The 215031-nt window shown below is 49.0% G+C and overlaps 18 protein-coding genes across 40 annotated transcripts in view; 6 read left to right on the top strand and 12 right to left on the bottom strand.

Moving 5' to 3' along the window:
* Positions 1–1940, bottom strand: part of LOC133403931 (son of sevenless homolog 1-like) — a 37572-nt gene extending 35632 nt beyond the window's left edge. For all 3 annotated transcript variants that reach the window (XR_009768758.1, XM_061679381.1, XM_061679380.1), the window contains exons 1-3: positions 1380–1940; positions 1067–1192; positions 837–968 (exon numbers count right to left, since the gene is read on the bottom strand). Coding sequence is in view for 2 of the 3 variants with exons in the window: in XM_061679381.1 (XP_061535365.1) it covers positions 837–968; positions 1067–1192; positions 1380–1466 (345 nt within the window). In the remaining variant the exon portion in view is untranslated. The remainder of the gene's footprint in view (positions 1–836; positions 969–1066; positions 1193–1379) is intronic.
* Positions 1941–5944: 4004 nt separating this feature from the next.
* On the bottom strand, positions 5945–10818 carry tmem178a (transmembrane protein 178a). 2 transcript variants are annotated; one of them, XM_061680532.1, is made up of 4 exons: positions 9662–10818; positions 7204–7317; positions 6850–6987; positions 5945–6442 (listed from the first exon to the last, which is right to left on the bottom strand). In XM_061680532.1, the coding sequence occupies exons 1-4, from the start codon at positions 10548–10550 to the stop codon at positions 6195–6197; spliced, it is 1389 nt and encodes a 462-aa protein (XP_061536516.1). In that variant the 5' UTR covers positions 10551–10818; the 3' UTR covers positions 5945–6194. The 2 variants fall into 2 exon arrangements, with proteins under 2 accessions (XP_061536516.1, XP_061536517.1); XM_061680533.1 differs by lacking the exon at positions 6850–6987.
* A 10773-nt stretch (positions 10819–21591) lies between these two features.
* soul4 (heme-binding protein soul4) lies at positions 21592–24508 on the top strand. The gene is made up of 6 exons (XM_061679692.1): positions 21592–21676; positions 22007–22191; positions 22348–22433; positions 22522–22663; positions 22952–23135; positions 23639–24508. The coding sequence occupies exons 2-6, from the start codon at positions 22029–22031 to the stop codon at positions 23811–23813; spliced, it is 750 nt and encodes a 249-aa protein (XP_061535676.1). The 5' UTR covers positions 21592–21676; positions 22007–22028; the 3' UTR covers positions 23814–24508.
* A 5360-nt stretch (positions 24509–29868) lies between these two features.
* Positions 29869–38379, bottom strand: eif4a3 (eukaryotic translation initiation factor 4A3). The gene is made up of 12 exons (XM_061679352.1): positions 38100–38379; positions 36632–36704; positions 36473–36539; positions 35494–35556; positions 35284–35416; positions 34085–34165; positions 33875–34016; positions 32943–33081; positions 32755–32870; positions 31979–32086; positions 31760–31887; positions 29869–30075 (listed from the first exon to the last, which is right to left on the bottom strand). Exons 1-12 carry the CDS (start codon positions 38251–38253, stop codon positions 30059–30061), a joined length of 1221 nt encoding a protein of 406 aa, XP_061535336.1. The 5' UTR covers positions 38254–38379; the 3' UTR covers positions 29869–30058.
* Positions 38380–40911: 2532 nt separating this feature from the next.
* On the bottom strand, positions 40912–45737 carry LOC133403926 (serum response factor-like). 2 transcript variants are annotated; one of them, XM_061679354.1, is made up of 8 exons: positions 45167–45737; positions 44771–45004; positions 43166–43310; positions 42201–42275; positions 42014–42085; positions 41804–41908; positions 41655–41734; positions 40912–41224 (listed from the first exon to the last, which is right to left on the bottom strand). In XM_061679354.1, exons 1-8 carry the CDS (start codon positions 45476–45478, stop codon positions 41132–41134), a joined length of 1116 nt encoding a protein of 371 aa, XP_061535338.1. In that variant the 5' UTR covers positions 45479–45737; the 3' UTR covers positions 40912–41131. The 2 variants fall into 2 exon arrangements, with proteins under 2 accessions (XP_061535338.1, XP_061535337.1); XM_061679353.1 differs by having other exon boundaries at positions 44732–45004; positions 45167–45736.
* Positions 45738–47201: 1464 nt separating this feature from the next.
* LOC133403919 (equilibrative nucleoside transporter 1-like) lies at positions 47202–62175 on the bottom strand. Of its 4 annotated transcripts, none has more exons than XM_061679341.1 (15): positions 60935–62175; positions 56657–56903; positions 52778–52848; positions 51823–51861; positions 51664–51745; positions 51429–51583; positions 51149–51288; positions 50914–51048; positions 50551–50648; positions 50379–50484; positions 49896–49957; positions 49704–49812; positions 49178–49263; positions 48882–49081; positions 47202–48775 (listed from the first exon to the last, which is right to left on the bottom strand). In XM_061679341.1, exons 1-15 carry the CDS (start codon positions 61024–61026, stop codon positions 48664–48666), a joined length of 1734 nt encoding a protein of 577 aa, XP_061535325.1. In that variant the 5' UTR covers positions 61027–62175; the 3' UTR covers positions 47202–48663. The 4 variants fall into 4 exon arrangements, with proteins under 4 accessions (XP_061535325.1, XP_061535327.1, XP_061535326.1 ...); XM_061679343.1 differs by having other exon boundaries at positions 56657–56909; positions 62054–62175; XM_061679342.1 differs by having other exon boundaries at positions 62054–62175.
* A 1072-nt stretch (positions 62176–63247) lies between these two features.
* On the bottom strand, positions 63248–80450 carry pex6 (peroxisomal biogenesis factor 6). Of its 4 annotated transcripts, none has more exons than XM_061679339.1 (18): positions 79919–80450; positions 78018–78595; positions 75994–76155; positions 75842–75916; positions 75645–75753; positions 75452–75573; positions 75073–75178; positions 74786–74988; positions 74538–74724; positions 73506–73582; positions 73318–73435; positions 70607–70812; positions 68180–68241; positions 67386–67494; positions 67209–67325; positions 66833–66910; positions 66603–66763; positions 63248–63452 (listed from the first exon to the last, which is right to left on the bottom strand). In XM_061679339.1, the coding sequence occupies exons 1-18, from the start codon at positions 80420–80422 to the stop codon at positions 63325–63327; spliced, it is 3102 nt and encodes a 1033-aa protein (XP_061535323.1). In that variant the 5' UTR covers positions 80423–80450; the 3' UTR covers positions 63248–63324. The 4 variants fall into 4 exon arrangements, with proteins under 4 accessions (XP_061535323.1, XP_061535321.1, XP_061535324.1 ...); XM_061679337.1 differs by having other exon boundaries at positions 63248–63495; positions 66624–66763; XM_061679340.1 differs by having other exon boundaries at positions 66624–66763.
* A 6721-nt stretch (positions 80451–87171) lies between these two features.
* ttbk1a (tau tubulin kinase 1a) lies at positions 87172–113541 on the top strand. The gene is made up of 16 exons (XM_061679315.1): positions 87172–87176; positions 89201–89359; positions 89974–90121; positions 90981–91054; positions 91134–91274; positions 91639–91743; positions 94444–94509; positions 94587–94679; positions 95215–95340; positions 96965–97119; positions 97190–97409; positions 97473–97636; positions 97794–98140; positions 98244–98419; positions 110611–111950; positions 112106–113541. The coding sequence occupies exons 1-16, from the start codon at positions 87174–87176 to the stop codon at positions 112494–112496; spliced, it is 3708 nt and encodes a 1235-aa protein (XP_061535299.1). The 5' UTR covers positions 87172–87173; the 3' UTR covers positions 112497–113541.
* Positions 113542–117402: 3861 nt separating this feature from the next.
* tpcn3 (two pore segment channel 3) lies at positions 117403–127351 on the bottom strand. 2 transcript variants are annotated; one of them, XM_061679316.1, is made up of 19 exons: positions 127035–127351; positions 125200–125282; positions 125010–125124; positions 123611–123739; positions 122085–122201; positions 121882–122000; positions 121633–121734; positions 121432–121558; positions 120340–120559; positions 120005–120149; positions 119623–119808; positions 119333–119397; positions 119055–119142; positions 118652–118721; positions 118367–118583; positions 118076–118166; positions 117890–118003; positions 117643–117755; positions 117403–117562 (listed from the first exon to the last, which is right to left on the bottom strand). In XM_061679316.1, the coding sequence occupies exons 1-19, from the start codon at positions 127095–127097 to the stop codon at positions 117435–117437; spliced, it is 2292 nt and encodes a 763-aa protein (XP_061535300.1). In that variant the 5' UTR covers positions 127098–127351; the 3' UTR covers positions 117403–117434. The 2 variants fall into 2 exon arrangements, with proteins under 2 accessions (XP_061535300.1, XP_061535301.1); XM_061679317.1 differs by lacking the exons at positions 125010–125124; positions 125200–125282; positions 127035–127351 and adding an exon at positions 124837–125003 and having other exon boundaries at positions 121882–122201.
* On the top strand, positions 126982–133314 carry pgap4 (post-GPI attachment to proteins GalNAc transferase 4). 8 transcript variants are annotated; one of them, XM_061679320.1, is made up of 5 exons: positions 126982–127133; positions 129162–129248; positions 129357–129742; positions 130333–130781; positions 131630–133314. In XM_061679320.1, exons 4-5 carry the CDS (start codon positions 130386–130388, stop codon positions 132452–132454), a joined length of 1221 nt encoding a protein of 406 aa, XP_061535304.1. In that variant the 5' UTR covers positions 126982–127133; positions 129162–129248; positions 129357–129742; positions 130333–130385; the 3' UTR covers positions 132455–133314. The 8 variants fall into 8 exon arrangements, with proteins under 8 accessions (XP_061535304.1, XP_061535302.1, XP_061535307.1 ...); XM_061679318.1 differs by having other exon boundaries at positions 126982–127550; XM_061679319.1 differs by lacking the exon at positions 126982–127133 and adding an exon at positions 128055–129039.
* A 62-nt stretch (positions 133315–133376) lies between these two features.
* rbm34 (RNA binding motif protein 34) lies at positions 133377–138981 on the bottom strand. 2 transcript variants are annotated; one of them, XM_061679328.1, is made up of 11 exons: positions 138779–138981; positions 138349–138499; positions 137880–137998; positions 136563–136764; positions 136239–136298; positions 136058–136101; positions 135830–135913; positions 135686–135755; positions 135425–135467; positions 135228–135346; positions 133377–135138 (listed from the first exon to the last, which is right to left on the bottom strand). In XM_061679328.1, exons 1-11 carry the CDS (start codon positions 138799–138801, stop codon positions 134887–134889), a joined length of 1167 nt encoding a protein of 388 aa, XP_061535312.1. In that variant the 5' UTR covers positions 138802–138981; the 3' UTR covers positions 133377–134886. The 2 variants fall into 2 exon arrangements, with proteins under 2 accessions (XP_061535312.1, XP_061535311.1); XM_061679327.1 differs by having other exon boundaries at positions 133378–135138; positions 138349–138502.
* A 197-nt stretch (positions 138982–139178) lies between these two features.
* Positions 139179–152567, top strand: tbce (tubulin folding cofactor E). The gene is made up of 17 exons (XM_061679310.1): positions 139179–139271; positions 139364–139493; positions 139715–139799; positions 139869–140033; positions 140099–140184; positions 141244–141343; positions 141418–141520; positions 141583–141659; positions 141878–141970; positions 142918–142982; positions 143054–143118; positions 143203–143355; positions 143432–143570; positions 145638–145706; positions 149052–149111; positions 149198–149289; positions 149388–152567. The coding sequence occupies exons 2-17, from the start codon at positions 139373–139375 to the stop codon at positions 149481–149483; spliced, it is 1569 nt and encodes a 522-aa protein (XP_061535294.1). The 5' UTR covers positions 139179–139271; positions 139364–139372; the 3' UTR covers positions 149484–152567.
* Positions 152566–164519, bottom strand: ero1b (endoplasmic reticulum oxidoreductase 1 beta). Its single transcript, XM_061679314.1, has 16 exons — positions 163595–164519; positions 161800–161919; positions 159378–159461; positions 159242–159283; positions 158888–158970; positions 158194–158267; positions 157952–158072; positions 157745–157791; positions 157421–157429; positions 157321–157347; positions 156840–156932; positions 156510–156756; positions 156369–156438; positions 154108–154194; positions 153887–154020; positions 152566–153168 (listed from the first exon to the last, which is right to left on the bottom strand). Exons 1-16 carry the CDS (start codon positions 163733–163735, stop codon positions 153108–153110), a joined length of 1440 nt encoding a protein of 479 aa, XP_061535298.1. The 5' UTR covers positions 163736–164519; the 3' UTR covers positions 152566–153107.
* Positions 164520–166565: 2046 nt separating this feature from the next.
* gtpbp2b (GTP binding protein 2b) lies at positions 166566–177517 on the top strand. The gene is made up of 12 exons (XM_061679309.1): positions 166566–167065; positions 168860–168886; positions 168960–169144; positions 171148–171259; positions 171328–171525; positions 171598–171772; positions 173245–173464; positions 173853–173988; positions 175138–175196; positions 175785–175956; positions 176205–176369; positions 176439–177517. The coding sequence occupies exons 1-12, from the start codon at positions 166853–166855 to the stop codon at positions 176598–176600; spliced, it is 1824 nt and encodes a 607-aa protein (XP_061535293.1). The 5' UTR covers positions 166566–166852; the 3' UTR covers positions 176601–177517.
* Positions 177400–197159, bottom strand: LOC133403906 (apoptosis-stimulating of p53 protein 2-like). Of its 3 annotated transcripts, none has more exons than XM_061679306.1 (18): positions 192158–197159; positions 188658–188805; positions 188460–188561; positions 187194–187255; positions 187024–187125; positions 186761–186926; positions 186505–186686; positions 186256–186420; positions 185646–185859; positions 185469–185564; positions 185314–185402; positions 184905–185238; positions 182909–183597; positions 181189–181326; positions 180981–181114; positions 179804–179970; positions 177895–178094; positions 177400–177675 (listed from the first exon to the last, which is right to left on the bottom strand). In XM_061679306.1, the coding sequence occupies exons 1-18, from the start codon at positions 192164–192166 to the stop codon at positions 177634–177636; spliced, it is 3039 nt and encodes a 1012-aa protein (XP_061535290.1). In that variant the 5' UTR covers positions 192167–197159; the 3' UTR covers positions 177400–177633. The 3 variants fall into 3 exon arrangements, with proteins under 3 accessions (XP_061535290.1, XP_061535291.1, XP_061535292.1); XM_061679307.1 differs by having other exon boundaries at positions 182921–183597; XM_061679308.1 differs by lacking the exons at positions 188460–188561; positions 188658–188805.
* Positions 193228–199229, top strand: rrp36 (ribosomal RNA processing 36). The gene is made up of 8 exons (XM_061679311.1): positions 193228–193634; positions 193770–194100; positions 194814–194949; positions 195013–195079; positions 195159–195263; positions 195375–195449; positions 197988–198105; positions 198424–199229. The coding sequence occupies exons 1-8, from the start codon at positions 193602–193604 to the stop codon at positions 198579–198581; spliced, it is 1023 nt and encodes a 340-aa protein (XP_061535295.1). The 5' UTR covers positions 193228–193601; the 3' UTR covers positions 198582–199229.
* A 3663-nt stretch (positions 199230–202892) lies between these two features.
* On the bottom strand, positions 202893–206318 carry LOC133403910 (myelin and lymphocyte protein-like). The gene is made up of 5 exons (XM_061679313.1): positions 206182–206318; positions 205788–205955; positions 204206–204331; positions 203859–203954; positions 202893–203415 (listed from the first exon to the last, which is right to left on the bottom strand). Exons 1-4 carry the CDS (start codon positions 206293–206295, stop codon positions 203880–203882), a joined length of 483 nt encoding a protein of 160 aa, XP_061535297.1. The 5' UTR covers positions 206296–206318; the 3' UTR covers positions 202893–203415; positions 203859–203879.
* A 4040-nt stretch (positions 206319–210358) lies between these two features.
* snrpb2 (small nuclear ribonucleoprotein polypeptide B2) lies at positions 210359–213252 on the bottom strand. 2 transcript variants are annotated; one of them, XM_061679679.1, is made up of 7 exons: positions 213161–213252; positions 212020–212100; positions 211665–211837; positions 211451–211585; positions 210945–210980; positions 210762–210850; positions 210359–210687 (listed from the first exon to the last, which is right to left on the bottom strand). In XM_061679679.1, the coding sequence occupies exons 2-7, from the start codon at positions 212081–212083 to the stop codon at positions 210528–210530; spliced, it is 657 nt and encodes a 218-aa protein (XP_061535663.1). In that variant the 5' UTR covers positions 212084–212100; positions 213161–213252; the 3' UTR covers positions 210359–210527. The 2 variants fall into 2 exon arrangements, with proteins under 2 accessions (XP_061535663.1, XP_061535662.1); XM_061679678.1 differs by lacking the exon at positions 213161–213252 and having other exon boundaries at positions 211665–211802; positions 212020–212104.
* Positions 213253–215031: the final 1779 nt, after the last annotated feature.

Raw genomic sequence — 215031 nt, 5'->3', positions numbered from 1 at the left:
CAATATCTTATTTGAAGAATCTTAAGTCAATTCATGGCGGCACGGTGGACGACTGGTTAGAGCGCCTGCCTCACAGTTCTGAGAACCCGGGTTCAATCCCCGGCCCCGCCTGTGTGGAGTTTGCATGTTCCCCCCGTGCCTGTGTGGCTTTCCTCCGGGCGCTCCGCTTTCCTCCCACATCCCAAAGACATGTGTGGTAGGTTAATTGACGATTCTAAATTGCCCCTAGGTGTGAATGTGAGTGCGAATGGTTGTTTGTTTATATGTGCCCTGCGATTGGCTGGCGACCAGTTCAGGGCGTAGCCCGCCTCCTGCCCGATGATAGCTGGGATAGGCTCCGGCAAGCCCGCGACCCGCGTGAGGAGAAGCGGCTCAGAAAATGGATGGATGTCAATTCATACTAAGATGGTTTGTCCCTAAAATATGTGACAATATTGCTCCACATTTACCTCGTTTAATTTACAACCTGATTGTTAATGTTGCCGAACAAAATTTAATGCATTGGCATTCATTTCATCCTTATTACTCTAAAATGACTTTTTGTATTATTATTTTTCTCCGCTCTGTGTTGTGATTGAAGTTAATAGTTGTCTTTATCAAGGGTTAGGGTTGGATGGATGGATGGATTTTGCTTTGATTGTATTTCCTTTTGAATGTGGTATTTTGGGAGCCTTGCAGCCCAAATGTCGCATCTCAAGGTTTTAGCGCGCGCAAAGGAAGAATTTTCAAGAGCAGCGAGATCAATTCACGAGGTGCGCGCGTGTCGTTCGCCGGCGTTCGCTTTTCTTTTGGGCACCCGACGGCCGAGCCGGATACCGAAAGTCCGAAGGGCGAACCTTGAGCAGCGGGTGGATCTTGTCGACGGGCAGCGCCAACGGGTTCCTCCTCTTCCTCTTCTCGATGGCGGCCTGGGCGTCGGCGATGGCCCACTTGTCGATGGGGTGAGGGAAGCTCTTCTGGACCCGCTCCTGATGGGACCGAACGCACGCACGGGAGCAGCGTGGGTCATGTGATGTGCTGTCCGTGTGTGTGCGTGTGCGTGTGTGTGTGGGTGTGTGCGCGTCACCTCCACGTCCTGCACGCTGCGAGGCTGCGCCTGGCACAACATGTTGAGCAGCAGCAGGATCAGCTCCTCGATGTACTGCAGCGCCTCCTGCTGGGACGCCAGGTTAGGGTGCACCTGCTTCAGCACCTGAGCCACGCACACACACCATCAGCGGCCGGCGATCGGTTGGCGTGCGATACGAGCGTGGTACACACGATGACACGCTCCATTTTCCTGTCATACCGTGACGTCACTCGCCACACAAGGCGGCGAAACAGGAGCACAGAAGCGGAAGTACCCGACGAGTGTGTGTTTTTTTGTGTGCGCGCGCTACCTTGTCCAGGGAGGGCACCAGCAGGCCTCTCCATTTGGCGGCGTTGTCGTCGCTGAAGAAGTCGTACTGCTGCTGGGCCGCCTGCATGATGAGGGCGTGCGGGCGGCCTTTACGTGGACGGATGCCGGTGGCTTCCGGCGGAGACGGGAGCCACGGCACATCCAGCCGAAAGCATCCTCCGAGCCAGGGGTGACGCCGCTAGTTCGCCGCTAGCCGCCGTCCAGCTAGGCGGCTAAGTGGACGCTCTGCCTGCTTGTGTGCGTGTGTGTGTTCACCGGGAGGAGGTTAGCATGTTTTCCGCTCCATGCTAACGGCTCGTCAGTAGACCTCTATCCTGCTCGGTTCGTTTGGGCTTCCCGGACTTTACCCGGTCACGGCGGAGACGAGGTGAGGGTTCGGGACGAGAGACTTCCCGGTGAGGAGGTGTAGGCCGGCACATGAGCGTCCGGCCGTGGCCCGCGGATTCCGTCCGAGCGGCCGGCGGTGATGTGGAAGCTCGCTCGCTCGGTTCCGTCTGCAGTCTGTTGACTCCCGGGTGAGCCCGTCAGTCGCGCATGCGCAGTGACGCCGTGACCCGTTCCCGGCGATGTCTTTAATTTTATTTTATTTTTCTCTCGTCACCACTGGCGTTTCTCTACTTTGTTTCTGTTTTTTTGTCCTTGTTAGCTGATGTTTATATAATGTTTCGCCATTTTGTTTCTTGTACATTGCACTACTTTTACGTTTCTTGTTCAATAAAGATCGGGAAAAAAAAAAAAAAGCCCGGCAAGATGCTGCCAGGGGGACAGCCCGGGATGCTGCCCCCGGTGGCCAACTTGATTACGGCAACTGGAAACAGCATCGAATCGACGACGCTGGACCGTCAACCCCCGCATGTTCGCGGTTCGGCACGATCGCGTTTCACGAGGGAGCGATCAGCCCTAATTTGCTGAAAAACTAACCTCCCCCAAAAAATGTTTTTGTCTGTTTGAGACTGGTCGAATGTCTGGCAACCAGTTTACATTTTCAGCGCAACATTTTTATTGGCGCAAACAACTGAAAAAGAAAAGCGGCCGAAATGAGTTTCCTCCGCAGGGTGTCCGTCTCTCCCTTAGAGAACGGGCGAGAAGCTCGGTCATCGGAGTCGAGCCGCTGGTCCTCCGCATCGAGAGGAGCCGGATGAGGTGGCCGGGGCATCTGATTCGGACGCCTCCCGGGTGAGGTGTTCCGGGCACGTACCGCCGGGAGGAGACCCCGGGGACGACCCGGGACAACGCCGGAGAGACGACGTCTTTCGGCTGGCCCGGGAACGCCTCGGGATCCCCCCGGAAGAGCTGGAGGAAGTGGCCGGGGAGGCGTCCCTGCTAAAACTACCGCCCCCGCGACCCGACCTCGGATAAGCGGTAGAAAATGGATGGCTGAAAAAGAAAATTGCAGAAAAACGATAAAGTGGCACAAACTCGACATACGCGTGCCCTGACTTCTGTTTTTTTCCCAGATACAAGCAGTCGCCGCACAGACCATTTATTTTTTTTTATTTTTTTTGCTGACTCACGAGCGCAAACTCGAGATAAGAGCAGGGGGGCGGCTAGCGTCTGGAAGAGCTCCTAAATCGGGTGACGCGCACGTCAAGTTTGTGCTGCTGAATTTCAACTGCGCCTCTTGTTCAAAGGTCAAAGACAAGCCAAATATCACGTTCCATTTATTGAAGACCAGTCCTCCAAACGGCTCCCACGTTCCAGTTGAACGAGGAGGAGAAGAGCGACCGACCCACAACTACGACCACATTCGGATTCAAATCCGGCACACCTGACCCGCTGTGTGTGTGAGTTTTGGTGTGTGTGTGTTTCTGTTCATGTTTTGTGTGTCCTCGTGTTGTTTTGATTTGTGTGTTTGTGTTCATGTGTGTTGTGTTCTTTTGTGTTTGTATGTTTTTGGGTTTGTTCATGTTTTGTCTTGATTTGTGTGCGTGTTGTTTTGTGTGTGTGTTCATTTGGCCGTGAGCGCAAGGCTCAAATTAGGCGGTCTCGCATCGCAGTTTGCGGGTTTAAATGAACGTTTTTGAAAAAACACAAAAAAGCACAACTGCGAATTAGAGTTTTGCCACGGCGAGCCGACGGAGAGCGGCACGGCCGCATCCTGAGCCATCGTTAGCGGGTTCGCGGAATATCGCCGGACAGGTGTCGGCTCTGTCCGCCGCTCCGCAGCCTGGCGCGTAGCACACAATAGACACACTTAAGGGAAAGTGAACTGTTTGTTTGCTAGCAAGCAAGCTAACATGCTAACAACTAAATAGCTAGCTCCACCGCGGCAACGTCGTCTGAAACTTCAGCACTTTGCTCTGAGTTGTTGTGCGTGTAGGCCCCAATTAACACACACACACACGGAAGATAATGTTTATTAAGCATAACCTCAGCCAGTAGTCGACGACAGCGAAGTTAGCGAACGCGTGTTTGATTGAAAGCTGAAGGGCTCGTTCGTCTTCAGCGGACCCGCTGCAGTCTTGCAGCTTGAGGGCTTTGACTTACTTTACTTTTCAGGATTTCAGAGGCAAAAAAAACCAACAACATAGTATCGTTTATCAAGATATTTTTTTAGGAAAATATATCGTCTTAAAATGTGTTATTGTGACAGGCAGGCCTAGTGAAAAACATGGCAAATGTGGCAAGAGAGGAATAAGAGTCAAATTGATCGTGTCCCCAAACAGAGGAGGGGTTTTATAAAGTCAGATGAAGGAAATACTTGTTTTCTCTCGAGGTTTCTTCATTTTAGTTTGAACAAATTCAACACTTTCAAAATTTGCCAGGAGCCTAATGTATTCATGTCGCAAAATGCTAGCTGCTTAAGCCAAGATGCACGAGGGCTGTTCATGCGTTTTTTAAATTGATACCCAATCTTTTAAGCACAATGTGAAATTAAGAAATAAAAACTGTTGATTATATAAAAAAGAAACCAATTAGGCATATGTTATTAAGTGAAAGTACATATTTTCTCTTTTGGTATTCAAAATTCCTCTTGAACCAAGTAAAAATGTAATTTATCCAAATACTCAATTGTTAGATACATTTTCAGTAGGATGCTCGACTACTAAAATATTCATTCGCTGCAGTCGTACATTCAACTCCCTCGTTATATTGTCGAATTTGAAATGTTTCATAAAATCCTTGCTTCTGTTCCCTATGCGATTAAGATGCAAAAAATTGCTCCTCAAATGAAGAAATAATTCGCTCCTCAAAGAATTCTTTTGTATTTCGAGCCTTGGCGTGTGTGTTAACTTGTGCGTGCGTGTGTGTGTGTGTGTCAGTGGCCCCCAAATATATTTGTCGAGGGCGGGCGAGCGACGCACAGCCGGCGTCGATGCCCCCTCAAGACGATCGTCTACGGGACCTTTATGCCGCTGAAGCGATGGTCGGGGGGGGGGGGTCTGCGGGCGGATGGCCGGGGCCGCCGCTATGTGTTGATGAGTGTTAATTTGTGTGTGTGCGCATGCAGGCGCCGTGGCGCAGCGGCTAAGCATGCGCCCTGCGACCGGAGGCTCGCCGGTTCGTATTCCCGTCCGAGCGCGTCATTGCCTACGAGCGAATGCGGTTGGATGTTTGGTGGTGGCCGTAGGAGCAGAATGGCAGCCGCGCTTCTGCCCCCTGCAGTGAATCTGTGCAATTGTAAAGCGTCTTGGAGTGTCTACAAACGCACCGCATAAGTATAAAGCATTATTATTATTATGAATATGATTATTGTTGGGGTGTTAATATGGGCATGTTTTTGTGTTAATTTGTGAGTGTGTTAATTTGTGTGTCTCTGCCAATTGACCGTCTGTTGTCGCACTCGAGCGGCTCCAACTACCGGAGACAAATTCCTTGTGTGTTTTTGACATACTGGGCAAATAAAGATGATTCTGATTCTGATGTAGTGTGCGAATGTGTGTGAGTGTTTGCATGCATGTTAATGCGTGTGCGTCCTATCAGCCGCCCGGCTTGCGTGTCCGCATCCCGCATTCCCATCAAGCGCGTACCGTCCCCTTAAAAGCCCTGCCGTGAGTGTGTCAAATAAAGGGTTGCCATGGTAACAGCAGGTAAACAAATGGAATCGTCAGGACTTGAACAAGCGTCCCCACCCACTTCCTCTTGTGGCCACGCCAAGGAAGATGATGTCATCAAAGACGTGTGCTCCCCACTCAATATCAACAGTTTTTTCCAAGGCAACATTTTTGTTTTTGTTTTATTTTTTTGTTAGTATGCAGGCAAGTTGGAATTTGGAGTTGTGCGTCTTCAGTGTTGTACCACAACACGCCAGGTGGCAGCACTGAGCTCCACTGGAAGAGATGCAAGACGACGTACATTCTGTTTGCATGTAGCTGTTGTTTTGAGGTTTAGAACTACCCTTCATTTGGCTCATTTTCAATAGCCCATCTATGGCGTTTCACATTATAGGTTAGCATTAAGCTAGCAGACTTTGGTTAGACTACCCAAATATGTGGCGTGTGGTAATGTGCGTCTATATAATTGTGTGCGAGTGCGCGTGTTTTTCATTAGCCGTCTATGCCATTTCGCGTCATACGTTAGCATGAAGCTAGTCGACCAACGGTGTGGTTTGGTTGAGCATTTGTTTCTCTTTTGTTTTATTTGTCAATTTTATAGTCAAACTTCAAAGTTGTTTTTTCTTCCACATTGCGGAATTTGGAAGGCATCGGCCGCAATACACGGGGCTTCGCTGCAATATTACGACGATTATTAGAATTCAGCACGTGTCACATGACTCCCGCTGACATTATTTACAGTTGAAGAAAGAACAGTTACCACGGCAACCGTACAGGTCAAACCAGCATCGCTTTCACCCTCAGACAGCCGAGGGGCGGGGGCCCGCCTCGCGGCGCGGGGGTCCCGCGCTTCGGCCGAGCAGCGGGAAGGCGGCGCCCAGGCACCCGGACGCCACGCTGAGCGCCAGACCGGCACCCGCCAGACCCGCGGACCAGCCGAAGCCGTGGTCCACGTCGGCGGGGAGGCCGTAGATGAAGGGCGGCTTCCTGGAAAGGTCGTAGGTCACGCTGGCCGCGTACGTGCACAGCGAAATGCCGCAGAAGGTTCCTGAACGACAGACAAGCAAACGGGCGGCGTCAGCGCGGTCAGACCGCCGTCGGCGGGGGGCGCAGTCTCACGCACAGACAAAGACACACACATGAGCACGTTCGCCCACGACGCATACCGCTCACACATACACTTCACGTGACACACATGTTCAGACACACTTCACATGACACATTCACACACGTACACACACACTCAGACACAGCGAAAGAGCGACTTCAGATCCTTCTTCGGTCTTCTGATCCCATCGTCGCCGCTCCGAATGCTACGCGAGCGCAATTTTTAAAGAACATTTTGCTACTTGGTGAAAATTTGGCAACGGGGGGCCGCGCGCACGCCAATTTACGCCACTGCACGTAACGTTCACGCTACATAACTCACTCAAACGTTAACACGCACTCACGCACCCGCCATGAGGAAGAGCAGTCCGGCCACGTGTCGCGTGAGGCTTCCCTCCCAGAAGAATCCGACGCCGGTGACGACGCTCCCGCACAGCAGGACGGCGGCGGCCATGCCCAGGAAGCCGGCCGTGATGCGGCGCAGGTCTGCGGGTGGGAAGACGCCGCACGGTTACCATGGAGACGCCACCGGCGAGCGAGTGCCTCCCACGCGTGCGAGTGCCGGGGTGCGTTTCCGTGGCGACAACACAAGCTTATCTCAACCACACTTGTGTCAATGTGCATGTGTTAAAGTGTGTGTTTTGTTCATGTGTATGTATGAATGTGAGTGTGTGCGCGCGCGCGCGCGTGCATGAGACTCACGCAGCAGATGCCACTCGTCCTGCTGGATGCTCCTGGTCAGGTTCAGAGGGATGTTCCTTAACCTGATTGGCTGTGAGAAATGATACTTGACTGCTGTGCAGCGCTCTGCAATACCTGCGCACACACACACACACACGTCATGTGACCACACTGGTAAATTCAGCCCAGAATGAGACCGATATGAAACTCATCCAGAAAGTTTCCTGGCTGGGGTACCTGGAGAAAAGCCACAGAAACCCGGGTCCCCAAGCTTGCGTGGCTTTTCTTTGCGTTGTCCGGCCTCCTACCGCATTCCGGTCGTCAGTAAATAATCGGCAATTCGGCTTTAGAAAACCTCACTCCACCGAGACAGCGGTCTGCTATCCTTTAGAAAAGCTCGACGCAGGGGGTGTCATCGAAACCGTATTTCCGGAATCGAGAAAGGCTCACGAACAAACTACTGAGAACCAAGTTGACACGTTTGAACTTTTCAGACTCCTCCCCGTCGTGGACCGAATCACACGTTAATTTTAGGACTCTGACTGTGTCAGAGTGCAAAAATACAAAAATACAAAATCCTCGGGCTCCCGTTGTTTCACCTTTACGTTCTCGACCTGGCAAGTCGCTGCCCGTCAATTCATTGTCTTTCTCGAATTTCTCTTGTATAATGCACAATTTCCCCCCCGAAAAATCTTATACATAAGTAGAGTAAAAGTTCGCAAATTCCTTCACAGTAAACTGAGGTATACGAGTAGATATGTGTTTCAGAAAAGCTATCAATTAGTTTTAAATCTTGTGATTTATAAATGTACATCAATTTTAGGTTCACTTTTAAATGTTATAATTCATCTACTGCTACATTATGTGTAAGTATCGAGAATGTGATGCACTCTAGTGTTCAGCTTTAACACTCTGGCTTTACGTAGGTATTTTCCACCGCCCGCGTCCATTGGCACGTCAGCCGGCTTGCGCAACGTACCGAAAGCTAAAGAGGTCATGTGCCCGGATAACACGTTGACAACTGGTGCAAGATAATAAAAGAAATACTGTAGTTAAGACTCAACAAAAGCCGCAGAGGGCGGATAAACGTGCACGAACTCTATTAACGTTCACATTATGACAACTATTTATTGGATTAGGGGACTGACTGACTTAAAACAGCATTTTAACAACTATACAATGGCGTGAGGCACGCTGGAAAATCTTCTGATAGTGAGCCGCCATGTTTTATTGATGTCATTGTTGAAGTCACCGTGGCAGCTTGCTGTCAGAGGATGTCCCAGCAGGGATCACCACTAACATTTCTTGTATAGAAATATATCAATGGAGAGAAAGTCATGGGGGGACATTATACATAGGAAGAAGGGTTTTCCTGATTTTTGGAGTCAATTCCTGGGGGTGGGCATTATACTCGAGAGCATATCATACACAAGAAATTACGGTAATTAATTCAGCTTTGGAAAACGCGGCACCGGTCGCCGGCGTCAGCGGCCTCTCGCCAGCCGGATCTCGAGCCCGGTAGGCCGGCGACAGCTCCGACAAAACCAACCTTACTCGAATGCGCCGCAATCACGGCGACGCACTTGTCGCGACGTCACGTCCGCTCTGCGGCTGACGGCGATTTTAATTAACATGGCGCGGAACGATCCTGTTTAATTCTTATTCCGCGAACGCTAGATTCGTCGGAGGGGCGTGGTTTGGCACATACAACGTAATCTGGGAAAAAACTGAAAATAAATCAATGTTCCTCTTTAAGCTCACTGTTAACAATAATAAAGGATAAATCACTGTTTTTGTCAAGGCCTTGGTGTCTCCAAAGCGTTCCCCGTCCATCGACCGTCTCCGGTCACAAATTCCTTGTGTGCTTTTTGGACATACTGATAGTTATTACAATTATCAATGAAGCTGTTGATTTATTATTTTAGGAATCACGGAGTTGGATCCCAAAAAATAAAAACTGAAAAAGCGGCCATTACTCCAAATGCAGAAAATACACAAAAATAAATCGATTGCGATTCCGCTGAAAATCGGCCAAATGTTTGGTTTGAAAAGCAGATGTTTACAAACGTCTTAGTTGGAAAAAGAAACAACCAAAACACAACGCTCATCGGTCCGCTTTCCTGGAGGACGACTGAAATTCCAATTTCCAATAGACCAGATGTCTTTTTTTGTTTGTTTTTGTTTTTGTTTTTTGGGACGTGTCGGAAGCGCTCTTTGATTGGAAAGGATTGCAATGGCGTTACCCGGTTCACGGGACGCGCGTGTGGCCGGCGTTGGAAACGGTGCACGGATTATCTGCGGATTCGGGCGGTTCGGGACTCAAACGGGCCTACCGTGTTAGGCAATTTGAACGCCGCTCGCGGTGGTTTTTCGGTGTAAAAAGTTGGAGACGGACCTGCGGGGTCCTCGAGAGAACGCAAAGGCGGAAAGCCAAGCGGCGGCGGCGGCGGCGGCGCAGGCGCAGGCGGCGAAGGCGCACCTCTGTCGACGAGCTTGTCGATGTCCGGGTCCAGTCCGCCGAAGTAGCACTTCCTCCAGAGTCCGGCGTGCGTGGAGAAGAGCGGCCGGCCGCACTCGGTCTCCAGGATGCCCATGCCCAGGATGGCGCGCCAGTTCTCCAGGAGCTCGTCCTCGCGGCTGCCCACGTGCACGGGCTTCAGGAGCGCGACGTCGCGCGCGCGCCCGCCGCCGCCGCCGCCCGTGTCGAGCAGCGGCAGGTGGTAGATGGGCATGTCCCGGTTCTGCTGCGCGTTGGAGTCGGCGCCCTGCCGCTCGCAGTTGTCCCGGTGGCGGCGCGTGTCCGTCTCGTACCAGTGGTCGGTACCGATGGCCGTCACCAGCAGCAGCAGCGAGAGCGCGCTCAGGGCCAGGCTCGCGGCCGCCGACGCCCGAGTCATGCCGCGGCTCCCGGCGGCGTCGCCGTCCGCGCGGCTCGCTTTGTGCTCAGCGGCCATGGCGTCCTGCTGCCATCTCGGGCCGCGCCGCCGCAGTTTGCCCTCGGGAGCGCGCGCGCTAACGCCGACGTGCGGACCGGGCTCGTGTCCGCTACCCACGGGAAGTTCCGCCACGCCGCCTTCAAAGTAAGACATCGGGACCCAAAAAGGCTGCTTCGGCCGCCGACGCGTTGGAGGAACCGCTTTGGTCCGCGCGCAGAGGGAGACTTCGCCGAATTCGACTGACACGCCAGCGGCAACCAAAAGAAGACGAGCAACCGACAAGTAGCGAGAGGGAAAAGAAAATACGGAATCAGCAAATCGCAGTCGCCGTCCGACGAGTTCCAAAGGAACGAATGACGGACATCGGTACGACCGCTTTGCATGGAAACTTTCCACGTGCGACGATGGAGCACATCGGACCCTCTTCGACATCTCGCAGGGTTTTTCCACTCACTCGCTGGCAACACTTGATTACAGGAACACTTTTCAAATCGGGCCGCTGCGGTAATCTTAGCTTCAACCGGGCGGGACGTCGCTCTATTGCACGCGACTCACAGTCAGGGTTTGATGACAAAAAGGAACACGGCGAGTTCTACTAAGGCACGCATTCGACGAACTACGGGTACCGTAAAGCTAATATCGTCAATGGCGACAGTTCCACAGTTGATGGCGCGACGCGCGCGGGGGAGCAAACGGCTTCACAATTGTGCCGCGTGCAAAATACTGTCGCTCCCCGTGTGACGTCGCCCAAAATCCCACGATACAGTGGAAGGTGGAGTTGACCCTACGTGCTAAATAACTGTCAAATTGACAGAAATGTCTAACAGTGTACATGTGAAAAATGTCTTAAGTATTTTCCTTCCAGCCAGTGGCAAAGACGTTGTGGTAAACAGAAACACAATACGATGATTTGCAAATCATGTTCGACCTCTATTTCATTGAACACGCGACAAAGACTACAAAGATATTTCATGTTCAAACTGCTCCACTTGATTGTTTTGAGCAAATAATCATGAACTTGGAATTTGATGGCTGCAACGCGTTCCCAAAAAGCTGGGCCAGGCGGGTGGCAAAAAAGACGGAGAAAGGTGAGGAACGCTCATCCGACACGTGTTCGGAACATCCCGCAGGTGAACCGGCTCGTCGGGAACGGGCGGGGGCCGCCATCGGCTAGAAAAGGAGCTTCCCTCAATTGCTCAAAGACGGGGCGAGCCTCACCTCTTTGGGAACAAGTGCGGGAGAAAATAGTCCAACAGTTGAAGGACAATATGTTCCTCAACGTACAATTGCGAGGAATTGAGGGATTTCGTCGTCTACGGTCCACAATATCATCCGAAGGTTCAGAGAATCTGGAGAAATCACCGCATGGAAGCGGCGAGGCCCAAAACAGACATCGAATGCCCGTGACCTTCGATCCCTCGGGCGGGGCTGCATCAAAAACCGACATCGACGTGTAAAGGACATCGCCGCGCGGGCTCGGGAACACTTCAGAAAACCAACGTCAGTCAATACACTTCGACGCCACGTCCGGAAGTGCAACCTTGAAACTTCGACTGCGCAAAGCAAAAGCCGTTTCATCAACAACAACAACCAGAAACGCCGCCGGCTTCTCCGGGCCCGAGCTCGTCTCGGACGGACCGACGCGAAGCGGAAAGTACGACACCGGAGACCCCGGACTGTTGAACGGCTGAAGCTGAACATCGAGCGAGAACGGGAAAGAATTCCACCGACAAAGCTTCAACAATGAGCGTCGTCGGTTGCCAAACGTTTACTGAATGTTGTTCGAAGAAAAGGTGATGGAACACAACACGGCGGTAAACATGAGCCCGCGCCAGCTTTTTTGGAACGCGTTGCAGCCGTCAAATTCCAAGTTCACGATTAGTTGCTCAAAACAACCAAGTGGATCAGTTTGAACATGAAATATCTTTGCGGTGTATTCGACGAAATGGAGGTCGAACCCGATTTGCAAATCATTGTATTTGTGTTTACCACAACGTCCCAACTTCATTGCAATTGGGCTTGTATATGAAAGTGTTGTTTCCAGCAGCAACGCTGAATGAGTCCATTCGTGAACGGAAGATCTCGCGGTGGAGACGATGCGAGCGATTGTCAGAGAGGGAGAGGAGTTTGCTCAGCGATGTCCGGTCCCTCGCCGAGTCAGACGTGTCCGTCGTCGGCCTTCTCCGGGAGACGATCCATCCTTGTCGCATCTCCCCCGGCGGGCCGTCGTCAAGCGGGTGCCACTCGCTATCGCGGACCGGTAGATCTCGCCGCACACGAAGGATCCGAGCTTCCGTCCGATGTGGCCTCCTTGGAAACGCCATCCGATCCAGTGCGTCGTTCAAGCGTACTCCCGACGGCGATGGGCCGACCGGCGGTCTCGGACCTCTTAAAGTCCACAACTTGTTCCTTAGCAGCGCTGGTGTTGAGGAGCAGATGCTTCTGGTCCACAAAGCGGCCCAGCACCTCTGTGTAATACACCCACCACCGCAAAGTCACCCTAGAACGTCCGCAGACGGCAAGAGCCAGAGTTGCATTGGAAGTCTGAGGTGTGCAAGCTGAACGGAACAGTCCCTCCCTCGCGGCGCTCCGACGCCACTGGCCGCCGCGTCCGACACGGTGCTCCCGAACGGGCAAGCCGGGGCCCGTTCGACCGCGGCGGTCGGTCGTCCCGGAGACGCCGGAGGACGAGACGCCCGCCGCGAGCGACTCCCCCTTGGACGATATTGACGGCGCCGCAGAAATCCAACAACACGATTCAGTACTCCAGCACAGAGATGTTCGAGTTGTGTTCAAGAACAACCGCAGCTATGACCATCAAGTCAGTTTTGATCCCCACACTTACGTTCTTTCTATTTATACGTGAGGTCTGTACTCTCTACTGGTCCTCGCCGACTGGACGGCGGCATCGAATCGTCGCGGGGTATCTTGCAAATGGCGAAGCGTTCACTTCGTATGGTCCGTTTTTGTGTCCGTGTTTTAATCGCCTCTTTTGTTGCTTTTATCCTTCACGTCTGTGAATTGATTTCAAACTTACGGACGCTTCTGTCATTTTCTCCCTCAGTTCCTTTTGGCATCACCCCAGTCCTCAAAGGTGCCGCAATCACCCAATAAAGTCAATTATTTCATCACTCCTTATGGTTTTAAAGTCGCTCATTACTTTTCACACACAAACATGCCGATATAGAGACAAAACACGGGTCGATCTGTACTTGTTATTATATATTCTTCTTCTTCTTCTTATATAATATAGAGGTGTTGTAACAGTCTTGGAAACAGGAATATTTCTCCGTACAATAGCTTCCATTTTCCAAACTTTTCCGGACCTGGAAATGTATGACATCAAATTCTAGATTTTTCCATACTTGCGTAGGAACCCTGACATCAAACATTGACAGAACAGGACAGAAAATGCATAACAATATATGTTTCTTTGGTCATATTTGCCGTCGGAAATCCAAAAGTCATTAAATGTGATCAGGTTCCGTGACTTTCATATCGCGGTACTTGGACGCCATTAGCGACTCCACTTATCAACGGGTAACTATGTCGGAATACCCTTCGGAAAGCGACCCCGGCGACCCCGCCTGGCACGCGAGTGACACCCGCGCACGCGACGCAATCGCTGAATTTCCCAGCTCGTATTTGTGCGAGTGACAGGAAGCGGCTGCTCGGCGCCGCTGCGGCTGACTTGCTGATGGGGGGGGGGGGGGGGGGGCACGCGCACGGGCGCGCGCGCGCGCACGCAACCTCATCGGTAGATTTTTATACATCTATTTGCACTCCACGCGTGTGCTTGTGTTACATTCATATGGACATGTTTGTGAATGTGTGAATGTCTTTGTTAATCTGGGTGTTAATGTATTAATGTGTGCGTTAATATGTCTCAGTGTGTTCGTGTGTCTGCGTGTACACCTGTGAGTGTGTGTGTGTGTGTGTGTGTGTTAATGCACCAGCAAAAGTGCGACGATGGCCATCGCGCTTACGTTTTTCGTCTCGTGGGACATCGCAGGTGAAAAAAAATAAAAACTGAAGAAAAAAGTTGTCCATTAAGTTGATCAATAATTCATAAAAGTCCCTGCGGCTGCTTCCTGTAACGAGACCCCTCCCCCACCCCGCCAGAACAGGGCATCATCGTAATAAGGACTCGGAATAAAAAGAATAAGGACGTCAGTTACCAGAATAATCGTTGTAATAATAATCACGAAAATGTTTGTTGTCGATCGCTCGTTCCGTTCTTGCCTCACTCGTGAACGAGACCCCAAGATACTTGAACTCCTCCACTCGGGGCAGGATCTCATCCCCACCCTTTTCCGACCGAGGACCACGGTCTCAGATTTGGAGGTGGCGATTCTCATCCCGGCCGCTTCGCACTCGGCTGGAGGTCTTGGCTCGACGAAGCCAAGATCTCTCCATATTCCCGAAGCACCCCCCACGGGACTCCCCGAGGGACACGGTCGAACGCCTTCTCCAAGTCCACAAAACACATGTAGACCGGTTGGGCGAACTCCCACGCACCCTCGAGGACCCCGCCGAGGCTGTAGAGCTGGTCCGCTGTTCCGCGGCCAGGACGAAAACCAAACTGCTCCTCCTGAATCCGAGATTCGACTTCCCGACGGACCCTCCTCTCCGGCGCCCCTGAATAGACCTTACCGGGGAGGCTGAGGAGTGTGATCCCCCTCTAGTTGGAACACACCCTCCGGTCTCCCTTCTTAAAAAGGGGGACCACCGCCCCAGTCTGCCAAGCCCCGATGTCCACGCGATGTTGCAGAGGCGTGTCAACCGGGACAGCCCCACAACATCCAGAGCCTTGAGGAACTCCTGGCGAATCTCAAGGCCTTGCCTTGGGAAAGCGTGTCGGTGGAATTGAGGAGGTCTTCGAAGTATTCCTCCCACCGACTCACGACGTCCCGAGTCGAGGTCAGCGGCGCCCCGTCCCCACTATACAAAGTGTTGGTGGTGCACTGCTTCCCCCTCCTGAGACGCCGGACGGCGGACCGGAATTTCCTCGAAGCCGCCCGGAAGTCGTTCTCCGTGGCCTCACCGAACTCCTCCCACGTCCGGGTTTTTGCCTCAGCGACCACCAAAGCCGCATTCCGCTCGGCCAGCCGGTACCCATCTGCTGCCTCGGGAGTCCCGCAGTCCAAAAAGGCCCGATAGGACTCCTTCTTCAGCTTGACGCCATCTCTCACCGTTGGTGTCCACCAACGGGTTCGGGGATTACAGGCACCGACCGCCTTACGGCCACAGCGCCGGTCGGCCGCCTCAGCAACGGAGGCGCGGAACACGGTACACTCGCCCTCGATGTCCCCCGCCCCCCCCGAGACGTGGGTGAAATTCTGCCAGAGGTGGGAGTTGAAACTCCTTCTGACAGGGGATTCCGCCAGATGTTCCCAGCAGACCCTCACAATACGTTTGCGCCCGCCACGTCGGACCGGCATCTTCCCCCAACATCGGAGCCAACACATCACCAGGTGGTGAGCAGTTGACAGCTCCGCCCTTCTCTTCGCCCGAGTGTCCGAGACGTGCGGCCGCAAGTCGGATGACACGACGACAAAGTTGACCTCGGGTGTCCTGGTGCCAAGTGCACGTGTGGACACCATTATGCTCGAACACGGTGTTCGTTATGGACAAGCCGTGAGGACCGCAGAAGTCTAATAACAGAACACCGCTCGGGGTTCTGATCGGAGGGGGGCCGTTCCTCCCGATCACGCCCTTGCAGGTCTCGCTGTCGTTGCCCACGTTAGCATTCAAGTCCCCCAGCAGAATGATGGATTCCCCAGCGGGAGCGTTCTCCAGCACCTCCTCCAAGGATTCCAAAAAGGGTGGGTCCTCTGAACAGCTGTTTGGTGCATAGGCACAAACAACAGTCAGGACCCGTCCCCCCACCCGAAGGCGGAGGGAGGCTACCCTCTCTTCCCCGCAACGTAGAGGCGCCGAGCCGGGGGCAATAAGTATACCCACACCTGCTCGGCGCCTCTCACCGTGGGCGACTCCAGATTGGAAGCGAGTCCAACCCCTCTCGAGAGGACCGGTCCCAGAGCCCAAACAGTGCGTAGAGGCCAGCCCGACTATATCTCGTCGGAACTTCTCGACCTCACACACCGGCTCGGGCTCCTTCCATGCCAGAGAGATGAGCTTCCACGTCCCTAGAGCCGGCTTCTGTAGCCGAAGTCCCCGCCTTCGGCCGCCGCCCGGCTCGCACCGCGCCCGACCCCTATGGGCCCGGGCCTGCACCCTGCCACCAAGCGCTCGCCTTCGAGCCCCACCTCCACGCCAGAGATCTACGTTCCTCCCCTCACCTTTGTTCACGATCTGCGGGTCGCGACCCGAAGAACGAGATCCCGGATACGAGCGGCCGAGATGAGTTTCCTCCGCAGGGTCTCCGGGCTCTCCCTTAGAGACGGGGCGAGAAGCTCGGTAGAGTAGAGCCGCTGCTGCTCCGCATTAAGAGGAGCCAGATGAGGTGGCTGGGGCATCTGATTCGGATGCCGCCTGGTGAGGCGTTCCGGGCACGTCCCACAGGAAGGAGACCCCGGGGACGACCCGGGACACGTTGGAGAGACTACATCTCTCGGCCGGCCCGGGAACGCCTCGGGATCCCCTCGGAAGTGGCCGGGGAGAGGGAAGTGCGGGCGTCCCTGCTGAGGCTGCTGACCTCGGATAAGACGACGGACGGACGGATGCTTGTTGTCGATGATGTGGGCAAGGTCAAGCTGTTGTACAAATATTCTTGAACATGAATCGTAAACAGGACATGTAAGCAACTATTATATGACCAACTGCGCATTTCATCATTCATCTGCTTTCACCGTGTGTGAGTGCGTCTGCATTTCAAGGTTATTCCACTTCCAGTCACTCAGCACTTTGTTTGCTTGCTGAACTGTGTTAAGTTTGTTCTTTAAATTCATACTTTAATGATGACAATCATTAGATGAATAAAATACACTCTTTCCACACAACTTCAATAAACATACTCACTGACATCTCGCAAACGCACGCACGCGATCAATACGGAGGAGTGTTTCCCACGATCCTGAACTCGTGCGAGTATGCATATGAGCGTGAGAGTCAGGCCCCTCCCATCAGAAGATTATCGATCGTCCCGCTGAAGCTTCATCAGCAGGAATCGACTCGCGGGTCGGAGGCTTTGTGCGTTTGTGCGTGCGAGCGAGCTAATAAACAAACATCAACGACATTGTGTTCAAGTGCTGCGGTAGCGGGAGGTCAAAGGTCAGGACAAGACAACGCTGATCCACGTCCTCAGTCCGATGCCCCCTCCTCTGTCTCACACGTACGGTTGTGGTTGCAGCCCAATCCCACGTGCTGCGCCACTTGGCCGTTGTATCATCGCACAACAGACCGCGTGACTTTTCACACTGGGGGGGTTCACCTGAGTTCATTCTACCACATATCCCCCCTTTTTGGGTGAATGGCTCCCAAGCAAATTTAGCTTCATGTTACCCTCTGTCCCAATGTGAGAAAGTGGTAGCATGTCGTGGGGTGGAGCTTTTCGAGGAGGAGGCTTCTGCCGTTGAGTTGGTGACTTGGCACGTCGCGTGTACCTCCTCGCCGGTGGGCCCCTGGACGGGCATCGTGCCATTCCATACGCGTTAACCGCACATGGATCATCTACTTTCATCTCTGCTTCTGCGACAAACGCGTCCTACCCGAATACGGTGTGCGGGTTCAACTTGGCCCATTGGAGCAAAACAAGTGCCATGAATCCTGAGCCGATCGCAAATATCGTAAGAGGCGACAGCCATTCTTGGCACGGGGCAACGCGTTTCGAACAAAGGCGGAACGTCGGCCGAAAACCGTCGGTTCGCGCGAGGCGAGTTGCGTGACCTGCCAAATCGAAGACCTCGCAGGCCCGCAGACGTTCACGTAGGTGACCGAAATTGTGAAGGGCAAACAGGACAGGGGCACGACGGTGAGACACGAGGTTCATTATCCCGACGCCGGCTGACAAAATCGGGTCCGTCCCGGTTAAAGCGAGCCAACTACGACATCTGTTGACGGACTCCGTCTAGCTGGCGAGATCCTGCCACACGAGGTGAGAAACCAGAGTTCGGTGGGCGGTACTCTCATTTCGTAAGCGCGCGCCAGGCCGACGGAATGAACACGTCCGACGATGACGACCCTACGTTCATGTTAAATGGGGGCGCCGGCGTGGAGGGGGAAAGCGTTGTGCCAAAGAGCCCCTGCGGTCCCCTCGACACATCTAAACCAGACTGTGTGCGCGTGTGTAGCCCACGCAGCCTTCATCCCAGTACTCGTTAGGCCCCCGTCTTTTCAACATGGCTCATTACTCTCCACACACCCGTACACAAAGGCAGTCCCATGAACTCATTAGTACTCTTTGGGTGTTTATATACCATTAAATTATACCATACGTGCTTCATCAAACAATGAGCAACCATCGTCATGCGTATCAAGCCGATCCGTCCTACAAATCGATGTCTTCATTTCTTCCATTCCAATTTTCTATCCGACCTACTTCAAAAGGCTATTTTGCTGCACATGAATGTGACTGAAGAAGAAAACAGTTGGAAATGCCGGGCCAAGTGCGGCCGCCCTGCCGGAGGGAAGCCTCCGGGACCGGATGGACATCCGCACGAAGCTCGACACCACGCCGAACCCGCCCGGGGAGCAAATGTTCTCCTTCAAACTCGCCATCATCTTCATCCTCCTCCTCCTCCTCCTCACCTTCATCACCATCATCTTGCTGTCTATACGCTAGTCAACGTCAGCGCTGCTCTTCTCTTTCTCAATGCGTCTTGTTTCCACGGCAACCGTAAACAGCCGACAGCCGCCTCCGTTGCGACGAAGGCCGGAAGAAGAGGGAGCGGCGGCAGTCGGGGCGTTGCCGTGGTAACTGAGGAGTTTGCTTACAGGTGTACCTAATCGAGTGTCCGGCCGAAGCAGGTTCGGCTGGAGGAGGCGGAGCCGAACGACCTCCGCTCGGTCTGAATAATTTATTGATCGGCACTGCGGCAGGGGTGGCGGGTGGGGCACCAGGGGGGGAGGGTACGAGAGGCCTACTGAAAATTTAAAGACGCACTTTGCTTTGTTTGCTAAAGGGTTACCTTTGACCTCCTGTCTGAAAGCAGGTAAATACCCTCGACCGACACTTACGCACGCACGCGCTCATACACAGACACGCTCACTGCAACGCACGCATGCGCGTCCCACATGCTTGTAGACACACACGGACACCTGTACATTGTAACGCATACGTGCGCACACAAACACGCGCGTATGCACACACACTGTGTCGTCTTCCACAGGCCTCGCACGTGTGCATTCATTATTAAGAATACATTATATGAGGTATCAAAATATTTGATGTGATGAGAAAATCAATCAATCAATCAAAGAAGGACCCAGCAGAGAAAGAGGAAGAAGACCCTGCTCTGCTGCCCCCTGCCTGCCGGAAATCATGATGACGAGCCGGGTCCATGACGTCATCAAGAGGTGTTCCGGGTCCAGAGTCTCTTGCCGCGTTATGAGGAATGTCACTCGGGACACGCGTTTATTTGTTTTCAACTGAACCAAGAAAGCTTTGGAGCCCATTTCCGCCAATTAAATAAATACATCAATAAAAGTAGGAAGCCCGTTTCCGTGAGTTTGACATTTATTTTTTTCTCCATATGGGGGAGAACATTTTCGCCAGCAGAATACTCTTTCTTGTTGTTGCCATTTATTTTACTAGGGGAAATGGGCTTCTATAGAAACGGCTTTGCCATATGGAGTAAAAAAAAAAATATATATATTTAATTTCAATTAATGGCAGAAAATAAAAAATATATAGACTTTTTATGCGGCACGGTAGCCGACTGGTTGGAGCGTCAGCCTCGCAGTTCTGAAGACCCGGGTTCAATCCCCGCGGGGCCCCGCCTGTGAGGAGTTTGCATGTTCTCCCCGTGCCTGCGTGGCTTTTCTCCGGGCGCTCCGCTTTCCTCCCACATCCCAAAAACATGCACGAATTGGAGACTCTAAATTGCCCGTAGGTGAAAGTGTGAGTGCGAATGGTTGTTTGTTTACGTGTGCCCTGCGATTGGCTGGCAACCGGTTGAGGGCGCACCCCGCCCCCTGCCCGATGACAGCTGGGAGAGGCTCCGGCACGCCCGCGACCCGCGTGAGGAGAAGCGCGACAGAAAACGGATGGATGGATCATAATGCACACCGGAAGTGAGCGCAAGACTCCCTCCAACTGTCAAACTATTCCGGACTCATACTGCCGACGGACCAAGCGACTACGGTGTGAGGTTTCACAAGTTTTAAGAAACTAAATATATATATATATATATATATATAATATGGAATATTAATGACTTATGACAATCCCAAAGTGCTTACTTTTCAAAATAGCTTACATTCACTTACTTTTCCAACTTCGTTTGTTAAAACTTGGGCAACTTCTGGCCTCAGTCACTTTTCCCCCTCAAATTTATTAGTCAAAGTCATTACAAGGGTATCTTTCGTTGAAGGTTTTTCAATGTATTTCTTGAGCTTTTGTTGATATGGGTAGAGTGAGGTATTTAGTTCTAATCCCAACGTAAATTTTATGAGGATAATATTTGAATGGATTTTCTTGATTCAAGATAAAAGGAAACTCGTTAGTCCACGGGCAATAGGAGTCTGCGGTGACCGATGCGGATCCACAAGACAGCGCCCATTTTCATCCAACCTCAATGTCGTCGTGTTGTGTTTTTAACGTGCGGTGCTATCGGCCACCGCAGAAAAGGGCTTCCATCCATGCATCCATCCATTTTCCGTCCCGCTTCTCTCCCAGCTGACTTTGGGCGAGAGGCGGGGTACCGCGACCGGTGGGCAGCCCAGCGCAGGCCACATACAAACAAACAAACAACCATTCGCACTCACATTCACAGCTAGGGGCAATTTCTTCCATATGTTTTGAAATGGTAGAAACCAGTTTCCGTCAGTACTTTTTTTTTTTCAAGTGCACATGGTGGAGCCGGTTTCCGCCAGTAAAAAAAAACAACAAAACTGGCAGAAGCCTGTTATTAGCAGAAAAAAAATAAAAAATAAAAAAATAAAAACTTTTTACTGGTAGAAGCCTGTTTCCGCAAGTAAAAAAAATACAACATAAATTAAAATAAAAAACAGTTTAAATTATGATTATTATTATGATTTGCTGGCAACAGAGCCTATTTTCACCAGCAGATTCCCGTTTCGGCCAGGATTTTTTTCTTTAAAAATTAACATAATTTTCTTTTTTTTTTTTTAATTTAAAAGTTGTCCTTTTCCACCAGTATCTTTTTTTTTTTATTGTATTTTTTTTTTACTCCATATGAAAAAGTCCGTTTCCGCCAGTATTTTGTTCATGTCGTTTACTAGCAAAAATGTGGGCTTCATAGAAAGTTGAGGAAAAACAATATAAACTTCTAAATAAAACACAGGGCTTCCGTTTTAGCGCTCTTACTTTGAAGTGCGCCAGGGCCTAATACCGGAAGTGGCGTGTTTGCTGTGGATGGACGGCGTCTCCGCTCGTGAGCACACTCCTGACGAGCACGCGCGTGTCGAGCGAGCAGGTAAACACGCGCTCGCGCGTCACATCTCGCTAACGTGCAAACTAGTTGAGGGGTTGAGTTGAACCAGGTAATCTAAAGTAAACTGCGCTTAGCTAAAGTGCGCGAGCGCCGTGTGTTGTGACGCCGTGCAGCCACATGCTAACAGCTAGCGTCAATATCTTGCTTCGCTGCCGAGGACCTCCGTCAATGACTTCATCTTACCGTTACATGTAAACAATAATCGTCGTCATCATGATTGTGGAGAGACATAATTGGCGTCGTTTGAAAGGTTTTTCTTGTAACACTTCCGGTTGGGGATGACAATGACGTCATCTCCTCTTTTCGGTTCAGTGACAGGTGATTGGCGTTCGTCATGGCTTTGATCTCCTTGGAAGACCTCGAGGGATTGGACGAAGACGAGCAGCTGGACGATGACGCCGCAGACAACTCCGAGCCAATGGGGGACGAGCGCTCGGACAGGCTGCTCGCTCATTGGAGGGAGGTGGCCAGTACGCATCAGGTCGCCGTGCCGACAGGTGATAACGTTATGACGTCATCCACCAGGACCAATCACAAATAGGATGGCTTCAAGAAACGCGTTTTTTTTAGGGGGGGGGGGGGGATTTAAAAAAAATTCGGACCCCAAAAAATCCACGTGGATAAATGATTGGCCCAATTGTTTGTTTTTGTAGAAATGATGGGGCCCATCCACGAAATGACAGGCAACAACCAGCAGAGGGAGCCCGTGCCCTTCGTGCTCATTTCCCGCCAGGAGAAGGTCTGTGTCTGTCCGTGACGTCGCCCGCTAGATGGCCACGATGACGTCACATGCGACGGCGCGCGTGTGTGTGTGCGCGTGTGCGCAGATGGGCGAGGTGCTGTGGGAGGAGCGCGCGTACCCGGCGGGCAAGTGGGCGTGCGTGCGCCAGGCCGAAGAACTTTACGAGCAGAGCATCTCCAAGAGCTTCATGAAACTCATGCGCTTCATTTGCAAGGAGAACTCGGCAGGTGCGAGCAAAACCTGCACGCGCGCGCAAACACACTTGCCACTTTTGACACGTACATCCGCAAACACAACAACACACACTCGTATGACACGAACAAACACAAACGAATACATGCTCACAAACACGCGCGCACGCTTTTAGAACCGGCGATTGCAAAGCAGACTCGGCTTTAGTGAGTTTTTCAATATGTGAGTGTCGTCGGGTCCGTTTGTTTCGTTTCATCGCTTCTTGTCGCGGCACGCGGCCCCGTTCAACATGGCGGCGCCATATACGTACAACCTATTCGCAGGTCGCCATCTCGGCCTGACGGTTCCGGTGGTGAGCACGGTGCTGCTGACGGCCGACGGCAAGACGCTGGACAAGAACGTGGTGACGGGCTTCTACCTGCCCGGCGCCTTCCAGGACGCGCCGCCGCGGCCGCACGACCCCGACGTCGACGTCGCGCAACGCGACGCCGTCACCGTCGTCGCCAGGTCTGTCAACTCACCCGTGCGAAATCCGTAAAGAGAAACACAGGCAGGAGCCTGCAAAGAAGTGACACATTTAGACGTGTCCAAAAAATAAGGTTCAGAAATACTTAAAAGACAAAAGTTTTAAAATATTTAGTGTAATTAAAAAGATATTGTTGATTAGGAGGTAAATCATAAAATGCATAAAAAATGAAAAGGTAAAAAAGACAAGAGTAGTTGTGAATGAAAAGTTTTTTGTACATGAAGAGGAAATGAAAATAAGAGGTTAATAAAAGGATTGCTTTTCAAACAGCTGAGAAAAATACAAGACATAAAGCTGGAAATGAAGAATTTTTTGAAAATTGCGATATTAAATTAAAGAGGATATTTAATAAGTGGAGGTCACGCACAAAGTAAAAAGCAGAACATTTTACAAAGTCAATGAATGTGCAAATGTTTGTCAAGACGAAAGCTTGTAATTGTTCGGTAGTGCGTTTAAGAGAAGCCGTTTTGTTGGCGTCCGCCAGGCCGTTCTTCGGGACCACCAACGAGGAGACGGTGACGGGTCACGCGGGCATCCTGCGTGAGCTGCTGGGCGCCGCCGCGTCCGCCCAGCTGCGCTCCGACGTCTTCATGGTGGCCGTCTACGAGAACCCGGGCGTCCCGCGCCGCCGCAACGAGATCTGGTTCCTGCGGCGGTAGGACAGAGACGCCGCGCCCGCTTCCGTCCTTTGGATTCTGTGTTGTTCATCGTTAGCATGCTTAGCTGTTAGCGCCGTTAGCTGAAGGTGAATATTTTTGTATGTAAAAAAAACCCAAAACAAAAATGATTCCAATGAAAGGCTTTTAATTTAAAAGGTTCCCAGGAAGAGCTGTTTACTGAACTTTTATTGTGAAGTACATGTCAAATAACGTATTACATGGACTCTGTCTTGTCAGCTGTTGCTCTCGTAACACAATAGAAAAAAAAAAGTTTTAATTCACAAAAAACATTTGCAACATGAATTTGACAAAAGTAAAGAACTAAAAAGGAGGGACGCCATTCTGGGCGATCGTTTGAAAGATGATTGCATCATGTTCATGTGTGTGTGAATTTTTGTAACTTGACAAAAAAAAAATGATTCCAATCAAAAGCTTTTAATTTGAAAGGTTTCCAGATTTCTTGTTTTTTTTTTTAATTTGCAGAAATGTCAGTGTTTTTTTCCTGTTTTCACAGACGTGTAGAAAAAATGCAATACATTTTGGAATAAACTTGCAAAATTAAATAAGGATAAAATGAAGCATGAACACTGTTTATGCACATGGAATTTCTTATCTTTAATAAAGTTCAAAAGAAACCATATTTCTTAAATGTTTTCATAATAGGTGTAGAATTTTGAAAGAATAAAATTATTTGAATCCGTTTTGAGTCTGGACTGGACTAATTGACTCGTCCATCCTTCCGTCCGTTTTCTTGCGCTTATCCGACTGATGTCGGGCGGCGGGGACAGCAGCTGAAGCGGGGAAGACCGGACTTCCCTCTCCCCAGCCGCTTCCTCCAGCACTTCTGAGGGGATCCCGAGGCCCATCAGCTGGCCCGCAGCTGAGAGAAGTCTGCTCGTTCCAGATGCCCCAGCAGCCTCGTCTGGACCCTCTCAATGCGGAGGAGCGGCGGCTCGACTCTGAGCCCGTCCGGGGTGACCGAGCTTCTCGCCTGTTCTCCAAGGGAGAGCCCGGACACCCCGCGGAGGAAACTCATTTCGGCCGCTCGTGTCCACCGTCTTGTTCTTTCGTAGGAACGACCGCTAAATCGAGAGTTTTATTTTTCGGCTCAGCTCCTCCTTCACCAAGACCGACCGATACGGAGTCCGCATCGCTGCAGGCGCTGCGTCGATCTGCTTGCATCATACAATGAAATTTGTATGAAACTAGGCATGACTGCAATGTTTATTTAACACTATTATGTTTTACAAAGGATATGGCACAAATCCGTTCAATTCCTACTATGCTAGCTTTCTGTTTGCAGATATTGATAGTACTGCGCTATTGGGAGCGGCACACACCTCTCAATTGTGACTGCACAAAAAGTTGCCACGGAGCTGTAGATGAGTCCAACCGTAATCAGCTGGCAACTCTTATTACAGCTAATCAGTGGAATTTTGCTCATCTGGAGGGTAAACTGGACCAAAAAATTGACTGCAATTTTGGAATAAGCGTGCCAGTTTCAGTTTTAATTAGCATAAAAACCTAACAGAATTGTTTTTCCAAATTGTTCCCCAGTGTAGTTGTAGTCGGTGCAAGATGGCGCCTACCAGTGTGGCCGCCTCGGTAACGCGCTCTCTAGTATTGTCTTTGTTTTTGTGTTTTTCGTCCGTCTTTGGAGACCTTACATGACTCACTTACACAAGGGGAGACCTGCTAACCATCAAGGAGGCTACTCCGGACTTTCTGTCACCAACTTTCGAAAATCCGCTCAGTTTTTTCCCCGAGTTACTCACCGGAGCGGCGTCCGCGGTTTTCGGCGCATGGATGCGGAAGCGGCGCCACAGAGGAAAACGAGCCGGAATTCAGGTGAAACTCCGCAAGAGAGGACACAGATTGGCGTTCCCGTCGATCCACCTCGCGAATGTACGCTCCCTACCCAACAAAATGGACGAGCTTCATCTTCTGTTAAAGACCAGTAAAGACTTCGGACGTTCCGCGGCCATGTGCTTCACGGAGACCTGGCTTTGCGACGCCGTACCCGATGGCGCCGTCACGCTTCCCGGCTTCAACATTCATCGAGCGGACCGCGACATGGAATCATCGGGAAAAACGAAGGGCGGCGGGATATGCCTCCATATAAACGAAAAATGGTGTACGGACGTCACGGTGCTCAGCACACACTGCAGCCCGCATTTGGAGTCGCTGTTTCTGAACTGTAAACCATTTTACGCGCCACGTGAGTTTGCATCGTTTATACTGGCTGGAGTCTATATCACACCGCAAGCTAACACGAGCGCCGCATTGCTAACGCTCGCCGAACAAGTCAACGAAATTGAAAAAAAAACACCCGGACTCACCCCTCATTATTCTCGGGGACTTTAACAAAGCTAAACTCAACCACGAACTCCCTAAATACAAGCAGCACATCGACTGTCCTACCAGGGAAAATAATACTTTAGACCACTGCTACACTACGGTAAAAAACGCATACCGTGCTATACCTCGTGCAGCCCTGGGCTCGTCTGATCACTGCTTAATTCACTTAATACCGACGTACAACCAAGTACTTAAATGTGCGAAGCCTACAGTGAAAACAGTCAAAAAGTGGACCAATGAAGCAAAGATGGAACTTCAAAGCTGTTTAGACTGCACAGACTGGAGTGTCTTTGAAAATTCAGCTGGCAGCCTGGATGAATATACGGACACTGTTACATCCTATATCAGTTTCTGTGAAGAGGTTTGTGTACCAACAAAATCATTTCGGACATTCAACAACAACAAGCCGTGGTTCACTGCTAAACTTAAGCAGCTTCGCCAAGCTAAGGAAGATGCATATCAGAGCGGGGACAGGGCCCTGTATAATCGAGCTAGAAACCAGCTTACTAAAGAAATTAACATTGCAAAGAGGATCTATGCAGCAAAGTTGGAAAAACAGTTTAGCGCGAACGACTCGAAATCAGTCTGGCGTGCATTCCAATCGCTGACTAATTACAAGCGACGATCCCCCCAAGCTGAGAACAATAGCACACTAGCCGACGACTTGAATACCTTCTATTGCAGATTTGAAAAGGACAGTTTCACTCCACACACCCACCCGGCCGCTCCCGCGACCACAACCACACCTCTGACTTCTGCGTTAACCATCCATGAACAGGATGTGAGACGCATCTTCAAACAACAGAAGATTAACAAAGCGGCAGGACCGGACCATGTGTCCCCATCCTGCCTCAAAGTCTGCGCGGACCAGCTCGCTCCAGTCTTCACTCAGATCTTTAACAGATCTTTGGAAATGTGCGAAGTTCCATCCTGCTTCAAACGCTCCACCATCATTCCAGTCCCCAAGAAACCTGCAATCTCTAGTCTGAATGACTACAGGCCTGTCGCTTTGACATCTGTGGTCATGAAGTCCTTTGAACGTCTCGTGCTGGACCACCTCAAGAGTGTCACAGGTCCCCTGCTGGACCCCCTGCAGTTTGCCTACCAAGCGAACAGGTCTGCGGATGATGCGGTCAACATGGGACTGCACTTCATCCTAGAACACCTCGACAGTGCAGGGACCTACGCGAGGATCCTGTTTGTGGACTTCAGCTCAGCGTTCAACACCATCATCCCTGAACTCCTTTCAACCAAGCTTCTCCAGCTCAGCGTCTCACCTGCCATCTGCCAGTGGATTTACAGCTTTCTGACGGGCAGGACACAGTAGGTCAGGCCGGGGGAGGCCACCTCATCCACACGCAGCATCAGCACTGGGGCGCCCCAAGGTTGTGTCCTCTCTCCGCTGCTCTTCTCTCTCTACACGAACGACCGCACCTCAGCGAACCCGACTGTCAAGCTCCTGAAGTTTGCAGATGACACCGCTGTCATCGGCCTCATCAAGGACGGTGACGAGTCTGCATATCGACAGGAAGCGGAGCGGCCGGAGCTGCGGTGCGGGCGACACAACCTGGAGCTGAACACGCTCAAGACGGTAGAGATGATCGTGGACTTCAGGAGGCATCCTTCGCCACAGCTGCCCCTCACGTTGTCCAGCTGCCTTGTGTCAACCGTCGAGACCTTCGAGTTCCTGGGAATTACAATCTCTCAGGACCTGAAGTGGGCGAACAACATCAACTCCGTCCTCAAAAAGGCCCAGCAGAGGATGTACTTCCTGCGGCTTCTGAGAAAGCGCGGCCTGCCACCGGAGCTGCTGAGACAGTTCTACACAGCGGTCATCGAATCGGTCCTGTGTTCTTCCATCACAGTCTGGTTCGGTGCTGCTACAAAAAAGGACAAGCTCCGACTGCAACGGACAATCAAAACTGCTAAAAGGATTGTCGGTACCCCCCTACCCACCATTGAGGACTTGCACGCTGCCAGAACTAAGACAAGGGCCTGCAAAATCCTCTCGGACCGTCTGCACCCCGGTCACCGGCTCTTCCGGCTCCTTCCCTCAGGTAGGCGCTACCGATCAACGCAAACTAGAACTAGTAGACATTCCAACAGCTTCTTCCCTCTTGCGATCAACTTCTTAAACACCTAACCTATAATTCCATTACAACAAGCTGGCAATTTTTTGACTTGAGTTGGTTGTCACATTTCTGTGGGGCCAATTATTTATTACTCGTGCACTCACTGTAGTTGTCTCGCCACGCTGCACTATTTGCATATACCGGCCACTCATGCCAGAGTAGCATCTGCTCCATTTGCACACTGATTGAGGAGTATCTGTAACATTTGCACAACCGACATTGTCCCAGATGATCGCGCTACTCGTCACTTTAAACCGCATACGCTCCTTGAAGTCTCAGCGCCCTTTGCACAATGGTCATTGCGCCGGACTATTGCAATATGAGTCGTTCGAACTGCTCTAAGTGCTCGAGGACTCTGCATCTTTTTGCACAATTGTTTTTTGTCAATGTCTTTATGTCCCCAAAGTGTTCTGTAAATTGACTGTTTGTTGTACTAGAGCGGCTCCGACTACCGGAGACAAATTCCTTGTGTGTTTTGGACATACTTGGCAAATAAAGATGATTCTGATTCTGTACGTAGAGTATAATCCTGCATCGGAGCTACGCTATATGTATCTTTTTGAAAACCACCTGTGAAGAAGTGTGCCGATCAATGTGTTAAAACATCTGGTTTGTCCAATGTTCTTGTGATGTCCACATCGAATGAATTCAATGGAAATAAGACTAACCTTACGTGGATAAACTGAAGCGCAGGGAATACTTTCAGAATGTACAGTTTGTGTCAAAATTTCTTAAGTTAAAAAAAATTGGAAAACATTACCAATTTCATGTTTTCACAATGGGCTGCGTTCAGAATTTTGTTGGCAAACAAAAATTCAAATTGTTTTTCTCTTTTCTTTCTTCCACGTCAGACTACAGCTGGCAGGAGTGCATAGAGGTCAAACACCTGCATATAATCTGAGTGGCTAGCATGCTAATGACAGCTAATTAGCATGAAAAGAAAGCGAGGTTGCCGTAGTAACAATTCGAGTGAAACTTTCTTGTAATAATTCAGGCGAAACTTCACGTGAAGACCTGTGGAGTGCGTTTATTTGCCCGTCATCATGTTAGCTGCTAGGCTAGTAGGTGGCGCTACATGGACAAACATTAGAATGCTAACAGGCTAAATGAGATGCTACTACTGCTACACATCATCGTCGTCGTCTTCATCGTGAGTCCAGCTCAGGTCAGCAGAAGAGACGAGCTGTCAATCAACAACCGAACACCAGACGACAACTAAAAGCGCTACATTAGCGACGGCTACGAAAATGTTCAACCTTATTTGCATAATTGGGAATGTTCAGGAAGCGGCGAAATTCCCAGGAAGAGCTGTTTATTGAACTTTAGTGAAGTACGTCAAATAACCTATTAGATGGACTCGGTCTTGTCAGCTGTTGCTATAGTAACACAGGGTAGAAAAAGGTTTAATTCACAAAAAGCAACTTTTGCAACAGGAATTTGACAAAAGTAAAACGGAGGGATGCCATTCTGGGCGATCGTTTGAAAGATGATTGCATCATGTTAACGTGTGAATTTTTGTAACGTGACAAAACAATTACTCCAATCAAAAGGTTTCCAGGAAGGAGTTGTTTGTTGAATTTTTATTGTGAAATAAACAAACAATTACATGGACACCGTCTTGTCAGCTGTTGCTATAGTAACACGGGCGGAGCTTTATTTACAAAAACAAGACACTAATGGTCCTCCCACTCAACAGGAAGTTGAGGCAGAAGCTAAAAGAGGGACACCGTAACAGTCCTGGTCCGGCCGAGCGCATCAGATCAGATCGGCCACTGCGGACGACAACAACAATTTCAGTCGTGCCTTCATATTTCTTTCTGAATTTTGCATTTTTTAGAAAGTGCTCTAGCTAGAGGGGATCTGATGTCGTACTTTCAGTGCACTTCCTACACAGGACAAACTCACGACACATTCCGGCAGTACTACAAAATGGTTGCCTCCCTACCAAGTGATAGTAGTGTGTGTATTAGTGTGTAATGTTTGTTGTAATGGCCATTACTGTGTGTATGTAGTTATTGTAGGTGTGTGCAGAGATACAAAGATCTAAAATCTCCTCTCAGCAATCGTGCGTGTGTGTGTTGTATTTGTGTGGTTACTGTTCACAGGTCTGGTGTCAATCTGTGTACACTGTGTTTCAAATTACACCAAAGATATTTTTCTCTGATTTTCTGAAATAGTCGACACAAAAGACGGTCGGCCTAATTTTCAAGTCATCATCCGCCCCAACAAAAAAATATGGACGTTTTTCTACAAACCTCCCAATGATGAGTATTTATTTATTTTTTTAAATCTAAAACTTGAAATGCACTCTTCCAAATGATGACGCACAACAGAGTCTCCAGACGGCTTTTAAAGAAGTGAAACTGTTCATTTGTTAAGAGGTGATATTTGCTGAAATCACCAACATCTGACACGAACACCGGCTGCACAATTCTCGCATCCAACCAACTTGGGACTTTTTGGAACGGTTCTGTTATTTTCAATTTATTTGAGATGTTGCATCATCGAGCTTGAAGATGCTTTTGTTCATGAAAGCGTGTTGTTCTTTTGGTAGCAGCCCGCCACAAAATCCACATCCTCTTCTGAGGTCCCGTCCAAACGACAAGTTCTCTCCCCGGCCAGATAGGATATGTACAATGTGACTTTTGGGAGAGTTTGTTTGAATTTCTTTGCAGGATGTCTGAATAGCATCTCAGGGGTGCCGTTTGGATGTCCCACCCTCATAAATCTTAAAGATTCTCAATAGGGTTGAGGTCAGGGCAGGAAGAGGATGGGGGCCACAACACAGCTGACCCCTTTCATGCCCCAAGGGATAACTCCCAGCATGAGATGGGACGGTCGGCCACGGTGTCCCGACAAGACCGACGCCACGTTTTGCCCGCAAACCTTTTGGGGGGGGGGGGCTCCTACGGGGTCCCTGAAGGTGTGAAAGGAGCTCAGAAAAGTAGGCAGCGTTACCGACGGACCACTTCGCTCCACGGTTCAAAAAGAACCACCTTGCCTTCGGCAACAAAATCCTTGTCGAGCGCGACAATGCCCCAGATGACGTTGCAAGGAATCATTCGTTGCTGCGAAGCTTGAGGGCAAAAGATTTACGAGGGCGGAAAGCAGCAATTCTGACATCCTACAAACATTCAAACAGACGTTGCGCAGTTGATGTTCATGGGAGATGTTGGTGATTTCCGCAATGATCCCCTCCGAACAAATGACTCTCTTCACTTCTGTAAAAGCTGTTGCACGTAATCATTTGGAAGAGGGAATTTCTATTTCCCCCCCAAAAAAACACTCATCATTGGGAGGCTTGTTGAAAAACATTTAAACTATATTCGGACGGTCGATGACTTGAAAATTAGGCCGACTGTCTTTTGCGTCTACCATTTTGGAAAATCTGATAAAAACATCTTTGGCGTAGTTTGGTTGTCTTTCCTGCGAGGTGGGTTGCGTTTCCGTGGTTACCATTCATGGGCATCTCGTCGATCTGCGTGGAGTAGTACTGCTCGATGTCGCGCAAGATCCTGATGTCGTCGTTCTTCACAAAGTTGATGGCCACGCCTTTGCGGCCGTAGCGACCAGAGCGGCCGATCCTGGTCGGGGGGGGGGGGGGGGGGGGGGGGGGTGTCAAAGGTCATCGGGCGAGTGTGGCAAGGGCAGTGAGAGGGGGGTGGCGTGTCCTACCTGTGGATGTACAGCTCTCGATTGTTGGGCAGGTCGTAGTTGATGATCAGAGAAACTTGAGGAACGTCCAGACCGCGCGCCCACACGTCCGTCGAGATCAACACGCGACTAACACGCACAAGCACACACGCGCATGCAACGTCAAAAACACAGTCGCAGATATACAAATGCGCGTGCACACGTGTGTGGGTTAGGGCCGGCCAACAAAACGAAATGTAATCCTGATTTCGGTTTTGGCTTCCCACGATCATAAAAACGTTCGAATCCAAGAAAAACGCTTTTGTATTTAACTTATCAGAATCATCTTTATTTAGGGTTTTGTATAACTAACAACAATAATAATAAAAAAAAGGCACTACTTATTGCAGGGGTGGTCCGGAACCTAACCCCACAATAAACGAGGGATGACAGAATTGTTATCTTGCCCGTTTGTATGTCTTTATACAACATTTGTGTACCAATATTCCTTCTTTTGAGAGAAATTTGTGCTGAGAGTTTGATGCTAATTTTCGGGAGCTGGTCAATGGTGTTTTCATTGTGTGTTAGCTGGGAGCTGGCAATTTTTGGGGAACAAGAACAAAATCAATTGTGTGATGTGTTTGGGTATAAAATAAGTGTAATTCCTTTGTTGTGTGTGTTTAGTTTGAAGCAAGTAACGCCTTGCTACTTTGTTAGTTTGCTCTGTAGTGGTTGCTGTTGCTGGGATATCAGACAGTTATGTAGTCGTGTTATTGCGCAGAGTCGTGGGTGTCGGCGGCGGCGCCGCCGGGTGTTACCTGGCCCCCGAGCGGAACTCCTTCATGATGGACTCGCGTTCCTTCTGCGGCATGTCCCCGTGCATGGACGACACGGTGAAGTTGGCCTCTCGCATCTTCTCCGTCAGCCAGTCCACCTGAAAACAACGCGATGGCGTCACAAGGTGGCCGAGACGCCCGGGCTCGTGCCTGCCGTGGGCGCCGCCGACCTTCCTCTTGGTGTTGCAGAAGATGACGGCCTGCGTGATGGTGAGCGTATCGTACAGGTCGCACAAGGTGTCGAACTTCCACTCCTCGCGCTCCACGGCCACGAAGAACTGTTTGATGCCCTCCAACGTCAACTCGTCACTGCGGCACACAAAAAGCGTCCCCTCGTCACGTCGACTGCATTTGCCGCTTTGATTTTCAACAGTTGGGGAATTTGGGAACGTGGAATGCTTTGAATCAGTTACGAAATGTGTTAGTCACGCTAAAACTTTCCCCACATTTTCCAAATCAAAGCCCCACATGCAATGAGATGAGCAATTTCAAGTTGGAATCCTTTGAATTGGTTATGAAATTTGGGCCGTTTATTTTTGAAAATTTTAAGAACGAGCTGAATAGCTTGACGTTGGAACGGCTTGAACTGGTCCAAAAATGTGGAAATTGGAGGAAAATTCTTCGTTTCAGGCGTTTATATTGAACATTAAATTGAGCTGAATAGTTCGGAGTTGTTCTGCTTTGAAATTCAGAAATTTGTGGGTTGAATTTTGTAAATTTGGGGAACGGGAATAGTTGACGTCATGGCTTTAACGGGGTGAAATGGTTGAGAAACGTCCAATATGGGCGACTACGGCAATCTGAATTTTGTCGGAATTGTATTTGCGGCGCCAACCCGAACGACGGAGGCAGACGGCCGCTCCGCACCGATTCTGGGAACCGGCGGGGGCTTCGTTCCCTTGCTGGCGTGGGCTTGCGTTAGCCTTTCATGCAGAGACGCCTGCGCTTTGTGACCGAGACAACTTCTGCTGCTTCTGATTTGCCGCAATCGAGATCAAAAATGGAATCGAATAATAAATATTGTCAAAGAGGAGGATAACATTTTGTGGGCCCAAATGCCGAAGACGGCCGTCCATTGGCGCGGGGGCGGGCGCTCACGCACCGCTTGACCAGGATGCGAATGGGGTCCGTCATGAACTTGTTGGTCATCTCCAGGATCTCGTGGGGCAGCGTGGCGCTGATGAGGACCACCTGCGTGGCGGGGGGCAGGTAGCGGTACACGTCGTAGATCTGCTCCTTGAAACCTGCGTGCCAATCAGAGGTCAGAGTTGACGCCGCTCCCCGTGGCCGCCGCCGCCGCCAATGTCACGACCTTTGTTGAGCATCTCGTCGGCCTCGTCCAGAACCAACATTTTGATGGCGCGCGTGCGGAGACTCCTGCGCCGGATCATGTCTGAAACCAAAAGAAGAAGGCGGCGTGCGCATTTTGCTGCATCGGTCGCTCACAACGCTGTACAAACAAAACAGTGAACCGGGAGCAACTTTTCATGCCAAAAGCATTGGCTCCGCTGCCTTGACTCACGCATGATTTGAAGTGATATCGCATTCTAAATCCATTTGGCTTAATATGATGTTGCAGCTGAAACAGCTTCAACTCTTGCGGGAAGGCTTCCCACAAGGTTTAGGGGTGAGCTTAAGGGACTTTTCGCCCATTCTTCTCCAAGTCACACACTGATGTTGGACCAGAAGGCTCTAATTGCTCTAATTCATCAGAACGTCCGGACTGTCGAACTCTGGTTCTGCTGTGGTCCGCACCCCTATTCCCCTTGTCCGTCCGGTCCCCTAATACCCTTTTCTTTCCGGCTGCATTTTCAATAAAAATCACAACATTCATCAAAAAGCAGTTGTAGTATTTCGAAGTCTTCTGTCGCACGGCAAAACTGTTCCAGCACAAAAGGCGTCCAGTACAGATCCAGCATTCTGCATGGCCATGCAGCTGAACAGGACAGGTTCATCCATAAATACATCAATAAACAAAGCCACACATTAGACAGAGACGTTTGTAAGGTAGACTCATGTTAATTTCACCTTGGTCGCTCGGGCCCCGCGGAGGAGACAAAGGTCCGTCTTCCAACCGACGGGCGCTCGCTCTGAAACCCTTCCGCACCTTTGCCATTTCTGTCTTTTTTCTCTCTCGTCACTGCAGCGTGGTGTCGCACGTTCCCGCTCCCTCAAGCGAATAACTTCACTTTTGCACACGGGTGCCTTAAGCATATTGTGTCGAATACGCGCTTGCGTGTCCATCTGCGACAACGCGGTAAAGCTATCATTCGCAGTTTTGCTTTCCAATGTGTTTTTAAGTCGCAAAATGCAAATTTAAACTTGCAAACTGCGACGTGAAACCGCTACATTTGAGCCTTTCGAAACACTCGTAGCACAGCTACTTGTCTTCGCGCATTGAAAGTCCTCCATGTAGAACGAGATGCATCGCAGCAGCTTCTGCAGCTGCAGTAGGTTTGTGTCTAATTATACTGCCCACGGCGGGCGAGACGGGGACACCCGATGACTCACCGAAGACTCGCCCCGGCGTTCCCGACACCACGTGCTGGCCGAAGTCCAACTTGCGGATGTCCTCGCCCACGTTGGTCCCTCCGATACACGCGTGGCACTGAACGTTCATGTAGTCTCCCAGTGCCAGCAGCACCTGAACGCACCCCACACACATGCGTGCGCATGCGCCTTCAGCCTGCAGTCGGGCGCGGCGGCGAGGCCAGTACTTACCTTCTGAATCTGTCCGGCCAGTTCTCTGGTGGGTGCCAGGATCAACGCCTGCGTCTCCCTCACCTGGGAAACAAATGCACAATGTGGCGCCACGTGACGACTAAGCACTACTTTTGTCCAGATGCAACTCCTCGACTCCACATTCATTAAAAAGAATTCCAAAGAAGCGAACAGTCTTTGTCACGCCATCGAACGGCCACCGGTGTGTGTTCGCCTTGGCCACATGGGAGCAGCATTAAGACAGACAGCATTAAGACAGACAGACAGATCTACTCTTCATTGAGGAGTCTTAACTCCTCTCCGGCTCATCAGTACGGCACTATTGGTCGTTCTACACAGAGGATAAAGAAAACAGTGGTGCCTTGAGGTAGGGGTTAGCCTCTCACTTGTCACTCTAACACTTATCTCAAATCATCTTCTTCCATCAAAGTAATCTGAAACATAACCCAGCAATAAACGAGGGTTTGCTGTAATCCCTACTAAGAGAGACAAAAAAAAAAAAAAACTAAACCATTTTATGTATTTTTTTTTTTATTTAAGGAAACGGAACTCTATAACCTTGTACTGAATAAAAACACGGGGAAAGAACATCATTAAATGAAATTTAAAGCATTAAACAGTTTGGGCATCATGAGTTCATGCTGCAATCCAATGTGCTGTGCCCACCTTGGCCATCAGGAGGCAGTATAGTATAATAGAAGTATCGACTTATTTTTCAACTGTATGGCAACTCAGTAAGTTTGTGTGGTTGTTTGAAATGTAAATGCAGTAAATCTAGTTTTATGTTCCATTTCAGAGTAAACTTCAGTTGGGAGGGACAATAAACAACTTGAAGGCTCTTTATTGAAAAATCATTCACTCTTTGGCAAACGGCCCGTTTATTGTCAAATGAGTTAAATTCGCATCCCCAGTGTGCGCTCGCTGAATGACAATTTGAGCCTGGAAAAACCCTGACAAGCGCAAGAATCAAGACGCTGACCTGGATGTCCAGACACTGCAGCACCGACACGCAGAAGGTGGCAGTCTTCCCCGTTCCAGACTGAGACCTGAACGTCACGATGAGGTTTAAAAAGAAATACAATCAAATGGATCATTCTGAAACTGAAGCTCTCGCCGTGTGATTGTGAGAGCTTCTTACTGGGCGATGACGTCTCTGCCTTTGATGATCTGCTTGATGGCTCGCTGCTGAATGGCCGACGGCTTCTCAAACCCTGAAACAAGCAAAAAGTAAAAAGTGGGACAGACTTCATTAATTTAATTATTAATTATTGTTTGAAAACCTCAGAATGAATATTTAAAGCTATGTCCAATTGGGTTGAGGAGTTTTGTTTGTGCAAAAAAACAAGTGTTTGGCCACCATCTCAGTCGTATTGAGGAGTTTCACTAGGACAAAACAAGTGCTTTGCCGCCACGATGTGGCATCAAGGAACCATTTCGAAATGAGTTAAGGAGTTTCCCTTATTTAGAATCGAAAATAAATTATGCCACGTTATCAATCTTTATTAGAAAACATTTGCATCCACAAGTGTAAATTTCAAAAATCATCTCCACCCATTTGAAGGCCCCATTTTTTGGCTATTTTGACCTCCATAAAGTGACTTCATTTCACACAAACCCTTGGTTTTGTCATCGGAGTGTCCAGAAAAGGCCCCTCTGACATCCACTTCTGTCGGGATCAGTTTTGGATCCGCTTGGTCCAGATTTGGCTAAAATCGCCCCCTTTCCTCGGATTGGTTGACTCCGTTTTGTGAGAGCTTACGTGTGTTATGTCAACAGCTCTGGCTCGGAGCGGAGAGGTAGGCGGAGACTTTCGCTAGTGACGTCAATAACCTGAAGAAATTCCAACGATCTGATTTCAGGCCTCTCGGCAGAAAATCATCTGGGGCTCAGGAATGCGTGGACCATTTGAATTCCTATTTCACGTTTACGGAGTTACCATACAGACAATATTACATCCCAAATACTAGAAAAAGTTAGGTTCGGACCTTTGTTTTTAATTGAAGTAGATTCTTATTTTAAAGGCATTAAATGATCACAAACGGTAAGCTTTGATGAACTTTCATTTTCAAGTTTCTGAGGAGGAAATTACGTGATAATCGTCTTGTCTTCAATGTTAATTCTCTACACTGTTTTGTTTTTAAATGTAATTCTCTGACTTTGTGACACAAAATTAAATGGGAAGAAGCCATGATTTACGCGAGTTAAAAATCCATAAAGTAGCACACATGCGCACACGTGTGTGTGTGTATATATATATATATATATATATATGCATCTTGTTAGCATTATACAGACTTCGTCTTAAGTGTTTATTGGTGTATTTTGGGGGTCTAGGGATCAATAGCGCTCATAGATTAGATTGATGTTCTGTGTGTGTCACTGCGCTGTTAGCACAAGAGGCTAAAGCTAATAGGAACCACACCTGGTAACTTTGCCACTTAAACACGACAAATTCCTTTCCGTTGGCTAATGTGAGCCCAATGTTCACGTAGCGGCACTACGTCTCGATGAGGAAACCAAAAAACGTGAATTTCAATCAGTTTTTGTGGCCTCCGCGTAGTTAGCATTTTAGCACCAATGAAGCTAACTCGGCGGAGCCGGCCTACCGTAAGCGTAGATGCCGCGCAGCAGGTCTTCCCGCAGGCCCATGGTGTCGAAAGTCGGGGTGACGTCCACCTCCTCGCTGGTTTCAAACTCTACCTTGGTCATGTCCTCGTCCTTCAGGAGCCTCTTCCGACTCTGCACGCCGGCGGCGGCCATTTCTTGACTCGAATTAAAGTGGGGGGGAAAGAAAGTGGCGGAGATAAGAATAGGCACCGCACCGCTAGCTGCTAACACCGGAAAAAGCGCGTGTCGCTAAAGTGACGAATTCGTAAAGCGACGCTTCTGATGACGTCATATCCAGTCGCCGTCCCCGAGGCGTCATTAAACTCTTAAACGTTATTATAGCCTTTCACAGGTAAAAATAATTTTAGGGTGGATTTTTTTGTTCTGCATTGATAGTAGGCATACTCTTTTGCATTGACATGAAAGTAAACCTCGTAAAAAGTGGTTGAGAAATGATCAAGTTACTAGTTAATTTCATCCATCCATCAGGTAGGAGGCTGAGTACACCCTGAACTGGTTGCCAGCCAATCGCAGGGCACATACAAACAAACAACAAGTCGCACTCACAGTCACAATTTAGAGTCTCCAATTAATGCATGTTTTTGGGATGTGGGAGGAAACCGGAGTGCCCTGAGAAAACACACGCAGGCACGGGGAGAACATGCAAACTCCACACAGGAGGGGCCGGGGATTGAACCCCGGTCCTCAGAACTGTGAGGCTGACGCTCTAACCAGTCGGCCACCGTGCCGTCCAGTTAAGTTCAATGTCCATGTATTCCCTTCGATGTTAACGTTGCCTCTGCCAACATGGCCGCCACCCTGGCGCGTCCGGTAGCCGGGCTGCTATAGCACGCTGGGTCATCTCGGCTTCATATCTATTGCAGTAACCCTTAAACAACATAACAAATAATGAGAATTTTCAAAATATTAAAATATATATTTTTTTAACTTTAAACATATAACTGTATAAAAATTAAAGGATGAAAGAAACGTAAAAATAAAAGATACACAAAACCTTGAAAATAATGAATAAATCCAGTAAAAATAAAAATAAAGAATAAAAAATTTAAAAATTAAGAACAATGCAATAACACTGTAGAAATAAAGAGTTTAGTAATTAGTAAATAATTTTTGGGACAAATAAGGTGAAATTGTATCGTTTATTGCAGGTCCCCTGATGATCTGTCTTTTTCTTGTCAACAAAAAATTGTTAACGCTGTTGTTCTCTTTTGGGAGATGTTCCCATTTAATAGTCAAAGTTACAAAAGAAATACTACTACAAAAAAAGAATGTTTAAGGGAGCGAGTGAGTTAGCGCGTCTGTGACTGACCTCCACCTCATCCAGAATAATTAAAAAAAAAAAAAAAAAAAGCAGACCTGCCATACAGCGAACCCCCGCATCAGAGCATCGTTTTGTTTTGTTTTTTTAAATCCACACCTGCTTGCACAGCGATCGTTTTTGTTGTCGTTTTAAAGCGTTTTAATGTCTAAGGTCTCTTTCTATCCCCGTTTTAGTATTTAAGATTGAGACTCTTTGATTTGGTTGGCATGATCATTTTGAACGGAAATGCTCAAGTTGTACTTTTCCCGAGCTATTCAAACATTGGGCTTTCTCCTTACTATGTGACATGTAAATGAGCTTTGCTGTGATTGGATCGCTCATTTAAATATGCAAACCAGCTTGGCTCTGCCCAGCCCGTATGACGTCATCGTCACCCTTCGACGCCGGGTTCCGACTCGAATCCCTCGCAAGAGTTATCGTCTATGCTCAGAAGGCACCTTTGCAACTTGCGGCCACCGCTATTGACACAAACGGGAACAAAAGACGCCCCCTCTCCACACACGTCCAAGGCGTGAACTGTGCCACACGATGACCTACACGCCGGCGCGGGCGAGGGGAGCGCGCCCTCGTCACTCAATCACCGCGACGCGAGCGAGGCACCCGAGCGAATGGCGCCAATGAACGCAAGCCACGGCACAGCCACATCACAAATACAGCCAAGTATTGTTGGAAAACACGACATACGGATAGTTTAGAGCGAGTGCTCTGTGGCGGTGCAGCGGAAACGCCCTGAGCGGGCGAGTAACGGCCACAGCCACGAAGGGGTCAGCTAGACTAGGAAGAGATGACCACGATTAGCGCAACTACATCACACCGGCAGAGAGTTCAAATCCTATCGTTCGCAAGCGGTTTCGACAAACAAATGTCGATTCAAACGCGGTACAATAATCCATTATGTCAAATAAACTCTCAAGCAGTCTCGCTGGACTTTCATTTTCTTGGTGCCCACAAACCCGTTCTCAAAGCAGCTCACCAATGATGGCACATTGTGATTTCCTAGGAATGGTGTAAAAATGATCATTTGAAAATGTAAACACTTGCAGAGATTTATAAAATTTCTAATACAGGTGCAACAATTCATTGATTCATCGACAACCAGTTGATGAATTTGCTAATCGATTGTTTAGAGACTTCAGAATTTCACCCTCTCAACGGTAAAGTTTTCCATTTCTGTCTCCCTCCGTGTTTGCAGACCGATTAGGTTTGTGTTGAACCCAAGTAAGACTTTTGCAAACGCCTGCTTTTATTTTCAACATTTTGCAGATTTTCTGACGGATGTGACGGACCAAACCACAAACTGAATCAATCATTTTCTGAACTCTCTATTTGAAATCATGTCCTGTTTTTGAATAAAGGGATTGAAATGAGTGGGTTTTTTTTTTTATCCTATTCATTGATTAATCAAAAAAGAGATTTGTCTCATTAAAATAATAATTGTGCAGGCCTAGCCGAAATACATTTCCAATGTGTTCAAAGAAGTATTTTTAATGTAAATGTGTTTAAAACTCATGTGAGGTATAAATATTTGTTCTCTATTGCAGATTGTTGATCTGGAACAATTAGCGAATTAGCGGGGGTTGACTGTAAATGACAGACAGACAAATCACATGTTTTGTTTTGTGGACCAAGACCAGCGGAATTGTGCGGCTCAAACTAAACGCCGCTTCTTGTTGCGGTCGAGAGCGCGCGTCAGTCGTCTTTGGCGTGCTGCGCGTCCAGACTGACGACCTGAAGCGCCGCCAGGCTGGCCCCGCCTTCTCCATGCTGCTGACTCAGCACCACCTGTACGCAAACACACACCAGTGTCGTCTCATTTGCTTTTTGTCGGATGCGTCGCTGCTCTGTGTGCGTGTTAAAGGAGTTGTTTCAAGTGTTCCAATTACTGTCACATCTGTGATCATTTCCTTGAGCCGATTTATGGCATTTTGTTAGCATTAACCGAGTGGACATCTGGTTCAACGTTTCAAAAAACACACGCACACACACACACACACAAAATGTATACACACGTGCATTAACACACAAAACACAAAGGCACGCATACCCCTTTCTATACATTTTATTTTGAGACCAAGTGATTTAGATCAATTCGAAGTTGAGTGATTGTCAAACAGGAAGTCAACATGAGTCGTGACAGCAAAACAGGAAGTGGCCATGAGTCACGTGTCCGCCACTTTGCCACATCCAATATGGCGACAAGGCTTTCTCTTACCTGGTGCAGCTGCACGGCGGAGGCCGGGATCTGCGCGGCGACGGGGGTGAGCGACGTCAGGAACACCTGCGGGACGGACGCTGACAGACAAACGCTGTTAGACGACCGCCGCGATGGCGTCACGTACCCGCGATGGCGTCATCGCGTACCGGGCTCGTGCGACTGGCCGTTGAGGACGGTTAGGCCGGCGTCGCCCGGGGAGGGTGTGGCCGGTGCGTACGTGAGAGCGCGGCCTCTGGGACACGTCACGTGGCCTGACGATGAGGTGGCGGGGGGGGGGGGGGGGCAGACACGTCACATGACCGCCTTGGCCAATCAGAGAGTGGACTCATGGTGGGCGGGGCTTGCTTGGTGCTTACCTGGGGACGAGGCTGGGCTAAGGAGGTCACATCTGCTCTGATTAGTAGATAGCACCTGTGAGACTCCGCCCCCTGGCAACACAAAAGCAATGTGAGCAACGCACGCGTACACGCAGAAAGAGAAAAACATGCATGTGCGCACACACACACACACACACGAGGCAGGTGCGCATGGCACGGCGCTCACCTGCGAGCGCCACGGTGGCAGGCAGGCGCAAGAGCGTGGTTTGCGGCATGTGCGTCACGGCGGGCAGCGACGTACCTGAACATATGACAAACATGTTACGCCGCGCCAAGCGCGTGAGGACGCAGCTAGGGTTGGGCATCGAGAATTGATCGGAACCGGAATGTTACGGGATTAACGTTGCGGTTCTCCCGGAATCGTTCAAATTTAAAAACATTCGGTTCCCAGTTTCGATGCCTACAGTCCGCCCACCCCGAAGAAGAACGCGCGCAAAGACATGTTTAAATATAGGTTGAACATGATTTGCAAATCATTGTATTCTGTTTTTCTTTATGTTTAAAACAACGTCCCGACTTCATTGGAATTGGGCTCGTACAAGTCCGACACGCTCCCTCCCGCTCTGAGCCTCAGCCGACACCCCACGGAACTTCGGTCAAGACAAATTGGGTGAGCGTGAAACAATAAAATACAGCTATGCCAACATTGAGGCAGCTAACAAGTTAAACGCTGAGTCGCACTCTTGCACTGATGGTTTTTAGCGTTCATTATGTTGAGTTCAAAATGAAAGGGTACATGCTGAAAACAGCAAGTCAACTTTTGAAACCATTTGACGTGATAAAACAGTTCCAAATAAATATTTTAACAATGCTGTGTTGAACTTTTAGCTGAAAGAATAATTCATGAATATTAAGTTAGCAGACAACACTTTTGATATTGTTACTGGTTATAAAGATACCCGAGTCAAATGTTCATTTTAGTTTATGCTGCGGGCTGCTAAAAAAAAAAATGGACGTTCATAATTTGGACACCCTTTATGTAAACCATGCAAACTTTTTTTTTGACCCAGCCCCCCGAGGAAAAAAAAAAGAATAAAAAAATCGGAATTAAGAATCGTTTGGAACCGGAATCAGGACCAGAATCACTCAAATTCAAACGATGCCCAACCCTAAGCGCGGCGCTCGGCCTACCTGACATCAGGGCGAACCCGGCGGGAAAGACCACTCCCGCCGGCGTCTTGAGCAGCGTCCCGTCGGCGGCGCCGGAACGCGCCCACGTGGACGGCGCGCTGGTGGCGGCCGTGTTGGACACGCTGAAGACCACTTTGTTGAGGTCCTGACGAGACACGGGAAGTACTCTTTTTGTTGATGACACAAAACGCTATTCTGATTAATCGTTTCAACTTGGGCTGCATGATAGTGGGGAAAAAAAACAAAAAAAATGTTTTAAAAAATTTTTTTTTTTTTAAACCTGCCTGCAAAAAATGACAAGATAACATACTCGTGACGTGTGAAAACCAGCACACATTTCTCGATTTTCCCTCCCTCAGTTGTTTGGGCCGTTTAAAGTAGTTTCTGTCGAAAAGAAATTATTCAGAGTCATTCGTGTGAAGTCTACCGGTATTGAAATGCACTGCAGTATGGAGTAGGTAACAGTCCAGACAAAGTTGAAACCATTTCTTTTCATGCCCACTTATACTGTATTGTCATTAGCACATTTATGTCATCAATCTGTTATTTTAAACACACGTTTGAACATAATATGCATTTGTATTTCTATATTGGAGTGCACTCATTTCAAGGAGACACATTGTTGTGTAGACCTGAAGTTTCTCTCTTCAGAGCAGCCATAGCTCGCCACCCTCCCCGCCCCAAACCGAATGCGTTCCTTTCATTCCAAAGAGCGATACAGGAAATGCAGCCGGCGTACGTTCCCGTGTCCTCGTCACACACGTGTTGTTTGAAGCATCGCATCATTAGGCTTGACACGATCGGGATTTTCCGGGCCGATCGCAAGATGGAGGAGCAATGTGTCTATTTCAATGACCTGTTAAATTACTGGATATACTTAATTGCTCCCAAAAATATTTACACAATAAACAATGTATCTTTGTTCCTCTATTTATGCCAGTGAGGCATAGTGACTGACAGAACAAATGATAAATGGTCTTCTATTAGATGGCAGGAAGTACATACAGTCATTCAAGTATCCACGTTTTGTGACATTTTTGTTTGTTGGTGTGCCGTGAGATTTTTCAATTGTAAAATAGGAATATGTCATATAATATAATAATACAAGCATTCTAGGTACCCAGAATTCAATGGGAGAATGTTTTCAACGACAGTACTGTAGTTGGAGAAAATTCAAGCTATATATTGCTCTTTACTTGCATTTGTTCCTGTTGATAATGTTATGAATGTTTGCATGAACTAAGGTCGGTATTTGTGAATTGATTTCATCAAACATCGTGTTTCAAACGGCTGCGGTAATCAGTCAGGGTTCTTTTTCCTCAATTGACCCGCGAGTCACGGCTGCCTCTTTTCAATCAATTACCAAAGGAAGCTGACTGAGATGTGCCGGCGAGTAACAGCACCCCACTGACCTTGAAAAAAGACAACGTGTGATGCACTTCGTCTGCAATAAATGAACCCTAACATAGCAAAGGATTACCCTACAGTATTCGCACTTTCATATAGTCGAGCGGGGCGGCAGAAACGATCGACGGTCTGGCAGTTTATCAGTAGGTGGGGCGTTACCTTGGCGATGTCGGGGCACCCGTCGGCGGCCTCGCTCACTTGGTAGCCGAGTTCGGTTTCCTCGAAGCCGGTGGCGCTCATCCTCTGGTCGCCCGCCGGGTCGGAGCGCGGCGGCGAGTCGGGCGAGTTGAGGCACGTCTGGATGAGGGCCTTGCCCGTCTCCGACGTGATCATGGGCTGCAGCTTGCGCGTAGCGAACGTGTACACGTGACCCGTCTCGCTGGCCACCAGCAGCAGGACCTGCGTGCCCGTCAGCGTAGACAGCTCGTACGCCTGCCGGTACGGGGGGCACCGGTGCTTAAGAGCATGTGGATTGCATGCATGCATGTGTGTTGTAATGTGTTGTGTGCACTATTCCGTGTAGTAGCGTGTGCTGGAACGTGTGACGTGATCATGACGTCTAAACAGCCGCGGCTGCTATGTGCGGTCACTCGCCTTCTTCATGATGCCCGTCTTCCTCTTGCTGAAGGTCGTGTATCGCCGCAGTTTGTTGTCGATGAACGCCATCTTGATCTTGACCCTCCCCCGAGTCTTTTTGCCGGGCTTGGCCGCCGGCATTCCGCCGCCGCCGGGGTGCGGGGCGGCGGGCGCCCGCTCGTCCCTCTCCCGCTTGACGCCCCTCCTGCCAGCGGACGCCCGGGCCGGGTGGTCGTCTTCGGCGGAGTCGTCGTCCTCGGAGCCGCTGTCGAGCACCTCGGTGGCGTTAAAGCGGCCCGCGTCCGGCTCGCTTCCGCTTCTGCTGCCCATTGGCCGGCGGTGGCCGACGAGGCCAACTTCCGGTGGGCTAGCGTGTGCTCTCGGGAGCGCTAAGCTACATGAGCTAACAGGCTAGGTAGCTAGCCGCTCCGCTCGCTAACGTCGGGAAAAGTTTGCAGTCAACTAAAGCGGCGACGTTCAACGGTCGTCGTTCAAGTCAAAAGTTGTCAAGTTGAAAGTTGAACATTTCCATATATCCCACACACATGCAAGCTCCCCCCCCCCCCGGAAACACTGCCCTACGCTGCTTCCGGACACGTGACGGCCTCCTCCGCGGCCACACGCGGTACTTCTGTGTTCCGGTCGTGAAATATTCCACACATTGAGTCCGAAAATATTCGTACTGAACAAGAGGTTTCGAGGACAATGTGCGCAAAAATGGCGACGACCGCTTTGAAACGCTGCTTTTCGGGATACCGCTCCTTATTTGGGCAACGAGTTAAATTTATAGGAAGACGGGCGACTAGCGCCACGCTAACATACCTGCCGACGTGGCGGCCACGTTGGGGAAAGGCGACGTTCCTGTCAAAGACAATGCATTAACTCCAATTTTCACCAGTTTGACTTTTTTTGTCAACGGAAAGTGTGCTTTAGCAATGGAGAACATCCGCCCATCCATTGTATGAACTGCTTTTCCTCACCCGGGTCGCGGGCGTGCTGCAACCTGTCCCAGCAGATTCTGGGCGAGAGACGGGGCACACCCTGAACTGATTGCCAGCTAATCGCAGGACGCAAACAAACAACCGTTCGCACTCACATTCACACTTGCAGGCAATTTAGAGTTCTCAATTAACCGACCATGCATGTTTCTGGGAGGTGGGAGGAAACCGGAGCGCCCGGAGAAAAGCCACGCAGTCACGGGGAGAACATGCAAACTCCACACAGGCTAGGCCGGATTTGAACCCCCGACCTCAGAACTGTGAGGCAGATGTGCTAACCAGTCATCCCCAATACAGAACATGGAAAAGAAAAGTCCAAAAATATTTTGACCTGCAAAAAGATACTCCCAGTTCCCTTGTGACGGTACAGCATTTTGTGCAACCTGATGTTGCACAATGGTTTTCGTGCCGACGACTTTGACCTCCCTTACTTAGCGTCACCGTAGGCACGCAGTTCAAAATCTACGTCGCTATATCTGTGGAGGATGAGTCAGCCAACGTCAGAATAGAACTTAGTTGTCACAGGAACAGTGAATATGAAAAATAAAGTATCGGGACACACTTGCTACTGCATCATTGCGACCTCTGACCCCATGCCCGATGCCAAGGCCCCGCCGGAGGTAGCAGGATCAGCTCGCTATATTTATCTCAGATTAGCCACACTGCGCTACAAGCGCGCAAACACGCAGCACATTAACAACAAAATGTCATCATCATCTTCAGTCTTCATCTTCACAGTTTGACCCTTGACCCCTGCGCGGGCCAAGACGCCCCCCTGTCCGACCGGGGCGAGACCGTCATCGGGGTCTACCTGCTGCTGCTGGGTGACTAAAACGCACTCGAGTACTAGTGTATTGTAGTGTAGCCTGTACTGTTTATTTCTTCACGTTCACTTTTATTACATTTTTATATAATATTGTGCTGTTTTCTACGGAAGTGTATTGTTGCTCCACCGGGGAAAAAAAGTTCCGTAACATGTTATAATGTGATAAATTATATAATTATAATATAATAAAAATAAAACATTTCACATCATGAGTTCATTATGACATTATAACATGAGAAAGTTTCACATTTAAAGGTAATAAGTTTCACGTTTTAACGAGATAAATTATCAGGTTATCACGTGATTAGCTTCACTTTCAAACTCTGCAAAACAAAATGAAGTCAATCCTTCCGGTCAAGGTCACTGGCGTTGTCCTTGGGACGTGTCTTCTAGAATCAAAGTTACTAGCTACGTTACGATGCTGCTCTGCTATAATATTGCAAAAATAATAATAGTATAATAAGACCAAGTGTGAACTTATCATGCGACAACGTAATGCTGAACTTTTTTTCTGGCGTGGCAGCGAAATGCTTATGAACTACATCGTTTAGTTCATTCAAAATGAAACCAAAAATGGAAAATGACAAAATGTCCTGTAATGTGTATGCCAGGCCAATAGATGGCGACAACACTTTGTCACACAGATGTTTACGGGACGTATACGGTACAGTCATACCTGTACTCCAAATACTACGCAAAAACACCATCAAAGACATTGTCATGACCATAGCGTGTCATTGTCACGTTATGAACTTAGCATGTTCTTGTCATGTGTTGCTGTTTTTTTGTTGTTGTCATGTTGGCGTTTTAAAATGTGTATATGTTGCTGTCATGTGGTTGTCTTTTTGATTTTGTTTATGTATGTTGTTTTGCTGTTTTATGTTGTTGTATGAGTTCTTTTTATAATATTTAGTGGTTTCCGTGCGCTGTTGCTGTCGTGTTCTAATGTTGTTTTGCCACGTACGTTGCTTTTTTTGCAGTTTCACGATGTTGGCGATTTGTATCATTTTTGGTATGTTGTTGTCGCCGTGCGACGTCCGAGCTGGCCGTCGTGGTTCAGGAACAGCGTGGTGTTGTTCGTCTTGTACCGCCAGAGGGCATCGCTGCAGCCCACCGACGACCTGACCTTTAACCTCGCCGTGTTCGGCTACTCGCGAGGAATCATCCAGATCTTCGACGTCTTCCGGGACAGCGGCTACATTATCGCCGTCGTGTGGACCTGTGACGTAAGAACACGCGTTCCGCTTTGTTTGTGTTCGACTTCAAGTGCGTTTTTTGGGGTCGTGTGTGTTTGCGTGCTTGTGTGTGCATGTGGTTTTGTGCATTTGTGTGTGTGTTAGCATGCGCGTTGACGTGTATTTGCGCGCACGTGTGAATTAGCGTATGTGTCTCGCAGATGGCCGGCTTCGTTACGCTTTCTTTTCGGTCTGGTTAGCATCTTCACGCTAACGTCAATTAGCATCTCGGGCAACTCAGGGCATCTCTATGGCAACAGATGATGTCAATTGTTGTTGTTTTTTTGGTAGGAATGAATAAAGTCTCTCAAATCAAATGTTTTGAGATATCATTTTTTAAAAGGTGAAAATGGGGGGAAGAAAAAAGAAAAAAAATAGATCAACATGCAGTCAAATACGACACGGCGCCCTCTGCTGTTAGGGAGGACATCACATCCGTCCGACGTCGCCGCCGCCTCAAACGAGAGCCCGCAAGGCGAAGGACAGCGCCGCGCCCGAGGCCAGACCCAGCGACAGGAAGAAGGCCATGACGGAGCCGGCCGTCTCCGCCTCGTGAGGCTGGACCTTCCTGAATACACGACCGCCGCAGAAAGTGAGTGGAAGAAACGTGAAGAAGTCAAAGAACTGATAGTAGAAAAGGAAGAAGAAGAGGAATTGCGGAAGGCGTGTCTAACTTGGGTCCGAAGCACATGGCGAGGCTGGCCAGGTAGCCGTTGGTGAAGGCGAAGACCAGCATGAAGGCGGCGAAGAAGGCGTCGTGCCGGAAGACGACGGGCAGGTGGCGGCGCGGCTGCACGTTGCACAACATCAGGGCGGGAACCAGCGCCGCGCGACATGCCACCAGCACGGGGAGGAGGGCGCTGTCCTTTCCCGGCTGCGCGCACACACACACGCGCGCGCGGTCACGTGCGCACGCGGCAACACGACGGGTCACGCCCCCTCACCGAGGGGACCGATGAGGACGACTCACCCACGTGCAAAAGGCGGTCAGGCTCCGCCCCGCCCAGTCGCTCGCGTTGAAGAGCAGGAAGCACGACACCGGCACCAAGTACACGTCTGGCGATGACATCGTCGGTCGGGCGCCACGCCGACGGAAGCGAGGGAGGAAGGAGAGCAGGAAGACAAAGGAGGAGTGATGGAGGGAGGAAAAGAAGGCAGGAAGGAAGGAAAGAAGGAGCAGGAAAGGACAAAAGAAGCAAGTGAGGAAGGAAGCAGGGAGAGAAGGAAGCAAAGAACGACAGAAGTGAGGGAAGGAAGGAGGGAGAAGGATGGAGATCAATAAAGAAGGTTGGAAGGAGACAAAGATGGAAGAGAGGAGACAAGCAAGAAAGCGATGAAGGAAGGAGGCAAAAGAAAGAAGAAGAGAAGGAAGGATGTTAGGAGGCAAGGAAAGAAGCAAGTTCGGATGGAGACAAAAGGTAGAGAAAGGTCGGAAAGAAAGAAGCAAGGAAGGAAGTGAGAAAATGAGGTGAAAGCGGAATGGGCGTGGCACTCACCCCAGGCGCCTCCTCGCGCCAACGTCGACTTGGTGTCGGCCGCGATGGCGGGGAAGGTCCCGATGGTGACGGTGAAGGTCCCGCACACGCACGCCGCCGGCACCCAGATCTCCACGACGACCAAAACCACAGCCACAACGAGGCTGAAACGTCAGCACGTCACGCGCGACTCGGAGGCCGTCACCCACTGACCTTCTTGAAGACGGTCGTCACGGAGACGCCCGCTCGCCTCGCCGAGCCGCCCTCCGCGCTGCCTGCGGAAAACCGCCGCCGGGAAGACAAAAAAGGAGCAGGTCAAAGAATATGCCTCCTCCTCTTCCATTTTGTCGACTTCATCTTCCTTCTCTAGCTCCTTCTTCTCTTCCTGCCATCCTTTCCTTCTCTACATTCCTTAACCCCCTCCCTCCCTTTCTTTCTTGTTTCCTTTTCTACCTCCTGACTTAATTCTGTCCTTCTGTTATTTTTCCTTCTCTACTTTTCTTTCCATCTGTCACTCCTTAATTGTTTCCCTTCGCTACCTCCTTATGTACCGTTGTCCTGTTATTTTCCTTCCCTTCTTATTTCCTTCTCTACCTCCTTCATGTCCTTCTATCATTTCCTTTTCCCTTTTCCTTCTGTAGCTCCTGGTTTCATTCCTTCACTCCTCCCTCCCTTCCTTCCAGACGAGAGAGTCACCAAGAAGAGGAAGAGTACGGAGGCATAGTCCACTCGGCTGATTCGGGTTGACGTTGACGTCGTGGTCGTGTCCGTCCTTCCTCTGGTGATAAAACTGGAAAAACTCCTGCACGCACACGGGTCAAGCACACGTGTCACGTCACGTCACAAACACGCGCGTGTGGGCACGTACCAGTTTAGGCAGCATGGCGTACGACATGATGGAGACCAAAATGACAACGCAAGCGCTGATGAAATAACCAAAGGACGATTCTTCAAGACTGGAACCACCTGCAGGTCAGAGAAGGGAGGCAGGAAGGAGGGAAAAGGGCAGGACAGAAATAAGGAAGTTGAGAAGGAAGGTTGGAATGAGAGAAGGGAGCAAGCAAGAATGAAAGAAAGGAAAAGAAGGGAGGACAGAAGCAGAGAAGGAAGGATAAGAGAGGGTAAGAAGGAATGAGAGAAGAGAAGGCAGGAAGGGAAGAAAGGAAGGAGGAACGGTGGTACAGAAGGAGCTAGCCGCCTTCAAATGTTGCGCCGACGGGGGTTGTCGTACTTGCGATGGCGCAGATCATGGCCAAGGCAGCGAAGGTCCCGGCGAGTCCTTGCCCGCTCATGACGGGCGCCGTGTAGCCGGCCGGGAGGGCGCCCGCCATCCCGAAGAGACTTCCCTGCAGCACGGCGCCGAACGCTGGCGGCGACAAGCGTGAAGGCGTCAGTCGGCTTCCCGCGGTGGCAGGGAGCGGACGGCGGCAGGAAGAGGACGGCGTCGGGAAGGGGACCGCGCTCACAGTTGATGGCGACCACGCTGAGCACGGTGACGCAGTAGAACGCCGTCGGCTCCAGGCGGACCTTCACCAGGACCGCTGTCAACAGGAAGATGGCCAGGATGAGCGCCAGGCTGCCCGCCACGCGAACGCCCTCACCGATCCTGCCCGGCGACACGCACGCCATAAGGATCGTCGGCGCACGCAGAACGCAACGAGACGCCGTCGGTCGAAATGTACCCTGACGCGACCTTCGTCGGTCTACGTGCGGCCCGGCGAGCGATCTTGTTGTTTGCGGTCTTACCGCGAGTGCAGGACGGAGTTGAGGCAGGTGAAGATGAGGAGCGGCAACATGGCGCACAACGTCATCACGTTGTTGAATTTGGCCCCCAGGACGCCGCGCTGGGGCTCCTCCCCCTCCGTCCCGTTGGTCGACTCCCTCAGGCGGCCGGTGAAGTACTGACCGCGAAAAATCCGTTTTGAAGACTCTTCATTTGGATTCTTCCGCCAACTTTCAGAGACAGGAAGCGATGTCGTACCGCGGTGGCCGTCATGAAGAAGTTCCACGGCAACAACGTTCCCAAACCCAGAATGAAGAAGACCAGCCACACCGCGCGGAACCTGGCGCGACGACACGTCAACATGTCAGTCGACCCGCCCGTCCGTCGTTCCGTGGGCCGATCGATCAACACACTCACTTGTCTCTTGGCGCACCGGAAACCATTTTCAAGAAAGATCTGATCAGCAAAAAACAAAACAAGACTTGGAAGTGCGAAACTGGAAGTGGAATTAATGTGATAGCGAAACAGGAAGCGGAAATAAGTCAAGCCATTGCAACACAGGAAGTGGAATTTTGTCACAGGATAGCACTTTATTATTTCTTTCAGAACCGGGAGGATCCATATGACACAGTTTAAAAAAAATAAAAATAAAAGAGAAACCGGAAGTGGACATACCTAATAACAAAACCGGAAGTGGAAGTGAGTCACACAATAGCAAAACAGGAAGTGGAATGAAGTCATGTGATGTCAAAACAGGAAGTGGAATGAAGTCATGCGACAGCAAAAGAGGAAGTGGACATAACTAATAGCAAAACAGGAAGTGGAAGTGAGTCACACAATAGCAAAACAGGAAGTGGAATGTAGTCATGTGATGTCAAAACAGGAAGTGGAATTAAGTCATGCGACAGCAAAACAGGAAGTGGGCATAACTAATAGCAAAACAGGAAGTGGAAGTGAGTCACACAATAGCAAAACAGGAAGTGGAAGTAAGTCATGCGATAGCGAAGGGAATGGACATAAGTTAGGTGATTGTGAAGCAGGAAGTCAACACGAGTCATGTGATAGAAAAACAGGAAGTGGATTTGAGTCAAGTAATTGTGAACCACGTAAGTCATGTGACAGCAAAACAGGAAGTGGACAAACGTGTCGGTGTGTCCTTGACATTTGCTCACTTAGCATAAACACATTTGAACATGAAACAAAACTCTATCAAAAATAAATCAACAAAGATGAAAGTGGCTGGGGAGAGGGAAGTCTGAGCCTCCCTGCTAAAGCTACCGCCCCCGCGACCCGACCTCGGATAAGCGGTAGAAAATGGATGGATGGATGGAAATCAACAAAGATGATATGAAGAATCATAATGAAATGTTACTTAGCTGTGACGTCTCCCCTGCGCAAGTGTGCGTCTGTGTGTGCGCGTTGGCGTCCTCTCTCCTTGTGAGCCTGAAGACAATGTGACCTCTGACCTTGTATACTGCTGATAGCAGGACACTTCAGACTTTGAGCTTTTCATGATAAGACCACCAACACGCACAGGCACGCACGCACCCACACATACTTGTTCCACACCATGTGACCACTTATTACTCATTCATTACACCCCGATTGGTCACATTTCCACCATAACATTCTGTAATCTGTTGTTTATTAGTGCTTTTACTTCATTATGAATAGTCAATAATACAAAATAAAAATTTGACCAAAATCCAACAAAACAAAACAAAAAAAACCCACCCTGCACTGCAAAAAGACAAAACTCTGGCAAAATGCAGAAAAGGAGTGCCCCACTAAATATCCAGAAGAGCCCCCCAAATGTCCCCCAAGCCTCAGGTTGAGTCCCCCTACCTCGGGCCTATATACCGCCCGGTGGCCGGTTGCCGTGACGACAAGCGTCCAGGTCAGCGATTGGCCGAGCGTTTGATGTTTTGCGGCGAGAAGTGCTGAGTGGGCCGGGCCGGGCCCCCGTCCCCCCCCGTCCCCCTCCCCTCCTATTATGATTGGCAGTCGGTTTTTGTGCACTGAAGCTTCTAGCGTCCAGCTCGCCAGCTCGCCATCTCGCCAGCTCGCCATTCTTGTGCAGCGCAGCGCCACGCCGGCCCACAACATAACCCATGTGCGGGGTCAACTGGTAAGAACGCTCGCGCGGCTTCGGGTGGCTTTACGACCGACATTCGGACATTTATTGTTACTATTTTCCCCGAGGTGCATTCTGTTTATTTGGTCGCTTCCTGCTTCAACGACGCGGCCGTTAGATTTTATTATTTTTTTTGTCCAATCACATTTCAGCTGCTATGTGTTGCCGTGGCGATCTAATCTGCCCAGGGCCTCCATGACAACCAGTAGCGCCGGCACATGGAAGTAAAAGTATATTCGAAATTGGAACTGCTTCTTTGACCGATCACATTTGATATCTGTTGGCCCGGATGGCATCGTCAACCTTTTCCTGTCGTCTGATTGGATGTTGAGAACAAATTTAGACGAACAACGCGATCTGCACTTGTGGTCGAATGGCCGAAATCCGCAAATAATTGATTTCCATTATAACATGTCAGTTATTCTTTATAAGTTATTCTTTTAACCCCAAACACTCTTGAAAAAGTGAGGATATACTGTCAATTAGCGCCCGCCCCCCCAAAAAAAAAGAAAAGAAAAAGAAATTCAAATTCCCGAAGAGCCATGACATCAAGTGATATATTGGTAGAAGGATGATGAGGATGGAGCTGCTAGGCAAGAGAGCGAGAGGGAGAGCAAAGAGAAGTTTGGTAGATGTCGTGAGGGCAGTTGGTGTTGGAGAGGAGGATTCTGGGAAAAGGAGACAAGCCCAAAGGAAAGCAACAAGTAAGCCATGATATCGGTTAGCCAGAAGTTGAGAAATTGAATTGAAATTGCCTCTCTCGTGTCGTAACGTGAAATATGGAAAAAGCGCAGCGTACACATTTGCAGTAGCCTAAACCTGGAAAATGTCCTATTTGATATTGTCTCAGTGGTTTGAGTGTGTTTTGTAGCTTTGAAAAGTGACCGTCAGCAGTCGGTTTGATTGGAATACACGAGAAGCAACTCCAGTCGCGCTGGAGAGCAGGCGCGAAAGGCGGCGGCGTTTTTACGGCCACGCGCGCGGTCGGCCGAACGCCGCCGAGCTCGGCGTACGGGAAGTTCCTGTGCCAGTGACTCGGGCCGCTGCCTCGTGCAGGTTTCCAAAAGGAACGCTGCTGAGGAGCTGGCTGACCAAGTCCAGGCCCCGCCTCCTGCTGCTGATCGCCGGCCTCAAGCGACCTCAGGTGACCCTGATGAGGAGGAAGAGGATGAAGAGAACCAAAGTAGCCAAGGCCACGTAAGCGGTAAATATGGCGGCTGGCGGGAAAGGAGCCCGCGGGCGACTGAGGGCTCGAAGCGGCGACCCCACTTAGCGAAGGGTGCTTTTCATAGCATTTCAGCAATTACGGTAAAGAGAATTCCTATTTCTACTTGAGCAATTTTTTAATGCCACCTCCATTTTCTCTGGGTAAATGTTTCCCATGCTGCAACTGCCACACTTAAAGTCCTATTTTCAAAAAGTTGTGGAGGACTTCCAATTTTAGGCATTCATAGTAAAGGCAGTCCTTACTGGCAGAGCAAATGGTCCCGGCCCACTTCAACACACTTCGTGCATAACGGTAAAGACACAGCTCCATAAAAATGCTTTCAGTTGCACAACCGACGCGTTGCCCTTCAAACTCTGCGGATACTAGTGCATAAATGATCCCGACTTCGAGCCACTACACTCTTGGCTTTGTACAATCGTGATAACAGTCAATACATGCAATAGTTGCGACACTTGCAAATTCCTCCATATTCAGAGCTCATTTCTTTTGCTGTCTGCTTTCGTGCGAATGCCTCATAACAGATGCCGCTGGTGTACTGCAACAAGTAGACTTTACATCCATCCGATCATTAGCATTTTATGATGATCGGCTTTAATGTCAGAATTCGCCGGTCAATGACCCCGCAAAGACATTTACTGCGCCTCGCCATCGTGTGCAGTATATTTGAATCCAAAAACTAGTTTATTTGGAGCCTTGTTGCGTGTCTTTTGACGTAGTACTGTCAATATCTGACGGCCAATAAAGACAACAAGTAATTCCTGGACAGATTTGCACTATGTCACACTACTGCAATAAAATCTTGTGTTCCGATACCACCGCATCCCGTCTTTTCCGAACACCGGGGTTTATCTTGTCAGCTCAAACGCGACCGGATACACTCGTTACCATGGCGACGAAAACAACAATGGATCGCGTATTATAAGAACAAAATGGGGAAAAAGTCACCGGTGCTCGCGAGAGGACTTTCATTCATTGAGGTACGTTCACGTACTTTCAATACGATACGGCTCGCGAGCAGGCAACAAAACCTTACGTAGCCTAGCAAGCTAGTTGTACGTAAACTTGCCTGCGTTCTGTCGAATCATACACTATAGTTTCGTTGTGTGTGAAGTCATTTTATTACAGTAAGTTAGCGCCGATTACTTCTGTCATGTTGTAATGTTGGTTTGACCTGACTGATTAGAATACATGACTTTTGAAGCTACTCAGTATACAGTACACATGTATACACAGTAAATGAACAAGTGGTTTAAATAGACACATTGTTATTTCAACTCGCTGATGGGCCCCAAAATTCCTGATCGTATGAAGCCTCGCAACAACATCATGAGGCTCTCTGCGGCGGCATTAACAGTAAAGCCAGCTCGAGTGACATTTGGAAAAGAAGCGGACACTAAGATGTATTTGGGGTTGTTTTCATGGAAAAGAACAGAAACATTCCTTACATCCCCAAATGTCACTCGCACCTTCGCAAAACATGTTGCAAAGCATGACATTTCATTTGGGACACATAACACTCATTAAAAGTTTCCCAAAAAACAATGATGATCTTTGATTAAAAAACGAGTGCCAATAATTCAAATACTGTTATCAGTCAAATGACTTGATTTTCAGAAGGAAATTTAGTGGGCCACGTCTTTACTATTATATCAAATGAACCTCATACGAGCAGTCATTCGGACATTTTTTTTTTTTTTTTTTGGTTCAACTTGCGAGCGCAAACTCGAGATACGAGTGCCGTACTGTCAAAGTAAAGCGAAAAAAACAACACCACATTTTTTGCGGTTGCGTGAACGTTTGCCCGACTTGCTGCCGCTTTTGGCAGCTCTTATTCGGGCGTCGGAATGGCGACCTTCTGATTTTTCTCTCCGTTTGTGTTGTCGTCGTACGTTGTGGCGATGGTTGCGTGATGGCAGCCTCTCCCGTCTGCTCCAGCCGTCAAGCGTGTCAACGACACGGACGCTTCTCTGGTCGACTTTTCCACCATCCCGCGGCGGGTTTACGTCAGTATACCGCCGCCGAACTTCTCCGGCTGCGCTGTCATCAGACTCGGCCTCCACCTGCCGCATCGCATCCGCGGTGGACCTCGCAGGAACTTTCGCCATGACAACTCCTGAAGCATCAACTCCCTCTGGTCTACATCTCGCAGACACAAAGCAAAGGACATCTCATTTCCAGGATCTCCTTTCTTTGTGTAACTGAAACTCGGCACCGGCCAAATGACTTCTCTTTACGCAATGAATCAACTCCTCCCGGTTTTGTTCGCATCTGCAATCCTCGCGCTTGCGGTCTCGCGGCGAAAGTCCTCCCAGTCACGTGACCCGCCTCCAGCTCGTTTGAGTGTCTCGTACGCAAACTCCCTGGACCTACTTCCACGATCATTGCTTCAGTCTACCGTCCTCCTAAGCCTCACGGTGACTTCTGAAAGACCGCCATTTTACTCACCCGCCTATCCGCCCATTCTCCAAATGGCTGAGTTCGCTATCCAGATGGACAAGTGTAATGTCCCCCAAAGCAGAGGTTTGTCATCACGTCTGGACAGTTTTGGAGTTCATCGATTTATTGACTTTCCGCTGACCCTTAAGTGCTGCTCTGGTCTCACTCCCTACCAGCTCTCAGCTGATGAGCTCCTTGAAACAGTCCACCACTCTTCCTGTCATTCAATGTCCCTCACGGCCGTGCCAATCAGACGCGATGCCAATCAAGACACGGCGCCCGATTTCATTTCGGAACATCAAGGACATCGATCTAGGAACGCTTTGCTCCACCACTGACAAACAGCTCTCTGATCCAACTCTCATCCCAACCCAAATGATCTAGTAGCACACTATATTATTATGGTCCATCCCACATCCTCAATTGTCTTACTCGTTTCTACCTCAGCACCTTGGTACACCCCAGAGCGACTTGATACAAACAAAACTGGTCTCCCCACCCATAAAGACATGTACATGGCTCACATCTGGCAGTATAAGGACTTAATTGCCACTAATAAAACACAATATTACTCTGGACTCATATCCTCAAACAGGAAACATAAAAACACTATTATTATCAGCCTCCTGACTCCGTAGCAACCCACTTCTACTCAGTTGACACGTGCAACTCTCTAATGACAAAGTTCACAACATCCATCAGCAATTATGTTCAATTTCGCGGCCTCCTCTCTCCCCAGGAGCTTTTCTACGTTGGCAGCGCTTTTCCTGCTTTCAACTGCCTGACCCTGCGACAATTTCGGACATCTGTAAATCCATACCATCTAAATATTGGCTTGATCCGAGACCCGCAAGCCTTGTCCAATCATGTCAGCCCTCTCTGCTTCCCGGAACTGCTGTCATCCCTTCCTGACTCAAAATTACAGCCACCACTCACACACTATCCTGGAAAACAAAACTGGCTCAGGTCCCACCAATTTGAATAACTTTCACCCCATTTCAAACCTGCCTTCCATCTCAAAAGATTCTGAAAAAAAAATAGCTGCCTCTCAACTTCACTCCCACCTTCTCCTTAACGGTCTCTACGATCGCTTTCAGTTCGGCTTCCGTCCCCGCCCCAGCACAGACTGCTCTTCTTCAAATAACAAACAAGCTCCTCATTGCCTCCGACGGTGTTCTTTTTTCCCATCCTCATCCTACTTGACTTGACGGCAGCATTTGATATCATCTCACACGCTATCCTCCTCGGTAGACTCTCCGCCATTGGTATCGCAAACACACCTCTCCGCCCCTCTCTCTGGTTTCACTCCCGTCTCTCAAAGCGCTCCAAGTTTATTCAGCTCAAATCTTTGAAATCCGACCCCTCACAAGTGACTTCAGGTGTAGCCCAAGCGCTCCGTTCTCGGGGCCCTTCTATTCATTATTTACCTCCTCCCCATTGGCAATATTTTCTGCAAATACTAGCAAGGATAAGGGGTTCAGAAAATGGATGGATGGATAAGATTTTTTCCCCAATGCTTCACGGATGCTTTACATTTCCGGTCAACTTCCGGCCAGCTTTACATTTCCGGTCAACCAAGTTCAACACTTCCTGTTTTTCAGAAATCAAGTCCTGGCTCACCTCCAATTTATTAAACCCTAATAGCAATAAAGTTGCATTTCTCCTCAGCAAAACCGCCCAATTACCCTCACAAATGAGAATTCCTCAGTCTCCCCTTCCCTTCAGGTTAAGAGTCTGCTTGTCATTCTCAACAGCGCTCTCTCGAATTACTCTCATAAGTAACATTAGCTGGTCATCATACTTTCATCGATGCAAAGTCAACTGGCTCCGCCCCTCCCTCACTACCGCTGTTCTTGTCCACAGACTCGTAACTTTCCACGTCGACTACTGTAATTGTCTTCTTTTGTTGGTCTTCCTCAAAAACCTCTGCGTAAACTCCAGCTCGTTCAAAATGATGCAGCTCACCCGAAGACCCCGGTATCAGAATCAGAATCACTCCAGTGGCTAGCAGTTGTATACCAAATTCTTTTCCACACATTTCTGGCAATTCATAATCTCGGTCCTCTGTATCTGTCTGACTTCTGTGTCGTCGTCTCTTCACCTTACTGCCCTTCCTGTTCGCCTCAGCACCATGGGACGCAGAGCTAGCTCCCAGCCACCTAGCATTTGGAACATGGACTCTTTACCCCTCTTCAAATCCAGACTCAAAACTCAGCTATTCAAGACCACCTACTCCCTTTCCTGAAGCGGCAATTCCACTGCCATGTATATTGTATTATGACTTACTTTTTGTGTGTGTATGTATGTATCTTCATGCCATTTTTCATTATTGATTTTATTGTTCCATGTCCTTTGGTTTCTTGAAAGACGCTTGAACTAAAAGCCTTTGCTAGCTTAACGCTAACACAGAATGGAAAACGCTATTGACATGCTAACAATTTGCAAAGATAGTCCAGTTTTTAGACTCCTTTAAGCAGCAGATATTTGAAGACTAACAATGCAGCAATAGTGCGAATGGTTGTTTGTATGTGTGTGTGTCCTGCTATTGACTGGCAACCACTTTAGGGTGTGCCCCGCTTCTCGTCCAAAGATAGCTGGGATTGGCACAAGAACGCCTGCGCCCCCAGTGAGGATAAGCGGTTCAGAAAATGGATGGATGGACACTCACAGGCATACCTTCTTTGTCTTTTGCCAAGAACACATTTTGAGAAGCTGAAACTGTCTCCATGTACAGTACATCCGTATGCCAGTCTTATACTGCTGCCACCAGGTGGCCACATAAGAATGAGCAAAGCAATAGAATAAGAAAGCGTGACAAAAACTGTTCCGTTATTTTTCATTCTATTTCATGATGTCATTACTGTATATTTTCATAAATAATATTAGTGCCATTTTTCTCCTTAAAAACAAACAAAAAATATTTAACATATAAGAAATCTAGCAATTAACATTTCATTTTATAAAACCCCAGCCATCAAATAATTAAAAGAATTCAAAATTTTTTTGCTAAAGTTCAATGGACATTGTGCTTCTCCTGTCATGCCCATCTTGGCCACCGGGGGCAGTATACGATACAGATTAATACTCTTCATAGATGTCTCAGCTGCTCTGAGCTCATCAGTGCGGCACTAATATAGTCGTTCTACGCAGAGGATAAAGAACATAGGCCGTGATTATTGCTAAAACAGTAACTGCTACACCGATATTATATGTTAGCCTGTCTGTGACGTTATGCATTGTTTGTTAGCGTGACGCTAAACATTACTGGGTTGTTTGAAATACACATTTTTGAGGTGAGTTGAGTTCACTGCCACCATACAGCGCTCGTGTCACACTTTTTTTGCCCACAATTCAAAGCCTAAAAAAATCAACACCCGATATCTAATTTTGTTAGGTCACTCGCCCCGAAAATTATTATCAGAAGGTCATGCTCCTAAGACTGTAAACTAACAATAATCTGTACCAAAAGTGCAGCTCTGCTTGCCGTTAGACTTGGACATACTAGTAATTTGGCCGCCGCTGCCCGTGCCTCAGTCGCGGTGCTCTGACCGACAAAGTTTCAATAAACGATCATTCTGAAAATTGGACGTTCCGGTTTGAACTAGCGTCTTTTCCGTGTTCATCTCGCCATCTCCAAATTTTGTTTGTTTGTTTTTCCGTCAATTCTGCTTCCTGTTTTGCCAAATATTCCGTTTGTGTTGTAGAACGTGCAGCAGAATGCCACACTTCACCTGAGGCCGACACGATGACCACCGCGACGACCATTACGACGACGTGGCGAACGACGAACAAGATGGTCCCCCGACGAGTTCTTCCGTGTCATCAAACTGCACTTGTCAATACGTGTGCCTGTTCGTGTTGTTGACGCCAGAAAAAGTCCAAATGTTGACGATGAAAGGGACACGTTAGTCAGCTAGCTAGCTAGCCTGCTAACGCCTTGTAGTAGCACAGTCGCTGTGTTCGGAATCATTCACTCATTCCCAATCCCTAAACACTATCGAGGGATTTTTATACAGTGGCCAATGTAGGCGACACCATCGCCTGAAACGATTCATCGAATACTCCCTATTGACTATATAACCATTTTACATAGTTGACTATATATTTGACTCAAAGGCTAAAATGCTTACATTATGATTCACTATATATCCATCCATCAATTTTCGGAACCGCTTATCTTTCATGCGGGTTGCGGCTTGCTGGCGCTCATCCCAGCTGACTCTGGGCGAGACCCTGAAATGCTCCCCAGCCAATCGCAGGGTACATATAGACAAACAACCATTTGCACTCACATTCACACCTACGGGCAATTTAGAGTCTTCAATCAACCTGGCACGCATGTTTTTGGGATGTGGGAGGAAACCGGAGTACCCCGGAGAAAAGCCACGCAGACACGGGGAGAACATGCAAACTCCACACAGGCCAGGCCCCATTTGAACCCGCAACCTCACCACTGTGAGGCAGATTCACTATATAGGGATTTTAACCATATAGTTTCCGCTCAGTCTAAAACAATGAATCAAATACTGCTTATTCACTATATAGCCATTTTATATAGGTGACTGTATAGTTCACTAAGGCTAGAACAATTAATCGAATACTCCGTAAACACTTTACAGGCATTTCTAAATAGTGAACTATGAAACTGACAATTACTCATATACTTACTAGGCTCTTTATAATGATTTTTTATACACTATATAGTGGACTCTTGGGCTGAAACGATTAATCAAATACTCCCTAATCCTAATATAATATTTCGTATACAGCAGGCTATAGAGTTGACTCTCGAGCTGAGTCGCTTCATCAACTACTCCCTACTTAGTAAATAGGAGATAAACTCCACTCACCAAACATTCCCACAACACTACAAAACGGCTGACGCACTATAAACACAAAGTGATTTCAAACACAGCGTTCGCTAGCACAAGGAAGTTGCTAACAAGTCTATGCTAAGCTAACGAGTGACGGACCAATCACCACGTGCTGTGGCAGCAGCAGCAGGTCACGTGATAAAAATGTGTCTTGCAAGCTGATGCTAAGGAAGTTAGCCTTTTTTTGCTGAAGCGATGCCGCCCCCTGCTGGCTTGAAGTGTAAAGTGTGACAATCCCAACGTTTGTGGTGTTGGTAAATGATGGCGGCGTCGTGGCACTGACCCCATGCTGTTTGCTTGAAGAGGTCACATGACACGTTTGCCGCATCCAATCAATAAACTCCTAACTTGTATGTCGACAACGGCTGGTTGTGTTCATGTCACGCGTGGATTTCAAATCAAGTGAAAAAGGAGCAACACTCATTTCAAATCCCAAACTCAACTCCAAATCCGAGCTTGAAACCCAACTTTGAAACCCAAAGGTTTAGGGTTTTGCTTCAAAGCCTCATTTGAAAGCTTCGCCCCCGATTTGGAACCCTAACCCTGGTTTTTTTTTTTTGTCTTGAAACCCAAATCTAAAAACCTTATCTTAATAGGGAACCAACCCAAACCTTAATTTGAAACATTAACATAGATGCCTTTTTTGAAACCCTAAACCTCGCTTTAAATTCTGATTTCAAACCATAACCATGTCTTAAAAATCTAATTTAGAATTCACTCAGAATTGAAACCCTAACCATAATTCAGAAGCATGGGTCAGAGTAATTAAGTAATTTTGGTATGAAACACGGCCCAAAATACAAGACTCAACAAAATTATTATATTTTGAGGGACAACAATTAATCGATTATCAAATTAATCGACAACTATCTAGATAATCATTTAACTGAGACCGTTTAACTTGAACATTTTTTCAGGGTATTTTCCAATCTCCACATTTTGCAGTGTCATTTTAGAGGACTAACGGATATCTGATACTAATGACTTCATGAAATTATGCTGTCAAAGAAGCAAAAACCAAACAAACAAAAACCTGCCAAGAACAAGACAGGGGAATTAAAAAGGCCTGAGGTTTATAAGTGAGACGAACTGACCAATCACGTGGCACCCGCCACCCCCCCCCCCGTCAAATATGACATCACTCAACAAAATACCAGCGGTGCGCTTCAATTCAAGTAAGCTTCGTGTTTATTGGTCACATACACGATCGAAGGTTTTGTCGTGACAGCGGCCGACTTCCCGTCGCGTCAGGCGCTGCGTTGAAGGCGTTGGTATCGCATGGCTTCCTCTTGCGACAGCGACGGCAGGAAGTCGCGGAGCGCTGCGCCGAAGTCGTCCACGGTGAGGCGCAGCGGCGAGTCCTCCGAGTCCAAACCTGACGGACGCCACGCACAACGGCCACCGTTCAACGTCGACCTCTCCGCGCCGGGATGGATTGATACACCAGAAATTGACAACATTTAAGGTTGCCTCTTAATTGCAAGCCTCTACACCGTAACGTTTGCACTAGTAGCACTGGTGCCACCAACGTTGTCAGTCGGTCGCACCGGTTTTTGAGGAGGTCCAGTATGACCACGGTATACCATAGTTTCCATTGACAGTGACTCGAGATACGATATTTGCAAAATATGTCACTGTGAACAAGACGTTTGTCCGCAACAAGCAGTAGCGGACAAAACGGGTCCATTCATTACAATAAATCAATAAAACTCCTTTGATTTGATCCTTTGTTCGACTCAGAGGGGCCGGGGTCTTCTGACCCTCTTCCAATTTCATTTTGAGCATTAGCACGACCGCAATTGACATACATTTCAAAATGATCGCATAAGTGTAACACCACCATATCAAAGTATCCTTTACGATGAGAAACACTATTTTACAAATTATTTCAAACCGATTTACCCGTTTAAAATCGTGGTCCCAAACAGAATATGGTTAAATCATTACGACTGCAATTGTAGCACTTTATTTTTGTCGTTGGTTTCCCTAGACGTCCATTTTCCGTAGCACTTATTCTCACGGGGGTCACGGGCGTGCTGGAGCCTATCCCAGCTATCTTCGGCCAAAAGGCGCGGTGCACCCTGAACTGGTCGCCAGCCAACGGCGGGGCACAAATAAACAAACAACCACCGGAACTCGCGTTCACCCCAGTTAGCGGCCTGGAGACGATCGCAGACGTCGCTCGGGGAACCGACTTTTGGTTTTATTCCCGTGACAAACGTAGCGGCACTGATACTGATGTTGCGTGTAAAAAGAAAAGTTGTAGGTGACTTGTGGCGCGAGGAGTTTAGCGGCTTAGCGAACTTTACAAGCTAGCTAGCTTGCTCACTCGTAGTCCAGATGAGTTGACGGCTCACACTTGCCATTTCAAATGATTCAGCAGCATATTGGGAGAGATTTGCTTCAAATTATTTACACAAATACAGTGGGTACGCAAAGTATTCAGACCCCCTTCATTTTTTCACTTTGTTATATTGCAGCCATTTGCTAAAAGCATTTACGTTCATATGGCCAGACAGAAACGGAATTGTTTGCAGATTTATGAAAGAAGAAAAACTGAAATATCACACAGCTGTCCATTTCTTCATCATCATCATCCTTGAGATGGTTCTACACCTTCATTGGACTTGATGAGGAAAGCCACACCCCTGGCAGCTCACAGTGCAAGTCAGAGCAAAGGAGAATCATGAGGTCAAAGGAACTGCCTGAAGAGCTCAGAGACAGAATTGTGGCAAGGCACAGATCTGGCCAAGGTTACAAAAACAATTTGCTGCACTTAAGGTTCCCAAGAGCACAGCGGCCTCCATAATCCTGAAACGGAAGAGACCGGAAGCCTTCCCGGAACTGGCCGTCCGGGCAAACTGAGCCATCGGGGGAGAAGAGCCTTGGTGAGTGAGGTCAAGGAGAACCCAAAGATCACCGTGGCTGAGCTCCAGAGGTGCAGTCGGGAGGTGGGAGAAAGTTCTAGAAAGTCAACCAGTCGGGGCTTTATGGCGGAGTGGCCCGACGGAGGGAAGCCTCTCCTCAGTGCGAGACGCGCGAAAGCCCGCATGGAGTTTGCAAAAAAAAAAAAAAACACACCTGAAGCACTCCAAGACAAGATTCTCTGGTCTGAGGAAACCAAGATAGAAATTGTTGGCCTTAATTCTAAGCGGTATTCCCATTCCCAAAAAGACTCGGGGCTGTATTAGCTCAAAAGGTGCTTCTGCTAAATACTCGGCAAAGGCTCTGAATTCTTACGGCTGTGTGATATTTCAGTTCTTCTTTTTAATAAATCTGCCACAATTTCAACAATTGCATCTTTTTCTGTCAATATGGGTTGCTGTGTGTACATTAATTAGGAAGAAAAAAAAATCAACTTCAATGATTTTAGCAAATGGCTGCAAAATAACAAATAGTAAACAATTTCAGGGGGTCTGAATACTTTCCTTAGCCAGCGTATTTCGGCGATCAACGATTTGGCCCTGCGACGCCAAAATGAAAAGCCCAGCATGTTTTCTTTTTTGGATCTCTTCCACGTCGCGTGACATACCGTATCAACGACAACTCTCCGGCAGCGCGCCTCGACCAATAGGATTGCGTATTGTGAACGGCGCTTCGCCTCCCACGCTCGCCGTTGTCAACATTTCTTCACGCACGCGAACCAATGTTTACCGAAGCTTTGGCGCATGATTCGAAAGAACGCTGGCTTGTTTACATACAAACGTTAGCGATAGCACTAGGCTATGCTAGGCTGCATAACATTATGTCGCCTGCTCGCGAGCTGTATTATATTAAAAGTACGTGAAAATATATCGAGCTCTTCCGGATCGGACAGCCCACGCCCGAGCACCGGTGACGACGCCACGCTATTCCTCTTTTTGTTCTTTTTCCCCCCGCCGCAATGCAATACGCCGACACGATCCGTTGTGTATCCGGTGACACGTTTTCCGTTTCCGCCGCTCTCTCTCTTATGCAAAAGGAGAAGATTGCAGTGGAAAAAAAGGTGACTTTCAACCATCAAAACATGCACTCGCGCAAATGCGACAAGATGACATTTTGAATCCCACAATCTGGACCAAAAGGAGTTGAGCACAATCCTCGCCACAACGGGCAGATGTCATCCCAGGACGCTTCAATATCTGAAGCAGTCATTCCAAAGGACACACACACGCACACGCACACGCACAAACACAACAGTACATGCAGTCACACGCACAGCAAAGTCATGCGTCGTGATTGTGAAAGTGTGGTACGCAACCTTCTCTCATATGAAAAAGTTCCACTATTTCTCATGACTTGACTTTTTTTCCAATAATATTTTCCCCCTAAAAAATATTTTTCTTTCTTGAAAAAACACAATTTTATCATTATTTCTTGAAAGATTTTCCCCCAAAATTAAGCCCCCCCCCCCCAACCCCCTTAAAAATGATATGATTTCCTTGAGTTAAATAAAATAAAATAATAAAATAAAAATGGGTCAATTTTTCTCCTGAGGTTCCATTTTTCTTAAATTCAAATCCGACTTTTATCTGGTAAGATTGACCTTTGCCCCCCTCCGTCCTACCGCGCTCCACGGCGCAGATCTTCCTTTTGATAGCGGCCGTCATGGCGTCCGAACACAGCGCGTACAGGTCGGCGCCGCTCATGTGGGCGGGGCAAAACGCCACAACCTGCGGCAGGTCCACACCGTCGTCCAGGTGAAAGCTGAGAGCCGCCAATCAGAAACCGGTAAAACAGTGACATCACGTTGACGTGTTTGGGCGCCGCTCTTACTTTCTGAGGACGGCTCGGAGGACTTGCAGCTGCGAGCCGGGGTCTCGGTTGATCCCGACGTAGACCAGCTTGTCAAACCTGCACGGACGCAACTAATTAATCGTTCTTCGCAGAGAATCAAGAATATATGCCTGTGAGTATTGTCACATTGTCTGTCTATATGCGTTGCTGGACCGTTTGTGTTCAAATATGGTAACACAGTGACACTGACGCTATTCGCTAGCCTGTCTATGGTGTTTTTCATGATGTGTTAGCATTACGCTAACCGGGTGAACGCAAAGTTCTTTGGTTGTTTTAAACACACAAAGTGTAATTCTCTTCGTGTTCTGATAATATTGCGTCTGTCAATGACTGGCGTACAAGCGTGAACTCTGACCTTCCGGGCCTGAGCAGGGATTGGTCGAGCAAGTCGGGTCGGTTGGTGGCGCCGATGACGAAAACTCTGGCCGAAGCGTTCAGAGCGTCCAGCTCGGCCAGCAGCTGAGCGACCACCCTGATGGATTAAAGGCTAACTTTAGGCACTGCGCTAGCATTAGCATTAGCGTGCGCTCACCTGTCCATCACCCCGCCAGAGTCCCCGCTGCGCCCCCTGCTGGGCGCCAGAGAGTCCAGTTCGTCGAAGAAGACCACGCACGGCGCTGCCGATTGCGCTCTCTCGAACACTGAGCGCAAATGTGAAGTCACTCGATTATTCTTTTTTTGCGTCTGCGTGACTGTTTTATACTGCCCCCCGGTGGAAAGAAGGAGCAGCACAATAAACTACAGCATTAAATCACGATGGACGCAATTTTTCATTTTTTTTTTTTTTTTTACACTACTTAATTTGTTTTTTACTGGGGACGCGACCCATGTGGATTTATTGAGGCCGATGCGGATTCCGACATTTGGCAGAGTAAAATTCCGCCAAAAGATGAATCGGCCAATTCATTTAAAAAATATACAACGAATAAAATAACTTTTGTATTTTTTTTTTTAACTAAGATATGAATTAGAGGCAGAACATTTGACTGTTTTACAAGACTTTGTCAGTTTAGAATTTCTTTATTTCACAACAGAACGAAAAATCGGTTAAATTCAGCCAATTTTTTGAATGTCAAAATCATATTCAAAAATGGACAAAAAACTGCCAATTTTTGCCAATTTGACATCGGCAGATTAATTGGTCGGGCCCTAGTTGTTATTATAAAGGTGCAGTTTTATTATAGAGTGCTCTTCACCTTGGTTTAAAAAACAAAATGTCATTATTTTTTTCCTGGGGGGAGAGAGGGGGGGCCGGTACAGATGAACGGCACGGCCGTCATTTCAATGGGCAAATGTGATTAGAGGATAACAAAAGGTTCCGCTCACCTTCTCGAATGTTCTCCTCGCTCTGCCCGACGTACATGTTGAGCAGCTCCGGACCTTTGACGCTGAACACACAGCGCACGTCGTCATTACGAGCGATGTTTTCCAATAGTTTGCCATCTCTTGACAGCGCGCGTGTGAGAACAGGTGTTAAGGAACGCTTTTTATTAATTAGTTGAAATGCGTCGACAACGTGCGGGAGGGGAATAACTATTAAGAAACTGTACAGTGGCGCCTTGAGCTGAATTGAGCGTTTGTATGGCAAATCATCTTTCCCCACGTAAATGAACTGAAATAATCCGTTCCAGCCTCCCCCCCCCCCCCAGCCACAACGAAAATTGCGGACGCAGCGGCCAATCACATTGCAGCTGGGCGTGTCCAGCCTAGAGCTCAAGTGGGATTCATAACACCTCAATTTCTCTCAGCTCATCGGTTGGGTGTTCATGAGTCGTTCTACGCAGAGGATAAAGAATACACGAATGGGAGTAGGGCTCCACGATATTTTGTTTGAGCGTCGCCGTCGTGGTGCATGTGCGCAGTAGCCACGTCGCACGGTCTGCCGCCGTGTAGGTGTATTGTAATTCGGGCTGCAACGAGTACTCCGATGTTTCGAGGACAAAAAGTGCCCGATCCGCCGAGTTAACTCATTCACCGCCTGCCCTCCCAGTTGGATACTATTGATATATATCGGGTAGCTGCCTGTTCATGGCGGGAAAGAGTTCAAAGGCGAAGCAGACGGACTCGTGCAATGGGGTTATTTCATCGACGTGAGCAAAGGTAGCGGAAACGGAGCGTACGCGTTTGATTCAAGCGGCGCGAAATAAATGGTGACGACGCGGTAGTTTGCAAGCCGCCGTCAAACACAACACGGGGAGGAGGAGAAGACGGCGACGACGTCGCAGAAGACAAATGCAAGCAAAGAAGAGAAAATGAGGAAAGTGCGGGATGATCGACCGTCTGTCGTCGTACTCGAGCGGCTCCGACTGCCGGAGACAAATTCCTCGTGTGTTTCTTGAACATAGTTGGAAAATCAAGATGATTCGGATTCTGATTCCACACTGAACAGAGAGGTGAACGCCGGTAACGCGACGACTCTCAAAAAGAACCTTGCGCAAATCAGCGAGTTTAACGTGAATGGCAATGGACTAACATAACGACCGCCCCGCGGAGGGCTAAGGTTTCTTTCAATTACGATTACCGTCGAATTTGTGGCCAATTTATGCGATGGTGACAAGTCGAGTATGTGTGGACTATAACGTGACTTCATTCAAGATGTTTGCTAGTCAGGGGACACAAATTAAGTGTGTGTGTGTGTGTGTGTGTGTGAGACACGTGGCCAGCGTGCGAGCATCGGATCTGCAAGTGGACGACATTTGGAGTCAATTGCTGAAGGTGGAAGGAAACAAGGATTGCAAGTGGCAAAGTTGGTCAAAAAATGTTTGCGGTTTCCCATCGACGTGTCTTCATTTTCACTTGAGTTTCATTAGTCTGGTCGATGGGGGAAGATGCCGGTCCGACGTGGCAGTCCCAAACGTATCGTGAGGGTCTGCTGGGAACGTCTGGCGGAATCCCGTCAGGAGGAGTTTCGACAAGCACCTCCGACAGAACTTTGCTCACGTTCCGGGGGAGGCGGGGGACATCGAGTCCGAGCGGACCGGACCGGACCGAAAAAATAAATATTGTGGGAATGCAAAACGGCTGCCTCATCAAAGATCCCTCCGGAGTCTCTCTCCAGTTGCATTCACGGCAAACGCAGCTTGAGTGACATTTGGGGGAAAAAAAAAAAAAAAAGGACACTAAGATGCATTTGTGTTCCGTTTTCACGGAAGGGAAATACCCGAGACATCCCAAAATGTCATGAAGCATCTTCGCAAAACTTCATTTGGGACACCTAAGAGCAAAGACACTTTGGCATTCAAGGTTGGATAAGTACGACTTTAGAATAATTGCTTTACTTTGAACCAATTATAATCCAAATGCTCGTATCAGTCAAAGGAATTCATTCATTCATCTTCCGTTCAGCTTCTCCTCACGCGGGCCGCGGGCGTGCCGGAGCCTACCCCAGCTACCTTCGGCCAGGAGGCGGGCTCCACCCTGAACTGGTCGCCAGCCAATCGTACGGCGCATAGACATAAACAACCGTTCGCCCTCACATTCACACCTACGAGCAATTTAGAGTCGTCAATTAAACTAGCACGCGTGTTTTGGGATGCGGGAGGAAAGCGGAGCGCCCGGACAAAAGCCACGCAGCCACGGGGAGAGCCCGCAAACTCCGCACAGGCGGGGCCGGGATTTGAACCCGCAACCTCACAACTTTTGCAAATTCAATTCATCCAAATGAATTGATTTGCAAAAGGAAATTCAGCGGGCTGTTTCTTGACCATGTCAATGAGCCATGCGGTCTATCGCGCGGGTGAACGTATACCATACCTGAGGAAGGTCATGGAACATTCCGTGGCCACGGCCTTGGCCAGCAGAGTCTTGCCCGTGCCCGGAGGCCCGTAGAGCAGAATTCCGGTCCGGTTCAGGTTGAGAGACAAGAGCTGCGGACGCTGCAGAGGAAGTTGGACGGTGTCCAGAATGTCCTTCTTGGCCTGCTCCAGGCCGCCCACGTCCTCCCAGCGCACGGCTGGAATCTGACCACACGAGGAACGGCTTCAGACGCCGGCCTACGCTATAGATTTGCTCGACGACGACGTCGCTAGCGGCGGGAGCCGTCGGCCGTACGCGCGTCTACGTCGAACAGTCGCACACCCTACCCGCTTTCCCGGCTGCTCGGGAATTGCCGGGGAAATGCTAGGCGCTAAGCTAACTGAACTGGCGCCGCACCAGCTACGGGCTTCGCGGTCCTTCAACGGCGCAGAGCCGCTCCTCAAAGTCACGAACCCTCGCCTCATCCAAGAACCAGAAATGAATCGCTACGTTGCCACGTGCAACAGCTGGGAGGAGGCTACAAGGTCCAAAGTAGATTCATATAGTAACTTCAAAATGTACACCAATTTAAAAAGAATAGCGACAAAAAATGCTCGCTATAGCACACTTAACCCTTCCAAACCACGGGGATCGCCGCTGACACCGCGGTGCATGTGTATTTCAAATGACTGTAACTACGCTACGTCGTGCAATTGTCATCATTCGAACTGCCGCTGAAAACTGTGAAACTAATAAATATATCTATTATTACGGTGCTAAAATGGTTAAGAAGTCTCGCACTGGTGAACTATTTTTAGAACAGGCTCGCGGGCGACTCGTAGGGTGCCCCCAGGCACCGCGTTGGTGACCCCTGCACTAGTGAACTACAGCTCGCCCAACTATATGGCAAGCCTTCTTAACATTTAACAGCTAGAGTCAAAGTGTTTTGCAGATATCTAGAATTCTTTTTCGCTTGTGGTCAAAAAGAACATTAGCGATATCCGTAACTAGACTTTACACCGATTTGATCGGGCTGATCGGTATCGGCCGACATTTAGCATTTTATGCCGATCGGCTTTAATGTCATAATTCGCCGATCCGATCAATGTCCGCAAAAGACGTTAACTCCGCGTCGCCGCGTGCACAGTATATTTGAATCCAAAAGCTAGTTTATTTTTAGCCTTGTCTTTTGACGTAGTACTGTCAATATCTGATGGCAAAAGAAGTTATTTAAAAAAATTAAAAATAAACGTTGGCGGTGTGAGACAGACAACACGTAATGCCGGATCAGACAAATTTGCTCTTTAAACATTGCACAATGTCAAACGAATGCAATAATACCACCGCATCCCGTTGTTTACGATCATCGGGCTTTGTCTCGTCAACTCAAATGTGACCGGATACGCTCGTTAGCGTGGCGACGACAACAGGAGCGGAGCGCGCCGACTTTGTATTTTATGGACAAAATGGGGGAAAACGTGCGTTGGTGGTCACCGGTGCTCAGGACAGGAGAGCACGTTCGTTTAAGGCTCGCCTGAGTACGTTCACGTACTTTGAATACGGTACGGCTCGCAAGCAGGCGACAAAACGTTATGTAGCCTAGCAAGCTAGCGGTAGCACGAACAGTTGGATGTAAAAACCGTTCTGTCAAATCATGCTGTAAAGTTCCGCTGCGGGTGAAGTCATTTAATGACAGCACCCAAGTTAGCACCCATTATTTCTGTCATGTTGTTGTAATGTTGGTTTGACCCGACTGATGAGAATACACGATCTGACGAGAGCAGTCATTTCCAACCTCTATGGAGCCAAGGAACATATTTTACAATTGCAAAATCCCACGGCACACCAACAAAAATGTTGGTGTGCCGTGGCCACAATTTTTAGGTCCGACATCTGCAACGTCACTTTTGCCATTCGTATGGGCTCTGTCGCTACAGATATCTACAATTCTTTATGCACATATAATATGCAGAATCAGAGTTGCACATATCTGTAACTCCAGTTGGAGATCGCTCCATTTTGATTTTGAGTCGTCATAAGATTTTCTGCATGTCCCTTTACAGATATCTTGAATCCGAAATTTGAAGTAGGCGACGTGATAAATATACGTAACTACAATTAGAATGAGTCCAAATGGCATTGTAGAGAAAAGTGAAGTTCCAGATGAGTACAATTCCACCACATACATCCGTCATCAACATAGCGGGTATCTGCAAATGGATTGCAGCTATCTGTAATGCCAAATCCCGTATAAAAGTCAAAAGCGACGTCATTTGTGCTAGGTGACACGACCCTGCGGCTATCCGAGATGACATTTATGGAATGGAAGGAGGAGGTTACGGTTATCCAAGACCGAAGTCGGCCACAGATACGAATATGGAGACGACGACGGCCGTTTTGCGCTCTGTGCCGACGGCGACCCTAAGCTAGAAGGTCGGTCGTCATGTCGAGAAAACCCAAAAGATTGCGCTGCATATGGTTGCGTACAGCGCGTACGATCACAACAGCGGACCGGGGAATAGCCTTTTACAGGTACAAATATTTCCCAAAGGTTCTGTATTGGCAGAAAATACTTTGACATGAACAAAAGTCCACTTTGTGAAAGTCGGCTGAGAATTGAGCAAGTTGCGATTGTTCTCTTTGAGGGGAACGTCGACCTCCCCAACATGGCCACCACGCAGGCCCGGCAGTTAGCTGGCGCAGGGCGTCTTCATATCTACGGGACTCACCCCGGGGGCGCCGACGGCCGCCGATCGGACGTCCTGTAAGGTCTGCAGAGCCGCCAGGAAGTCACGCTGCCGGACGGTCACGCCGCCGGCGAGCACGTCGTCCTCACGCAGACCCCGACTGAAACGGACACGGACGCGCTCAAACGGTCGCCCGAGGACGAACGTTCCGGACATACGGCGAGTCTCACCAAGCCGGGACCAGTCGTCGGCACGCCGCACGGCTGGCCTCCACCAGCAGGGTGCGCAAGTCGCCCAACACCAAACCCTAAACGCAGAGAAACAAAAAAAAAACATTTCCGTCCACTTGGAGTCGCCATCATCACATTCTACTGTCGTAACTGCGGGTATGATAGGAAATTCACTCCAAGAGCGCACTCTCTACACTCCGGAACGTTCGGAAACTCAAGAGCGTCGTCGGAGTGTGCCGTTCGGTTATTCCGAGCGCACTCCCGCCACTCTGACTGAAGCGACAGAGCGGCCGGAGCGTCAGGCGAGACGCGACGGTTACAGGCAGAAGTGACACATTCAATATGGCGGTGGCACTGACGTATCCCTGCCAATGGCCGACACGCTCCTTCGTAAATTCATCGAAAATGAAGCGCGCTCCGCCTCTCCGGACACTGCACTCTCAGAGGGTCAGATTGAATTTCCGCACGTACCCTGTGACTTTTGAGTGTGTATAGCTTTAAAATCAATCGGAACCGTGTGAACCATGTTTCAGTACCAAAGCGCGTCTGTTGTGAAAGTGCGGGCAGCAGGAGTGGTAGAGTTGCCTCATTTCCATGTCGCACTTAAAGGCAGCGGTGCAGCGTAATACAAAAAAGCTACAGCGTCGAACATTCTCAAAAGTACAATGGAAAAGCGGAGGGGTCCTGCTCGGCGAGGTCTGCAAACGGAACCTCTCCGCCAACGATTAACAAAGCGGCAGAGTTGCGCTCATGAGCGTCGCAAACCGTCGGTGCGTCGGGCACGACGATCTGCGGGCGCGGGCAAGCGTCCGGGAGAGCCGGCGGGTTGGCGGAAAACCGGGGTCCGAGCCGCAGCGCTTCGGGGGCACGCCAGAAAGGCTGACGAGCCGAAGAGCGTGGGGCGAGCCGCGCGAAGGGGGAGCTCCGCGTGGCCGAAGCTAGCTTTTGGCCAATCCATCGTCTGTCCGCGCGCGTCCCGACATGAACTGGCGCAACACGAATCGAAACCGCGACGCGCTAAAGACGACCTACGGCCGTGACTTGGGCGATTCTCTCCAGGTCGACGTCACGGGCAAGGTCGACGTCCCGACTCAGCCGCGTCAGAATGACCCGGCGCTGATCCTCGGTGGGACTCTGTAGAGCCACCTGGTGGACAAACGCCGCCGCGATGCCGGCGGGCAGCTGGCGCAGTTTGCAGATGGTCGCCACCACCGCCACCCTGGAAGACACAAAGTTGATGCGACACAGTGCCAACGTAGCATACAAATGACGTATGTCACCCGCTGGGGGCGCTGCAGAGCACGTGGCAGAGCGCCGCCTGGACGCGGGCATCGTCGTCGACGCCCCCGCGAGACCGCAGGAGGAGCTGCAGATTCCTGAGCAGAAGGACGCAAGGCTGCAAGGCGTCAGCGCGCTCCAACAAGGATGTCAAGCGCGCCTCCGTGGCGGCGGCCGTGTCGCCGCACACGCCGACGCAGTCCACCTACGCACCGCGAAATAAGGCGCGGTGTCAGTGCACAGACGGCAGACATCTGAGGGGTGCGCGGGGGGCATGGAGCAGTCGCACCTTGATTAGCTGTAGGTGGAGCCTGGAGCTGGATGCCACGACGGCCGTCACTTTGCCACTTCCTGCCGGCCCGTGGACCAGGAGCCTGCATGCCGGGAGGGAGCCGCTGAAAACACATGCATACCCCATGAGCGTGCACGTCATGAACGCGTCCCCCATGAGGGCGTCCCCCATGACCGCGCCACCCCCTTAAGCGCATCCCCCATGAGCGCGTCCCCCATGAGCGCGTCCCCCATGCACACCCACCCCATGAGGGCGCACCCCATGAGCGCATCCCCCATGAGCACGTCCCCCATGAGTGCACGCCATGAGCGCGTCATCCATGAGCGGGTCACATGAGCACGCCGCCCGCCAATCACGCGAGAGCGCAGGGCCGCACCCGTGTCGGTGTGGGCGAAGGACGTGGCTGATGGCGTCCACCGTCCGCTCGAGACCCGGAGGTGAAGGGCCACTCCACAGCTCTGCCGCGCTGCAGGGCACCAGGCAGTTGATTGGCGGCCCCTGAACGCATCCCACAGGTAAGAGGTCACAGTTCAAAGGTTAATGGCTGGACTTGAAGGGTTAAAGGTCACCATGAAGAGGGACGTGTGCGCTGTGTCAGCAAGGTAAAAACAGTCAGCTTCTTCTTTTGTCTGGTCAGGAGGACACACCTTCTGCACCAAAAACAACAGCGTCCGACACCTGAGCAAGTTCAAAGGTCAAAAGGTTAAGTGCCCAAGCGCTCATCACTATCTGCCGGTCACTTTCTGGTTCCAAAACTTGGGCCGACCTGTCAGAGTTGTCCTCCAGGAGGTCTGGGTGATTCCGGGCGGGAACGCGCAGGACATCCCCCGGCGCCACCAACCTGCACCCACGACATCACGCAGCCAATCAACAATTTTCCACCGGCGACACCGCTTAAGGAACTCGCAGTCGGCCGACCTGGGGACGGAGAAGTGTGCGGCCAGCGAGTCCCCGTAGCGACCCGGCGGCCGGCGGAGCGGCGACGCCACGGGCCGGAGATGAAGCTCGCTGGCCAACGGCGGCGAGGCGGAGCGACAGGAAGTGTCAGATTCACCGGCGCCGTCTGGAGGCCGCCTCCACCTCTAAAGTGGAGCAAGCATAGTCAAAGATACGTGGCGGGGACATGAGACGTGTATTTGCGCATTAATGGGTGTATTTACATGTTAATGTGTGTGTGCTTGCGCGTTTCACTCCCGCTCGTCCAATACCCCCCAACCTCGGTGAGGTTGACTGAATCTGAGGATGTTGCTGTTTGGGTTCTGCACTGACTAACTGGGACAAGGTCTAAGGCGGACCAGTTCCCGCGGAGTCATCGCGGGAGTCATCAGAGAAATGAGAAATGGACTCTAATGCCATCGTAATGAGCATTGTACAGCAGCACACTTTGTGATCGATGTTGCCCGCTCGACGTCCAACGCAGCCTGGTTTCCTCAATTGGGGTTCTGAGTTTTTCCCTTGCCCGATTAGGGGGTTTAGATTAGGGGATGTCGTCGATCGTTGCCAGCTGTGGGCCTCTGAAGCCCTTTGAGACTCGCTGAACAAGTCAACGAAATTGAAAAAAAAACACCAGGACTCACCCCTCATTATTCTCGGGGACTTTAACAAAGCTAAACTCAACCACCAACTCCCGAAATACAAGCAGCACATCGACTGTCCCACCAGGGAAAATAAAATTTTGGACCACTGCTATACTACGCTAAACAAGACATACCGTGCCAAACCTCGTGCCGCCCTGGGCTCGTCTGATCACTGCTTCATTCACTGAATATCGACGTACAGGCAAGAACTTAAATGCGCGAAGCCTACAGTGAAAACAGTGAAAAAGTGGACCAATGAAGCCAAGATGGAACTTCAAAGCTGTTTCGACTGCACAGACTGGAGTGTCTTTGAAAATTCAGATGGCAGCCTGGATGAATATACGGACACTGTTACATCTTATATCAGTTTCTGTGAAGAGGTGTGTGTACCAACAAAGTCATTTCGCACTTTCAACAACAACAAGCTGTGGTTCACTGCCAAACTTAAGAAGCTTCGACAACCTAAGGAGGATGCATATCAAAGTGGGGACAGGGCCCTGTATAATCGAGCTAGAAACCAGCTGACTAAAGAAATTAACATTGCAAAGAGGAACCTCAGCAAAGTTGGAAAAACAGTTTAGCGCGAACGACTCTAAATCAGTCTGGCATGCATTCCAATCGCTGACCAATTACAAGCGACGATCCCCCCAAGATGAGAACAATAGTAGACTAGCCAACGACTTGAACACCTTCTACTGCAGATTTGAAAAGGACACTTTCACTCTGCATCTTTTTGCACAATTGTCAAAAATAATAATAACGTGCCGGCATTACCAGATAACTAGCAACCCTTTTTTTTTTTTTTTTTGTCCATGTCTTTCTGTCTCCAAAGCGTTCTCTGTCAATTGGAACGGCAAGGTCAATTTCTTTGTTTTTTTGCACATTTTGGTTTCAGATCAAAAGATGAATCTGTCCTGAGTCGTATCACACATCTCGATGTAAACACCATGAAATAAAAGCTGGAATTCTGAACTTTTGCCTCAATATTCATCTTTTGATCTGAAACCCAAATGTCTTCCTACGTAACAAAAACAAAAGGAACCGACCTTTCCGTTCCAATACTTTTGGAGGGGACTGCATTTGCATGTGTGTGTGTTTGTTGCCGTGTGTATTTACTCTCTGTGCCGTTGTGTGTGTGCTTTTGCTTGGTAGTGTGTTTTTGTATATTTCTGTTTGTATGGATTTCTTTGTGTGTTTTGTGTATTTATACATTGTGTGTTTGCATGCATGTGTGTGTGCTTGTGTGTTTGTTGGTGTATGTGTTAATGGGCCCACGTGTGTGTGTCCGTGCGTTTTGTGTATTTTTGTGTTTGCGTGTGTCTTTGTACTTTGTGCGTGAACGTGTTCGTGTGTGTGTGCACGCACGTGTGCACCTTGAGCGTGAGGCAGCAGGTGGCGCCCGGCGTCTCTTCACCTCTCGTCAGGTTGAACCACAATGTCTCCGACACGCAGCCGCCGCCGTCGTCGTCGTCGTCGTCGTCGTCGCCGCCCGCCAGGTCCGAGCGTCGCGCGGCGAGGGCGGCCGCTCGCCATCTGGCGCCTCGGCCCGCCGACCGCAGCTTGACCCACTCGCCGTCGAACAGTCCCAGCCCGAGCAGCGTGCGTCCGCCGACGTACAAGCGAGCGTCCGCGTCTTCGTCGTGGCGACCTTCCGCCTCGAGCCGCCGCCCCACATCCGTCACACGAACATCCAGCCGCCGCTCCGCCTCCTCCGGGATGCCGCCGGACGCCCGACGCCCGGCGCCGTCCAGGAGAGAGCGCCCCCTTCCCAGGCCGGCGGCATCGCGAGCGAAGTCCGAGGCCCAGAGATGGAGCTTCCTGGGCGGCGGGGCCAGCTGAGGCGCCTCGGGCCAACCGCCGCAGTCGCCCAGGACAACGGCGGTGTCGGCCGTGACGCGACCCTGCGTGACCGGGCCGCACGACAGCACCAGCGCGTCGGCCATCTGCGAAGACCGTACGTGAGGTAAGCTGCTCGAACGAATCATCGAATAAAAATGGACTCTGAATCCAAAATAGTTGGCGAATAATTTGATAATTGAGTAGAATTGTTGCACCTCTAGCTGCAGCAACCGAATACTTTTTTAGATCAATTAATCGATCGATGATTCCGTCAATTAGCTGATTAATCCTTGAGTAAATATTTTGTGTTCAAGTGTTTCTAAAACAGACAAGCAAACACCAAAGGCATGAAAAATCTGACCAAAAAAACACATTGTAGGCTGACATCGACTTCATTCAAACATGACAATAAAATATTGTCAACTGACCAGAAATAGGTAGTAGCCAAATATTGTACTCAAGTAAGAGTACTGTTACTTTAGAATAATATGACTCCAGTAAAAGTAGTCATCCAAATATTTACTTCCGAGTAAGAAAGTACTCAATGGAAAAAAAACTACTCAAGTAAAGTAACTGGAGTAACTTCTGTTTTTTTGTGTTTTAATCAGAGCATGGACATGAAATAATAATAATATATGGGATTCAACACAACCCTGCCATCATTTCAATTTTAAACTGCCCAAAAAACAACAACACAGAAACATTATTTGCTTGATTCACTTCAATGACTTCATGAAGAAGCTGTTTGCTCAGCTGACTGAGTGATTGTGCGTGCGACAACAGATCGCTGCCAAAACGACAATCGAAACGTCTGCAAGGTGTTTTCTCAAGTTAGAAGTGGGCTGAACTATCCAAGTTTGGCCAGTCACAATTTAAGAGCCGCATGACAAAGCTGTTGTTTTTTGGAGTCTGTATGTAAACACACTCGCTTTTTTTTTTTTGTGTGCTACCTACGCGGTCATGTGACGGCCTTGTGTCGTCTGATTGGCGCAAGGGGCGCCCTATGCTGAAGTCGAAGATGGAATCTAAAAATGGACCGACCACGCAAGAAGGAATAAATAAAAGTAGCGAACGACATGTCGATCATTATAAAGGTATCGATCCTTCTTCACACAAACACTCAGGTCAAAGTGAAAAGTACGGTGCATTTAAAGTAGCCTGCCAAGTACAGTTTATGGAAATTGTAACTTGAGTAATTGTAACAGAGTAAATGTAGCGCGTTACTCTCTGCCACCTCTGCAACTGACGTATGTCGTCTTTTTTTTTTCGAGGCGAAGAGGAGAAAATGGTGTCCGCTAACCACAGTTAACCATGTGCAACTGATTATTTGCACGATTAAGCGATGGACTTTTTGTTCCAAAACAGCTGCTACTTGTCTTTCTCGAGTGTGCGCCTCCTTAAATTGGAACCCAAAGTCAATCGCTCACCTGCCCCGGTTGCTCCCCGACCAGCGGCTCTCCTTGGCGGGCCAGCACACAGCATTCAGACCGGCAAAGCTCCAGCAGCTTCGCGGCGAAGCGGTCGGCGTCGTCCCTGCTGCCGCCGCGGACTCCCAGCACCACCTCGTCCAGACTCACGGGCGGCACGGGTCGCGCCGTCCCGCGGCTCCCCGCCGCCGGGAGGCCGCGGAGCCGCAGGAACAAGCCGCTGGCGAAGAGCCTCACTCGGGCTTCAGACGACGGCGACGGGGCGCCGGGGGCCGCTCCCCCGAAGACCGCCGCCTCCTGGTCGCTGACCGCCCGGACGCGAAACAGGACGGAGCTCGCCCGGGGCCGAGGAGGCGGCCGCCGCGGGGTGAAGAGGACGGTCGGGGGGCCCGAGTGGTCGTGGGGGAAAAGCGAACGGAGCTGCCATCTTGACACCAACACGTCGAGCGGACTCAAGTGAGGCGGGAAAGCCTCCAGGCGAACCAAGTCCACCTGCGCCGCCATCTTGGCTCCGAAGTCCAAAGCGTCTCACTTCCGCGCTTCCGTTACGTGACGTCATTGTCATCGTTAATTGGGATTCGCGCAAATTTCTAGGCAGGACACGCCCTGCTCCAATATTACTGGCTCCGGGACTCACGCCGCTGCACTATGATTGGCTGCCGTATCCCTTTGAACACGCCCGACTGCCTCCAAACGGGAAAAGCTGTGACGTTCATGTTTCCCACGAACCGAATTTGAACCCGTCCTAAACCGCTTTAAACCCCAACCCTAGCCCTAAACCTAACCATAACGAACTTCTTTGTTTTAATTCGTACAAATGTGATCCATGTTTGGGATGGTATCTGCGAAGCCACGAAGGAATGAGGTCACTTGAAGATCCGTACAAGAGGCTTTTAGCAACGTGCACGTTTTTCATACAAAAAACTGCGGCGGCGGAACAGCTTTAGAAACGGAGGTCACAGTATTGTTGGGGAACTTCTTAGTACTTCGAGGGCACGGAAACCATACGTCGAGGGGGAGGCGGGTGTTGAGCGATATTTGCCAGTATTGTGGCCCAGCAAAGGGGCACATCACACGCGAAAGGGCACTTAGGGTCAAAAGCGTCCCCCCAATTCTGCTGACTCTGCACAACACCACTGTGCACCATCGCTGCAAATACTGTACATTTATCAATAAAATATTTGGCCAATATCATCTAATTCTTGTTCCTAAATTCTCCACTTGAAGAGCAACTATTATCTGTTCGAAAATCTATTTGGGAAATGGAATAGTTGATGACCGTTACTGTTTATCCAGCATTGGAAAGAGGCTTTGTTAAGCTGCAATTTAAAAAAAAAAAAAAAAGATGCTGTAAAGTTTCAATGTCGGAATTTAAAAACATACAAATGTATACATTTAACTTGAAGCTTTTATGTAGAAAATCCTTACCTGGATACAGTGGGAGGAAAAATGAATCAGAATCCTCTTTATTTGCCAAGTATGTCAAGAATTTGTCTGCGGTACTTGGAGCCGCTCGAGTACGACAACGGACGGTCACTGTGACAAAATATACTTTTCAGACACACAAACATCAAAATGCAGTCACTGAGCAATAAAAGGTGAAGGAACCTGTGTTTTAAAATCTCCTAACTTCCGTGGTTCCAAGCGTGTTCGTTTTCGTGAAAGAACGTCGTTCACAACAATGTATAAAAAGCAACCAATTTATTCCTGACAGAGGAGTCTATACATTTTGCAGAGCTCTGGGTTCGTAACTACCCTAACTTATTCTTAGCAGATACAGTCGTAGAACAAAACTATCTGACTCTCCCCCAGACTTATACAATGTTTCAAACCGGCCGGTGTGGAATCGCTGTCGTCCGATTGGTCCGTAATCTGACGTCATCGTTGTTCGGCCAAATGATGACTATCTGATCTGGGTCCAGGCGTCGCCTGCCGATGTCTCTTGCATTCAATGTTTATAGTGGCTCCCCGCAGTTCCTTTCTTCTTTGCCATCTGTCTCCAAATACCCCCTGATGAGGGCCACATACCCCCCGCTGGGGGCCTTCCTGCAATATACTCCTATACTCCAATACACATTCTCTTCCAAACTAGTTAGAATTACATATTAGAATATAAAGTATTCTATATTCCCTTCAAAGGTTAGCGGTAATGCCGATAACTTTTCACTTTTTTTTTTTTTTTTTGGACAATTGTGCAAAATGATACCGAGTCCTCAAGCAATTTAGAGCAGTTTGAAATGACTCATAGAACAATAGTCAGATGCGAATCCTTAGGAAATTCTTCAATTTTCGCATAAATTGGTACGATCGCCCGAAGCTGGCTGGCATAGGATCCAGCGCGCCCGCGACCCGAGGGACGAGAAGCGCTACGGAAGATGAAGGAATGAATGAACCGCGGGACGGTGAGGAAATACTAAGCGAAGCCTTGGATTGAATAAGTGGTTGACCCTTGACCCTTTGCCAGCGATAACCTTTCCTGTCGTCGCAGATCAGAAGTGGACGAATTTCGGAACATCGTCGTCGTCGTCGTGTCCCGGGACGAGAAATGAATGCGGTGGGCGAAGGTGCAGAACGGCAGCCACGCTTCCGTCGGCTGTGGGAATGAATAATGTGTGCAGTTCTAAAGTGTCTTTTGAGTGTAGAAGTGGAAAGCTTTATGATCATGATTTCATTGCTCTTTCCAAAACTGCGATTCGCTCTCTCGAGGTCAACGAACGCCACAAACTCAGCATGATAAGAACATCTTTCCAGGCGAGAACAAGCACGTGACCCGTTTCGGGACCAGATCCGCGTCGCCAGGGGGCGCCGCCGCCGCCGCCACCGCTGCGCGACGGGCGAAGGCGCGGCCGGACCGGGTGGTGTGCATGCGCGGTGCTGCTGCTGCTCCTGCTGCTGCTGCTGCTGATGCTGATGCTGCTGGATGAAGAGGAAGATGAAGATGGAGCGCAGGAGGCCACGACGATGAAGACGGCGACGATGACGATGACGTTCGCTGCTTCGGGGCGGTCCGGACGGGAAACGGCGACAAGGAGGTCAGACCAACCACAACCACACCGCCACCAAAGTGCCTGTGCGCGGATCGCTGCGCACCTACGTGACGACGTGTAATGACGCAAATTCGAATCTTAATGAATCGTGTGCAAGCCTCATTTCGAAACGGGCCGCATGAGGCGTTCAGGCGCTGCTCGGTAGAGCGGGACAGAGGAGCACTCAGCGACTGACTCCCTGACCCACGCACGCACTCATCCTCGAGCAGGAAACACGCGCGCGCGCGCGCGCACGCACGATGAGGAGGGGCGGGAAAAAGCAATCGGAAACGCTGCCACCCCCTACCAAAATAAAAGCCTGACGTCTCGAGTGCTTTGCTTCGCCCTGAGATGACGTCAGTGGGTTGATTTAGAAACAGTCACACGTGACGTCATGAGCTCAAATCAGCAGAACTTCGTCAAAATGTTATCATTGTGTGTAATAATGGTGTGCGCGTGGTGTTTGCTGACACGAATGAGCGATGAGTTGACTGTCAGTCGAGATACTGACGAGTTTTTCGAGATATGAGAGAGCCGACTGACAAGTTGGTTAAGTTTTTAAGAGTTGTCTTTCAACTGTCGCTTTTCAGTCTGCTAGCTTAATGCTAATGCTAACTACCATTCATGCTAATCCTTCACGCAATGGACCGAACACAAACGGTGCAGCAACAACACGTAGACAGACAAAAAGAACAGGCCTCACAGTCATCTCGTCTTCATCCTGTGCGGCGAGTGGCAATTTAGTGGCGTACTGATGAGCTTGGAGAGGAGTGGCCTCGAACTCGAGTGGCGTTCAAAATGACGCCTCGCTAAACAGTATGTCTTTTGAGATATCAGTGCCTTGACTTGAGAGTTTCTCGAGATCCGAGTGTTACGAGAGCTCTTTTTTTGCGTTGCGAGACAAGTACAATTTGATATACTTAGTGCATTTCGGGCTCCCAGCGCGAGATGGCGGCAGCACGTTTCACATCATCCGGCCCTCTTCGGTTTGACACAACTTAGTTACGTGGAGAGCAAATGTTATTGTTGTTGTGTGCGTGTGTTTTTTTTGTTTATACAGCTCAATACTGTCGAGTGCAAATTTTCATCTGAAAAAAAAACGAATGTGGGGTGTGACATTTCTCCTCATCATGATCGTTTGCGGGACTTCCTGTTTTTTATTTTGTAAATATAATACGTGTAAAACCATATAGAACTGCTTGATGGATTTGTTTTGGCGTGTTTAAGTGAACTGAAAAATGTGAAAGATGCAGAAAAATTGGACTTTGAGGCGCAGAGCGGCGGCGAGCTGTCTTTTATTGTGAAAGGGCGTAGCGGAAGTTATCGCGTCCCTCGCTCGGTGCCTTGACGCTGGTGCCGCTGCGCTGCAGTGCGGACAAAACGCATCTGCGGTTCTGCGATTCTGGACCGGTGCACAACTCCGCGCCTCTGCGAGGAGAACCGCGGCCCTCTGGCAGATTCCGCTTCCGGTCCACGCGGACTGGGACCAGGATCGGGAGCGGGACTGCGTCTTTTTAAGTGGCGAGGAGGCCGCGCGTGCACCTTCACGCGGAGCCGTGGGGTTCGGCTCGTGAGGACGGGACCGATTTCCCGATGAAGAGTCCCAAGAGGCGGAAGAGGAGGAGCGCCGGGTAGGTAGAGAATGGCACCGGACCGGACCGGCCCGGGCCGGGCGGTGCCGGTCAACGGGATGTTTCATTCATGAGCCGGGTCAGGCCGGGTTACATTTATTGAGCGGTGGATGCGAGGATGCGCATGCGCAGTGAGGCCGCATGACTGTGCAGTGCGGACATTTAACCATAGACAGCAAATATTCATCGGAAAGAGGAATGCGCTCTCGACACTGGATGGCTGAGGCTGTGTTTTCACCTCGTGTCCAAAATAGTTCACTACAAAAATGATACAGTATGTAGGACACTCAAAATCTTCTGCTCATTGAGCTAACTAGGCAAATATTACTAACAGCTAATTAGCTCTCACACAGCTAATAGGGCTATCATGCTAATGGACGTTTTAGACATGCTAACACAGAAAGATTGTTCAAATCAATCGTAAACGACGGTCCGTTCCAGAGGCCAAACATGAAGAATTTAAATTTCACAGTTTTGACACGCAGAACCCCAACCGCATAAAGATTGTGTTCCGCCGCCGATCTCGAATCGAGTCCTCGGAGACCCGACGCAAACGTGAAACACTACCGGAAAGTTGTGCTGATGTTTTCCGAGGGTTGCCCAAGGCAGGGCCGTTTCTAGACCCCCTAGGGGCCCCAGGCTGGAAGGTCCATGTACCACCAAAAAAACAAAAAAAACAAACAAACAGGAACATGACTAAGCAAAGATGGATTGTAATAAATAACTGACTTATACAATGAATAAGAAATAGTAACAACACTGAAATCCTAAAGTCAAGTGTATCTGATGTGTGGATGTACGCGCGGCGCATGGAGCGAGGCTACTAGCCTCTAGCAGCTAGTAGCAGCGGAGCCGTCGGCCCGCTTCGTGCTATTTTATGTCGGCTAACTGCACGCTGGAGTGCCAGAAAGGGGTCGAGGTTTTATTACCAAGTAATTTGCGATTGCGATGGATCACCGCAAACGAAATGACGGCGTTCAGTACTTCCGTAGTGGGGGAGGGAGGCCCCACTCGTGGCCAGAATGAACGTCCTGAGCGCAGGTGCGTCCTTGAGCTCAACAATTCACTCCTAAATTCTTCTCTGTCTGCGCACGCTTTCAGCACTTCTCTTCAAACATATTTCACGTATTTAGAAAGAAAACAAACGTGACTTTACAGGGTCTTTAACAGAGAAACTCAATAAAGTCCTACTTTGATTTGGTTGCTGTTGTCCTTGTCAAAAAAACTTGAAGAAAGCACTTTGAGGAAGAAAAAGAAAGGAAGGAAAAGTGCAGAGAGTATTCCATTTGGTGAGCTCGCTTGAATAAGTTGTTGACGAAATTGGTTGTGCCCATTAAAACACTGGAATAATGAATCAACGGACATTTGCAGGAACAACTTCGTGTTACCATTTTGTACAATGTAACATTTAGCCTCTCACAAAAATGCCTAGGAGATCGATCCAATCAACTCTTTCTATGCCAAACGCAAAGGATTCCAGGCAGTTTGGACAGACCAACCTGAGAGCAGAACGGAGGTCCTTAATGGTTTTGCATTTGACAACAAACGTATTGCCGTATTCTGCTCATGGGAGAAATGATCTGTGGCCGCGGACGACTAACTCATTGCAAGTTGGTGAATAACGGCAGATAATGTACGTGTGAACAAATTCAAATTGATGCGCGGTATATTGTTTTGTGTCAACTTGTGAGCCGGTCTGCTGTTCCCCTAATGTTAGCTCGACTGGGACAAAGCGGCCTCACTACTTTCTCATGTAACAGATACACATTCATACTTACCACATCTGCTTTTTTTTCCTTTTCGTCATCCTCTTTTTACGTATTTATTTCTTAATTTTTGGCTTGCCCTATTCGATAAGTTCGCCTCATTTCTGTGTTGTGTCGTTGACGCCATTTCCTGCAAGCCTGCCAGTCGGGGGCGCAATTAGAGCGTGCCCGTCCGCCCAACGCGTCATCGCAAAGTCTGTTGAGTCGTGTCGTGTCGTTGATGTGGACCGTTCTAAGGCGTGCGTCGGAGGCGGGGCCCGCCGGCCTGCGATGCTCGTCAAAGAGTCCCTTTGTGTGGGTTGCTAACAGCCACAAGTGGCCGTTAAAGCAGTTGGCAATTCACCTTTTGTTGCCGTTCCAAGAGTATCCCTCCTCGCTTGCGAAATTGGGACAAAAACAGCCCGATGATCATTTTGTGTGTAGCGGGCCTTAGCTAATGGAAATCATTGAGCTTACGCAGCAAAAAAAAGGGAACACAGTATATACAAATTCATGTTACGCCAGTCCTCGTGACTTATTTTACAGCATTGAACAGCACGCTAGGCTAGCTAGCCTCTGATATAGCTAGCATAGCTCACCGCATTCGTTTCTACTCCCCTTAACACCATGTTTGACGTTCTAGCAAGTTAAGAAGATGTTAGTTTTATGTGCGCTAACTCCACGCGCGCGTGTTTGCTATGATGTAACGACGACGTTTACAGAGCTAGCTCCCGTTTCTCCCGATGGTCACGGTCCTCAAGCTCCGCCCCCTGTGATGTCACATGCAGGTGGGCGGGCATCTGTTTGGCTCGTAGGCCGTCCGAGGAGTTGTTGTAAGCCGGAGCTCAGAACGATGGTGAGCTCAGAATGTGAGCGGGAATGATGCTAACTAGCTAACTGGCTTCTGGCACAGCACGACCCCGCCCCCTCTCCCGGCCCCGCCCTCCTCTGCCCGAGTAGGCCAAAGTGGAAAGTGTCACGACCACAGAGTTCCCCCACGGTATTCTCTGTTGTTGCCATGCTAAGCTAAGCTAGGATGCAAACTATTTTACTTTTACATCAAATGTTCATCGAAGATGTGACTTATTTTTCAGCATTCATTTAGCTCATCGATCTCAATTAACAGCAAATTGAGCTAATAGAGCCGGCGCGGCTAAAACAAGTCACAGCTAATCGAGCTGAACACTAAGATGTATGTGATGTAGCTCACTGCCATCATTCCTTACTTTGTTGCTAATTCAACTCAATTAACTGCGCTTATAGAGCTAACGTGGCTAATTGAGCTAACGCGGATAATACACCCACCGCCCAACCCCACCCTCCTCTGCCCCCCGTAGGCCAGAGTGGGAAGTGTTACGGCCACAGAGTTCCTCCACGGGATCTTTCGACGTCGCCACGTACAAGTGCAAACGCACGCACAGACGCACACATGCACAAACCTAGAATCACACTTGCCAGTCTATCTATCGTGCTAATGCTAACTTTTTTTTCTATACCAAGTGTTCATGTAAGACATGCCTCTTTTGTTTTTTTTACATTCCTTTTCTTTTGAGGAAGGAAGCTCTGTGGTCCCGCCCCTCTGCCCCGATCGGTCCACCTGGTCTGCGCAGATGCAGAGAAGCCCCTTCCCTCCCCTGTGGTCAGAGGCGCTCTAATTGGACGCTCGGCCTGCATGTGACACCGCCTGCACGGCCGCATGCTCGAGGACTTGATGTGTATCTAAAAGGCCGCCCGGTGCGCTCCTCCCTTCCTGCGGAGGGGCCACGTGTTTACGGACTTTCAATTCTCTCTGCGTGGAATTGAAAGCGAGAATGTTTAGCGCCCCCGTCAGACTGACGTTCATCACTGCGAACGTTGATGTTTCCTTGTCGAACAGGATGGACGCTCACCCTTCAAACTCCCAACGAGCCAAGGGATGCGAGGACCCGCACATCGCTGCTTGCAGCTCGAGTTATTATTATTAGAAGTAGTTGTATGATTACAGTCAATCCGAGCTCAGTGCAAGTAACTAAGTACAGACGACTCGACTTACGGGCGCCCCGTCAATTCACGTCAGTGGGGTAAACTGATGGGACTTAACGAGTACATTGAGTGACTGGCTCAGTTACGAAACGAATTGAACTCATAAGACACGGTACAGTCGGCGTATCGTGCTTGACGGTATCACAGATTCTTAAATCGGACATACTTTCATCTCGTTTCGTAATGCTGACTTTTTTGCTATGTCTGGGACGTCGCAATTTTAATGCGGCTAACTGTTAGCCAGCTAACAGCAAGCTAACCGTACACTCACATCGGCCGACTCCCACGTCGCTCATCCGGCTAAGTCACGCCAATAAAGCGACACGCAGTCAAAAGTCAAAGATGCTACAGTGTAGAACATGAGGATGCTGAACCCCAAGTGGACAAAAAGAATACCTGCACCTCACCTCACATGCATATTTTGTACTCGTATTTTACCTGACGCTTTAAAATATCAAAAAAGTCAGTTTTTTTCCCCCTGAAAAAAAATAAAAAAATAAACACGAATAAGCGTAAACGGCAAATAATTGAGGCTCAACATAATTACCATGGAATCTTTTGGGGGTGATTGAGAAAAATACTGTGAATGAAGGGGAACGGTTTCCCCCGCAAAAATCAGCGGCCAGGTGAATCTTTAAATGCAAAACCACAAATACGCGGAGAATTTGTCGTGGCGCGAATTTTGCTGTCAGCTCGCTCGGGTTGACTGTAGTGGGTTTTTGATTTGCCGCCTTTACTGCAACTTAAGTGCACGCCACGCCACGCCCCCGGCCACGCCCCCAGCCCACAGCCTGCTAAAGTTCTCACGGCGGTTCGCGTCCGCGGCTAACGCAGCGCCTTTCCCCCCCCGCCCCGCAGATCAATGGCTCGTTCAAGCTGGGAGCTGCTCGTGTTCTTCATGGATTGCAGATGCAGTGCCTAGGCCCCGCCCACCAGGACAACGCCAACATGAACGGCGCCGCCGAGCAGGCCGACATCCTGCCGCCAAACCAGATGGTCAAGGACAGGTGGAAAGTGGTCAGTCGCACGCACGCTTACCGACACGCGCATCCACACATGCACGCACATGCAAGCACGCACGGAGAAACACGTGCACAAATATACACATAACAAACACAAACAAACAAGCAAACACAAACACATGCACAAACAGACGCGCAAACACAATCACTCAAATTCAAAGCACAACAACTCACACACTGTTGCATTCAAACAAACGTACACACAGACACTCCCAAACACCACACACATTTCTTCTTCTTCTACTCTTGTTGCGTAATACAGTTGCTGTCTCAGCCAATCACGTGGCATCAAGGCAGCCCCTGGCGCATTTGCGCTTGGCTGATCAATTTCCTGTCGCTAACTCAGCTGCACAACCACAGCACTACTACTACACACGCACACACACACACACACACACACACTAATATGCACACACAAAGATGCATTCACACACGCACCTACAAAGATATATGCAAGCACAAATAGGCATGCACACGCGTACCAACACACTCCAAATGCGCACACACATACACACCCCTAAAGAAAAACACACACACATTCATACACAAACACACATAAAAACGACATAAAAAACACACAAACACAAACCTCTACCTCCTGCGTCATAGCTGAAGAAGATCGGCGGCGGCGGTTTCGGGGAGATCTACGAGGCTCTGGACTTGCTGACCCGGGAGAACGTGGCCCTCAAGGTGGAGTCGGCCCAGCAGCCCAAACAGGTTCTCAAGATGGAGGTGGCCGTGCTCAAGAAGCTGCAGGGTAAGCGGCCGGGACGGACGGGCGCCCGCGCGAACGCAAGGCAGCGACGTTTGTACATCGCATCGGCAAATTGGCACCGCAGTAGTCAAATCGCGCTTCTTTCACATGAGGCCGCTGGCAAAGGTAAAAGCCTTCCTCGCACGAGAGCGCTTCGAAACAGTCATCCGTGCCTTTATTCCATTTCGGCTGGATGACTGTAACGCATTTGACTTTGGAGTCAGCCGGTCCTCCCGTTAGCGTCTCGAGTTGGCTCAAAATGCTGCTGCTCGCCGCCTAACCGGAGTACGTAAGAGGGAGCACAGACTGTAACTCCGGTCCTGGCCTCCCTCCATTGGCTGCCTGTGCAGTTTAGAAACCATTTGAAGATTCTTTTATTGGTTTTCCAATCTCGAAACGGTCTCGCCCCCCCTTACCTTGCTGAGCTACCGGCCCCTGGCTTAGGTCAGCTGATCGGCTGCTGCTTGAGGTACCGATGTCTCGGCTGAAGCTCAGAGGGGATAGGGCCTTCTCCGTCGCCGGTCCCACGCTGTGGAATGACCACCACAGAAGACCACTCATGGTCCATTTTTAAAACCCGTCTTAAAACCCATTTTTATTCTCTGGCTTTTAAGCTGGCTTAAAACTCAGCGTCAGTTTCGGTGTTTTTAGTGTTTTACTCTTTTGTGTGGGTTTTTGCGTTTGTGCGTGCGTTTGTGCATGTTTGAATAAATGAAAATTGTATCTCAAGGCACCGACCGCTGTATTTAAAAAAAAGTTTCTTACAAAATTTCAATACATTTTCTTTATTCTGTGTGTGTGTGTGTGTGTGTGTGTGTGTGCGTGCGTGCGTGCGTGTGTGCGCGCGCCCGTGTATACACAGGTAAAAACCATGTGTGTAAGTTCATTGGCTGCGGCAGAAACGACAAATTCAACTACGTGGTGATGCAGCTTCAGGTGAGAGACTTTTATTTTGAAGTGGCGAGTGACGCGCGTTGACGCTTCCCGTTGGCCGTCACTTCCCGTTGGGCGTCAGGGTCGCAATCTGGCCGACCTGCGGCGCAGTCAGCCTCGAGGGACCTTCACCATGAGCACCACGCTCAGGCTCGGCAAGCAGATCCTCGAGTCCATCGAGGCCATCCACTCCGTCGGCTTCCTGCACCGAGACATCAAACCCGTAAATGACGGCAACGCACGCGCGTACACACGTGCACAACGCACACGGAAACGCGTATAAACATACACACGCAAAATCAAACACAAACATATACACGCACAAACATGCACAAACACACACACACGCGTACACTTACAAAGACACACACAAACACAAATGCAAATACAAACCTACACGCTAATATACACGCACACAAATACGCCGCCACTCACACATATGGAGATGCAAACACGCACTAACACACACACGAACATGCAATACAAAGGCACACAAAAACACACAAACACAAAAGCGCACACACGTCATTGACTAATGTGCTAGCCGGCCGTTGTGAGTTTGTGATTGTTGACGTTGTCATCGGCAGTCAAACTTTGCGATGGGCCGCCTGCCGTCCACGTACAGGAAGTGCTACATGCTGGACTTCGGTCTGGCCCGCCAGTACACCAACACCACCGGGGAGGTCCGGCCGGTAAGACCGCTTCCCGTCCCCGTGTTAGCATGTTAGCGTGTGTTCATTAACACACTCATTAGCATGTTAGCATACTGTCCGATCTGTGTGAGTGTGCTCATTAGCATTTTTCTTATTAGCATATACATATGTATGTACAGCGTATGTTTAGCACTTGTTGACTTCTAGTCCACTTCTAGTTAACTTTCCAGTCTGCTTCTAGTCCACTTAACCTGAATAGTCCACTTCAGTTTCAGTGCAGTTGGAGTCTAATTTGAATCCCGTTCTATCCCAGTTCTTCTCCAGTTTTTAGTTCATTTCTATTTCACTTTTATTTCCCTTCTTGTTCTACTCCTAATACACCCTAGTTTACTTTCCAGTCCAATTCTAAGTGTACTTATAGTCCACTTCAGTCTCAGTACAGTTGTAATCTACCTGCAGTCCCGTTCTACTCTGGTTCTTGTCCAGTTCTAGTTCAGTTTGATTTTTCTGCTAGTTGTACTGCTAGTTGACTCCGAGTTAACTTTCGAGTCCACTTCAGTTTCAGTGCTGCGTAGTCTACCCCTAGTCCCGTGCTACTCTAGGTCCTGTTCAGTTCTCCAGTATTTCACTTCTAGTTGTACTTGTCGTCCACGTCTAGTTCATCTCCGTCCAGTTGTAGTTCACTTCAAACTGTGCTTGTTGCTTATTCGCATTATGTGTTGATTAGCATGCTCATTAGCACGCATGCAAATGAATTATTTTTGTTTTAAAATACTTTTTCAAACATTTATTAGCTTTGTACGTGTCTATTAGCATGATAAATGTTTTATTAGCATGTTTTGGCTAACTGTGTGTGACGTATTTCCGTTGCGTCACTTTTCCTTGTATGACTTGGTTATTATTTTTATTTTTTATGATGATTGATTATTATCATTCTCATTATTTGTGTCCTTTGTTTGATTTTGGTGTGTGTTGAGTTGTCATTTTTGTTTTTCTTCCAGTACCTTTGGGACTTATGATTTTGACGTGCATGCCTTCTTCATCACCATGGTCGCCAGGGATGTGAGTGGTTTCCATAGCAACAGGGGGGAGGGGCCGCGGCGACATCACAAGTCACCTGTAGATGTTGAATGATTGGTTGCCACGGAAACACCAGACTGGCTTAAGTTTTTTTTTTTTTCTATTTGTTATTTCATAGAAAATGACACTTCAAACAACTTTGCCTCAAGAACATCCACGCTAGTTTAATGCTAACATATACAACCCCAATTCCAATGAAGTTGCGACGTTGTGTTGAACAAAGAAAAACAGGATAGGAATGTTGAACATCGACTGAAGCTGAACATCGAGCAAGAATGGGAAAGAATTCCACCGACAAAGCTTCGACGATTATTTACTGAATGTTGTTCAAAGAAAACGTAACGTAACGTAACACAACACAGCGGTAAACATGAGCCTGCCCCAGCTTTTTTGCAACGCGTTGCAGCCATCAAATTCCAAGTTCATGATTAGTTGCTCAAAACAATCAAGTGGATCAGTTTGAACATGACATATCTTGTCTTTGTCGTGTATTCAAGGAAATAGAGGTCGAACATGATTTGCAAACCATTGTATTCTGTTTTTATTCATGTTTAACACAAGGTCCCCACTTCATTGGAATTGGGGTTGTATTGGAAAACGGCATTGACATGCTAAAGAATGTGACTAAGCAAAGGAGAAATACCGCGAATAGTGGGAGAAATCAATCCACAAATATGTGAATAGCGAAAAACCGTGAATAATTGCCACTTCTACAAAATTGCCATGACAAAAACAAAAACAAATATTTATATAATAAAATATTTAGTCCCCTGCCCTCCCAAAAATAAACACGGGATCGGGTCAAAATCTCGCGAGTAATGAGGGATATGTTACCCCCCCCCAAACATCTGCCAATGGGTAAATCGGTGAATAGCAAAAAAATCTGTGAATCATTGACGCTCATTTAATATTGTCATGATTTTTTGCGCCGGCACGGTGACCGACTGGTTAGCACGTCCGCCTCACAGTTCTGGGGACCGGGGTTCAATCCCTGTGTGGAGTTTGCACGTTCTCCCCGTGCCTGCGTGGCTTTTCTCCGGGCGCTCCGGTTTCCTCCCACATCCCAAAAACATGCGCGCTCGGTGAATTGAATACTCCAAATTGCCCGTAGGTGTGAATGTGAGTGCGAATGGTTTGTTTCTGAGTGCCCTGCGATTGGCTGGCAACCAGTTCAGGGTGTACCCCGATGAGGAGAAGTGCTAAAGAAATGGATGGATGGATGGATGATTTTTTGTTTGAATTTTCACACAGGGAAAAAAAATAACGAGGGATAGGTTCCCCCCAAAAATCTGCGAGTAGCGAAACCCTAACCCTGTGAATAATTGATGCTCATTTATAGTGCCTTGAAATATTAGTTTTTCTTATTTCTTATATATTATCGCAGCCTGCTGAGTTACTGAGAGTAGCGCTGAATCTTGTTAGTTTGTGTCCGCACAACTGTCTTATACTGCCCCCGGTGGCCGAGGCGGGCACACCAGAAGGAGCAGCACAATGAATTGAATCGCAGCCTGAAATCGCGACATTTCTTTGATTTGATTTCGCGTTGACGTCCGAGTTTTGGCCTTCAGTCGACGTTCTTTGAATCGTTCGTCACGTTAGCGTCATTAGCGTCTGCTTACCGATGACGTCGCTTCCTTTTGGCCGTTTTCTTGTGTTCAGCCGAGGACGGTGGCGGGTTTCCGAGGGACGGTCCGCTATGCTTCGGTCAACGCTCACAAAAACAAGGTGACGAACGCCGAGTCGGATTTGCCGGTAAGCGGAAGACGGCTCGCCTGACGGGACGTGCGACTGTGTCTCCGTAGGAGATGGGTCGCCATGACGACCTGTGGTCACTCTTCTACATGTTGGTGGAGTTTGCCGTAGGACAGTTGCCGTGGAGAAAGATCAAAGACAAGGTGAACTGCCGCTCAAACGAACTTCTAGTCCACTTCGGGTCCCTTTCAGCTTGACTTGTCGTTCGCATTTAGGCCAGATTTAGTTGAGTGCAAGTTGACTTCTCGTCTGGTTCTACTTCAGCTTCTACTTCACTTGTAGTCCACTTCGAGTCCATTTCTGCTTCACTTTGAGTTGACATTTAGTCCAGTTTGAGTTCAGTGCAGTTGTTTTGTAGTCCAATTGTACTTCACCTTTTGTCCACTTGTAGTCTGCATCTATTCCACTTGGAGAAAAGCGTTATATGGTAACTATCACGGTGCCCAAGCCCTTGACAAAGCCTCATACGTGTAATGCATTCGTACTCGAGTTCACTTTGAGCTCCGCTACCTTTTGTACTCCATTTTCTTTGTTCCCTTTGAGTTCACCACTAGTCCACTTGTAGTCCAGTTTTACTGCACTTTAAGTTTACTTCTAGTTCAGCAATCTTGCTTCACTTTTTAGTCCAGTTCTAGTTGACTTCTGGACCACTGCTAGTTAATTTGGTTTTCGATTTAGGAGCAAGTGGGTCAGATTAAAGAACGCTACGACCACCGCATGTTACTCAAACACATGCCGTCCGAGTTCAACGTCTTCCTCGACCACGTCCTCGCTCTCGACTACTACACCAAACCCGACTATCAGGTAACACCTGCTGTACTAGTAACATTTAGCAACTGCTTTCACTGAACTACTACCAGGTACTAGTATTGCTATACTCACTATTACTATTCTACTCTCAGGTAAAAGTTACTGTACACGACACGTGGGGTAGGGAATGCGTGAAGGCACGTGGACTGCGTTCGCAATCGTTCAACATTCCCGACTCCCGAATCGCTACAAACGGATTTTCAGTGGACATTTAAAGGAACTACAGTATCTAGGTCCACTTTATCAAAATCCCTATATACCGAGAATACCTAATACTCCCTCGACGACATGTTTTATGACATCTTATATCTGTCATAAAATTGTCCTAAAAGGACACTTTCACTTGAGGTCTGTTTTTTATTTTGGACATGCATATTTTCGATGAGATTTTCTACTCTGTTGTCAAGAAATGCAATTAAATGCATTTTTCCAGAGTTAACAGTATTCCTGTCTGTGTCGATCATTTGATTCAGTTGTCCACTAAAATCCATTTAGGTTAAACTTTGCTTTTTAGGACAAATAGTTTTATATGATTATCGTAATTTCTCGTGTATAATACGCAACCCCAAAGTTGACCTCAAAATTCTGGAAAACCCTTCTACCTATATATGATGCATTTTTACAATGCATGATTTTGCTTCTACCCATATGATCAAAACATGAAGTATTGTCTGTATTTTGTTAGTTTTTTTCAAAGAATTATTCTGAAGTTAAGCTCTTTATTTGAACACGTAATCCTTTTTTTTAAATTTACTTGCTCTTATTTTGAAATTCACAGCCCTACTTTTATTTAGTTAATGAGAAAACACACTGTTGTGCTCATGTTTGATTACCCAAGCAGAATTTGCTAATAAAAGAAAAACTTTCTAATAAAAGAAAACATGAAGGAGCAGGCGAAACACATTGAATTTCATTTTAAAGGGATTCAATTCGGTCAAGCATTTCAGAAAAGCATTATCATGAAACAAAACATAACCATAAAGAAATTAATGATCGGTTGTTTTTCAGTCATCAGTCAATTCTGCCAGGATATGTAAACTTATGAGCACAACTGTACATATATGCAGTCATACGTACCCTCTGTCGTATTGGAATGAAAGTGTAGGCTACACCTTTTTTTATAACCATTAGGTGGCGGTGGCATTTTGGAATGGAAGTGTACAGCTTTTTCATAACCACTAGATGGCGGCACACATTTATAAAATGTGAATGTTTTTTCCATTTGCCCCAGTACCGATGAATATTGCGCACTATTGAATTTTGACAATTTTTGGAGGGGGGGGGGGGGGGGGGGGGGAATGTGCATTCTACACGAGAAATTACGGCCAAATACGACGAATCGAGATGAATTAATTACAAAGCCTCTAAGTCATTAGCTAGATTGTTTTAATCGGGCTGCACCCTCATATAAACAGAATTATACCAATTTTCTCGCTACTTCCTGGATTTGGTCTTTTGCGGGGTGATCTGGAACGTAACCCCTGCAATCAATGAAGGATTACTCTACTACTACATTCACTAGTACACTATCAGCAACTACTGCTACACGACTAGTAGATAGCAGGTAAACTTTAGTACGCCACCCCGCCTGACTGCTGCGTGCGTGTGCGCGTGTCAGCTGCTGATGTCAGTGTTCGAGAACAGCATGAAGGAGCGAATCATCACGGAGAATGAGCCTTTTGACTGGGAGAAGGCAGGAAGTGATGTCACCATGTCCACCAGCGCCTCCACCCAACCGCAGCACAACACACGGCCCACCGCCGCTATGGTCGGGTAAGCAGAACTGCGCGTCCTCCGTATTACTTAAGCGTGTCGCGTATTTCTGAACCGGGGTCGTGCGCAGGGCCATCGTGACGCCGGTGCCCGGAGACCCTCAGCGCGAGAACACGGACGACGTCCTCCAGGACGAGCACCTGAGCGACCAGGAGAACGCTCCGCCGCCGCCGCCGCCGGGCTGCGCGCGCGGCGAATCGCTAGTCCAACACGCCGGCGGCGGCGAGCCCGGAGAGCCCTGGGAGGACACCGACTTCAACCGCAACAGACTCAGGATCAGCTTGAACAAGGTCTGCTCGCGAGTAATGCTAAGCTAGGCTAACATCCGGAGCTAAATAGGGTCATGTCCGTAGGAGGAGGAAGCGGGCCACGCCGCCTGTCCGGTGTCGCCGGTTCGCGGCGGCGCTCCCGACTCGCCCACGGGTCAGGGGCGGCCCTCGCGATACCGCCGAGTCAATAGTCCCGAGTCAGAACGTCTGTCCGCCGCCGAGGGACGCACGGACGCCTACGGACAGAGGTGACGCAAAACCTTAGCCTTGGCTGCTAATAAAATTAGCTCTGGCCGCTCGGGAAGTTCGCTTCGGCAGCTAAGGCGGTTAGCTTTGGCCGCTAGAGAAGTTAACTGCTTAGCGGGCCAAGCTGACTTGCTAAAGCTAAAGCTGCGCGCGTTTCAGGTCCCGTATGGACATGCTGGGTTCTCCTTCCCGCCACGTGTACTCGTCGCAGCCGGCGCAGATGCTGTCGGTGGACCCCGGTTTCCGTGGCGACCGACAGGCCAGCGGCCGACAGGAAGTGTCGGCGGCGTCGGCGGACCAGGAGGCGCACAGCAACGCGTTCATACGCTCGGTGCCGCTGGCCGAGGAAGAAGACTTCGACAGCAAGGAGTGGGTGATCATCGACAAGGAGGCCGAGCTGCGAGACTTCCACCCGACCACGTCGGGCACCACCGACGACGAGCCCGAGGAGCTGCGCCCCCTTGAGGAGGCACAGGACGAGCGCAGGAAGGGCCGCACGATGGCAAGTGAGTGCCGCGGAATCCCGCCGCTGCAAATTCTTGGCTGTGTGCGTGTTGTTAGCATGTTAGCGCGGTCGCTCACAAATGACTCGGGTTGCGCCGCATTTAGGTGTCGATCCAGCCGTCCGTCCCAAGACGCACGGTCGCGGAATGGTAACGCTAGCGGAGGAGGAGGCGTCACGGAGGAGCGTCGCCGCCGCTAGCCCCGCCCACTCGCCGTGTCATTCGCTGCCGTCGGGACGACCTCGGCGCCGAGAGTCGGAGCCCAACGGGCCGCAACGGCCGGTAAGACCGCGCCGTCTGTCGGCCAATCGCGGGGGAGCTTTGGTGGCGTGCTCGCATTGTCGCGCAGGAGGCAGAACTAGTTCACGTCTCCTTCACATTTAGTCGACTTGTAGTTGACTTCTAGAACAAATTTAGTGCTAGTTAAATTGTATTTCACTTTTGCTTCACATCTACAGTGTCGTGAAAAAGTCAACCTAAGAACTGGTGGGGCCAACGTCAGCTGCATCAGCAAGTGCCAATGAGCGCTTCCCGTCATCTCTGTGGAGATATTTTGGCCCCACCCTCCCTTGCACAATCGTTTGAGCTGCCTTTTCCACTCTTTCAGTGTCATTGAGAGAATTTTGACAGATTTGTGAAGGCCAGCAGAAGAGTGTTTTTTGACGATGCAAACATGGAGACTATCAAATGTAAGATCTTTTTCCAAAATGATATATTTTTGTACAAGAGTGACTACAAATGCTTTTTGATTCAGTGTCCCCTCAAACATCTGAACAGTGCTTTTCTTCTCGAAAACACCACCACCAACAATGAAAAAGTGCTTGTGATGGAAAAATGACAATCAATTTACAGTCAACGGTGTAACATTTTTACACAAACGATTTCCAGAGTATTGTCACGCCTTTTCGATTTCCTGTTCCTCGAGGTTTGTGTGTGCGCAAAAGAATGTTTAGTTTTTTGGACTTGTTGGGGGTGTGGCCGTCTTTCTCGCGACTGTCGTACGTTTACGCAAGCGTCTGGCATTGTGCGACGGACACGACGGGTCTCCGTGCATTTTTGGTCTGCAATTTGGCCCACCCTCAGATTGCGCCGGCGTAAATGTTCGTCTCAGCCACGCTGTGCTGGAGCAACTCGTCTTTCTTCATGTCAGCCAGAATTATGCCCACGACCTGCAAAAAGAATTACAAACAAGTACCATCGTTAAATATAAACAACTCGATCATTTTATCATTGTGGCAGTGTGATGTGAATACTTTTTTTTTTGAATGGCTCTCCCTACGCTTCGCTGGAATCCTAAAGCTTTCGAAATGGCTTTTGTAACCTTTTCCAGACTGGTAGATGTCAATCTCTTTATTTCCTGACTTTTCTGGAATTTGTTTGGATCGTGTCATTTTGTTGCAGCTTTTTTTAGATCTTTTGTCTGACTTGATTTTGTCGGTAGAGATTCTGTTGAAGTGATTTCTTGATGGAACAGGCCTGGAGAGAATCCGTGCAAAATAACCAAAAATTGGGATGAGCCACAATTAATTCATGATTTAACAAGGGGGGGTAATTACTTTACTTTACACACATACACATGTACAAGTAATGCTCCAACCAGCCAATATTCATACATACGATACATAATATTAATAATGCACGTGTTACAACAGCGTGGCTTTGTAGTGAAAGAGTGCGGGGTCTCCGTTGTCGTATTTTACGCTTCATAATGCGTCGCACGTTTTCAATGGGACTGCAGGCAGGCCAGTCTCGTACCCGCACTCTTTTACGACGAAGCCACTCTGTTGTAACACGTGCAGAATGTGGTTTGGCATCGTCTTGCTGAAATAAGCAGGGGCGTCCGTGAAAAAGACTGGCAGCTTGGATGGCAGCATATGTTTCTCCAAAACCTGTATGTACCTTTCAGCATGAATGGTGCCTTCACAGATGTGTAAGTGACCCATGCCATTGGCACTAACACAGCCCCGTACCATCACAGATGCTGGCTTTTGCAACTTTGCGTCCATAACAGGTCCAGGATGGTTCTTTTCCTCTTTGGCCCGGAGGACACGACGTCCACAATTTCCAAAAACAATTAGAAATGCGGACTCGTCGGCCCACGGAACACTTTTCCGCTTTGCGTCGGTCCGTCTTAGATGAGCTCGGCCCCGGAGAAGCCGGCGGCGTTTCTGGGTGTTGTTGCTAAATGGCTTTTGCGTTGCATATTCGAGTTTCAAGTTGCACATACGGATGTAGCGCCGAACTGTATTGACTGACATTGGTTTTCTGAAGTGTTCCTGAGCCCACGCGATGATATTCTTTACACATCGATGTCGGTTTTTGATGCAGCCCCGCCCGAGGGATCGAAGGTCACGGGCGTTCGATGTCGGTTTTGGGCCTCGCCGCTTCCATGCGGTGATTTCTCCAGATTCTCTGAACCTTTGGATGATATTATGGACCGTGGATGATGAAATCCCTCAATTCCTTGCAATTGTACGTTGAGGAACATATTGTCCTTCAACTGTTGGACTATTTTCTCCCGCACTTGTTCACAAAGAGGTGAACCTCGTCCCGTCTTTGCTTGTGAATGACTGAGCAATTGAGGGAAGCTCCTTTTCTAGCCAATCGTGGCCCCCGCCCGTTCCCGATGAGCCTGTTCACCTGCGGGATGATCCGAACACGTGTCGGATGAGCGTTCCTCAACTTTCTCCGTCTTTTTTGCCACCTGCCTGTCCCAGCTTTTTTGGAATGTCTTGCAGCCATCAAATTCTAAATTCATGATTATTTGCTAAAAACAAAAAAGTGGATCAGTTTGAACATGAAATATCTTGTCTTTGTATGGTATTCAATGAAATATAGGTTGAACATGATTTTCAAATCATTGTATTTTGTTTTTGTTTAACACAGCGTCCCAACTTCATTGGAATTGGGGTTGAATATGCGTAAGGTGGGGAAGTGAGCATTCGGTACGGTGTGGAGTGGGGGGGTGCAATAAAGAGAAAAAGAAGTACCGAAGAGAAAGATAAGTAAAACGAAAACAAGGCAAATAACCCGTCAGTGAGTGGAGGGTGCAATAGGACGTGCACAATTCCCCCCCCCCCCCGAAACAAATTACAACCCGTTTTTTTCTGCAATATATACCAAATATTACAGCATACTTGAAAGGACTCGACTTTGGAATCGCGGAACAGTTGACGTCGATGTATAGTTTGTCCACAATCAGTGAGGCGCGTTTTCCTTGTTGCCATTAATTTTTCATTAGAGGATACAAGAGTTTGCATCGCTCGTTGATTTTGCGTTGAAACTGCTCATTCATCCCAAACTGTGTACCCTTCACCTCTCGTCCTTTTGACTTTACAAAGGCTTTCTGCTGGAAATGTTCGAATTTGGCGACGATCGGACGGGGATGACTCGGTGGAAGGTGACGTTAGCGAGCGTATCCTCGGGGATTTTCAGCGCTGTCGACGTGAGGTTTTTAAATTGAGCCTCTGGATTTTCAGGTGTAAAGATGTTATCCCGCATGCTTCTTGGCTGTAAGTCCAGCATTTCTTGTTTGATTTTTTTTTTTTTGGTTTTCTTTCTTGAGAATTTCTACCTGCGTTGTCATCGCTTTCTGAAGTTCGACATTGTCTTCTTTTAGCTCTTTGAATTGTTGGTGCGTAAACTCCAAGCTGGTTTTGAGCTCCTTAATCTCCTGGTGTAATAGATTGGGAAGTGATAGCTTCTTGTCAATGGAGGAGAGGTCGTGAATATGGGCGTCGGGAGAGCAAAGTTGTAGATCTTCAGTGTTAGTGGACGAATTAGCCTTTCGTCTTTTCAGCGGATTTCCGCGGTCGTCGTGGCGGGATCCGCTATCTTGCATGAAGAAGCGATCGAAAGATCCGTTGACGAAATCTTCGATTGGCTCCACGATGGTATCTTGGCGTCAGCAGGGATTGGAACAAAGTAATCAATAATAATAATCAGCCCCGCAATAATTCAAAAAAACAATGGATGAGGAGGAAATTAAGTCTTGAGGTTGCTAATCTGATTTTGCAGTTTGGCCGCCGAAATTTCGTCCGGGAAATCTCACAGTCTCTCGCGTGAGAAAACCCAGATGATGATATCATGTCTTTGGAAGCTTCAGATTGATTTAGAAATACACCTGAAACACACTGCTTTGTGAAATCAGACAAGAAAAGAATGGTGGTTCACCGTCGGGTGCAATTTCCGGATGCCCAAAGGTGCCACGTTCACCTCCATCCATCCATCCATTTTCTGTCGCGCTTCTCCTCACGCGGGTCGCGGGCGTGCCGGAGCCGATCCCAGCTGTCATCGGGCAGGGGGCGGGGTACGCCCCGAACCGGTCGCCAGCCGATCGCGGGGCGCGGTCACAACTACGGGCAATTTAGAGTCTCCGATTCATGCATGTTTTTGGGATGCGGGAGGAAAGCGGAGCGCCCGGAGAAAAGCCACGCAGGCACGGGGAGAACATGCAAACTCCACACAGGCGGGGCCGGGGATTGAACCCCTGTCCCCAGAACTGTGAGGCCACCGTGCCACCCACGTTCACCTGTTCAAACAATTATAGGCAAGTAAAAACACAATGGGAATGTCCAGTCATCATAGCGCTCAGGAAGGAGACGCGTTGTGTGTCCCAGAGGTGACCGTGCTTTGCTCCCAAATGTGCACGTCAAGCCAAGAACAAAAGCAAAAGTCCTGAAGATGCTGGCTGTGAAGAGTGTGTCATGATCCACAGTGAAACCACTTCTGTACCTAGATGCGCTGAAAGGCCACTCTGCCAGGAAGAAGCTATTACTCCCAAAAAGTTTGCAAATGCACACAGGGACAAAGACCTTCATTGTGGAGACATGTCCTGCAGTCTGGCCAAACTCAAATGGAACTGTTAAGCTTGCGAGCCTGAGAGCGCGTCAGCCATCCCGGCTGTGAAATACAAGGCTGGCAGCATCGTGTTGGGTTTTTGTTGTTGTTGTAGGCGGGACTGGTGCACTTGACAAAATAGATGGCATCGTGAGGAAAGAACATGATGTGGAAATACTGTAGCGACATCTCAAGACTTCAGCCGGGATGCTTGGGCGCTAGGGCGCCAATGGGTCTTCCAAATGGGCAGTGATCCACACAAAAATGTGATGGGCAGACCTCAAAAGTCCGGTCAGGAGGAATGGGCCAAAATTCCTGCCAACTTTTGTGAGACGCATTTGACCGGTACCATACATATGCAAGGCAGTGGTACCCAATAAGCCACGAAACATATGTAAACTTCTGACTGTGAAGAAAGTCATGAAAGAAGAAGAATCCTTCTCTCATTATTCTGGCATTTAGCAAATAGAAATCATTTTGGTTACCCAGGTGACCCTAAAACACAAGATTTTTAGTCTGATTTTATGTTAGACCGTGAGAAAATAAGTATTTTATATCGTGTATGAAAACTTTCTGCTTTCAACTGTAACAGATAGCCAAATTAGCATACTGACTACTATCCAGTTGTGCTAACAGATAGCGACATTAGCGTAGCATGATTACTAATTGTATCCAGTTGCTATACTAGCTGATAGCCACATTAACATCTTGACATAACTCCAGGGGTTGTGTTAGCAGATAGCCACGTTAGCATGTTTACTTCTCGTGTCCGACGGCATTGCGTCAGAGGTCAAAAAAGGAGAAGAAAGAAAAGTCTAGGCCCGGGTTTCGCCTCTTGACTGTTCAATCCTCTGTTACCCGGTTCTTTTATTCTGGTCGAGGTGATTTTTCAATGATTAGGCCGGATGAAAAGCTTAACAATTTAGTGGAAAATACAAAGGCAAACAATAAAGTTGGTGAAGGTTCAGGATTGGGCTCTCGCGCGTGTGGCTCATAACAGCGTCCGGAGCAAAGAGACCGCGGATGCTTTCGCCGGAGTCTTTTGTGGCCGAAGACCGCTTCCTGTCGTGACGTCGCGCGGTCTCGGACCGATCCTAACTTCGCCTGGGCGTCCGGGTGCGTTCGGAAACCCGGTCCGACGCTCTCGCCTCGCCCCGAGATTGCGGTACTCCGAGACAGAGCGCGCTCCATTTTCCGTAACTTTACTAATCGATTGTGTCGGCTGTCGGCAGGGATTACCTCCGTACCTCCGCCATATCGAACGCGTCAGTTCTGCTCGTATCGAACGACGCGCTCCAACAACTCTCCGAGTTACCGAAGGTTCCGGGGGGCAGAGAGCGCGCCCGGAGTGAATTTCCCAACGCACCCTATGTTGATATTTTGTGCGTTTGTTGTGTCGGTGCGACCGAGTGTTACGCAGCTATATGTTTAGAAGCCGATCTGGGCGTGTATCTGTAATGGGATGTATCAAACAAAAGGCGTATGCAGTGTTGCTTATAGAAGCGTGCAGCCACTCATTTCAAGTTGTGTTAGCAAACGTCGACGTTTTCACACGTGATGACGTCCCGCGACACGTTAGTGTGTTTAGTTCCATCCAACTGTTGTGCTAGCATGTTAGCGTATTGAATAAAGGTACAGTGGACTGCCGCTATTACAATCAGTACCACACACATATACACAAATACACACACTTACTAACACCCAAACACACACGCATATATACACAATAACACATACGCACACTCAAAAACACACACAAATACACTAAACTGCACTCACACACACACACTAGCAAACACATACATTAACACACACACGTATGCACAAAAATGCACGTTCGTGCCCTCTCAGACACAGTCACTCACTCACTCACTCACTCACACACAAACACCTGCAAACACCTGCTGTTAAGGACGTAATATAATGTCAATGTTCAATAGATCATGGAACCTTCAATCGTCCTGGCGTGTTCGTTGTCTTTGTCCAAAGAGAGAGGAAAAAACAAGACTCCAACGTGCTGAGTCTCGGGGGGCATTCGATCAACTGCCCGCCACTGAATGGCACACCTCCTTTATTTGAGCTAACTCCTTTTATACACGTCAGAAGCTTTCGATGTACGTTTAGCAGAAGGTACCTCTGGCCTTGGATGATTTCAGAAAAGGGAGTCATCCTAAGAACATCATTCTTCAGTCATCTACCGTGGGTGCAATAAAGAAGAAAAGGGAGTCATCCTAAGATGTGGGCACCGCCCTCTCTGGCCTTGGATGTTTTGGAAATGGAACTTAATTGTTAAAGAGAGGAACATAGCTTCATGAGTACAAATAGAACAATCCAACAATACCTACACCCCCCCCCCCCCCCCACACACACACACACACACAAACACTCACGCGCACACACATACATGCACACACCAAATTGTATGTTTTTGTTGTGATTTGGTGGAGCGCCGTTTGCGTTTGTGCAAACACGACGAGGTCGAGCAGCCGAAACGAGACGAGGAGGGAAAAAGGAAGTTTTGAGGGTAAGCACAGTTTAGGATAAATAGTCTTCCTCTTCCACTTCCTCTACCTCATCTGGTCCTCTCCTTGTCTGTGTCTTGCTCGTCGTCTTCTTCGTTGGTTTCTTTCTGCTTGAATGGTAGACCGTACGATAGCGAGTGTCCAGTTGATTTGCCAGCAGTTAGCAACGTTAGCATGTTTTATATTTCTAGCCAGTCATTGTGCTAGCATATAAGCTCACTACTAGCGTGTCTACTAGAGATGGGCGAGCGCCGATACCGGTCTTATTTCAAGGTATCGCGTACTCGTAAAGGCCGCCGACGCTTACGGCAAAGAAACCTTATTAGGTTTATGGTTTTCATTTGGGGAATCAAACCTGGTTTATGGTTTTAAAGAAGAGTTTGGGTGTTAAGACTGTGTTAGGGTTTCAAAGTAGGGTGCTAAACATGGGTTAGGATTTTAAACATGGATTAGGGTTTTAAAACCGAGTTTTGTTTCAAATTAGGGTTTTAAGACTAAACTAGTGTTTCAAAGTAGGTTATTAAACCTCGGTTAGGATTTTAATCATGGATTAGGGTTTGTAGGCAGGGTTAGTGTTTCAAAGTCGGGTTCGACACATCGGCAAATCATCGCGTGTCAGAATGAAAGAGGTTCACAATTATCTGTCATTATGTTCAAAAGTATCATCAAAAGTACGAGTAACTCGTGGTATCGGTACTTGGTACTCGGTATCGGTGACTAGAGGGCGCCAACACGCTAGCCGCGCGAGTAGTCGCTAACGTGAAGCTAACGGTAGAGACAGGCTCCGTCCCCCCTTGTCACCCCTCAACCAATCAGCCGAAAGGCTTCCAATCAGCCGTGTGCCACCTGATTGGCCCGGGGAGGGGAGGGGGAGGAGCCGAGGACAGGAAGCCACGTCATGGCGTTTATTGCTTTTAAAAAGAACAAGGCTTCCGCCGGCTAACCTCCTCCCCCTCTCTCTGTGATTGGTCTGTTTGCAGCCGGACGAGGACCGCCCCCAGCCGCGGCCCAATCAGCTGAGGCGCTTGGCCTCCTACGTCTTCTCGTCGTCCACCCTGGAGACGGAGCACTACCCCCACGGGGGGGGCGCCGCCTTCATCCAGAGGAGCCGCTCGGCCGAGAGCAGTCCCGCTCACGCCGCCGCCGCCGGGTGGAGGCGGCGGCACGGCGTGGGCGTGGGCGTGGGCGCGGGCGGGCTGGGCGGCGGCGGCACGCTGCCCGCCCGCGCCGGCAGACACTCGGTGCTCAACGTGTCGCGCTCGCAGCTACAGCACATGCTCGCCAAACTCATGAACAAGAACAGCAGCTGAAACAAAAGCAAGAACATTCGTCACGTTTCCACACGTGCACGCATCCACACAAATACTCAAACATGCACACTCAATAACACACAAACTCACACAATACCTAACGTACACACAAAAACAAACGCACTCACACACGATTATCACGCACACAGAAAACACATGCAACAACGCCATCCAGTCCATCCATTTTCTCACGCTTATCGGAGGTGGGATCCGCTGGGGCAGCAGCTTGAGCAGGGAAGCCGTGACGTCCCTCTCCCCAGCCACTTGGTCCGGTTCTTCCGGGGGGGATGCCGAGGCCCTCTCGGGCCAGCCGGGAGACCCGGCCTCTCCGGTGCGGTCTGGGTCGTTCGCCCGGTGGGACGTGCCCGGAACACCTCACCGGGGAGGCGTCCGGGGGGGCGTCCTAACAAGATGCCCGAGCCACCTCATCTGGCTCCTCTCGATGCGGAGGAGCAGCGGCTCGACTCCCGGACGACCGGGCTTCTCACCTGTTCTCGAAGGGAGCGCCCCGACACATTGCGGTGGAAACTCATTTCGGCCGCTCGCATCCGGGATCTCGTTCTATGGTCACGACCCACAGCGTGTGACCGTAGGTGAGGCTAGGAGTCCCGCAGGCCAACAAGGCCCGAGAGGACTCCGTCTTCAGCTTGACGGCATCCATCACCGCTGGTGTCCACCGACGCGTTTGGAGATCGCTGCCACGACAGGCACAGACACCCTTACGGCCGCAACTCCGGTCGGCCGCCTCAACAATGGAGGTGCGCGACATCGTCCGCTTGGACTCGATGTCCCCCGTCTTCCCTGGGACATGGGCGAAGTTCTGCTGGAGGTGGAAGTTGAAACTTCTTCTCACAGGGGATTCTCCCAGACATTCCCAGCAGAACCTCACAATAAGTTTGGGCCTGCCAGGTCAGACCGGCATCTTCCCCCGCCATTGGAGCGATGGCAATACACCGCCGGGCGCTGATGGGTTAACAGCGCCGAGTGTCAAAGACTCACGCTGCACCCGACCCCCTCGGCCCCTTCCCGCAGGCGGTGGGTGAGCCCGCGGGAAGGGGGACCCACCTCGACTCTCTGGGCCCCGCGCGTGCTCGCCACCGACCGAGCCTCACCTCCGGGCCTGGCTCCAAAGGCGCCCCGCTCGCTGAGACACACACACAAATACATAAACGAGCGCACAAAAGCGCATTCGCACTTGCGCTCACACTGACATTGTCACTGACATAGACAAACACACATGCATACACTAACACAAGATCACTAACACACACATTTACAAATACACACTGTCACACACACACACACACACACACACACACGCACAGAGTGCAACAGAAGCCGGTGCTGACGACGCAATAAATTTGTTCTGCAAATGTGTTGCACAAGCTCAACGCTCAGACAGGAAGTTCTTCTGAGGAACAGGAAGTGGACTTTGTGGAGTCTTCCTGTAGGTGGCGCTACCTTTTTTAAATCACTGAACACACCAAGTGACAAAAACAACAAAACACATTTCCGGATGTATGCAAAGGACAAACACACACTACGTTTTTCACCTCTTTGCTGATTGTAGTGAAAATACTTTTTTTTTTTAAACCTTTATTTTCATTTTGTTTTTTTTAAAATATATTTTTTTGTATTCCTGCTTCTATCAGGAGTGATGTTACCATGTTAGCATGTTAGCATGTGGCTGCTAGCATGGTTGTAGGAGACTACGGTCAGAGGGTGGCTAATGCTAATGCTAGTCTGTGTGAGATTGAGTGTGTGTGTGTGTGTGTGTGTGTTTGCTGTTTTGTCGCTTTGTCACTGCTGCACTTTATCGCCGTCGTCATCCACACGGACGCAATAATGCTACATCGTTGGCTTAGCATGTCACACGACTGTTCGAGCTCCTCGTCGTTCAGTGATTGGTTGCTGGAAAAGGGGGCGGGGCTTTGATATTTCACAAAACATCCAAAAACGATTTTTTTTTTTTTTTACACATCTTCAAGGGCTAAACTCAGTGAATATGCACCACTTCCTGTTTGCGTTCACGCTGCTAACGTAGAATGTATAAGCTAAATTAGGCTAGCTGCTAACTTTATGTTGTGCGCACAAGCCCACGCTCAATATGGCAGAGGCGAAGTCACGTGATACTGAGATGTGGTTAGCGCGCTGCCAGCTTGCTGGTAGGGCTCGGAAGTGCTGTAACTTGCGTGGTCGTCCTGTTTTGTTGTTTTGTCGACGAGCTTCCGTGAGACCGAAAACACGTGACGCCTTTCGGTCCGATGCCGGGTTGGCATTCGGCTGTCAGCGTGGTGAAAGTTAGCAACATTTCGCAAAGTGCGTTAATCATAAAATGTGACATCGCTAAAAGTATTAAAAGGTACCTCAAGTCGAGCAATGAATGAGCTGATGTTAGTGTGAGTGCTGCGTGCGTCATTTTTACCTCATCAATCCGACAATTTCATTTTGATCAACTGCTTGTTTTGTTTCATATTTTGGATTATTTGGGGATGACAGGGTGACGAGTTACAAGTAACACGCGCCGTTGCGCTACTCGAGAACAAGGAGGACGTTAAAAAACAACCGTTACGTACAGGACGTTGTGAGCTAGAAGGTCATGTTGCTAGCTAACCGATGGATCTCTTGTCAATGAGAGTTAACATTCATTAGCATTCGTTAGCTGAGCACTGCAACCAATCGTTTTTCCACTTGGAAGTTTTCAAGACAACGTAGCGTCGAAATAAAATAATTCATCGGAACAATTTTTATCACCTATGTCATAGAATTATGTATCTATACATGTAAGTATATATATATAATATATATATATATATATATATATATACACACACATACATATATATGGATGTATATATATATATATTATATTATATACATACACATATATATGTATGTACGTATATATGCACGTCCACCTTGTAAGTTTTGATGCGATCTTAATGTTCATTTTATTTACAAATGACAAAATATTTCACATTTTCATTTGATTATGCAGAAAAAAGCCTTGCCTCCTCTTTTGTAAGCTATGCTAGGCTAAAATAGCTGAATGGGTTTTTCTGCAATAAAATTCGACAACACAAAAAAATTCTTTGTTTTTCAACCAAAGTGAAGCATTAACTTTTGTACACACGCACATACTCACGTACACATGCGCACGCACACACGTATTTATGAGCATTGTAGAAAGCAATTAACCTCTCCAAGCATGATAACGAGTGTACTTATCTTGTACATAAGTATGTAGATAAACATGTATGTACAGAATCACGTCCGGAAAATGTTTCTGAAGAAGACTCGAGAAGACTGAGATGCATTTTTGTGCCTTTTTTTATTGCCGTGTGAAGTCATCAGACAATCCTGACCAGCTCGTGTACCAACAGAATCACATTAAAAAGAAGAAGATTTTGGGGAAAAAAAGAAAAGTTCTTGTTATCTTTATTTGTGTTTGTGTATAAAAGTATTGTTTTGGTGCCATCCTGTGTAATTTTGTTGGCGAGGATCTATGTTGAAGTGGGGTTGAGGAGCTTCATGTAGTGGTTTTCCATCCTCTTGTGGCATCTGTATGCCAGAACAAAGTTAAAGTTGCAAGTCCAGATATCGCTGTATTACAGTAAGTTTGTCCAGTTTTCAAATGTGCTAATCGTATTCAGGGTCACGGGGCGGCGGCGCTTATTGGAAAAAAGGCAGACTGTGCCCTCGACTGGTCGCCAGTCAAACACAGGGCACATAGAGACATAGAACCATCCACTCTCACAGCGTCACTGACTTTGTGGCTAATGCGGTTGTTTTTGCATTTTAGATGGCAACGCCCCCCTTGCTGATCCGCCTCTCGCCCGGCGCCTCCGCACCGTGCGCCCCCTCGCCACCATCGCCCGACTACCGCACCAAAGCTGACAGCGACGAGCGCGAACACTTCCACATCCTGCCCAAGCTGCAGGCCAAGCGTGGCGACTTCCTGACGGTGATGCTGATGGGAACTCTCCCGCATCGCCGCACCTTCGCCCCCACCATCGATGCCCCGGCGGAACCCGGCGGCCCCAAAGACGACGACGTGACCAAGAGCGAGTCCAACAGTGAGGCCAGTCCCAAGAGCTCCGAGCACAGCCAGGACGCCGCCCCCTCCACTCTCATGGCCGAGGACCAGAGAGGCGCCAGGGAGCATCCCTCTGAGGCCGACCCAGACCTGGAGGACGCCTCCAAGACCCTGGTCCTCTTCTCCCCCGGAGACACTCGCAAGTCCCCATCTGGCGACCATGCGCCGGAGGGTGAGTTGGCCACACCTTCTGGACCGACCCCCTGCCAAGACCGCGTTCCTCTTGGAGACGTAATCCACATGGAACCCTCGGAGACAGGTCGACTGTCCCCCGCTTTCAGACTGGACATGCGGCCATCCACACCCGTTGCCCCAGCGTCGCCCCCCTTTACCAAAGTGGAGCGCACTTTTGTCCACATCGCGGAGACATCACACCTAAACGTCATGTCTTCCAACGGGCACTCTCCTCGGGAGACGGACCGGGACGTCGTGGAGGGACCGGAACCCGAGCCTCTAGCGGCTTTGGACAAGAATCTTCAAACTGAGAATGCTCCTTTGGAGCCGGTCCCAGAAGTTGTTTCACCAGAACCTAAAGATTCTCTGGACCATAAATCCTCCAATGAGGAAGCCTCTCAGATTCACAAGAAGTCAGAACCTCCAGTGGCAATGAAGTCCAGAATCAGGAGCAGAATTCCTGTTCTGATCTCAGAAGAAGACTCTGAGCCGTCGTCCTCTCTGTCGGCTCGAGCTCGCCTTCGACGGCACACCAGACAGCTGGACTTGGACTTGGCCCGGGTGCTGGTCCAGAGGCAACAGTGTCGCTGGATGCGGGGGCGTGTCTGGTCTGGGACATCATCCTCATTATCCTCAGGAGACGGCGAGTATCGCAGGACATCGGAAACCTTGTCCACTGCTGGATCAGAGGAGGACACGCACACCTCGGACGAGTTTAAAAGGAACTCCGGGGTCAGGCGGGAAGACCAGCAGGACCGGCTCGGGTCCATAAGTCGAATCCCCAGGCCCGTCGCGCCCACGAAGAGAGCTCCTGGGAAAATAGCTGCCGTTCCGTCTCCTCTGGCATCTACAGTGTCGTCCTCCACTTCCGGGTTGGTTCTTGTTCATTGGCTTACACCAGTGGTTCGAAAACTGTTCACACCATGCACCACCTCAAAAACATTCAATACCTGAGTACAAGCGCGGGGGTTTATTGAAGTCCTTCAAAAACAAACTGCTTGTCTTTATTGTCCTTTTCTGTATGCAGGAACGCGAAGACCCAACGAAGGTCCGCAGCCGTCCCGTCGAAATCGTCATCCTCGTGTCCCCGTCCGTCCGCCGCCCCCGTCCAGTCCGGTAGTCCTCGTACGCCCCTCAGAGTGCTCCTGGGGACCCGTCGCAGCCTTAGCTCCGCCCACTGCAGGACTGACAGCCCGTCCCCTCAAAGGGCGGCGCTGCCCTCCAGACCTTCACTGTCCGTCCGGGCCCCGACCGTCCCCATGCTGGCGCCCAGGAATCCGGAGGGCATGCGGCGCAGCGCCTCGCAGGAAGCCGCCGTCGCCCCGTCGTTGTCGGGACCCGCCCCCCCTGCCAGGTGGTCTCGGTCCAAAGCGGCAGTGAAGGCAAACTCCAGGGAGAAGGCCGCGCCCGCTAGATAATACAAAGAAAGTCACACGAGATCCACCCGTACTTCCTGTTTGGTCTGCGGACTTCCTGAACCTCCTAAAGGGGCTTCTGGAGTCTGAGAGTCCGGCACCCTGCGTGGACTCGAGTTGTTGATCCGGACGCTGTCTCGGCATGCTTCAATCCTCATGAATGCTGTAAATAATCGTCATAATCATCTCATTATTAATCAATTTATCTTCAGCAGCCACCAGACTGCGGACATTTTTTTGCACTTCTTACGCATCACACAAAAATCTCAACGAAACAAACACAAACAAATTGACGAACCAACCAAGACACGAACTAGACAATCAGAATCTGAATCATCGTTATTTGCCAAGTATGTCAAAAACACACGAGGAATTTGTCTCCGGTCGTCGGAGCCGCTCGAGTACGACAACAGACGGCCATTGTGACAAAAAATACTTTTGAGACATTAAAACGGAAAAATACACTGCGGAGAGTCACTGAGCAATGAAAGGTTAGGAGTACTGTGGTAATGCTGATACGATGACGTGCAAATGATGTCGATTCGTCTAGCAATTTAGAGCGGTTTGAAATGACCAATAGAGCGATAATCTGCTAATGTGACAATTGTGCAAATGGTGCGGTCTTCAAGAAATGAAAGCAGTAATCAATCATCTGGAACAGTGTCAAATGTGCACATATTCATCCAAGCTGCCAGTTGAAGTTTAGAAGACACTCTTGAAGTTCCATCTTAGCTTCATTGGTCCACTTCTTCACTGTTTTTAACCACAGACTTCGCACATTTCAGTTTGTGCCTGTACGTTGGTATGAAGTGAATTAAGCAGTGATCAGACGAGCACAGAGCTGCACGGGGGATAGCACGGTACGAGTCCTTCAGCGTGCATAGCGGTGGTCTAGAATGGTGGTGCAGTCAATGTGCTGCTTGTATTTAGGAAGTTCATGGATGACTTTTGCTTTGTTAAAGAATAATGAGGGGTGAATCTGGGTGCTTTTTTTCAAGTTTCTTTACAACCCCAATTCCAATGAAGTTGGGACGTTGTCCGTCCGTCCATCCATCCATTTTCTGAGCCGCTTCTCCTCACGCGGGTCGCGGGCGTGCCGGAGCCTATCCCGGCTGTCATCGGGCAGGAGGCGGGGTACGCCCCGAACCGGTCGCCAGCCGATCGCAGGGCACGGTCACAACTACGGGCAATTTAGAGTCTCCGATTCATGCATGTTTTTGGGATGCGGGAGGAAACCGGAGCGCCCGGAGAAAACCCACGTAGGCACGGGGAGAACATGCAAACTCCACACAGGCGGGGCCGGGACTCGTACCCCGGGCCCCAGAACTGTGAGGCAGATCCTCTAACCAGTCGTCCGCCAGTTGGGACGTTGTATTAAACATAAATAAAACCTATATTTCATTGAATACGCTACAAATACAAGATATTTCATGTTCAAACTGATCAACTTGATTGTTTTTAGCAAATAATCATGAACTTGGAATTTGATGGCTGCAAGACATTCCAAAAAAGCTGGGACAGGCGGGTGGCAAAAAAGAGTGAGAAAGGTGAGGAACGCTCATCCGACACGTGTTTGGAACATCCCACAGGTGAACAGGCTCATTGGGAACAGGCGGGTGCCGTGATTGGCTAGAAAAGGAGCTTCCCTCAATTGCTCAGTCATTCACAAGCAAAGATGGGGGGAGGTTCACCTCTTTGTGAACAGGTGCGTGAGAAAATAGTCCAACAGTTGAAGGACAATGTTCCTCAACGTACAATTGCAAGGAATTGAGGGATTTCATCATCCACGGTCCATAATATCATCCAAAGGTTCAGAGAATCTGGAGAAATCACCGCATGGAAGCGGCGAGGCCCAAAACCAACAATGAATGCCCGTGACCTTCGATCCCTCGGGCGGCACTGCATCCAAAACCGACATCGATGTGTAAAGGACATCGCCGCGTGGGCTCAGGAACACTTCAGAAAACCAATGTCAGTCAATACAGTTCGGCGCTACAGTCCGTAATGTGCAACTTGAAACTCTACTATGCAAAGCAAAAGCCATTTATCAACAACACCCAGAAACGCCGCCGGCTTCTCCGGGCCCGAGCTCATCTAAGATGGACTGACGCAGAGCGGAAAAGTGTTCTGTGGTCCCATGAGTCCACATTTCAAATTGTTTTTGGAAATTGTGGACGTCGTGTCCTCCGGGCCAAAGAGGAAAAGAACCATCCGGACCGTTATGGACGCAAAGTTCAAAAGCCAGCATCTGTGATGGTACGGGGCTGTGTTAGTGCCAATGGCATGGGTAACTTGCACCTCTGTGAAGGCACCATTCATGCTGAAAGGTACATACAGGTTTTGGAGAAACACGCTGCCATCCAAGCGACGTCTTTTTCATGGACACCCCTGCTTATTTCAGCAAGACGATGCCAAACCACATTCTGCACGTGTTACAACAGCGTGGCTTCGGAGTAAGAGAGTGCGGGTACGAGACGGGCCCGCCTGCAGTCCAGACCCGGTCTCCCATTGAAAATGTGAGATCATTATGAAGCGTAAAATACGACAACGGAGACCCCGCACTGTTGAACGGCTGAAACTGTACATCGAGCAAGAATGGGAAAGAATTCCACCAGGAAAGCTTCAACAATTCGTGTCCTCAGTTCCCAAACGTTTATTGAACGTTGTTCAAAGAAAAGGTGATGTAACACAGCGGTAAACATGAGCCTGTCCCATCTTTTTGGGAACGTGCTGCAGCCATCAAAGTTTATGATTATTTGATAAATGAGATCTGGTCAGCCGCGCCAGCTGGAACCGCCTCAGATCAGTGTGAACATGAAATATCTCGTCTTTGTCGTGTATTCAATGAAATAGAGGTCGAACATGATTTGCAAACCATTGTACTCTGTTTTTATTTATGCTTAACACAACGTCCCAACTTCATTGTGGTTGTACTTGGTCAGCCAGTGTTTGGAGTGCGGTGTTGGTGTTAGCCTGGAGGGGACGTAAACATCGGCGAGTATGAATCAAGCGAACTCGGGCGACGGGTAGAATGACTTACAGTTCACAAGCAGCGATTCCAAGTCCGGGCTGCGGTGCGCGTCGAGCTCCCCGACGTCGGTAAACCATTTTCCGTCGATGTCGAAGTATATCCCGCCGCCTTTTGTTTCCACCCCAATTGCTCCGTGAAGCGGTCCGCTCGGCGTAGTTGGAAGCCCGGAAGCATGACGGCGCCATCGGGGATGCGTTCACAAAGCCAGGTCTCCGTGAAGCAGACGGCGGCGGAACGTCCAAAGTCTTTACTGGTCTTTGTGAAAAGGCGAAGCTCGTCCATTTTTGTTGGGTCGAGAGCGCAGACTTCTGTCTTTCGGACCGTGACCTGCACTCGGACACGCTTCCCTCTATGGCGTCGCCTTCGAGGCGCCACAGACTGCGGCCGCCCTGCCGGTGAGTAACTCCCAAGAAAAAAAAAAAAGTTGGTGAAAGAAAGTCTGGAGTACGTTCCCTAATGTTTAGCAAGTCTTCCTTTGTGCAAGTAAGTCGCATAATGTCTCCAAAGACGAACGAAAAACAAAAACATTACGAGACGGCGCGTTACCTAGGCGACCACTCACCATTGCCGGTTCGGCGCCATCTTGATTAACCTCTCAGACAAACTTATACACACACACACAAACAACACGTCGTTCCACTTTTGGTCTATACAGTAGCTTGAAAGAGCCGGCACAAATGTGGGGGGCCCAATGCCACCCCCACAAACAACCTCCCCACCACACCCACCGCCCCACACGTCCCGTCCCCCCTCCTCCCCCGTGAGAGCAAGACGCCCCCCCAACCCGCAGGGCCCGCGATGCAGCCAGTCCCTGCCCGGCCCGAGGGCGGGAGAGTGTCCCTTGTTTGTTGGAAAGGAGGGCGGAGAGGGGCAACCGACAAGGGAACGATAAGGGGGGGGGAGGGGGGGCCAAGGAGCGGCTCCGGGCCACGAGAGGTCAGCCCGGGGGGCCCGGCCTCAGGAGCACCGCCATGCAATTACGTGAGACCCGCCTCCCCGGTTACTACGACTGCCAGGTCCCCGACTGGCAGTCATCGGGCCTACCTCGTGTATCAATGCCCCCCCCCCAAGTGGTGCGGTACATTAAAAGGTCAGTGAGCCGAGGGGGTGGGTGAAGGGATGCCAGGCACTACTGCCTAACAGCCAAACCCCCCACCCCACCCACAACCCCCCAGAAATGGGTGTATGTGGTGCATTAAAACACCGGGGGGGGGGCCGGGCAGGGCGCTCGGACCGGGAAACAGCACAGACGTGCTGAAACCCCATCCGACACTCACACCCTCCCGATCCCATACCGGTCCCCCAGGAACCCTTCGATATGCGTACGTGCCCAGATGTGACGAGCGATTAAGAGGCGCGGCTCCCGCAGGTCGGGCCCGTCGGGCCGGACAACCGCCGACGAAGAGGGCCACCCCGCCCGGACCCTCGGCGCCGACCCCGGGGTCCCCCACCGCCCACGTTCCCGCCCCTGATCTCTCCGCATCAAGCCAAAGGAGTAGCGTATTAAGCATCAGATCTTTTTTGACGTCAATACTTAACTATATCCATCATGACTCATGGATGAAAAAGTCAAACTTGTGAGCAGAATGTACGCGACGGTACGTAGACGCTGGCTGCGTTGAAATGAACGGCGCCAGCGAGCGTCCTTTCAAATACCCACGCTCTCGCTTTTGTTCTCACCAACAGAAGATGAAACGCGGCGAGAGAGACGGAAGGCGCCACGAGAAACGAGCGCGTCGCCTTCCTCGTGATCCCGCCCACCTTTAACGGCTGCCTGTCGGAATGGAAAAGCGGCGATTTGGTCGCGCCGAGACAGTGACGGTCAAGCGACGTTATTGATGACTTTGATGTTTTGAGTGACGGGCGTGAACGAGCACCTGAGAAAATCAAACTTTATTCATAAACATCATTTACGCGGCGCCGAAGGACGGGTTGGCGAAGTTTCCGTTGCCGTCGCGAACGTCGGCGGCGTCGTCGTCTTCCCGCTCCAAGTCGGCCTCGAACAGGCGCTGCAGCAACGCGTCCACGGTTCGATACCCTGACGCACAAACGCGCCGTCACTTCCCGTTCGGGCGGCACGGCATCGGCAAACATGACGCGGCGGCGGCGGCGGCCTACTTTTGGAGGCGATTTTGAACATGAGCTTGTGCTTGCTGCTCTCCGACTGCTCGGCGGGCTGCTCGAGATCACTCGTCTCCGTGGCGCCCACCAGGTTGTCCTCCATCGCGTCCCTGACGCAAATGCGCGCGACAGGCAGGAAGTGACAAAGTGAGAAGGTCACAAAGTAGGAGGAAGCAGGAAGTTAAGAAATGAAGATGTGAAGAAGCAAAGAAAGTGAGGAAGCAGGAAGCGTGCGCGCCCTCACTGCGCCACTCCGAGCTGGAGCTGCTCAATCTTCTTCTCGAGCTCGGTGTGCAGGTCGCTCTTGTCCAGCGAGTACTCGAGGAAGAAGGCCTCCAACACGAACGCCACGAAGATGCTGGCGGGAACAGGAAGCGGGCGAGCGTCAGGACGGCCAATCGGAGACGGCGTGCGAGCGCGTGCGTCTCACTTGATGATGACGATGACGACGACGACGTGGAAGAGCACGAAGTAGATCCTGGCCGACTTGTGCGTGACGGCCGTGAAGCCGCTGCTCAGGAGTGGGCGGCGTCAAGGAGGACAACCGCCGACGGCCTGCTGCAAACGCAGATGGCCGACGGTCACGTGCGCTAGAACAGCATCGGAGCTGGCTAGGCGCTCGGAGACGCGCGCACGCTAAGAGTGCGCGCGTAGCGCCCGGCGCACAGGCGGCGTCGGGTGCCCGCGAAGCGCCGGGCTCACACGCGCGCGGGAAGGATATTGTGCCACTGGTTGACGACGGTGAGCTGCACGAGGAGGACGAAGGCGGCGACGACGTTGTTGAAGTTGTTCTTGCAGTAGCCGAGCCGGGCGAAGGCGCTCCCTCGCAGCAGCGCGTTCCCGCAGTCGGCCCTCGCCGGGTCTCCCGCATCCTCGTAGAACTTCACCTTGCCCGCGAACAGCTCCATGCCGACCACGGCGAACACGTAGTAGACCACCTGGCCGGGGGGGAGGAGCCCTCGTCACGCGCCGTGAGCTAACGGCCGCTAGGCCGATGCGTACTTACCAGGACGAGTTGTCCGAAGGTGAGGATGGCCGGTCCGATCCGGATCAGTGTGTTCATGATGGTGCGGAACCTGACCGCAAAAGTCACCGCCTGGTGTTAGCCCACCTATGGCATTTCCCTTTCAGTGTGCGCATTAAGCTAGCGAGGGCAACGCCGCAGCTGTCAATGCTAGCCATTAGCCCAACTATGAGGTTTCCCAAAATGTGTTAGCATGCAGCTAGCGTGGGGCAACCAGGCAGCTACTGATGCTACTTGCTCTCCCATTTATGGCATTTCCCAATATGTACTACCGTGGCGCTATTGGGGCAACACCACAACTATCATCATCAATCATTAGGCAGTCTATGAGCTCGCCCCTTATGTGTTAGCATTAAGCTACTAGCGTAACTATGGATGACATCACCTCTCGATGCTGTCCACCACTCGGATGAGTCGCAGCACCCGCAGGATGAAAACGATGTCCAGGATCTGGCGGCTGGTGTACCTGCCCGCTGACAACGACGACGACAACGTGCGTTAGGACTCTGCCCGTCTACTTCCTGCTTTGTTCTTCAAAGAACTTCCAAAACCAGGACATTGTAACAACTTTCAGAGCCTCCTAAGAGCTTTCAGGACCAGGTCAGAACTTTGTGAGAACTTTCAGGACCTTTGTAAGCAGCATGAAACAGGACGTGACCTCACATGACTCGAGGGCGGCGTTGATGACGGTGGCAACGAGCGCGCAGACCACGATGATCGTGTCGAACCTGCAAACAGGCAGTGATGTCAGGACAGACAACTTTGTAAGAACTTCCTGGACTTCAGAAGCTTTTAAGAAATTTCAGGACCTTCTTAAAAACCTTCTAAACATTCTCAGACCTTCTCGAACCTTCTAGGAACTTTCAGAATCTTCTAAAAACATGGCAAGAACTTTCCGGACGTGCAAACAGGTAGTGAAGCGTGGTGATGTCACGAGTGGCGTGCGTGCTGACCAGTTCCAGAAGCTGTGCGCCGAGAAGAAGGTTCTGGGTTCGATGACGTAAAGTTTGAGGAGGATCTCCAGCAGGTAGAGAGCCAGGAAGGCCCACTCGGAATTGGCGATCATCGGCTCCTCCTCGTCCAGGCCGATGAAAACGGCGTTGATCAGGATGACGACGTCGTACGCCACCGCGAAGGCCCTGCCCGCGAGCGTCACGCACACACGCGCATGACGCACGCACACATGCTTCACACGGGTACGCGTCACACACACAAACGACACTAACACACGCGCACAGCTCGCACACACATCGCAGACCACTCGTCTCGCACACGCGCGCACGGGTCTCACACACATAGCTCCGCCCCACCGTCCCGCAAGCCCCGCCCTCTCACCTGTGCCGGACCGATCGGCAGACGAGGCGGCTGGGCGCCGACCGGTAGAGGGCGGGGCACAGGCGGTCGAGCGGGTGCGGCCTGGACTTGAGCGTGATCACCTCGATGTTGAGAAGGTCGGCCAGCTGCACGAACGACCGCTCGTCTGTCGACAGGCACGGCGACCGCCGTGGCTACGCGTTACTATGACCGCCGGGCCCGGGCGTGTGTTGATGTGTGCGTGCGTGCGTGTGAGAGTCGGTTCATGTGTACATGAGTCGGTTCATGTGTACATGTCACACACACACACACACACATGCGTGTGATGTGTGCTCGTGCGTGGGGCGCCGACCCACCGATGGCGCCGCGGTTGTCGTCGTCCGAAACGCTCCACAGCAGCTCCGTGTGGGCGCGGCTGATGTCGGGCTGGACCGATCGCACGAGGCGGTTCCAGCTGGCGCGGCTGACCAGCGGCTCGCCTCGGCCTTCGCCGCCGTCCTCGGGACTTTCCCGCAGCACGGCGAAGGCGCGTGCCATCTTGCGCCACTTGGCCCGCACCAACTGCCGCACCTCCTCCTGCGGGGCACACGCGCACAAGACGGGGGCGCCAATGAGCCAAACTTGCACGACCTTCCAAAAACCTTCTAAGAACTAAGAAAGAGTTTCTGTAAACAACTGGCTGAGAGGTTTTCCAAGAATTTTCAGAAACATAAAAAGCAGCTATGAATTTTCTGGATTTTCTCAAATATTTCGTCCCTTCTAGAACAAAAAAAAATCCAAGAAACTTCTCAGAAGCGTCTAACACCTTCCAAGGCCTTCTCGGAACTTTCTAAAAACAATCTAAGACCCTTCAGGTCCTTCTGAAATGTTTCCATGAATTTTCAGGAATTTCCAGCAGCTTCTAAAATGTTGAAAGAATTTTAAGGCCCTTTTAAAAAGGACCTGGTAGGAATTGTCAGGAACTTTGAAAGAAGACTTTGTACAGCTTTCCAAGAACTTCAGCAACTTTGAAGGAACTTTGAGTACCTTCTAAAAGAATTCAAATCGCAGAAACTTCTCAGAACTGTCTAGCAACTTCCAGGGCCTTCTGGGAGTTGGCAGGACCTTATTAAAAAATAAAAAAAATAAACTAAGGACTTTCTGGGACATTTTAGTACCTTGTGAAGAACCCCCCCAAAAAATTGAAACTTCTCTCAAACTTTGAGTACCTTCTAAAAACAATTCAAAATTGGAGACATTTCTCAGAACTGTCTCACAACTTCCAGGGCCCTCTAAGAACTTTCAGACCCTTCTAGAATCTTCAGGTCATTTTAAAATGTTTCTATGAATTTTCCGGACCTTAAAACAAATAAGTGTACGTTTTTCAGGAAATGTTCAGGATTCCGGGCACTTCTAAAGAGGTTTCCATGAATTTGCAGGACCTTTGACAATTGCGTACGGCGGGTTACCTTCAAGTACTTCTTGTAGTTGTTGAAGACGACGGCGAGGAAGACGGACATGAAGATGTACGTGTTGACCAGGACGTAGACGATGAAGAAGACGGCGAAGGCCGAGCCGGCGTCGTACGCCGGCATCCTGACGGTCGACACAAACACGACAACGCGCTCAGGCCGCGTTTGACGGCGGCGCGCGATGATGTCGGCGCTCACATGACGTCGGGGCTGTTGGCCGTGGTGACCAGCACGTAGAGGTCGAACACGGCGTCGGCGTAATTGGAGAAGTACGGAGCGCCGTCCGCCGTCGTCAGGCCGCTGCGCGGGTGTCACACGTGCGCCAATACGCGTCACGTAAACACACGTGCAAACACGCGCGTACGCATCACAGAAGCACGCACGCACGCGTTAGGGACAGCTGGGGGGCCGGCGCACGAGGTCAAAGGTGACGTGCCGGTGACTCACCGCTTGCTAAAGAGTTTGAGCGCCATCAGGGAGAAGATGAGGATGCTGAAGATGAAGAGCAGGAACACCGACAAAATCTGAGGGAGGGTGTTGCGGATGCTCCTGATGGCCCTGCGCAGCTTCACACGCGCACACGGGGTCGGCGGGAGACCGGCGATGCGTTCGGGCCCCGTAGGACGTCCGCGCGGGATCACGTGACCTACCTGCCGGCCCTCCGTCACGTTGACCAATAGGAGCGGCCGCAGCACTCGTGACCAGCGGAGGGCGTAGAAGCCCGCGGCGTGCAGCGCACCGTAGATGATCATGTCCACCAGTGTCAGCTGACGCGCACGCACGCACACACACACACACACGCAGGGGTCAATCAAACTACAAGCCCAATTCCGATGAAGTTGGGACGTTGCGGTGAACAAAGAAAAACAGAATCCGATGATTTGCAAATCACGTTCGACCTAAATTGCATTGAATACGCTACAAAGACGACAAAGGTAGGATCAACTTGATCGTTTTGAGCAAATACCGTGTTCCCTCGCCACTTCGCGCTTCACGTTTTGCGGCTTCGCGGGTTTTTCCAAAATATTCCCCCAAAAATCTTTTTTAAATCCAGCTATATCGGCAGCCGTATTGCGCACATCTGTGATGGTACGGGGCTGTGTTGGTGCCAATGGCATGGGTCACTTACACATCTGTGAAGGCACCATTCATGCTGAAAGGTTCATACAGGTTTTGGAGAAACACATGCTGCCATCCAAGCGACGGCTTTTTCATGGACACCCCTGCTTATTTCAGCAAGACGATGCCAAACCACATTCTGCACGTGTTACAACAGCGTGGCTTCGTCGTAAAAGAGTGCGGGTACGAGACGGGCCCGCCTGCAGTCCAGTCCCGTCTCCCATTGATAATGTGTGGCGCATTATGAAGCGTAAAATACGACAACGGAGACCCCGGACTGTTGAACAGCATTTTTGGAACGTGTTGCAGCCATCAAATTCTAAGTTAATGATTATTTGCTAACAACAATCAAGTGGATCAATTTGAACATTCAACATCTTGTCTTTGTCGTGTATTCAATGAAATAGAGGTCGAACATGATTTGCAAATCATTGTATTCTGTTTTGATTTATGTTTCACACAACGTCCCGACTTCATTGGAATTGGGACTGTACATCGAAATCGTTGTGTTACGTTCAGCGAGGATTCCGTGAACGGTTTCAGCCTCAGACTCCAATAAGTCAGCTCAAAATCTCTCTGAAGTGCTCGGGGAGTCGGCCTCCTCGTGAAAGACGTTTTGACGCGTCGGACTGAAAGCATCAACGCAGCTGCTAAATCCCCGCGTGTTTTTTGCAGACAGGGTTTGTCATGCGCGCTGACGCCGAATCAGCAGGAAGTTTCACAACACCGCCTCGGCGTCTTCCCGCTCAGATAGGAAGTTAGCACAAGAAGGAGCGGCTTCACACCTTCTGAGAACTGTCGGGACCTTTTCAAATATTTCGAATTTTCAGGATGGACTAAAAACCTTCAGGAGCCTTCTAGGAATTTTAAAACATCTTCTAAGAACTTCTGTGAAATGTCTTTCTTCTTTCTAAATACTTCTTAAGAACTTTCAAGACAGCCTTAAGAATTTCAAGAACTTTCTCAGAAGAATTTCCAGAACCCGCCAAAACTCTGTAAGAACTTCCAGGACCTTGCCACGCCCACCCAACCTGAGACATCACAAAGTTGCTCCTACCGCCAGGATGGCAATCATGCAGATGTTCTTGGGGTCCTTCCAGAACTTGTCTCGGGGGATCACCTTGGCGTAGTGGATCAACCGCAGGGCGAACACGTGCAGACACACGAGCTCCGCCAGCATGGTCGCCTGCGAACAGACGTGAGCAAACGTTAGCCGCCGGCACGCTCTCCTGCGAACGGACGTTAGCAAACGTTAGCCGCCGGCACGGTCGCCTGCGAACAGGCGTTAGCTGTTAGCTCGTCAACATGGTCGCCTGCAAGCCGACGTTAGCAAACGTCAGCTGTTAGCGCGTCATCTGAATCACGAGGTTAGTGTTTTGCTGGCCTCGCTAACAACGTTAGCATCAGAACGAAGACTGGTGACCAATCCCTTGTTTCTCCAGATGTGCCTTGTGAAGGGCTGGCGACCAGTCCAGTGTGTAGCGGCGTCCGAATTGTTTTGTTTTTTCCCCCCATTCTGGTTTTTCTTTTGTTTTGCCTTTTTTTTTGTTCATCAAATTGCGTTCGAATCGGTTTTTCGAGCAGGTTTGTCAGTTTTTGTTCGTTTTCATTTGTTTTTGATTATTTTCGGGTATTGGTTTTCGTTTTTGGATACTTGTCGAGTGTGAGACAGAAAATTAAGATCACAAAAAGTGTTGTGTTATAAAAAGTCAACAAAAAGCAACATTTGAAGTGTCCGAACTTGTGAGCAATAATCCGCAAATCAAATGCAGAAGTTGAAGTGCAAAAAGTGCACTAGTGCATAATCGTGCTTCTCAGGTTAGAAGTTGCATCACACCGTGCGGTACAGCGTCGACGAGACGCACGCCATGTTTAACTTACATAACCTTCTCGCCATGACTGTAAAACAACAACAACATTCGAGTTGTTATTTGCCTGCTTTTCCTTCTGTTGCCGCTAAATTGAAAAAAAAATTGCAAACGAACTTACGTCAGCTCGAAATGACGTTCCGCCGGACGGACGGATGAGAAATGCGGATTTTTTTTTTTTTTTTTTTTTTTTTGCACTCGTCGGTTTGGCTCGGCGACAGAAGCGGGCTCCCGTCAAATGGGTGGCGGGTCTGCGGCGGGCGGTGTCGCGCTGCGCAAAACAAGTCAGACATTCCTCGTTCCGTTTGAAATCATGTTCGCGCGCGTGAAACTAATTCACAAAGGACATCTTCGCCATCATCACGATTAGCTTTAGTTACTTTTAGAAACATAAAACGTAGTTTCAGTTGGTTACCTTTTGGTTTTTTTTCCACACATTTCCGTTTTTATTTCATTTCGTCTAGGAAATTTTGTTGGTTTTTTTCCATTTTATTTTGAGTTCTTTTCTTCGTTCTCCCCGACTCCCCGAAAGTCGGCGCGTCCGCCCCCGACGGGGAAAGCGGACGAGCCGGCCGACGGCGGCCTCACCCACGGCGGCAGAGGCCAGACGGCGGGCGCCTCGAAGGCGGCCAAGCTCAAGTCCAGCAGGATGAAGAAGTAGACCAGCACCCGAGGAAGTCGGCGGTTGTACAGCAGATACAACCTGCGCTTCAAAATAAAAGCCAAGTGTCAGCAGATGCGTGACGGGAAAAAAACGGACGAGGGAAAGGCGTCTCACCTGATGGCCTGCGGCGACGTGTCGAAGAAAACGTTCCGGTTGTACTGAGCGTCCGACACGTACGCCGACGCCAGGTCGAAATCCTGGAAAGCACACAAACGCGAGCCTTTCAAAAGGAAATGCCACGTCTCGGAACACGGTGGCTTTCAAAATAAAACAAAGAAGCGCAATTGCCTTTAAGAAGCAAGAATTCTCCGTTTTCCAAGCGGGAGCAAAAGCCTTTCAAAACGGTCGTCTGAGTCCAGAACGCCAAATGGTTTATGTTTTGGTTCTGAAGGCGGAAACACAATTCGGGGTCGGGCCGGATCTGTCCCGGCGGGATACGGAAGCGCCAGCAGCCCGCCATTAGGCTCCGTCGCCAACTTGACGCGCGTGCCGGCCGAGCAATCGTATATTGCTCCGAAAAGTCGCACGCGGTCGACCCGACTTTTATACGTCGCACAATCTAAACCCTGACCAAGGTCTCGGTCCGAAACCTTTTTCCAGCGACGGGACGCACGAATGTCCGCGGCGACGTACAAAGCCGGCGACCACACAAAAACGTCATCGACGCCAACGCCCGTGTTGCGCCGTCTTCCAAAAATGGTTCCCGAAGATGAGGAACGGCTCACGAAACGGCTCGTCAATAGTTTGCCTAGTTTTCCCATTTTCACGTCGAAGATCGTCAAACGTCACACAAACATAACCCAAGTGAACTTCAAGTGCTGTTGGAAAATGCTGATTTCATTCATTCAGGAACAAAATGTAACTATTCAAAGTTGCCTGGCCCTGCGTGCCAAGGTGAATGCCCCCCTGAAGTCAAGTCCGGAAGTCATTGTTGCTAATCACAATTTGGGGTTACTTTTCACGGGGTTAGCGAGCGAGCCCGATGACCTCCGGACCCGTTCCGTCAACAAATCACTTCAACGGAATCCGTTCTGACAAAATCGAGTCGGACGAAAGCTGCAACAAAACGACACGGTGCAAAGAAATTCCAGTACAGTCGAGAAATCAAGTCATTGACATCCATCGGTCTGGAAAAGGTGACAAAAGGCGTTCGGAAAGCTCGAGGTTTCCGGCGAACCGTAGGGAGAGCCGTTATCCTCACGTGGACAAAACACGGAAGCGGCCGACCTCCGAAGATTTCCCCGGGGGAACAGCGACGAGGCCGCGAAGGAACTCGGGACGACATCCGAACAACCGCAGGCCTCCCTTGCCTCACTTACGACACAACAATAAGGAAGAGAGCGCGGGGCAAAAACGGCATCCGAGGCGAAAACCAAAGAACATCGAGGCCAGTGTAACGTTTGCAAAAAAGCCTCTGCGTGATCCCCGAGCCTTTCGGGAGAATATTCTATGGACTGACGAGACGAAAGTCGAGCTTTTCGGAAGGCGTGCGTCTCGTTACATCTGCCGTAAAAGTAGCGCAGCCTTTCAGAAAAACAACATCCTGCCAACAGACAAACACGGCGGCGGCCGTGTCATTCGCACGGGCCCTCCGGGGGAAGTCCGAACTACAAAAAGGACTTCGACGCCCCTGACTTAAACGCTGCGCATAAATGATAGCAATGACATCAAATGTACTTTAGGAATGAACCCTTTGCCTCGTTTCTGGATGAACACTCGGGCCTACTACGCTACTGTAGGTTAATGTCGGCTCTGATGGCGAAGAAATGATTTGAGGAAACTTTGCCACACGGTTATTGTCGCTCCGGTTTGTTTGCTTTTTGTTTTCCGCTTGGACGTCGCAAATGAGTCCCGAACTTTCCAAATCGAAGTTGTTGTGCGCGCGTCACGTGCTTTCCTGCCTTTTGCTGGTGTCACGTGAAAAGGCTCGCACGCACGCAGGAGCTCACCTCTTTGCTTTTGGCGTCTCTTCCTTGGCAGGCGCGCGCGCCACGGCTGCTGGTGCCCGTCATCTCCTTCTCCTTCTTGTTGTTCTCCTCCAAAAGTTGGTAAGAGTCTTCGCTCGTTTGACTTTGTGGGGGTGACGTCAGTCCGAGCGAGACGAAGCAGCGGCGTCGTGGCGCGTGCGCGTGCACATGACGTGTGGCGTGCACTTTGTCTTGTCGTTCATCGCTTCCCTTCTTCTCTTCTCTTGCACGAGCGCCAAGCAAGGAGCCCCGTTGCGTTCGCGTGCCGTGGGAAATGGGAGGATCTGCCTGCTGCGTCCGCGCACCGACATGACGTCATCCGGATTGGCCGCTCCGTGCCTTTCTATTGTGACAGCCATGTTGGCGTAAACACTTTGTATCTCGACTCTTGGTAAATAAGGAAAAACTGAAGAGATCCTCCCATTTTCTTGCCTTTTAAATATGTAAATGTCTTTTTTGAGCGGAAACTTCCAAACTTCTAGAACGCCATTTCCACCGGTAAAAAAAAAAACGCTCTTTTTTTTTATACTGGTCGCCAAAAATATATTTTATATTCATTCACGAATTACGTTCTGAAAAGATATTGGATGTATGTATTTATTATTTATTTCACTGGCAGAAGTCCATTTCCACCCGTTTAAAAAAACAAAGTTGCAATATTACGAGGAAAAAGTTGTAGTATGACAACATTTTCATTTTCTAATAGCATCACAATATTCCATCAAAAATATCTGATTGTGACAATATAAAGTTGTTATGACAAAAAAGTTTGCAATATTATGAGAATCATTTTAGTTCAGAGGGGGGAAAAGTTGACTTGGGAGAAAATCAAATTGACAAGAAAAACGATTAATATGACAAGAATAAAATCCGAGTATTCTTAGGAAAAAAATGAAAAAGTTGAATTCCGTTGTAATATTGTGAGGACTTCTTAACCTTAAAAAAAATGTACCAGCATTACCAGATCACTATTAACCCTTGACTGCTTTTTTTTTTTGTCAATGTCTTTGTGTTCTCCAAAGTGTTCTCTGTCAATTGTCGTACTCGAGCGGCTCCGACGACCGGAGACAAATTCCTTGTGTGTTTTCTGGACATACTTGGCAAATAAAGAGGATTCTGATTCTGAACCTGATCTAATAGAAACAAAATTCTAATATGAACAGAAATTCAAGTAGTCCATTTTTTTAAAGAAAAAACAGTTTTACAGGTGGAAACGGGCTCTGTTATGTGGAGAAAAGGATAAAATAATAATCATTATTATTATTATTATTATTACATTTGTACTTGTAGAAACGGGCTTCCTGTGCAGCTAAAAGTAATGAAAGGAAATCATTCATTTATTGATGTATTTATTTGACTGTTGGAAATCTCAGCTCGGTGTTGTCAACGCCAAAGCAAAAAGTTATTCGTATTAGTGTGATGTCACTTTTTGAAACATTTGACTTTTTCTCGTAACCTTTTTCTGCGCGCTGCGTGTTTCATTTTCTTATTAGAACACACAAAATGTGCAACGGCCAAAATGCGGTTCTGAATCGAGTGAATAAATGATATGATTTATTCTTGAGCGAATTACTGAGGTTTACACATCACAAGATACTTCGAGGTTCGTGAGTGAAAAGTCAAATGATAGCTTGGCGTCTTTGTCTTTTCGGCTTTTCGACAGTGTCCGCGAATGCAGCAGCGGGTGTCACGTGACGCTCCCGGGAGGACACCGGAAGCACGAGTTGCCGCGCGCGTCCCGCCACCCTAAAAGCAAACCTTGTGCAACTTGATGAAAAAAGGGCAGCTCAAATATTTGCTTGGTGTTCTCAGCTGCGTTTACGTGAGCTTTGACGCGCACTTTGTGCAAAAAAAATGGAAATGACGGCCGGTTTTCCACCGCTGCGGTAGACGTCACCGCGACGACGTGTCCGACCGTCCGCAGATTGGTGGAGGCTCGAAGAGTTTTGGGGACCTTTCAGGGCCTTTAAAAAAGATTCTTGAAAATGTCAGTAATTAAAAAAAAATAATAATAATAATAATAAAAATCCTATATCATTCAAAGACAGTTGTAAGAACTTTCACGAGCAAAAAAAATTCTTTAAAAAACGTTGAGGACCTTCCTTCTAGAAGCTTCATGCGCACGTGTTGATCATTCCATTTGAAGTGTTTCCGGGCAAAAGTGGGACTTTTCTTTTGCTCAGCACCACGAAACCTGTGAGTCTTGAATATTCTGGGATGTCGCCCCTTTTGCGACTATGCGAGAAAACTTGTGGGGTGTTTAATCCGAATGTTTTTTTTCTTTTTTTAATCTGTGATTTGAAGGCTTGAAAAAGGGGCAAATGGACGGTGTTGTCATCGACTCTGGCGCCACCTGGCGGCTGGAAGCCGCCGTCTGACGGCCTGGCTGCGCGCGCATCCGCGAGGCGCTTCCGCCTTCTTCTCCGGGTGCGAGGCGCTTCTTATTTCTTGTGCTTTTTCGGCCGTTTTTAAGCAGGCATTTGTCAGCAGTCGACGAAGAGGAGGAGGGAGAGGAAGGTGACGAGGACGACGAGGACGACGGACAAGAAGCGGACGTCACGTGGTAGCCAAAAGCTCAAGAAGTGACGGGAGCGCCAACAAGTTGGCTGGAAAAAGCCAAACCGCGATGAAAAAGCAGCAAAAGCAGCTCGCCGGCGACGATCTCCAAAGTCAACGAGCGCCTTCGTTTGGTGAGTGCGAGCGCAACCAAACAACAACAATTGTTTGCCATGACAACAGCAGCACTCCGCAATACTGTACTTGATAAAAACGGAATCGACTGTTTAGCGTCACTTATTCACGTTTTTTCGCATGAATTCTTTTTAAAATCCCCCCCCCCCCCCCCTCCATTTTCAATTATCACAAACTTCAATTAATCGCTGCGTGAGTATTGTTATATTGTCTGTCTAAATATGTTGCTCAGATGTTTGTGTTCAAATGCGGGGCGCTGCAAAATCGTGTCAGTCGTGTTTTGCATTGTTTGGTAGCATTGCGCTAGTTAAAGCTATCTGGTTGTTTTAAATGCACAAGCGTGTCATTTTCTTTGTTTTCTCTTTAGTTTGATAGTGAACTTCAAACTTCTGTCAACCAATCAATCAATCTGTCGTGAAAAGTATTGGCCCCCTTCTCAAATTCTTCAAAGTTACCTGGCCCGGTGTGGGAAAGTAATTACCCCCCTTGTTAAATCATGAACAAATTGTGGCTAATCACAAATTTTGCTTAATTTTCACGGCTCACACCCGAGCCTGACTTGTGGTACTTTTGTTTTGTCCGCACACAGTCGAGGAGACGACCTCCGGCGGGGCGTCCGTGTGAAAGCGTGCCGCCGGCCCGATGCTGCGGCTGCCTCGCCCGCGCGTGCGCTGGTCCAGCGGGGCCACGCAGACGCTGGTGGTGTTCGCGCTGACGTTCTGCGCGGTACTTCCTGTGTGTTGCCACCGCCTGCTGCACTCCTACTACTTCCTGCGCTCCGCCTACTTGGACGCCGCCAGCGAGGACGCCTTGCGCCAGAGTCTGCGGCGCGGTCAGGACGCGCTGCGCTTCTGGCAGAGCGCCTCCGCCCCGGCGCCCTCGCCCGCCTCCGCCCCGGCGCTTTCCCGGCCTCCCGAGCTGCTGGTCGCCGTGGTGACGGCGAGGCGGCGCGAGGCCCTCCGGTACCACTACCTCCTGCAGGTGACCCGCGAGCTCACCGCTCTTCTGAGCGGCTGCGGGGAGCGGCCCTGCGCCCAGGTGCGTCGGCGCGCGAATGCACAGGTTGCCGTGGCGATCCAGCCTCACTCCTGAGAAGAGAGGGGAGAGGGGGGGGGGGGGGGAAGTTTTTTCGCACTCCTTATCACACACGGTAATGACATCATGAAATAGAATCAAAACGAACGAAAGACTTTTTGTCACACTTTCTCTGACAATTCAATGCTCATTTTGGCCACCCGGGGGCAGCACGCGACACACGTCGGGCGGCACAGTGGCCCGCTCGTCACGGTCGGGCTCGGTCCCGATCCCTCGCGATGGCGAAAACCCACCGATGACGGACGCTTATTATAATTGCACCGAGAAAAATTAACTGAGCTGGGATAGACTGGCATGAAAGACGGGGGGTGGTTCCCCCAAATAAACAAATTGGCGAATAGGCAGCGGTCCGCTTTGCACGGAGACGTCACAACTCCGAAGCCGTAACGTTAGCCCTGCTGGGCAAAAAAAACAAACCTTTTCCCCCTCTTGGTTTTGGGACAAAAGGTTTTGTTTCGAGCTCATTTGTTTCCCAGTATACACACCGAGACAATCGGGCTGTTTTTGTCCCGGCCGAGGATGTCGAATGCCAGATTATTTTTCGTTTCATAAGACGATCCTGAGGTCCGGGCTGCGCCAAGAGTGCATTTGCTCCCATTGTAGGCTCCGAAACGCGTCAAGCCGACAACCTTAATTGTTAAACGTCTTCGCTATTTCTGAGAAAAAAATCGGCTTTTCGATTTTCTGCCCCAAACGTCTGGAACACTCGGCAACAAATACCGAAACTCACGTCGCTCGTTCGCGTGTACGGGCGGCGCAAGTTGTGGTATAACGGCAAGGTTCCCTCGCAGGTGGTGCTGTGCGACGTGCAGAGCGGCCCGGACGTCAACGAGGACGCCGAACTGCTGGAGCGGCACTTCCCCGTCATCCGCCGGCCGTACCGGAGCAGCCTGCCCCTCGACACCTTCGAGCGCGAGAAGCGCGACTACGTGTTCTGTCTGCGCCGAGCCTTCCGGCTGGCGCGGCCCCGGAACATGGTGGTCCTGGAAGACGACGCCGTGCCCCGCCCGGACTTCTTCCGGGTTCTGAACGAGCTCCTGAGTCGGCGCTTCGCCGCCGAGTCGCTCTACGTCAAGCTCTACCACCCCGAGCGTCTGCAGCGCTACTGGAACCCGGAACCCTACCGCATCCTGGAGTGGGTGGGTCTGGGCCTGCTGGGCGCCACCCTGCTCCTGCGGCTCCTGACCGTCTGGAACCCCTGCTCGTTGTCCTTGCGCATGTCCGCCGGGCACCTGGCGCTCCTGGCCGTGTACGTGATGGCGGCGGCCGAGCTGCTGGGCCGCCACTACCTCCTGGAGGCGCGGCGCCTGTCCCCGCAGCTCTACGCCGTGTCGCCCGCCACCGAGTGCTGCACGCCGGCCATGTTGTACCCGGGCAACGCCTCCCTGAGGGTGGCCGCCTACTTGGACCGAGCCGCCTGCTCGAGGGGCAACGCCAAGGACACGGTCCTCTACCGGGCCGCCCGCGACACGCCCGGAGAGCGCGCGCACAGCGTGGAACCCAACCTGGTCACGCACATCGGAGCGTTCTCCTCGATCCGGCCCAACCCAGGCTCGGCCCAGGCTGCTTTGACCCCCGTCGGAGCGCTTTGGTTGACTTCCGCGATCCCGCTTTAGACCGCTTGGGAACACTCTGGACTACCGTGGTGCCTTGACTTATTTGCCCACTTTGAAATGAATTGAAAAGTAATTATTCCCATCCAAGAATCTACTCAAGCTCGATGTGTTTTTTCGACGACGACAGGTGAATATCGGTCATCTGTTCGAAACGTTCGAGTGAGATTGTTGTGTTCCACAATGGATCACTGAAACGTGTGCCGACGGCACGGGTTTGAGTCCCCGAATCCTGTCAAATGTGTGCCTTGGCTCAATAAAGTCGAAGAATGATCATCAACGCGCTCGACTGGATGCATTTGCTTTGCCCTTCCGATGCTTGAGGCGAGGTCACGGGACAACATTGGCAGCTCACTTCGGCTCCGCCCCCTCAGCCGTCACTCAAATATCAGTTTGCGTCCTTTACACTGTGTCCGACGTACGGCCCGGGGGCCAGAACCGGCCCGTCAGGGAACCCAATCTGGCTGTGTGTATTTTGAAACTCTTGATTTTTATTTTGACTCAAGCACCGTAGAATCGGAAGTGCTGTGTGTCACCCGACGTGACGTGTGTGAAGCCGAGAGAGAGAAAAAGATTTGATCAAGTTTTTACAGGAAAATCTTGACACATATTAACACTACAAGTCGCAATACAACTATTATGTGACTTAAGGGTCCAAATGAGGACAAAACTTACTCTTCCAGTTCTCAAAATGTCTGACTTCTCTCTGCCTTGTCGCATGTGCTTGAGTGACAAGACAAAAGGACACCGAGAATCCGATTTGGAAGAAACTTGCTTGATCTGAAAATGGTCAATGTGGCGCTCACGACAGCAACTTTAAGGGACAGACATATTTTAGTCAAAATAAAAGACAGAATTTCAAATGTTTTGTGTATATATATATGATGAGAAATCATGAATTGTATTTTAAGGAATTGATGGTCAAAATTACACCGTTATAGCAGCTCGAGCTTCATCTATCCAAACCCCGTGTAGGGACAAATACCACCATAAAACCGCTCCAAGAAAGTGTCAAAATATACCAATATTAACATGCAATTTTAGACAGCACGCCCACTGCTGGTTATTGAAAAAACGATTTCGATTTTTCTCTCTTTCAATTTTACATCAAGAACACAAAAAGGCCCGCCGTCAAACAAACACCCATAGGCACTCGGTATTGTTGAGTCATTTCATGTGAAAGTGTTTTATTAAAAACACGTTCGTGAAGTTAATCGGGACATGGGTTTATGAAAGCCCAGAGAAAAATGGTTGGTTTTTCACATCAGACAAACGAATCGTGCAAGGGACTCGCTGTGGCGATGACCCCGACAGGAAAGGCTACAAGCTAGGAGTTGGAGAGCGCTTGCTCATTGTTAGCTAGCGCTGACGAATGGCGACATCACAGAATCGTCGTTTTGTGTTTTCAGCTTTTTATGGCGAGCTACTGGGTGACTATTAAGTTAGCAGCTCATGTAAGTTTCTATTTTGCACTTACTGCAGGTCTGTATGTCCTTAATAGACATAGCTCCTACATTAACTGTCATTTTGTTTCATTTCACTCTGTCAATAACTGCACTCTCGTTCTGGAAAGTTCCCACGAGTGTGGAAGGTGTGATGAGTCAATTGAGCCTTTCAAGATTACCAGATGGATATGGAAATTTAAAAGGCTTTCGAAATACTTTGCTTTATCAAAGGTACCTATAGTTTATAGATCTACTGTGCTCGGTAAGTTGCAACTGTAAATGAAGAGCGTGATTAACAACGTACAATTGCAAGGAATTTAGGATTTCATCATCCGCGCTCCATAATATCATCAAAAGGTTCAGAAAATCTGGAGAAACCTCTGCACGTAAGCCGCAAGGCCCAAAAGCAACACGGAATGCTCGTGACCTTCGACCCCTCAGGCGGCACTGCCATAAAATCCAGGATCGCGTCAAGGGCCCAGGAACACTTGAGACACTCTACAAATGCAAGTTAAATCTCTACCGTGCAAAAACGATGACGCCATATTGCAGCAGCGACGCCGCCGTGTTGCAGGCTTCACATTCAAAAGGAGAGAAAATTCGCAAAAAAACAATCGCCTTCATCACTTTGAACTTTGAACAGAGCTTGAAAAGGATTTGCAAATCATTGTAGACCGTTTCTCTTGACGTTTGCTTTATTGGAATTGGGAACACTGAAGCGCACGAGACGTCTTTTGTTAACTCTGTGCGTTGCCACGCTAACGACACACACCGACATTGACTGGACAACACGAGTGCGCGCGCGTTTGATCGGATTTTATTGGGCAAGTAAAACGTGACAATTATTTTGATTTGCAAACTATGTGACGGCAAAATCAAAAATGTCCTTGTCACTAATGGTAACGACAGTAATCGGTGCCCCTCAAAAGGATGGCAGCAAAAGACTTTTGAAAATCGACGCTCCTCATTTCACTTCGACACAGTTCCGAGTCATATGTGGACGTTTTTCCTGCTCTTCTTCACCTTCTTCTTGGTAGTTTTCTTTTTGTTTTTTTGATTGGGGCGGGCCACCTCGCCTTTGAAGTTTGTCGAGCGGTGACCTTTGCCCTGGTTCCCCGCGGCTGCCGTTCTCCTCGGGGCGGCGCTCCTCCGCTCCTTCTCGGTGGACCGTTTCACCCTAACGGGCCGACCCTCCAGCTTCGAGCCCTCCAGCTTCAGCGCCAGCTGGACCGCGTCGATACTCTGACGGACGATCGACAACGCGAGGGTTAAAGGTCACGCAGCGAGGTTGGCGCGTACGACAGAATGACAGCTCGTTCGTGCGCGTATACCTCAAAGAGGACGTAACCGAAGCCTTTTCCCAGTCCCGTATTGCGGTCGCGCACCAGTCGGACGGCCTCCACGACGCCGCATTCCTCGAAGTGTCGCCGCAACGCCAACTCTTTCAGCTCTGACGTGACGACAGCCGTTACCGTCACAACGCGACACGCAACGCAACGCAGGCGGCCGACCCGGCGGGCGAACTCACCGAAGTCGAGGTTCCCCACGAACACGGAGCGCTTGTGGTCGTGCTGCGGACGCAAAGGGCAGGACGACATCGGTCACGTGTCCTGCGACTGCGAGCCGATCGCAGGACTGAACGGTGCGACATCATCGCGTAGACGGATGGCTTCGTGTGCGAACACATGCACACAAACAACTTCGACACACAAACGGGTATACGCGAAGCACGAGACCAATCACTTCTTGACATGCCGCCTAACGAACCGATCACACGAGTCGGACTCACGCTTTTCGCCCTCTCGGCGCTCACTCTGTCCACGCGGATGATGAAATCCTTCTCGATCGCCATGCCGTTCCTGCGGGGAGACAAAATGGCGGAGGAGGAGTAGTCAGGAAGGGCGGTGGCGGCCGGACGGCGGGCGACCGTGACCTCCGCAGTGCTTTGGCGACCCCTTGTGGCTCCTTGAAGACAACGTAGGCGTTGATGCTCTGCTTCAGCGGGTGACCTTGGCGCCTGACGCACACAAGATGGCGGATCACTACACACGCCACCGCAATTGTGTGCGTGTTCAACCATGTGGATGAGAAACTGTGTGTGCGTTTACCTACGGATATTTGTTTGTGTGTGTGCATTTCCTGGCGTGCGTGCGCCACTCACTTGATGGCAGCGACTCTGCGCGACATAGCCGGATCCTCTCGCACCTGCGGCGAATCAAAGCGGACGCGATCGTGTGACTTTATGCGAGCTCCTCCCACTTGTGCGCGATGAGGATGATTGTTGTGTAATACACAAAACATTATTTAACAAAAGCGTAAGGCGTCATGCTCGTTCTTCTTACCATGGAGCGGAACCGGATCGACTCGATGGTGCCGTCGGCCCGGAACATGCCGAGCAGCGCCTGTGGTACACACAAGTACACGCATGAACAGACATGCAAGTACACGCACATACAAGCGCGCACACAGGTATACACAGAGACACACAAACAGGTACATAGAAGTACAAGCACACAAACACTTATGTGAAGACATCCACACACAGGCAGGTATACACACACACACACATATCGTTACACTTCCACACAGACACACGCGCACAAAGACAGACTTTAGCGCTCAGCTGGCGTGCGCCAAAGGTGAAAGGTCACGTGGCGGCCGTCGACCTTCTTGGTGCAGTTGATGGGCAGATTTCCCACGAAGGCCGTCCTCCGGTTCTTGGTTTGTTCTTCCTGCTTTTCCTGCCGCCTCCGCTGCCTCTTGAGAACCCAATGCTCCGCCCCCTTCTCGAGCCCCGCCTCCCACGCGCCGCGCTTCTTATTGGCCGGTGCTCTCTCATCTTCGTCTGCGTTCTGCAGGCTGACCTCCCTGCAAGTATTTGCCATCCGTTTACACGTTCAAACGTATCGTTAGGATTGTCACGACCGGGAAGCGGTCATCGAATCGGTCCTGTGTTCTTCCGTCACAGTCTGGTTCGGCGCTGCCACAAAAAAGGACAAACGCCGACTGCGACGGACAATCGAAACTGCTGAAAGGATTGTCGGTACCCCCCTAGCCACCCTTGAGGACTTGCACGCTGCTAAAACAAGAACTAAGACAAGAGCGTGCAAAATCCTCTCGGACCCTCCGCATCCCGGTCACCGGCTCTTCCGGCTCCTTCCCTCAGGCGGGCGCTACCGATCGATGCAAACTAGAACTAGCAGACATTCCGACAGCTTCTTGCCTCTTGCCATCAACTTCTGAAACAGCTAACCTACAATTCCATGACAACATGCTGGCAATGTTTTTGTCTTGAGTTTGTCACCACATTTCTGTGGGGCCAATGATATATTACTCGCGCACTCACTGTAGTCGTCTCGCCACGCTGCACTATTTGCATATCTGTTGTTGACCAATACTGGCCACTTGTGCCAGACTACCACTTGCACACTGACTGAGGAGTATCTGCAACATTTGCACAATCGACATTGTCCCAGATGATCGCGCTACGAGTCACTCGAAACCGCATCCACTCCTTGAAGTGTCGGCGACCCTTCGCACGACGCTCATTGCACCGGACGATTGCAATAGGAGTCATTCGAACTGCTCTAAGTGCTAGAGGACTCCGCATCTTTTGCACAATTGTCAAAAAATAGTAATTGTGCCGGCATTACCACATTACTGGCAACCTTTTATTGCTCAGTGACTTTTATTTGTATTTTTTATGTCTCAAAAGTATTCTCTGTCGTCGTACTCGAGCGGCTCCGACGACCGGAGACAAATTCCTTGTGCGTTTTCGACATACTTGGCGGATTCTGATTCTGAATTTTGGGGCCGATCGGCGATTTTAAATAAACCGATCACAACGCGGCGCAATAAATCAATTTCAATAAGCGGGCGATGTATCTGCTGGAGCCGCCCTCCCCGCTTGCTCACTCCAGGGACGACTAACTAACTCGATGTAGTTTGAAGTGGATGACTTGTTTTGCGTGTGCGTGTTTGACCTGTTCTCCAGCTTCTGCTCAGCTTCCGTTTTCACCTTGGGCTTTTTCTTCCGTTTCTGCTTCTCGCCAGCTTCAACTTTGACCTCTGGAGCTTCCGACCGCTCGCCGAGCTGTGGAAGCTGGCGGGACAATCGCGTCAAATTAAAAATCGGGACAAAAATATATTTAAAAAAAAGGGATTTGGTCAAGAAAAAATAACTGCTTACAATGTCTATACGTGATTAAAAGTGAAGACAATCACATATGACAGATGTTTCGACTCAGACCGCTATTGCACAACGTCGCAATAATGGGCCGCCTCCCTTTCTGTCCAAATCGCAATCAAACCTCGATTCGGACCAGGATTCCGCCGAAAGATTTTTCTCTCCTTATTTCTGCTCTTGACTTGAAAAGGACCCAAAGCGTGTTGGCCCTCTCTTGTTTTCACTTTCAATCACGTAGAGATGGTTCTGATGCCGTTCTGACTTACCTGCGGGGCGGGTTTAAAGAGGGCGCCGCTTACTGTCGGCGCGGTGGTGCCGAAGAGAGCCGAAAGCGAGCCAGAAGCCGCACAACTGTTCTGGAGCAAACTGCCCGACACCTGACCCACTTGGTAGTCGGAGGACGCCTCCGTGCTGCAGCTGCTGAGGAAGAAGAAGAAGATCACACAGTCCAATTGAAATCAATTGGAAAACAGCTCACCTTGGCAAAAGAGAATCTGCTCTCAATTGCCTGACATGGATAAATAAAGCTGAAATGAATAATTATTACACTGGTAATGCAACAAATCGCAATGTTAAGATGATTTGTGGAACTCACTAGCAGACATTATGGGTCCAAAACTCTTGTTGTTCGTTTGATTTGTACAACTATGTTGGAACTTAGTGTATTTTCTTTTTTAGCATTGCGTGTCAACAAACCTCTGCGCAACTTTCCTCTTCATGTTAATAAACAACGTTTCAGCTCCGTTCTTCTTTTAAAAAGTGATAAAGTGTTGGAGTCGAAAGTCAGAAGTAAACGGGAACGAGGACGAGCACTCTTTTTGTTCGTTACAATTCCAAAAAAAGAAAAACGACTTTTCTTCTTCAAGCACGCTTGCCGTCGGCTAGCTGCGGTCCTTCTGTCAAATGTGTCCGGGAGGAAACTAAGTTCTTGCATTGAAAGGCAACGTAAAATCTTTCGTTGTATGTAAATCTCCAGGGAGAGTTTTATTTACTTAATGCGAAAAAATAACAGGTTAATGAAATAAATGTTATCATTTGTATTTGGAACTAAAACGATAACTGGAATATTAACTGAAATAAACGTGCGTGCGTCATGTACCAGAGTCCCTTCCGGTGTTGCTTGAAGTAAGCGGGATGTCGACTTTAGCGAGTTAGCGTCTTTGCCGACCAAAGTGTCCCCACTTCAAAGGTCACAGTCCTGACAGAATTCGGACTTTATTTTCCTTAGTCTTTCACTTGCAGGAGCGATTCAATGGTCGCCTTTGTCTACCATGTGTTTAGGTGCTCTGGATGGCGGCGGAGCGGACGGAAGCGGAGGCGGAGGTCCCGGAGGACGCCGTGGGAAGGCGGGTGTCGTGCGGCCAGCACCGGGCCACGGTCCGCTTCGTGGGCCCCGTGCCGCCCACTGAAGGTATTGGCGAGCTAGGAGTTTTCAGTGAGGTGGCCACGAAATGTCATCGTCGAGCGCAAAGATTTTCGACTTATTCCCGACACACGTGGGCGGCGGCCACCCTTCAGTCTTGGGGCCACAACCTGACTCCGCCCCCGGTCGGGTCACATATAGACAAACGTGGACTTGTCGCCAGCCAATGCGTGTGTGTGTGTGTGTGCGCGTGCGCGTGCGGTCGGCAGGTGTGTGGTTGGGCGTAGAGTGGGACGACCCCACGCGGGGGAAACACGACGGGTGCCACGATGGCGCTCGCTACTTCATGTGCAGGTACGGTCGTCACGCACACGTCGCGCATCATCTGCCGTACGTCACTTCCCGTATGTCACTTCCTGTCAGGCACCCGACCGGCGGCTCCTTCGTCCGGCCGTCCAAGGCGAGTTGGGGCGTGGACTTCCTGCGGGCGGCGCGGCGCGTGTACGACGTGGATGCCGAGGCGGTGCTCGGCGAGGAGATCACCGTCTCCAGCAAAACGCTGGAGTGGGCCGACGTCAGGGAGCGCAGGTGCGCCCGCCGAGACCTCGCCGAGGCTTCGCAACGCTGACCGTTTGTTTGTTTTTGTGTCGCAGTTTGGAAAGTCTTCCGAGCGTTCTGCTCAAAAACTGCTTGGTGAACGGACCGGGAGAAGATGGGCAGATCCTCCAAACCACGCCCAGTATCTTTTCACAGCAATGGAGTTGGGACATCCCTGTTTGTAGTTCTTTAGCAAGTGTCCACGTTTGTCGTAGGGCTCGACCAATATGGATCATTTTTTGGGGGGGCCGATTCCCATATTTGGCAGAGTAGAACTCCAAATCTGCCTCACAGTTTTGAGGTCGCGAGTTCAAATCCGGTTTGGCGTTTCGGAGCCTGTTCTCCCCGTGCCTGCGTGCCTTTTCTCTGGGTACTCCCACTGCACTTCCTTGGTTGCTTGCTTGTTTTTGGTTTGTTTCCTGCGATTTGCTGGCGACCGGTTCAGGGTGTACCCGCCTCTCGCCCGAAGTCAGCTGGGATAAGCTCAGCACGGCCGCGACCCACGTGAACAGAAGCGCTTCAGAAATGGGATGGATGGGTCGATATTCAAATGAAAACTTCAACAGTTTATTGTTTGACTGTCGTTAGCTTTGTGTTATGTCGTAATATGTTCAATAATATAAGGATAGGTTAAAAAAACAAACAAAACAGTCAGCCAATTTTGGCCGGTTTAATATCGGCCGATTAAATTGGGGGGCCGATTTCTCCGTCGGGTCCTACTTTGTAGTCGTCTACGCGTAAATGTTTTTATTTTGTAATTCTTGAACATGTGGCCCTGAGTCCAGAGCGCACTTGGAGTGCATTTTTCAGCCGAGGCCTTGAGACTTCACGAGCTTCGTGTCGCCGTAGGCACGGAGCTCGAAGGGGCGTGTTGTCTACGGGTACGTTGGCAAAAACCATTCGGAAACTCTTCGCGTCGTCGGAGCGTGCCGTTGGGTTATTCCGAGCGTCAGACTGCGGGAGGAGATGTTTACAGGCAGAAGTGACGCATTCAATATGGCGGCCGCACCGACGTATGCCTGCCGATGGCAGACGCTCGTTCGTAAATTCATAGAAAATGGAGCGCGCTGCGCCTCTCCGAACGCTGCAGCGGCGAGAGAGTCGGATTGAATTTCCGAACGTACCACTACTTGTTACTCGTATCTATGCTTGTCGTTCTATGACATCCGTCCATGTTTGTAGTTCTTTAGCGTTTGTCCAGACGTGCGCTGGTTGGACCTGAGCGCCTCCCTGCTGTGCCGCTGGGAGGACGTGGCCGCAATCGCTCGGCAGCTGCTATGTCTGGAGGCGCTTCTGCTCAGGTTCGAGTCCACGCCTGCACGCCGCCGCCCACTCCCTCTCGGTCTTTTGGGCGAACTCTGCCTTCTGCTCGCAGCTCCAACAGACTACGTTTGCCCTCCGACCCCGCGGCCCACCGCCCGGCCTTCCGCGACCTCAAAGTTCTGACGCTCATCGGTTGCGAGCTCACGTGGCCGCAGGTACGAGTCACGTGACACGTCGCCGTGGAGACAGTGACGTAGCTAAGTCGACGTGCGTTCAGATCCTGCGGTGCGCCCCCATGTGGCCGAAGTTGGAGGAGCTCATCGTGGAGGACAACCACATCACACACTTGCACAGGTGGCGCTACTCAAACAAGATGGCCACCACAGGACAGTGGGCGTGGCCTAGCTAACTCTGTGTGTGTGTCTGTGTGTGTGTGTGTGTGTGTGTGTGTGTGTGCGCGCGTGCATTAATTTGTTGAGGTATTTTTTGTTTTGTTTTTTATTTTTCAATTTTGCTTTTTGTTCTGGTTTACATTTGGCTTTTGTTTTGTTTTTTTGCACTTTTGGTTTCAGGCCCGAGGGCGTCCTGCAGGAGCTCAAGTGTCTCAATGTGTCCAAAAACCCTCTAGACCAGGACAGCCTGCTCAACCTGGCCGCTCTGCCGAGGTCATCTCATGCCTCTTTCTTCTAGAACCTTTCTACGTGACTTTTGGAACTTTCTAGTCTCCCCACAACATCTAGAACCTTGTCGTTTTCTAGAACCTTCTACTTGACTCCTAGAATTCTCTGCTCAACATCTAGAGCTTTCTAGTTGGCTTCTAGAACCTTCCAGTGAACTTGGTCATGGTCGCCTAGAACCATGACGATACTTACAGAACCTTCTACTTGACTTCTTGAAGCTTGTGCATCACTTCCACACTTGTCTACTCCTCTTCCAGAATCTTGTGCTTAACTTCTTGAGCTTTCTACTTGATTTATAGAACCAGCTATAGATTTTTCCCTTGGCCTCTAGATAGCTTTTAAAATCTTCCACATGACTTCTTGAAATGTATGCTTGGCCTGTAGAACCTTCTAGTTGTCATCTAGAGTGCCATGAAAAAGTATTGATCCGCTTGTCAAATTCTTATATTTTTGCATAGAAATGTAAAAATGTACTTGTTCACGGCACTGTAAAACGACGACTCGACTTCTTAACCTTCTGCTTCTAAACAATTCTGCTCGCGGTTAGATGCTTTATTAAACTTCTAGAACATTTTCATGTCTGTATGACTCCTAGACCCTTCCAGTCGACTTCTAGAACCTTTTACTTGGCCTCTACAACATTCTGGTTGTGTTTCGGAGCCATACTCGACTTGTTGAACTTTCTATTTGATGTCTAGAACCTTGTGGTTGTCTTGTCTACGCTTCCCTTGACATCAAGAACCTTCTCCACGACTTCTGAGACCTGTGATGAATTTTTTAAAACCTCAGTTTGACGTAAAAATCATTTTGTTTGACTTGACTTGTAGAACTCTCTCATTGACTGTTAAAACCTTGTTCTCGACTTCTAGAAACTTCTGCTTGACTTTTGGAACCTTTTAAGTGTGCTGCGCAGTAAGTTGTTGTTGTTGCAGACTGGAGCAGTTAATCATGACTGACACGGGGTTCTCCAGCATTCACTTCCCCGATGCCGCGCCAGGTAACCTCACCCGTCGATTGCGTCGTCCATCGCTGTTCGCTGACGTGTTTTGCGGCGCGCGTTTCCATCAGGACTGGAGACGTCCGCGTTCGCGTCACTGGAGAAGCTCAACTTGAACTGCAACAACATCTCTGAGGTGAGAACCCGACGTCGAGTCTCCTCCGTTCACCTTCCGACGTGGCTTGACCGCTGGCCCGGCCCCCTTTTGTGACACGCGCAGTGGGTCGTGATCGACGAGCTGTCCAAGCTGGCGTCGTTGCGACATCTTTGGTGTCGAGGAAACCCGTTGGCCAGCGCCGACCGCAACCCGAGGACGGCCAATCAGATGCTCGTCGCCAAGCTGCCGCACCTACGGGTCCTCGACGGATGCGAGGTGCGCGCCTTTGATTGCGCGTGTGTGTCGTGTATCTCTGTGTGCGTGCGATGCTGAGCGGTTGCCATGGTTACAGGTGACCCCCGAGGAGAGGAGGGGTGCGGAGTTCGACTACCTGAAGATGTTCGGCGAGGAATGGCTGGAGGCCAGGGGGCGGAGTCAGCTGAGCCAGCAGTTCGCCAGTCGGCATCCGCGTTACAGCAGCCTCGTTGACAGTAAGCCTGCCGAGTGCTGTCGAGCTTTCCGGTGAATCAAACCCTAAGTCTTCTAGAACACTCGGCTTGGCTTCTGAAACCTTGCGGTGAACTCGGTAATGGTCTTCGAGAACCATTACTACACTTCTAGAACCTTCGACTTCTTGAATCTGCTTTACTTCTCAAATTCTAGGACCTTCTACGTGACCGCTTGAAACTTATGCTCAGCTTCTGGAATCTTTTACGCGACTTATTGAACCTTTAGTCGACTCGTGGGCCCTTTTCACCGACGTCTAGAGCCTTCTGCTCGCGTTTACAACCTTTGCCTAACGTGTAGAACCTTGTAGTGTCTGCATGACCCCTAAAACGTTTCACCCGACTTCTAGAACCTTTTGATTAGCTTCTAGAACAATCTAGCTGTCTTTTAGAAGCATTACTCGACGTCTAGGACCCTCTTCTCCATCTTTCTAAATTTGACTTGACATCTGGAAACATACCGATCAGTTTTTCAAACATTCCCAAGGCTCGAATTAAACGGTGTGGCTATTAGCGAATCCAAATTTGGCACACACTGAAAAGCTAAACTGGTAAATCACAGATTGCTGTGTCCCAAAAAGCTTCGGCGTGCTCGACGGACGCGTGGACGTGACGACGTGATGACATCGCCACCGAAAAGGTGGAAGTGAAGCGAAGCTGAAATGATAAGAAAAATGTGAGAACAAAAAGAGCGAAAATGGCGATAGCGCGGGAGCATTTTCGAGTGAAATGCAAGGCGAGCCCCTGGGACGTGTAACCGGTGACGAGGTAAACTTAACAAAATCGGCGAGGTTAACGTTAGCCTACCTTACTAGCGTAAGGTCAGCCCTCGGGATGGTCTCCGTTAATTACGAATGCCGTCAGATTTGTGGCCAAGTTGTTTGTTACAAAGGTGACAAGTACAGTATAGCGCAACCAGAAGTGCGTATCTTTATAATTCTATTCACAGTTGAAGTTTTGAAGTCGAGCCTCTTAAGGCGATTTGACATCGTATAAGTATGTTCGATTCCCAAACTCCGATAGTACTTTGAGCAGATCATCCGTTTTCCAAAGCACGAGAGAGATGGCGTGATGCCCGAAGTCAGAAGACAACTTTGCTTTCGGCGCATCCGTTGGACACAGTTTTTCAAGGCTGAGTTTTCGATGCTTTTTTATGGATTCAAATTTGGCAGGCTTGTTAACATGAATCTTCTTTGTGGTGTGTGGAATTTACATGCCATTTTTGGGGCCTGTTTCGTGCCACTTCAATGTCACAAACTGCTGCTCGCTGCTTCAAGTGAAGTTGCACCGAGGCTGCTCGTGCTTTTTTTGGGGGGGGAAATATCTTTTATGCACAATGTGAATTTATGGTATAAAAACTGTTGGAAACCGGTTAGTCGTATGTTATCAAGTGAAAGGTCGGAGTTTGTCTTTGTATTCATAATTGCTCTTGAACCAAGCAAAAATATAGTTTATTCAAATACTCGATCGTTTGATCGAATTTTAAGTGGGATACTCGAGTACTACAATCTTCGTTAGCTGCGGCCCTCCGTTCGGCTCCCCGTTATATTGTCGTAGTTTCCCTCGTTTCGTAAAATCCTTGCTCCGGGTCCCTGCGCGAACTATCGGCTCCCGAAAGAAAACAAGTTATTTGGGGCTTTGCGTTCCACGTGCCTTCTGGAAACGTACGCTCGGCCTCCAGAGCCTCCGAGTCGTTTTCTCGAACCCGCCCGCGACTTCTAGAACCGTCCACTGGCAATTTGTGATGCTTCTAAAACATTCCGGTTGGCTTTCAGAATCATCGTTCGACTTCTTAACCCCAACCACCTGACGTTTAGAACCTGCTTCCACCTTTTGAACCTTGAGTTGACTTCTAGAACTTTCTGGTCGACCTACAGACTTTCATCGGCATATAGAGCCTTCTACTGGACTTGTTTCTTCATCAACTAACTTTTATAACCTCGTGCTCTAATTCCAGAACCTTGTACTCGATCGATTTTTAGAGCATTAGATCTTTTTTTTTTTTTTTAAATCATCTTTTGCTCATATAGTTTCTTGTTTTCTCTGTTCCAGAGTACGGCGCTCCAGAAGAAGGCGAGCTAACGAAGCGTCAACCATTTGCGCTTAAGAATCAGCTGTTAAGTAAGCCCCGCCTCTTCCTGCGGTTCTGATTGGCTGCTGCATAAATCCATCCATTTTATTTGGCCTACCCAAGGTCAGGTCGCGGGGGCAGAGGTTTTCGCAGGGATGCCCAGACTTCCCTCTCCCCAGCCACTTCATCCAGCTCTCCCGGAGGGATCCCGAGGCGTTCCCAGGCCAACAGAGAGACGGAGTCTCTCCAGCGTGTCCTGGGTCTCCTCAGATGCCCCAGCCACCTCATCTGGCTGCTCTCAATGCGGAGCAGCAGCGGCTTGACTCTGAGATCCTCCCGGATGACCGAGCTTCTCACCCTACCTCTAACGGAGAGCCCGGACACCCTGCGGAGGAAACTCATTTCGGCCGCTTGTAACCGGGATCTCGTTTTTGGGTCACAGCTCGTGACCATAGGTGAGGGTAGGAACGTAGATCGACCGGTAAATCGAGAGCTTCGCCTTTCGGCTCAGCTCCTCCTTCACCACGACGGACCGATACGAAGTCCGCATCGCTGCGGACGCCGCACCGATCCGCCTGTCGATCTCCCGTTCCGTTCTTCCCTCGCTCGTGAACGAGACCCCGAGATACTTGAACTCCTCCACTCGGGGCAGGATCTCATCCCCGACCCGGAGAGGGCGCGCCACCCTTTTCCGACCGAGGACCACGGTCTCAGATTTGGAGGTGCCGAGTTTCATCCCAGCCACTTCACATTCGGCTGCGAACCGCTCCGGTGAGAGTTGGAGGTCACGACTCGATGAAGCCAACAGAACCGCATCATCTGCAAAAAGCAGAGATGCAATACTGAGGCCACCAAACCGGTCCCCCTCTACGCCTCGGCTGCACCTAGAAAAGTTATGAACAGAATCGGTGACAAAGGGCAGCCTTGGCGGAGTCCAACCCTCACTGGGAACGAGTCAGAGTTACTGCCGGATATGCGGACCAAACTCTGACTCAGGTCGTACGGGGACCGAACAGCCCGTATCAGGGTGTTCGGTACGCCGTACTCCCGAAGCACCCCCCACAGGACTCCACTAGGGACACGGTCGAACGCCTTCTCCAAGTCCACAAAACACATGTAGACTGGTTGGGCGAACTCTCATGCACCCTCGAGGACCCCGCCGAGGGTGTCGAGCTGGTCCGCTGTTCCAGGGTCAGGACGAAAACCATACCGCTCCTCCTGAATCTGAGATTTGACTTCCCGACGGACCCTCTCCAGCACCCCTGAATAGATCTTACCAGGGAGGCTGAGGAGTGTGATCCCCCTGTAGTTGGAACACACCCTCAGGTCCCCCCACCACCCCAGGACAGCCCCACAACATCCAAAGCCTTTAGGAACTCCTGGCAAATCTCATCCAACCCCGGGGCTCTGCCACCGAGGCGCTTTTTAACCACCTTGGTGACCTCAACCCCATAGATAGGAGAGCCTGCCCCAGAGAACCCACACTCTGCTTCCTCATGGGGAAGGCGTGTCGGTGGAATTGAGGAGGTCTTCGAAGTATTCCTCCCACCGACTCACGACGTCCCGAGTCGAGGTCAGCGGCGCCCCGTCCCCACTATACACAGTGTTGGTGGTGCACTGCTTTCCTCTCCTGAGACGCCGGATGGTGGACCAGAATTTCCTCGAAGCCATCCGGAATTCGTTCTCCATGGCCTCATCGAACTCCTCCTATGCCCGAGTTTTTGCTTCAGCGACCACCAAAGTTGCATTCCGTTTGACCAGCCGGTACCCGTCAGCTGCCTCAGGAGTCCCACGGGCCAAAAAGACCCGATTGGACTCCTCCTTCAACTTGACGGCATCCCTCACACCAACGGGTTCGGGGATTGCCGCCGTGACACGCACCGACCTCCTTACGGCCACGGCTCCGGTCGGCCGCCTCAGCAACGGAGGCGCGGAACACGGTACACTCGGACTCGATGTCCCCCGCCCCCCCCGAGACGTGGGTGAAGTTCTGCCAGAGGTGGGAGTTGAAACTCCTTCTGACAGGGGATTCTGCAAGACATTCCCAGTAGACCCTCACAATACGCTTGGGCCCGCCACGTCGGACCGGCATCTTCCCCCGCCATCGGAGCCAACTCACCACCGGGTGGTGATCAGGTGACAGCTCCGCCCCTCTCTTCACCCGAGTGTCCAAGACATGCGGCCGCAAGTCCGATGGCACGACCACAAATTCGATCACCGAACAGCGACCTAGGGTGTCCTGGGGCCGAGTGCACGTGTGGACACCCTTATGCTTGAACACGGTGTTCATTTTTGACAATCTATGGTGAGCACAGAAGTCCAATAACATAATTCTGCTCTGGTTCTGATCGGGGGTGGGGGGGGCGGTCTCACTGTCATTGCCCACGTGAGTATTGAAGCCCCAAAGGCAGAACGATGGAGTCCCCAGCGGGAGCGCTCTCCAGCACCCCCTCCGACGACTCCAAAAAGGGTGGGTACTCTGCTGTTTGGTGCATAGGCACAAATAACAGTCAGGACCCGTCCTCCCACCCGAAGGGGGAGGGAGGCTACCCTCTCGTCCAATAAGGGGGCAATAAGTATACCCACGCCTGCTCGGTGCCTCTCACGGTGGGCAACTCCAGAGTGGAAGAGACTCCAACCCATCTCAAAAGGACTGGTACCAGAGCCCAAGCCGTGTGTGGAGGCGAGCCCAACTATATACAGTCGGAACCTCTCGACCTCACACACGGGCTCGGGCTCCTTCCTTGCCATTCCAGGTGACATTCCACATCCCCGAGCCAGTTCGCCAAGGTCCCTCGCTTCAGCCACCGCCGGGCTCACACTACACCTGACCCCTATGGCCCCTCCCACAGGTGGTGAACCCTTGGAAAGGGGGACCCACGTTATCCTGTCGGGCTGTGCCCAGCCGGGCCCCATGGGTGCAGGCCCGTCCACCAGGCCCCACCTCCAGGCCTGACTCCAGAGGGACCGGCGTCCGGGAAAAGGGAAACCTACATCCATTGGTTTTGTTCATCATAGAGTTTTTGGAGACGTGCTTTGTCTGGTCTCTCACCCAGGACCTGTTTGCCATGTGTGACCCTGCCAGGGGCATAAAGCCCCAGACAGCTTAGCTCCTAGGATCATTGGGACACACAAACCCCCCCACCGCAATAAGGCGACGGGGCATAAATCATAGAAGCATATTAAATCATCATATGGTTGTTAGTGCATCTGATAGATTAGACCGCAGAATGTTGAACACGAGTCAAGTGTGAGGTCTTTGGAGTGCATCCGAGCGCCACCGGAGGGAGACAAAAGCTTGACTGCACCGTTGCATGAAATGTCAATATATACTCAATATGAAAGATTTCATATCAACTCTGAAAAATGAAAGTTCGTCTTTTGTTGGACTGCAGAAATCACCTTTGTGTTTGTGGACGATGAGGCGAGGACGCCAGTGGAGAAGAAACTTCCAGGTCGGCACTGATGTTGACCGGCTGACACATTCTAAAATTCAATAATTAGAATAATTCATAAGCGAGTTAAACATTTTTGTGGGCAGCCTCCATGGAAGTCCAGAAGGTCAAAGGTCTTCTGTCCAGAATCATGAAGGTCCCCGCGAGCGACCTGAAGCTGAGCTACACCAGCGCCAAGGTGCTGTGCTAACGTGCTAATGTGACTGTGTGTGTGGGGGGGGGGGGGTTTCATGTGTCACTCACATGTTCTATGTGTGTTCTTGTTGTTGTCCGCAGGTTGTGGGTCCAGAGTACCACATGGACAGTGACCTCAAGACTTTGTTCTTCTACGCCGTGGAGGACGGCGACACGGTCCTAGTACGACGCTCGTAAACACACACAAACACAGGAACGCTACGTCAACACACATGCCACCAACATATATGCAACAAACACACATAACAAACGCACATGAACGCATGCTTACACGACAAACAAAGAAATGTGCATACACGCACAACATACACATACACCCAACACAGAAACCAACAAATATACAACAAACACACACACACACACACACACACACACACCGCACTTGACTAAAGTCGGCCATCGTTTTCGACTTTGGTCTTCCCGACGACGACATTGCTGGCATCTCGTTTCCGTGGCAACCGCCGCACCCCGACTACGGCCGGGACGCCTCGTCTGTTAGCGATAGCAACATGCTAACAGTACGCATCATGTTACTCTAGTTTACTAATACAATAAACTCCAAATGTGATCAACATAAAATGGTTTATTTTATTTGACTACAAAAATAATTTTTGGAAGAAAAATAACATTTGAATGTAAAATGTTTTCATGGCAGGAGGTAAATCTTCGTGATCATTAGCAGAATCATTATGATATTAATAATAATGACCGTAATTTCTCGTGTATGATGCGCATTTTTTTCCCCCAAAAATAATCAAAAGTCAATTGTGCGCATTATACATGGGTATAAGGGAAAATGGGAAAAAACTCACATTTTATGAATGTATGCATCCATGTAGTGGTTATGAAAAAGCTGTACACTTGCATTCCAAAATGCCACCGCCACCTTGTGGTTATAAAAAAAAAAAAGTGTAGCCTTCACTTTCATTCCAATATGACAGGGGGTACGTACGACTGCATATATGTATAGTTGTGCTCATAAGTTTACATACCCTGGCAGAATTTGTGAAATATTGTTTTGTTTGAAATATGAATGAACAACAGCCATCATAATGTTTTTGGGGTTATGTTTTGTTTAATGATTACGCTTTTCTGAAATGCTTGAGCGTTTAATTTGAATCCCATTAAAATAAAATTCAATGTGTTTCGCCTGGTCCTTTGTGTTTTCTTTAAAGAATTGTACCCATCTTACAAATTCTGCGTGGGTAATTAAACATATGAGCACAACTGTGTTTTCTTATTTACTAAATAAAAGTAGGGCTGTGAATTTCAAAATAAGAGCAAGTAAATTAAAAAAAGGATTAGGTGTTCAAACCAAGTACTAAACTTCAGAATATTTTTTTGAAAAAAAACTAACAAAATACAGATAATACTTCATGTTTTGATCATATGGGTAGAAGCAAAATCATGCATTGTAAAAATGCATTATACATAGGTAGAAGGCTTTTCCAGAATTCTGAGGTAAACTTCAGGGGTGCGTGTTATACATGGCTGCGCATTGTACACGAGACATTACGGTATATACATGTTGATCATAGAAAAATATAGTAAAAAAAAAAAAAGGTTTTTTTAAACAATAGAACCAACAAAAAATGAAACCTTTCAATTCAATTTCAGTTAGTATCACAACAGTATAAAAATGTTTTAATTCAAGTGATTTTGAGTTTTAAAACGTTTAAATGCTAAATAGTGATTGTTAAAAAAAAATACTTTTCATGTTATGAAATAATAAGAGCAAGTTAGCAGTACTTTTACTCGCTGGTTATAAGATACTTTGAAAGTACCTTTGCTTCCATCCTTCCATTCTCTTGTTACTGATGTTACTCTATATCATACTTTCTTTTTTACCACTGGGGCTCTTCCAGTATCGGAATGACAGGCAGGGTGGCTGTTTATGGGCCATCTTGGATGCAGAGGAGATTTACTTGCAGTTACATCGACGGACCACTGAATTGGCCTCAATGGACTTTGGCAGCAGAGAGCACTCGAGCCTGACGAGCAGTTCCACCAATGCATGAAATAGAAAGTTCAAGTTACTTTTTAGTAGCTGTCCACTGTAGTGACCGCTATGCACCAGAGGGTTTGTAGTTTTTATGTACTTAATTCAATGTACCTTTAATCCACTTTGAACATGTGGTGGATTTTTTCACCTGTGGTTCCGAGTCGGAGATCATTTCAGGTCTACCGGTACCATTTGCTGAAAAGCAGCCCCACGCCATGATGTTCCCGCCGCCGAACTTGACTGTTGGTATGGTGTTTCTACGGTGATGTGCAGTGCCATTTCTCCTCCAAACAGTTCAATTTTGCTCTCATCCGACCAGACTATATTCTCCCAGTATTTAACTGGCTTGTCCAAATGTTGTTCAGCAAACTTTAAACGAGCTTTGACATGCTTTTTTTTTTTTTTCCAGCAATGGGGTCTTGCGTCGTGAGCGTGCATACAGGCCCTGGCGGCGGAGTGCATTACTCACCGTTTTCCTTGTGACAACAGTGCCTGCTAGTTCCAGGTCTTTTTGAAGCTCTCCATAGGTGGCCCTTGGTTCTTGGACAACTCTTATTATTCTTTGCACTCTTCTGTCAGAAATGTTGATCGAGGCAAATGTATGGTGGCATGATTTGCGTTCCGCTTCCGTATTATGGCCCCAACCGCGCTCACTGGAGCATTCAGCTTCGATATGCGCCTGTAACCACTGCCATCGTTATGTTTGGCAACAATTCGTTTGCATTGGTCTTGAGACAGCTGTTTGCTCTTCCCCATCATGAGATGCGTCCTGACTCCCACCTTGGCACTGAGACCTTTTTTGTAGGCCATCAATTTGGACTGAACCAGCTGATATTCATTTGCACTGACAAGGGGCTGGATTGCCGTTTGATTATTGATAGATTTGAGGTGTTGTCTTGGCTTTCCACGCCTTTTTGCACTTCCCTTTCTTCATGTGTTCAATACTTTTTCCCTGTGTCATTACACATTATTACACACAACTTAATTTCTGAGCTTCTTTGTTCTATTTTCTTTGTATGTATGGATTACTTGGGCTGTTCCCAACATCCGGTGAAATTTTCAGGGTAATAGCACCTTTGGAAATATATTGAGAAAAATGGTGACGTGTTAAATACTTATTTCAGCCGTGTGTGTGTATGTATATATATATATATATATATATATATATATATGAATGTGTGTGTGTCTGCGCGCGCGCATTATACAATACTGGCCCCTGCTGGCCAACGTGATAACAAAACAAGGAAATGAAGCGTATGATGATGATGATGCACAAGCTGTTTAATGCTTTACATTCTATTTCTTTGTTATTACTCTGTGTTTTTATAAAGTAAAAACATTACAGTGCTACTCCCCTCATTGAAATTTTTTTTTTGCATTGTTTTAATGTTTTCAAGCAGACAAAATGGTCACTAGGAATTATTGATCACAAAAAAAATAATAAATAAATAAACGTCAAGTGGATCATGTCCAAGGCAACACAAATAAAGTACATGAGGCAGCTTCAAATTCTTTGGTAGACATTTTTCTTTTTTTTCTTTTCATTTCTGCCTAACACAAAAAAAAAAAAATCTTAAAACACAACAAAATATGATTTAGAAAAATAAAACTTAGAATAATTAAATCTTCTTCTTTGCTGTGCAGAACAAGGCAACAGCGCACGCACGCACGCAGTCTCGCTGTCTGCACTTCACCGTCATCAAGTGACCCAAACATGTCCCTTACACGCCTGCGCATCCACTTTGCAAACGGGCGGGTCGCTTCCCGTCCCTCCCCGTTAGCTGTCGGGCTACTTCCTGTTACCTGTTCTCCCTCAGCATCATCCGGAAGTCGTGCAGCTGATGGATGCTGGTGGACAACCTGACACAGAAACACAGTACAGTAGTTAAGAGAATACGTTTTACCTTTACAATACACGTCTTACTGTTAGCACTCAGCCAAGTCAGTAAACTACGGGGGGCAGCCGTGGCCCAACGGTTAAGATCGTCGCCTGCCACCGGGGGGGGGGCCAAGGTTCAAGACCCCGACCGGACCGGACGCACGGCCGCGGTGTCCTCGAGCGAGACGCCGATACCCCGAAATGCTCCCCGGGCGCTTCGGCCGGCCCCCGCTCCGGTGTGTTCCGCTAACGTGTGTATGTGTTCACTGTGATGGGTCAAATGCAGAGAACACATTTCGTGTGCATGCATGCATGTTCATGACAATAAAAGGCGATTCTTCGTCTTGTTCTTCTTCTATTGCCTCGACTCAGATATGAACTTAAGCGACATCCCATTCTTAATCCTTGGGGTTAAATTGATATGACATCGGTCCACCTTTTGCAGTTATAACATCTCTTGTGGAAAGGCTTTTTTAAATATTATAGATAGACAGACAGATGGATATAGACACACGCCAAAACAGCCAATTAAATCAGTTGGGCGCTATTGAAATGCAAGATATCTTACTAAAAGGTTCCAGCATCTTACTGGTGCAAGTACGACATTGTGCGTCTCACTGGTACCGCCACTCCAACTCCGTAATATAAACTCGGCATTGTCCACGCAGTAAAGGGGTCGCGAGGTAGGCCACGCCCTACCTCGCGAAGCCGTTGATCAAGGCGACAACATCCTGGCGGGTGAGCTGGAAGCCTTTGGAGGGAGAACGTTCCGGAAGGTTCTTGATCTGCTTCTCCGAAAACAGGATCTTCAGGGCCGTGCCCAGGCCTTGGGTCTGGGGGTGTCAACGTTATGACATCATGATTAGCACGCACTCATATACACGGCAGTGTGTCGTGTCGTCGGCGGCGCCCAACGGAACCTGCAGTTTTCCCCACAGTCGACATTTGCTGCAGCCGACGCAGTCCATGATCCTGGAGATGTTCTTGAAGTGAAGACGGAATTCTTCCTGCGCGAGAAACATATTGTCGTCGTCGTCGTCGTCATCGTCATCATCATCGTAACATTTTCTCCACGTAGAGTGGGAGGAAAATGCATATGAAGCCTTTGGAATTTCTTCAATGTCTGCATTATTTGGTCACCAAATGTAGTCTGAACATCTGAACACCGTCAGCTTGAACTAAAAGCACACAAATAATTATGTTTTCATATTTTCGTTGAAAATAGCATGTCAATATTGACCGGAGAGGGAGGGAAAAAGTATTGCATTTAATAAGTGGTTGACCCTCGACCCATTGGCAGCAACGACCTCAAGCAAACGTCTCCCGTCGTTGCAGCTCAAGACGTGCGCAACCATCAGGATGAAGGTTGGACCCTTCTTCTTCTTCTTCTTCTTTCACAAAACTGTTTCAGACGGATGTCTGCTGTGAAAAGCTCGCTCGAGGTCACGCCGCAGCATCCCAATGGGGTTGAGGTCACGACCTCCAATTCTGTCTCACGGATTGGACTCCAGGTCGGCTCACACCTGACTCCGATGAGCTCTTGGAGAAACGGTAGCCTAGAGATTCACTTTTCAAAAAATATGAAACCATAACATTCTTTAAGTGGTATGACTTTGAGAAGACTTTTTTTGTTTGTCCCTCCTGATTAAGATGACTACATTTCATGACCAATTTGTGCATAAATTGAAGAAATTCCAAAGGCTTTACATACTTTTTCCCTTTAGGGTGCGACCAATTTGAACGCACATACGCCCCAATTTATGAATGCTGCGCCTAAAACAAATAAGAGCCAGCCAGATGAGGAAGAACAAAATCTCAGCGACTTTGAAAGCAGACACACGATAAACCCGTCGCGGCCTCAAAACCAATCAGAGATCGTGAAGTCGTGTGTGTGTTTGAAATACGGCCGCGAGCGTACTCCGAGCTAGGTTTTTCGACGGCGGTCGCTGTACAATGACAGAAAGTTGAGCGGCAGACATGATAACGAGCAACCCTTTTTGCTCAGTGACTGGGTTTTTTTTTTTTGTCTCTCTGTCACAAAAGCGTTCTCCGTCAATCGACCGTCTGTCGTCGTACTCGAGCGGCTCCGACGACCCGAGACAAATTCCTTGTGTGATTTTTGGACATACTTGGCAAAATAAAGATGATTCTGACTCTAAAATAATGTATCGTTGTTCCTCTATTTATGCCATAGTGACAGACAGAACAAATGAATGGTCTTCTATGAGATGGCAGGAAGTACATACAGTCATTCATGGATCCGCTTTTTTTTTCAATTGCAAAACATGTTCCTTGGCTCCATGAAGGTCGGAAATGACTGCTCTCGTCAGATCGTGTATTCTAATCAGTCGGGTCAAACCAACATGACAGAAAGAATGGGCGCTAACTTACCGTCATTAAATGACTTCGCCCACACCAAAACCTTAGCGCACAATTCGACGGACCGGCGGCATCTTTACGTACAACCGTCAGTGCTAGCAGTAGCTTGCTAGGCCACATAACGTTTTGTTGCCTGCTTGCGAGCGGTATGGTATTCAAAGTACGTGAGCGTACCACAAGCGAGCCTTAAACGAACGTCCTCCCCTGTCCAATGTCCAACACACGTTTTTCTTCATTTTGTCCTTATATTACAGTCGGCGCGATCCACTCTTGTTATAGTTCCCACGGTAACGAGTGTATCCGGTCGCATTTGAGTTGACATGATCATCATCGAATTACGACATTCAAGCCGACGAGCCGATCAGCATAAGATGCTAATTACGGCCGCTAAAATCGTGTGTAAAGTCTAGTATTGGTCTACATTTCAACGCCAGTGTTCATTGTTCGTGACAATTAAGGTAATTGCTCTTAAAAGAACATATTTGAATCATTACGCTATAACGTCATGATATCCTTTCTGGAGACAGTTTCTGTGAAAATATATCATGCTATAAATAAATGTGTTACGGTGACAGGCCAAGATTTGGAGTGGAAATAGCCGCGGACGATGAGTTGAGAACAACCGTCGCCAGCGTCTTGGAGCAGAACATTCAGGCCTGATTCCGAGAGTCCGAACCAGCGCTCTGACACGGAGCGCTTTGAGCATCAACGCGGTCTCGAGAAGAAAATGAAGTCGGGTGCAAAAAGTTCGGCCGGAGCCCCGCTGTACACTGGATGTTTTGTTTTGGTTTGGTTTTTTTACCTTCAAGCTTTTGGCTTCCTTCTCGTGTCCGGCAAACATGGACTTCTCGTCAAAGTGCATGGGGAACATTCTAGGAGGAGCACACGGGAAGTGAAGAGGCGCACGAGGAAGTGACAAAGAGGAAGTGAGGAAGCGGCTGACTGGATTTCGTGGAAGACTTGCAGCAGGAGCTCTTTGGTGTGGGCGTCGTCGCGCCAGTTCCCCGTGTACAGGTGCACCACGGCGCGCTCGAAATACGGCGCCACCTTGTAGAGCGCCCGCAGCTCGATCAGGTACAGGAAGTACAAGTTCTTCAGGCGCCGCGTGCCCTCGCCCTTCGTCTCGGCCGTGTCGAAACGCGAGCGGAACTCCTCCGCGTTGGGACCCCACACCGACCTGCCCCAACCCTCTGCACGCGCGCACGTTAGCATTTCGCGTCGGACGAACATGTTCAAATCTCAAGCGGTAGCGGAAGGCGCGTGCGGTCGTTACCGTCCAGCAGGTACTGCGCGCTCAGGTGGATGTTGATGCTGCTGTGAAGGCCCGAGATGAGGCGATAGAAAACCCTCTTCTCCAGACACAAACCTTCAAACGCCGGAACACAAAGACGACGGGGAACAAGGAAACGGTAACAGGGGGGGAAGAAGAAGAAACAGGAGGAAGGAAAAAGGAAAGGATGAAGAAGAAATAGAAACGGGAAGGGATGAGAAAAAGAAAAAGTCCAAGAAAATGGAAAAAGACAGCAAAACAAAGAAAAGAGGAAGGAAACGGAGTCGACACAAAACAAGAAAAAGATGAAAAAAGAAAAAGGAAATGGTGAAGAAACAGAAACAGGAAAAGACAAAAAGAAAAAAAGAAGACAAAAGTAATCAGGTACAAGAATTTACAAAAAAAGGAAAAGGACAAAATGAAGGACAAGAGGAAGAATCAAAAGTACACAATTCATCCATCAGTGACAAAACCTCGCGTTTACCTTCGAGCCAGTCGTAGAAGCTCTCGCCTGGAATCACATCGACGACGTCATCGGTGACGTCACCGACGACGTCGTCGCAACCCATCAAAGTTGTACTCACCGTCGTCTCCTGAAGACAAAAAAAAGAGAGCGCAATTGCTTTCAGGAACGAAGTGGACGGAAACGCCTTTCATCCGTTCTCGCCAGAAAAAAGCAACAGTGCTGTCATGTGTATTTGAAGAAGGAACGATATTGTACTTTATAAAAACATACAGAAATGACATCATGAAATGCAATTCAAGCAATTTTGTCCCTCTGCGTCATCCTTCCGGACGGATCTACTGTTCCTTGAGGCGTTCGACTCCTCTCAGCTCATCGGCGACAATAACAGTTTTAGTCGTACTTGCAACGATGTTGACTCTCTTTTGTGTAGCTGTTCACTCACCTCTGCTCAGGGCCAAGGGGTTCAAAGGTCGGTACACGGACCTGGGCCTGCACACGCAACACGCACACATTGACATGTCATTGGAACGACCATTCGTAGGACGTTTCGTATTGACGACATTCAGCACGAGGGGACCGTGTGTGCCAGTTGCATAAGGCAGAATATAACTGGCTGGGAATGTTTGCACGTGGAAAAGGGTTTGCTGACTTGAAGCAGTTCTCCTCGTAAATGCTGTTCCAGACCCTCCACGCCGAAGGGCCTTTGTATCCCGTGTAGCGTTCCGGGTTGAGCAGCAGGTCCACGTACTCCGCGTCTGGGGACGACTCATCTGGAACACGCACGCACGCGCGCGCGCGCGCACGACATACACAGATACAGGCAAACAAGTCAGCAATGCACGTTTTGCCCCGTGGGCGGCGCTAGACTCGAGTCAACTCAAGCGCGCTGACCGTCCAGCTCGCAGAAATGATCCTGAGCGTCGTCGTGTCTCGCCCAGTCGGCAAACGCTTCTTTGCTCTGATTACTGTGCGCACACAAACAAATACAGCGGAACACACACACACACACACACACACACACAATAATAAGATATAGTTGGAACCCGATGTTTAAATAAATACACGCAGCGCGAAGATGGTGTCCCTCTCGCACACAGTGTCACACGAGTACATACATTCCACGTGACGCATACACGCACACACAAGACGCAAGCCTTTTTTCTTATTGTCTGACATGAAATCAGACAACAACAAAAAATCCTTTTTTAAGTCAATTTGGATGATGAAAAAGATTTATATTTGCTCCTTCTGCCGTTACTCTGGCACTTAGTCAATACAAATACTTTTGCTCATCCTAATTAACCGAAAACAGGAAAGGTTTTGTAAAACGCCAGATCTGGCCCACTGAAGCAAACCAGCTCTCAATTGAAAATGATTTGCACTTTTATGTTGCCGTATTGTGAGCATTTTTTCTTACCAAACCTCTTTTGAAAATAAAATGATCACTAGTTCAACTATTTCCATTTCCGTCAAAGCGGCCCTCTGACGAAAACCAGAAGCCCAATGTGTTCCGCAGCAAAAATGCTTCCGCTTGCAACTGCGTGAGCAATATGGCGTAACGCAACGTGCGTGCGTGATGCGCAACCTGAGCGTGCTGTTGATGGCTCCCAGCTCTTGGGCCTGCTGACACTCGCTCATATCCGCCACGCCGTCGGCCGCCTGCGAGTACTGAACACGACACAACGGGTTTGACATCAACGGGGACACGTGGAGACTATTTTCATAAGTGTGAAAGTAAACAATGGAATTCCATATTCTTTGTTGTCGAGGTTGTTGTTGTTTTATTATTATTCTATTTATTTCCTTTTCACACATTTGAGATGGGTTTGCAAGGTGAAAAGACATGCATGCTGCGGGGCTCTTCGCCTCTTGTGCCTGTGTTTGCTGTTTGCTGTTTGTGTGTGTGTGTGTGTGTGTGTGTGTGTACAGCTGTGCACACCTTGTTGTAATTCCCAGACTTGATGCCCACAGGAATCTGACTCTGGAACGGTCAAAGATGGAGAAAAAGGAAAAGTTCAGCATCGACTATGAACTGCTCAAAAGGTCGTATGTGATGGCAGCTGTTGACCTCTGACCTCTGGACAGGGCTCCACGTGGCAGTCTTTGATGGCACAGTGGCTGTCGTCGGGCCAGAACGGACACGCCCGCTTCAGGTTCACCTGACGAACAGTGCACAATCCGTCAACGTCTACACAAATCATTGCCACCTTTTTTCAGCACGAAGCGGTCGGGGGCGGGGGGTGGGTCGGTGCCCCCGGGCACCCGAACGCGTTTTGGTCGGCATCCATCCGTCGGTCGGAAAACCCCTCATTCGAGGCGGAACAATTTTCAGCGAGTTGGTTCGGGGTGTCTCGAAAGGAAAATATATTTGCACCACATTTTTCACATTCGTGGATTTAGTGCATTGCAGATTTTTTTTTTCATATTCATATCGCGCATAATTTGCCGTGCCACAGGATTTGGAGTTGCTGCTGTAATTTTTGGGTGTTAAAATCAACACTTCCTAGTTGAAAACATTAAAAACAGAAAAGAAACAAATGTATAACACATTTCAAGGAATAGAACAGTGTAGAGTACTACTGTGCACTGCTGGATGTTGAGGTGTTTAAGAGTAGGGAAAGAGTATGGTACAGGTTCATAAAAGTGTGGGGAAGATTCATAAGAGTCTGGGGGAGGGGTCTCCGAAATTAACACCCGCCAAGCGCCAAATGAGACTAAATCATCCGTTTGCCGAGTGAATCTGTGAACGCCGCTCGCCACGTGGCCAGTGAATGTTTGTCCCCATGTACACGAACATACACGCGCCAATCGTAGCGCAGCGCCGGCTTCCCTGGAGCCAGTAATATTGGAGCAGGGCGTGTCCTGCCGGGGAAGGGCGGGAGAGTCCCAATAAGGCAGATGTGGGTTATCAGCTGCGTGCCAATGTTGTTTGGAGATGATGCGCATTTGAAAGTCGCCATCATTTGAACAGGGTACGTAGCATCAGAATTGTAGAATGATCACGTTTACAATTCAAGGTATCTTCATTAAACAACCGGTTAGCGCATCTGTGGGTTCGATCCCCGCGGGGCCCCGCCTGCGTGGCGTTTGCATGTTCTTCCCGCGCCTGCGTGGCTTTTCTCCGGGCACTCCGCTTTCCTCCCACATCCCAAACGCATGCGTGCGAGGTTGATTGAAGACTCAAAATTGCCCGTAGGCGCGGATGTGAGTGTGAATGGTTGTTTGTTTACATGTGCCCTGCGATTGGCTGGCGCCCAATTCAGGGTGTACCCCGTCTGTCGTCCGGAGTCAGCCGGCATAGGCGCAAGCACGCCCGCGACCCGCGTGAGGAGAAGCGCTACGGAAAACGGATGGATGGCATCTTCATTATCAAGCTTTGTTTATTTGACCTCAAAAATACTCGTGTTATATTTTTCTACATTCGCTGCACTGTTGAGTGAGAAGTGTTCTCCTATTTTTCTCGATGTATTTGATTTGCTTACTATGCTAATATCATGTTGGGGTTACTGTTTTCATGATGACTATTTGGAGTGTTGTTAACAAAAGACGTTCATAAAATGTTGAACTACTCTAGCGTCCTCAGTTTTCAGTCAGATGCTTTAAAACTTGCTATTAAAAATGTGAATAATAATTGAGATTGGATGATATGAAAAGATGAATCGTGATTTTCTTTTTTTTTTTGCGGGATCGAACAGCCCTCCGACAAACACATTTAACACGTTTGACGGTACAAGCTTAAAAGATTCAGAAAATCTCCTCATACAACAGTTTCACGAACCAAAATCCAAACCAAATGAAATGAAACGTCGACTGCCTGACGTTTGGGCCTCCGAGCTGCTCGAAAGTCTTTTAAAAGGGTTGCGTGACGAAAAATGCAACAGAAGCGCACGTGATCGCACAGAAGCTGGAATGCTGTGGCACCAAAAGGGAGGCCGGACTTGATTTTTTTCTTCTTGCTTTTTAATCTCGCTGTGTCTCCTCTCTTTCTCTCTGTTTGCATCCAACATATTACCCTATTCTAGAAATATGGGTCAAGTTAGGGCTGCGCACATACACAAGTTGCACATGCCATTATCGCGGTGACAACCTTTTTTCCAATATATTCTGCAGCCATATGTAAACCGAGTTCATATTTTGATAAAACATGGTTGGCCGGTGAGTCAAAAAGTTCATTTCGGACACGTTCATCGAGCTTTAAAATGCGTATAAATACAGTAGACCCGACCGGGCCGGACCGGACCGCAAATAGCGAAAATCCGCAAATAATTGGAATTGCATTGGAATTTGATTTGTATTTTTTTAAACTAAAAAAAACAAAAATAAGTCTTGAATAAGTAGGGATAAACCACCAATAAGCATTGTTGGGGTTGGTTCCCACCCTCACCAAAAAATTCAATAAAATAAAAAAATGGCTGCCACCGAAAGGGCTGAGAAAAAAAAAAGAAGAGACGAAAGAAATGTCGGCAGTGCACACGAGCGGAGCGGCGCCGCCTGTACCTTGTAGTATCGGAAGTAGTCCTTCTCCGTCAGTTTCTTGATGCGCGGGTAGATTTTGAAGTTGTTGAAGACATCGATGCTCTCCACATCACAGAAGCAGTCGTCCAGCACGCCCGTCAGCTGAAGCACAGCGATTACATCATCGTGAGGGTCGTCGGGCGACGATGACGTCACCACTCTGCAGCTTTGACCGCCGCGACTCGGCTGACGAGCGTCCCCCGACATAGGAGTTTTTAGACTTCCAAGCCGTCGCTTGGCTCAGTTGATTTTCTTTTACTTTGCGGATGCACTTTCAGCCGTAATTGGACGGGACAAACGCCACCAAAACACAAAATGAAAACACTCACAAGGAGCATTGAAAAGACAAAAACGTCCAACCCGAGCCGAAGTATCGATTCATCGACAACTAAGCCGTTATCAAATTATTCCACAACGATCTGGATTATCGATGAATCAGTTCGAGACCTCGTTTAATTTAAAATTGTCCAAATCCTCAAAATGTCAGCCTCTCGAGAGTAAATATTCTCCGCTTTCTGTCATCCTACATGAAAGCAGATGGATTCGCTTTTGTTTCGTAGGGCTGAAACTAACTATTATTTTCTTAATAATCTGTAGATTTTTTTTCAATCAATCAAAAAAAAAAAATCACATAAAAACCTTTCATTTATATCCCTTTTGTTCAAAAACAGGAGATTTGTCAGTGCAGACAGCGTGCAAACATAAATTGATGATGATTCAGTTCCCGGTTCGCTCCGTAACATCAGTCAGAAAATCGGCACAACTGTTGAGGATTGTTCTCCAAAGTAAAAGGATCTGTTTGCAAATGTCTTATTTTTTGGGGGGGGGGGGCAATCAACATTTGGGCCGATTTTCTGACAGCTGTTAGGACCAAACCGGGAACTGAATCATCATCAATTTATCTTTGGGCATTTTCTGCACTGTGAACAAATAGTTGACCGCAAATGTTAAATCACCGGACATCAAGTCACAGAGGACGTGTTTACATGTCACATTTGTGAAAATTGTAGCATATGTTACGCAAATGAAGACGACAGAGCAACATGGTAACACACACACGCACAAAACAAAACAAAATAAAACAAAACAAAACACGCGTCAAGTGTACTTGACAACATGATGACTATGTTTAACACAAGAAGCAACAAGTCACAGAGGAAGCGTGATATGTGTATATATATATTCCAAATGCACGTTATGGCAGCTGTGAGTCGCCATGACATGACTATAACATATGCAAATATCAAATATGCTAATGAGATAGCAACTCTGACCTGCCGCGAGTGCACGAAAGCGCCGAGCGTGACAAAAAGCAGGAAGACGCAAACGGCTCGTAACATCTTCAACTTTCTGACTCTTCGTCTTGTGTGCGTGTGTGTGTGTGTGAGTGCGTGCGTGCGCGTGTGGTCTGGAGTGTACTTGTCACTCCACTTCCTGAAGCCCCCCCCCCCCCCCCTCCTTCCGGCCTCCTCAGCCAATCACGTTACACCACGCTGGTCCACTTAGTCAGCTTGTGTATACACGTTGACGTCATATAGGTACACAAATACAAGTAAAAAGTATCATCTCGGTCGGTGACGCTAAGACAAATGACGAATTTAACGTAATTCATCTTAAATGGCAAAAATCTTGTCGGGATGTGTAATTATCATAATTAGGAATACAGAATGGCATCGCACAAATAAATAGCATCGCACAATCGGGAAAGTCTTAAATGGTCCATTTAGGAGAGAAAACGGGAGTTTAAAGTGGTTCAAAAAACAAACAAGTGACTTACGTGGCAAAAGCAGCTCTGCTCCTGCTGCTGCTGCTGCTGCTGCGCTTCGTGCTTGTTGAGCTGAAACCAAGCTAAAGCGAGATTCCCCAACAAGACGGCCAGCAGAAGAACGCCGAACGCCTCCAAAGTCGCTCTCCACATGCCTCGACCACAACAAATATCAATATCATAAAAAAATCCAGGCGAATGCGGCGGACTCCCGGTCCGGCGGCTGCTTGGAGTTCGGTCCGCTGCGCTCGGTTAGCTTCCGCAGGCTAAAAGATGCTAACACAAGCGAGCGGGTCCGTTCGGCTTAGAAGGCCGAAGTCTACGCACCCTGACGCGGATACTTGGCCCAATGAGCCCCTTGTCTGAACCGCTGTTATCGTGCAAAAGTCAAGAGAACTTGGACAAGTTTCGACTTTCCGCGTTCGAGCCAAATAGAAAGGAAATCTACTTCCGGTTTGAGGTCGCACAATAATATGACGTCACGTCAGAAACCCGGACAACAGTTTTGCGTACGGTGGCCGACACCGGTCAGAACAATTGCAAACGCCACAAAACAAGCTCTCCAACACGCTAGCAGTGACAAATCAGACATAAACATATCAATGGACCACAAACACTAACCATTTTATCCATAATCCCGCATAAACATTGACGACTACCTCCCCTCACATCCGTAACCTTGGCATAATCTTGGACCAACTACTTTCATTTGAACAGGAAATAAAGTGCATTTTCTCCAAAACAGCCTTCTTTCACCTTGGAAACATCGCCCACCTTCACTCATCGCTCTCACCGTCAGCGTCGGCTGATGAAACGCTCATCCACGCCTGGACCATCGCAACAATCTCCTCTCGGGATTATTGTCAAAAGCGCTCAATGCATCCCAGCGCATTCAAAACTCCGCCGCCCGCCTGCCAGTGGCGGTTGCCGATCGGCACACATAGGGGGTGCCGAGCCCGGCGTTCAGCCACCCCCCCCCCAGAATCCGCCGCTGCGACCACATCGCTGCCGTCCTCCGCGAACTCCGCTGGCTCCCCGTCGCCCAGAGATTCATCTTCCAACTCCCGCTCACCACCAACGGCCCTTTTCCGTGGCCGCCCCTACTCTGTGAGATGCGCTGTCCGAAATCATCTCAGATGCCTTCTTACAGCAATGACTCGTCCAGGAGGCCACAAAGGAGCTCAGGATAGCTTGTAAAGACCTGCAGGCCTCCCTTACCTCACTTAAGGTCAGAGTTCATGACACAACAATGAGGGAGAGACCGCCAACCGACATAGAATTGAACGCACGTGTCGGAGTAGCCGACCCCTCCCTGTCCAAGCACACGTTTAAATATGCAAATCAGATTTAAATGAACCCTGCACCTGAGATCCCGATCTCCGCATGATCAGGAAAAAAGGAAAATGAGCAAGGTCATGAAGAAAAAGAATTGTTCTCAATGCGAAGTTGCTCAATGGAGCGGAGGTCCGCAAGCGAGAAATCCTCTTGGGCGTGTGCGGCTGTCAATGCCGTGGAGTCGGGATAGCGCGCACACGCCCCCGACTAAAAAACTAAAAAAAGCGGTCAGACATTAAGGTGGAGGTGAAGCGGAGGACGGCTGCCCACCGCCAAAGCGGGCACAGGGACCTCACCCCGATTGAGGAGCGAGTCGCTGCGATCACGGGCGACATGATAAGGTAAACGCCAGGCGTTTTGTGAACTCGCGACAAATGTGCTCACGCAGTCACCGACGCTCAGCCCTGTGAAATCGAGGTTCATATTTGGAATAAATCTTTGGAATTCAAAGAGAAGCATGTCAGAATCATCTTCATTTTGCCAAGTATGTCAAAAAACAAGTGCGTCAGCATATTAAAGAGGATATCACAAACTTTGACTCGTGATTGATGACTCAATTTATTATTTGAATACACAGGAAAGGACACACCTACTGGAAAAAAAGCCCTTTCAATTGACTTCATTTGAATACCACCTCCAAAACGTCAACAGTTGGTGTAACACCTGTGGTAAACATGAGCCTGGCCCAGCTTTGTGGGAACGCGTTGCAGCCATCAAATCCCAAGTTCGTGATTATTTGCTCAAAACAATCAAGTTGAGCAGTTTGAACATGAAATATCTTTGTAGTCTTTGTCGCGTATTCAATGAAATAGAGGTCGAACATGATTTGGAAATCTTTGTCTTGTTTTTATTTATGTTAAACACAACACCTCAACTTCATTGGAATTGGGGATGTAGAAACGCTTGGTTTCAGTTGTTGCTGCTGAGGATGGCCCAAGCAGTTCTTCGGTTTCGGGGGCCTTTACTTTTCCGCACAGTGTTAGCTAACTGAATGGCTTTATTTTTTTCTCAGTTCACTTGGGTGATATTTGTCTGATATTTACATTTGTTTGATGATCCTAAACATGAAAGTGGGAAAACTATGCAAAGATATGAGAATTTTGAAAGGAGGCCAATACTTTTTCACAGCACTGGAAGTCCCATTTATTACTATTGTTATTACGTTTAACGCCAGAACATCCATCCATCCATCCATCCATCCATCCATTTTCCGAGCCGCTTCTCCTCACTAGGGTCGCGAGCGTGCTGCCGCCACAACACTGCGACATTTCGCCACACCGGAAGTGAGCTCCCGCTCCCTGCGACTTTCTCAAATTCAGGGGTGTCAAACTCAAATTCACAGTGGGCCGAAATTCAATCTTGGAACAAAGTCAGGGGCTAAACTCAATAGTTGTTGAAAACTGACTGGGATTTTGCATCATGTTTCCCCTTCTCTCCAGATATTATCATGGGAAAACAAACTTAACGGAATCTAGAATACGCAACCTTAAATTTGATCAAGCAGAACTCCAATGTGCCATAAAAGACATCAGTGGTATGAGTTTCTTATTTGTAAAATGTGTGGCGAGCAGCTCATCTGCCTCTAAGATGCCCATCTTCGCTTTGCCCAAGAGCGCAACTGCGCGCCAACGGCATTCTGGGACTTGTAGTGTTCACGTGAACGCGTTCGTGACTGCGGACCAGCTCGAATACACGTTTGATACGGTGCCGTGGGTCGAATAGAAAAAGAGATTCGGCGTGTGTGTGCTGATTGTGGGGTTGGCAACGTGAGCTTGCCGGAAGTAGCCGCCGTTTAGCTCCAGTAGCTCGCGGTGCGTCCGCGTCGGCGTCGATGATGCCGGGGAGACCGGAGAGCATCTGGCGCCGGCTGCTCTGCTCCGGGACAGGCCGAAGTCGTCCGATGTGGTGACTTGTTACCCGGTGACAGCCCTCAACATGGTGGACTTGTGCCCGGGCGGCACGAAGAAGGCGTCAAAAAAGTCCCGGACGAGGAGAAGCAGACGAGGTCGCCGTCGTCGGAGTAAAAAGAACAACAACAACAACAACAACGACAACAACAACAACAACAACAACAGCAGCACCAGCAGCACCAGCAGCAGCCGCAGCAATAATAATAATGAAAGAGCGCCAGCGTTTCTCCCACCAGAGGTAGCTACTTCCGCTTAGTTGACTTCCGCTTAGCAACAACAAACTCTTTGTTTGCCCTCCGATCGCGAATGAACATTTTGCCAAACATAACAACGCATCGCAGCAAGCGGGCGGAGCCCAGATGAGCTCAAGTGTCGTCATTCCGTCGCCAAGAGGAATTCCGACTCGGTGAAGCTCAGTCCTGGAACGAGCGAGCTAGCCTTGGCGAGCGCACCTCCCGAAAAACACGCGACGAAACAAAACGAAACAAAACAAAAGACGCAACGGGCCTTTGGCGCAACGGGCAGCGAGCGACTCGCTGGCACTCCGATTGCGGTCGACGGCGCAACATTTGTGATCAAAAGCTCTCGACGCCAAACGTCATTGCAAGTGACTGATTTGATTTATTTGGTCATTTCTCTTATAATTGGTGCACTGACTACAATATATACATTTAACGTTTTGTTTATTTGTAATACATTGGTTACTTCAATTAATTTAGCTTTGTTTTTAAAACACGACATTTTAAAAGTACAATAAATCTGTCACATTGAATTGTTATTCATCATTCTCTACTTTTTTAATTCATTTGAGTGAATTGATTCGTTGTAAATAAAACAAAGAACCCAATGTTGCGTTCTTCGAGTAAATCCTTTTTGACTCCGTCTTTTGAGCCGGTCCACAGACGACCATTTTCAGAATCCAACGTGCCCCTTGTGCGCGCCAACGCGCAGTCTGGTGCGCGTTCTCGCCGGCCTCCAGACGTGGACGACGGCGCACGTCTCGTCGTGCAAATCCCACCCGTGCCGGCGGCGTTTCTGGGTGTTGTCGATAAACGGCTTTTGCTTTGCGCAGTAGAATTTCAAGTTGCACTTCCGGACGTGGCGTCGAAGTGTATTGACTGACGTTGGTTTTCTGAAGTGTTCCCGACCCCGCGCGGCGATGTCCTTTACACGTCGATGTCGGTTTTGGATGCCGTGCCGCCGCCCGAGGGATCGAAGGTCACGGGCGTTCGATGTCGGTGTTCGGCCTCGCCGCTTCCATGCGGTGGTTTCTCCAGATTCTCTGAACCTTCGGATGATATTGTGGACCGTAGATGACGAAATCCCTCAATTCCTCGCAATTGTACGTTGAGGAACATATTGTCCTTCAACTGTTGGACTATTTTCTCCCGCACTTGTTCCCAAAGAGGTGAGGCTCGCCCCGTCTTTGAGCAATTGAGGGAAGCTCCTTTTCTAGCCGATGGCGGCCCCCGCCCGTTCCCGACGAGCCGGTTCACCTGCGGGATGTTCCGAACACGTGTCGGATGAGCGTTCCTCACCTTTCTCCGTCTTTTTTGCCACCCGCCTGTCCCAGCTTTTTGGGAACGCGTTGCAGCCATCAAATTCCAAGTTGATGATTATTTGCTCAAAACAATCAAGTGGAGCAGTTTGAACATGAAATATCTTTGTAGTCTTTGTCGCGTGTTCAATGAAATAGAGGTCGAACATGATTTGCAAATCATCGTATTCCGCTTTGGTTTATGTTTAACACAAGGTCCCGACTTCATTGGAGTTGGGCTTGTACAAGAAAAAAATCCTTGATTGAAAATGTCAACTCCAAGAACGAACATCTCCGATGGTGCCGTGTATAGAAATTCACGTTATGAGAAATAAAAAAAAAAATGGAACTTACAAAAAGACACTTTTCCAAGACAAGATGGAACATTTGTGCTGTTATTTATATAAATACACTTGTATATCACTGCAAAGAACCATTGTGATATATTTTGTAAGCGTAACCGTGATCTAACGGAATACAACATTGTGTTTGCAGGCTGAAGAAGGAAACATCGAATATAAGGTAACTTCCTCATCGTCTTCGCTCGGTGGTTTTCCTCCCCCTCGTGCTCACGTGACGCGTGTGCGCCCCCTAGCTGAAGCTGGTGAACCCCACCCGGTACCGCTTCGAGCACCTGGCCACGCAGCTCAAGTGGCGTCTGCAGGAGGGCCGCGGCGAGGCCGTCTACCAGATCGGCGTGGAGGACAACGGGCTGCCGGTGGGCCTGAGCCGCGCCGACATGGCCGCCTCCGTCGGAACCTTGCGCAAGATGGCCGACAAGTACGTGAGTGGCGACCGGCGGCGGCCTCGATCTCCATCATTTGCCCGTTCGCTGTGCTCTAATCACTATACAGTACAAGGATTTTAAGTCAACTTTCACGCACAAAAAAACCCCAAAACAAACAAACAAATCCCCACATGGTGATTAAAGCGGAAGGAAAGGAAAACAATTGGGGGCGAGAATATGTTGTATGCGTGTCCACTCGTCTAAACGCAGTATTCCGATTCATATTGTTTTTGGGGAATCCAAATTCAAGGTCAGATGACAAAGATGTTACGGGGTCAGTTCAAATTCATATTGGCCTCGTTAATATGTTATGTCATACACGCACGTGACTTCCAGCCGTAGTTGAGGTCAAAATGAGCTTTTTATGACGCATATTGAGCCGTCCCCGAACATACCCGAAGCTCGCGACGCCGGGGTGCGGTGACCCTATCCGCCGCGAGGGCGACCGGACGTGACGTCGCAATTGCCAAACGCGGCGCGCTACGCGCTAACGCGCGACGTGTCGGCATATGCGGAGGAGGAGGATTTCCACGTACGGGTGGCGCCCGACCGAACTCGGCACGGTCAAAGCGTACGCGTCGGAGCCGATCGGACCGTGACGACGACGAGCGGCGGCCGCGCAACAGAAAACATTTTAAAAAGAAACGTATGAACTTCCTTCCAGATGAACAAGCATCCGCAAATGCGGGGAACAGTCCGCAGACTTTGAAGCGCGACACGTGCGCTGCGTAATACTGCTCGCCAGCGTGGCTTCAATGCGTCACAACCAACAGTGAAAAGCCCTTTTCAAAAATATGTCTTGATATGTTTAACTTACAAAAACAAATCAATGTTTTCCTTCCCGTTGTTGCTAAATTGCAAACTTCCCAAGTGGATTTGTGACCGTTAGTCCGAAAGATAGCTAGAAAGTAAGCTAGCTCTTCTCTCCAGTGCAAGCGCATCCAGTCTTGTTTATGTTTGACGACTCCGCGATGATTGTTCACGTTTCCCTGCTGTTGCTGAAGCAGCGCTGTGAAAATGTCCTGTTGCCGCAGCAGTTTGATCGCCTGCTGCGTCAGCGAGACAAACTCCTCGTCTGCCGTTCGTGGCGGCAAACTGCGGCATTTTGAGACTCCGCGGCGGTCTTCAACCTTCTCAGAGTTTCCCCCAAAAGACGAAGAAACGACACGTAGGTTCCGCGCGGGCGCTAGCTCGTCAGTAGCCCCCTTAGCCGGTTCGGCGGCGGCACGTAGCAGCAACGAGAGCTCAGACGTCGAAGTTAGCTCGCGCTCAGTCCGACGAGCCGTCAATACGGCGGCGCTGCCCGATGATGTCGCTTCTCGGCGAGACACAGTAAGTGAACGACAGTCCCCGAAGGACTGTTGGACCTTCCTTCCGCGTGCGTTTTTGATCTGCTTTTCTTTTGCAGTTCCTACCGATCCATTTTGAACCAACGAGGCTTGCTCAAATGTAAGGCGACCTGCTAGCTAGCTAGTAGCGCCATGAACTCTTGGCGCCACTTCCTCCCTTTGCCCCGGAGGAGGGACGATGTTACGTCACATTCCCGCCACTTTTGCACACGGAGTGATGTGAAAATGGCGGCTTACGATGCAGTGATTTCAATGTAGTTTTCAGAATAAAGAAGTATTGATCCGATGATGTAAAGATCTGGACATTTACGCACCTCCTGACTTTACTTGGCTTATTTGATTAATCTCGCGACTTCACGCTATCGCAAGCCAGTAGATGCGGTTTGAAGAAATACAAATACTTTGCGGATTGAAGTAAACGGCAGCGGAAAGAGAAGACATTGCACGTTTAAAATCGAACAGAAACTTTTGACATCTTGCGTTTGGTTCCAACATATATTCCACAAGACAAAAATCCCTTTTTAGCGGTTCGGGAGTAGAGAATGAGCGAATGATTCCGAATCGAGTCGCTGCGCTCGGAATCACCGATTGACGCACGCGCGCGCGCGCAGGACAGTCACAGCGCGTGTGTGGTGCCGGCTCGTCAGGGTGGGCGCCGACATCACGCTGCTTCGGGAGAGGCGGGTGGACTTTGACGCGGACGGAAGCGGGCGCAGGATCGCCGAGGTCCTGGTGCGGAAGGTTCCCGATGACCAGCAGGTAAGCCGCCGCTCCTCGAAACCGCTCCCGGCGGTTTCCCTCAGAAGTGACGTGCTCGGCGCGCGCAGTTCCTGGACCTGCGCGTGGCCGTGCTGGGCAACGTGGACTCGGGGAAGTCCACGCTGCTGGGCGTGCTGACGCAGGGCGAGCTGGACAACGGGCGGGGCCGAGCGCGCCTCAACCTCTTCAGGCATCTCCACGAGATCCAGACGGGACGCACGTCCAGCATCAGCTTCGAGATCCTGGGCTTCGACAGCAGAGGAGAAGTGAGCGACGTCAAACGGAGGCGGCGGCGGCGGCGGCGACGTGCCGGGTGACGCCTGACGTGTGCCCGACAGGTGGTCAACTACAGCGACTCCCGCAGCGCCGAGGAGATCTGCGAGAGTTCCTCCAAGATGATCACCTTCATCGACCTGGCGGGACATCACAAGTACCTGAAGACCACCGTCTTCGGACTCACCAGCTACTGCCCGGACTTCGCCATGCTGGTGGTCGGCGCCAACACCGGCATCGGTCAGACCCTCCTCTTTCCCGCTTTACACCTTAGCATTCCTACAATAATAAGAATATCGAGTACAGCGGGGGTCGCCGTCTGGGCCGCCGGGGGGGTCGCCGTGCCGGCCGGGCGGAGACGGCGGAAGGGAAACACAAACCGGCCACGATTGCTCCAAGATCTCCAATCGTTTGATAACAGAAAAAAAAGGCAACGCAAAATCTCTGCCCGAAGCTTCCCAGTGAGCATTTTTCCACACGGACCAAAACGACGTCCAAATCCCATCGAAATCATTTGGCGCAATGACACAGCAGGTCAAGAGGGGCGAGGGGTGTGGGACTTTTAGCCGACGTTATTTGTGGATACCCCCACTTGTTCCGGGGGGGGGGAATCCATTTTCTTTTTTTTAAAATAGCAATTACAATGAGCATCAACTATCGGCAGATTCCCACAGAAAAAAAAGGTACGGGTACATCCCTTAAATGAACACAATCGTCATTATTATTCATCCATCCATCCATCCATCCATCTTCTACCGCTTATCCGGGTCGGGTCGCGGGGGCAGTAGCTTACGCGGGGACGCCCAGACTTCCCTCTCCCCGCCCGCTTCATCCAGCTCTTCCGGGGGGATCCCGAGGCGTTCCCGGGCCGGCCGAAAGACGTCGTCTCTCCGGCGTGTCCCGGGTCGTCCCGCCCGAACGCCTCACCGGGGATCAGATGCCCCGGCCACCTCGTTTGGCTCCTCTCGTACTCGGAGGAGCAGCGGCTCTACTCTGAGATCCTCCCGGATGACCGAGCTTCTCTAAGGGAGAGCCCGGACGGCCTGCGGAGGAAACTCATTTCGGCCGCTCGTATCCGGGATCTCGTTCTTTGGGTCGCGACCCGCAGCTCGTGACCGTAGGAACGAAGATCGACCGGTAAATCGAGAGCTTCGCCTTTCGGCTTAGCTCCTTCTGGACCACAACGGACCGATACGATCATCATTATTATTCATGATTTCAAAAATATTATTGCATATTATTTTCTCATCCAATATTTTAACTTGTAATTATTTTTCATTGTATTAGTTGATAGGGTTTTGATATGATTTATTATGACAAATGTTTCGAAAATGATGATTATTAACCCTCCTGTTATGCGGCAGGTCACATTTACGTTCTTTTTAAGAAAGCAGAGTCAACCTCTGCTGGCGGCAGTTTGAACTTTTTAATGATAAAGTTAAAACATGGGCTATTAACCCATATTGGGGGGGGGGGGGGTGGAGACCAACATTGAGGCAAGCAGGAATAATAAATAGAACAAAATATCAATTCTCACTTTTCAAACGACACTACAGACAAAACTACTCCGTTAAACTCGCAACACGCAGAATGATCAGCAGAGGTCGCCATCTTGCCTCTGATGTCTCATCGAAGCCGTCGCGACCATATTTGGACTTGAGAACTTAGGTTGACTGGGTGCTCCCATGTCGTCCGTCCCTGGGTTTGTGCAGCGGGTACCACCAGGGAGCACCTGGGCCTGGCCATGGCGCTGAAAGTTCCCATCTTCATCGTGGTCAGCAAAGTGGACGTGTGTTCCCGGGCGGGCGTGGAGCGAACGCTGCGGCAGCTGGAGCGACTCCTCAAGCAGCCGGGATGCAACAAGGTTCCGCTTGCGGTCCGCACGCCCGACGACGCCGTCACCGCCGCGCAGCAGTTCGCCCCCGCAGCGTGGTAACGCACACACGCTTTCACACGCACGGCACCACAACACGACTGTAAGAATATCGACGAATCAATTAGGGCTGGGGGACGGGGGGTTGTATACATCCGATTACCCGATTACACAACCCAAAGAATCAAAATGGAATTGAGTTGCAACCTAAAGGAAAAAAAATGGATTGACTCAAACCACCAGCGAAAGAATCCAAATGGAATTGAGTCGCAAACTAAAGAATTTAAATGGTGTTGAATCGAATCGAATCACAAGCCAAAGAATCGAATTGGAATCGAATCCTTAGCTTCTTAAGCACAACAGTACACGAAGTCAGCACGACACACTGATTGTGCACGCTATATGTATGCCTGACCGGGCTTTGTGCGCGTGTGTGTGTGCGTGTAGTGTGACGCCCATCTTCACACTGTCCAGCGTGTCGGGAAAAGGTCTGGACCTCCTCAAGGTCTTCTTGAATGTTCTTCCACCTCTCAGCAACAGCAAAGAGCAAGAAGAACTCATGCAGCAGCTCACTGAGTTCCAGGTACACACACCCAGGAACACGTGTGCACACACACACACACACATGAACATACATACACAATCAGACATAGTCACACACGCACATGATCAGACACACAAACACACGCACGCACGCACGCAGTCAGACACACACACACACACAAATCAAGATAAAGAAATCTATGCCTGTGAGTATTGGGATATATATTGTGTGTCTACATGCCATGGGGGCGTGTGAGACACTGAAGAACATGCTAGAATAAAGTGTAATTGCACGTCCACTGCAGTAGATGGCAGTGGTGCGCTCGTCGCTCTCGCTCTTTTCTATTTCGGGGAAATTGATGCACTTTATTTTCTGTTACAGACTGAAAACAACATTAATACATTTATTCTTGATTGTAAATTGATCTATATCTTTCTTTTGCACTTTCTTCAATATTTATAAGGATTAGATTAGATTATCCTTTATATCTACAATGCAGCGGTGTACTCACGAGGCCTGCGGGTGGGGGGGGGGGTCGCACATTTTTTTCTTCTTCCCGGGGGGGCCGTAACAGAAAACAATTGAGAAGCACTTGTCTACACCGTTTGTGTTCAAATACCCGTTTAAACTGCTTACATGCAGTCTCTGCGCCATTTGCACAATGGTCAGTGGAGCAGACTATTGCTCTATTAGTCCTTTCAAACTGCTCTAAATTGCTCGAGGACTCAGTCGTCAAAAAATCCAAAACATTTTTATCGGCATTACCACGCGACTGGTAACCTTTCATTGCTCAGTGATTCGCCGTACTGTGTTTTTATGCCTCAAATGTATTTTCTGTCAAACAGCTCCAAGTACCGGAGACAAATTCCTTGTGTGTTGTTTGGGCATACTTGGCAAATAAAGATGATTCGGATTCCGATTCTTAGGTGGGTTCCAAAAGCGCAACTATCGAGGCTCATCGTTAGCCCGGCAATGGCATTTTCCAGAAGATGTTAGCATCAAGCTAGCAAGTGGCGTTCTTAAGGCAAAGTTGTTCGGTTGTTTGAAATATCCAAAGTGTAATTGTCTTTGGTTTCTTCTCGGTTTTAGAGTAAACATCAGCTGGGAGTGGCAATAAAGAAGACCACCACACACGTGAAGGCGCACATACACACACAATGCTGACGTGCGTGTGCGTGTTGTCTGCAGGTGGACGAGATCTATTCTGTTCCTGACGTTGGCACGGTGGTGGGCGGGACTTTGTACAGGTGAGAGTTATTGTGTGGATGTGATATTTGGGTGTATGTGGGAGTGTTTTTGTGTTTATGTCATTGTGTGTGCTTGTGATATTTGAATGTGTTTTTGCGCATAGTGTATGTTTGTTTGTGTGTGTGTGTGCTTGTATTTATTTGTGTGCGAAAGAGTGTGTCTGTGTGTGAGTATGTGTTAGGGCTGCACAATATTTCATTTGAGCATCGCCATCGCGAAGTACGCGTGCGCAGTAGTCACATCGCAGGGTCCGCCGCGATGTTGGTGTACTGGAATATACGGCGAATCTACTGTAATATAAAAGCGACCAGCAGAGGGACCTGTTTGGTTCCGAATCAACGGAACTTGGCAGGCACGCAGCTGTGTGAGTGCGCAAGGATGCGTTCAGGGACACTGCGTAAATGCGAGTGAACGCGTTCTATTGTAATACAGTCCATAATTGTAAAAATGGAATTCTAGGAAAATTAGGGATTTTTATCAAAATATTTGACTTCAAACACTACACTGTGTTTGTGTGCGTTTGCGTTTGTGTTGTGTGACTGACTGACCGTGTGACTTTTTGTTGTGTTTCTATGTGCGCGTGTCAGCGGGGTGTGCCGCGAGGGCGAGCGCCTGGCGGTGGGCCCCACGGACGCGGGCGGCTTCCTGCGCGTGAAGGTTCTGTCCATCCAGCGGAACCGCGCCACCTGTAGGCTGCTGAGGGCGGGGCAGGCGGCCACGCTGGCGCTGGGCAACCTGGACAGGACGCTGCTGCGCAAGGTCAGCCGCGCCGCGCATCGGCCCCGTACCGCCATTGATGATGTGATGTCATCGGTGACGTCGTGAACAATGTCACGTGGGATTTCATGAGTGATGTCACATCAGACACGCACATGAACACACACGTACACAAGCAGACACACGCACACGCACACACAAAGTTTTAGGTGAGGGGTGTCCGCACCTTTTTGTCTGAGAGCCGCATACAGAAAAATGGCTGACGTGGCGCGTGTGTCGTGTGTGTGGAGGGCATGGTGATGGTGAGCCCCAAGATGAAGCCCACCGTCTGCTGCCACTTCGAGGCGGCCATCGTTCTTCTCTTCCACGCCGGAACCTTCCGCCGAGGCTCGCAGGTCACGGCGCACGTGGGCAACGTCAGGCAGACGGCCGTGGTGCAGAGGGTGCACGGGAAGGTACGTCTGCCGCCGCAGGTTTGTGTGTGCGTCCCCACGCATGTGTGACACCTGGCTCTCTCCTGGCAGGACGAGCTGAGGACGGGCGAGCGAGCCGTGGTAGCGTTTCGCTTCCTCAAACATCCCGAGTATCTTCGGACCGGCGCCAAACTTCTCTTCAGAGAGGGAGTCACCAAGGGCATAGGACACGTCACATGCCTCCTGACCGCAGAACACAACCAGAACCACTAGAACCAGAACCAGAACCACTACAACTACACTATCAGAACCAGAACTCCTGGAACAGAACCACCACAACCCAAACCGTCAGAACCAGTACAATAAAACTCTACAACCACAACCAGAGGCATTGGAACCACCAGAACCACTAGAACCAATACCACTAGAGCCACCAAAACTAGTAAAACAAGAGCTAACAGGACCAGAACCACCAGAATCGCTAGTAAAAAAATCTGAACCACTAGACCCAGTACCACCAGAACAAAAAACACCACAACCTGAGCTATCAGAGCCACTAAAAACAAACTATAACCACAACCCGACGTATTGAAACCACCAGGAACCAAAACCACAACCTGAACAATCGGACCCACTAGAAACAAACTGCAACCATAGCCACAAAGAACCAGTCCACCGAAGACAATCAGAATCAGTCGAATCCGAGCTCGCATGGCGTGTGGTGTGCCGCCCAACCCCCCCTAGTCCTTCATCTTCTCCACTAATCTGGCGCTGATCCGGATTATTTCCGAGTGGCCCTCCTTCAAGAAGATTTGGACTCAACTTGGTGGACCAGGCCTTCTTCCACTTTGACTCTGTTTTTTATGTTAGCACTTTATGACACACCACGGCTATGTCGGGAGCCACGTTGACTGGTCGCCGTAAAAAAAATCTGTGACTGAATTGTTGCTTGTGCAGTCCAAAAGGAGAATATCGAATGTATTCCTATGTGAAATATGAAATGAAAAGATTCAAGTTTGTTGTCAACAATGACTTTGAAATCAATTTAGCGTACTAGCCTAACCTAGGATGTGACTAGCATGCTAGAAAAGGTCACTTGTAGTTTTGCAAATGATTTCATTCGGTCCTGAAACTAAGATGTTTGATGTTTGTTTTCCAGAAGCAGCATCAATAAATAATAAAAATGCTAACCAAGTGTCCAAATCTTTTATTGTGGTTGACACATCAAAAAAGAAGAAATATAAAGCGGACATTGACTTGTTGGTCATTTGAGTGGTTCTTGGCGTTCCTCAGGAGTCCATCTCGGCTAAGCCAGACTTCTGTGTCGAGGGCGGATCCTCGGGTAGAGCTGACGGGAAGGGGTGGAGCAAAGCGGAGTGAACGCATGAGTGAACGGCGGTACCTTGATTTGCGAGTCCAAATCATTCTGTGACCGAGCTCGTAACTCAATTTGCTCTTATATCAAAACCATTTGGAAACGACATGAATTCTTTCCAGCACCCCTAAAGTCGTAACCCGAAAAACTGCTAAGTCGAGGCAGCGCTGTACCGTATTACGAGTGACTGACCCCGAGCAGGTTTCTGGGTATGAATCCCTGGCGATCTCCGCAGCACGCCCACCACCACTCGCCGTCGGCCTGCTCGTCTTTACGCAACACCGTCATGCAGTCGCCTGTCTCGAAGGACATCTCGTCCTCACTCTGAGCCTCATAGTCCCAAAGGCCGTAGACCTCGCCCCGGTTCATAACGCCCATCTTCTCCTGAACGCCTGCACGCAAACATCCAAGGGGCGGGGCCGTGGCATGGCAGTCTTGTTACAAATCTCATTCATTCTTTCGTTCATGATTGCTTCCTCTGACTCATGATGAAATTCGCTTCATCGTTTATCTTTGGATCATTACAGAATTCAGCCGTTCGTTTTGTTCATTCATTCATCCTCATATTCAATCATCCATGAGGACTTCCTCAAACTCATTAATTCATTTGGGACGTTGTGTTGAACATGAATAAAAACAGAATACAATGATTTGCAAATCACGTTCGACCTCTATTTCCTTGAATACACGACAAAGACAAGATATGTCATGTTCAAACTGATCCACTTGATTGTTTTGAGCAACTAATCATGAACTTGGAATTTCATGGCTGCAACGCGTTGCAAAAAAGCTGGGGCAGGCTCATGTTTACCGCTGTGTTGTGTTACATTATGTTTTCTTTGAACAACATTCAATAAACGTTTGGCAACCGACGACGCTCATTGTTGAAGCTTTGTCGGTGGAATTCTTTCCCGTTCTCGCTCGATGTACAGCTTCAGCCGTACAACAGTCCGGGGTCTCCGTTGTGGTATTTTACGCCTCATAATGCGCCACACATTTTCAACGGGAGACGGGTCTGGACTGCAGGCGGGCCCGTCTCGTACCCGCACTCTTTTACGACGGAGCCACGCTGTTGTAACACGTGCAGAATGTGGTTTGGCATTGTCTTGCTGAAATAAGCAGGGGCATCCATGAAAACGACGTCGCTTGGATGGCAGCATATGATTATCCAAAACCTGTATGTACCTTTAGCATTAATGGTGCCTTCACAGATGTGTAAGTCACCCATGCCATTGGCCCGAACACAGCCCCGTACCATCACAGATGCTGGCTTTTGAACTTTGCGTCCATAACATTCCGGATGGTTCTTTTCCTCTTTGGCCCGGAGGACACGACGTCCACAATTTCCAAAAACAATTAGAAATGCGGACTCGTCGGCCCACGGAACACTTTTCCGCTTTGCGTCGGTCCGTCTTAGATGAGCTCCGGCCCAAAGAAGCCGGCGGCGTTTCTGGTTGTTGTTGTTGATAAATGGCTTTTGCTTTGCATAGTAGAGTTTCAAGTTGCACTTCCGGATGTAGCGCTTTGGGAACGCGTTGCGGCCATCAAATTCTAAGTTAATGATTATTTGCTAAAAACAATCAAGTGGATCCGTTTGAACATGAAATATCTTGTCTTTGTTGCGTATGCAATGAAATATAGGTTGAACATGATTTGCAAATCATTGTATTGTGTTTTGATTTATGTTTAACACAACGTCCCGACTTCATTGAAATTGGGGTTGTAGTTTATTCATGGGAACTTCTTCAGATCCGTTCAGTCATTCGCGAGAACTTCCTCAGATCACAAATTTGTTCATTCGTCAATGAGGGCCTCCTCGCATCCATTCAGCCATTCATTCATTCATAAGAGCCTCCTCACATCATTCATTCATTCACTCAGCCATTGTTTGACAACCTCCGTAGATCATTAGGCCACTGACTTATTCATTCATGACAATCTCAGATTCATGAATTCATTCACAAGAGCCCCCTCAGAGATATTCATTCATTCATGATGACAACCTCCTTAAATCAGTTCATTGGCGAGAACCTCCTCACATCCATTCATTGATGAATTCCTTCTCTCACTCATTGATCGATTCAGTGTTGTGGTCGCTGACCGTAGAGGAAGTGCGAGCACTGAGCGTATCCATCATCCATCTCTTCACATTTGTCGGCTGCCGTCTGCGCGTCGCTGTGCGTCACGGCCAGCGCGGCGGCGCCGCTCTCCACCAGGAACTTGCACACCTCGACGTTGTTGCACGAGGCGGCGCAGTGCAGCGGCGTCCTGGGCGCCCACCGCGACGGCGACGTCACCGCGAAATCAATGCCACCACGCGTTGCAGCGATGCAGAAAAAAGAAAAAGGAAAGGAACACGAATAGCGGAAATACGCCGATGATTGACCGGCATTATGATTGCACTGGGAAATCAAAATTAGGTTTTTGAAAGTATAATTGCACTGGGAAAAAATATGTTCTTTTTTTTAACTCCAAACGTTCTTGAATAAGTATTTTCAGGGTTGCCCCCGCCCCCCCCCCAAAAATTTCAAGAAATATATATATACACGTAACAAAAATACAACAAATTGGGTGGAAAAAATCAGCGGATGCCGAACCACAAGTATGCGAGGGTCCCCTGTACTTGATTTGATGTCTCCAGAAAAGTGGACCAAAGAAACATTGCCACTAAAACTCCCCCAAATGGAGACTAGTCTCACAAAAAGGTTACAAATTTACCACATAAATGGTCAAAATTGAAAACTACATCGATTAAAAGAAATGGACGACATTTCTGCAAAATACTGCCACAAAAATGACAGCATTTCCCCCAAAACGGACAACAAAATTCCAATCATAATGCAAAATACTATTCGTATTTCTTCTGCTTTTGTTCCTATGATCTTGACGCACGGCTTTTCCAAGTTACGAGCCATCGCTTGCTCGATTTTCTGGTTTGTGTTGCGAGCCAAAATGAAAGTTACACATGAGCTTTAGCTCCGCCGACGCCCGAGTAGTAATAAGTAATAAAAATAGTGTGCACTCGCGGGCGCACACCCCGCAGCCTCGCACTGACTTGTTTCCTTGGACTTGAAGAGCTTTGCTGAAACCATCGTGGAAGATCCAGGGAGTAGAGAATAGTGAACGATTCAGCATGCAGTCGCTGCGTTCAGAATCATTCACTCTTGCTCTACTCCCCGGTCTCTATAAAATTTAGGTCGTGATTAGGAAGTCAGGAATGAGTCAGTCATTACGAACACAGCCTCGTCAAGCGAACGATCGGAGGTTGCTTGCCTTACCATCCGTCGCTGTCGGCAGCGTTGACGTCGATGCCAAAGTGTACCAGGAAGTGTACAATGTGGCCATGCCCGGCGCAGACGGCGTTGTGCAGGGCCGTGATGCCTTCGTCGTTGGCCCCGCTGGGATCGTCCACCTGGAGACAAACAAAGATGGACGACATCAAAATCTCTGTCCTCCACGATGACTCCGAAGATGTTGTGGGCTCACTTCGTAAATGACCCTCTGGACCAGGTCGTATTCGCCCTCCAGGGACGCGTCCAGCAAGACGGCCAAGGGGTTGAATTTGACCCGCACGATCCGGTCCGCCGGAACCGAGGCCGACGTACGGAGAATAGACTTCGTTCCCTGGAGGAAGTCGACGGACTGAGTTAGACGTCGGTGAGAAGAAAAAGAAACCGTGGCTTCTGACACATTTGTTCATTCATTCATCCATCTATCCCTCGTCATTCATTCGAAGATTATCAGATTCATTGATTCATTCAACCTCTTCATCCATCCATCCATCTTCCACTTATCCGTAGTCGGCTCACAGGGGCAGCAGATTTAGCGGGGAAGCCCCAATTTCCCTCCCTCCCTACCTCCCTTTCTTGCGTCCTTCCTGGGCCAGCTATGAGACGTGGTCCCCGGGGCCTCCTCCCGGCGGGACGTGCCCGGAACACCTCACCAGGGACCCGTCGAGGGTGCATCCTAACCAGATGCTCGAGGCAACTCATCTGGCTCTTCTCGACGTGGAGGAGCAGCGGCTCTACTCTGAGCCCCTCCCGGATGACCGAGCTTCTCACCCTATCTCTAAGGGAGAAAACTCATTTCAGCCGCTTGTATCTGCCATCTTGTTCTTTGGGTCACGCCACAGCTTACGCCATAGGTGAGGGTAGGAACGGAGTTCGACCACTAAATCCACAATCTTTCCTCACGACGACAGACCGGCACAGAAACCGCACGACTGCAGACGCTGCACCGATACGCCTGTCGATCTTCCCCCTGTCCGTTCTGTTCCCTAAAACCCTTTTCCGTCTGGCTGCATTTTCAATAAACATCAGAATGTTTTTTTTTTTAATTAAAAATAAGCACAGGGACAATTTCAAACTCCCCTGTTGCACAGCTTAACTGTTCCAGCACAAAAGCCATACAGATCCGCCATTCTGCATGGCCATGCAGCTGAACAGGACAGGTTTAAAAAAAAAGATCGCAAGATACTTAAACTCCTCCACTTGGGAAGGATCTCCTCCTCAACCCCGAAAGGGCACTCCACCCTTTTCCGACTGAGGACCGTGGCCTCAGATTTGGAGGTGCTGATTTTCATCCCAACCACTTCACACTCAGCTGCGAACCTCTCCAGTGAGAGCTGAAGATTGCGGCCACAGAGCCACATCATCTGCAAAAAGCAGAGACGTAATACTGATGTCGCCAAACCAGACCCCTTCAACGCCTCAGTTGCACCTAAAAGTGATAAAGTTCAACCCCCACTGGAAACCGATTCTGCCAATGCGGACCAAACTGACACCGGCTGTACAAGGAACGAACAGCCCGTATCAAGAGGTCCGGAACCCCCCGCACAGAACTCCTCAAGGGACATGGTCGAATACCTTCTCCAGTCCACAAAACAGGTAGACTGGTTGGGCGAACTCCCATGAAACCTTGAGGACCCTGCTCAGGTTGTCAAACTGGTCCACTGCTACACAGTCAGAACGAAAACCGCACTGCTTCTCCTGAATCTGAGATTCAAACCTCTTCAGATCTATGAATTCAGTCATTTTCACGAGAACCTCCTCAAATCCATTCATTCATGACAACCGTATCAGATGCATTCATCAATTAATTCAATTCACTAATTTTCTTGAGAACCTCCTCAGATTCATTCATTCATTCATTCATTCATTCATTCATTCATGAGAACCTCAGAAGAAGAACAAAGAATCAGCGTCACCTCTCCCGTCACCTCAGGGGGCCTCAGGTTGAGGGCAGCGTCCCCTCGTAGGGGGTAAGGCGGAGGCGGGTAGGGCGGGAACTCATCCCCTGTGACTGACCACACTGCTTCCTCCTTGACATCTTGATTGGTTGGTGGGCTGCGGCAGGAGGCGGAGATTGGGATATGAGAACGTGGGGGCACGGACGGCTCTTTCGGGCTCTCGAGTGACTGCTTCAGAGCCACTCTGTCACTCATGTCAGATGTCCCAAAGTGCTCTGAGACTGGGGCTCGGGTGTGCACGGGGATGGTCTCAATGGTCTCCATGGGGATTGTCTCCATGGCAGCCAGGGTGGTCTTCTGGTAGAGAAGCTTCTGGATATTGGGTCCCGCGGGGCCTTCGGGCTCCGTGATGGAGCTGCGTTTCTTCAGGGGCCGTGGGGCGTGGTGGCGGCGCCGCATGGCTTCCAGGTCGGCATCGCTGTGGTTCCTGTGGGAGTTGGTCTTGGTCAGGAAGGGGAGAAGCTTGGTGGGGCTGAGGGGCCGAGGAGTGGCTCGCTCTGTGGCAGGCTCCGCCCCAGATGCGTCACATTTGCCCAAGCAATTGGCGTCAACCACACCACTCTTGGAAGAAAAAAGAGATCCAGAGTTGATGGCACAACTGTCAGACTGCTGCCCCCCACTGGCCTGGAGAGCTGGTTTACCGTACACTGAAGAACAAGTAAGACAAGTGATTAACATGCAAGCTGGGGCATCAAGACAGACCAAGATAGATCAAAGTAGCTTTGTTTCAGACCTAGCTCAAGTAACTATGGAGCCTACTCTCACACGCGGGATCAAGGGTCATCCTTAAACAGCCCTAAACCCAGTGCAGCTCATCTTATATTTATTATTTCTTATAATAAGTTGATTTGCTGACTTGCTGTCTCTGTTTTTAGGTGAAAATGAGGAGCAAAATGTTTTTTGAATGCAAAATGAATTATTTCCAAGTACGGATAGCATTATTTTAGAAACAGACCCAATTTGGTGTCGGACTTTGGCTTGCAGATGGCTTTAAAAGCAGTTGGGGCACGGGGCGGCATGGTGGGCGGCTGGTTAGCACATCTGCCTCACGGTTGTGAGGTCCCGGGTTCAAATCTGGCCTCCATGTGTGGAGTTTGCATGTTCTCACCGTGTCTATGTGTGTTTTCTCCGGGTACTCCGGTTTCCACCCACATCCATGGTAGGTTAATTGAAGTCTCTAAATTGTCTGTAGATGTGAATGTGAGTGCGAATGGCTGTTTGTTTATATGTGCCCTGCGATTAGCTAGCGACCAGTTCAGGGTGTACCCCGCGTCTCGCTCACAGTTAGCTGGGATGGGCGCCAGCACACATGTGACCAGCGTGAGGATAAGCGGTTAAAAGAATGGACGGATGCATGAATGTTGGGTCACAGCTGACTTAGGGCTTTCCACTTTCGTCTCTCAAGGACTGCAGAGCTTAATATGATACTTGCTAGCTGTCAACACAGTTCTTTCTTCGCCAAGCTTGTATTGGCAAAGTCTTCCTTCGGCATCACCACCTTCTACCCGAGGAAGGAGACCGGCCTGGTAAACTACACCCACGGAACGAAATTAGACCCGGCACTGTACAACACCTGCTGCCTGATCACTGGATGCGTGAAACCCACCAACATAAATGACCTACAGTACATCTCCTTGCCAGATCAGGTGAGAAGTCACAGCAGATGCCACAATCTCCATGGAAGTCAACCCCAACCCAACCACTCAAGTCAAGAATCCGATTTCTAATCCAGGTCCAACCCCGAACAACGTTACTGCAAATAAACCAAACTCCAGCTCTGAATGGAAAAGCCAACCCAACCCCTATAGCCAGAAAGATCTTGTAGATGTCAACACACACACAAAGATCTGTGTCAAGAAATGGAAGGCTTAAGGATACTATAAATTTGAGGGAAGGAAAAGAAGAAGCTTGGAAGCGAAACAAGCATTTTAAGAAGCTATTACTCGCCAATCACCTCGCGTTTGACAGCGTGGAAGCGTGCTGGACTGGTAGCTCTTTCCCAGCATGCTCCGCTGCGTGTACATGGAGTAGATGGATGCCGCCGCCACCGTCTGAGGCTTCTGCAGAAGTGGGACCAAGGGGTCCAGGGGCTCCATGGGCTTCAGGGGCTCCAGGGGTTCCAGAGGCTCAGGGGTATAGGGTGGCACGGCAGCGGCCGGGGGGTTCTCCTGCTTGTGTGGCAGTGGGAGGGTGGAACTGTGAAGAGCACCCCCTGATGCGCGCATCTTGACAGGGAAGGTTCCAGTGCAGGAAGTTTTGCAATTAGTGATTCCTGGAAGCACTGCTACCTAATAGAGAAAGGACATAAGTGGAGGTAGGAATGGTTCACAGTGAGAATGTCACAGGTTTGAGTCCGCTGGTACCTTCTGGTCCCTGAGCAGTTTCTCTGTCGTGTGATTGATCCGTGTGGGAACAGGGGGCGGGACGTTGGATCCCTTGAAGGCGTTGGGCTCTGCAGAGAGAACATTATCGAAGCTTGAGTTCTTGAATCTTAGATGGAGCTATTCTTATTGTTGACCTGAAGTGGAGCAGAGCAGTTTGGTCATGCGGGGCAGTGTGGCTATGTGGGCGGGGCCTCCATTAGAGCTGCTCCAATCAGAGATTTTGTTGACAACTGCTCAGAACACAAAAACACATCTGATTGGTCAGCGTGAGGATCACATAATGTCTTCACTGGACCGCCACCTCACCGTACCTGCGGTAGGCTTGAGGGGCCGGGGAGGCTGCGGTGGTGGCGGCTTCGGGGAGTTGTCCACTGGGAGGGTGGCGGTGCCGTTCGGGTAGATGGACTTCAGCGGCACTTCTTGACGCTGCGGGAAAGGCGGACCCTGGCAGGGTGACTGGATGTATGGACCCACCGCCGCCACCTTGGACGTGGCGTGCTGAGGGGCTTCGCTGTCCGAAGGCACCTGCATGGGGGAACCAACACGAGGACATGTTTCAGCTTCTGGATGCTAAACGAGCATAGCGTAAAATTAGCATTAGCATTGCATTAACATAGCATATCATTAGCATAGTATTAGTTTAGAGCGAGAATTAGCATAGCATTAGCATAGCGTAGAGTTAGCATTAACATAGAGATAGCATTAGCATACCATTAGCATTAGCATACCATTAGCATAGCATAGAGATAACATAGCATTAGTATAGTATTAGCATAGCACAGTGTATAAACAGCTACCATTAGCATAGCATTAACATTTGTTACTTATTTAGCATTTATTTTTATAGCTTTTACATTTATGATTGTTTTATTATTATCTATTGGCGTAGCATAGTATTAACATAGCATTATCTCCACTCACAGGTGTGTTCTCCTTGTGCTTCAGCCCTGCTTTCTTCTTGCAAAGGCGCAGACGCAGCTCGGCCACGCGTCGCTCCATGGTTGCCACCTCCTGGTTCTTCCTGCTCAGCGCGTCCTTCTGCTGCTGCAAGCGCGAGTTCTGCTCCTGGTTCAGTCGATTCCTCAGCTGGGGGACAGGACACGCATATGGAGCCCTGGCGCATTAGCATGTTTGTTAGCACCGCAGTGTTTCCATCTTCCCCGGCCTCACCTGCAGCTCCCCACGCAGCTGCTGCAGCTCGGCGGCCGAGGAGGAGGAAGAGCCTCCGCCTTCCGTAATGCCGCTCCTGAGCGCCTCCAGCTGCTCGCTTAGCTGCTCCACGTGGGCCGAGCCCGCCATGAGCTCCTTCTGCTTCTGCTGGAACAGGACGGTCGTGTGCTCCAATTCCGACGCTGAGAAGCACAGGTGTCCTCAGCACGGTCTACTCGGCGGCCTCCCTGGAGTGCCCGGCTGCTCGCTCACTCACCCAGCTTGCTGTTACTGATGCGTTTGAGCTCCACTTGACCCTTGAGGGCCCGCACACGCCGCAGTTTGGCCTCCTGCTTGATGGCGTTTTCCCGAAGACGTCGCACGCGCTCCTCCTCCAACGTCGCCCAACAGTCCTCGTGCCTCAAACGCCACAGATGCTGCTCCTGGGAGAAGGGAGCGGGGTGGTGACGTCATCATTGAGATCACACGGTCGTCATGGTGATGTCACAGTGAGGTCACGTCGCAGTAATGTCATCATACCTTGGAGGCGAGCAGATGTTCCTTGTCGTTGATGTTTCGCTGTTGTCGGGCCGCCAGATCTTTTAGGTCGCTCAGCGCTGTCTCTCGATGGGACACTAACACCTGAATGCCCATTCACAAACATTTAGTGTGCTAACAGTTGGATGCTAAGCTAGGCTAACGCTAGTCACCTCGTCATCCTCTGCAGTCACGAGACCTCTGCTCATCGTATGGTCGGCTGCCCTGCACACGCCTGGACACAAACAGATCATAGCTTAGCATTATTAGCGACGTTAGCGTCAGCTCCTAAATAAGCTTAAAAAGTAGACCTTCAACGATCATACTGAGTAACCAAGGCAACTCGACTGTTTACTCGACTTCTTGAACCTTCCCTGTGACTTCTACCTTTCCGGAACATTATAGTGTCCACACGGTTTCTAGAACATTCTAATGAACTTTTCAAACCTCCTGCTCAGCTTCTAGAACATTCTAGTCTCTACACAACGTCTACAACGGTCTAGTCGATTTGTAGATATTTTTGTTGACTAATGAAACTTTCTACTGTTACAACTTTCAACTGGACTTCTTGAACCTTGTGTTTGCCTTCTATTAACCTCGTAGCATCGACTCGACTGATAGAACCTTCTGTTTGACCTCTATAACCTTCTACTTGACTTCAAGAACCTTCTCTTTGACTTACACAACCTTCTACTAGACTACTAGAACCTTCTACTTGACTTCAAGAACCTTCTGCTGGACTGCTAGAACCTTCTGGTCAACTTCAAGAAATTGCTGCTCAATTTCTAGAATCTTTCCAGTGTCTATGTGAAGTTATATAGTTATTATAGAAGTCTTCTTGACTTCTATAACTTTCTACTGAACCTTTAGAACCTTCTACTACATCTCTAGAACCTTCTGCTCAACACTTAAAACCTTACACTCCACCTCTTGAACCTTCCATTTTGACTTCTAGAAACTTCTACTCAACTTCTGGTACCTTTCCGGTGTCTATGGGTCTTCTAGAATGTTATACTTGACCCCTAAAAAGACTACCTGACTTCTAGAAAATTCTACCTGACTTCTAGAATAATAATAAACTTTTATTAGACTTCTAGCATCTTCTGTCCAACTCTTGGAAACTTATACTCTGCTTCTTGAACCTTATGCTTGGCTGCTAGAACCTCCCAGGGTCTACTTAACTTCTTGAACCTTCCTTTTGACTTCTAGAACTTTTCCGGAATACTACGTGCCTTCTAGAACCTTCTGTTTGTCTTCCAGAAGCTAGAACTCCAAGACGCTTCTGCATGATTTTTAGTGTGTTGTGTACTGAACACCAGCTAGCATGCAGGCTTACATGTAAACATTTACTACAGCGTGGTAAACAAAAACAAGCTCCCGATATGTGTGTGTTTGTGTGTGTGTGCATTTGTGAATATGCGAGCATGTCTGTGCGGTACCTGTGTGTGGCAGGCGCCTGAGTAAATAGGACACCTCGCCACTGTGCTGCCCCCAACGCTGCAACACCTCCATCATCTTCTCCTCCTCCCCGACGACACGTTCTGATTGGTCCAAAGGCATTTTCAGCTCAACTGACTGTGTGTGTGTGTGTGTGTCTGTCTGCGTGCGTGTGTGCGTGTGTGTGTGTGTGTGTGTACCATCTCCCCTCCAGGTCTCAGTGAGGCAGCAGCGGTTCTCACCCGGTTCCTTACACAAGCGAAGAACGTCCCTGCAAAGCGTGTTCGGTGTGACGGGAACCTCGCAGCAGTTCTGCGGCCCGCCGCCAAGGAACACGCTCACGAACATCTACGACAAAACAATTCACGTGACAACCGGCGGGCTGAACATGCTAACATGGTAATGCTAAGGACCGCCGTTGCGGTGGCGCTGAGCGTTTGGCCGCTCACGTCGTGCTGTGAAGGACAAAGAACAAAACAACAAAACTCCCATCATGCAGCAGGCTGGCACGACAAGCTCCCTCAGTTTATGAATAACCTTTGACCTTCCTCATGGTGCACACTGACTTGTCAGTTGTTTTCAAGAAGTGGCGTATTGGGTTCCAAAAGTTGAGCAGAAGGTTCAGAAGTCTAGTATAATGTTCTGGAAGTTGACTAGGAGGTGTATGTAGAAGTTAAGTAGAGTATCCTAAAAGACGAGTAGAAGATTCTAGAAGTTAAATAGAAGGTTCTAAAAGGAATTTAGACACCAGAAAGATTGTAAGAGCTGAGCAGAAGGTTCTAGAAGTCTATTAGAAGGTTCTGGAACTTGAGTAGAAGGTTATAGCAGTCAACTAGAATATTTTAGAAGTTGGGTAGTAAAAGGTCGTTTTGTTTGGAGCTAAGAGGGAAGCACAAACAGGAAGTAGCAGCCTCCTCCATTCGTCACTGAAAATGGCAGCTTCCTCCTGGAGGCACGGCTGCTCTGCTTGGCAACTGTTGCCATGGCGACTGGGATCGCACGCATGCACACACACACACGTGCGCGTGGTGTTCAAGGTCATACATGAAGTGGAAGTCAAACTGGAATCTTTCTGTTCTTTGGCTGTGCCAGTCACGTTTGATTGACAGCATTGTGATGGGCGTGTCCACGTTTGATCGACAGCCGAGAAGTTTCCCGATCGTCGTCCTAACGAGCGCTGACGTTCAGTTGCTTGTTTTTAATTAAGAAAAATCTTATCTAATCCTGAGCAGCATGCATGTTTGTGTGTCAGTGTGTGCGTGTGTGTGTTAATCTCGGTGGTCACGTGACCCGTCCCCCATATGGCATTCGGCGTGGGCGCCGCCAACATTCAGGAAGTGACCTGTGGTGAACAGCTGCCTCCTCTGTTACCATGGCAACAAGGTGACATCATTAATACAGCAAAACCCCACAATATCGCAGATTTTTAAACTATTGTTTTTTTAAGGCTTTTTACATACGATACGGTCTACGCGATACCACAAAAAGTGAACTGCAATACGGCGAGGTACTTCAGTGTAATACCACGTTGTGCCACAACATGCCGGGCAGCACTGAGCTCTTGAAGACATGCAGCCTAATTAACAGCAAAAGAAGAGGCAGAGAAGCTTCTGTTTGTGGGTGTTGTAGCAGTTGTTGGAAAGTTTACAATTACCATAACATCTTTTCTAATTTACCTTAGCCCATCTATGGCATTTGGCCATGCCATTCTATTAACATTCTATGTTAGCATGCGGACTTTGGTTCGACGTCGACCCTCAGGCACCCCTAGTGAGGATAAGCGCTCTAGAAAACGGGTGGACGGAATGTTGTTGTTGTTGTTGTGATGGCGTCCCCCACAGCGGGGGTCCCTAATCTCAGCCCGGATTAAGATGCAGTCACATGACACCCCCCCCCCCCCCCCCGATTTTTTTGAGCCGCTACACTAACGAGCGAGCAATGTTCAACTTCCTGTCCTGGTCTAGTAGGGCAGCGACAGAAGGACATTAAAACCTTCTGCTCAACTCTCAGAACCTTATACGTCGACTTCTTGAACCTTGTGCTTGACTTCTAGACTATCCCAGTGTCTAATAGATTTTTAGAACCTTTCCGGCATTTTAAAACTTCAAGAACCTTCTGAGTTCTAGAACATCCTAGTATATACTTCACTTCTAGAACTGTACGTTTGACTCCTAGAACCTTCTGCTCGACATCAAGAACTTTCAGCACAAAGTCTAGAACCTTTACAGTGTCTATGTGCATTCTAGAACCTGCCTGACTTCAAGAACCTTCTATAGTACTTCTACAAAATCGTACCTGACTCGTAGAATATTCTGACTTCTAGAATGTTCTACTCAACTTCCAGAACCTTCTACTAGACTTCTGGAACCTTTCGCTCAACTTGTAGAACCTTTCTGTTGTGTGTGGCTTTTAGAACCTTCTACTTCTAGAAATCGTACCTGCCTTCTAGACCAGAGGTCATGAACGTTTTTGAAACCGACAGCTACTCCTTGGTAGCGATTAACGCGGGCTACGTTTGATACACACTTATAAAATACCAAATTTTCTCCAGTGACCTTTAATCAGGGCGGCTGCGGCTCAGTCGGTCGAGCGGGTCGTCCAGTGTTCGAATCCCGGCTCCGACTGTCCGCATGGCGAAGTGTCCTCGGGCGAGACGCTGAACCCTAATTTGCTGCCCGCTGGTGCACGAATGTGAATGTGAGGCTTTGCGAAAGCGCAATAGGACCGCAGTCCATTCACCAATTAGATATGTCATTACTCATATTCATCATTATTGAAGACATTGATCATGTTATTGATAGCTCAGCATTTGTTCACAATGATTTAGGAATCAGATAAAGATCAATACTCAACACTTTGTTTTTTGAAATCACAATGTCAAATTGAATGTCTCCAAAGTTTTGTCTGTTTTGGTCTGTTGTCGTACTAGAGCGGCTCCGACTACCGCAGACGAATTCCTTGCGCGTTTCTGACACACTCGGCAAATAAAGAGGATTCTGATTCCGGTCAAACTCCGGCGACGACGGCGGTCCGCTTTTCGCTCGCCGTCTCGCTGCACCTACATCCAGAACGTAACAAGTCACACGGATGAATGAAGGGAAGGATAGATGGGCGGGATGAAACACTAGTTTGGTTTGGGGTCACTGATCCCAGAAGGGGGGAACATTAAGTCCAAGGGACATTTGGTAGAACGAAGTGAGAAGATCAGATGGTCGGTCTGTATTCTCTTATCTGAACGATCTATTTATACGCCGCAATGGAAGGACGAACGGGAGGATGAACGGATGACGGATGAGTTATGGATGGCTGCAAGGCTGACGGAGGCAAGGATGGATAATTGAAGGGACGAATCAATGAAAGTATGGATGATAGATCGTGAACGAATACATGAAAGGATGAGAGAATGAATGGACGAATAGCTGGGAGAAGGAATGAATGGATGATGGCTATATGACAGAATAGATAGATGACTAATGAAACGAAGGGTGGATGATTGAACAGAGAATGAATAGAATACATGAGATGAAAGAATAAAAGGCTGGATGGATGAATGAGAAGAATGGATGAAAGGATGAATGGATGGCTGACAAAAGGAAGGTTGGGTAGACAAACGGATGGATGAATGGATGATGATGGTGGCGGGGCGTGCCAGGTGAGAGGCCCCCCATCCGTCAGAGTCCAAAGTTGTCGGTTGTCTCACCGGCATCATGTTGTCCGCACGCCGCGAGTCACATGACCCGGTGAAGTCCGCCCGGTGTCACGTGACCTGTCAGCGTTAGCATCCAAACGTGTATCGGCGACAGGAAGTCATCGGCGAGGCTACAAGAGCGAGAATGAGACCCAGCCTGAGCGGGCGCGAACATCACCCGGCTTGATCCACACCAGGATCCGCTGTAGATTTTCAAAATAAGATGACTCGGGCGACATGCTCTCTCATCAGCTCGCGTGACGAAATGTCGTGTCGTCTTTCCATCTTCTAGCATTTCTTTCTATGGGCGGCAGTCAAAAAGCAGCGAGCCCAATTTTCCACTTGCACTAGAACTGCAAAATATGCAAAGAAATGTGGGACTTTATGGCTACTTTTCAATTGAATCTCCCATTTTCCTCAACACCGACTGTCCATCGACAAACGAGGTCATGCGTGCCAGCCTCGAAAATTCAGAGGGTGTGCTTTTCATCCGTTTTGTGTTTTTTTTCTCAGCCCCTAACTCCTTATTTATTTTAAAGGTCCAAAAAGGCGCCCGATCAGGTGCGTATGGGGGACGCCTTCTGGTTGCGCAGCCAAAGGAAGCGATGACTTCACGAGCTCCTTTGCTTGTCACGGAGGTCACTCAAGGCAGGCAGGCGCTTGTTCTCCGCCTTTGAGCCTGGACACCCGCTTTTTTTGCTGAGCCTATTGCAGCTTGCCCATAAGCATTTCGCAACCTTTTGAAAATGTTTGATGGATGTTCACCTTGCAAAGCAAGAAATTCAATCACAACTCTCTGCTTCCGATGGGCATCCGCAATGACCTCAATTCCAAAATGGCTGACAAAAAGAAGACAGGTTCGAACCAAACTTTGTTTTCCTGTCAAGGTAAACCTTGAAACAAGTATTTAAACTGCAAACCGTGAAAATTCAATGGGGCTCATTACTTTTTGACCGCCCCTCATCTCTCTCGCTCTAATTTTGAAGGCTGTGCTGCTTGATACCGATGTGACGTATTTAAACGGGCTGCAGCTGTTCTCGGGGTCTCCTAGCAACCAGGATGAAGCACGTGCCATTCACCGGAAATAGTAAAACCACTTTTGCGGATTTTTGATGTTCGGAATTTTTTGTGACGATGGCGACCAGTAAATGTTTACAATTATTTGTGTGACGAGATCCGCGTGAGGTTTGGCTGACGTTTGATTCTTTTTGCTTTATTCCGAAGGCGGAAGTAGCAAGTGGACGTGACGTCATCGGCCACACGTTGTAGGAAGCTAACGGAGGCTAATGCTAACGCTAAAGGCGACCGTGTGCTCAAAGCAGAGCTGCGCGTCCACATGTTGACCATTTCATCGTCGGTTTCACTTTGGAACTGATTTCAAGCGGCGACCGGCGACCGGAAGTGTCCGCGGACACGTGCGGTGCTCCAAACGCGAGAAAACCAAAGTTCATTGCGGATGTTCATCTTGGAGGCTTTGCCAGCTTCTCAGGTAAAACGTGTTGATGACTAAACTAACTGACTAAGTTAAGTGATAGTTGTCGACTCTTTAACGCACAACAATCTATTCGGCGTTCGAATAATACATTTATTCAACATGTAACGTTGCATGTATGTGTTGTGTTAGTGGCCAAACATGAAGACGGCACACAAGACCAACACGGTGTTCGCAAACAGCAAACAAACAAGCGGTGATGAAGAGGAGAACAACTCGATTGTGTTGATGCAGACAGGAGCCGATGATGAGGAAGATCAGCTCGGCTCTGATGAGAGTGATGAAGGCAAAGAGGAAGATGAGCAAGGATCGGATGATGATGAGGAGGAGGAGGAGGAGGATGATCATGATCATGCAGGAGGTGATGGGAGTGAGGAAGGATCTGATGGAGATGAAGATGAAGCTGAAGAGGAGGAGGAGGAGGGAGAGTCAGCGGTGTGGACGAGAGAGGACATCAAAAAAGGTCAAGGACGTTCTCGTGTGTGATTTCCAAAACTTGCTCACTGAAACAAAAACTCCAGACGCTCCTTTCGGGGTTTTTCTCCGTAAATGTCAAAAAGTCAACATATCATACGTACATCATTACTCCAAGATAAGAGAAACTAAATAAATGACGTCAATAATCTAGGGAGGTTCCTAAAATTTGAGAATTTCTATCCATCCATTTTCCATACCGTTTATCCTCATGGTTAGAGTATTTATCAATAATTACAAAATATATGTGTTGACTACTTTGCGGATTTCACATATTACAGAGATGATCCGGAACCTACCCCTCGCAATAAACCAGCAATTACTCTATTGTGTCTATATATAGGGTTTTCATTACATTTTCGGTCGGGATGCAACAAATGATTATTTTAATAATCAATTAATCTCCCAGTTATTTTTTCGATGAATTGGATAAACAAAATTTGGGGGAATTTCTGTCAGACATTACTAATTTAGAGCGCAGAAAATGCACAACAATGAATTGATTTTGATTCAATTCCCATAATTCCGGATCAAAATGTTGATTGTTTTAGCAAGTAAAAGTGGATGTTTGCCAAGGTATTCTTTTTAAAAAGTACTAAGATCCTAATATGAATGGACTTTAGTCGTACTCAGGCGGCTACAGCGTGTGCGATGGCGGTGATGATGATGATGATGACGAGGAAGATGGGGATGTGTGTCCAGAGTTGTCCGTCGTGCCGTTCGAGGACATCCTGGCACTGCAGAACCGCGTGGGCACCAAAGCGTACAAGCAGGTCGCTTACGGCGCCGCCGGCCAGCCACCGAGCGCCGCCGGCCGCAAACGCCTCAACAAGAACAGGTGACGCGGCGTCCGCTCGCGTGAAGTCTCGTCCGGTCTTGATGGGTTTTTGTCCCTCCTCAGGCCCGCGGAGGTCTCGGCCAAGAAACCGGCGCCGTTCCTTCGCCAGGTGGTCGCCGTCAAGAAGGCGGTGAGATGAGAAGTCGGCGAGTGCGGCAGGAAGTATAAACGTGATTTAAAAAAAAAAAAAAAAAATGTATCCCCCCCAGACACTGAGAGACCCTCGCTTCGACGACCTGTCGGGGGAGTACAAGGCGGACATCTTTGACAAAACTTTCAAGTTCATCCACAACATCAGACAGCGTGAGACGCAGGTACGGCGCCCACTCTACACGGCGCTTCAGCGGGATTGTTATGAGCATTTGCAGCTTTGGTAGCACGAGTAGAACGGATGACGGAGTTCTTGCATCTTCGGCGGCGTTCAGGAGCTCCAAAAGCAGCTGAAGAAAACGAAGAACGGCGACAGGAAAGAGAAGCTCAGCTTCCTCCTCAAGAAGATGGTGAGTGTCGTCGTCACACTTGACACCACAGGTTGACGTTTTAAAAGATGTACGCTTTTTTTTGCTCACTATCTGACATGAAATCACACGACACTTTTCCTTTTTCAGTTCCATTAGGAATACCAACATTCTATTTGCTTCATGCCAGAATAATGAGAGGAGGATTTTTGGGGACAATTTTCTTGACTATCTTAAAAGTCAGAAGTTTATATTCAGGAAGATTACTCTGTCTTTTAAACAATTCAAACCCAGATGGGATGTCATATCTTTGTAAGCTTCTCATAGGTTTATTGACACACACTTGTGAATGTATATTTGTAAACACAGCTTGTTTGTGTAACATCATGGGAATAATGTCAAAAGAAACCAGCCAAGATACCAGCAAGAGAATTGTGGACTTGACACCAAGCCAAGAATAAAAGCAAAAGTCCTTGTGAAGACACTGGTGTCAAGAGTGTGTCCTGATCCACAGTGAAACCAGTTCTGTGCGTACACATGCTGAAAGGACACTCTGCCAGGAAGTAGCCCTTAGTCCAAAAGAAAACTCATAAATCAGATAAGGATTTGCAAATGCAGATGGGGGCAAAGACCTTGATTTTTGGAGACATGTCCTGCGGTCTGGCCAAACTCAAATGGAACTGTTTGGCCATAATGAGCATCATTACGTTTAGAGAAAAAGAGGGAAGCTTGCAAGCCTGAGAACACCATCCCAACTGTGAAATACGGGGGTTGTCGTGGGGTTGTTTCGCTATTGGCGGGACTGGTGCACTTGACCAAATAGATGGCATCGTGAGGAAAGAACATGATGTGGAAATACCGATGAGAAATCTCAAGACTTCAGCCTGGAACGGTCAGCGCTTGGGCACTAATGGGTCTTCCAAATGGACAATGACCCGAAGCAGACTGCCAAACCGCTGACAAAGTGGCTTCAGAGTAACAAAGTCAATGTTTTAGAGTGGCCCTCATCACAAAAAAAATGATGGGGAGACCTCAAAAGTTCGGTCAGGAGGAATGGGACAATTTCTGCCAACTTGTGAGACGCATTTTACACGAGTCATACATTTGTAAGGCAATGGTACCAAATAGGCGGCACGGTGGGCGACTGGTTAGCACATCCGCCACACAGTTGTGAGGTTGCGGGTTCAAATCCCGGCCTGGCCTGTGTGGGGTTTGCATGTTCTCCTTGTGCCTTCGTGGCTTTTCTCCTGGTACTCCGGTTTCCACCCACGTCCCCAAAACATGCGTGGTAGGTTGATTGAAGACTCTAAATTGTCCATAGGTGCGAATGTGAGTGTGAATCGTTGTTTCTATGTGCCCTGTGATTGGCTGGCGACCAGTTCAGGGTGTACCCCGCCTCTCGCCAACCGTCATCTGGGATTGGCGCCAGCACGCCTGTAACCTGAGTGAGTAGAAGCGGTTCGGAAAATGGATGGATGGATGGTACCAAATACACACAAAATCTATGTAAACTTCTGACTTTGAAGAAAATCTAAAAAAAAAAAAAAAAATGTTGAAGTATGTAAAGCCTTTTAATTTCTTACATTTCTGCATAAATTGGTCATAAAATGTCATCTGATCTTCATCTAAGTCACAAGAATGAACAGTCAGTCTCCTTAAATTAGTACCACACAAATGATGATGTCAACCCAAAGGTGTTCTATGGGGTTGAGGTCAGGCCAGTCAGGTTCAGCCACATCCAACTCTCTTTTCTGTCTTTATGAACCTTGCTTTGTGCACTGGTGCATGGTCATGTTGGAAAAGGAAGGGGTCATGCCAAACTGTTTGCCTGTCCAAAATCTCTTGATGTGCTGAAGTGCTCAGAGTTCCTTTCACTTACGCTCAGGGGCGATTTTGGACATTTCCAACTTTGTGGGGACAGTCTGGAGATGGCCCTTTCCTCTTCCAACATGACTGTGCATCGGTGCACAAATCAAGGTTCATAAAGACACAGAAAAGAGAGTTGGATGTGGATGAATTTGACTGGCCTGCACAATCCTGACCTCAACCCTCGAAGACTTTCGGACAAATTTGAGCGGAGACTGAGAGCCGGGCCTTCTCGTTGGCTGTTTGAAGTGCAGAGGGTGGGCCGATGTCATATTCAACGCGATGGATTAAGATTGGCTCACTGGTGGCGTCGCGGTCTACTCGCCTGACTTCGGTGCGCTCTGCGTTGGTTCAGTTCCCACTCAGTGACGTTGTGAATGTGAGGGTGAAGGGTTGCTTGTTTCTATATGCGCCATGTGACCGATGGGCGACCAGTTCAGGGTGTAGTCAGCCTTTCGCCCGAAGTCGGCTGGGATAGGCTCCGGCGCCCCGTGACCCTGAACAGGATAAGCGCTGTTGAGAATGAATGGACGGATGAAGGAAGGGGTGTCGCTTCGATTCAAATGTGAGTCCGGGCGGCTCAGCCAATACTTTTGGCAATATAGCGTAGATACGGGACAAAGCCATCGCTTGGCGCCCCCCCCTTTTTTTTTTGTACAAAAATTGAGCTACGAAAGCCACGTGGTTACGAGCGATGTGATGGCATGCGTGCAGGCCAATCAGGAGCGAGCACGGCAGAGTCAAGAGCAGCAGCGGGCGAGAGAGCTTCAGTACAAACAGGAGCAGAGAGAACGGGCCAATCGGGGAGCTCGGCCTTTCTTCCTCAAGAAATGTACGTATTTTACGGGGGGAGAATGAGCATTGATCATATAAAGGTATTTATTATTACATATTTCGACATATGCGCATTTTGTATTTGTAATTATGGTTTGTGGAAGAAATGGCGGTATATCTTGTGCGAATAATTTCGAGCGGGGCAAATGTAATGTTATGGAAGTAAAGTCCCAATTTTTCAGGATAAAAAGTTGCAGTGTTTTGGAAAATAGTCATATTTTCATATAATAGCTGTTACCTCTTTTTTGAAGTTGTATATTTTTACAAAAAAAGTCACAGTAAATTGTGATGGTCAAGCTGTTTTTCCCGTTTGCAGGTGAGCAGAAGAAGCTGCGTCTGGCGGCGAGGTTCTCCGAGCTGAAGAAGAGCGGCAAGCTGGACGCGTTCCTCAGCAAGAAAAGGAAGAGGAACGCCGGCAAGGATCGCAGGAAGTTGCCGCGCCAACAGCAGCGTGGGAACCACGCCACGCAGTGACGGCGGGGCGCGTTTCCACGTCAAGTGGGCGACAAGAACGGGCTGCCTTGACATGCGAGTTCGGACCACTTTTTTGCTTTGAGATATGAGCGCTGTACAATTTAGCGCTATTTTCCTTAATGGGGCGGACTGGAACGAATCAATGTCACTTCTGTTCATTTCAATGGGGAAAGATGATTTGAGGTATGAATTTTGGATTTTCTGAACAGATCCAGCAACAAAAAATGTGACTGATCCTTTGAAACATCACAGTTGTCTTTAAATAAATGTTTGGTCACCGCGGTAACAAATCTGTAAGTCAATTCCTCGAAATTTGAGAACTGCAAGCACCTGCAGCCCTTGAACACGTCACAACAGCTCTTATTTAATGGACACTTGTGTGTGTCAACTATAGAGATATACGAACACTTGCCTAAAACAGGTGCACAAATAAACATTTTAAAACTGGACATCTCATCTGCCAGGTGTAAAAACAACTACAATAGCTTGACAAAGGACACCGTGGCATTTCAAACCCAAATTATCTTGCTAACCTCATAAAAAGGACAAAGATTATAATTTGATGGCATGGGACCTTTCATTGCTATTACTATGCATTGTCAACATAATGCGTATGTGAGACTAATGTTAAATTCCTCATCTCGTTAAAAAGGATAAATAAAATTCAACAACTCATTGTCTCATTAGCTACTTGTACATGAATTGGAAATCATGACGGATCAAAAATCCATTTAACATTGATTTATTGATGACATCAGTTGAGTTGTTGATGATGATGATAAACGACGAACGGAAAAAAGTCACATCATGATTGGTCAGTTTTTTCTGAAAAAGCAAAAAGGATAAAAGTTAGCATTAGCTAACAAGCTAGTGTGTTTTATTATGATGCTAAGCTCGCTAACGTTCATTTTCCACACGCCTGTCAGCACATCCAAAATGCTGACTGCGATGGATTAATTTTCCCCGATCTATCCATCGATGACATCATCACAAGTTTCACTGATGAAAAAAGGAAAAACAAACAAAATATTTTTGTATTTTGCACTTTTCACTCATCTGTGTGCGTTTGGGCTTCGGGCATTTGTTGTTGTTGTTGTTGTTGTTGTGGCGAGCGTACAGCGCTCTTGACGGCGCGCTGCATCAGCCACGTGCCCGCGTGCACACTTGCCAAGGTGCCGCCGGCAACCCACAGCCAATTCCTGCGCAGCCACGTGCCACCTTTCATCTGACGAGGGAAAATTGACATCGTTACGATTAGCAATAACGAGGACGTGCGGTCAAGGTGGCGACGGGCGGGCGGACCTGCGCTACTAGCTTTTGGGCGTCCGCGCGGCGAAGACGGCGGGTTCGGGGACGACGTCGTGTGCGGCGGTCTTGTACAGGTGGGGGCGGGTCTTGAGCTGGTACCATCCGGCGTGGATCAGAGCCAAACTGGTGCCCATCACGATCAGAACCTTGTAGTTCTGCCACACGCCCATCACACCAAATACAAAGCTGCAAAATCAACAAAGCTGTTCCAGACCCCCAAAAATATTTTATAGCGAACAAGTATACTTTTACATCGTACTTTGGTGGCAATTTGGTGCCAAGTAACTATGTTGAAGTGAATTGAGGCGCTTCATTTAGAGAAAAAGCCATTTTCTGCTGCCATCCCGCGGCATCCTTGTGCCAAGAAATTGCGTTGCACAAAAGTAGTGCTATCGCACCATCTTGATACCAGGCAGCTATATTCATGTGATTTGAGGAGTTTCGTTTCCACAAAAGTAGCGCTACGGTGACATCTCGTGGTATCTCGGCACCAGGGAACTAACTATATGGAAGTGATTTGAGGAGTTTTATTTAAACAAAAGTAGTGATTTCGCATCATCTTGTGCCAAGAAATTATGTTGAAGTGAATTGATCACGTGGCCTCTTTTTGACAAAAAAACTAAACTGAAGTTGTGGAGCTTCTGGCATCTCGGCACTAGGGTTGGAAACGATAAACCGATGCGACCGGCCATCCTTTCGTAAAGGCGAGCGATACGACTCCAATATGGAGACAAAATCCACCAGGGATCCTTGGAAATATCAGTTGGGGGACAGCCCGAGGCTAGGAATCGATCGGCTGAGGCGTTACAGTTTTGATCGCTTAAAACGAGCGTGAAAGCGCTCTCGCACTGCACTCCGCGTACGGAATGTTTCATTGGACTCGTCCACGATAGAAACCTTACATGTCCTTGATTCACTATTATTGTTCTTGTTTTGTTTGTCTCAGTTTGTCGGTGAAAATGAGAAGGCTCGAGCGGACGCCCGCCGTTGTAAAATCTGAAAATGGCCTGTTTCGACGTCGCATTTACGTCTCAACGAATAAGAAACATCCGGGCACTTTTCTACCAAAGCGTCAAGGTTTCGGTCGCAAGTTTGTGAATGATTTACATTGATTTCTGGACAGACAATTTGGGCACATTTTCAACTTAAAAAGTGGCATAAATCCTTCATCCTTAACCGATTCATTGCTTTCATGTAACACTCCTCTATCCAATGATACCTTCTATTTTGATATAAAGGTATTTTGAATTTTTTAGGATCATACCTACGTCATTTTTAACTCGTACAATATCAATAAAAGTGGAAATAGTGTTGTTGTGGTAATCGGCAAAAGTTGTTATTTTTGGAAAACGTTCAGAAAATAACGTAGGCAATGACGCCATCACGCTACCGGCACGTTGTACCTAATCAAGTGTCCAGTGTTTTAGTTTGACCATTCTTCACCAATTCAATATTGTATCCAATCTTGATAATATTGTATATGTCGCGCTAAGGACAAAAAAAGCCAAAAAACGAGCGAAATATTTCACCTTCACAAAGCAGCACTTTCTTCACCGGCGGCGGCCATCTTGTCCATAGAAGTCTCGCCCACCGGAAGTGAAGTCAAGCCGCCTGAACCGCGTTCCATTGACCTCGGAAGTGGGAAGTCGGAGCCGTGAATGACGTCATTCCCGAGTCGGAAAACAAGATGGCGACCTCCGCGAACGCTGTCTCGCGTTTTCCTTGTCCGAATAAAAGTTGGAACTTGTGGCCAAATATGCGCTCCTTCTGCAACCTTCAAAGGCGGCGGATGAAGAGGAAACACAAAGACGCAGAAGGAAACCTGTTTTTTGTGTCGGCGTATTTCACCGTTTACAGGTCAAAGAAGAAGAATCACCTCTGTTGTCATGAACGTGCATGTACGCGAAATTTGTTCTGTGCGTTTTCCCCATCGCGGTGAGAACACACTTTTTTAGCGGACCGCACTGGATCGCCCGGGGAGCCGTTCGGGCTATCGGCGTTGGTAGAAATGACCGACTGCACGCTTACACAACACCGCTTTCACTTTTATTGATACATCCCATTACAGATACACATCCAGATATCCTTATGAACATATAATTGCATGACACTTAGTCGAACCGACACAAACAAGTGCACGGCATATCAACATAGGGTGCGTTGTGAAGTTCACTCCGGGCGCAACCCGGAACCTTCGGTAACTCAGAGCGTTGGTCGTGTGTGCGCCACTCGATACAAGCAAAACTGACACATTCGCTATAGCGGGTGTGCTGACGTAGCCGTAGCCGTAGCCATAGCCAACACGTTCATTAGTCAAGTTAGAGAAAGTGGAGCACGCTCGCTCTCGTGGCTCGGCGAGAACATCGCACGGCATTTCCGAACGGACCCCAAACACGAGGCTGGAGCTAGGATTGGTCGACGACTGCGTGACGTCACGTCGGGAAGCAGTGTTGGCCATACAACAAGCGGACCGGAACTTTTGCGGTCTCTCTTCCATGGCCGTTGTTCTGAACCAAGTGGATGAGAGCCCAGCGCTGAATGTTCACCCACCTTGTTTGACTTTGTATTTTCCATGCCACGCAGCGAGGTCACTCAAGGTGTGGACGGCGGACCGCCGGATCAAGACCCTGTCATGGCCAGCCCAATCCCCAGAGCCGAACCCCATTGAAAGCCTCTGGAATGTGATCAAGAGGAAGATGGATGGTCACAAGCCATTAAACAAAGCTGAGCTGTTTTGAATGTTTGCACCAGGAGTGACAAAAGGTCACCCACCCAGCGGCGATGTGAAAGAATGCCGGAGAGCATGAAAGCCGTGATTCAAAATAAGGGTTGTTCCAACAAGCGTAAAACATTAGGATTGTGATGTTTCAGAATAAACAACTTGTTTTCCTTGAGTTATTTGAGCTCTGAATACACTGCAATGTTTTTTTTTTATTATTTTGACCTTTTGTCATTTTCTGCAAAAAATGCTATAAATGACATTATCATTCTTTTTACCTGGAATTAGGGAGAAAGCTTGTCAGTACTTTACAGAGTATATATATATATATATATATATATATATCATATCAGGGACTTCCAACCTTTATGGAGCTGAGGCACATATTTTACAATTGAAAAATCTCACGGCACACCTGAAGAGCGCTCATGGCACGCTAGTTGGGAATGGGAAAAAAATATTGTTTTGAAATCCACGAATATGCCACAGATCTATTGTAGTTAACATTATGCACAGTTTGCGCAATTCAGTGATACTTTGGAGTACCACTAGAGGGAGCCAGCATACCACCGGTGTTACGACAGTATACTTTGACAATCACTGCGTTAAAAAAAGATTTCATGTCCTTTGTATTATTGGAACGTTCCCCTTGTTGTCACGGAGACGCGTCTCTTCAATGCACCGCTTCATTCATGATTCATCATTTGCCTCGCCGACACTGCGTGTGCGCGCTCGGTGTCATTGTGAGACATGGTCGTGGTGGTCTTCAGGGGTCGCTCAGCAGCGTTCCACCTGAAACATGGTAACCTTGGCAACCACACACACACACAACACTGTCATGGAGTCAAATGCAAAGTTGAGAACAGTCTCATCCCAATGAAGTTATTCAAAATTGATTTGCAAAAAAAAGAATTTGTAGTATAAATGTAATAAATAGGGCCATATGTAAATATGTCACTATTAAACAATGCCAATGTCATCAAAAAATGTGGTACAAATCAACAATTTCACATATACAGGTAAGTGTGCTAAATAAACAAAATTGAAATGTGTCCTAAATAAGCAATGTGTGAAATAGAAATGCGCAAAAAATAATCTTTTAAATAAACTTGTCAAATATCAATGTCACAATGCAATTATCAAATCTAAATGTCATGAATGAACAATGTCAAATAAGTTAAAAATAAACCAAATTCGATATACATTTCAGAAGTCAATCATGCAAAAAATGTGTGCGTGTGTGTGCGTACTGATGGACAGATGGAAATGTTCTAGAAGGTCTTCCAGCGCACAGCCGACAAGATGGCGTGTACGAAGTACAGCAGCGTGGCCACGTACGAGAACACCTGAAGGCGACGCGCACACACACACGAAAACATACATTCACGCAGACGAATACAAAATCACACGCGCACACGCATGCACGACATGCATCAATCGTCCATCGGTGCATTTATGAAGCTGTGTGTGCGCGTGTATGCGGTGCGTCCGCACGATTCGGTGTTAGCGTGCGTGCGCTGATGTGTACGTGTGCATGCATGTACGCGTGTTCATATGGATGTGTGTGTGTGTGTGTGTGTGTGTGTGACTGACAGACCACAGCAGAGATGTCCAGCTGGTAGTTCTGGAAGTTTCCTGCGTTCTCGATGTCCAGCGTGACCTTTGCCAAGGTCACGGAGGCGCTGAGGTAGAAGACGGCAGCCGTCAAGTGATACGCAAAGTCCTGAAAGACAAATATTATTTTATGACGCCCTCACATTCCACACTGCAGTATGTGTGACTGTGAGCGTGTGACGCGTGAAAGGCGGGGCCCGGCCCGGTGCGCAACGCGGGAGTCGGCCAATGAGAGCGCAGCGTCGGCTGGCTGCTTACTGGCTAAACCGTTAGCCCCATGCAAAATCACAAAATCCAATCGTGTATGTGCTCGCTTGTGTGTGTGTAATTTTGTGAATGTGCGTGTGTTTGTGTGTACAGTAGTGTGTATTTATGTAAATGCATGTGTGCGAATTTGTTTGTGCATGTTTGTGTGTGTGTGATTTTGTATACATTTTGTATACGTATATACGTATATGTTAGTGTGCTCTTGTGTGCATGCTTTCCTGTGTGTGTGTGCCTGCGTGTGTTTGTGGTTGTTTGGGTGTGTGTTTTTGTGTACATTCAAGTGTTTGTGTGCGTGCGTGTGCACGTGCGTGAATGTGAGGGTGTTCTTGTGCGCATGTTTTTCTGTGGGTATGTGTGTTTTGTTTGTGTGTGTGTTTTTTATCTATGTTCAAGTGTTTGTGTGTGTGCGCATCAGTCACGTCTTTATTTTGTTCTCGTTTGTTTAATAAAGCAATTAAAAGTGCCCTGCCGTTGGCCACCAGTAGAGGGAGTACAATTCATTGTAACTAGCGGTAGTACGCTACGTTCCGTGAGCTAACGATCCCGCGATATGGTGAAAAATTGCCGATCTGAAATGAGACTTGAAAAATTGAATCCGGCGAGGGACGAGTGCGCACAGACGACTCGCAATTTGGAGTTGCGCGCCTTCAGTGTAGTACCGCGTTGCGCCACAACATGCCGGGGGAGCGCTGTCGACGCATCATCATTTACGGAGAGGCAGAGAAGGTCCCCTAATATTTGTCTTTCCGGCGTCGTAGAGAGAATCTTTGCCGTACGCTCTGTTTGGTTGCGTTGCTGCTTCACGTGTGGAAAAGCAGCAGTCGGCGATCGCTGCATGCTAATGCGATGCTAATTTCACCGAGTACGTCTATAGCAGGCGGCACGGCGGCCGACCGGTTAGAGCGTCTGCCTCACAGTTCTGAGGACCGGGGTTCAATCCCCGGGCCCGCCTGTGTGGAGTTTGCACGTTCTCCCCGTGCCTGCGTGGCTTTTCTCCGGGTATTCCGCTTTCATCCCACAAACACGCCCGCGAGGTTGATTGAAGTCTCTAAATTGCCCGTAGGTGTGAATGTGAGCGCGAATGGTCGTTTGTTTGTACGTGCCCCGCGATTGGCTGGCGACCGGTTCGGGGCGTACCCCGCTTCCCGCCCGAAGATAGCCGGGATAGGCTCCGGCACGCCCGCGACCCGCGTGAGGAGAAGCGGCTCAGAAAATGGACGTCTGTAGCGTTTTGATAGTTTCTAGTTTAGCATGACGCCTGTGAGGATGAAATGATTGGGTTTGGTGCTTTTACTCACTGCTGCCGCCCAGCGGCTTTTGTTGGAATGACAGCCGCACAAGAACAGGACGCTCCACGCGAACGTGGCGACGAAGCAGAAGACGCTCACGAACATGAGCCAGCCGAGCGGGTTCTCCGGGAGCGCCAGCGTGCACGCCACCAGGATCCACACCAGACCCCCGAAAACCTGCGCGCAAACACGTCACGCGTGACCGGGGTCTTTTCCCGGACGTGACAAACGCGATACAATGAATAAAGCACTCGCAGCGCATTTTTCAAGGCAGGCTTACTTTTCCTCAGGCATCGTTCAGAAGATTGATTGCAACGGGCGACAATTATTTGGGGAATTAGGAATGACACGCCATTCGCAACCCGAGGTTGCGCTTTGCAAGTCACCATCACAATCGAGTTACCAGTTCAGGTAGGTAGAGGAGGTCCGGTAGAGTTGTGCACACGGCGGCTCCGGTGGGAAGCTCGGCCGTCGTCAACGTGGTGGCCGCCGCCGGCTCGGCCGTGTTGGACGCCATCGCGCCCCCGACACACAACAAGAAGAAGGAGAAGAAGACGCAGCAGCGACGGCAGCAAATGGCACAAGTGCGACCATCTCCCGCGTGCACGCGCAACAGGAGCCCGTGGCGGCCTTTTGACTGCACGCGCCGTCGTCATGACGACCGCTGCACCGCGTGACGTGCCCGAAAGAGAAGGAGGAAGAAAAAGAAGCATCCACGACCTGTTTCTATTGGGGCCTTTGTTTCGGTTGCGATGCGTTGCCGTGGAAACACAAACAGCACACAAGGATACGATCACTTCAAATTCAAATATTGGTTTGCGTTGCATTCATTTCCACGTTATTTTCATTCATTCATTCATTGCTTACTGGTCTTCCCGTAATTAATACAATCGAACAATGCTAAAAATACACCAGTTGCTTTTTGGCGATGAAATAATTGTTGAATTAGAAATCACAATGACAAAATAAGAATGAATGATTTTCTTCTTCGTTGAACTTTTGCTTCGGCTCAGTTTTGAGGTTCACGAGCTCATTTGTGTCGTTGCCAGGGGCGTCACTAGGCCCATTTTCAAGCCCCCCTCAAAACAATCTTGGGTAGTATGTGTTGTCTCAGCTCCCCTAAAATCAAAATTGGTTTCCCCCAAAAAACGTCGACGACGACGACAGTTTCGGCTCAACAATATCTTCATCGGCAAAAATCGACCGTCCCAAACCAAATGTCACGGCTGAGCGATGCCACCGGTTGTTGCCATGGTTACGTACGGCGACAAACAGCCGTGTGTGGCCATGAATTGTTGATTAGGATCAAGTTCTCCCGCCGGCGCGTGCGGTCGGCCATCTGATCTTCCTCACGGAAAAACGAAACCAAACAGCCGCTGAGCAACGAGCTTGTCGCTGCGAAGCTCATTTTCAAATCATTTCCTCAAGAACGGCCGAGACACGCCCGCTCAATTTCCTTTGGAAAATCAATTCATGATTTGGATTGTTGGCAGTCCCATCCGTCCATTTTCCTTTTCTTAAGACGAAAAGGACATTTTGCAATATCTCCGATTTTTCTTCTCTTTTCCGCGAAAACGAACGCAAATCCTCTTTTTGGGTGTTTGAACAAAGGTCGCTCAAGCTGTCTTTACCGTGAATGCCGCCGCAGAGAGCCCCGTGATGTCGCGATACACCAGAGGGATGTGTGATGGGGCAGCCATTTTGCATTCACAATAGCAGACGGCAAAATAAATGCTATTCCTCAGATATGAATGAACACGTATTCATTTGTCAAAGGGTGGGAACTATTGCATGTCTTTTACCGTTATTACGATCGTTTAAAGACAACAACCACCCTAGACTGGTTCCAGTCGTTCCTCAACGACCGCACGCAGTTGGTCAAGTTCGCGTCATTTTCATCCAATCCCTACCCGGTCACTTCAGGTGCGCCCCAGGACGGAGCCCTGGGGCGCACCCGCATTTTCCGTAAATTCAACGTCCTCCTTTTTTGATATCTTTTTTTGGTCCTGTTCGGCTGTCAGGTCAAGCAGAATGGAGGATCTGTATCCCTTTGATGCCAGAAGAGTTTTACTGTGTCAAAGTGGAGTTTTCACGCTGCTGCTGTGGTTTCTTTGTATGACAATGGCTATTTGTTGAGAAGCAGAGTCGATCAGAAGAAGACCACAAAAGACGACGCACTAACTGTAAACAAGATGAGGAAAGTGCACCCTTACATATCTAGAACATTGAAACATTCGATATGAGTGTTTTATGGGGCAGTCGTGCTGCACCCTGTGAGGGAAGGACAGGACAAGAAGCATGCAGGACAACCCGGCTGTACAACTGAAGTGTGGTGGGATTGGCTACTACAAACTAGAACTAGTAGACATTCCACCACAGCTTCTTCCCTCTTGCGATCAACTTCTTAAACACCTAACCTCTAATTCCATGACAACAAGCTGGCAATTTTTTGACTTGAGTTGGTTGTCACGTTTGTGTGGGGCCAATGATGTAGGACTCGTGCGCTCACTGTAGTTGTCTCGCCACGCTGCACTATTTGCATATACCGGCCACTCGTGCCAGAGTCGCATCTGCTCCATTTGCACACGGATCGAGGAGTATCTGCAACATTTGCACAATCGACATTGTCCCAGACGATCGCGCGACTCGTCACTTGAAACCGCATCCGCTCCTTGAAGTGTCGGCGACCCTTTGCACGACGCTCATTGCGCCGGACGATTGCAATATCAGTCGTTCGAACTGCTCCAAGTGCATCTTTTTGCACAATTGTTTTTTGTCAATGTCTTGATGTCCCCAAAGTGTTCTGTAAATTGACTGTTTGTTGTACTAGAGCGGAGACAAATTCCTTGTGTGTTTTGGACACACTTGGCAAATAAAGATGATTCTGATGGAGCCCGAACAGAGAACGCGCCCGCGGACTTCTTTCTGGTTTCGACCAGCGTTGACGAATAAATGTTTCACGATGCCGTCCCGGTCCGTGCTATTGCCGATTCTTCTTTTCCTTCGGGCTTGTCTCTGAGGTCTTCTTCTGGCTCTCTCGCGACCGATATACTCCCCCTCGCTCCCCCGGACGGGGCCACTTCTTCCGAGCCCGCTCTCTCCAAATCACCTCACCTCGGCCGTCCCTCCGATGAGCTCTGTCGCGTTGAGCTCACGACCGCGCTTTCCGAGACCGAGACGAGGCCAGACAGCGATAAGACCATAAAAATCTATTTGAAAAAGGTTCAATAGTTAAAGAGCATTCTCTTTCATTTGAATTTTCTTTTAAATACATCGAAGAGCCAAAAGCACAGTGTCTGCAACACTTTCAAAGCACAACGTGGAAATCTCGAATCTTCATTTTCCTCCACTAAGTTCTCGCAAAATATAAAACCTTGTATGTGTAAATGTAAAAGATTCATAAGTGACCTCAGTCACAACACTGCCAAGGTTGCGTTTGTAGTGGATTTTTAACACGGACTCGAAGAGAGACATTTTCCAGAAATCCACCTCACGTTCATTACGGGGCCGGCGAAGCCTTTTTTTATTTTAACATAAATTGTGCAATCTGGAAGAGTACAATAAGGCAAAATCAACACATTTTCTTCACGCGGAAAAACATTTATTTCCGCCGCTCAAGTACACGTTGATGTACAAATGTAAGATTCAAATGAAATTTGCCTGATTTCTTTGCTTTTTCTGTTCTGGCCTCCAACTTGCGCCAGGCCCATCGCCACCTGCACCCGATGCCAGCTTCAAGCTGTGCCACATGAACGGCATCCCCCTCTTTAAGCGCTCTCATTCTGGAACAGTGTTTCACGATTACCAACTTCAAAACTAGATGTATATCCACGTAGGCACGAGCATCAGCCAGGCTGGCACGGATGCCCGGGAAGCCCAATAGAAGACGACGTGTGAGATCACATGACTTTCTTGTGGCGTTTGATTGGTGAACTCGACCTAAATAAATTGGATCGGTGCAAACGGCGCCGGATGCGAAAGTCGTTGTCTCGCGCATGAAATAGTAATAATAATTGATCAATGAAAGTAGCGAGCAACATTAAAATCATTTAACGGAGTAAGAGTACCATTACTTCTTAACAGAAGCGTTTTTTCTGGCCTCGTCAACTTGACGTATCCAAAGCGGGTCCCGAGCGCACGGGCGGAACCTCAGTCCGCTGCGGAGTAATATTCACAATTACATGTGCGGAATGGATCTAACTGCCAGCCAGCGTTCAAGGAGTACGAAACCGCCCATGACGACCCCCCCAGGAGAAACCCATCGGATCCATACGATCCCCGTAAATGGCCTAGTTTTGAGTTCAAAATGGCGAACTTTGCCCCAACGGAGACCGATTTGCACGTACGATATATATATCTTTGTACCTTGGGATTATTTTGTCACTTTGTGACATTTTAAAAAGTTAGAAAAAGGATAACATTTCGGCTGAAAATGACACCATTGACCCCGATTTTCAATCACGTGATCAGGACATTCCGACATGTTCACAGAGCCAAGATCCAAAAAGTGCAGGCTGGATGTGATCAAGGCCCGGAGCCCGGCGGAGTCTGACGCACGCACACGGTCAGTATGTGACGACTTGTGTAAAAAAGGAAAACAAAGACGTTTTATTTGGTTCATGTACAAAAGAGGACGGTCACAAGAGGACCCTGTCCACCACAACAACGATCAAGTAGTAGTTTAAAAAAAAAAAAAAGACGTCCAAAATGTCCGTTAGCGCTCCAAGGATCCTTTGGCGTGCACTCGTCCTACTTCTTGGCAAAGGTGATCTTCATGGCGCAGGTGGCGGTGATCCGGAAGCCTTGCAGGGCGTCCTTGGCCACGCCCGCCTGCATCTCGCCCTCAAACTCCACAAAGGCGATGTCGTGCTTCCCGGGAACCAGACGGACCTCCTTGAAGCCCGGAAACCTGACCACGCGACACACGCGCGTTATCACACGGGCGCACACGCTTGTCAGTCTGATACGCACGCACACACTTACTGGTTGAAGAGCATGGACAGCATCATCTCGTTGGTTTCCTCAGGCAGGTTGCTCAGGAACAGGATGTAGTTTGGCGGGTTGTCGGGAACCTGCCGAGTCAGCGCAGCCCTCCGACGTTAATCTCTGACCCCAACCACGGCTAACGGCACGCTAAGCGCATAAGCTAACATAGGGTCAACGTACCTGCACCGCCGGAATGTGGGCCGCGATTGACGGCACCTGAACGCAACACGACAAAACAGGAAGTCAAACTCACGTTGTGATGTCGTGACAACAGGAAAAAACAAACAGGAAGCCATTGCCAAGGGCGTGTTGATGACATCATGGCAAGCAGCAGCAAAACAGGAAGTCATCCTACACCATAGGGATGTCACGACAGGAAGTCATTCTCAAGTTACGATGTCATCCTGACACAATGACGTCGAGGCAACCGAAGTGCCGAATGGAGTTGTTGCACCATGATGTCATGGCAACAGGAAGTAGCCGAACAGGAAGTCATCCTTACGCCATGACGACTTTTTTGTGGCATGATGACGATGGCGTGATAGGAAGTAAGAAAAGTAGGAAGTCACTCAATTTGTGTCATGACAGCACAAAAACCAAACCGGAAGTCATCCTCATGCAAAGGGAAGTCTCAAAATAGGAAGTCGTCCCAACGCAACGATATCAAGGAACAGGAAGTAACTGACCATGGCGGTTTTCCTGGCGAGGGCGACGGCGGCGTCCTGAGGTTTCTTCTTCTTGTCCTTCTTCTTGTCTCGGTCACCGTGCGCTCCTTTGACCTTGGTGATGACCTCAGAGTCGGTCTTGGCGTACTGTATCCTCTGCCAAAGGAGGGGGGAGAGGCGCGTGGGTGAAATGGCGGACGGCGGGCTCGCTCGCTGGGTCGCCGGCGGCGCGTACCATGGGTTTGTTGTAGAAGGGGAAGCCCTGCAGCTGGCGCAGGGCGTTGGTGGCGGCGGCGAGCTCCTTGAAAACCACGAAGGCCTGGCCCCTCATCTTCATGGTCTTCATGGCCACGATCTCCACGATCTGGCCAAACTGCGAGAAGAGCGCGTACAGAGAACGCTTCAACTCTGCGGGACGTCAGCACAAGCTCCACAATCACTACGGCGGCATTTTCACACGCGGAAACGTACGCGTGCGAGTCGGCGCCGCCGAGGCCCTTCAGAGCCACTGTTGAATTCCAAAAGGCCCCAAGTACTCAATGAATGGATCAAAGAAGCCATTCTAAAAGGAAGTTGATAAGAACGCTCACCTTCTTTCTTCACCTTATCATTGATGTTGTTGATGTAGATGGTGTGGTTGGGCCGGATGTCCATGACTGCGTCCTTCAAGCCTGCCGCACAAACCCGAGCGCATCAACAAAAACGGCCGCATTTTTTTCCAGCCTTTTCCATCAACAAGGACATAAAGTGCGTCGAGCAAAAAGAGACAAATTAATAGAGCGCCGTTTTAATTTCATTTGATCAACAACGGTAGAGATGTGCCGCACCGAATTTCCTTTGGAAAATCAATTCCTTTGACCGACAGGAGTATGTGAATTATTGGCAGCTGTCATCCATCAAAAGGTAAATTTTCCTCTCAGAAATGTTTTATATATATATATAATATAATATATTAGTATTCTGAAGTAATATTTTTCACACTCTGAATGTCACAATGACTTTGCAGTTTCATGATGCGCAAGACGATGAAGATATTTTGCTCCTTTTCCATGAAAAGTAAGTTTGGTTTGGTTTTTTTGTGCTACTTTTAAAAAGGGCACTCAAGCCACTGATGTTCGAATACAGCGGACGAGTGTCACGAGGCAGCCAAATCAATGGTCATTTGTCAGATGTGAACGAATATGTTCAACTCAGAAACCGTTTTAAGAAATCTTCTTGTTCAGATGACATCGAATGTGTCTTCACTATTACGGCCTCAAATTTCAACTCATCAATGACTTTGTGAAAGTTTGACTCCTTGCGTGGCCGCTTACACATATGAAAGCAAGGCGGCATGAAAGAAACTGTTCGACGAGGAGACAATTATGAAGTGAATTGCACGTAAATGAGCAGTACAAGAACAATGGCGGCCGCGTCTAACGTGGGCACGTGAACGATGCATCCAATCAAATGCAATCAACGTCCACGTTTAACTGCCGTTGTCCAACGCGAACTGTAATGTTTAGCATAGTCCTCGTGAAACATCGTGAAAATAAAAGTCTCATCCCATCGCAACGCGCGTTGCCTACGTCCATTCAAACCGCGAGCCGGTTAGCTTCCGAGCTAAAGCGCCGAAGAAGATTCCTAGAGGAGGGCGTCCGAAACTTCCACTCTCATCGTCACTCATTCGCCACAAGGTGAGCAAAACATAACAAATCAAAAATAAAGGCGAAAAGAGCAGCCTGACGTCACCTGGCTGCCGGGAGAACAGGAACTGGCGAGAAGCGGCCCGCGCTGCTGGCGACGAGAAACGACGAGAAGCGGCGAGAGTAGCGACGTCGCCTTCTTCTTCTTTCTCCTATTGGCGGCGGTGTGCAACTGAGGTTGAGGCGCATACCGCCACCTACTGTACACGAGCTTCCACTGCTCCGGTCTCCGAACATTTCCGCTTTCATTCAACACGATACAAACAAAAACACACGAAAAGCGCTTCGGTTGTTCCAATTATTCCATCTCATCGTCTTGTTCTCAAAAGCCATCCATATAAACTGACTTAATCGACTTATTCCTCAAAATTCCCTTCATTCATGGCTGCGTGTTTTATACTTTACAATCTACTATAGATTTTACATGACTCATTCATTTTAATTAGGACTTATTTCTTTCATTCATATCTACATTATTGAAACTTTTCTCCACCCTTCATGTATTTGTTATTCCTTATAAGTTAGAGGAGAGGAGAAGCGGCTCAGAAAATGGATGGATGAAGTGATTCCTTTCATATATAATACAAGACATTTCATGGCACTATTTAATTTCTGGAGCTATTTTTCTGCTCTATGCTCAGCTTGTTGGGTGCAATTCATCACTTTAGCAAAATAAAAACAGAACATTTTGCTTGATTAATAATCATCATATCCTCTTTGACTTTGCTGTCATTTTCCATGTTTTCCTGACCTTGCCTAGCGCTTTGCTGGGTTTCTCTCAGTAATTGCGAGACACACGAGGAATTTGTGCCGGCGCGGCGGACGACTGCTGAGCACATCTGCCTCACAGTTCCGGGGACCGGGGTTCAAATCCCGGCCCCGCTTGTGTTGAGTTTGCACGTTCTCCCCGCGCCTGGGTGGCTTTTCTCCGGGCACTCCGGTTTCCTCCCACGTCCCAAAAACATGCGCACGAGGCGGATTGAAGACTCAAAATTGCCCGTCACATTCCCATGTGAGTGCGAAGGGTTGTTTGTTTCTGTGTGCCCTGCGATTGGCTGGCGACCGGTTCAGGGTGGACCGCCCGAAGAGAGCTGGGATAGGCTCCAGCAGCCCGCGACCCGCGTGAGGAGAAGCGGAAAAGACAACGGAGGGATGGGCAAGGAATTTGTCTCCGGTAGTTGGAGCCACTCTAGTATGACAAGATCTGGAACAAAGTCCCAGAAAACTGTCCATCAGCTCAGACACTGAGTTCATTTAAATCAAAGTTTAAAAACTGACCTGTTCAGCATTGATTTTTAATAGAATAGATTCACTCTCAATGCATTTCAACTTTTTATGTTTAATGTCTACATTATTGTGTTGGGATGATTTGGAAATTGCTTCTTTTTCCTGCCTTCCTTTTTTCTTCTGTATTAATGTCTCTGTAAAGCACTTTAAGTCGAATTGTGCTACACAAATGAACTTACCTTGCTACATTCATTCATGCATTCGGGGAAGGTAATTGAGGACGTACATTTAACATGACAACTAAAAATCTACTAAAAGATTACCCTACAAACATTTTAATTGGGATGAGAACTAAATAACCCACTCTATCCAAATCACCAAAAGCTAGAGGAACATATTTCAAAACCTAAAACGATATCTATCCGATATCTAATGATTTTAAAGACAAAGATTCAACATCAGCCAAAACAAGTTTTATGTAATTCTGACATGGAGAATTTATTTTGATTTTAATCATACCAAATTGTTTTGAGGAAACATTTCGGCAATGGATATCTGAAAAGGACAGCAAAACAGCCAAGCTGGAATACAAAGACAAATGTAGAATAATACAAAATAAAAACTGGAAATCATGTACAGCAAACACCCTGATAATTATTACTAAAAGATTTATACATAGATGCAGATTTC

This window comes from Phycodurus eques, chromosome 6 (genome assembly GCF_024500275.1).
Source record: "Phycodurus eques isolate BA_2022a chromosome 6, UOR_Pequ_1.1, whole genome shotgun sequence".
Classification (NCBI taxonomy): Eukaryota; Metazoa; Chordata; class Actinopteri; order Syngnathiformes; family Syngnathidae; genus Phycodurus; species Phycodurus eques.
Note: the sequence above shows the minus strand (reverse complement) of the source record. Positions and strands in the feature narration are given on the sequence as shown.

Bases quoted from the DNA above. Each gene is read 5' to 3' on its own strand.
- tmem178a (XM_061680532.1), bottom strand. From the start codon at position 10,550: ATGTCGAAGAGGGTCCGATGTGCTCCATCGTCGCACGTGGAAAGTTTC. The intron at 7,318-9,661 runs GTGCGCCTTCGC...GTGTGTGCGCAG, and splicing joins CGACAAGCTCGTCGACAGAG to GTATTGCAGAGCGCTGCACA. The intron at 6,988-7,203 runs GTGAGTCTCATG...TCCCACCCGCAG, and splicing joins GGACGAGTGGCATCTGCTGC to ACCTGCGCCGCATCACGGCC.
- soul4 (XM_061679692.1), top strand. From the start codon at position 22,029: ATGGCTTTGATCTCCTTGGAAGACCTCGAGGGATTGGACGAAGACGAG. The intron at 22,434-22,521 runs GTCTGTGTCTGT...GCGTGTGCGCAG, and splicing joins TCATTTCCCGCCAGGAGAAG to ATGGGCGAGGTGCTGTGGGA. The intron at 22,664-22,951 runs GTGCGAGCAAAA...ACCTATTCGCAG, and splicing joins TTGCAAGGAGAACTCGGCAG to GTCGCCATCTCGGCCTGACG.
- eif4a3 (XM_061679352.1), bottom strand. From the start codon at position 38,253: ATGGCCGCCGCCGGCGTGCAGAGTCGGAAGAGGCTCCTGAAGGACGAG. The intron at 36,705-38,099 runs GTAGGCCGGCTC...TGCTTGTTTCAG, and splicing joins GCGCGGCATCTACGCTTACG to GGTTTGAGAAGCCGTCGGCC. The intron at 32,087-32,754 runs GTAACACCCGGC...TGTGCGTGTTAG, and splicing joins GAGTTCCGCTCGGGGGCCAG to TCGCGTGTTGATCTCGACGG.
- LOC133403926 (XM_061679353.1), bottom strand. From the start codon at position 45,478: ATGGGCAGCAGAAGCGGAAGCGAGCCGGACGCGGGCCGCTTTAACGCC. The intron at 43,311-44,731 runs GTAACGCCCCAC...GTGTCTCGTCAG, and splicing joins GGTGCCCCGACATCGCCAAG to GACCTCAACAAAGTGGTCTT. The intron at 41,909-42,013 runs GTAAGCACCAAG...CCTCATCGTCAG, and splicing joins TAGCCCAGCCTCGTCCCCAG to GCCACGTGACGTGTCCCAGA.
- LOC133403919 (XM_061679341.1), bottom strand. From the start codon at position 61,026: ATGACACGGAAGAACTCGTCGGGGGACCATCTTGTTCGTCGTTCGCCA. The intron at 51,746-51,822 runs GTGAGTGTGTTG...TCGTCGCGCCAG, and splicing joins TCCGGTGCGCCAAGAGACAA to GTTCCGCGCGGTGTGGCTGG. The intron at 48,776-48,881 runs GTTAGACACGCC...TCGTGTATTCAG, and splicing joins GCCATGTGCTTCGGACCCAA to GAAGGTCCAGCCTCACGAGG.
- pex6 (XM_061679337.1), bottom strand. From the start codon at position 80,422: ATGGCGGCGCAGGTGGACTTGGTTCGCCTGGAGGCTTTCCCGCCTCAC. The intron at 75,754-75,841 runs GTCGGCCCAAGT...GAACTTGCTCAG, and splicing joins CTGGAGGACAACTCTGACAG to GTGTCGGACGCTGTTGTTTT. The intron at 75,179-75,451 runs GTGCGGCCCTGC...ATGTGTTTTCAG, and splicing joins CTTCGCCCACACCGACACGG to CGGCTCCCTCCCGGCATGCA.
- ttbk1a (XM_061679315.1), top strand. The intron at 97,410-97,472 runs GTCTGCTCGCGA...TCATGTCCGTAG, and splicing joins TCAGGATCAGCTTGAACAAG to GAGGAGGAAGCGGGCCACGC. The intron at 98,420-110,610 runs GTAAGACCGCGC...TTTGCATTTTAG, and splicing joins CCAACGGGCCGCAACGGCCG to ATGGCAACGCCCCCCTTGCT.
- tpcn3 (XM_061679316.1), bottom strand. From the start codon at position 127,097: ATGACGGGCACCAGCAGCCGTGGCGCGCGCGCCTGCCAAGGAAGAGAC. The intron at 119,809-120,004 runs GTGAGAGGGCGG...GCTCGCGGGCAG, and splicing joins TGCCGATCGGTCCGGCACAG to GGCCTTCGCGGTGGCGTACG. The intron at 117,563-117,642 runs GTAGGCCGCCGC...TTTGTGCGTCAG, and splicing joins GTTCAAAATCGCCTCCAAAA to GGTATCGAACCGTGGACGCG.
- pgap4 (XM_061679323.1), top strand. From the start codon at position 130,386: ATGCTGCGGCTGCCTCGCCCGCGCGTGCGCTGGTCCAGCGGGGCCACG. The intron at 130,782-131,629 runs GTGCGTCGGCGC...GTTCCCTCGCAG, and splicing joins GGGAGCGGCCCTGCGCCCAG to GTGGTGCTGTGCGACGTGCA.
- rbm34 (XM_061679327.1), bottom strand. From the start codon at position 138,801: ATGAAGAGGAAAGTTGCGCAGAG. The intron at 138,503-138,778 runs GTTTGTTGACAC...CTTCTTCCTCAG, and splicing joins AAGAGGAAAGTTGCGCAGAG to CAGCTGCAGCACGGAGGCGT. The intron at 135,347-135,424 runs GTGAGTTCGCCC...TCGTCACGTCAG, and splicing joins CGTGGGGAACCTCGACTTCG to AGCTGAAAGAGTTGGCGTTG.
- tbce (XM_061679310.1), top strand. From the start codon at position 139,373: ATGGCGGCGGAGCGGACGGAAGCGGAGGCGGAGGTCCCGGAGGACGCC. The intron at 140,034-140,098 runs GTGCGCCCGCCG...TTTGTGTCGCAG, and splicing joins GCCGACGTCAGGGAGCGCAG to TTTGGAAAGTCTTCCGAGCG. The intron at 149,290-149,387 runs GTGCTGTGCTAA...TGTTGTCCGCAG, and splicing joins TGAGCTACACCAGCGCCAAG to GTTGTGGGTCCAGAGTACCA.
- ero1b (XM_061679314.1), bottom strand. From the start codon at position 163,735: ATGTGGAGAGCGACTTTGGAGGCGTTCGGCGTTCTTCTGCTGGCCGTC. The intron at 161,920-163,594 runs GTAAGTCACTTG...GCTGTGCTTCAG, and splicing joins AGCAGAGCTGCTTTTGCCAC to CTGACGGGCGTGCTGGACGA. The intron at 153,169-153,886 runs GTAGGGCGTGGC...TTTCTGTGTCAG, and splicing joins TTGATCAACGGCTTCGCGAG to GTTGTCCACCAGCATCCATC.
- gtpbp2b (XM_061679309.1), top strand. From the start codon at position 166,853: ATGGTGGACTTGTGCCCGGGCGGCACGAAGAAGGCGTCAAAAAAGTCC. The intron at 167,066-168,859 runs GTAGCTACTTCC...TTGTGTTTGCAG, and splicing joins CAGCGTTTCTCCCACCAGAG to GCTGAAGAAGGAAACATCGA. The intron at 168,887-168,959 runs GTAACTTCCTCA...TGCGCCCCCTAG, and splicing joins AAGGAAACATCGAATATAAG to CTGAAGCTGGTGAACCCCAC.
- LOC133403906 (XM_061679306.1), bottom strand. The intron at 186,687-186,760 runs GTGAGTGAGCGA...TGTGCTTCTCAG, and splicing joins CATCAGTAACAGCAAGCTGG to CGTCGGAATTGGAGCACACG. The intron at 185,239-185,313 runs GTACCAGCGGAC...TTTCTCTATTAG, and splicing joins AACTGCTCAGGGACCAGAAG to GTAGCAGTGCTTCCAGGAAT.
- rrp36 (XM_061679311.1), top strand. From the start codon at position 193,602: ATGTTCATCTTGGAGGCTTTGCCAGCTTCTCAG. The intron at 193,635-193,769 runs GTAAAACGTGTT...GTGTTGTGTTAG, and splicing joins AGGCTTTGCCAGCTTCTCAG to TGGCCAAACATGAAGACGGC. The intron at 194,950-195,012 runs GTGACGCGGCGT...GTCCCTCCTCAG, and splicing joins AAACGCCTCAACAAGAACAG to GCCCGCGGAGGTCTCGGCCA.
- LOC133403910 (XM_061679313.1), bottom strand. From the start codon at position 206,295: ATGGCGTCCAACACGGCCGAGCCGGCGGCGGCCACCACGTTGACGACG. The intron at 205,956-206,181 runs GTAACTCGATTG...GTTTGCGCGCAG, and splicing joins TCCTCTACCTACCTGAACTG to GTTTTCGGGGGTCTGGTGTG. The intron at 204,332-205,787 runs GTGAGTAAAAGC...TTTGTCTTTCAG, and splicing joins AAAGCCGCTGGGCGGCAGCA to GACTTTGCGTATCACTTGAC.
- snrpb2 (XM_061679679.1), bottom strand. From the start codon at position 212,083: ATGGACATCCGGCCCAACCACACCATCTACATCAACAACATCAATGAT. The intron at 210,851-210,944 runs GTACGTTGACCC...CTGACTCGGCAG, and splicing joins CCCACATTCCGGCGGTGCAG to GTTCCCGACAACCCGCCAAA. The intron at 210,688-210,761 runs GTAAGTGTGTGC...TCGCGTGGTCAG, and splicing joins CTGTCCATGCTCTTCAACCA to GTTTCCGGGCTTCAAGGAGG.